Source organism: Dipodomys spectabilis, unplaced genomic scaffold, assembly GCF_019054845.1.
Source record: "Dipodomys spectabilis isolate Male_0828 unplaced genomic scaffold, ASM1905484v1 ptg000107l, whole genome shotgun sequence".
NCBI lineage: Eukaryota > Metazoa > Chordata > Mammalia > Rodentia > Heteromyidae > Dipodomys > Dipodomys spectabilis.
The window spans coordinates 2,595,514-2,883,871 of record NW_024870784.1 but is presented as its reverse complement, the minus strand read 5'-3'; the positions used below and the strand labels follow the sequence as shown (position 1 = coordinate 2,883,871).

Sequence of the window (288,358 nt, the reverse complement as noted above, 5' to 3'; positions counted from 1 at the left end):
GTGAGCTTCCAGTCCCTTCCCAAACCAGGAGGCAGTGATGTAACTCCTGCCTTGTCACAGAAGGAGAGATAGAGGCTCAGAGATGACACGCCCAGAGGGGAAATGGATGTGCTGTGGTTGGAGTGGGTCCCCCTCAACAAATTCTATGTGGAAGCATTAACTGCAAGTATGTCTTATTAGGAAATTAGAGTCTTTTCTGGTAGAGTCTTTTTCTGGTTAGTTGAGATGAGGTCATATGGGGTAGGACGGGGCCCTGATACAGCAGTAGTCAAATGGCAGAACTTATCTCCATCTAAATGAGGCCCTGATTTTGATCTGTGACACCCCCAAACAACAAAAAAGAATGTCATGGGAAGACTTGACTGTCACCGCCAAGTTGGAGAAATTAAGTGATGCACCTTCAAGCTAAGGGCTACTCAAGATTGTTGGCCAGGAGGGACACCTGGAGTGGTTCTTCCTATAGATTGCACAGGGAACAGCTTGACATCAAACTCTTGGCTTCTAGAACTGTGAAAGAATAGGATTTTGTTTTTGAAGCCACTTGGGCTATGCTACTCTGTGGAAGTAGCCCTAGTAGTAGAGAGGGGAACTAACATTTATTGAATGTCTGTTATGTACATTTTAATAGGAAATTTAAAAAATCTTTACCAGGATGAGCTCAATGATAGAGCCAAAGTGAGAGCGCTGGTGGTGGTACCAGACCATCCTTAACATGGAGGCCATGAAACCCAAACAAACACAAACTACAGTTGGGCACTGGTGGCTCATGACTGTGATTCCCAGCTATGCAGGAGACGAGGCAGAAAAATTCTTGACTCTCCATCTTCAATCACCCAGCAAACATTAGGGATGGAGATGTGGCTCAACTGGTAGAGAGACAGCTACACAAGTGCAAAGTCCTGATTTCTAATCCCAGTACCACCAAAAAATATGTTTTCCATGTTGAACATAAGTAAGGCAAATAAAAAACAGTGAATGATGTACAAGTGAATGATGTACAGCTGAGTGGTATGAATTAGTGAAGAAGTCATTATGCAATTCGGAAGACCCTTTAAAGACACCGAGGCCCTGCTTTAGGAAAAGACTTGGGGAGACACAACCCCCCCCCCACTCAACTGCAAAATTAGAACGACAAAATCTGCAAGACCATCATCATGCCCAGTGCTAACTAGGATCCCAGAGAGTTCAACAGTCTCAGTTTGGAAAACTCCCTAGAAGGGTCATGAAACTCAATGGAAGTTATTATCTCTGTGGCTACTGTTTATATAGAACCAGAAGAGGAGCTACCCAGAGAACGGCATCCAGGTAGGTAGCACACACAGAGCTCCAGCCGTCCTCTCTATGATGCCAACAGGGAAGAATGGCCACATCTTGTCTTGGTGTCTTTACTGGAAGACAGTTAGGTTGTAGCTGACTCCACTATCTAGTCCCTGAGCAGAAAGAACTGAGAGCAGGGATTCCAATTCCCTTCACTCTAAACCTGCTGGCATGTCTCAGAGATCCCCCTGAAATTACCCTTTACCACCTAGCTGGACCAAGGCTCCTAAGAAAACAAAGCCACTCCCATCAAACTTGATATCCAAAGGTGTAGGCAAGACTTTCCGGAAGCAAAGGGTAGAGTTGCATCAGGCCAGCTTAAATGTATGACATACCCTAGGTTAGGGGTAGATCTCTTGTCTGACAACCGCCCCCCCCCCACCATGAAATCCCTTTGCTCTTCCATTTTCCAAATAGACCCTCAGAATGGTAAGACAGTCCACTAGCCAATGCAGCCGCTGGCTGCACTGGATGCTTAGAATCATCTCCACTTGGGCTTCCTAAAGGTGAGGAGGGGTCTTGGTTTAGCTGGGTCCTATCAATGTCCTATCAGTGTCCATGCCATGCAAGTTTCCAGGCCTGCTGTATCCAGTGACCAGACAAGGCTGCCTGAGAGGACTAAGGCATACTCAGACTTTGCCTTGGTCCACAGTGATGGACAGAGGGCAGTGGGGTGTGGTCTTGAACTCTGAGAGGCTGAGAAGATGGTAGCCCTGATGCAATAGGACCTTCAGGAGAAGGTCAGAGCTGAGATTCTCTACCTATCCCTGTGCTAGGACACCAGAGAGTAAGTGAAGGTCCTCTCTGTCCTATTCCACTGGGAATTCACCCGTCTTCCTTATAATTCTGCTGTTTTGCTCCCCAAACAAGGTATGTGACGGTTCTCTCATGTCACCTTTCAAAAGCATATTAGGAGAAAGGGACAGCAGGAAGTGGGCCTGTCATCAGAGGGCATTACACTCTTCCTTCTGGTCCTACCTCCGGTGCCAGCTTCCTTTTTGATGTTCAGTGTGCTTAGAAAATAGCTGTCTCTCTTCCATGCTTACAGCTCACGCATCTGTCCAATGTTGTACATTTTCTCATCAAACCATGTATGTCATTTCCACATGTCCAGGGAGCTCGCAAACATGTGTTGGGCATTTAAACTATTTTTAGCATGGATATGAAAGTTAGAAGTGTGAGGCACCAATGGCATACACTTATAAGCTACTCAGGAGGCTAAGATGTGAGGTTCAGAGTTCAAAGCCAGGCTGGGCAAAAAATTAAATCTGTGTGACTCTGATTAACCTACCAAAAGCCAGAAGTGGAGTTGTGGCTCAAGAGATAGAGTACCAGACTTAAGTGAAAAAAGACAAGTGAGAGTAAAAGGCGCTGAGTTCCAGACATAGTACTGGCACGCATGCACGCACACACACACACACACACACACACACACATTAGAGAGAAGGAAAATTTCACCTGAGCAGTGATTTTATCCCAGCTCTTGTGTGGAAACAAGTTTGGAGGCTTCCATACATTTTTGCAAAAAAAAAAAAAAAAAGCACTCAGAAAAGAAGTAGGAAAGCTGAAAAGAAAACAGGACATCAGGGTAATCATTTACAGCCAATTTGAACTGTTTTCCAATACTTTACAGGATTTAAAACACTCACTGAACAGTAAATGTCTGAAATAAAAACGTTTTCTAATGGAACTCTATAGGCAACCTATCTACAACTGCAAATAGAGTTGGAGTTATCACAATTATTTCCATGGATGCATGAGACCTACAGGATGGAACAAATGTGTTTCAGATCTTGGAGTTTTGACCCATCGTTTGAAATTCATTTTCTCTGACTTTTCCATAAGCTATGCCAAAGAAAATAAAGGAGCCAGCCCTTAACCCAGTACACAGCTCCCTCTCTCCCACCAGCACACCGACTTTCCGATATTGCCATGTGGCAACTCTGAGTCAGGAAGACATAGACTGACGTCTGGTTTTCATTGACAAGAGCAGAAAATTAGCATCACCTTGGGCCAGATTCTGCCTTGTATTCCATAATGCATTAAGGGCCCTTTTCTGATTTTATTTCGTATTTTGGCTTGATAGTACAGTTTCCTTTCACTTCAAAGCTTGTTCTCTGCCCCCCATTAACTCATCCAAGCTTGGAGGATAAGAAATGAGCCTTTATTCTCCATGGAAACTTAGCCTCTCCCCACCTCACCCCCCAACCAATAAGGGAACCAAAAGACAATTTGTCCTAGAAAATGGAAATCAAATAGAATAAAACTCGAATGAGACATCCAATGCAAACACGCTTCCTTTAATTTAGAAACATCTAGTTGCAGCCACATTTTTAGATGCTGAGTAATTACCCTAGGCTTCCTGACATAAGCCACTGCAGATTCTAATACTCAAGGCTCACTGTGAATTTTTGCTTCTGATTTAGAAATGGTTTGAGCAGCGCTCAGGCTTTGCAGGGTATGTTTGTACTTTTCCAGTTTTACACGGATCCTTTATAGTATATTAATGTCATGCATAATGTCAACATTTGGGAAAGGTTCGTGACTGACAGGGCTAAAAAGGCATATTTCTTCAACAGTCCGCTTCTATAATAGAAATCATTCTTCCTCATGACACAGCCCACCATGTGCTTCCACTTTTCCTCCCTTGCTTTATCAAGGGACCTCCTCATGTTGATTTCACTATGCATTTCAAATATATGAAGACAGAGTGCCAAAAACCCGAGCAGTTCCTCCTAGGCCCCTTGTGTTTTCTCCTCATGAGGACTTATGAGGACTTACTCCTCCCAGCTGCAGTTCAGCCAGTCCTAATAGAGGAATAGCTGGAGTTTATTGAGTGTCTAGTACATGCCAGGCTTTGTGCTGAGCATTTTATGTGTTATGTTTAGTTCTCCCCAAAACTCTACAAAGGACTAGGAAGGAAATTGCAGTGCTGAGACATTTGGGAATGCTCTCCAGACCAGGAAACTAGTTCAGCAATACCCAATTCTAATACCCAAATTCTATGTCCTTCAGTTTCACATTACTGACCCACATTGGTAAATATCAATGCCTGCTCAGCATCTCCATGCATGGGCACACACCCTTTTCTCTTTAGGGGTGTTGGCTTCTGGTAGTAGAGCATGCCCTGCTTCCATGCTCTGCTTCACTGTAAGTCCTTGTAAAAAGGGTGGAAGGGCCACTGACTGTATATGACGTAAGATCCTGGACATAAGCTCCTTATTTTCCACTATGCACAAAACTACACATTAAGTGACTCTTACAAAATCCACAATTACTATTAAGGAATTGATGGATAGAGAGCTGGGATGGGAAAGTGTTGGGGGGAATAGGTTGACTGGAAAGCTGGATGAATGGATGGATAGATGATGCATGGATGGTGGATGGATGACAAATGATGGATGGATGATGGATGGATGGATAGGTGGATGATGGGTGGGTAGGTAGATGGGTGGATGGACAGAGGGATGATGGGTGGATAGATGATGGATGGATGGATAGATGGATGGATGGATGGATGGATGGATAGGTGGATGAAGATTTTGGCATCCATCCCTTAGATAGATGGAATGTTGTTTTAGCATGAACCATGATCTATTGAGCACCTTCTAGTCAGAGCTAATTTGTTGACCTACAGATTCATCTCCTCTCAGGACTTTAGTCTTTGCTTATTAGCAAGTATTAACTTGAATAAAAAAGACTGTGGGAACATCTGTGTAACTAAATGCCTTTAGATTCCCTCAGAAAACAGTAAAAGTAAGCAGGTCTGCTGTGCAACCTGAAAGGTGTGCGTTTGTGGACCTGCAAAGCGTCATACTTTGCTTCCTTGATTCTTTGTGTCAGTCCTGGGTATGTGCCAGCTATTGCCATGATCATCACGATTAGTGAAGAAATCCATGTTGTAGTAAAGGCTGACCTCTCCTCTAGGACTGGGACAAACACTAGTTTGATTTTGTAAGTCTCCAAAGAAGACCCGTTCATTATAACACCATCGTTCTCTTTGGTAAGGGTTGTGCTTGCCTCCTTATTGGAGGGAACTTGAGCGTTGTTACGCAGTGGTGGACCTGATGGACACAGGGTGTCACTCTATTGTGAGATGAAGTTTTCCAGTGTCATCAAGTTTGGCAAAGGCTCTACCATGTGTTCCAGAGAGCTGTCTTCCTCTCCATGACCCCAAGACAAGATCATCTGACAAAATCTGAGCTTCCTGCGTATTCCTGTGTCAAGAAATTCTCAACATCCAGACATGAATGGGTGCTGTAGAAACACACAACAAACCAAAGACAATGAAGGGGACCTACACAAGCCCATATTACAAATCAGTGGCGATTCTGATTGAAGTAGAGTAAAATAAAAATTCACAAGTAACGAGACTCCAGAGATATGGCAATATTGCTTAATTGTGATTTGGGGAAACTATGAAACGTGATTATGACATTAAAAACACAGATAAAAGTGGAATAATTCAGGAAAAACAAATAGCTCACAATTAGTAGGTCTCAAAGATGAAAATCACAAGGAAAAAAATAAGAGACTTAGAAGATAAAACACAAATTTCAGGAGTTCTCTAAGGAGACAACACGTACAGAGGGCAAGTAAGAAAGCAATGAAAGAAACAAGGAGCTAAGATTTCTCTGTAAAACCAAGTGAACAGTTGGGCCCTGTCTGTATCACACCAATTTGTTGTACAGGTTTTAGGGTCATGGTATGGTGGTGTGGTTTTCTTATCAATGCTCACTAAGTAAGCTCACATTCCTGTAGGTAGGAAACAGAACTTTCCTTGGGCAGAAAGAACATGAAAGGCGAGAGAGGCAGGTCTGTAGGAGGTGGGAAAGTTCTCTCTATCTTGCTTTCTCAAAAACTTATATGGAGACAGTTCCTCCTCTGTGTTTAGTGTCAAGACAGTAGGTAAAACAAAAGAGATGTGGGGAAAATACAAAGGGAACTCAATTTTGGTTGGAACCCTCACAAAGGAGCTGCCTGCACCATTCTTGGTCTGTCGTTCTGGATAATCTCGCTTTGCTGTCATTTTGAATATTGCAGATATGCCTAGACACTTCAAAATATTTCATGTGTCCCAGAAGTATTTCAGGGTCAACATATAGGTGACCACCTCCTCAGGAACATTCACTGTCATCTTAAACATCAAGCGAAGCAAACGGGACATCACCAAAGCCATGTCTTTCAAAAAGGAGCTTATTCATTTAGCATCGAACTGGGTTTATTTTGTCATTTCCTTTTAGACTTTATCGACTTGGGCCCACTTTCTGGATAACATATCTTTGGATAAGTATTTCCTCTGTGACAGGTGTTTGGCAAATTAGCTTATTGCAAGTCAGTGTATTTGGCAAAAGGACTAACTTGTAAGGCCAAAAAGGATGTGTGTGTGTGTGATCTGTGTGGGGCTCATCGCCTCCGATGGGAGGAAGGCCAGCATCTGTTGGTACCCTGACCTAATGATTCTTTGCAACTCCTTCTTGGACTCTGGCTTCTGCTCTTGACCAAGGCCATCATCAACTGATGCTTCTGAGTTAGATTAACTTATAAGTGGGCAATGTAAGTGCTTCCCGGAGACATTAGACTCTGTGAACTGTAGCATTTTCACAATGCAATGAACAGAATAGTTGTATGTTCTTGTATTTTCTACATTTAAATCTTAACCCGCAGGGTGTAGGTGGGAGGTAGGGCTTTGGGGAGGTGAGGAGGTCATGAGAGGTGAACCTTCTTGAATGGATTTGTGTCACACCTTCCATTCCTGAGGATGCAACAAGACACTAGTCATCCAGATACCACAAAGAGGGTTCTCACCCAACACTGAGCTCTCAAACCCTTTAAATTTAGACTTTCTAGACTCCAGAACTGTGAGAATTCAATGCTCATCACTCAAATCAAATATCCCATGGCCTTCTGTTATAATAAGCTAAATAAAGTAAGACCCGTGGCACTGCTCCACACCACCTTCCTAATCAGCTTTCTCCTAAGACTGACTCAAGGGGAAGAAGAATGAAAATGTCAACAAGGAAATGGAGATGTGGCTCAGGAATTAGAGTGCCAGTCTTGAACAAAAGAATCTGAGGCACAGTTCCCAAAAGCTGAGTTCAAGCCCCAGCCCCAGCCCCAGTAATAACACACAAAAACCAGAGAGGGAGATGGGGAGAGAGGGCGCACAACACAATTGTTTTGGTTTTATCACATGACCCTCTAGGTGCTTGATATCACGAGAATGAAGATGTCAATACCTACAATGCTGAAGTCCTCTGTGAGTTCTTCCACATCTGGAAGCCATACCTTCACAAAGCAGATAGGAGAAGTCACACAGTTTTGATCTTGCATTTATGCAATTATAAATTGTGCCAGAACAATCCAGCTGGAATTCCTGCCTGGAATTTGTAAGTACTACTGCTTTATTCATAAGAACAACAACAACAAAAGAACTCCAATTTCTTTCAGGTGTCTGTTTTCTGCCCTTGCTACAGATCTTATATAACTTGACCTGAAGTATTCAGAATAATTAGAAAACCTTGACCAACATGGAATTCAGGCAGGCTTCTCTTTTGGACACAGCCTTAATCCCTCCGGATTAGATGGATGGTGGGTGGATGGACGGATGGATGGAGGATGGATGGTTAGATGGGTGACGGGTGGATGGATGGATAGGTGGATGAAGATGATGGAATCTATCCCTTAGATAGATGGAATGTTGTTTAGATATGGACCATTGAGCACATTCTAGTCAGAGCTACAGTTTGTTGACCTACAGAGTTATCTCCTTCAGGAGCTCTGCATCCCTCATTCTTCCTGATATCTGTAGACATTTTCCTGCCTGGCTCAGAATATAGCAAGGAGGTGAACTGGACATTATCCAGTATGTAGAATAGTCCAAATCATGCTTCCCCAAATTCAGGGCACCCATGTTGGGCCACAGAGAACCTAGGAGAATGGTATTCCATGCCTAAATATTGTTTCTTGGTTGTACTGATCAGGATTCTCATATGTAAATATGTATGTATATATGTGTGTCTTTCTTTCTTTCTTTCTTTCTTTGCTTCTTTCTTTCTTTCCTTCTTTCTTTCTTTCTATCTCAAAGCTATCAAGGCTCAATTTAAAAGGTACCTAAAGGATTGGGGTTAAACATTAAACCAGGGAGCAAACTACCTTTCAAAAATCCACTAAACTCTTTGACTGGAAATTAAATAAATCTCAAGAAAAGAAACATATAAAAATTTAAGTTGAGCTTTATTGGACCAAAGAAATTTTTTAAAAAAAGCAGGATGTACATCAACGGAGGTAAATCTTTCTAAAAATTTCTGAAATTCAACTTCAGCGCTTGCAGCTGCTCAATGTCACAGCCCTCTTTAAGATTTATACTCATGTTTTTATTATAATCATTAATCTGGATGATCTGAGATTATGTTATTGCATTAAAGGCTAATGTGATGAAAAGATCAAGGCACTTAATGAAGTGCAAAATGCATCCCACTTAGAAAAAGCCATGTTCTGCTCCCAAGGGAACTCTGACAGAAAAAGAAGACTTGCGCATGAAAGTTGTTTTTGTTTAAAATTTTGGACGCCAGGAAAAATTAGCTTCCTTTCCACACATAAATAGCAACAAGTGGTAATGAAGCAACGGAATTCTTCGGCACTGGGTCTCACATTTCTTCCTCAGTTTAATGAGATAGATGGGCTAGAGGAAAATAATCCAAGACTCTCCTAGGGTCAGGGGAGGAGGTAAAACACCTATGAAAAAAGCAGAATCTCAGATCCACGACCATTCTGGCTCCTCTCTACTTTATACCCTTCAGTTTATATGTGTAGTTGCAACTAAAATTGTGTTTAATCCTCTAGGGGAATCTATCCACATGCAATTAGCTGGGAGAGAAACATGATACCACAGTAGTTGTCTTTGGTCAGTAAAATGTTTGGAGAAAATTCTGGGAGGATCGTGGCTTAAGGCCAGCCTGGTTGAAAATTTTCTGAGATTCTCTTCTCAACCCCTGGCTGGAGGCAGTGGGCCATGTTTGTCATCCTGAACCATGTGAGAGGCTGAGATGGGGAGATGGTGGTTCTAGGCCAACCAGGGCAGAAAAGTTCATGACCCTCCATCCCTACAGAGGAAACTGGATGTGGCGGCATGTTTGTTACCCTAGCAACTGTGGGAAGCCTAAATAGGCAGATTGCAGTCCAAGTGCATACTTACACAGAAAGTGAGACTCTATCTGATAATCAGTGGACTGCTCATCTTTTTTTTCCTCCAAGTGGTCATTTTTATGTAGTATAGATAAATATGTTGATGGTGATATACCAACAAGCCGAAACCAAATTCAGACATCTTCTGTGCTGAAAAACAAACCTTAAAATGCTTGTGTCTTCAATTGACACAAAGTTTCTGCTAAAACATAAACTATGCTAATTTTATAATAAAAGCTATACATATAGTTGTATTTTCCTAATAAAAAGCATCAGCCAGAACAAAAACCCAAAACCCAAACGGGGCTGGAGGCAGAGCTCCATGGTAATGGTAAATTTTGCCTAACAAACGCAAGGTCCTGAGTTCAAATTTTCTACATGGAGACACTCCAGGTAACACAGATGGAAAGAAAATGGTAGGTACTGGGGAGATTCAGCATCTTTCCAAAGTAGGGATCTTTTTCTGTTTTACTTTGTTTTATGGATACTTTTTTTTTTTAATTATCTTTCAGGAGTTGTGCTAAGGAGGTGCCATTTCACAAAGCAGTTTATGAATTCAGTGCATCCTGATGAGCGTTAGCCCTTCAACATTCTCACCCCCTCTTCCACCCACTCCTTCTCTTGCTTTTCTTAATTTTGTGGTATAGACAATGAATTCTTGACATCCATATTTAGTTTATTCAGTTTTTCCTTATTTGGGGAAACAAAGCCGATTTGAGCCTGACAAATTCATTTGTGTCCAAGGTTAGCTCCCAATGAGATGATCCTAGGACCTGGGGTTGTGTAGCAGTAAAGGGGGAAGATGGTTGGTGTAGAGAGAATTGTTCCTTTAATCCATTAAATCACAGCCAATCAAAAGGTTCTATATTTCCTGTGAGCTAACATCTATTGTCAACTACCCACCCATTCCAGAAATAAGTGAACAAGCTGCTTTCGCAACTCCATTGAATTTGTGGAACCGTTTTTCTTATTCTTATGCCGTTAGTACGATGGTTGAACTCAGACTTTATACTTGCTGGGCAGATGCTCTGGCACTTGAACCATAGAAAACTAGCCCTTATTGCTTCCGTTATTTTTCAAATCGGGTTTCCTGTGTACACTCGGGCCAACATGGGTTGTGATCCTCTTGTTTCCACTCCCTGTGGAGCTGGGATAAAAGGCATGAACCCTACCACACTAGATTTTTTTTTGGTTGAGTTGAGTTCTCACAAGCCTTTTGCCTGGGTTAGACTCAAACTGCAGTCTGATCTCAGTTTTCTAAGTACCTGGGGTGACAGGCATGCGCCACTATGTCTGGCTTCCATCTTTTTTATCTATTAATTCATCTACGGAAAGATTTATCCTATATTCACACAAGTGATGGGTGTCCAAAATAGAAATAATTAACAACTCTTTCCACCTGTGGGGCTTATGAAAACAACGGGGGTGTCTTGCAGTGAATTGTATAGATAGTTTGGCCACAAAGGGGAAGCTAGGTGAGATGGTCACAGAGCTATGAGTGGATGTCTCTGGTGTATCTTGCATTGACACAATGACTTCTGGAAGAAGCATCTAAGTTTGGGAGAGGAGATTCCCCGATGGGGGTCTGCGGAAGCTAAAGCTTGGAGGGGATGGAGACAGGCATTTGGACCTTCCACAAGTTTTGAATTAAAGCTCAGTCAGAAATCAAGAGTGGCTGGTAGGGAGTGGAGGAAAGCTTCCAGCTTTCAGACCACAGTAGGTGCTGAAAACTGCCACATCACTCTCTCTGGGCACTGAGGCTTCGGAGCAGATGTCCTCTGGGGAGGGGGGGACCCACCCGGCGTGGGGGAAGAAGCTCCCAGCAAGAGCCAGGAGCTTCGTGATCAAGGCTTGCCTCTGACACTAATTGGTTTTGGAAGCTTAAATAAGGCCATAAATTCAGTGACTCTCATCTCCCTATAAAACAAGGCCATGTGGGTGCAAAGGTTGTCACACGCAAACACACAGCATGTTGCAGTGTAAATCACAATGACGAACGCAGGGCCGTGGCTGGAATCTTTCCTGTTTTCAGTAACTTAAACACTGTAATAGATGATTTCCTTTCCTGGGCTACAAGGATGGACAATGTGGACAGGGTCCTCTTTTTTTTGTGGTGGTTGTTGCTAATGCCTAGATCTATCACGTGTCAATAAAGTCCACCTATCTGTGATGTCCGGAGCCTTATTTGAATTTCTCTGAGTAAGAACTTACTTGAAGTGCTTTCATGTTCTTTTTAATTAGCATATATTGATGGTACAAAGGAGAATTCATATTCCCATACATGTATATAATGCACTTTGATCAAAATCACCCCCCTATGGTTCTTTCTTGTCCCCTTCCTATTAAAACCAATTTAATGGGTTTCATTATTTTATGTATACCTGGTATAAAGTACTTCCATCATAATCATTTGTCATCCATCTCCTTTCTCCCTTCCCCCTTCCACTGACTTCCTCCACGAAAAGTTCTCATTTTATATTTACACTTTTTATGCTCGTACCATTTTTGTTAAATCCACTTTATGAATGAAACCATCTGATACTTGTCTTTCTCAGTCTGGATTATTTTACTTCATATAATAATCCTTCCATTTTTTTTTTTGCAAATAACCTGATGTTATGCTTTTCTAGACCCATTCATTTTCCTATCTTTCTTCTTTATAGTTGGATGTGTGTGTGTGTGTGTGTGTGTGTGTGTGTGTGTGTGTGTGTGTGTGTGTCTGTCTGTCTGTCTGTCTGTCTGTCTGTCTGTCTGTCATTTGCTTTATTCATTGGTTAAAGGCACCCAGGATGATTCCATAATTTGGCTACAGTCAAGAATGCTGCTATAGACAGGATAAAGTATCTCCATTGTATTCTGATTTACATTTCTTCAGATATACATCCAGAATTACTTCAAAATTACTTCCGTGACTCTGAGCCTATTGCCAATATCATATCCATTTTCTAGGCTAGCAGAGTTGTTTGTTGGTGCCAGTCCTGGGGCTTGAGCTCAGGGCCTGGATGCTGTCCTTGAGAATTTTTTGCTCAAGGTTAGCATTCTGATACTTGAGCCACAGCTCCACTTCCAGCTTTTTGGTGATTAATTGGAGATCAGACTCTCATGGATTATCATGCCCTGGCTGGCTCTGAACTGCAATCCTCAGATTCTCAATCTCAGTTGCTAGGATTACAGGCATGAGCACTAGCATGCAGCTGCTATCAGGTGTTTTGATTTTTTTAGTCAAACTAGAAGTAGCTATAGTTTATCACATACAATCAACTATTTAGTGTCTAAATTGTTCAACTTCCCAATGTCTAATTACTAGTCAGTGCAATTTTGTGCTGATAGGACCCATCTAGAAGGTCCCTAGAAGGGCTTCCAGGGTATAGAGATGCCTCAGTTCCCAGCTCTGCTTCCGTCCCCTAAGCTTTGTGGTCCAGTTTAGAGGATTAACAGAGTTGCTCACCCTCAGCTCTGTCGGTGTTAGGGCTACATTATTCTTTGCTGAGAGGAGCTGCCATATGCATTGTAGAATGGTAGCAACATTCTTGGCCTCAGACCACCAGAGACCAAAGCTCCCATATACCAGATATCAAATGTCTCCAGACACTGCCAAATAGTCTCCAGTTGAGAGTCCACTGAGCTGGACCTGGGCCTTGATCCTTGCTAGGTTGCACCTGACCTGCTCCCCAGAAGGCGATTGTATCTTTATCCCACGCTTCACCTTTGGCCCTGCTAGTGATGAGCAGTGTCCCTGGGCACCACAGATCCACATGAGTCCCAAACCCACAGCTGATCATTTCCAGAATTAACAAGTTGGTGACACCCCAAAGTCTGACCTCTCTGCTGCTCTGGGAGCAAGTCACTTCTTCCAGCCCAGCCCTCATCCTCCTCCTGCCTCTGGAGTGCCACTGTGCTTCAATTCTCAGTCGACACTAGAATCTTGAACTCAGACCCAACAAACAACTTTATGCCTTGGCATTTATTTCTTGGTGCTTCTATTTCCAAGAGGAGGCACCCAGGGGGGAGGGGGAGGACAGTGGGTAAATAAGCTCACCCCTGAAATCTGAGAACACACGAGGTAGCCAATGGCACAATGGCAGTAGCTTGCTTTCATACCTCCACCCACAAAATTTGCTGGTGGCCAAAGGGTGAAAAAGTTCCTCAAAAGGGTCAGGGGAGAATTTGAACCATGAATTTCATAATTGGAAAATTTTTCCTCTGATAGAATCCATCTGCTGAGTGTAATTAAATACAGTATAAATATACACAAGAATGTTCTAATAAGTAAGTCCTGGTCCTCCGTGTTCTCTCTTGCAAGGTGGCCACAGGATAGGAAGTCAGTTCCTGGGTTTTTCCAGACTCAATAGGCCAAATGGGCAGAGCCCTTCACAAGGTTTGGGGTCAATAGTTTATGACCACTGAGACACAAATAGGGTGGCTACGGGGTTGGGAAGGTGGCTCAGTGGTAGAGTGCTTGCCTTGCATGCATGAGGCCCTGGGTTTGATTCCTCAGCACCACATAACAGAAAAAGCTGGAAGTGGCTCAAGTGGTAGAGTGCTAGCCTTGGTCTGAAGAGCTGAGGGTCAATGTCCAACCCCAGAGTTCAGGCTCCATGACAGGCAAAAAAAAACAAAAACAAAAAACAAAAACAAAAAAACCAAAACAAGTAGGATGGCTAATTCTGTGAGTAACTTGATTGGGCTACAGGGTCCCCAGACAGTTTGTCACGTATTATCCTAGGTATGTATGGGAGAATGAATGCATATTTGCATATTTGAATCAGTAGACTGAGTAGATCAGCTGCCCTCCCTGCTATGCCCTCCCAGTCAAAGGAAAATCTGACTAGAAGAACAAGACTGAGTGAGAGGGGGCTCCTTCTATCTGACTGCTAGAGCCAGGACACTCATCTTTTCCTGACTTGGACTTGAACTGAAAAAAACCTAGCTCTTCTAGGATTGCAAGTCTGCTAGACTTGGACCAGAACATACACCACCAACTCTCCTGACTCTCAGGCCTTCAGACTGTGGGCAGAAATATACCCGTTGGGATGTCCTGCCTGCCAATGACAGATTTTGAGATTGCTTAGCTTCTATAACTATGAGACAGTTTCCTATACTAAATCTGTGTATGTGCATATATGCACCCAAGCACGTGCACACACACACACACACACACACACACACACACACACACACACACACAAACCCTATTGGTGCTGTTTCTCAGGAGAACCCTAACTGTACAGACAAGACCCTTTGCACCAATATTGTCAGTGGGTCCTCCATTAGAGATAAAAGTGGAATTCAGTTCAGCCTCTACCTATTGTCTCTCCTGAACATGGCAAAATGGGAATTCACAATTGACTGGGCAAACTTCCCAAAACACAATGCAAGCAATTTTTCATCTCATCTAAATCTGGGCTAAGATGAACTGTCTTGAAGAAAGACACCCCCATTTAAACAAGAGCATGCTTTCTGTTCTTAGCAAATATCAGCACTGGCTGTAATTATGGGCTAATTCAGGAGACCTGCACAATCAATTTAAGTTAAAAACTAACCATGATAATGTTGCAGACTTTAGCTTACTAAATCTTTATGGTTTTTTTTTTTTTTGAGACTACTGTACAGAGGAGTTACAATTACATGGACAAGATAACGAGTACATTTTTATCAAGCATTGTTGCCGCCTCTTTGTTTCCCCTTTCCATCCCTTCCCATACTCCCCCTACTTCCCCCCACCCACTCCTCCTCCCCCCCCACCAAAGTTGTAAAGTTCGTTTTTCGATATAACAACTTGTACATTTCATTGTTGCAATGGGTCCACCTGTATCCCTAGTTAAATGATTTGTTTTTGCCCTTCCCCTCCACAAATTATACCCGCATCAGATACAGTGAAAGCAGGTACTAAATTAATAAATGTTTTAAGTACTAAATAAATAAATGTATGTTGTGGGAATTTTAGAAATTATATCTAAGTAAAGTGCGATGTATACAGGCATGAAGATGTGAAGACAATGGAACCTCTTTGTAAAGTTAATTTAAGACAATAAGAAATAATACCTATCATGATTCCAATAGTCAGAATTTGATTCATGTTATACAGTCATGTACATGCTTCATTTGTGTGTACTGAACTGAAAATGAAATGTAAATGTATAGACACATGTACATTCATGCACATATATACACATATGGGTATATTGTATACATTTAAGCACACATGAGCTTTATATATACTGCATATAATATTTTTATACCATTTTCTATTTTTATGTCATTTGTCATCTTTGCACATTTTGAACTATGCATATACTCATATGGTAATCAGTTCTGCATCTGGCCCTTGGTACAAGAACTAGCTGCTGTGTTTCCAGGTGTCCAACAAATAGGCATTACCATTAAATGAAGAACTCTATGTTGCTATTCTATTTGTTATTTCTCTTGATTTGTGCTTAGTGGTATTGGGGTTGAACTCAGGGGCCCATGCTTACTAGGCAGAACTTTATAATTTTAAATCATAGATTCTTCAAGGCAGTTTGATTTGCTTAAAGACTTTCTCTTGGCTTCAGTGCAGGATCATCTCCTTGTTTTGCTAAAATGATGTTGAGCTTTCCCTTTTGGCCCTTGACCCCACTGGGGATTGATTTAGGTTAGGCATACCAGGACACTCATTTCTCCTCTTGCATTTTGAACTTGTTTGGTTTCTACAACTCTTGGTCTAATCTATGAAGTCAACAACATCCTTTAAGAAGTGGAGAGTAAGAGCTGGCATGTATTCAACAACCCATTCACTATTCAACATCGAGGACCTGAGAGGTTGGTTTGCCTGAGGAAGGAATTTCTTGCATTCTTTCTACTCTGGTTTGCTAAATAAATACTGACCCTGTCCAGCACATCGGCATCCTAGAAACTCAGTGAGAAACTGTGATGGGATCTGTACTTGCAGAGCTTAAACTCCACAGTGGAAATCCCAGTACAGATTGTGTGCAGATTAAGAACCCAACAGATTTAGGATTGGAACAGCTCACGGAGCTGTTAAGTCCTTTCTCAGTGGCGAAGAGCCATTTTCAAATTGGTGCTTTAAAAAGAGTGTGCATAGGAAATGGAGTAATGACATAGATTCTATGTCCTGTGTGTTCTCAATCTCTCTCTCTGGGAACATCCCATCAACCCTCTGTATCTATGAGTAGGCTTCCACTGGCTTCTTCCTGGTTGCTGGTGCTGGCCTGGCCCACAGCACAGGGCTTTCCACCTGGGCTAACACCTCTAAGTCACCTTGTCTTCTTACTCCTTCTTACTGTGCTGGCAAAACCCGGAAGCTACCTTAAGAACCTCAGCCCGCACTCACAACTGTTGGTAGGCTGTTAGAAAGGATTTCTCCCACAGTAAGTAATTCAAATCTGAAGGAACAAGCATGCTGAAAACCCCATTCAGGAAAAAAGTTGTTTGAAAGTGTGAACAATGCTGGCGACAACAGAGCTTTTTCCAGAAGACCCCTTGCAGGAGCACTGTGGTTCACATTGATTTCAGGCCACTCGGCTCTTTATCTTGCACTGTACCATGTGCTCCTACTTATCTGCACGCAGTTGCACGCCTCACCCCACCCAAGTCGACAGCAGAGGCCAGAACCCACACGGCTGGCCACCAAATGAAGATCCAGTGGTGGGAGTGAGGCGCTCTCTTCCACAGTTGTCCTGGGAGGAATGGCGTGTGCGACTCACTCCACAGCCGAAGGACAGCACCTTTTTAAAGCCATCGGGGTCTGTTTGAACAGGAACTTGGGCTTTTATCAAAATGGAGCCAAAGCCTGTTTGTTGCCACAGTTGGAACTATCAGATGTGTTGCAAAGAGGCCTTTGTATAATCAGAACAGAAGGTGCTCTGACCACTAGCTATGGCGTCAGACCACCAAATGGTGTCCACATTCACCAAGTGGGAGATGGGACCCAGCTGATGTGGTGGCTTCAGACAACAGTGGATTTGCAGTACTAGATTGAAGGATTGTTGACTGCAGCAAAAACAAAAAACTGGCCACTCTGTACACACACACACACACACACACCTGTGCACATACATGCATACATACTCTGATTTGTGTTCACATACGGATTTTATAGACACATAAGTAAGATTTGAAAAGACATCTACGACAACCTATGGCCTCGTGCCATCTGTTGATTCTGAGGCCACTGTGATTGGGGATGTACTCCAGCTCCTTCTGGTAAGAGATGTTTCCTTCTGTTCCTCCATTTCCTCCTGTATAAAAGAGTAATAATCACATCTGTATGGATGTGCCAGTGGGAACTGGCTAGTACTTGACAAGGAGGAGGGGGGAATCTGTCTATCTCCTATTCGATAGAAGATGTCCTCTCTCTTAAGAAGGAGTAGGGTCGGTGTCCCTGGCTGAGCATTCTGGGGTCCAGGCAAATCAAGAGCTCCACCACCAATGGACTGTGCATTGGTGACCATGATGATATTGCTATTGGTGTTTATGACTATCAATATTCTTCTCTAGAAAGCAGGCTCCCGGGGACCAGAGTCATTCGGAATCTGAGTCCCTCCAGCTTGCAACAGGGTGTTGGTCACGTATTAAAACTCTTCTTGTTTACTGAATAAATGCTCATGGCTGCTACTCCTACTGCTCGAATTCTCAGAATAGAATTCTCTGTATATGATTCTTTGAATCGTGCATCGCTCGTGGAGCTAACATCCTGAATATTCAAATAATACTAATAAATATTCAAATATCATTTGGATATTTCAATAACATAATGAATATTTTATAGCTAGATAATATTAATGAATATTGGAGTATTTGAGTGATATGGCCTAGGGGTGTGGCTCGAGTGGTAGAGCCTTCCTTAATAAGCTCAAATAGTACTCATGCTAAAATAACACTAATAAAATAATAATGTTCTAAGGAAGCATGTAGCCATAAAATGTATACTATGAAATGTAGAAATAAAAATTACTCTCATAATCGAAAATAAAATGTTAAAAACAAGGAAAGCTTTGTTCTGTATGCAGCATACCACCAAATAAATATCGAGAGTATGTGTGTAGACAGCAGAGAAAATAATACCTGGTGTCAAGTATTCACAGTCCAGGATTCATTGGAAGAAGCTTACAATTAATGCTGAGATCCACTTATTAAATTGACACACATAAAATCTAGTCAACCAGTTACATGAATGTTGGATTTGGGGTGGGCTGGTTACTGCTACGACCTGTTTTCTCTAGGGCCTAAAGAGGCAGGTTCTTAACTGGTCTGGCACAGTAAGGCCTAATGAATGTAGTGTTCAAAAGAAACAGGATCAATAGAGGAGCCATGGACTGGGAAGGGACGGCCGGCTGTGGCAGTGAGCTGGTGTGGAAGATTAAAGGGAAGAAGGGCGAGGGGATGTGCCGGAGACCACCCATCCAGATGTGGAAGCAGTGATGCTTTCCAGGCATGGATCAAACCTGTGAGAGAGGCGGTGACAGCAGAGGGAGGGGACGGCAGCCCATGGGAACAGCTGCTAGAAATCAGCTTCAGCCAAAAGAGGAAGCGGCAGAGCTGCTACCCTGGATCTACCTAACCCAGAAGGAAACGACAGGGGGGCCCTGGAGACAAAAGGGACAGGTTGCTCTGGAGCCTGAGAAGATGGGCATGAGTTGGACAGCCAGCTTTTGAGAAGGCAGAATTCTAAACCGTTTAGATCCCAGAGAGCAAAAGGCTAAGACTTGGGGATTTAATAATAGGTTGACTCAAAAGGAAGAAGACTCCTCGAAATAGCAAAATCCTGACTGGGAAGAAAATAGGGAAGTATCTAAGGAAATAGCCAAACAGGAAATTTTCTAAGTCAGAAGTAAAAGTACTTGTACAAACAAAAAGAAAAAAGAAAAGAAAGAAAATGCCTATCACTAGTGTCAGGAAGCTCTAGTGCCTGGAAGAGGTTTGCACAGTAGGCTGACTCTAGAGTCTAGAATAGGACAATGATGGTACATACCCTCAGTAAGGTCAGTCAGCTTACAAGATAAACAACACCAGAGCCCATAGTCAGAAGGAGTATAGTTCAACTTGGTTAAATCAACCAAGCATTATGTCAGTGTGTGTGTGTGTGTGTGTGTGTGTGTGTGTGTGTGTGTGTGTGTGGTGTTTGCTGTTACTGGGGCTTGAACTCAGGGCCTCATATTCTTGCTTGACTCTTTCTCTCAAGGCTGATGCTCTATTGCTTGAGCCACAGCTCCACTTCTGCTATTTTGGTGGTTTATTGGTCATCAGCGGCTCAGAGACTTTTGTACTCAGGCTGATTTCAAACCATGATCCTCAAATCTCAGCCTCTTGAGTAATCCTAGCTACCCTCAGGCTAATATCACATTTCTTTAAAGTGGAAGATTTGATTTGTTAGGAATTTCATGTAATAAGTACCTTATCAAGGACAATGATATAGGGAAGGGGCCCAGGGATGCTGACAGCAGCCTTGCGTTGAATAACACACCATAGTGGAGAGCAGAGGAGGAGAAGCTGCTGAGGAGAGGGGGAAGAAATGGCCAGAAGAGGGAAAAGACTGTGAGACATTTTCACACTCACCCACGGACTTCTGTGAGAAGCAAATATTGACTTCTCTGAAAATTCCAAGTCTCTACAAACAGATCACCCTGCCATCAACATTTGGGCCAGAGCCCTGACCGTGTTACTGGTGGTTAATTTCTAGCCTGGAGTACTAAGGAAGAATGTCATGCCCAGAGAAGGAGAATGCGCCGGTCCCACGAGGAATTTGAAGGTTGTAGAGCAACTATTATTTAGGGGAGTGAGGAAAGGAGGCATCCTGGGATTTGTAGGAAGAGGGTAGGCAGCTGAGTTCCCAAGGGGGCCTACAGTGTATAGAGGTGTAGGCCATCCACTGAATGGCGTGCGAGTTCCAGTCAAGGAGGATGGTTATATTGAGCCAGGATGAGGTTTGTAGTGAGCGTGGTAGAGGAATCGGAGCAGGACAGAAGAGGCAGAGAAGACCAAGATCAAAGGGCATGAACATTGTAAGATGAGGGGAGCAGGGTCTAAGAGCACTCAGAGCATGCAGAAGCACGAGACTTCTACCATCTTACAATTTTATGTCCATGAACCTGTGTTAATAAACACCACATTCACGGCAAGCAGACCAGCTAGGAGATGGCTGCCAAGGGACAGAGCAAAGAAGAAAGAGAAGGGATTTGGTGAGGGGAAGGAAGCCTGTTCAGAAGAAGGAACATGATAGAGACAGGCTTCCTGGAAGCCCCAGAGATGATAATTATAAATAGCGAGGGAGGAATGATAAAAACACATGCTCAGTGCCACAAAGGAACTCAAAGTCACCCCTTCTTGGAGGCAAATGCCAGGATAAAGAGAACATTCTGGAAAGTCTGCAGAGTGAAGGAGAAAAGCATGTACACAGTCACTCCCACATCCAGTTGGCCATTTGTTCATGTACGTACCATGCATGAATTCTGTGCTCACATTGGGCCAACATGAAGGGCAAAGGATAAAACTAAAAGCTGAACTGGTCCTATAGGAGCAGAGTACCTGGGTACAAAGCTCACCTTCTGGCTATTTTTGTGGTTCTCCTGGAGATCTTTTCTCCCAATTTTGGGTCCAAAATATTAAACAGAAGTTCTTTCATTCTCAAACAATTAGACTTACTCTGAACTCAGGAAGAGTCCTACCTGGCTGGAATCAGCCTCGGAAATGTTCATCAGTGCTCAGAGGTGAGAATATAGTTAGATCTCCACAGGAGTCATAAAGGGAAGTATGAAGGGATTCACTTTCTGGATGGAGAATACCTTCGGCATCAGCTCCTTCCTTCCTGTTTATGTAGCTGGAATGAGAATGTGTCATCTGGAGCTGTGTCAGCCATCTTATGACCATGAGATGACAAATAGGAAGTTTTGTCTTCTGGTCCAACTGGCCAATGATCACGGAGAAGGAATGATAGAACCAGCTTGGGTCCCTGATGGCACAAACCAACTGCTACACTGAAGCAAAACTACTACCCTCCTTCAACTTTATGGAGGATAAGAGGACTTTGTATTGTCTGAGTCACCAGCCTTTATGTTCCTTGCCATCAGATACTGATTCAGGCAGCAGAACTCTGGCAAAGGGGATGCCAGCATGAATCTGAGGAAGCCACCAAGGAGATCAGAACCCAGCCAATGGCCCTTGTGATTGTGTGTACATCCTCATCCTTAAGACATATCAAGGAGGTAGAAAGAAACCAGGAGCTAACAAGAATCTGTAAGAGGAGGAGAATTCCATGAGATCCAGAGAATGGAATGGGAAAATTGCATGTACCGAAGACAGGAGCCAATGAGTGATCAGGAGAAGCAAAAGTTAGCGCGTGGAAGTACGGATGGAGTATCCACAGACGGCCCTGAAGTATTGTTCACACCCATGCAGAACAAACCCAAAGGATTTCAAAATTCAACCCAAACTACCACAACCAGTTCATGGTAGTCTCCGATGCTTTGGGTGAAAGGGAGGTGTGTGGTTTACAATCACATTTGAAGGAAGGACAAGAAGCTTTAGATGGAAAGCTCAGATCTGTGCAAAGATAGTGAGGCGGGCCCTCGCAGAGTAACCCAGGGGTCAAACTGTGGAGAGCTGGAAAGTCTCTGCCTGTTCTGGGTTTTAATACAGGGTGGACATTTCCTTTGCATCCTCCTTCTCTCCCCTCTCCACCCAGAATCCTCAGGAAAGATGGCACCTTCCTAAGGCAACTCAGTCTAGCATGTTCCAGACAAAAGGGACCAGGTGGTAGACATGGAGACTAGCAGACTTTATGTTTTGGTTTATGAAACATCCTAAGGAATAGATATGCACTCTAGACTGTGTTTTCAGCATTTTGTTGCATATACTTTTCATTTTCTGGGTTTTGAATGTGCAATTGCAGTAAGATGGCTATCATTTCTCTATGTCTGACCTTGGAGTTTGGTTGTGGAAATTAGGGGCCCACTCTTATTTCCATTCAAATTTCCAGGCATTTCAACTCAGCTTTGTCTGATGACACAACTTCCCTTTTATGTGTGCATGTGCCAGTCCTGAGGCTTGAACTCAGTGCCTGTGTCCTGTTCCTAAGTTGTTTATTTGTTTTGTTTTTGTTTTTTGTGGTTTTTTTTTAATCAAGCCTGGCACTCTACTATGATAAAAGCCTCATGGACTGGCTTTAACCTCAGATCTCAGCCTCCTGAGTAGCTAGGATTACAGGCATGAGTCACCAGTGCCTAGCATACAGCTTTTTTGCTTTCTTAGGACTATCCTAGCTCAACCAAAGGTTGACCAGAAACTGAGCTTCCTAAGTTTTCTCAATCCAAATCAAGGCAAAAAGGAGGCGAATAGAAACTTAGTTGAAAAACATGGGACTCGGTCAATATGGTATTTGGAGAAGTAAGATGTACCCACCCACCCCTCCCCACCCAACCCCATTACAGTTTTGTCATCTAAGAGGAAGTAGAGTCATTCTTTCCAATCCTGCTTTACAGTTACTGTAGGGGATGAATCACCACTGAATTCTCCCTTATTGTTTTTAAACAAAGATGGGTAAAATTAAAGTGAGACTAAGTGCTTTGGACATTGATAGATTATAGAATTGCCAGTAATTAATCTCATTATTTTCTTATATAACAAAATTCAGGACAATGAAGAGACACCCTAATGGATCACAGCATTGTTCACACACAACTGTTCTCTTAAAGCTTATAGACTTGTCTTTTGTGCTTTCCATAATTTGTGGGCAACAAACAGTCCAGTCAAAGTAAAAATGTAAAAGAATCATAAATGTTTTTGTTTTACATCTTTCTTCTGACACTATTAACTGCCTCACAGGAAACATTTAAACAATCATCGAATCTATTTTGTACAAGGTTCCATTATAATATGAAAATTGAACCAATTGCTCAATATCCAACCTTTATGAGTTCTTTAAGAAGAAGAACGGCTTCCAATTGCTAGAGATATTTGTCCTATAGCAATGTTAGAATTTTTAAGTTAACAATTTCACTGAAGCATAATGCAATGTAATTCATTTTTCTACTTTCAAAAGCCACACTTTGTACACAGAATGCACTTGCTTCTTTCGTCCTTCTATCTCTTCTTTGGCCATTGATCTATTTTTCCAAAAGGGTTGTACTAAATTATATATCTTTACACTATATCATAAAAGAAAAATCTCAGTAACTGTAGCCGTATCATAAAACCTGAAATCTTGTCATATAAAATTTCCAGCTTTCTTCCTCTTACAGATAGACTGGATTCCTATTCTCCTAATTGCTCTGTGTGTTTCCATATCAACTTTTCAGTATATGCATACACAAATACAAAATCTATTTGTGATTTATTATTTGGCTTGTATTAAATCAGAAGTTTGATTTAAGGAAAATTGCTATTTTGTAATATTGGGATTTCTATAACATAGAAATATGAGTTTTCTTGTGTTTGTTTTCATTTGTCAAGGCCCTTTTAATTTCTCAGACATGTTGTAGTTTATAGTATAAAAGCCTTTCCTTGGTGCTTTGGTTTGGATATCATCTCCTAACCTCTATTCTAGGTAATAAATCTCTTCTTCATCTGTGTAATCTGCATGCTATCATGCTGGTTACACAATTAGCTTCAGGTGTTTCCCCCCTACCCCAGGTTTCTCTTTAGCTTTATTTCCATTGAAATTCCATTCAATCTCTTGTAAAATAATCCATCTTGTTATTTATTTTTGTTTATCATAGCATACTTATTAACCCTGGAAGTTTTAGTATTAAGTGTTTCTTACTATCTCTCCCCGCCCCCATCTCTTGGTATATCCTGTAATTTTTATTGCATCCTAAGCCTTATTTTAGAAGAAAAAAATTAGATAACCTTCTATACTTCCAAAGGGATCTTTTGTCCTCTCAGAGACAATCAGCATTGACACGGACCCCTTCATCCATCAGAGACTAGGCTGCTTGAAGGGGATTTTTACTCTTTCTAAGGCTTTATCTAATTTGCTTGTCCTTACTCCTGAAATATGGGACAACAGTTCTTCTTTATCCATAAGCTCCACATCTGCAGAGTCAGCCATATGTAAATCAAAAAACCAAAAATAAATACATAAAATTCCAGAACATTCCAAAACATCTCATTTGAACTTGGTCTACTGTAAAAACTATACCAAATGTAGTGATGAGCAGGCCCTCTGTGGAGTAAGTATCTGACCCTGCCCTCCAGAAGGTTGGTTCCTCAAGCCCTGATGCCTTCAAGAACTGAGAGTCCATGGTTTTTACACTGCCACAGCCCAGCCAAAGCTCTACTCTAATTCTAAGGTTATTGCTTTTCAATAACTTCTGAGGAGGTGAGGTTATTCATAAGAAAGAGCCTTCCAGGGAAGAGAGGCATGAACAGCTAGGATCTCCTGACTAAGTGGCATATTTTCAAGATATGAAACCCCAAAACAACCCACTTTAGTAACTGTCTACTGTGAGTACATGTCACAGAGTCTAATAATAGTGCTAGACAGAGTCTAGACAGTGCTACATCCCAGGGTGAAAATGAGGATAACCTGGGCCAGAGTCCTTACCAAAGCCTTTGGGAAGGAGTAGCAATGACAATAAGTTAACCTTCCTTCAAGCCACTGAGGAATATTTGTTATCATATTTTACCCAGCCTACCCTGATTGATACATTCAGGAAGGTAAGAAATGTTCTCAGTTCCATTTCACTGATAAAAGTAACCAAAACTCAGATTCAAACTCATAAAAAAAAAATCTCATGAATAGGAAGAATGTATTATCCACTTCTATTGGCCCTTTATCTAACATTTGCTAAACCAATTAATAGAAAAGTTGGCTGAGAAATCTTTGAGGTAATGGTGGAATAAACAAGCGAATTCCTCTATATGCGTCAGGACATATAGGAAGATAAGAAAGTAAGATGTCATGATCTCATGAGATGAATCTGGACTCCAAACCTATGTCTATAACTATCTCTGTGACCTAGGCCAGTATCTGAATTTCTCTTAGTCTCTGCTTCCTCAACAATATAATGAGGGAAATAATTCCTGCTTCTGGGGGATGACAATGAACTATGATAACATTGGTGCTGCAATTAGTATAGTTTCTGATCCATAATATTATTCAAAAATGGCATCTAGGGACTGGGAAGGTGGCTCAGTGGTAGAGCGCTTGCCTTGCATGCATGAGGCCCTGGGTTCCATTCTTCAGCACCACATAAGCAAAAAGAAAAAAAGCCAGAAGTGGCGCTGTGGCTCAAGTGGTAGAGCGCTAGCCTTGAGCTGAAGAGCTGAGGGACAGTGCCCAGGCCCAGAGTTCAGGCCCCACAACTGGACCCCCCCCCCAAAAAAAATGGCATCTATCATTCCCATCATTCCTCAGAACCCTAGTGAGGAGAGAGAAAAATACAAAGGAGCAAATGCAGTTGGGGGATGCCAATCTTTCAGAGTCAATCATGCATTTCCCTCCAGATTTACATCAAAGTTGAAGAAAAGGAATCTGGAGAAGAGAACAAAGCTAGTTTCCAGAAAAATAAATCAGATGTTAAAATAATTGAATCCATTAATCCATTTGAGGAATCATGAAAACAAAATGAGGTATTAATATGCATGTATATTATATATATATGAGATGTACTTGAAATTTCAGACTTGGATTAATAAAGACAGAAGATAGCTAGACAGAAAGACACGTGGTTGACAGATAAACGCTGACCAGTAAGCATATAGCTTTTCCAATTAGTAAAGTTCTCTTGACTAGACCCAAGGACATCGATCAAAGCAGCCACAGGCCAATGGAGACTCAGACAAACAAGAAGTAGACCAACCTCTGGATAGGAGGAATGTCAAAGAATTTACATCCATCTTTACTCCCTCACATTATGGCACATAGAAGGCACGATGCAAGACTTTTTATGGTGAATACATGAAATCATTGACCAGCTTAACCTCTTCTCGGGAGTATATCATCTCTTCTTTCTGAAGTTTCCTGTGTACTACAAAATGTTAGTTCTTTCTTTCTACCTATCCTTCCTATCTTTTTACTTCCTTTACTTTCTTATCTACTTCTCTATAAAGCATTTTTCTTCTTTTGTTCCACCCTCCTGGCTCTTCCTCATCCGTATACCATGTGTGCATGGGTGCATGCTTATGTGTGCACACACACACACATACACACACATGACTTCTTCCAGGGAGAACTATGACAATAAATGAGCAAGTGAGGGGCCGAAACCCAGGCAGTCTGTGTGGTTCCTCTAATAAGTCATGTGTTTGCATGTTGGCAACACCCCCCTTTTGAAGCTTGGAAGCAAGAAAGAAAGAAAGAAAGAAAGAGAGAGAAAGAAAGAAAAGAAAGAAAGAAAACAGCAGATGCATACTTTTCTTCGTTGTACAAATTTGTGGTTTCAAGTCTACACTTTACAAAATATGAGTTTCCTTTTTTGAATTTAAAAAAAAGACCGAGAGATCCTTAAATCACAGAGGCATTGCTGAGTAACATCTTGATGATTTAAGCGTAAACGGATAAGAAACATATGGATTCCATTCCACATAAAGCACACACATTAGACATGAGCGGGGAAGCATCTGGAAAAACATGTTTCTGGTTTGGTAGAATTCAGACCACTTGGGAGGTGTAGTGCAGGACAGGAGCAGCCCATATGTGGCGGTGGGCTGAGTTCATCTCACCCAGCTCCCAGCACGAGCCGGAGTGTTCATTCACGTTCAAGAACACCTCACTTTGGTCGGTTGTTGTTTGCTTTTTTAACTCTGTAGTATAGCCTTGGCAACATTTGAAGATTTCTTCCACGTTGGATTCAGATGAGCTCTATGTCCTGGCATGAGGTAAAGAATCTAATCCAAAATGACATAAAGTTTAAGAAAGAGTGCAAATGGGATCTCATGTACACTTTAATATGGAAAGGTTGAATAACATTCAATTACAAGGCACTGCAAATTTGGTTGTTCTCAATGAAAAGTAAGGGGGCCACTACTGGGTAGGGAGCCGGGCCGGCTTCCATCTGGGGGCAGCGGAAGGAAATGGCTCTCTTGGTAGAATATTTCTCACTGTCATCAACATCCAGCGTCCTTTCTTTTCAGTGATTAGTTAATTCCTAAGAATCATTTGCTTTTAGAATCCCTTCCCTCCAAATTAGAGAAAGGACAGCCACAAAGGCTAAGGAGGATGAAGGATGAGGAGAGCAGGGGAGAGAATGGTAGAAAGAGCAACAGAGAGGCTGCATCCTGTGTAAACTGTCAAGTCCTGGCTCGGCATGGGACGGCAGAGTTGGAAGGGTCCCTCTGCCCATGAGTCTCCCGAACCCTAAAACCCCTCTGAAAACGGGGAGATTTGACTTTTAGGCACTCTGTGCTACCCACCACCTTGGCATTGCCCTAATTCTCACCCTGAGTCCCCCACCTCCAAATCTCCTGCCCACACTGATCTCCTGAGAAAGCAATTCTTAACGATGCCACATCTCAGCTCCACAGGCTTCCAGGGGACCCAGAACTCTAAAGCTAAAGTCTGGTACATACTACAGGAGATAAAATCCTGCTGTGTTGTGAAATTTGAACTCAAGACTGAAACTTCAACTCTCCCCTGAATTTCCTTCTTACTAAGTTGCTAAACACATTTTACACTCAACTCCCTCTCTCTCCCTCTCCCTCTCCCTCTCCCTCTTCCTCTCCCTCTCCCCCTCCCTCCCTCTCTCTCTCTCTCTCTCTCTCTCTCTCTCTCTCTCTCTCTCTCTCTCCTTTCCTTATAGTTGTTTTTCTAAAGAACTCTATCTAATGCAATGAGAAAGTCATTGGTGCTAATGGTGCTCTCTTCTCTCTGTTGGACATTTCTCACTGATCTGTAAATTGATCACTGATTATAAAGGAAAACTACATGGCTATTATATATATATATATAGAGAGAGAGAGAGAGAGAGAGAGAGAGAGAGATCAGAGAAGAAAAGAGAGAGAGAAAATATAGCATTGCATAAGCATTTTTTTGTCAGTCATGGGGCTTGAACTCTGGGCCTGGGCACTGTTCCTGAGTTCTTCAGCTCAAGGCAAGCACTCTACCACTTGAACCACAGCACCACTTCCAGTTTTCTGGTGGTTTATTGGAGATAAGAGTCTCACAGACTTTCCTGCCCAGGCTGGCTTTGAACCTCTATTCTCAGATCTCAGCCTCCTGAGTAGCTAGGATTACAGCCGTGAGCCACTGGCACTTGGCTGCATAAGAATGTTTAATGATATGGAAGAAGCTTGCATCATTTTACTAAGAGCAAAACAGATTTTCAAGCAGGACAAACAATATGATCTCCAGCTTAGCTCTAAAAAAATACATAAGAACTCATACAAATTCTTTCATTAAAAAAATATAAGTAGATTTATAAAAACATGTATCAAAAGTTTAGTGGTAGGCCAGCCAGCAATCCTTGGTATTTGGAAAGCTGAGATGAGGAGAATTACAAATCAAGGCCAGCCTGGAGGGAAAAATTACCAAGACTCCATCTCAACAATTAAGCTGAGTATGGTGGCACACATTGCTATCTCAGTAACATAGAAGGCATAAAATAGGAGGATTGCTGTCCTGGGCAATTTAGACAACACAGAATAGGTTCCTAAGAAAACAAAAAAATAGGAAAGGGTCCTTCTAAATGAATCTGTTGGCTGTATGAAGAAAAATGATCTAGAAAGACACAGTGAAGTCAAATGGTTTATAAGATCCCATTCTTCCACCAAAGAAAGTCCTTAGTGTGATCTATTTATCAGGAGATAAAGGCGCCTTGGGGATTTTTTAAGATTTGGCAGAATGCCCCTGGCTTTGCTCACACTGCCTTTTTCTGGAGGCTGAGGTCATAGGGTGGGGTGATGGGCGATGGGTGATTATGGTTGGCTACAGTCAAGCCACCTCCACCAGTGCGATTGGCTATTTTGAAATTGTGTTTAGCATGCTGTCTCAGACTTCGAAATGATGTCATCTTATCTCACTGGGAGGAAGTTGGTTGCTGCTAGTTTCTGAATTAATCAGTTCCTCTATTAGTGAAGCACCAGATTTTATACCAACTAATTACCCAAACACTTGAAATCAGTACCAGTCACCATCTGAAGAATTATTCAAGCAATTTCTGTGTGGGCCATAAAGTTCCCATTCCACAGGTTCTTTCCTAACTACTAGCAATATATATATATAATATATATATTATATATATAGACACAATTAAATTTTTGCCTATATATATACATATAGAACCTATATAGAACACAGAAGTTTGGTGTTTTTTTTATCTGCCACTCTTATGTTTATCTTTTTCAAGCTGCCCCAGATTCAGATTCAAGAAGCAATTTTAAATACCTTAGATAATGCTCTAATATTTGAGATTTCTAGCCCTGGTTACTTTTAGAAATTAGATATCTCCCAGCTCATAATTAAAGAGTAATTTTTTTAAGTAGAAGGGCTATGGCTTGTTCCTTGTTTTCTATAGAAAAGATGCTTAGGTCTGTATGTTACAGAGAAACTTTTAATGTGACAATTTTGTTTGTGTGTGTTATTGTACCCGTCCTAGGGTTTGAACTCGAGGCCTAGGTGCTATCCCTGAGCTTAAGGTTAATGCTGTACCACTTTGAGTCACAGCTTCATTTCCAGCTTTTTGGTAGTTAATTGGAGATAAGATTTTCACTGACTTTCCTATCTGACATGCCTCAGCCTCCTGAGTAGCTAGGACTATAGGCGTGAGCCACCAGTGCCCAGCTAGTATGATGTCTATTCCGATTTTTTTCTTTATACCTACTATTTTCATGCCCTAGTAGAATGCAGAGGAAAAACAAACAAACTTTTCTTCCTAACAGGTGAAGGTATAAATCCATTTCATTTTTCATATGAAAAATCTAGTAACTCATACAAGCTTAAGAGAGTAAGATTGAGATTGATTTTCTATAGCAAAAGACTGTAAAGCACAGTGTACTTATCTGGGATGCTCTAATACAAGGATAACTTTCTGAAAACTAGATAAGGCAGAATCCTGAGGACATGCCTCTATTTCTGCATATACTTTGAAAGCATATAGTCAATGTCTGCTTGTTTAGATGAGAAAAAATGACTACCAGGAATTCCCCTCAACTGATTTACAGAAGTTCTAGTATCTAATCCAGAAGTGAAAACCCTTTCCTTGCTCCAGTATGCAGTTTAATTCCCTGCAAGGTATTGTCAGGAGTATTATTTATAGTAATATACCCCAATGAAGGTGTTAACCCTGGTACCTAGAAGCAGGTCCATGAGTGAAACCACAAAGCAGAGAGATGACCAGAAGTGAGCAAGATTATCTTGTGAGTTAGGCTGAACAAACTCTCCCAAACAATGACCCTTCCAACGTAATGTTGCATTTGTCAAACAAAGGCATAGCTGTCCCAAGGGTTCTGTCAACAGGAAGATCGGGCCTCTGCTGTCTGTATCTCTCTCATGAGCACAGTAACCCTGCTTCTCTACCTAATCCCATTGCTTGTCTTTGCACAATCATGAAGAACTTATAATAGAAATAGTTTTGTCTGTATGTAGTGGAAAACACCAGTTTAAACAGGATGTTGGAGATCTCCATTCCTGACCCAGAACATGAGCCAGGGCAGACATGAAAGCCCCAGCGTTTCATTCACAAAGGTTTTCTGGGACCAGCTCCCTCTCAGTCTAAACAGAGTCACGCACAGGCTGGCCCGGACTCTCCCTCACGGCTCTCAGGGAAGAGGCGATTGCTTTGAATGCTCTGCAGAGCTGTGGCCTGCATGGACAGCAGCCACGAACGGGACTGGGACCAATTACCAGCCGAAGAGCACGTCCCTCTGCAAAGGCGTCCTCTGCCAGCGCCAGCCCTAGAAGAGCACGAGAGAAGGAGACCAGGCTGTCCCACGCCTACTTGTTTTCTTTCCCTTCAGTGGGACAATTTCAACTGATTTTGATTACCCTGGCGCCAAATAAATGAAAACATTTCATAGACGCATAATCATCCATCACTGTGAAGAAAGGAAAAATGTTTCATGTTCAGTATGTTTATAAATACACTTAATGAAAAAAGGACAGTGCTGTCTTTCCTTCTACCACATTGCTGCTGCTGTGGACCAGAAAGTCCCACTCTCGGTCACCCCAGAGCCCCCACCAATCTACCCACAATGACAGCTGAGGGTGTCCAAGGAAGCCCAGAGGAAGGACTTCCCTCCAAGGCCACCTTCTAAGCTCCAGCTCCTTTCTCAAGACAGTGACAGGATGTGGAGTCAGAAAAAAGGTAAGAGACTTGCAAATGAGGAAAGCCAGAGGCTGCACTGCTTTCCATCTGGCTTGACAACTGCAGCCCTCCCCTGGGGTCGGCTTTCAGCGAATGGCAGGCGGGGCACCGGCCAGCGTGTGGCTTGAGTCATGCCAGGAAGTACGGAAGGTCTGCTCCTGGTGGCTGGCACATCCCGCTTTTGTCTACCATGTGGGATGCCACTGAAGGTAATTTTGAGTTTAAGATTTATAATGGGTGGTGATAAATCTTGTGGAAAATGAAGTCTGAAGCAGTAAATTCTTCCTGACATCTCTCTTATCCTGGCGAGGTCTTTTAATTTGGGATCCCATATGTTTTCAGGAGCAATAAATATCCACAGATCTGTCTCTACGGCATTAGCTGATGACTGGAGTGCTGTGTGCACGGTCAAAGCGTGTGGGCTGTCTCCCATGCAAACTCAATCCGGTTGGCTTTTCTCCCCATCTCCTCCCCCCCAAAATGGCATTTCTCACAATGTGTCAAATACTTGTCACCCCCTTGGATACAAAAGCAAGGACAGGACACCGGGGTACGCAAGAAATTCCTTCTTGTACAGCATTTGCAGAAAATGTATTACCTTTCATTCACGAGGAGTTCCACACCAGGGGCGGGGGAAACCCATCCATTCAGATACTCCAGATGGATTCTTCTTTAGTCATATCACTGGGGACTATGTCTCAAGTCCACAGGGCTACATTCTGGGAGAAGGCCCCACTGCACTGATAGCATAAGATCTAGAAGAGGAGATGTGACTGACGCTAAAGACCTTGCTAATCCTTCAAAGCACAAACAAATGCAGAAGGGAGGCTTGCGTGTGTGTGAGTGTATGTGTGTATGTGTGTATATGAGAGAGAGAGAGAGAGAGAGAGAGAGAGAGAGAGAGAGGAAGAGAGAGAGAGAGAGACTTTCTTTGGATGTCAGAGCCACTGAGAACAGAAAGCGATCTAGAACGAAGTGATCTAGAACACAGTATCTAAAGCCTCTCCACATTACAAGAACTCTGTGAGAATCTCATCTCATCACAACCGGTGACCTTCCTGACTCAGGATGCATCAGAACCAATCTTGAGGTAGTGTGGAGAAAAGCAAAGTGTTGTATCTATGGATTGACAGCTTGTTGTAGATGCTACTCAGGAGCTATCACACAAATGGAGTGGGCAGGAAGGCTTCTCGGTCTCAACTGGAATAGTAGCCACGATGGATCACATAGGCATCAATATTTGCAGTTTACAAAGTAATTTGGTGCCCACGGTCCCACTGGACTCCTATGACCACCTGGGGGAGGAGATACTCTATGATTACGTACAAGACAAGTCAAGAGGGTTTGGAAGACATAGGAGCCTCAGCCAACTCTTCCAGCCCTGTCCTTCTGTCTGCTCCATCCTTCCACTTCTTCTGGGGAACTGGGGATGATATAAGACTCCCTGATTTGGGGGGGTGGTTATTTTTAGTTATGGCCAATGGATTCTGAAAACAGTCGTGACTCTTCAGTCCTTGTCTACCTGTCCCCTTGGAATGTGACTTTGAATTCTTCTGGGCAGGAGATGGGGTCAATCTCCCACTGCTTCAGTTAGGCTGGCTCTGTGACTTGCTTTTTTTTGGGGGGGGTCCAGTCGTGGGGCTTGAACTCTGGGCCTGGGCGCTGTCCCTTAGCTCTTCAGCTCAAGGCTAGCGCTCTATCACTTGAGCCACAGCACCACTACTGGCTTTTTTCTTTTTGCTTATGTGGTGCTGAGGAATCGAACCCAGGGCCGCCACCTTCCCAGCCCCTGTGACTTGCTTTTGCTGAAAAAAAATACCCTAAGATCTGGGGAACTCAGCCTTTCTGTGCTCCGTCTGTCAAGGGAGTACCCCGAAAAAAAGGGGAGACGGGGGGGGAGCTGCCCCATGCAGGCCATCCTAGACTAGCCTCACCCTAACACACAGGAGAGCCCGGCCAAGATCAGCTGACCTGCTTGCCCCACCAGCATCTGGCCATGGTTGCATGAGTTCGTCCAGCTACAACGAGGTCCTAGAACAATAACAAGTGTTCATCAATTAAATGCATGTAGATTCAGGTTGGGGGGCAGGGAGATCTGTAACACCGCATGGCTGTGGCCATAGGTAACTGAGGGACCCTGCCCCTTACTACCTTCTCCAGGCACCCTAGCAATGAATGAGACTTACACTTTGTACATCAAAGTTACCATCTGTCTGAGAAGATTAGATGTTAGCTGTTGGCCAGGTCCCAGTGGCTCACAGCTGTACTCCTAACTACTCAGGTGCTGTGATCTGAGGATCACGGTTCAAAGCCAGCCCATGCAGAAATGTCCATGAGACTCCTATCTCCAGTTCACCAGCACAAAGCTGACAGTGGAACTGTAGCTAAAGCACAAAAAGCTTTGAGCAAAAAACAAACAAACAAAAAAGGTAAGTAGGAGCTCCCTGACCCTGAGTTTAAGCCTCGGTGAGAGCACAATAAAAAAGAAAAGAAAAAAAAGATTATGGGCATGGCCTAGGGTTGTACAGTATTGTCCACCTGAGCAGTTAGGAATTACTAGAGTATTTGGAGGCAGGAAAGAGTCTAATGGCCATTTGGAATTATTTCACAGACAATCCAATGAACTGCTAGAACCCATCCTATCCTGCCACTGAAAGAGACCTAAAATGACCTAAATGTATCCTACATCTCACAAAGACATGCACAAATGCAGGCCTAGGCATGGCCAACTTATATTATCCCTCAAGAATGTGTCTTACATCTCCAAAGGGAACATATTACCCCTTTGTAGTATAATTGAACACCTTATAAATAATGTATATTGTGCAGACAAAAGACAATAAAATTGGGGAACTACCTCTTACAAACCCTCTGAACTTTAAATATTTCTATTCATCTCAAGTAAATGATCCCAGTGCTGGTCTAAAAAGCGTGTGAAATTTCAGTTCCCGTTGAAAAGAGTCCTTTCTCCTATCTTCATTGATTCTTGGGTGAGGAATGAAGATGGAATAAAGTCAAGATGCAAAGAAGAATCTGAGCAGCATCATACAGTAAAGACACTTCCCAATACTTGGATCTGAAGTTGGCGTGTCTGGCGGTGAAATGTAGCTCTCTCCATTTGTGGCTTTGGAAACTTTAGAACTTCCTGAGGCCTCAGCTTTCTTCTGCAAAATGGGGATAGAAACAGAATGAAGTGTGTTCATCTTCAGAAGCTACTTAGAGTGGGAGAGATGACAAGTACTACATAATTAGCAACTTCTCTGTTCATCTCCTTGGTGATATCAAACATTGTCTTTCTATCATGTATTTAATCTTTTTCTCATTTCTTTTTTGAAGAGAGAGGCTCTTAAGTTATTCAGGATTGTTAGTTTGGCAATTGAAATAAATAGGACATACTTTTTTAAAAACTAGGACAGTCTTTTCCTCTTGTTAGTTATAAAGTGTGATCACTAGAGGAAGAGGGAATACTTTTGCTCATATTCTAAATCTTTTTTTTGAGTCCAGCCCTTACTTTGAGTTGTAAAACTAACATTTGTCCATGTCTATAATAAAAAAAAATGTTGTGGGGTGGGATGTAGCTCAGTGGCTGCTAGCAAGTAATCAATCCACAGTACCAAAAAAGAAAAGTAGAAAAGGAAAGAATAAGGAAAGGAAAGGAGGGAAGGAGGGAGGAAGGATGTTATATTTATAGAGATATTAGATATATTTATTTAGATATTAGAATTAATTTTATATGTATAAATAGAATTTATTTTAAAATGAGTTATCTTGCTATTAAAAGGTATAAGATATGCCCAGAAACATTTAAGGAAATCTTAAGTCTAAGGAAATCTTCCTCAGTTCATATAAAATCCTAAGCATAATATCATGGAAAAGAATAGAAGCCATTATATTGGAAGTTCTGGCCAGAAATTTTATCACCTGGATATTTGGAAGGAAAACTGCAGAAACTATTATTGTCTTCCTCTCTAATAGTCAGGAAATGTCAAAATCTAGAGAGATTTTGGTTATTGTTGATATCAGCCCCAAATAGAGAAACGACTGCAGTATAAAAGCCAGCAGCGGGCAATTTATATTATTAAGGAGACAGAGAAGCCATTCAGTCAAAGATGAATTTAAATAAGCACACATGTTTTATCTAGAAAAGTTAAGGTTTGCTGGATCAGATTAAGTGTTTGCTCTTATCAAGGTAATAAATTAGGGTAACCATTAAGTCAATTCCAAGTTATAAATTGGTAAGTTAATACCAACTTATAACTAGAGAGGAACACTTTAAGTTTGAGCTGTGTATGAGAATTCAAAGTTACTTTGCCCATCAAATAAATGTCTAGGCCTGTACTGTCCTGAAACAGATGCTGCCATGATCTTATGCATTTCTGAACTATCTGCTTCCCCAAGCTTCTAGTCCAGATCCCAAAACAGACAAGGCACTACCTACAGGTCTGCTGAGTAAGTAAAACAACAGTGAACTTACATAGGCTACTGCATCTATAATAATTTAGCAAGGAAACAAGCATTGTTTGGGATGCAATGCATCCTTTTCAGCACATGAAACTTCTGTGTTTTCCAGAACATCTAACCAACCAGCTAACAGAAAAAGCAATTCTTCTCACCAGAGAAAGAGAACACAGTGATTTAGTTGGATATGGGTCGAATCTAATACCATATCACTCTGCTGAGCTCAATGATAACTTCACACTCTACCAATGTCAATGGTTGAGACCACAAATATTGATCTCTTGCTTACATTGTTTACCTGCTATACCATAGTGGTGTCAAGATGATATCCATCTCATGGCAGAAAAGCAACCAATAGATACATGTTGTATGCTAGTGAGCCACAGGAGAACACAGAATACTCAATCCAACCACCCAGTGAGATCAGTCTGGTTTCTAGTGAGGAGGAGGAGGAGGCAAACCTCCCTTCTACATGCTCTTAGGGATAATATTGTAATTCATACCAAAGAATTGTTTAGAGCACATGTTTTCTCTCGTATGTGGAAGTTAGATCTAAAATATAAACATATGAAAAACTACACAAGGCCATATGCTTATATACACAGTCAAGATCAAACCAACTAAAGTATCGTACACACAGGTGTGACTTTCCATGGTGTAACCACTATCAACAATTAACTGACAATATAACCAAATACATACCAGGAAGCTGAACTATGTCTTGTCTGAGAGTGATGGAGTTTAAGCAGAGGGGTGGGGGGCGGGCAGTGGATAATTAGAGAGAAGAATAGTGGAAAAATACAGCCATAATACTAGCTGTCCTTATGTGAAAATGGAACCAGAAAACTTGAGGGTCGGAGCGACTCTGATCAAGATGTACTGTACTCAAAAGCTGACAGGTTGAATTGAAATTCCTTTGTACGATTATTTAAGTATAACAAAAACAAAATTAAAGAAGAATTGTTTAAAGGACAAATGTTCTATGTATTTGGAAACCAAAGTACAATGTGGCCAAAAATAATTTCTTAAACACTGTATTACCTGCAGTAGGGAACATAACCATAAAATCATGCCTATGTCGTCTTTTCCTAGTAAGTTTTGGAGGGAATCATTTTCCATTCCCTGTGATTTACTTACAAGATCACACAATTAGCATAGAAACATGTACTTGGTATCCTGTATGTGTGGAGAATTTTTCTAAGGGTTCTACAGGCATCCACCAGCTTAATCTTTATAATAACAGCCCTATGAGGAATACCACCATCGCCATTTCACCACTATCTTAGGAGGGACGTAAAGACATCCATCCCGTTGGGGAAGTGAGAAGATGAAGACACATGGAAGTCAGGTCACTTGTGCAAGGAAGTGGCTGAGCTGGACTTCAAAGCCAAGCAGCAGAGCTCCCCATCTCACATTTGTAACCCTCACCCTCGACAATCTTGCCTGCGAGCTTCAATGCCGCCATTACTTTTGGGTGTTTCGCTCACTAAAATTGTGACATATGGAGAAGAGATCGAATAAATCTTTCTGGAATGAGTAGAAAGCTCTGTTCGCTTGCCATATCACTCTCTCCCTCTCCCTCAATCTCGGCCTTCTCATAATGCTCCTTTGGGATTTTCCTGCCAAAGCTGTACCTGGAGGCAAAGGGAAAGAGATCCAACTTTCCTTTTAACATTGTTTGCAATTAAATGTGTCATAGATGACAAACTAGTCACGTCTTGACTCTTTATCCAAGTCTCCCAGCACTACAGGTAACCTAAACCAGCTGTATATTAGTAATAAGTTAGGAGAAACGTCACCAAAAGTGCCCCCCCCTTAGTCTCTGGAAGCACTGGTGGAGGCTATTCAGGACAGAAGCTGGGGGTGGCATCCCCCACAGACCTGGGGCCCCAGCATCACAAAGAAAGTCAAAAGCCCGCAGCCTGCCCAGCCTAGGGGATCGTGTTGTTTGAACGCTTGCCGCCAGCCTATGGTGGTTTGTAATTGCTGGGTTCATTGTGAGCGGTCGGTCTCGCGGGTGTATTTCCTCAACCAACAAGAAAAGAAAAGGGTCAGGGTGAGCAAGGAGGTGTTTATGTTTTCAGCTCTGGCCAATTGCTGGAAACCTAAAACAACAGTTAGTGCAGATGGAAGGGTGACGATGATGACGTTGACTGCAATGGAAACCCAAAACTCTCCTCGCAGGGCGTGCTCAGCGCCCAGCTGGCATCCGCTTGCGCCTAGTGTAGCTGCCACCCCGCAATTATCACACCTGGGCTCCCCTTTGGAAAGGGGCTGAGAGGAACAATACCATACAAGTCCAGCCGGACCGGTGAGCAGGTGAGTTCAGCGTGGAGAAAACAAGGTAAATGATCCCTTTTCCCATTGTTTCTTTCTGGTGGACAAAGGACTAAGAAAAGAGGCAAAGCGGCCTTTCACACTCCTCCAAGGCCTTGACCTGATTGCATAGAAGAGGCAGACACAAATCCATGGCAATCTGCAGCAACCTCAGCCCAACGGCATACACAGCTCTCTTCACCTGTCGGTTTAAATCAACCCCCAAATAGCAGGAGGCTGTGCAGACATGCGCAAATCTCACACTGACAGAGATTACCAGGTAACATGAAGTGTGCCATGAATTACATGAAAATTACCTGGTTAAATTTGAGCTAAGAACCACAGGGAAGGGTTCTTGGCAAATGTCCCGTGTAATGTTTGGGACATGCTAAAAAAAAAAAAAAAAAAAAGAAAAGAAAATCATTCTCTCTCTAAAATGTTGTTTATGATGTATAACTTTTGTGATTTTTGTTTATTTGTTTGTTTTTGGTCAGTCGTGGGGCTTGAACTCTGGGCCTTGGTGCTGTCCCTGCGCTCTTCAGCTCAAGATGAGTGCTCTACCACTTGAGCCACAGCTCCACTTCTGGTTTTCTAGTGGTGTATTGGAGATAAGAATCTCACGGCCTTTCAGGCTGGCTTTGAACCAGGATCCTCAGCTCCTGAGTAGCTAGGATTACAGGCGTGAGCCCCCGGTACCTGGCCTGTTGTTGTTTTTTGTTTGGTTTTGTTTTACTCACTCTTTCTACCCTTCCCTCATTGCATCACAGCAGCCTGTCGTGAGTAGAGATGAATTTGAACTTCACTGACGTTTCATGGGCAGGCCCTAAGTTAGTTCATTCTAGGGACCACTCTGTAATGGATCTAGCAGAGCCCAGGAACACGACTGTCCAAATGGAGTCTCAACTCCATCATTTACTTTAAGTTTCCATTGGCATTTCTAAAAAGAATACAGTAGAAGGCACACCTTACCCAAGAAGGTAAAACAGTTGAGTTGTGTGAACCTGTGTTTTTCTGTGGGTGATCAAAGTCTAAAAGGCTGTTGTTGAGTTGTTGAGTAGTTCAAAGGAAAAAAACCAACTCTTCTTTGTGTAGGATTAAAGACAGCTGATGTCCAGATCAGGCATCAGAGAGAAAAGAGAGAATCTCTTCCTAGTAAGATGCAACAGATAAAGGGTTAATCATTTGGCCTCATTGAGTGAACTCTCTCCTCTAGGTCTGTGCTTTGTGTGCTGTGGTCTGCTAAGTTCAGGAACGGACAACTCTGAATGCACTGAGGCTTTTCCCATACATATGTGCCAAACAGGACAGTGTGAAAAGTGAAATTTACATCCTGGGTTCAAGGAAGGGCTGGGGATTGCAGAGCTGGGGTGGGAGGCATCTTTATAGCTTTTCATTTTTGAGTCAGCTGTAATATAAAGGGATTGGTATCCTAGAGGAAAAACACCTATTTCTTCATTTCTTTTCAACTAATATTAAGATACAATCTAGATTTGGTTTTAAGTAGACAAAAAGAACAGACTACTGTGTACAGTTCTACTGAATGCAGTAACTCTTGGGAGAATGAATTTTCAGGGTAGTCTTTCTCATGAAAATAATAAAATAAATATCAAAAATACGAAAGAGAATAGTAAATATTTATCAGGTAGGAAATAATACCTTAACCTTGTTGTACTCTAACTTGAACAATTGTTTTGAGGATCTCAAGGTTAGATGACTCTAACCCAAGATAGCTGGAGACAAGCACTGGGTTTTGTCTGCATTTATTTTAAACTATTCTACTCATCATTGCTAAGAGAAAGCAGTCAGTCATAAACAAAGAAGTTATTCCTGCAGCTGTTCGCCTGGATGCTGGGTGGGACACACAAAAAAGAAGTCTCCCATGTTTCTAAACAGTTATTTTGGACACAAAGATGTCGTTGGATCTAATAACAAAAGCTAGTTGATTTTTTTTATTGTGGCAAAATAGACACAATATTTACTATTTTACCAATTTGCAAGTCACTAATGCAAAGGCGTTAAGTATAGTCACAGTGTTGTATAACATTGTACACCTCTATCTTCAAGAGAAGTTTTCATCTCCCTAACCTGAATCCCTTTTCTCATCCTCCCTTTTCTCTCTGTAACCTCTATTTTACTCTCTCTCTCTCCCTCCCCCCACCTCTGTCTTTTCTGGGTACTTATTACAAATAGAATCATACACTAGTTCCCCATCTCTGTCTGGCTTATTTCACTAAGCATGTTTATATCAGTTTCATTTTGGGGCCGCCTGTTTCCTTCCTTCCTTCCCTCCTTCATTCCCTTCTTCCTTTCTTCCTCCTCCCTCCCTCCTTCCTCCTTTTGCAGTACTGAGGACTGAACTCAGGACCTAACACGTTTTGCTAGGAAAGTGTTCTACCACTTGAGCCACACTCCCACTTCCTTTGCTTTTACTTTGTTTTTTCAAATAGGGTCTCACACTTTTGCCCAGGTGAGCCTTAGACACAATGCTCCCATCTCTGCCTTCTTAGTACCTGGGATGACAGGTATGAAGCGCCGCACTCTGCCCTGCACCATGCCTGAACAGCACAGGTGATGCTAGAGCAGCCTGCTCTTGAACTGGAGCAGCTGTAAAGGATGATTCATCCATCCCTTTGCCCATACCAATCAAACACACCCTCAAAACCTAGCTGTTTCCACCAAGTAGCAATCAAGTACCCTCAAACTCCCTTTTTGGAAATAATTTCTCTGTCCTATGACACAGCTGTTTTATACATACATGTTAATTAAAATGGAGAAAAGCCATATTGTCAACATGTATCTATGTCTATAGACTCAAACGCACATCTAAGCTCATATTAACGTCTTCCTGACACAAAGGCGGAATTGCTTGCCCATAGACCAGCCACACGGGATGCCACTCTTCTGTTTAGTCTGACGAGGCACTGTGAAAGAAGAGATTTCAAGTGGCTCTGGTCAAGCCTTCATTTTCCACGTCTCCCTCTTTTCACCCTCTGTTCTTGTTTCCATACCATTCTCTGAGACTTCCTCCCTCACCTTTCTCTGCCTAGACAAGTAAACCATACCCTAGCCCTTTTCGCTTTTCATCTCACACCTTTACTTAGGCCAGGCAAAAGTATGAGACCCTGCTTTTTCTTTGCCCTGCTCCTTTTCCTAGCCTCCACTACCTCTGTTTCCTCCCACTCTCTTCATACCTACACCCCTGCCTTAGCATTAAGTCCTCTTCACTTGCTAATTGACTAACAACAGCTCTGTGCTAATGCTTCCTGTATCGTCTCTAGCCTTCCTCCACAGGAACATTTGCCCCAATAATGCAGCATGGCAAACCTCCAAACCTTAGGGCTTAAGGTACTGCACCATTGCTCATTCCTCTGTGGGAAAGTAAGCAGTGTCATTGGGTTTGGCTCCTCCATTTTTCTGGGTTGGGTTGGGGCTGCTAAGTGTCTAATAGCTGACTGTCTATTAGCTGAGCCGGGGTTGGTCTCAGCATCTCAGTGTACCTGCCTAGGGATAGTGTAAAGTACAAGCAATTTTCCATCCCATGTCTCTGCCAGCATCACGTTTTTGTCCATCTCATGGTGAAGGCGAGAGTCAGAGTAGGAAGGGTCCAAATTGTGGGGCACAAGGTGCTTCTGCAAGAATAATCTATCACAGTTTCACTGCCTTCCTTTGCATTGCTGGTGTCTTTAGTCAAGGGGCTTGTGAGTCCATAGTTGATGTATTGTAAACCTTGGACACCCCTTCCTCTACTCCAAAGAGCCCTCCATCCACCCCTCCATCCCTCCATCCATCCATCTATCTGTTCATCCACGGGTTCCTCCATAGTCATCAGAGTTAGAACTAAAGTTTTAATGAGGACCAGAATATAATGACAAGACCCTGTATTCATCAAATAATCATAGATGTCATGGTCAATCACTTTTGCAAAAGCTCCCAAGTTTATCCCTTCTCCTGCCTAAGTTGAAACTTCAAGCCTGCCTACCAGGTAGAAAAAAAACAACATCCTCAACCTGACCTTCAAGGCCCTACTTTACTTTATTTAAAGTTTAATTTAATTTAAATTTTAGAGCCCAGTCCTTTCGTTGCATCTTGCCTCAACTCCTCTTTCTCTGCTGGGCTAGGATCCTCACTGTCTCCCAAACAGGCCATGCTTATTTCTGATCTGCCTTTGTGTCAGAGCTTGGACCTAGCTTTACAACTCCCACTGTCTTTTCGTCTCTCAGAAAACGTACATACCTAACATACACAAAATGAAATGGTATGTATTTCAAGGTCTAGCTCAAGAGCCTCTGCTATAGTGTGGCTATAGGTTTCTCTGGCACAGCACCTTGCTGATTCAGGGCTGCCAAGCCCATGGTCTCTGGTTAGTTAAGTGAGATACACCAAGAGTCAGCAAGGTACAGTTTCAGAAAGCATACACTTGTAGGGTCATACAAGACAGAATACATATGGACAGAATACACAGGCTCCTGGAAGCTTCACGCACCTCACTCCACCCCAGTCATACTTAATCTTTTGATATTTACTATTGTTTAATTCTTATACAAATGGCCTGTAAGACTGTGAACCTTCTTTGGAGTATGACAAGGTAGGCCTTACTCAGGGCTAGGAAATAATTACTCAGTGTCCTCAGAGAAATAAACAGATTTGTAGGAAATTGTGTATGTCCCTAATAGGTGGTAAAGCTTGAGGAATAAAAAAGAAGAGACAAACAACTTGGGGACAAGAGGGAGATGAGTAATTCTATTTTATATAAGACAAGTCAGTTATGTGAATGATAATACAAAGATTAAAGGAAAGCAAAATTGATATGACGTTGAGCATATCTGTGCCATCTGTACATGGAATATCTAAAATAAAAAATAACATAAAAATCATGAGTCTGAGAAGATGGGGGAGGGATTCAAATGTAAATTAACAGAGATGGGAGGTCAACAGGATGGCTTTTGGAGAAGAACTTTGGGATGAAGATAAGACTACAATAGATGCATTCATGCATACATACACACACATACATGTATTGTGATAGGTTATAGCCAGGCTCAAGTGGTAAAAATATTTCCATTGATCATGCAAATATTATGATTTTAAAAGGAGTGGGAGCTGGGTGCCAGTGGCTCATAATCCTAGCTACTCAGAAGGCTGAGATCTGAGGATCATGACTCAGAGCCATCCTGGGTAGAAAAGTACAAGAGAATCATATCTCCAATGAATCAGCAAAAAGCCAGAAGTAAAGGTATGGCTCAAGTGGTACATACATGCCAGCCTTGAGCAAAATTACTAAGGAACTGCAACCAGGCCCTGAGTTCAAGCCCTCGTCATGGCACAAAAATTACATTAAATTTAATTTAAGAAAATACTGAAGCACATACAGTCAGAATGTAGAATATTGGTTACTAGGGGATGAAGGTGGGGGGTAGAGACAGAGGGAGGAAATGGAAAATTTCAGTCATACATGATGAGTTGGTCTAGAGATCCCCTAGACAGCATAGTCTCTAGAACTAACAATCCTGTATTGCACGGTTAAAAATTTGTTGGGATTATTGCAGTAGCTCAGGGGCAGAGCACTCGGCTAGCATGCTCATGGTATCTCCAGGACTACAAAATACTAAGGAAGAGATTAATTTTTATATTAAATTAATTAATTATGTTTTCATTATAAAGGTAGATCACATGTGAAATATTCTCACCACAATTACATATCCACATCAAATCTCCACAGCTTACGGGCTCCAGTGACAATGTCCTGTGGCTGATGGCTTCCAGCCAGCTCCAGATGCTGGCAGTCATGTCCTGGTGGCTGTGTTGTAGTTACCACACCACAGGGAAATGCCTCAGTTTCTTTTCACTGCTTGGATGAAGTAAAAGCTTGAGAGGGAGGTGAAATCAGACCCAAACAGGGACCAGATCTTCCTTCCTGCTCTCCTCTCAGAAATCCAGCCAGTTTCTGAACTGGCAACAAGAAGGGAAAAGAATTCAAAGAGGAGGAAATTAAAATACACACTACACACTTTGAAGTGCCAATATTTTGTTTCTCAGTAGAACTGAATTTTTTTTTGACATTTTGAGGTTGTGGAACAATTTTAGCCTACATCTGTAGAACTAGATGATGGACAACAGTGAACTCAAAAATTAAATTACAATGTCGGTATCACCAGCCATAAAGGCTATTTTCCGCTCCTGTTGCCCTCTATGCTTTTATGGTATCTGGCAAGGGTGAATATTGAAATTCACACATTGGATGTTTCCATATTGAAATTTCAGCACAGCGCTGTGCCTTCAGTCCATTCAAAACCCTTTTGCATAGTTTGAAACAGCACCCCACTGAAAAAGGCAGTATTGTGCATTAGTTTCTACGAAGTCAGATGGAAGCTTGTTCATTTGCCTATTTTCCTGCCAACAAAAAAAAGAAGTAACAATTGAAATATAAGTCCAAAGTTCACCAGGCACCAGTGGCTCTTGCCTGTAACCCTAGCTACTTCAGAGGCTCGATCTGAGGATTAGGTTCAAAGCCAGCCAGGGCAGGAGAGCTTGTGAGACTCTAATCTCCAATTAACTACTAAAAAAAAAAAACCTGAAAGTGGAGCTGTGGCTCAAGTGGTAGTGTGTTTCCCTTGAGCAAGAACAACTCAGGGACAGCACCTAGGCCCTGAGTTCAAGCCCTAGGACCAACACAAAACATAACTGGAAAAAAAAAGTCCAAAGTTCCCAAAACTAATTGCTCTGATTCAGCCTGAAACATTGACCACCGTGTGTGACCTATGCAAAAGTTATCAAATATTCTGCTATTTAACCAACGTGAATTTTAGCTTCTTTAACACAAAGTAATTTCAAATTCATTTCCCTTTGCTTCCCTGAGTCTCATGCTGAAATTAACTTCAAGGCTGGATACATGGGGCTAGAAAATTCAATACCCGCTCAGAATTCTTTCTATCGTTTGACCAAACCTCGAATGCTAAACATCTCTTATTCTCAGGGAAGATTTGTTTAAATTTTCCAGTTCTACCTTCTGGTTTCAAATAACATGGGGAACAGCAGGGCCAAAACTCTGTCAGGAGAACCTATTCTAAATAAGCTCTCAGGGCCCAGGCAAGCCTCCAACCATCCAGATGCATCTTGAGAGAAGAGGCCAAGTTCCTGGGTGCCTTGAAAATGGAGCCTCTGGCTCCTTGGAAGGGTTAGCCGTGCTAAGTGGGAACAGTAGAAGGGTGAGACCTCCTTTTGAAGTGGAGATCAGAGCGTGACATCCGAAGGACAATGGCTGAGGAGTAGAGGCGGGCCTTCTTGGAGAAGATTTTCAGGGCCACCTGCGATGCAGGCTGCCATGAAAACACATGGTGTGCGTCTGGAAGAATTCAAGGATACATGTGTGTTCCCAAACTGTAAACTAGGTGAAAATTCTAAGTCTGGATGGTCCAGGAGGAAAAACAAAATAATCCTTCTGTTTATACCTGGGTGACCACCAGCTACACAGCACATGGGAGCCTGTCTACATAGAGTGTCAGGCCTAAACTGTAAACTTAACCCCAACTCAACACTCAACGATGAGGAGACAAAGTGACAATTCAAGACAGTGCTACTTTGGAGGATATAAGCTGTGCCTTTTGTAAGCTGACTTGAAACATCCAGGACTTTAACCAAAAAAACGGAATCCAAGAAAACATGATGGAAAATGTAGATGTTTTTGGAAACTCTCAAGAGCAAGAAAGAGAGGGGAGAGAGAAAAACAGAGATAGAGACAGAGACAGAGAACATGAGATTCACTCTCAAAGAATATAAGCAAGAACCATCTTTTCTCTTCATTAAATTCCAACCTGTAGGAGTCTTCCCTCAGAGGAGTTTTCTGACATTAATGTGTACCAGAGTCACCTGGGAATCTTGTATAAATACAGATTCTGACTCCGTAGGCCTGGGATGGAGTCCAGGACTCAGATTACGAGCAAGTTCCCAGGTGATGTCAGCCCTGCTGCCTCCCAGTCTCCACGTACAGCAGCTAAGCAGCCTAAACTCTTCTGTTTGAAATAATTACCATTATATCTTCAGAAATTATGCGTTTGATGAACTGATTTCAGACGATTTCTCTCTCTCTTGCTCTTTTCCTCTCTGTGTTTTTCTCTCCACAAACCAATATATCTACATCTAGAAGAAGCAAAAACAAGTGGTAGCTCATGCTTGTAATCTTAGCTACTCAGGAGGCTAAGATCATGGCTCAAAGCCAGCCTAGGAAGACAAATCAAGACTCTTATTTCCAGTTAACTAGCAAAAAGACAGAAGTGGAGGTGTGGCTCAGTGGTAGAATGCCAGCCTGAGTGAAAAGCCAAGCAAGATTTCAAGGGCCAGCACTATCACACACACACACACACACACACACACACACACACACACACACACACACACACACACACACACACACACACACAGCATAAATACTGAAACTCTAGCCTACATCAAATAAAATTTTGTAGCAACAATTTGAATTGTGCTTTTATCTACAGAAGAGAGAGATTTGTGCAGAAGGAGCTGCGCCCCGCTTGACAGCATCATGAGTGTCCAGAGAGGAAGACCCCTAACAGGTGAGCTTGCTCTGCTCTCCTGTCATTTCAAACCATCAGATTGGCTAAGTACTGAGTATGTTGACTCCATGAAGCTTTGGTGTCTGTGGCTCAACTTCAAAATCAACTCATCAGCATATAACATGGAAGTGTCCAGTTAGCTCCTACATGGAGATAATTCAGCCGTGTGTCCCTCCTGGAATTCTGGACAACATCCAACTTGAAGGATCCATTGTGGCCTCCATTTTTCTGGCCCCCAAAATCTGTTTGATCATACTTGTATGGAATTCACAGACAGCAACCAACGAATCATATAATGAAAATGTTGACCAAAGAGTGTTCCAATGAGATTGGACTGCACACAGAGGTCTGTGCATTAATTATAGTGTTATGCAACTATTCATCTTCCAACCTCTGCTGGTATTTTTATAGGGCCATTAAAAAAGGCACCCAAGCATATTCCCTATCCCATCCCCAGGAGTGTCATGTTCAAGCTGTTGCCAATCTGGGTGAGGATAAAAAGTGCCATCCAATGACTTGGCAAGGCCACAGTCCACTGTAGCCGCTTGGGTACATTTCCCAAGCCCGATCTGAGTCACTGACAGGAACAAGGAGAGAGGGCGTGGGTCAATGCATGAACCTCGGGAATCCTAAACGGTTCAGGTTCAAATGGGATTAACTATATCTCCAGGCAGTTTCTCTGATGACAGACTTCTCTGTTGGTCTTGGGCTCCGTAAGGAAGGGGAAAGGTCGAATTCAGCAGCAGCTGGCTGAGGAGTCATTACTTATTCTAGTGACTTGGACACAGCCCAGAAAAGTCCCAACTGCTGTCCCCACCGAACTGTGAAGCTCTGCTTCAGCTGTTCTGGCAGTTAAGCAGTTAAGGCATTGCAGGGCCAGTACTGGGGCTCTATCTTCAGCCTCCTGCTGCTCTGTCTACACCCCAGCCCTGGTAACAGCTACTCAATGGAGTCTAAGCAAGCCACTGCCATTCTGACCTGTCCTATGAAGGCCACGCTGGGAGAGACACATATTCGGCATAACTAAGCCGGTAGAGAGAAGCTGAGAACTCAGGCAGTTCGCCAGTGCACTTGGCCCCTCCTTGCCTACATCTGGACACCTAAGGCTAAAAGCATCTGGGAATTTCTAAACTGAAATATCCCCAGGATTAATCTGCACTGCCTCTTGAATTTCTCAGCCGTTATGAAGTCTGAGTCGACTCTGAGAAGGCAGCTGCAATTACAGCCCTCAGCTTCTAGAGTCTTCCAGTGATGAGTAGATACCAGAAGAAAGAACAGAACTTGGCCCTGGGGGCTTTTGTTCCAGCTGGACTTGGTCAAGGACACGATGTGGACTAGATTTGCACTGAGGAGTAATGTGCCATGTACATTGCATTTAGGTATTAATAAGCTTCATAAAGGAAATACAGGCCTTCTTACTGTGTTCAGTGTGAGCCATGCAGACATCTGGGCAAGTGAAGTTTTCGGTAGTCTAGGAGAAAACAGCCTTCGAGTTTCAATTCCTGCCTTGGTCAGAACGGGAGTGGGTGAGTTTAAAAAAACAAAAAACAAAAATGGAGGCGAGTCATTTGGAATGATCTGTGCTCTTGAAAGTAACAGTGGAGGTCTCCTGTGTATCAAATTAACTAGGACAAGCTGAGGAATTCTTCAAGTTTTCAGACTTCCCAGAATGCCCTTGCTGGTTGTTGCTTGGAATCCAGGGTGGCATTTAGAAACCTAGCATCACTTGAGTTTCTCAGGGGTGTGTGCCTTCAAACTTCTAGCATACAGGATGGGGGGGGGGGTATGCAAATCATACAAAATGAAGAAAAAAATTGAGAGCTGAGCACGGGTGGATACACAGGAGGCTGAGATCGGAGGATTGAGGTTTGAAGCCAGCTCATGCAAAAGAAATTTTTAAAAAAAAAAGGCTGCGAGACTCTTATCTCCAATTAGTCATCAAAAAGCCAGAAGTGGTGCTATAGCTCAAGAGGTAGAGCACCAATGACCAGGCCCTGAGTTCAAGCCTCAGTATCAGCACACACACACACACACACACACACACACACACACACACAGAAAAGAAAAACAAGTAAAAGAAATTAATGAGAGAAGTGAGTCTTCCTTTTGAAACTGTGTTTTATTTGTGAGCAGGAAAACCAGGGGGTAGGGAATATAAATAAATACACGTGAACGAGATAGTTCACTCACATCAAAATTACCCTATGTTTTTTCATGCACCTCCAAATGGGCATGGCTTGTGAAGGCTGAGGAGCAGGTGTGTAACTCTCCCTCAAGGCTGCTGCGAAAGAACAGGCTCTGTGGCTTCTTGAGTAGCTATTGTGACATGTTAGTGGGTTCCAAGTGTAGTTTTACTCCAGGTGTGAATCTGAGTTGCTCTGGAGAAAGGCAAGAAGCAGAGCTTGAGGACTGAAAAGAACAGAAAGGAACTGTTGGCTGACTAGCCAGGCTTTGTCCTCAAAGACCCCAGTAGTCTCATCTTCGCTTTCCCTGATCTTTCTCCGAAGTGTGGGTAGGCTGTACATGTGAGCATGAGAGTAGGTAGAAAAAGAGTAGCAGGATTTGATCTCTTTATCGGAATGAACACCTATAAACATATCAGTTAAGGGGGACTAAAGCCCTACCACTTGGTTCTTCAATTGTCTTTAAATGGTTTCACAATCAAAATGCATTTTCCCCAAGCTTCAGAACACCAGTAAGTTGTTAGCCTCGTTAGAAGATCAGATTCTCCACAGAACTTGGGCTTTGATTTGCTTTTTGGGATTCTTTGTATTTCTCTTATGCCAATACAATCTTCACCAAGAAGCTGGTGCCCAGCATTATAAATGACAGCAGCCACAATGCTTGATGGTAGAGTTAAAGTCCTATTGAATAAGCAGCAATGAAAACTTTATCAAAATAATTAGTAGTGCCCCAAAAACACAAATAACAATGGGAGCCCAGCTGTATCAGATCAGCAAGAAGCACTGGGATATAATAAGAGAGTCACTTCTTTCTTTCTTACCTTCCCTCTCTTGTAAGTTCTACTCGGTTATTTTCTTATACACTCTGAGGGAGGGCAGGTGGAGGGAGGAAGGGAGAAGGGATTGCTCAGAAAGTAAAAAAAAAAAAAAAAACCTTAACATCAGTGGAGTCACGTGATTGGCAAGAACCAATGAGGATGGACTAGAGAAAGGGGAACAGTTAAATTTGTAATTTGGGTTGTGTGAAAACTTCTTTGGGCCTCATAAACAACCACAGAACCACAAGTTGGGTACCCTGGCAGTGTCAGAAGTCTGAGCCCGCCCGGCATAGTGGTCATTAGACAGGACGAATCACACTGAATGCAAAACCACAGGGTTTCACAGCGTGGTAAGCATTTTCAACCCACAGCCAAGGCGGCGCCTTTTTTTTTCTTTTTTTTTTTTATCTTTAACAATTTGAATATTTGTTTTCACCAAGGTACATTTTTCATAGGGCTCTGCGAGTCCCAGAGGTGTTGAGACAGGAGGGGGAGGAGAGACCAAAGGAGCTACCATGGGAGACAGAGTAAAAATAGTGACCTTTCTTGGTTTTTCACTCTGAAGGTTCAAGAAATTCTTGAAATCCCCGCCTTCCGAAGAGGGTACATTTGCTGAAGGAAGCAATGGCTTCAGACAGCATATTTGAGTCATTTCCTTCGTATTCTCCATGCTTCATGAGAGGTGAGTACATGCTGGTCTTTTAATATCTACTTCTGCTCAGTCCTGTGTGTAAGGACATGGGAATGTACAGAGTCTGGGCGCAGACAGATCTCCTGGGTGTCTGCCGGTTCCCTGTCGGTTTCAAGGGAGGAATTCAAACGGAGGTGTGTATTTACCAGGCTATTGGATTACTTATTCTTTGGGTGACACCTCTTCTGAAATGTTTTAATAAATGCTGCCTTAAGCTGTTGTTGGAGAGGGTTGTTGCTGTGTGAGAATTGTGTCAAGTGCAAATGACTAGTGCTATTCTTGTTTCAAGTTCTGGAGATTAGAAAACTTGCATGAGAAGTGTCCTCGGTTTGATAGTACTTGTGGCTGGCTTCTTGCTGGAATGACTCTGAATTATCCTGAACTTAGCATATCGTGTGGCCTAGACAACAAGCCTGCCCCAGGGCTTCGCAGGCACATGGATGAGCTACGTGGGCTCTGACGGGCACAATCTGGAGATTTCAAGGCCAAGGTGGTAACTTGACTTTCTCTCAGAGGCAGAGAACAGGAGTTGTTGAGCTGAGCTGTTCAGGTTAAAATGCTCAGAGGGGACCGGGCCGTGGTTTTCCATGTGGCCTCATTTGCTATGAAGCCTCTTTCAAAAAGAGAAAGCAAGCCAGTTGTTGCCTACAAAGTCTCACCCTCAGCCAGACCAGCGGAGATGTTTCCTAAGTTAACTGTCCTTAGAGCTAAAAATCATTAGATTGCACACTCTTGACTAGCTCCGTGGTGGGCAAAACTTCCTGCTTTTATTTGCAAACCACCTCTTGAAATGTGCAAGACTGGGATTGAGCCATGAGTGTGTGTGACAGTGTATGATGCGTGTGTAAAAGAGAGCCATGCTGAAACCAACAAAAACAATGAATAAAATCGTGTTGCACAGGCACGGCTGTGTGTCAAGGCATGCACTCTGATGGATGTCCCTGGCAGAGTGTGGCTGGATGATTTGGCGGAGTCAGGATGGAGAGATGGAGCCGGACAGAAAGGGGGGAATAATTAATTTTCTGGCACACCCAAGCAGTATATGTGACTCATTTTGTATTCATAAAGCCAAGTGAGCAGGGGAATGCACAAGGTTGGCCGGCCGATTTGTCACTACAAATGCTCTTGTGAGTGCCACCGAGTACCTAAGCTCTCTGGTCCCTGAAATTTAGAAAATTAAAATTAAAAACTTGACAAAGGGTTTTGTGTGTGTGTGTGTGTGTGTGTGTGTGTGTGTGTGTTGGGGAAGGACTTAGAGAGAAAGCATGCCCTTCACCGATTGCAAGCTTTAAGGGGTCCCTTGTTAGCAGTGGAGGAAGTGGAATGAAGTTGAACCAGGTGAATAGTTTGACTTCAGATGGTTCCAGTACAGTGTGGTGTGTGAGTCACACATCTTACAGTGTGTGTGTGTGTGTGTGTGTGTGTGCGTGTGTGTGTGTGTGCGTGTGTGTGGCGGGTGTCACAGAAACACCAGCAGGGGTGAAAAGCTGAAGACTGCTAGCTGGCTGCATTTCCTCTGAGCTGCTAACAAGGAGAGGAAGCAATATTTGGGGAGTCAAAGAGAAACAATCTTCCTGTCTTTCCTCTGCTTTCAATACTCTGCTCAGAATGTGTTATTGTTTCCTATTTTATCAACCAGCAAGGCAGACTCAGGAAATTTTGGAGCATTTCATTGGGCAATAGGTTGAGATCTCAGCTGGAAGGGCTGGCCTTCAAAGCCATCCCTACTGGCTCCATAAACAAAACTAGTGAGAGACACAGAAATGGAAGGTGTCCAGCCCCAGCCGATTGCCTGCCTTGCTGGGGGCTCTGGAGAGAAGCAAAGACTGGTCATCCGGAGGTCTCACTGGGGTTGCCAGGGAAGTCTTCAGGCTCACTAAGTCCATAGTAGAATATGGAGGTTCATTTCAGAGGCCAGATGAAGTCTCCACAACTTCCTGGTTAATTTCTTCTAAGAGATCCATCAACACAAGGGTTCAAATTGCCCTCCCACTCATCAGAGGAGGCAAGAGGTTATTCTGGAAACATCCACACCCTCAGGAGCAAGTCCCCCTCACCCCCACTGTCCCAGGCTAGCTGGCCACGGCCACTGCTATGTGTGGTCACCCCTGCCGCCTATAATTTATAGCACATGACATCCTGGCTTAGCCCTGCAACTGTGAGTTGGCTGCAACATCTTGTTTTCTTTCTGGGATGGTCCTTTATCAGTCTATGCAATTCTCACAGAAGGAAACCCATAACTCATTTGTAGCCAGATAGCCGTGGAAACGGGGTGGGGTTGGGGGTGGGGAAGATGTGGAACCATTGTTCCCTTCCTCCTGGTGAGAGGCGCCGGTGTGCTGGAGACATAGGCATGCAAAAGAAATGTGGTCTACCACAGAGAAAGAACTCTTGCTCTGTCTCCCCCACACCAAGTTCTCTTTTACTGTGCAGCTAAAGAAGATGAAATGTTCACTCGTGATTCCTTAGCATCACCCTACGTGGTTAGCCCTAGAAAATGTCTTGCAGAAACCCAACTTGGGTCCCCTCAAAAAGGTGCGTGGAGGAAGCCAAGAGAGTTGTGGCTGTGTGCCCCACGCATGCATATTTCTGCAAAACGCCCCAGGTACCCTGGCTCTTAGAAGTGGCTTAGTGGTCTAGGCAAAGCCTGAGTGGCAAGATACCTCAGTTCCTAGAATCACAGGTAGAAATCTCAGCGACATTGCTGGGTGTTTGTCTTCTCCGTGGCTTGGGTTTCTTCACCACAGGCATCTTTCCCCCCCAAAGGGAATTGCAGAATGCAAAGCTGAATGGATGGGTGTCACATGCTTTTCTGGAAGCACAGTTTTGTGACCATTTTTCAAACAATTTTTTATTAAGATATTTCTTAATTTTTTATTAAGACATTTCTAGACTGAAGACTTAAGTCACAGAAAGCCATCCATTAAACTGGAGGGTGGCAGGGCTGTCTTTGGCTCCTGCCTGTAATCACAGCTACTCAGGAGGCTGAGATCTGAGGATCATGGTTCAAAGCCAGCCAGGCCAGGAATATCTGTAAGACTCTCATCTCCAATGAACCACCAAAAAGTCAGAAGTAGAACTGTGGCTCAAGTGGTAGAGCGACAGCCTTGAGTAAACACACACACACATACACACACACACACACACACACACACACACACACACACACACACACACACACACACACACACACACACACACACACACACACACACACCAGGAGGGTATCCTTTACCATAGGAAATCTATATTCATCTATTTGGGCCCATGTAACAAAATACCTAAGATTTGCTGAACAAGTATACATTAATTTCCTGACATTTCCGGTAAGGCCTCCCTGCGGCTGGTGGCTGTCCCTGTTCATGCCTGTGTCTCGATCTCTTCTTGTAAGGACACTAACTATATTGCAGTGGACACCTCAGTCTGCCTACACTGCCTCATTAAAGACTGTATCTCCAAATACCCTCACATTCTGAGGGACCATAAGGGTTGGGAATTTAATATATGGATTTAGGGGCCACAATACAGCTCTTTCTCGGTATATCTCGCAGTTCCATCTCCCCTGGCCCACGAGGAAGCTGGATTAGATGCTGGTTCCCTTTGTGAGGTGGAGATTCATATCTAAAACTTCCTACACATTGTGAAACTATTTTTTTCAGGTGTTAAAAAAAAAACCTGCCTAAATTCACACCCGGGCCTTTGCCTGCACAGCAGGAAACTTTTGAGATTGACAAAAAGGCGATTTCAAGCTGTTTGAACTCAAAGCCATGCATGCTTACTTATGGCTGGGGCTCAACCACTTGAGGCAGGCCTCCAGCCCTGCCTTTTGCTGGTTCTTTTGGACACAGAATCTCTCTGCATAGGAAGCCATGAGCTTCCCAGCCTTCCTGCTGGCTTTCTCTACCCATTCACTCTGCCTGCAAAGGGGGTAAAACATTGTTAAGAGCCTTGTATGTAACTTCACAAGTTCAGCTTATAAATATAGAGAACCTTTGGTAAAACTTGTATCTGGACATACCAGAAATATGGTATGTTTTTGCTCATTGAGAATTCTGGTATAACTTTATTTTCTAGAAGGTTCTTTTTATTTATTTATTTATTTTTATTTTTGGCCTAATCTTGGGTCTTGAACTCAGGGCCTGAGTGCTGTCTGTGAACTTCTTTTTGCTCAAGGCTAGCACTCTACCACTTAAGCCACAGCCCTACATCTAGATTTCTTTAAATAGTTTATTGGATATCAGAGTCTCATGGACTATCCTACCTGGGCTGGCTTCATACCACGATCCTCAGATTTCAGCCTCTTGAGTAGCTAGGATTACAGGCTCATGCCCCGCTGAAAAGGTTCTTTTGAAGGAGAAGCCATTTTGCCCATTGAGCCTGAGGGAGGTTTACCACATAGGTCTCTGATTCTGACAATTTCTTCACAATTTCTTGGTGACATTTGTCATTCTGTCTTTTGTCAAAGGCAGCTTTGGCTTTTGGTCTGCTGTGGGGGAGAGGGGGAGGAGGGCAGGAAGGCCACACAGGAAATGCGTGCAAATTTTCAGTTTCTCAGGTAACTTCCCAGTGATCTAGATGAGTCAATAAATAAATTTGTCTCATTCCAGTTCTGCAAAAGGGGCTAATAATGTCCTAGACAAACTTGCCTCTCAATTACCAAGTTCCTGTTCAAAAATCTTTGAAGGCCTCAGACAGAGGCGCCAGAAAAACACATCACAGATCTACTTAGCTGAATGACATGGAACGAGTTTTTCACAGTATTTTATTTTTTGATAAGAAAAATTTAATCCTACCATTCCACACATGGCAGAGATTTTCCAATCATCTCAATTTTGTTTTTCTAATTCCCATTCTTTAGAGAAATCAGAGAAGATATCCTGCTGTTGGAACAGACACGAATATCTGCCAGAGCACTTTTCTTATAACTTGTTCTTGGCCTCCCTATCCCACTTCCTTCTGGGCCACCAATGTCTGTGTTTAGCCTTTGGGGTATGTAAAGGAAGCTTCAAGCCAAATCAAGGTAGTGTGCAGAGTGGGCTTTGGTGTGTGTGTGTGTGTGTGAGAGAGAGAGAGAGAGAGAGAGAGGGAGAGAGAGAGACCCCCTAGGGCTTGAACCCAAGACCTGACACTGTCTCTGAGCTTCTTTTGCTCAAGTCTAGTACTCTACCACTTGAGCTACAGCTCCACTTCCAGCTTTTTGCTGGCTAATTGGAAATAAGAGTCTCCTGAACTTTTCTGCCCAGGCTGTCTTCAACCACAATTTTCAGGTGTCAGCCTCCTGAATGACTAGGCCACCAGGGCCCAGCAAGGGGGCTTTTATCCCCGCAAAATAGGATCATTATGGCTCCCTTGAATGGTAGAGAAGCAGCTTTTCCTTGGAGATCTTTGTAGGCCGGAGACCTGATCAGGGAGTGTGGAATGAAAACACGAGACAGCTCCTAAGCACCACAGGGCCCCAAACCTGCCAGCGCCACTGGCGTCCTGGACTGGCAAGCTCACACAAACTGCACACAGTCATTCCTCTCAGCCTACAGCAACTTTTCTTTCCTCTCTCCTCTCATCTCTCTCCTCTGCTCCTTCGATCCTCTTGGTGCCACCGTTTAGTAACAGGAACGCGAATATTGTACCCAGAGCTGATGGATATTATAACTGAAAGAGAAGCTCTTGCTCGGGTTTATCAGTGAGAACTGCGCTTGGCTACGTGTAGAGGAAAATCTGACCACAGATGGGAGCTGGAGAAGCCATCAGCAGCCAGCAGCCAAGAACTGGTACAGAGGAACACAGGATGCTCCTGGGTTCTGGTACTACAGGGCTGAGCCACAGCCAAGATGGCCTTGCCCCAGATCTGCCCAGGCTCAAAAGAGATGGGAGGCCCTCCACCTTTATTCAGGAAGAAAAGCTTCCATAGCCTGGAGGCCAGAAGCATGTCATATGCCTCTGGCTGGAATCTTCCAAGGATGATGGAGGTGTCGCTCTATAGGCTGCAGAGGGGTTACAGATGAGAGGAAGGATGGACAAATGGACTGGGGTGAGGCCAGGGTGATGTGGGGTAGGCTTGGCTGTGTTTGCTATGCCTGCAAGGCTTTAGATATACAATTGGCTCTCCCTGTCTGTATCGTCAACTTCCTCATTCATTCATTCATTCATTCATCCAGTGACTACAGATGGAAAATAGTTGGGGAAAAAATTGTGTGTCTGTACTAAAGCTGTACAGATATTGTTTTTCTTGTCATTCATTATTCCTTACACAGAACTTTAAAAACAAATACTTCCATAGCATTTCCATGGTGTTGGGTATGATCAGTAATCTAGAAATGACCAGAAGTACCTAGGAGGATGTGCATAGGGTTTATGCAAATCCTGCAGTTTTACAGACGGGAACTAACCTCAAGACCGTCCCACAGGATACCCAGGAATAAGGACTTGCCTAGAAATGGAGTTCTCCCTCCATCCTTCTTCAAGTTTGCAGGTAGATGCTGCAGCGGATATTTATTTTTGATTCATTGGAAGTAAGGCCATGTAGGACATGATAGGCTGGAGTGGGGAGCTGGTTCTTAACTTCAGAGAACAATGACATATCCATTCTCAATGCTAAAGCCTAGAGCCACCAAAAAGCAGACAGCCCCATGTCTCTGGAAATGCTACACATCTCAGAGCAACCACACCTGGCTAGGAGCTCTCATCTCTCTCTAGCAGGTAGAAATTGTGGCTCTTCCTCTTCCTCACTCTCTTGAATTCTCAAAACCCTTTCAATGCAACACATTTCCTTTTTTAGGGAGATCTTTCCCAGAGATGTTCTGTTTGTGCTTAAATTCTCTCTCATGAACTTTCTGGCCTTTCTTTCCTTCCTCTTCACTTTCCTTCTTTCTTTTCTCTGTGTTTTTGTCTGTTTTCAGTTTCAGAGATGGAACTTGAAGGCCCACACATGCTGATCACATGCTCTACCACTGCACTACACTGCAAGTCTTCTACCAATTTCTTGAATGAAACTTGCTTTTCAATGTTTCTCCTGTGGAGAGGGGATAATAAACCTAATCGAGGAGTTGAATGTGATTGAAATATACTCCTGTACAGAAGTAAGAAACCTCTTACTGTGTACAATCTAACATATGCCAATTTACAAAACAAGATCCTTCTTAAATTTACCTGGAGATGTTTTATCTTTCCTAGAAATATGAAAATCTGACAGTCCCCACACAGTGGCTCTCTATCTAGGAGACACAACACCTTGTATTGCTCGTTACAAGTTGCAGATTATTTTTGCCCTGTAATTACTGGCCCTGTCTACTTCCTGAGTCTAGATGTAAGTCTCTCTCCCAGAGAGAGAGTCAATGCTTCATTTAAAGAAAAAAAAGAGGAAAGGAAAGAAGGTCCTTATTCAGGCCTTCCCGTGAAATAACATTAACCTTTCATTTTGTGTGGCTGTGAGACCAGTGTTCGTTTGGAGACTTGTGCACTGTGTACGCTCCTCTCCCCTCTCCCATTCCTCAGGTGTCTATGTTTGGATGGACTTGCTCTAAATCAGTGAAGTCTCCAAACATTGCAAAGGACCCCAGTGGTACAGGCCACGAAAAATTAAAATCTTGATTTCCTACTTGGCTTGCTCAATGGCCTGCTCTTCTTAGGACATAACTCTCTTTTCTGTAAAACATGAAACCATGTGAAACTGACTCCAAGCCAAGACTCAACAGATCAAATCTCAAAACCATAGCCCTGGGGAGAGAGAGAGACCAGAAGTTGTCCCAGGGCAAAGTTCTCGCTTGACCTTCTTCATAGGCCATCTGGCTATTGCTTCTGGTCTTTGGGTGTCCTCTGTGGACAGTGACTACCCAGAAGAAACTGTTCTGGTTTTACATAGAAACTAAGCTGGTAAGATCTGAGCAATAAATCAGTATCAACTGGGAGCCACGCTATACAGCAGCCTCTGTCTTCCGCTTTCTTGGAAGTTTATTGGTCTTGATGGCTCTTACATTCTTCTGACATGTATAGGATTTTAAGGAAAGGGGAGGCTTCCTGATGAGATGCTGAAGAAAAATCTAGAAAATGTTGCAAAAGAATCTACTGGCCTGGTAAAGGTATGCTAAAAAAAAAAGTGAATAGATGTATGGACCTATAACACATTGTAATCCATGCCATGTCCTCGCCATATTCTATGGTGGGTAATTTTTTTTTAGGGAGATAAAAATAATAGCTGGATGACAGTGGCTTATGCCTGTAATTCTAGCTACTCAAGAGCCTGGGATATGAGGATCCTAGTTCAAAGCCAACCTGGGCAGACACATCCAGGACACTCTTCAGTTAAGCAGCAAAAAGCCAGAAATGGAGGTATGACAAGTGGTAGAGCAACAGACTTGAGCAAAAAAAGTAAAAGGGCAGCATCCAGATCTGAAGTTTAAGTTTCAGTACAGGAACAAAATAAAATAAGAAAAAAGAAAAGAAAGAAAGAATAAAGCCAAAGCCATTTATCACTTATGAAGGACTACTTTTCATCTCCTGTGCTCATTCTGTAATTTACATCGCCTTTGACATTTTGTTTGTATGACAACTTCAAAATGTGCAAAAGAGAATGCAGATTAAGTACCAGGCACTAGCTTGGGAGCCCCATCTTCTAGCAGCCGTTTTAACACCAGCCACAGTGTGCAGAGCCTTCTCCAACAGCTTCTGTTTGCACTTTGAACTCCTCAGTGCCCAGGGCCCCTGCCTGCATCCTCTCTGCAGGCTGCTTCTGTGTAGCTCCCTCCATCCCAGCTGAACTCCACAGTAACTCGCTTTGGAAGAATGCAGTTGGCAGCATCTGAAAGCATGCACATGTGAAGCCCTTACATTGCTCTGGAGGAGCTCTAGAAGGGGAGAGTGGTCACCTCCCTTAGCAATTTCCATCTCTTTGCTCCACCTTCTGCATTACATGGCAGGAAGAGGTGAAAGCAAAGTTATGTGTGGGATTCAAGCTGCCAAGTGACTTTTATTGAATGCACTATTTTCAAAGATCAGAAGAGCTGGTGCCTTCAAAGCCTTAGAGGGGATGAACAATGAAACATTAGCCATCTTTAACAAATACTAGCACTCAAAGGGGTCATAGAAAGACGTAGAAATGCTCACAATGGAAAGTATATTTAGCTGTCAATCATCCTACATCCTTCTTTTTCTCTTTGCAAAAAGCTCTGCCTCCCATCTGCTTTGCCTAGGTTCTACTCAAAACAAAGAAATAATTGTGTCACAGAAGTCAATGAATTTGTTTAAAAAACAAATAAACTAGCAGGTATATAACTATGAGACATGGTCCCATTCAATGATGCTTTGTAAGTCTTAAAGGTGTGTGTGTGTGTGTGTGCGTGCACATGCATGTGTACATAATCATTCTATATAGTCTCATTTGGCAACTTGAAATCATAGCTATTTGTACGTGTTATGTATTATATATTGTATATGTCATATCTGCACATATGATGTACATGTATATATTACCGCATGTATATGTTGCATGGTACCATAACCAGGCATTTTCACAAACTTCTGGAAAGAGACCATAATATTTGGCTCAAGCAATTTTAGAAAACTCTCCACTTTAGGACTTTTGAAGAGATTCACTTGTTCAAGTCCCACATTTGGCCAATGCATGAATCAGAACCAAAAACCAGGTCTACTTGACTTGTGTCCGGGGGTTTTGCAGGCACACACTGGACTGCTGAGGTGGATTTTCATGTGAGAGTCCAATCAACAGACATTAGTCATCATCATTGCCCCTGATGAGCAGACCAAAGCCCTCTGCAGCGTTAGTGAGCCAGTATGGGAGAACTTTAAGAGAACAATGATCACTGCTCCCTCAACCCCGAAGACCTTCTGTAGGGCACACAGACAGAAAGCGGACAAGTAACGGGCAACTAAGTAACAGTCCACCCTGAAGAGAGGCTGGGGAAGAAAATTCACCCCTGTTAATTTTGGAATGTGGTCCCCAGTTCCTAGAACCAGGCACCCTTGAAGAAGAAGAGTCTGCTTCTCCCACCAGAATTGCAGAAGCCACCTTCATGCTCCTTCGCAGGTGTGTGAGTTGGCAGACATTACAGCTGACACAGCAACACCGAGTATCGATTGAGCCTGTAGTCCCTGCAAGGCAGTGGCATTATGTCACAGGTGTTCCTCGCCTTCCTTCACTCACTGGTCAGCCGGTCTTCTCAGAACAGTTCTCACCTATGGAGAAAGTGTGGCTGGCACAAGTGAGGACTGGCCTGAGGTTAGACTGGACAGGAAGGGCCCAAGTCCAAAGGATGCCCAGCCCACAGGCCTCCCGCTGAGGGGACAGGCGGATACTGAGAGTTATCTGATAGGCTCACGAGGGAGTTGAGCCTTGCTGAACCCAAGGCTTGATAATGCCCTGCCCTGGATGGAACACAGTGGAAGGGCTTGATGGGAGGGCTTTAGATCCCCACCCCTGCCTTCGGTTACTGCATGCAACCTGTCCCAAGTAGAGCTGCTTTCTTGAGGGACACATTGAGACAGCTCCTGAACACCTCTCGGGGGGTACATGCTCCTCCTCTAAGCTTAATTTCCCATCTCAGCTGTCCTTTCTCAGGATTCTAGAGCACAAACCATTGCTAAAGTCTTCTCTCCCAACTATCAGTTGTTTTTGTTTGGCAGTCTTGAGAGCCATGAGGTCTGAGGGCGGGGTGACACCGTGAAGCACTTCCCATGCAAAACTGACAACACGCCGGCTCCCAGGCTGCACAAGGCTGGCCCTGCCTTTGCATGACCTGGAGAGGCGGCGCAGCCTTCCACTGTGTGCCCCACGTTTCTTGCGTCCCAGGTCCCAGGAGCCACAGGTAGAAGGACCTACAAAATAACCTACCCAAGTAATGGTGAGCGGGACTCTCCTCCCCAGCCGGAATTCCTGAGAAGTGACCCTGACCTTGGCCTTGGCCTTGATCAACATTTGCAGTAAGGCAGTGACCAAGACATTCACATCACTGTACAGTCAAGGTCCAACCTCTACTCAGACACAATTGACTTACTATAACTGCAATACCTGCTCCCTGTCCCTTGGGTATTCCTGACCCTCCAGCCTCAAAGCATTGTGGGTACAGTGAGACGCAGGCAGGCTTTCTGCAAGGCTTTTACTGACTCCAAATACCTCTGTCATTTCAAAAGTCCTCCCCATCAATCCTCTGACTTGCTGCGCGGCCTTTGCTCAAGTAGTTTGAGGTTTTTGGGTTTTCTTTTTTTTCTCTTCTTTCCTTTAACCTGCATTTGTATGAAAGGCATTTCTCATCTGATTGTTCTGGCACCCCTTACCACAGAGTAGAGGAAGTGCCTCTCCTTTCTCCCCTGGCTTCCCCCAGGAGTGGGGGGGGGGGCATTAATGACTGACTCCCCCCCCCCCTCCGCTTGGCTGCAGCTTCCAGCCAGGGAAACCCTTTTGCTCTGAGCAGATGCGAGGAGCATGCCAACCTCTAATTGTTGCTATGCAAACATTTTAATGGGAACAAATTAAAAGGTGCTCAAGCTAATTATTCTCTGTAATAAAAAATAGTAATAAAGTAAAATAATAAAATGCCGTTGGAGAGGTCACAGGAACAGCTTTTCTTCTTCCAAGTGTACAATTGAAATTTTTTAAAAAAAGACAAAAAACTCTCATGCTATAAAGTAAAGGGAGATGGGCACTGGTGGGACTCTTATTTCCAATTAACCACTTAGAAAAAAAACAAAAACCAGAAGTGGAGCTGTCACTCAAAGTGGTAGAGTACTAGCCTTGAGCAAAATAGCACCCAAGCCCTGAGTTCAAGCCCCACCACCACCACCAAAAAACAAAAGGTTAAACTGGGCATCTGTGGCTCGCAACTATAACTACTGAAGAGATAAGATCAGAGGGTGTAATCTGGCCAGTTTGGGCAGACAAATCTAAGAACTGCTTATCTCCAATGAACTAGCAAAACACTAGAAATAGAGATGTGTTTCAAGTGATAGAGGGCCAGCCCTGAGGGAAAACAATCTTTTCCAAAGTTCCCCCTCCAACCTCCTTTGGTCAACAGCTTTCATGGAGATTCCTTATGTCTTCGAACAACATAGCTGCACTGAAGTGGGTTTTGAAAGCATTCTTTCCACTATACTTTTTTCCCACTGGTCTTCCCTCATTCTCTAAACAGTCCCATAGTCGGTCGTGTTTAATGCATAGATGTAGATAGGCATGTACATTGTACATGCCCACGTATGGGCAAAAGCGCATAATAATTGGCTTTTTGAGCTATCAGCCCTGCGGTCGGGGTGGTCTCTGAGAATTACTCTATAGCAGGAAGTATCTGGCTGACTCTGATAGAATCGATGTCAATTCTTCAGGCCACTTCAGACCCGAGCAAAGCTTAACAGAACCTGCTTTCTCCACCTGCCAGTTTCTCCTGGGACCCAGGCCTTCTTAGCTGAGTCTTCTCTTGTGATTTTACTCACCTAAGGTGGATTTCCCAGTCGAGTTTCTCAGTTCTCACACAAACGATGGTAATTAAGTGAAACTCATATATTGTACTCAAAAATTGATATGTCAAGTTGAAACTCCTTTGTACACTATCTAACGATAATTTTTTTAATTAAAATGTAAAAAAGAGAAAAGAAGCTCAAAGGCATGCTTTTTCCAGTGCATGCTACCAGATCCTAAAGCTAGATTATGATTAGCTTTGGCCTAGGTTTTGGATATTCAAATGCCAGCTCTGAACTTTGTATGGTAATATAAAATGACCCAGCTTCTGAAGCGTGTGGGCAAGTGTGCAAACACTTTTACTGAGAGCAGAGCTCCTTACTGGGGGGTGGACAGGTATGTTTGAACGTTCTTCTTATTTGTTTGATGTTATCCTGCCTGTCACTCACTGTCTCTTGACTCTGAACCCAAATCCCTGAAAGTATACCCCACTGACTGGGATTTTAAATCTCTCTGCTGTTTCACACTTCCAGCCCATGAACAACATAAAGGCATTTCCTTTTCCATTGGCAAGGCCACAGCCTGGAGAATAAAGACCGCTCAGCTTCCATTCTAGCCCACTAGCATCCGAACATGGACTTCCCCACAAAGCTCTGCCAGTCCAAGTGTAGTCACTGCAGCCCGGGCTTCCCCAGGGAACTTGTCAGACTTTCTGAGCCAGGCACACCTGAGTGCACACCTGTCATCCCAGCCGCTCGGGAGGCTGACGTCTGAGAATCGCAGTTTGAAGCCAGCTCAGACAGGAAAGTTCCTGAGAACTCTGATCTCTAATTGACCAGCAAGGAGCAGGAAGTGGAGATGTGGCTGAAGTGGTGGAATGCCAGCCCTGAGTGGGAAAAGCTAAGGGACTGAGCCCTGGCCCTGAGTCCAAGCCCTAATATTTGCACCAAAAGAAAGGGAAAGGGGGGAAGGGGGGTAGGAGGTGAGAAGGAAGGAGAGGAGGGGGGGGAGGGCAGGGAGTTCAGCCATCTCCAGCACCAGCCCAGGCCCCTGGGCTCACAGAGGGCATTTACCCCTAGGCCTCTGTGGCCTGCTCCTGTACCCAGGTTGGAGGAGGGGTGCGGTCCTCCTCCCAACCTCCCCCCACCCCCCATGGCCCGGGGACGGGGCTCTGCTTGCAGAATGATTTCGATGGAGTGGGAGGTGCAGGGCCCGGCCCCGCCCCAGCCTTTCCCCCTCCCCCCTCCAGCCCTCCCTCCCCCTCCCCTCCCCAGCTCTCCCTCCCCCTCCCCTCCCCCTTCCCCTCCCACCCCACCCCACCCGCCCGCCCCAGCGCCCAGCAGCTGCACCTGCCAGGCTCTCACTTCTGGGGAAGCGGCTCTGCTGCAGGGCGGGGCCGCCACCCCTTTTCTCCCCGGGAGCCCGGCCTGCCAGCCTCGAGGGAGGCATCCTGTTTGTGAAAAAGAACCGGCAGTTGAGGCCGGGTTGCGAGAGCGCGGAAACCGCAGCCTGCGCCGGCTGATAGCGGCCGGCCTTGCAGGAGTTCCGGCGCCCGGCCTGCCCGCCGCGGCTCCGCGCGCCCCGCGCCCCGCGGCCCCCCACCCCGCGTCCCCCCCGCGTCCCCCCGCGCCCCGCGGCCCCCCACCCCGCGTCCCCCACCCGTGTCCCCCCGCTCCCCCCCACGTCCCCCACCCGCGTCCCCCCGCGCCCCGCGGCCCCCACCCGCGTCCCCCCGCGCCCCGCGGCCCCCACCCGCGCCTCCCACCCGCGTCCCCCCGCGCCCCCCCCCGCTCCCCCACCGGTGGACCCCCCCCCCGCGTCCCCCCCCGCTCCCCCACCGGTGTACCCCCCCCCGCGTCCCCCCCCGCGTCCCCCCCCGCGTCCCCCCGCGCTCCGCGGCCCCCCACCCCGCGTCCTCCACCCGCGTCCCCCCGCGCCCCCCACCCGCGTCCCCCCGCGCCCCGCGGCCCCCACCCGCGTCCCCCCGCGACCTCCCGCTCCCCCACCGGTGTACTCCCCCCCCCCCGGCCTCCCCCTGCGCCTCCCCCTGTGCCCCCCTGAGCCTCTCCCTGTGCCCCCCCCGAGCCTCCCCAGCCTCCCCCTGCGCCCCCCTGAGCCTCTCCCTGTGCCCCCCCCCGAGCCTCCCCACCGTGCCTCCCCAGCCTCCCCCTGCGCCCCCCCAGCCTCCCCACCGTGCCTCCCCAGCCTCCCCCTGCGCCCCCCTGAGCCTCTCCCTGTGCCCCCCCAGCCTCCCCACCGTGCCTCCCCAGCCTCCCCCTGCGCCCCCCTGAGCCTCCCCACCGTGCCTCCCCAGCCTCCCCCTGCGCCCCCCTGAGCCTCCCCACCGTGCCTCCCCAGCCTCCCCCTGAGCCCCCCTGCGCCCCCCTGAGCCTCCCCCTGCGCCCCCCCAGCCTCCCCACCGTGCCTCCCCATCCTCCCCCTGCGCCCCCCCAGCCTCCCCACCGTGCCTCCCCAGCCTCCCCCTGAGCCCCCCTGAGCCTCCCCCTGCGCCCCCCCAGCCTCCCCACCGTGCCTCCCCAGCCTCCCCCTGTGCCCCCTGAGCTTCCCCACCGTGCCTCCCCAGCCTCTCCCTCTGTCCCCGCACCCCCCTGAGCTTCCCTCTGCCCCCCTAGCCTCCCCCTCTGCCCCTCGCGCCCCTCTGAGCCTCCCCCCCACGCCCCCCTCCTGCGTCCTCCTGTGCGCCCCTGCGCCCCCTTCTGCGCCCCCCTGCACCCCCCGCGCCCCCAAGCCTCCCCCTGCGCCCCTCGTACCCCCCCTGCGCGCCCCCCCGCACCCCCCTGAGCCTCCCACGCCCCTCTGAAACTCCCCCCACGCCCCTCCTGCGTTCTCCCGCACCCCCCCTGGTGCCCCCTCCCACTTGAGACTCCCTCCCCTGCACCCCGGAGTCCCCTCCTGAGCCCCCCTGAGCCTCCCTGAGGGGCCACCCCCTGAGCCTCCCCCTGCGCCCCCCACCATGCTCCCCCAGCCCCCCTCTGCCTCCTGGAGACCCCTCTGAGTTCCCTGTGGCACCTGCCACCTGTTTTGTGTTGGTGTTTGTGTTGGTGTTGTATTGGTGTTTCTGTTGTGTTTGTGTTGTGTTGGTATTGTGTTGATGTTTCTGATGTGTTGATGTTCGTGTTGTGTTGTATTTTGTTGGTGTTTGTGTGGTGTTGGTGTTGTGTGCTTGTGTTGGTGTTGTGTTGTGTTGTATTGGTGTTTCTGTTGTGTTAGTGTTGTGTTGATGTTTGCGTTGTGTTGGTGTTTGTGTTGTGTTGGTGTTTTTGTTAGTGTTATGTTGGTGTTTTGTTGTGTTTCTGTTGTGTTGGTGTTGGGTTCGTGTTGTGTTGGTGTTTGTGTTGTGTTGATGTTGTGTTGTGTTGGTGTTGGGTTAGTGTTGGTGTTGTGTTGATGTTGTGTTGGTGTTGGGTTAGTGTTGGTGTTGGGTTGTGTTTTGGTTGTGTTGTGTTGTGTTGATGTGTTTAAAGGACCCCTTGGCCGCTGCTCTGAGCCTGAGGATCCACTGGGGGGCTAACCGGTGGCTGTGCATGCATCCTGACCCCAAATCACAACAAGGACAGAAAAGGAGCTGATGGTGTTTGCTCTGTAGTATGTGCAGCTTTAGCTTGTTTTAATAAAGGGAAGGGAGATTAAGGAGAGAGCCAGGAGGGAGAAGTAAAAGAAGGGGGGGCAAGGAAGGGAGGGAGAGAGAGAGAGAGAAAGAGGGAAGGGCGAGGGAGAGAGAGAATGAGAATCTGACATGCCCTATGTGGAGAAAAGGGGACTCAGGCCCCGCACCCAGCTTGCTCTCCTCTGCAGAGGAACTTAATTTGTTGGGGCGCACACTCTTCCCCTTGGGGGAAGGGAGGGAGGGAACATTAAAGCTCTTTCCCCATTTGCCTATCAGATCAGGGAGACAGAGGAGAAGCCGGTGGGTAACCACAGGTACAACCACAAATTTGCTGGAAACCAAGCAACTTGACCCTCCCAGGCAAAGGGCATAACTGAGAATTAACCTGAAAATAGTTGTGCACAAGCTGAAAAACTGTGTCCTCAAATCCGCAAGGCAGGCTTCCCGGAGCATGGAGAAGAACCGACAGCACAAGAGAAGGACACAGCGGATAGGTTCTATGTGGGGCTTGGGGACAGCCCTAAACGAAGAGGCCCCTGTGCGAGATGCGCGGAGGGTGCTCATTTCCATGCCCCCAGGCAGCCCTTCCAGCTGCCCAGACTCCAGCTCAACCCTGCTCTTCTCCTTTGCCCAGAAACACAGTACAGAGAGGAAGGCCATGAACTTCATTGAACACCCTATGTATTTGATGACTAATGATGCCATCAATTGTGTGTGTGTGTGTGTGTGTGTGTGTGTGTGTGCACGCGTGCACACACGCACACGCGCCTGTTCTGGGACTAGTTCTGGGACTTGAATTTAGAGCCAGAGTGCCCTGCCTTCGCCTTTTCCACTCAAGACTGGCTCTCCACCACTTGAGCTGTATGAAGCGCGGCTTCTGGCCTTTTGCTAGTTAATTGTAGATAACGCAGACTTTTTCTTCCCTGGCTGACTTTAAACTGTGATCCTTAACTCTCAGCCTCCTGAGTTGCTAGAATTATAGGAAAGAGCCACTGACACCTGACTTTGTCCAGACAGCCTCCCCATAGAAACATCATGAAATGGACTGAGTCTCCTGTAGAGTAAGTCTACCAGGGAAATCACTCAGCACGGCTCCTGTTGGAGAGTCTGCCTGTTGGAGAGTCCTGTCAGCTCTTGCACGTTTCTCTTGTGACTTTGTCCCAAATTATCCATGTTCTGTGCTTGGCCCAAATAGCCAAAACCTATGATTTCTAACAAGTCAGGTCTAGACCCACCTTATGATGAGACAGAAGGACCGAAGGATGACTAATTCTTAGGGAAACATCAGAGGACCAAGCTTACACCAGGTGTGCACAGCCAGACACAGTCTGCAGTGGGAGCCTGGCTATCTCCTGTGACTGGTGTTGGGCATAAGAGCCTTAGGGGCGGGGACAGGGCTGTTCATTGCTTGGGACAGGGCCAGAAGAACTTAACCTTTTGGGGTATTGTCCAAACTGATGCATATATACAGATACACACACATAAACGCACATGTATGTGCCACGTGCCTACATGCTCAGAAAGACTGCTTCCACCTGCGTGATACCTAGTGAGAAAAACCAAACCAGCCTGGTTCTATAGCAACCTTGACTAGCTCTCTTCCTAACCCAGGGGAAATGCTCCAAGACTCTTGGTGGTACAGGAGACCAAAGATGGTCCTGAGCTTTGTAGCTCATTGATTTTCCATCTGCACTAAGTGTGCAACATTCACCAGGCCACACTTCGACGTGCAGGGTGTGACTGAAAACTTAGGTTGCATTGCTTTGCCTTTCTTCCTGATTTCCCAGATTCCATCTTACAGTGCATCTTAGCATCCTCAACATGCATTTTATTTTTCTTATGCATTTTATTTTCCTTATAAAGTCTAAAGCTTTTAACCCTTTCACTTGAAGCACACTCTTTCTAGTTTTTCTTAGCGTTGCTGAACTGCTTCGTGGGTCATCTTAGGCTCTAGGAACATCGCTGTGATGCTGTAACTGCTGGCTTGGTGGTGACAGAGGGGCGGGTAGCTCAGACTGGGTAGCTATGCTGGACAGAAATGGTTCGACTTTCTGGGAAGGGGAGTCAGATGGTGGGTGTTTTTTGTTTTGTTTTGTTTTAAATCAGGCCACGCAGAATCCTGTGCAATTTAAAACTTATGAAATGATCATTTCAATAATTTTCCATTCAATATATTCAGGCTGTAGTTGACCACACACCGGAACCACAAAATCAAAACCACAGAAAAGCAGGACTATAATGTGGTACCTCTAGGGCAAGAAGTTAATAGTGTAAGTGAAGCGCATTATTTGGGAAATTAAAAGACTCAAAAGTGAATTAAAATCTAGCAAAGGCTTTTGGAGAACGTTCAGAAACTAAGTTTTGTCACAGGCATACTTGATTTTTAGTAGCAGGCAAATAATCCATCATGTTGTATTCAGGCATGGATGAGACCACCATAACAGATGGTAAATGACTGATGCTTAAACAAGGTGGAAGTTCATTTGTATCTCTTGTAGGAGTCTCATTGGATCATGTCTTCACGGTCATAAGAAATTAGGCGTCTTCTACCCTGATTGGCTGCTTTCTATAATAATTGACTCTGGTCTCATGATTCAGAATGGCTGCTTCAGCTCCCAACACGACATCTACATTCTCGCCAGTGGAATGGGATAGTATGGAGGGCAACTGTTTCACTTTAAGAACCGGTTTTGAAATTTTCCCACAATACTCCTGCCCACAACTCATTGACCAGAATCTAAACAAACACAGAGACAGTAAACTGGAAAGAGAACTAAGAAATACCTAGTCTTTGGCTATGTAGCTAAGTGCTAGGCTAAATGTATTTTTTATTTAATAGTTAATGTATATTTACACTTAGTGTAAGTATAGTCTAAATGCATCTTCAACATATATTTAATAAGTATATAATATGTAAACTACATATTACTATGCATAGATTATATAAACCATATATTCTATGTATATATAAACTATATATTATGTATGTATGAACTATATATGCATAGTAATGAGCATACAATATCTAAACTTTATAAATATAACTAAATATAAATATACAATAACTTCATTTCAAATGTATAAACTATATATTACTTAGAATACATGAGCATATAATAAACTATGGTACTATGCATAGTAATGAGCATATAATATATAAACTATGTAACGATAACAAAATATAATACAATATAATATATAATGCAAAATATAGTACCATACAATAACTTCATATCAAATGTGAATACATAATAAAATATATTTAATGTAATAGGTTTTTGTCATCTGTGCCACCCCTAAAACTCTCAGTGCTGTCCTTAATATATCTTGCATCCATCCCCCACATACCATGTATGCCCCCTCCCCCACATACCATCCATTGCCCCATGAAGCCCAAGCCAGGCAGAAGGGTCTGCAGGGCCTCCTGCCTTCTCCCCGGCCCCTTTCATAACCAGATGTGTTTGCAGCTGGGAAGCAGGCCAGGAAAACAAAGCTCTGGCCTCCACAGCTTTGGGCTGGCACACCTTTGGGAGGTCTCCTGCTTGCCTTGAACCAGCTGAATGCAGGTGGTTTCCCAGGGATGGCATCAGCCACCCCCGTCCCTTGCTGAGCGCCAGGCTCCAGCTTTCCCCAGGAAGAGGGGAGAGGTCCAGAAGAAGGGATTTCCTTGTGCGCAGAGATACCCTCCCCACAAGCGCCAGCCTCCAACAGGCTCCCAGAAGTGCATGTTTGCATGGTCTCCTGAGAATTCGCTGCTAATTTTCAGACAGGCTGCAGGCTGGAAGTTAACCATTTGCATCAGAGCAAAGCGTTCTTGGGCTCAGAGCTTTGGAGGTTGCGGCCTATGTCCCACTGGGCCTGTGGCTTTGGGCTTGTGGCAAGATGGCCGATCATGGAGGGTGTGTGTGGCAAAGGAAGCCCCTCCTATGGCTAGGAAGGATAGAAAGTGGAAGAGGACTGGTGACTCCAACTTCCTTCTTTGGAGTGAGCATACTGGAAACCTAGGGGCAAGATACCTCCACAGTGGACGCACCCAGGATGGAATTTTCTACTGAGAAACAAAGCATGTTCCCCAGGCCCAGTCACTCTAGGGGTTATGCCGGCCCCCATCATGGAAACAGCTGAGGGTAATGTGGGCCTCAGACTTTTGAGGGGGGGCTGGGAAGGTGGCTCAGTGGTAGAGCGCTTGCCTTGCATGCCTGAGGCCCTGGGCTCGATTCCTCAGCACCATATAAGCAAAAAGAAAAAAGCCGGAAGTAGCGCTGTGGCTCAAGTGGTAGAGCGCTAGCCTTGAGCTGAAGAGCTGAGGGACAGCACCCAGGCCCAGAGTTCAGGCCCCATGACCAGACCCCCCCCAAAAAAGGGCCAGACTTTTGGGGGGGACCCCTTTCTCTCTCAGAGGCCACTAACAGAGACTTAAATCAGAACCTTCTGGAAGTCTCTGTAGAAGCAAAAAGCTCTTATAAAAATGAATGCTCTTGCTGGATGTTGCTGGCTCACGCCTATAATCCTAGCTACTCAGGAGGCTGAGACTTGAGGATCACAGTTCAAAGCCAGTCCAGGCAAAAAAAAGCTGAAAATAGTCTTGTGGTTCAGGTGATAGAGCACTAGCCTTGAGCAAAGAAAGCTCAGGACAGCACACCCAGGCCCTGAGTTCAAGCTCCAGGACTGGCACAGATAATAATCATAATCATTCTTTAAGAGCATGAGTTGAGGGTTTTAGGGACTCACTTCCCCCCCCTCCCTCTCTGTTACTGGGGCATCAACCCAGGGCCTAAGGATCTTTCTCAGCCTTTTTACTCAAGTCTGGTACTGACCTTCTGGCTTTTTGCTGGTTAACTGGAGATAAGAGTCTCCAAGACATTTCTGCTCAGGTCAGCTTTGAACCATGATCCTCAGATCTCAAGTAACTAGGATTACAAGCATGAGCCACTGGTGCCAGGCTGCTTTCAAAATTAGTCTGCTTTCAAAATTCAGCTGCTCACGTGTACCTCCGTGTGGGCCGCAGGCAGTCACGCATCCTGTGTGAAACCCAAGCTGAAACACGGATTGTGAGGTAAGGAAAAGGAGTCACTGGCTCAGGCGGGGCCGTGTGCAGTTTCTTCTCCTCCCGGAGTGGACGGTTCAAAGAGAACATGGAGAGCCGGGGCCTCGTGTCACCTGCAGGAATTCTTTCTCCGCCTTCTTGATCGACAACCTGGGGCCTTAGAAACTGGTGCTAATTAAATGTCTCTTCCCGGTCCACTTTCTTAGTGAGATAAACCAAAACCATGCTCTCAGCCGTCTCTAGACAGTGGGTACATGTGAGGCTGAGCTGAACTCACTCGTGGGGACTCGCACGTCTTCTGGAGGAGAAGAAAGAAAAGAGTGAGAGAGAAAGAGAGTGAGAGAAATGAAGAGAAGAAGAGAGAAACAGAAAGAGAAACTCTTCATAGGCCTTACATATTTACAGTTCCTCCTCAGCTCGCTGCTGCATCCAGTCATTTGAGGAGGGAGATAGCGTGGCTTGGTTTTGTGTTTTCCACGTTTGGAAACTCTGACATGAGACACTGATGGTGTCTCGACTAATCCTGGCATGCCTATCACTACCTGAACGATCCCGGGTCTGCCTCTTGCTTCCCCAATTGGTCATAGCGATAATGGCTGCCGGGGAAAGGCTTTCCACTCCTACCATCAAGCAGCCCTTGGTAGAATGTTGTGGATGCAGGCGAAAGTGGGTTCTGGATGTATAGGAATCAGCATGTGGCTGGGTTTTCCAGCCGGAGGCGGGCAGAGGTCTGATGACAGCATCATGTCCTGCAGTGCTTGGGTGCCTCACCATTCAGGCTATAGTGATCCTACTTCATCTCCTCTTCCCCACCACACAGATTCATGTACCCACAAAATGTGTGCACGTTTTCAGGTCCACAGATCAGGAGACAAGCCTCTAGCTCCCAACAGAGAGAATGCCAGGAGCCCTGGGTGGACAGGCACCTGGTACCCAGATCAAAAACCCCAAGGAATCTCGGAGGGCAAGGTTTATGGATCCCAAAAACGAATTCTGGAAATGAGTACCGGGCCCCTGGTCCACAGGTCTGGAAGGACGAGGGTTGCTTCATGTGTACTTTTCAGGAGATACATGCATACAACACTACAACAACTCTCAGGAAATCCATCATGCATTGGCCTACTGTGTAATGATAATACAGGAAGGACCAGGCAGAGAAGCCACTATTAAGCACCTACAGCACCTAGAAGAATGGTACTTTCAGTCAGGCTGGTGGCTCATGCCTGTAACTTCTAGCTGCTTGAGTGCTGGGAATGGGAGGGTAGTGGTTCAAATCCCACTCCGCCACCAAGGATCTCAAGATAGGAGAAAATAGGTACACAGCACATTCCCAGCAAAACACAAGGCCCTACCTCAGTGTAAAAAGGGAGTGGAGGTATGGTTCAGTGGTAAAACTCCAGGGCCACCACAAGAAATGAAAAGCCCCCATGGCGTTAGCGCGGTTCCTGTTGAGATTCAGAGGTTACCTGAGGTCGAGCGCTGGTGACTGAGACATTCAGGTACTGTCTTCTTCATGACTTCAGTGTGCAAGCCGCTTTGCCCTGCTGCCCTGCGGCCCGGGAACAATTATGGGAATGATGAGATAGGCATTAGGCTAACTTTGCGGTGAGCTTTATTTCATTTCAATAGCACGCTCTGTTCTCAGCAGTTCAGGCTTCTGAAGGGCCCGGGTAGCTTGGCCACTGAATTACAACTCTGAAACCTTTGAAGAACCCATCAATGGACAGGGCAAAGCCAGGGTGTGGGGCGTGCTGAAACCAGGTTCTCTTGGGCACAGCGTGGTGTCTGGTTAACATGTTCCCTACTACCACTCTCCATCTGTAAGATGTGGCATTGTCTTCCAAGACTGCCCGGGCCCTTCTGCCTGGGATGTGTGACCACAGAGTGAAGTAGCTGATCCAGGACAGATGTTGCAGGAAGCGTTCAGCCCTTGTAAGCAGCTTCTCCTCGGAAGGGTGCTGGAGATTCGCAGGAGTTAGGCTACTGGTGGCCCAGTGGAGTCTGATTTTCCTGCCATAGGCCAACTTTAGAAGTAACTGAATATCACACCTGAGATGTATTGGAGGAGAAAAGAGCATCCCTCCCCTTTCTTGAACACAGAAACAAATCATAAAACAGATGTGGGTCTGTTTTCCTCTTCCCAGTTCTTGATTTCCTCTTCCTACTTCTTTATCCATCCTCCTCTGGGGCCTTGGTAGTGTCCTGATACTCACTCTGTGACAAACTTCCCAGACCTTCTAAGGAAAGCAGATCACAGAATATCCCACCACGTTCTCTATGCCCAGTAAGATTTCCCTGGGGGCCCAAATAAACGGGCAAGTTCGAACAAGCCTGTGTATACACAGGGATATTTTCTCATTCAAAGCAGTTCCTTTGAAAACATGCATATATTTTCTATGATGCATCTTTATGATCCAAGGGAAATCATTCTACAGTGGTTTTGCATTTAATTTTGGCTCCCCTTTCCCCAAATAACCATGCTGTAGCGTTGGCAAAGTTGCCTCCCCTTTCTGGGCTCATGTGTCAGAGAATGATCCCCAGAACATGGTTTAAAGAGAAGCATGCCATTGTACTGTCCCCCAGCCCCAACTGGAAGGATCACAGGGCCATGCATACATTAAAGGTGCTAAGAAGTTCTGCAACGATGAAAACTTCCTTTGATTTTCTGTTTGACTCTGTCAAATCGATTTAACAACACACCTTGCCTTTTATTTATTTATTTTATTTTGGTAGTAATACCTGTTAAAACCTTACAGCACGCACATTCAGATTGGCTGAGTAGATTATGGCTTGTGATATCTGACTTGTGATCTTCTCATTTGGAAACCAATTTCTACTCTCAGAACACCTTGTCTCAAGGTAATTCACACAGATGCTTTCGGGGGAGGGGGCTGCTCTTAGCCCCAGAGAAGCATCCAGACCAAGCCCTCCTTTCTTAGCCTTTGCACCCGTCCCCTCTGCCTTCTCTTCTCTGCCCTCCATGGGTCTGTTATCCAGGCTTTGGCCCCTCCGCAACCTCTCTCTGTTGCCTGAGCATCTGCACTGAGCCCTCCTCCCAATTCACTACCTCTCACCACGTTTAACCCTACAGGACCTACTCAGGCAGCCACACTACTCCAAAGTCACAAGTCTGAACTCATTTCTCCTGACCTCAAGGCACCCCTGTCTCCCTTTGAAGTCTCTCTCCCCCTCCATGGCTCACAGGCCTGCTCTCTGGCCAGCCACACCTGCCTTGCAGGCCGCCTTTCCACCCCCTCTGCCTCCACTTCCAAGCTGTGCCCATTGGTAGCTCATGGCCCTGACTGTGGACATTCCTTCCACTCCTTCCTCCACTCAGAATCTTCCAGTGCTAAAAGCAAGGGAAGGAAGCTGAACACCTGAATCATCTCCTGTGGCTTTCCTATATGTGCCACGGGATGCACCCCTCCTCCACGCGGGCCTCTCCTACGCAAGCTCCATGCACTAGTGGCAGAAGACTCACAGCAACTCTTTGAAGTAGGTAGGAGATGACAGCCCACACTGTACTGGTAAGAACGATGCCCAAAGGTATTTAGAACCTTGCCAGTGTCCCCTGGCTAGGAAGTAGAGCTGGTGACCACCCTGGGTCACAGAGCCTTGCATTCCCTGCTCCATAGTTCTGTCTCTTCTCCACAAGGGTTTCTCTCCTTCTTTGGCCCACCAAGGGCTGAGCGCGCTGTCTCCTCCTGTTCTTAGTCCCCGCCAGGACTGTGGGCCAGGTGGGATGTGTAGCAGCGTTGCCACTCAGACCTTGAAGGAGGCTCTAGGAATGGATAGACCTGGCTCTGATCAGAGGAGAGAGAGGTACAGGGACAAGCCACCTGTGCAGCGGCAAGTGCTAGAATGGAACCTGCATGGTATGACAGGGACCATGCACACACACACACACACACACACACTCTCTCACATGCACCATTAATGACACAAAGCTCCATATGTTTCTTCTTCCTAAATTATACCCCATCTTCCATTTAGATAAATAGAGAGAGAGATGCATATATGCATTATATTTTCTTTTGTACATTTTATATATATATTTATATACTAAAAGGTACTTATGGCTACATCCTGCTTAGGTTAGGTTTTATAGCATGGAAGTGCAAACTGTCAAGTATGTTCTCCCAGCCAGGAATCTCTGCTCTACCCACAAAAATGAACCTTCAACTCTTACCTGCAGACCTTGAATCCAATTTCATGTACAAGTACTGATGTATTGAGGGAAGGCAGGCCATCTTAAAAATGAGAAATGATGTAGATGTGTATATTAATAGTGGGAAAGAATGCTTGCAAATGATATGCTGAGGATATTTGCATCATTGGGGGAAAACTATTGACTATAGTCATCCATAGGCGAGGTCTGACCAGCCGATCCTTGACTCTGTACATGGTGTTTTATGGGAGCAGTCAGGCCCATTTATCTGAACAGTCTCCATGACATCTCTCTCATTTCAACAGCGCTAAGTTGTTTTGATGGAGACTTTGTTGACCAAGCCTAAAATATATTTTAGTCTTGGATTTTACTGATAAAATATACTACCCCTGCCTTATATTCCCCTATGAATATCCAACAGCCTCTTCCTGGAGCTCCCTCCTTCCTTCCCTCCTTCCCTCCTGTGAAAGAGCTGGTGCTACTGCTCATCTCAGTGTATAGTGAACATACAACTCTCTTCAAGGCAAAACGATTTCCAAGGTCATGTCAGCTTCTGTAAGGATGAGGTGAAGCTTGAAGTTAAATCTTCAGATACAGAAATTTAGATGTCAGAGCTTTTGTATACAAGCAAAAATCACTATTGGGGCCCCTTCTTTTGTCTCTTCTTAACAGCTAACGTGTATGATTTCCTTCCAGAATCCCCTTTGTGGGGATTAAGTTCCTGTGGGAACTGACCTGTGGAAGTACGGATGGCATGTATGGTGTCATCCTGTGTCCATGACACGGGTACCAACTCTTGATCCCTTGAGAATGAAAGCCAGTCTGGGCAGGAAAGGCGTTGAGACTCTTAACTCAATTAACCATCAAAAAGCCAGAAGTGGAGGTGTGACTCAAGCGGCAGAATGCTATCCTTGAGCACAAAAGCTCAGGCACAGCACTCAGGCCCTGAGTACAAGCCCCGGATGAGAGAGAGAGAGATGGGGGGGGGGGGGAGGAGTTGATCAATAGCATTGCAACAGATACCATTCAGGTCACTTACTTCAACAATTCAGAAACCTGAAGCATCTTTAGAAGTACATTGCAATTATCTTATGAAGATCTAGTCATCTATTCTGGCCTAGAATTATAGAAATAAGAGACTCTTCTAAATGCCACAGAGTTCTACTACCCCATAAGCATGCTTTTTGTTTATGTTTACTTTGTGCTGGTACTGGGGCCCTTAGCATTTTGCTCATGACTAGGATTCTACCACTTGAGCCATAGCCACTTACAGAATTTTTAAGTGGTTATTGGGAGAGAGGAGTCCCACAGACTTTTCTGCCTGGACTGGCTTTGAATTGCAATCTTTAGATTTCATCCTCTTGAATAGCTATAAGCATAATTTTTTTAAAAAGTTATTCTCCACAACTAAAGTTACTAATATCCTACTTTGTTTTCTCTCATAATTGGAAGAAAGGGAAAGTAGCATAGTTGTGTGTGTGTGTGCTTTTGGATGTCTAGGTCCGATAAACAGAAATGTACTGGAGATTATTTTTTTTACCATTAACAGCTAAAATATAACTCTTGGAGGGAGGCTGAGAGACATAAACACAAATAATATATGCTTAGGCCAAGCAATTTTTGAAACCTCGCTATTAAATTTGAACCTCGTGTTAGATATGGGGGATTAAGCTAAAGATCATATTTACTTTAGTAAACTTTAAAAAAAAAAAAAAAAGAAAAGCAGCCTAATTCAAAGTTTGTTTCTGACCAGCTACCTTCTTAATCCCTTAGCACCTGCCAGAAGACATCCAATAACCCCTTCTTTAGGTCAGAGAAAAACACACAAAGGAGAAAGCTGGGGCTAGACTGACTCAGGTTACAAGCCAGCTGCTTTCCAGAATCCGTTAAGCTTTAGGGTCCAGAGCTCTTTTTGTGGCTTTCTACAGACTTTATTTGAACAGAGAAATTACAACAGCACTGCCCACATAAAAGCCAGGGAAAGAAACTGGCCAGGGCAGAGATGGTGCCTCAAATCCCATACGTTCAAGCAAAATGCTAATTAGTAAGAATGCTTTTTCTGCTTCTCAGTTATCCATGCTCTTCTGCTCAAGGGATGGGAATGTGATAAATTCCCATTGACCATCATCCACTGACCGCTTGTCCTTGGTCTGTGGCTCTCAGGGCACTGAAAGCTCCCTTGGAGTACGTCTTCTGTTGCTTTGTCACTTACTTTTGCTGCCTCTGACGAGAGCCACGTTGTTACAGGCTCATCTTTTCTATTTGAGCTCACTGGGGGAGAGGAGGGGAGGTAATCTACTTCATCCTGATGTATTTGCATATTCATCAACAGCAAGGAGCAAGGTCTAGTGACAACTCCTATGGATCAGAAGTGGCTGATCTGATGACTCAGAGCTGGGGATTGAGATGAATTCTCCAGAGGGAAGTTGATTCATTGATCACGAGGGCTCTGGGCTTGAGACTGGATAAAGTCCTGAGACAATGAAATGTCTCTTCCATGTCAACAACCATACAGTGGTCTGCCATCATTTCTTAAGGAGGACTTAGTGAGGGAGAAGGGTGGTCTCTGCTTCAGATGATATGGCTAGTCATTCTTTTGGGGGGGTCCAGTTGTGGGGCCTGAACTCTGGGCCTGGGCGCTGTCCCTCAGCTCTTCAGCTCAAGGCTAGCGCTCTACCACTTGAGCCACAGCGCCACTTCCGGCTTTTTTTCTTATGTAGTGCTGAGGAATTGAACCCAGGGCCTCATGCATGCAAGGCAAGCTCTCTACCACTGAGCCACCTTCCCAGCCCTGGCTAGTCATTTTTATGTACACCTATTGATTATTTTCACAACCTTTTATTAACTATTAACGTTACCAGGTAGTATTCCAGAAGCTGGGAGTAGAAAGAAAGTCAGAAATCAGCAAGATAGAAACATTTCCATCCACTAAGGACACATGTCTCAGTGACATAAAAAGTGATGAGGGACATAACCCAGGAGCTATCCATGCTCTGGACCACTGCATATCTAAACACCAAGGTAGAAGGAAGAGCTTATGAAAAGAGATTCTATCAGCATTAAAATTCCTGGTTGTGGTGGTCTCCAACTCAAATCTAAGGTATCAAGGTTTTCTTTTTACATAATTGTGAAGTTTAGGAAGTTGGGGAATCGTACTTTGCAAGTGGTACAAATTAATGGATTAAAAACACCTTGAAACCAGAGCATACAGAATGTGTTTCATATGCCTCTAAAGCCAGAGATCCTATTGAAGGTCAACAAACAATATCCAGCTGTCAGGGTCTCCAGTGCTTTTGCTGAGCCACTCTAACGGAAGACCTCATTGTCAACATTGTCTCTACGCAGCTCAGTGTGGACACTCAGGGCACACTCATGTAAAATATTCAGAGCAGAAGAAAGTGAAACTAACAGACTCAGTGTGGATGGAAGAGAGAGTAAATAAAGCAATGTGGGCTTGCATGATCATTTTTCCCACGTGGAGAAACCAAAAGCACAAGATTGGTGCCTTGTTTGGTGCACACGGCCTGTGTCTGGCAGAAACAAAGAACTTAGAGTTTCCCTTTGATCTATGGGCTTCCATGGTCTTTGCTCAGTAGCCTTCACTTCTAAGTCAGAAGTTCATCGTGTCCCTATGCAGGCAAAGGCTGGAGAGGGATGAGCAGAGGCCGAGAGCATCATGGTCAGAGGGAGGTGCCCTTTGCACCAAGGCTCAACAAGCTCCAAGAGCCATCCTGCAGTCTGTTTTCCAGTCATTCCCATTCACTTGTTAGATATGCTCCTGTGTAATTGCCATGGCCCAGGGACAGGATGAAGTATAATTAACATTAAAATTACACAGACCAGACGGTTACTGTTCTTTGAAGAATCAGACCAAACTTTGCAGTGATGTAGCAACTCAAGATCACCTGGGAGAAAGTACAGCACTGCAGTTGGCTTGTGTCATAAGGTCACTTCTTCCCTGTAAGCAGAGACCACTAGGCCAGGAGAGAAGATAGTAAGCAGGATTCACTTCAGCCTTCAACCATCGCCAGCCTTAAAAGCCATGTGACTTGGTAGAGAATTTTTAGTCATACGTCATCGTTTAGCAATAAATACTGGTGAGATTTCAAAAAGAAAATAGACCATAGAAAGGTTGGAACCCACCCTGGCTGGCAAAGGGCTGAAAGATGCAGCAGGATTCCCTCCCATGGGATCAGATTTCCCTGTCCTGATTTCTTTAAGTCCAACAGGGAGCCCACTGGTAATTGTGTCGTGGTTCAACACACACACACACCCACACACACACACACACCCCTAGGAATTCTGAAATGCAAACAGCAACACTCCGTTGAAGTCAAGACCTCTGTGTTTTCTTTTTTTTTTCTTTTATCTACCCCCCATCCTTGAATCAGGAGCTCTTTTCAGACAACGTCTCATTTGACATGCTAATAGAAGTGTAATTTTATCTCCTCCAGAAATGTCCTTTACTCTCTTCTTTCATGATCATTTTCAGTGTAATCATAGTCATAGTCAATGTAATTACAAAAGCCAAGTCTGTGTTGAAATATCTCTCCGATCTGTGATGCAGAGAGAGACACAGAGATAGAGAGAGAGAGAAAGAGAGAGAGAGAAGAAGAATAGGAAGAATAGGAAGAAGGAGGAGGAGGAGGAGGAGGAGGAGGAGGAGGAGGAGGAGGAGGAGGAGGAGGAGGAGGAGGAGGAGGAAGAAGAAGAAGAAGAAGAAGAAGAAGAAGAAGAAGAAGAAGAAGAAGAAGAAGAAGAAGAGAAGAAGAAGAAGAAGAAGAGGAGGGGGAGGAGGGGGAGGAGGGGGAGGAGGAGGAGAAGGAAGAGGAGCACATCTTTGGCTTACCACTGCGGAAGTTTGACCTTGACCTTGAATATTTTCAAGGTGAAGATTCAACTATTTGGCTATAACATAATTAGAAAATCTTTCTACACAATCTAGTTTTTTTTCTGTGTGTGTGTGTGTGTGTGTGTGTGTGTGTGTTTTAGTGTTTCTGGAATCTGCCTCTATTCCCTGGCCTCCCTCTCCTGCCCTCCATCGATCCTCAAAGAGTATTCCAAGCCCAGAGCTGAGATAGGACATTCCAGGAATGTTAACTCATTAACTCCATCATCCAGTGACTTGACACTGGTGCTGGTGGTGATGGCAGAAGGAGGGCCACAAGGTGGTTATGCTATGGCCATATCCATAGAGATGATAACACAGAGCCAGTCCCAGTGAGTCTTCAAGGTGCCAAGATAAACACATCCCAGCAAGAAGATGCATCGGATCTGGCTGTGGAAGAGGCTGACAAAGCTTTAAGAGGGTGTGGGTTTGAATTGTGTCCTTAAGTTAGAGAGAACTTTCCGAAGGTGGCATCTTCTGTCCAGAAGTGCCACTTGGTCAGACTTCTGAGATAAAGCAGCACAGAATGTGTTCATAGACTATCATGATTGGTGTTGATGGTGTAGAGACAGTGGGAGGGGCAGAGAAAATAACAGGGAACAAAGCTGGACTCATAAGACTAAGGTCTACAGGGTGAAGAGATATGATGTAATGGAGGTTCAAGGGCATTGTGGAAAGCAGGGGACATGAACGTTCTGGGTTGTGGAAAGACTCTGCCAGTGGTGGGAAGTGGTATCAAGAAAAACAAGAAGATTTGATTGGAGGATATTCCTATAGTATATTAAACAACAAAAAGGTCAGAACTGGAACAATGGTGAGTAGGAAGAGGGAAGTGAGAGATAGATGTAGGATTAGGAGGTGACTTTGTCCTGAAGGGAAGAAGTGGAGGCACGTGATGAGAAGGCCTGAGCTCTGATGGCTGCGTGGGCTGTTATCCTGGATGAGCGGCATTGAAGGAAGACCAAGGGAAAGGGAAAGGTGGAGGTGTTGTATGGTTGGATATGTTGGATTTAGATCCCTTTTGAAGAGCCACTTGATGAAATGCAAGGGAATCATATGTGGTCCAGAGAGGAAGCAGACTGGAGGCAGAGGGACCAGCAGTGGAGATCTGGTCAGCCTAAAGAACTAGGACAAAGTCCTTGGGGGCTGGGGGACCTTTTCCCAACACTTGAGAGAATATTTGTTGGCAAGAGAACATGTCCAGTGCACCATTATCTGACCGCGGTACACAGGACTTGAGCTCTAGGACATCATATTCTGTCCAACAGAAAGGATATCAGGATGCCCACATGTTCAGTTTTCTCCTAGCCATTATCAAACAAGTAGAATGAAACATGAGAGATGGATCCCATTGACATTTTTATTTAACCTGATGTAGCCAACTTTTCTCACTCCACCATGTGTCAAAGTTGTTAATGCAATCATTTGTGATTTTTCTTTTTGGTATGTCTTTGGGATCTGGTATCTAGTTTAAGTTTGCAGAATATCCCAGCTCATACCAGCCACCTTTAAAGCCATCAATATGATGTGCTGGAGGTGCCCACCGCGCCAGATGACACATAGATCCAGGTAGACTTTTGTGTAGCAGGGACTGTCCTGCAGGAACCAGGAAGGCTGTATCCTACCCAAGTCTCTCTCAAGACAAGCTGTGTCTCCTTTTCTCTGTATTTCCAACACCTTCATCCTGGTGGAGAAGTACCAGGTACAAGCCCGGATCAAGGCCCTGCCCTCAGCCTCTCTCAGGTACCAGTCTGAGTCCCAGGATCAATGTATTGGCTGACACTACTCCTCCAAGCTCCCATTCGCCTCTCGATCAAGGGAGATAAGAATAATCTTACCGTCATGGTGTCCAGTACTCCATAGGCAGTAACTAAGATACTAATTGTGTGAAGTTGAGAGGAGTTACCTAACTTGTTTAACGTCAGAGCAGAAACTCCAGGGCACATCTGGCTGAGAACAGTTCCTAGGCGCTTCACCTCTGAGCTTATGTAGAACGTTTTGTCCCATGTTTGATGGAGAAGAGTGCTTTGGAGGGTCTGAAAGACAGAGGTTGCTCTTTGCTGACCCAGTGGGGAGTCTCTATCCCTCTCAAATTTTCTTCTAGTGGATGCCTAGCTCAGTTTACCTGAGGGTTTTGTGAGAACAAAGCCAACATTCCACATGAACATTAAAGATGTTCCATTTTCACGTCTTTGGTCTGCCTACACATCTCTGTACTTCCTCTCCCATCTCCTACAGCGTATAGGACTGGCTGCTAAGCTATGACTTAGCTTTTCAGCACCAGAGGAACTGGCAGCAGGAACAGATGAGACTTTCTGACTTGTCTCAGTGAATGACTTAAGAGGGGGATGAGCCTGCCAGTGATGATGTGAGAGAGAAACTTACTCCCTGTAAGAGAGCCTCCAGAGACTCTGCCCAGCTGTGACAATGCCATGCGGCAAAGGCCAAGCCACGGCATTCCAGCTGGGGGTAGGAGGGCTGGCTGCCACACGTTCCAGCTGAAGAATAAAATAAAATAACTGTAAACGTGTCAAGGCCATTTGGCAAATCTTCAGTGCCGTCCGGGGGTGGGGGGGGGGGGAGGGGGAATCACATAACTGTGCTGCCCCACACTCCCTGGGGATTGGCATCGAATTCAAAGGGTGCTTCAGAAGCATTCTGCTGGGTGGGGGCCTCCAGCTGTGCCCACATACCCTGCTCTCTTCTCCAGAGTGATATCCACCAGGCAAGCAGCAGTGCCCAGTCCCTGTGGGGGGAGGGGCAAAGCTTACTTCCCAGAGGCCCTCACACTGGAGGCAGAGCTTAAAGAAGACAGTCGAGGGCAGCTAGCAGGTGGCCTGCCCTTGGTGGGGTCCACGATGAAGGGTGGGGAGTGAGGATGGACCTCTGGAAATGGTCATCTAAGTGATGGAGTCCGTTTGGAAAACTGATAATTCCCAGGCTCAAAATAGATGGAGAGTACATTATTGATAGAGAATAGGGGAAGGTGTCTGTCTAGTCTAATATGACTCAAGGCTGGTATTTAAGATGTCATGCTTTAGAGGACAAAAGAGGCTGTTTCTAAGAACATAAAATGAGACACTCAGAGCTCTGATGGTGTTTTGTAGGACAGGGAACACATAGCATGTGTGTTCTATCTGCCATCTATCTGCCTATCTCTGCCTCTCTTCTTTTCCCATCATTTGGGGGATAGGGTGAACATGGTGGTACAAGGAAGAAAAAGAATTCTTATAAAGCATGTAATTTCTAAAGAACTCCATGCAGGTCAATAAAAATCCAATCCAGTGGTGGCAAGACTTCTGAGGGTTTCTTCTAAAGGTGGGAAAAGACTAGTGAATTAACCCTAAAACCCTGAGGCAGAGATATTAAGATTGTAAGTATAAATCTCCCAATAGTATCTTAGGTAGAATGGAAGCAAAGTGTCTGGCTGATGGAGACATGACATGAACTGAAGAGTCATTCAGCTCTCGGAGGTATGGTTAGCGCTCTAGGGGACTGAGTGCCCTCTGGGAGCATGAGACAGTCACCTTTCTGGGACACAGACTGTCTTCAGGGCCTTGGGATCAAGCAGCTTCCTTCATAAGCTTGGAAGTTCCAATGTTTCCACCTCTCCACAGGCCCAGCCCTATCTTGTGGTGACATCTTCTGGCACAGGTGCAGTAGATTGAATTCAAATGAATGCCCACCGGTCCCAATAGAGGTCCAGGTGATAAGAGCAAGACCCATGTTCTTGCCCTCCAATGGAAGTGGTATCTGTGATATGGCTCAGATCTCTGAATCTGTGGGGCACAGAGATAGAGGGGATTTCACCCAGAGTCCTTTGAGATGCGCTGTTATAACCCAGGCCTGTGGTTCAGGTACCATGGTAAGGACTGCTACTGTAGATCAACTGAGACCAACCAGTCCCTCCATGCAAAAAGAAGCTCCTGGTCCGACTTGCTGGACCTCTTATTTTCTAGAATTATTTGATACAACAAAATTCTGGCACCATTAGAACCTTTCCAATCTATGGGGTGTCACCATCGTTGCTGTAACAGGTTTCTCTGTTTCCACGTTGTCCCTTCTTAAGCCAAGCTTTACCTTAAAGTCACTGCAGCCTTCTACTTGTTTTCCTCAATAGGAAACGGTAGTGCAAAAGGTTTTCTACGTTAAATCAATTGTAAATTGGTAGGATGATAGATTGCAGTCATTGCAGCAATAGATAAGCACAAAGTTGGAAGGCGAATACTTGTGTTCTAGCTGAAGAATGTGTTTGGGGGTGGGGAGGGGAATCTCCAACACAGATAGACTGGATTACAGACTGATCACAGACTGGACCCATCAGACTGGGTCACAGCGCTCACTTCAGGCACTTCAGCCATTCTGTGTCAGGGCAGAAAGCCTCTTTCTGACCTCCTGGAAGGTGGAGGCTCCTCTTCCTTCAGGTGGTTGCTGTCCCCTGAGAGTAGATGCAAGTGCTGGCCTGACATCCCAAGGTGTTGGCGCTCATGATAAAACTGGGGTTTTGTGATGCTCTTCTGGAGACATCCTGGCTTTAGGAGATCACTGATGTAATTTGGGAACATGTTCCCAAGGTTCATTTATAAAATAAGACAGGGGTGAGTCATCTTGTAACAGACAGCTTTTCCCCTTCTTGTTCACTCATCATCATCAAAGTGGAAACCATCAGTTAAGCACAAAAGCGAACATTTGTTTGGATGTAGTCGTGTCTACAGTGGACGAAGTTTCCCACTGTGTGAGTCTCCCGTTACTGCTGGTTCTCCTTACTCACTCGCAGGCAAACCCGTGATCTCCCTGCCAGCTGTCTGCTTGCTCCTTCCCTACAGAGACTGGCTCGCTCTCACCCATCCAAAGCCAAGTGCTAGCGGCCCGCACAGCCATCCCCGCCTCCCTGCTCATCCTGGGTCCTCCGCCATTGGAAGATTAAGATGGATTAAGATACCTTGATGACTTTTTCAGGTTGGGAAGTGATTCCACATGCATTGTGAGTCAGACACCAGTACTTTGGAAGGAGAGTTGATGATCTGAAAACAGCCTGACATGAACTTGTTTTCCAAACAGGAGAAACGTATGAACTCACCATTTCTTTGCCAGTATAATGAAGTCATACGTTTCCTGTACCAGTATGTGTCTCCGTGATGCGAAATTCTGAACTGTGATGTGGAAATGTCTTTGTAGGCACTTGCTTGATTACATGAGCAATAGTTTGTGGATATGTTTGTTTCTCTCGTATGTTTTGTGCTCATGTCTGCATTCAATAAGTATTTATCTTGAGTGCCTACTGTGTGGCTGACACGTTCTACTTGCTCGGCATAGAACCATGAATGAACAGGTAGAATTCATGATGTTGTGAGATTTTTGTTGGAGTGAGTCAAACCAGCTGTGGGTGACTCACACCTGTGACCCTAGCTCCTGCGGACCCTGGGCTCTGAAGACTGAAGTTCAAAGCTAACCCGGGCAAAAAGAGAAGTCTGTGGGACTCTTATTTTCAGGTAACTAGCAAAGCTCCAGAGATAGAGCTGTGGCTCAAGTGGTAAAACACCAGTCTTGAGTGGAAAACCTACGGGGCAGCACTCAACTCCTGAGTTCAAATACCAGTGCTGGTAACGAAAAAGAATAACAAAGTAAACTGACGAGCGAAACGTACAGTGTGGGCCAATGAATTAGAGCAGTGTAGAAAAAAATAGTTAAGGTATGTCTGAGGGGGTAAGGGTGGTGAGGGAGATGACGGGTGTTGTATGGCTTAGGGCAGGGAGCTATGGGTGTGTGGCACAAGTACATACCAGACAGGAGGAGAGACAACAAATCACAAGCCAGTGAACACATTCTGTAGTTGTTGTCACCACGTAAGTTAACATGTCCATTGTAGGCTAGGAATGTCTCAAATGGTCATGTTTCTACTGCTCTTGCAGTTCCTTTGGTCTTGTAATGGAGAACTTGACTGTGATTAAGGTAGTGGTGTTTTAGACTGGACACCACCAGCCACTGTTTTATCTAGGAATCACAGTGCCAGATCTCCATCTTCTCCACAACATCTCCATCTTAGTTTTGCTCTAGGAGCAGATGTGTGTTGGCTGATTCCAGTTCTCTTCCCCATCCTCTGGAGGGTAGAAGCACCAAAGAGGGTCCTAATTTACTTATGATTGCAACTCTGTTGGTGTGTCTGGCCATGTCACCACCACCCAGGCATTAGCCCAGAGAATGCCAGTTCTTAAGAAAGGTTCATTATTTGGGGATTTTAATGCATTCAATGTGTACATTGCTTTGAGTACCTCCATCATCTAAACACTATTAAGTCTTCCAATCTAGGAAACTGATTTGTCTGTTCACTGATTGGTCTTCAGTTAAAGTTGTACTGTACTCACAAGCTGACATAATAACCCCTTTGTACAACTACTTAAAGGTAATATGTGGGGAAAAGAATTAAGGAAAACAGTATCTATCAGTTGATGCTAGGTTGAATGGAAGCTATACATGAAAGAAAACAGGAATGGGAGAGTCAAATGTTTTACCAGAAGCTACATCTGCCAGAGAGGATGGTGGGAGGAAGAGACTGGGCAGTAAAGACCAAGAGTCTGCTCAGTTTCCTGACCTCCGCTCAGCCTCACACTAGAAGAAGTGGCTAGGGACTGCTGGTAACTAGCTGTTCCCCAGTATGCATGGAGGGTGACCCCTGTCCCTGCCTCTCCCAGAACAGAACTCAATGTAGGAGGCTACATTAATAGGCAATGACGTGGGAGAGAGTTGAGAGAATTTCCAGATAGGGAGAGTAGTTTACTGTTTGTTTGTTTGTTTTAATATGATTACAAAGAACATGGAGCATTACTCTATGGGAGTATACATAAACTAAATATCTCTGGGCTTTTACAGAACCTTAGCACAGCAGGTATGTGGAAAGGGTTTGCTGGTGGGTTTCGAAACATTCCTAATGAGAACGATGTGGTCGTTTTCGCTGTCCGTTGCAAAACTCAGCAGGCTCTCCTCTCCTTTCTGGGAATTATTATGGTTCTTTCTAAGTGAAGATCCCTTCGATTCTTTGATAGTTTTGTCATTTTTGAGAGATTTTTGTGCTTTCTGTTGATCATTCCAAACTTGGAAATCACTTGCTCTCGTTTGGAATGCAATGAAAGACTCATTTGCATTCGTGTCCTCTTATGTGACTCCAAGATCTTAACTAAGAGCACGTCATGTTTTGTGTTGGTTGGTTGGTTGGTTGGTTGGTTGTGGAGCTTGAACTCTGGGCCTAAGCACTGTCTCTGAGCTCTTCAGCTCAAGGCTAGTACTCTACCACTTGAGCCACATCACCACGCATGTGGTGTTTTACCCAACAATGGTAAAGCCCAGCTGAAGAGAGCCACCTGGACATATTTGGCAATTTCCTCTTTGCTCTAGTCCACAGTTCTTCTTTCTGGTGAATGATATCAGCGGGTGAGCTACTTAGAAGGTTTAGTGCACCATGATGGACCTATTTTTAAAACGAGGGAGAGTCAAATCTGCATGGTCTTGGCCAAAGGGAGAGAAAAGAAGGAGCCGGTCGTTGTACTCATTTTCGATTTTCATGTGTTTCATATGGGGTGGGTTTCTAACCACGTGTGGTCACAAACCCTGGTTCTGGAAGATCATCCTCTTTCATCTGTACCCTCACATGCTCAACACCAGGCGTGTGTGTGTGTGTGTGTGTGTGTGTGTGTGTGTGTGTGTGTGTGTTTAATGTTACTCTCTCTTCCAGAGAGTTCAGAACACATGTGTTCCTTTTAACTCCTACCAGACCCTGAAATCTGCCAGCCAGAAAGACCATTCTGGAAGGAATTTGAAAGTTTAGGGGAGGGGCCTGTGGAAAGGCTGGTGAGCAACAGCCTGGGCCCCAGGAAAGCACAGGTTTCCCAGGTCAGTCTAACTCAGTCCCACTCAGGAGCAGGGGGCCTTGTGTCTCGGTTTTGCTGCCCATAAAACACAGATAGTAAGACTTGCGAAACAGACGCTAAGTGGAATGCATTTTGTGATCTTTGGAGAAAAGGCAGCCTGTTAACATATGCTAACAATGTGTTATTCTGGGCCAGCCCTGGAGCCACAGCCACCAGAGTTGTTTAGGAAAGCCCTGCCAAAAGCAGCCAAATCATTCCAGCCTCCAAGCTGCATGGCTGGGTCCAGCTGGCAGGAGATAAAGGGCCACTCTGCCCAGCTGTTTGTATCCTGCTCACCCTCGAAGCTGAATTCAGGGCTCCCGAGGCTGACAGCCACCAATGACCACCAATCCAACCTCAGACCAGACTACTTTTTACTCCAGCATGCCAGCCTGGGCTCACACTTGTCAACTATCCCATTGGCCGGAGAGAAGAATCGAGGCGGGCTCCTTCAAGAGCCACGTTATATGGTTGTTGTAAGAGGGTTGGTGCACGGTTTAGATCTGAAATAAAGAATGGAGTTGGAACACTGAGATGAAGACAAGGTTCTCCAGCTCCTTCCTCTGTGGAGGCGAGGCTGATGGTACCCAAAGCCAGAGAAAGGAGGAAGACAAAGATGGCAGAGGGAGGGAAGGAACCAGGGTCTCCAGGAACGGCCACTGTTATCTCTACGAGACACATGGTGGTCTCCGGACACCATGTGGCCTTTCTGAGGAAGCCACAGGAAAGGATGGTGTTGATCTCTACGGTCCTTGCTCAGATCCCTTTTCCTAAACCCCTTCCTTCTCTCCATCGCTTCTTTCAAACCTTCTAGCTTCCCCAAATATTTTCCGAAGAGGAAATCAGGGCAGCACAGATACTCATACCAAAGGGTCCAGCCCTTTTCCTGATGGGTAGAAAGTTTAAAAGAGAAATGATAGCCTGGAGATGTAATGCTAACCCCCAAAGCATAAATCCCAAGTATCAGACAGCCAGACCTGTCCAAGGCAACGCAGGTAGAGCGAGAGACCAAGACACGGGAAATTTGGAACATCCCTCATGACCACACACTTGGTCCATGAGCAAAGTTGGCCCTCAACACTTCCACATGTCTTCTAGAAATTCCTTGCCACTTGCTTCCCAAAGACACAGAAAAGGCCAACTGAGACATGAAGCTGAAGATGTGGGAAGGTGTAGAGTGGTCTGAGATTATAAAAGCCACCCTAGGAAGTCTGCAGGGAGACATTTTGTGCCTGGCAGCTCTCATCTGCACAAGAAGAAGAAACCAGTTTGAATATCAGCTTGAGGAATTCAAGATAGATGTAAGAAAGAAAGAGCTCTGTGGCCCTGGGAGATATTTCTGTCTGTGGCATAAACCCTTCTCTTTGAAGGCCAGGCAAGAAGTGAGTCTATGATCTACTGAAGTGGATGATCATCAAGATTCCTACCAGGCAGGACTGGGGGGGCGGGGACTACTTCACCTCAATTTTAGCAGTTCCTCTTGGCAAAAGATGGCTGCCCCCTCTTCCTTTGACTGTCTGGGGTTCCACACAGCATCCTGACTGCTTCCTTTGATGTTGGCTGGCTGTTTGGACTCAAGGCCAGATACCCAGCAGGAAAAGCCAGGCTCACAGACATGGAGCTACCCTGTCTCACTGCGGCAAGAGACAGCCTGTTTTATTTTAAATTATGAAATTGAAGCACCCAGTTTGAAATTAAATTCGGGCTGTCAGGGAGGGGACTAATACTCAGAAATAATCTTTATGTTCACTGCCACCCGATATTTCTTTTTTGTTGGGAGGTGGAATGCTAAAAAGGGACTGTTCCCACTGCTCATTTAAAGACTTCATTCATATTTGAATGAAATGAATGCAGTTTCAACCTATCATGTAATAACAAGATGTCTGGAAAACCATGAGGATGTGTTTCTCATTGTAGAAACTACATGGTCATCATTTTCTTCTCCCAAAGAAATTTCTAAAGGAAAAAAAAATATCATTTTTGTTTTTAGAAAAAACCCTAAGTTCGAAAGTACTTTTTTATCTCAAAAGTTAAACCTATGAAAAGTGTGGCAATGTTTCTGAATCTTTGCTAAATATTGTGATGGTATCTATGTTGTATTGCTCAAGCTCTAGACCTTGTGTGCATGTGTGTGTGCATACATGTGTGTATACATGTGCACACTGGTATCGGTGCTTAAACTCAGGGCCTCGGTGCCCTGCCCTTGCTTGAGCTTTTCATTCAGAACTTGTGTTTCACCAATTGAATCACAGTTTCCATTTCCAGCATTTTGCTGGCTTATTGGAGATAAGAGTCTCACAGACTTTTCTGCCTGGTTGTTTTTTAACTGGAATCTCAGATCTCAGCCTCCTGAGGAGCTAGAATTATAGGCATGTACTACCAGCACTTGGCAGACATGTACTATTTTTCTTTGTTTAATTAGGGGGAAGATCATTATTTGTGTGTATGTGTATGTGTGTGCACAGCCCAATATGAATACGTGTGTGTGTGTGTGTGTGTGTGTGTGTGTGTGTGTGTATGTGCGCTTGATCTCCTGGCTTCATGGTATGAAGAAAAATAATACCCTGCAAATTGTATTGCAGAAACACCTAAGTCTCTGGATCATTCACAGCAAGACTATGACAAATTCCTCTGTGAAACTCACACGTTTCCCCTCCCTGATCATTTCAATCAGAGATCTGGGGTGAAGTAAAGAAATGGTGGAGGACAGAGAATGAAGAAAGGGTTTGGGTTTCTTTTTCAAGCAGCTGCTATTTGAGAAGTGTCAACACTATTCCAGGAACTCTGCTTTTGAGGCCAAAGATTCTGCCCTCCTCGTTGCCTTCCTCGCCACCCCCAGCAGCTTGTGGGCTGACTTTGCAAACACATCCACAGGGCTTGAGAAAGAGCCATCAAGGGTCAGACACAAGATGGCCAGCACTGTGGGAGATTCTGCAGCTTGGTCTCCTGGAGACAATAGAGGTTTCCAGGCCCTCACCCTTTCTCTCTCTCTCTTTTCCCATTGCCTCTTCTGTACCCCATTTGCAGGTCTCTCTCCATCACTTCCACTGACTCCTCTCTCTTATTCCCCCTAAACAAAGCCACCACCTCTGAGCTACACAGCTGGGCTCACAACTGTTTCAGTGGGTCCAATACCCAGATGCTTGGGGAAACACTGTCTTGGGGTAATTTCTGCCTGATGAGATAGGAAGACCACATTTCCAGCTTCACAGTCCTCCCAACCATGAGACTCCATCATCCTCCACACGTAAGGGCAGACATAGAGATAGCAAGTTCAGTATTCTTCAAGTAATAGAAGACAGACCTGCTTCAATTCATTCCTTGTGTTCCAAATTCTGAGAAGCCAGTGTGTCCTGGATGGGATATGAGGCTACTCTAAAGAGTAGGAATGTTGGACACAAGAAACTAAATCTAGATAGAAAACATACATATACCCATACCTAAACTCACGTGTATGCTCCAAACCACAGTAGAGGGACAACACAAAAATCTCAGAGTTCAGTAGCTTCCAATGGTCTCTTCCCAAACCCGATGTCAGTAAAGGATAAGTAAATTTAACATCTAAATCAGAAATAACCTTCCAGAAAGTAATAATTTTTATTCCAAGTAGATCACATCTTAGAATTGTTACACCTTTTTTAATTTGGAAAAAAGAAAAAAGAAGAGAGACGAATTAGCTACATTACTCATTCTATCATTTTTAACTTCCCAAAACCAATAAGTTCAGTCCCAGATTATTAAGTCCCACCCTTTGTGGTCAGTTCAGGAATTACTGAAAGTCTGCTGGGAAGGGTGGAGGGTGTATGGGATGTTCTGGCGTTCTGAGGTAGGAGCCTCCTCGGCCTCCAGCCATGAACAGAGCCAGCCCTGCCTCTTGCTTCACCCAGCACTACACAGCTCACCCTGGGACCTTGTTGACTTCGGGGCGACTGGTCAAATTTCCTTCCAAGCCCCGAGGCCATGGTGCCAGCACAGAGCTGAGTCAGGCTCTGCACTTCCCGCCCTTGTTCGTGGCTTGTCTGGAGCTACAAGTCACAATTCCAGTCAGGAAACCAAACTTGCCACCCCAGAATTTGTCTGAGGTCTCTGAGCATGTATGAAAACATTGGTGTCCAGTCACTATTTAGGCTGGAAGTTAATTCCTGTTTTCTTAAGTCAACTTGCATCTATTGGCCAATTGAACTAAAAGTAGAAAAGTCTGTATCGGTGCAGATGAGCTTAAACAATGCAATCCTTTTTGAAGACATATCTTCAAAGGTGAAAAGAAGATCATTTCAGTGATAGTTGCCATCTTGCCTTTCTCCAAACTTATAAAGTCTCTTCAAAGATTACTTTTAACTTATAAAAAATAAGTAAATAAAATTAAATGGCTGTGATCAAGAAAGCATTACTCCTGCTGGGGTCTCTGGAACCTTCGGATGCTCCAATCATAGTTATGAAAGAAGATGAGCATGGAAAATCACCATTTTATTTTATTCCTTCTCTGTGCTCTGAGAAAGTCATCTGGGCTAGTAGAGTCTTTGAGACAATTTTTCAGGGTTCTGGCCACTTTGGAGACACCAAGACGTTTGCCAAAGCCACTTGCCTTGACTGCAAAGGAGAGGAGAAAATTTAACTTTTAAGAAAATTCCTGACAGGTATCTCAGTGAATGATGGGGAAGAGATCAGACCAGTGAGGTCAGTCCAGCCTTCTCCCATTTTCTCTGGTCACGCTGGGTGCCAACGCCCAGAGAACCAGAATGCAGACTGACAGCTCCCTTCCCCTCCTGCCCCTTTCGCAGGTGATCTTCAGATCAACTTGAGTGGAAAGCAGCAGGCAGAGGAGCCCCCAGGGCGTTTTGTTGGCCTTTAAAATAGCAACATCCTTCCAATGTTACTCATTTAAAAATAATATAATCTATCTTTTATGTTATCCTATCTTATTGCTAAGTCACTTATCTCCATGTTCCCTAGTGATGCCAATAAGACCTAAGTGCTAGATCTGAAAAGCTAGGCTGTTGTTCCTCCTGCAAGTTTTAAAAACTCTTGGGATTGGCTGTGTCTTTTTCTTCAAACAGCCACCTATCTTACAAGCAAGCAAGTCAGCCAGCATCAGGCATCTCTGCCAGTGCTTCCCCCATGCCCCAAAGGTCTTCCAGGCAGGACAAAGAGTGTGGTCCTTTCGGGGAACTGTGGACTGGCCTGCCAGCTTCGCCTGGGGACCCAGCCCTGGGAAGTCTCTGCCTTCTTTCCCACCCAGCTCTGGGAAGGTTGCCTGCACAGTCATCCTTTTAATTGCTGACCTTGGGTTGGAGAAACTGGACTTGGAAAGGTCTCTCTGGCCACAAGTCAGACAGTTCTGGAACCCCATCCAGGCCAGCTCAGGGATTGGCTGAATCTCAGCTGACTGGATGAATCTGAGTGCGATGGATGGTGTGTGAATATACAACCACGGATGGCCAAGAGACTTCACCACTCAAAATGTTGGGGTTTGCTTTATTTGACTGTAAGAAGAATTTTCTTTCCCTTCATATCCACTTGTCTGGCTGTCGTGATCCATGATCTAACTTTTATGAGGAGCAGAGGTGGTCAGTGGTCAGGAGTTCTGTCTAGTCCACCTTCATCACATTGCCTGATTTCTGTTCATTTCTGGGTCCCATTTTGCAAAAACTTAGACCATGGTATCTAGAGATCAATTTGGGAAGAGTTAGGATTAAATACACCTCGTGATTGAACTCTGGTGGCTGTAGACCAGATCAGTTGACATGCATGCGCTCTCTGCGCCTGGCCATTTAATGCTCTGTGCTGTCTCAGGATTCTGTTAGCAAGGAAAGCCATCACCACATGGCTTCCAGACTTCCAGGACTATGAACCCCAAGTGGATCTTTCTTTAAAAAGTAACCTGCCTCCCATATTTTCTTTTCTTTCTTTTCTTTTCTTTCTTTTTTTTTTTTTGGTCAGTCATGGGGCTTGAACTCTGGGCTTGGGTGCTGTCCCTCAGCTCTTCAGCTCAAGGCTAGAGCTCTTCCAGTTGAGCCACAGTACCACTTCCTGTTTTCTAGTGGCTAATTGGAGATAAGAGTTTCATGGTCTTTCCTGCCTGGGTTAGCTTTGAACCACAATCCTGAGATCTCAGCCTCCTGAGTAGCTAGGATTATAGGCATGAGCCACCAGCACCCAGCCCATATTTTCTTACAGTGATGAAAAATGGACTAAGACCCGAACTGTCTTTCCTTGTTAGGGTCTGTCATTCCCACTCAGCTGCATATGTGCTGTGTGCATGTCACTGTACCTCATCGTTCCTCCAGCCTCTGAGCGCTGTCCCCCAATGATGAAGAGATAGGTTGAATAACTTGACGACCTTCATAGCACATTTCTCCCCAGGAGACAGATGTGGCCACTGAGGTCCAGGGGGTCCCAGAGACTGCTGAAGGTAACCTGGCCTTCTCTTAGCAAGGTGAACCCCAATGCTCTTCCCCCGCCAAATCCCTTAGCCATTGCAACTTTCACAGTGTAGGGGCATGTCAGTTATACCAGAAGGCACATGCCGATGGGTTCTAGAGCCTTCCAGGTTCTCCAGGTGAACTTGCTATGTTTCAAGTTGAGCTGTGTGGGAAGGGAAAGGAATATCCTTGGAACTTTCCAGGAAGACTGGAGGGAGAGAGCTGGCATTGGTCGGGAGAATATCCTCCAAATCAGCTGCCCATGGGGCCACTTCAGAAGTATGAAAAAGCCCCATCCTTAAAAGGTGCTTTCCTCCTCAACAGACCTTCTAGAACAGCCTCAGGTCTTTAACTCCAAGCTTACACCAGCTGTGAAGGCAGCTCAGGAAGCGTGGCGCCATCAGACATGTGCTCCTCAGAATGAACTAAGAGGCTGCTCCAAATAGAATGGCGTATGACAAACAAGCCCTGCGTGCACAGAAGACAGATCTCCTCACCCTGTCTCAGCCCGGGTCTATTGGCATTGTCTCCGTGCCTTTTAGGATCTGGTGGTCCTCAGGCCTGGAGAGGGGTTCTATCCTTCCCAGAGGCACCCAGCGCTGCCCCGACAATGATCAGAATCCACCCCTGTTGTCACACTCAGCCAGTGTTGTCAAGCAACTACCACATCCAGATGTTTCTACCCTGGATCAGCTCTAAAGTCAGGAGGAGCCAACTCAAGCAGGAGGCAGGTACCGGAAGAACAAGCTAGAGTTCTCCAAGAAGTGGTACCTCCATAGGACTTGAGGGCTGAGGTTGAGACATAGACAAGTCAGGGACACACCTGGCAGAAGGAAGAGGAGGAGCCCGGATGAGTGCCAGTGTAAAAACAATGCCACAACCCAGAGCAGAGACGACAGCTGGGTTTCAGGCTGGGTGGACTTTTCCACTGATGGCAAGGTAGAGGTCAGTGGGGCTGTAAAGGCCTCCAAGCCCAGCTTCAGATAGGACCCATCCTTTCTAGTCTATGTTTCTAAAGATCTTGCTAGAGACGGTATGGAGCAAATTCTCAAAACCATAGCCCCTCCAAGAACACAAGTTCCTACAAGGGAAGAGAGGGTTGGCAGAAGTCATCCAATTGTACAGACACCTGCTCAAAGCCAAGGGTCCTGTGACTTCAGGGCAGCCTGCGTCCCTCCGGGAGAGGCCATTCCTCAGCCCGAATCTTACATCACAGACACTCTTCCCCATGGAGGAAAGGCAGCGTGGTCCAGTGAGATCGTGTCTTTGCTGGCTTGTTTGTTTTCTTTTCTTTTCTTGTTTAACCTCTTCTTTTTCTCTGAGTGTCATGGACTCTGCAAGATCCCTGTTTCTACAAACTCCTGTAAGACTTTCTCATATGTTCCTTGCCAAGATCTCCTCCTCCCTCCCTCTCCCCCTTCCGCCCCCCCTCTTTCTTTCTCTCTCTCTCTCTCCTTTGCTCCCTTCCCCTGGCCTCTGGTTTTATGAGAATTTTCTTAGTGATGTCAGACTTCAAAGGAAGCCTTCTAGTCACAAAGATCCTAAACAGACTCCCATTTGTGATTCTTTCTCATTCCTAAGTGAAAAGAAGAAGGAGGTTCCACGTGCCTCCTCACCCCCTGACACCCGGGCCCCTTTGGGGTGATTCAGCAAAGCCCCTCACTTTCTCTTTGGGGCCCTAAATTAGTATGTCAGGAATCAGTGACTGCCTCTGCACAGAGCGGCTGAGCTCTCTGGTGACCGCATTCATCACGGCCATCCCCAGGCCTCTAATCTCAGAGCTCTCCACTCCATGTCAGCACTTTGCACCCCTCCTAGCTCTGGCTTTCCTCAGTCACTGGCAAAAAAAAAAAAAACCACGCTCCTGTTCTCCCTTGGTGACAGAAGCCCTGGCCATAGGGCTGGAGAAGCAAGATTTAATTGAATGGTTGGGCAATGATTCACAGAACAAAGCCTGACTGTCTGACCTGAAAACCACACAGTGGGGAGTTTAGAAACCAGCAGAGCAGCTGAACCATTGATTGAAGTTCAAAGCCAACAAAGATGTAAGTCAGAACATTTGTAATGACAAGGAGAAAGCAGAAGACATCCACTTACCTGGACAGACAGCCTGTGGGTGAGGCTTGCCTGAGCCTTTGAATCACGTGAGTGACCTGGGACTGGCTCTGGGGACAAGGGGGTAGGTGTCCCCCACCCCTCCAGGAGGAGCTTCCCAGCTGGGCAGGAAAGAGCTGGGTGCTTCCAGGCCTCCTTACCACCACCTGAACACCTTGCCGCAACGGGGTGGTTGAACACAGCAGAAAATTTGTTTTCAGATGATCCTAGAGTGCATCATTCTAAACTAGAGGCATGCTGCTTGCAAAGGTACTAGGGAAGCATGCTCTCTGCTTTCTCCCAGCCTCGGGGGCTCAGCCATGTTTGTGTCCTCTGTAGCTCATCATTGCTGTCTCTGCCTTGTCTTCCCATGGCTTCGCTGTATGTCTCTGTGTCTTCTTCTCACAGAGACATCAGTCATTGAATTAGAGCCCACCCCCTTCCATGTGGCCTTTTTCTTACTTACTAAGCAGGTCTGCAAAGGCCTTGTTTCCAAAAGAAGTCACATGCTGAGGGTCTGCTTGGACAAGAAGCATTAGGAGACCCTGCAGGGGAGGGAGGCCGTTGTGCCAGACAGCACAGGGGATCTCCTCACTCACCTCCGAGCGTTAGTTCCCGCTGTCCTCAGTTGTGGGTCTTCCTCTGCAGTTGTTGGTGGCAGCATTTGTAGGGGAGTTCTTTTAGTATTTATTAGTAAGATTAGCAGTAGTTGTGTAGTGAAGTGGATCTTCATTGACTCCTATTTGTAAAAACCTAGTAGGAGTGTTGGAGTAAGGAAGATGAATGTTTCTAGAAGGAATGATTCATTCACTTTAGTATAGCTTAGCACCTCCCAAGTCACAAAGACTACAGTGGTTTACCCAGCTACCAGGGCTTGGGTAACTTAACCTGTCTACAAGCCACACTGGACAATCAGACAGAAACTAAATGGTGAGGTTTGAGGGGTCCAATTATCTTCCCCAAATTCTACCTAATGGTCTTGCGTTGATATGTGATGCCCTGTCCCTTCCCTTCACAACATGCCAGGGACCTGTGGTTGGGGAAGAGGGGAGAACCATGGGAGGACAAGAACTAGGGTACCTGGAATGTTCCTGAAGATTAACTTGTGAAGCAGCTCATTGTAGTAGACTCTACCAGGGGACAACTTAGCTCCAGATCTATTTCTGGTGACGTCTTGGTGGAGGACTAAGTTTCTTTTTTTGGGGGGGAGGGGTCCGGTCATGGGGCCTGAACTCTGGGCCTGGGCGCTGTCCCTCAGCTCTTCAGCTCAAGGCTAGCGCTCTACCACTTGAGCCACAGCGCCACTTCAGGCTTTTTTCTTTTTGCTTATGTGGTGCTGAGGAATCGAACCCAGGGTCTCATGCATACAAGGCAAGCGCTCTACCACTGAGCCACCTTCCCAGCCCAGGACTAAGTTTCTTTCCTACATTAATTAGAAATAAAGATGAAGCTGGACACCAGTGGCTCACATCTATAACCTTACTACTCAGGAGCCTGAGACCTGAGGATTATGGTTACAAACCAGTCCAGGCAGAAAAGTCCATGAGACTCTTATCTCCAATTAACCAGAAAAATAAAGCCACACGTGGAGGTGTGGCTTAAGGAGTAGAGCCCAAACTTTGAGCATAAGTCCTAAGAGACAGTGCCCGGGCTCGAAGGCCAAGCCCCAGTACCAGCATTAAAAAAATAAGTAAAGATGGTAACATATTTTTCAATGAACCTAGATTTTCTTAATCATAAAGAGAAAAATCAGCAAGATAGACTTTAATGGAAAGTAGATTTTCCATCCTACTTTCTCTCTCTCCTTTTCTTCCCCAACTTTCCATACATCTAACCTCACAATTGACCATAGGACCCTAGTAAGAGCAAATCCTCCAGTAATTTATTTTCTTTTTATCTTTTTTATTCTTCCATTTATTTTAGTAACAAAAATGGTAGTTCTGTTGGGCATCAGTAGTTCATACCAATCATCCTAGCTATTCAGGAAGCTGAGATCTGAGGATTAAGGTCTGACGCCAGCCTTGGCAGAAAAAGCCTGTGAGACTCTTAAATCAAATTAACCAACAAAAGCCAGAAGTGAAGGAGTGGTTCAAGTGGTAGAGTACCAACCTTGAGTGGAAAAGCTGAGCGAAAGTGTGATACTGGCACAATCGAAAATGATAGTTCTATTGGACTTAAAAAGTGTTCCTAGAAGACTTCTCTATACCTGGGATATGGCAAGAAAGAAGACAATTTGAAGAGTGGTCAGAGCTCCTCAGTCATAGTGAGTGAGGAGAGGGCACTAACATATTTGGAATATGGATATGAAGGCCGTGGGCCAACATACATTCTGCCCAAGGATATAATGAAGTATCTCCAAGACATGGCTGCTTTGCATGCTGGTATGTGCTGAGACCTACATCCAGCTATCTGGCATCAGATGCTTCTGCCTGGCATTACAACTGCATATTTAACAGCTCCTTCGACCTCATCTTCAAGTGTTAGTCTGAGTATCAGCCCTATCTGAGACTTGAGAGAAGATTCCTGACCTCACTCCGGGCAATAAGACTACAGATACAAAAGCAAACAACCCAGGTCTTAGGACCCTTTTGTTGCCTAGAAAACTGTAGACACAGCTGCCATGACACCTGAAGCCATATTTATGGTGAAAGGAGGTTGGAGAGGAAAGAAAGGTCACCAGTGGGTGGTGTGGAAAAATGTAAATAATCGATCCTAATGGATCAAATTATTTATCAAGTAAAATCAACTGTAAAAACAAAATAAAAATGGGCCAATATTGTTGGGGTACCAATGATTCACACCTATACTTCTAGCTACTCAGAAAGCTTCGAAGCCAGATAAGACAGGAAAGTTTGTAAGACTCCATTTCCCCCAACCCAGCTAAAATCTGGGCTGGAGACATGATTCAAATGATAGAACACCAGCCAAGCAAGTCTAGCAAGTGCACAGCCCTGAGTTCAAACACCATACCACCAAAAAACAATCCATTATTAAGGAAGCAGGAAATATCATTCTTTTGAATTTCCTTGGTTCAGATGAAACAAAATACTTGTAAAAATCTAGTTATTAATAAAGATGTAAATAATGTGATAGTAAGTATCTAGTAATTAAAACTGTCTTAACCACTTCTAGGAAACAAATCCATTCTTGGGTAAACTATGTTCATCTATGTGATCTCTACTCTTTGGTGTTAAGGGTTTGTTTAAAGGGAAGCTTGAGTAGTACCAATACAGGTTTTCATATCCTATTTGTCAGTAGGAAGTCAGCATAATATCACCATGCCGCCTCTCTCATCAACTATCACAGATTTGCTATTTTGTCACTATGAGAAGCAAATGCATGGCCTCTGTTTCCATGATCCAGAACAGAATTCCCCAAGAGGAAGTATCTATTTTTTCTCCAAACAGATTGGGGTAGGAGGCAAGAAAGGAGTTCAAACTAAGCCCCAAGGATATCATTCAAGCCACTTCCTCAGCTACTGTTGACCTTAAGAGGGTCCTCTCTTTGATATTATAGCTCCTTAACCATTTTAAGTCAACAGTCCATAACTGACTGTTCTGCTGATGAAGTATCTTTATAATGACAGAGTTGGTGTATAAATTTCCGCCTACGTCTTCTCTAAGTTGGTGACCTAACTGTAGTTGATTCCAGTAGAAATACTCAACTTGTTAAACCTCAAGTTATTTCTGGGCACAACTGAAATAAAATAAATTGCTTTTTAAGCTTACGATTCCAGGTTCTATGTCTTATTTTCCATTTCTTCTTGTCTGTTTTTCCATGTAAGTTTTATCTACTACCTATAAACTATGAAAAACAAATTATTCCTTTCAAATCTTTGGAAAAGACAACTCACTGGCACAAAGTCACATTGTCTGATACCTCTTCTCATTTTGAGTTTCTGGAAGGGAAACCCTCCTTATGAGGAGATTTAACTTTCCACCCATGATGGTGCACACCAGTCCTCTTGGGATAATGGAAATGGCTTAATAAGAAAAAAGCCAGTAGACATAAAATCTGTACAAGTGATTTTTAAGTAAAGTCCCTTTCCTTTCCTTTCCTTTTTTTTTTTCCTTTGGCAATACTGGGTTTTGAACTCAGAGCCTAGCATTTGCTTGGCAGGAAGTCTAACACTAGGCCATACCTCTAGGTTCATCTGGGTACTAATTTTAAAATAAGGTTTTGCTTTCTGATCAGACCAGAACTTGAACCATGATCCTCCTATTTCACCCTTCCATCTATAGCATGGGTGACAGGCATGAGCCACTATGCCCAGCTTTTTCCATTGGTCCAAGATGGAATCTCATGGGCTTTATTACATGAGCTGGCTTAGAACACATGATTTCCTAGCTTTTGTCTCCTGCTAACTGGAATGAGAGATGTGCATTACAGTGCCTAGCTACTGGTTGAAAGAGGTTTTGCTAAGTTTTTCCACCGGCTGCCCTGGAACCATAACCCTCTTTATCTTAACCTCCTGAGTAGTTCAGACTACAGACGTGAGCCACAGGCCTCTAGTGTGGAGCCTTCTTCAGTGATCCTGTTACGGGACAGGAATAAACAAAGAGGAATGTAGAAAAAAGCATGGAGTCTAACAGCATGGTGCATTTGAAAACTGTTGCTTCATTTAGATGCGATTTAAAGATGACCTTTATAATTTGACCACCCCTCCTATCTGACAGGCAGAATTCCCACCCTCAACCTGTGTATGGCACAGGAAATTGCCTGCTATATGAGACATGCTTTATGCCAGCTTGGCCTTAGGCCCATTGGCCTGGTTTGGAAGATAAATGATATGGTCCATTTCTTTGTGTGACTTTCCCTAGGTGTTTTCTTCTTATTACTTTTAAATCTTCTTTTTCATTCCCTAGGTATTTTCAAGGTGGTTTATTTTTTTTAAAAAAAAATATGGACAAATGGTTTCAGAAAATTTAGGTAATCTACTTTCCATGGGAAATGAAACCTACGAAGTTCAGGGAGATGTCCCCCAGAAGGAAGCCAAGAGTAAAGTAATAATAACAGATGTTACATGGCACTCTTAAAAGTTAAGCACACTTCTAAGTGTTTTATATGTATTAACTCATTAATGCTTCTAATAACCTGTAGCACAGGGGTTATTACCCCCACGTTAGAGCAACCAGCTTGCCTCAGGACACATATGAGTAGGAGCCAGACAACCTGGTCCTAGAGTTGAGCACTTCTGACTCTTGATGCTACTCTTTGTGCTTCTGGATCAAGGGAAGAGAAAGCTTGTTCATGAAAATGTAGGCCAACTTTTCAGAGTTGATAGTTATGTTACTAGAAACATCATCAGAGTGCTACCAAATACACATAGAAATTGATGTGGAAGAGACTTACCAGATGGTAATGTTTTGGTGGACAGTAGAATGTGTGTATAAGTTCCTGATTCCTTAAGCACAGAGAGCTCTCATTAGGTGATAGAATCTTATGGGACCGGTGATGTCCACATAGTATTGCAATTGCCTAACCTCACATTTCTCAGAATATGTTCCATCGCTGAGTGCCTCATGACTGTATATGACTTCAGGGAAGATAGTTAAAATATTGAGCAAGAGGTACATGGTGCATGCAACAAGGAAGAGGACCACCAAATGACCAGTATACCCACCTCCAGACAGACAGCCTGGATGCCCTTCTGATTTAAGCCATAGGCCCCCCCCCCCCCCCGCCATGGCAAAAACATACCTATATTATGCTGTGATGACATACTCAGTTAAGCACCCCCTGGAACACTTTTCTTAATAAACTTTGCTTGATAATTGTTATGGAGAATTCTTAGTATTATCCTCTTATGACTTATCAACCTATTCAGAGTTTTAAAAAGCATCATCAACTGTTCAAGGAATGCATTTCTGTTAAGAGAAGAGTTGAGAGGGTTTACAACATATATCTTGAAGCGATGTCTTGGAGCTCCAGAATCTTTGTCTCATTCCATGGGCTGTAGGTCACAGGTAACATTCCAGCATTAAGAGTCTGGAATACATGCAGTGTTCTTGAACTCTGGAAGTCATAGTCCTACCTCAAAACACAGTGGTCTGTCTCCTAAAAGGGTCTAGCTGGTCCAGGATGGTTAACGGTGTTGTGTTTGTCTAAGAATTTGGAAAGGGAGACCCAAAGGTAACCTAAAATTCCTATTCATCTCTGTGGCTTAGCAAAATATGCTGGTTGTCAGGGAAAAGAAACCTTCAAGCAGATGGAGACTTACAGAGTAAAACAACCCGAACGCTATTAACATGGGACTAGCCCTCAATTAGCTTCTCTCTACAGCCATTGGTAAATGTTGGAATTTCCTTGCCCTGATCTAACTCGCCATATAAACAGAAAATGTTGAAAAAGTGCGTACCTTTTAAGCAGGAAACACACAACTAAAAAATATGTGAAGTTATGGCCAACTAATAACATAAAATTTTTTTTCCAGTAATGGTCTCCCAATGACAATCTTGTTATTCTGTTAGAAGTAGGATCCTTAAATTTGACAGGATTTTTTTTTCCTTCTGAGAAAGAACAACCACCACCAAAAATTAAAATGAAGTTTTGGTTATGTACTTGAAAATGGTCAAAAGGAAAGAAATGTTGATTTCTATATTCATTTGTAAGATAGCATTCTCATTCCTTCACCTCACTAGGATGATTTGGTGTTTAGTACTCTAGCAAACTAGCCAAAAATAAAAACTCACCCTCATCCTCATCGATGGAAGGTTAAGTCACTGTGGAAGAATGTTTTCACAGATTGCTCATGGATATGAAGTATTTCTTATTCCATGAAGACTCCGGATATTTTCATTGCCTCATAGATCCATAATGAAACTATGAAGTAAACAGGGCAGGAGTCACATCCATAGCTATGGGCCACATGAGCAGTGTATTCGATGGGAGATGGGGAAGCTACCAGTCTGCTTCACGAACATCCCCACAGGCTGGTAGTTATGGCAACTTGGAAAGCTATGTGGAATCCATCCCACCTGGAATACCTACCCTTCCCAATTACAATGTATCTTCCTTCATTGTAATGACAACTCAATTAGGCTTTAGAATTAAATTGTAGCCCTTCTGTCCACATGGTGTTAGGAGAGACATAAACCCTTGGTACTTTTTCAGGCTTTTTGTTTTGTTTTGCTTTCTTTAAAAGAAAAATGAAGTACATCATTTTGGTTGGTTTTTGTTTTTGTGCAGGAGCTTGAACTCAGTGTCTCCTGCTCATGCTTGACTTTTTCCACTCAAGGGGTGGTACTCTACCACATGAGTCACACCTCCATTGCTAGCTTTTTGCTGGTTAATTGGAGATAAGGTTAACATGCACTTCTCTGTCCAGATTTGAATTCCGGGCCTAGGCACTGTCCCTTAGCTTTTTGACTGAAGAATGGCGCTCTATCACTGGAGCCACAGCTCCATGTCTGGCTTTTTGCTGGTTAATAGGGTATTTGTGTGTCATCAACCTTGCCCAGGCTGGCTTCAAACCTCAAATCTCAGCCATTTGAGTAGTTACGATTATAAATGTGAGCCACCAGCACCTGTCAAGCCTGGTTTTCTTGACTGTGAGCTATCATGGTATATTGTGAGAATATAATATGCCTAGGAATATGGCACATAGTAGGTGCTTAAACATAGAAAGCCATACCTATGGAATGCCACTGTCTACTGCTTAAAATTTTTCAGTGACTGAACTACAAAAACACGTCTGGCTCTGTTAGAATAAAGAAGAATGAAATAACTGTTTTGATATGGTGATCATAATTCTGTTTCTTAAGCGAAAAGAAAAGTCTGAGAAATATCCTTTCTAGAAGGAGTGCTAGGGAAAAGAAGGAATAGACTTTGATCCAGGAGCTGGTGTCCCCACAAAGCTGAGTCTATGTTCATCTGCGCTGCATTTCATGCCAATCTCATTTTCTTCGTTCTGTGCCCCGCATTTGAACTCCACATTTCAGCTTTGGGAACCAGAACCAAATGGAACATGAAAGGTAGAACAACATCCAGCCAAACTCAGTGAGCTCTCGCTCTCACTCCTCAGGTCAAAACTTGGACGAACCACAAAGCTTCACCTGGTTTTGAGTAAAAACCACACTGAACCATCTTTAAAAAAAAAAATTCATGGTTTCAGTTTGAAAATGAGGTTTCATGCAAAGCGTGTCCTAGTTTCAGAAGAGTTCCTGGGGCCTGTCTTCAGCTAGTGTGGACTCTGCCCCACCCGCACCCCCAGGTCAGACTGGGTCGGAGGATTGCTTTCTGTTCTGCCATAGAAAGCCCAGCGGCTGAGCAGCAGAGCTCCTACAGTGATCAAGACGATGGAATCATCGGGCTTATCAGTGAGAAATAGCAGCCATGAGTTCATCTCTTTGTTCTTGGTATTTCCAGGAAAAAACATGAATTAAAAAGTATTGCATCAAACTGGGGTGAGGGAGATGTGTACCTCTGTAATGCCAAAGAGAAAACACAAGGCCATGCTTAGGGTAATTCAGAACAAGACTCCAACTCCTGAATCACTGAGATTAGAAAGAGGCCAATGCAGGGCTGGGAAGGTGGCTCAGTGGTAGAGCGCTTGCCTTGCATGCCTGAGGCCCTGGGTTCAATTCCTCAGCACCACATAAGCAAAAAGAATAAAAGCCGGAAGTGGTGCTGTGGCTCAAGTGGTAGAGCACTCGCCTTGAGCTGAAGAGCTGAGGGACAGCGCCCAGGCCCAGAGTTCAGGCCCCACGGCCGACAAAAAAAAAAAAAAAGAAAGAAAGAAAGAGGCCAATGGACTCTAAGACACTCTGAAGGAGAGGGGACACAGTCCCCACACCACCACTAGGCCTGTTTTGGCAACCATGATATAAAGAATGGATTTCTTCCTGGAGATCTACAGTAGATTTGGTGGTCATTTGCATGTGATATGGGCAAATGTGCTGAACTGTTTGGATGTTTTGGGAATAGAGTCCGACAGGAAGAACTTCCAGCCTGAGTTTGCCACTACTGAAGAAAGGCCTCCACTGTTCTCCTGGTAAACTACATGAGGACTTGGGATGTATGGGAGGATTCTAGAAATGCACACACAGAAGATTGTGATTTTAAAAAACATTTACTATATCTATGTATACATAAAGTTTGGGAAACTATAACAAGAATCTTGTATATGTCACACATGGAAAACCATGGCTGTAATGAACAAGGAGAAGGGGAATTCTCATCGGTGTGAAGAATTATCAGTGTGAAAATCCCAAATTACATTTCCACTTAAGTAGAAAGTCATATGTCAGCCACGTGCTTGTGGCTAACACCTTTAATCCTACCTACTCAAGAGGCTGAGATCTGAAGATCAGGGTTCAAAACCAGCTCAGGCAGGAAAGTCTGTGAGATTCTTATCTCCAACTAACCAGCAAAAAAATCCAGAAGTGGAGCTGGGCCTTAATGGTAGAATGCCAGCTTTTCATGAAAAAGCTGAGGGACAGCACCCAGGCCCTGAGTTCAAGCCCAGTACTAGCTCCCATACATTGTATCTCACTTATCCATTACATATGTAAACAACAGTAAATAAATCTAGTATGGAAACATATGGTTTACACTAAAGATCCATCAAGGGGGACAGTTTCTTCTGTGATGAATTTCTCTCAATGAGCAAATGTTCTTAGTGATGGTTATATATGACACATTTCACCTAACCAAGTATTGTATTTACCCACTATTTTTTGGAGCCTAGGTTTGTTTTAGATTAGTTTTAGTAGCTTTCAGTTTGGGGCAATGCATGTCACAAATTTCTTTAAGTAGAGAATAAGCAAACAAGTGGACAAAAAGGGCCAGTGGATAGAATCGGCTTTTACTTCCAAATGCCCTTTGACATCGATCCCAGTAAAAACATCTATTTATTTATGGAATTGAAAGATGCTTTACTATAGAATATTGATATAAAATTAGAAACTAAATGGACATTTTCCTGAATGAAAATTACTCATTTCAGCTCCCCAAGAGTCAATGTTGGACTCTCTGGATTAATATTTTATAAATCATCTGAAAGTCAAAGCAGTGGACAGTGAAATTTCTAGTGAAAATGAGCACATACCAGGTGCCAAATAAATGGACAAATTATAGAAATATAGAGTTTATGTGGGATTTTGACAAATCCCACATAAAGCTAAATGTTAGCCTGTTCATGTGTTCTAATATAGTAAGCAAACCATGGTCTCTAATTGATGCATTACAACCATGTGAAGGATCATCAACATTGTAGCAGAGATGGCTTTTCCAGGGGAGACGTCAGTGCAGCACAGTGCTCCATTGGGCAGCCACAGAAACCTTTGTAAAGAGCTGGTGAACCACCAACATGTCGTTATGCTTGTTCTGTCAAATATGTGGTGCTTGAGGTTTGATTGTTGCAATCCTGAGCCCATAAGAGAAGCATTTCTCTCTCCTCTGAACTACCAGCTTTTACCTTCTTATCTCTTGCTCTCTTTTTGACCCGTATCTGCCTCCTAGTGTAGTTATATGGGCATCTCTTCCTTCAACTTGGTGAAGGCAACACTGTACTGTCCCTTTGACAAAGGCCTTCTTGGTAGTTGCTATATCAGATTTTATGAGTGATGGAAGTATGGATAGCTATTGGTACATGGATGGATAGATGGTTGGATGATTGGATGGATGGATGGATGGATGGATGGATAGATGGATGGATAGATGGTTGGATGTATGAATAGATGGATGGATCGATGGATGGATGAATTGATGGATTGGTGGATAGATGGATTCATGGACAGATGGATGGATGAGTGAGTAGACAGATGGATGAATATAGATGGATGTCTGGATAACAAGAATGTTTTTATGTGTCTATAAGATGACACGTTATCAAAACAAGCCAGATACCAATGACTCACACTTGTAATCTTAGCGACTGATGACACTGAGATGAGGAGGATAGAAGTTCAAAGCCAGCCTGACCAAAAAGTCCACAAGACTTCACCTCCAAAATAACCAGAAACCACTATATAGACATAGAGATGGAGATAGACAGACAGACAGACAGACAGACAGACAGACAGACAGACAGACAGACAGACAGACAGACAGATAGATAGATAGATAGATAGATAGATAGATAGATAGATAGATAGATAGATGATAGATGGATGAATCAATCGATCTCAGGACTATTGACATAGCTCAAATGTTACAAGCTGAACAAACACAATTCCCTGAGTTCAAGTCCTGGTACTCCTTCCCCCCACACACACACAATTATCAAAACAATAACATTCTTTCATAATAAAAAGTAAAATCTTAAACTGTAAAGAATCAAAATTAACGAAGTTACAAATACGACTTAGTTTTCCTTACATTCCTTTTATTAATCTATACTCTAAAAACCAAGGAAGGGAACATTAAGGGATTTTAAGCTCATTGAAAGCCAGGGTCTTGATTGGCAGTTATAATGTATTCTGATAAAACTATTTGGTGGAAAAAACTGAACCAGCCTGGAATTTGTTCACAGCTGTGAGGAGATCAACACTACTTTCATAAATCCATACAAACTACATATAAGTAATAAGCAAAGATAATTTTTGACATCTTCTTCAACCTCCCCAATTCTTTTTTTTTCCGTGTATACAACTGAGATAAATATATAACACTAATGTAACCTTAGGAGATTATACTGCTCTCTTGTAAAACCCTTAGTTTACAATCATCTTGTAAGTAGCTAAGTACTGAAATCTGGAATCCTCTAATCCTTTAGATCCTTTTGTTTGCCTTTTTATTCTGAAGTAGTTTGAACACCAGAGAGTTACAAGAGTAATCCGAAGAAATATTGCACATTCTTTACCCAGATCAATCATGTGTTTACATTTTTCCACCTGCATGTGTGCATGCTTCTCCTCAATGGGCCATGAGGCCCAGGAGAATCTGGGAAATGGGCACAATATGGTGCCTTCCTCAACAGGATTATCGTGAGGATTTCGCTGAATCCACAGAGACAAGAAGTGCATGCATTCACCCCGAACACAGAAGGACAATTTAGGAACAAAGATAAAGGGAGCCTCACTTTCAGAGTAAAGGGAAGGGGAGGGGCTATAGAGAACTGGAAGTTAGGAGCTTCAAGATCAGTCTTGAAATGACCCTATTTGGCCACACCCATTACCCAGGGGAAAAAAGTGGGGGGGAGGGAGAAGGGGCATGGGGAGGTCTGAATTTGGAAAACCTGAAAAAAGTGAAGCTGATCGAATTTTTAAAATTAAATGCTGTCATGCCCAATCTAATTGTACTGGCATTCATGGGAAAGGGACAATCTACTGTGCATCCAGCCCTGTCATGGGAAGAGTTGGCCTTTCTTCTGTCCCATCTTCTCTCACATCCCCAACCTTCCCTCGGAAGGCTCCATGGCCCAAAGACTCCGCCATTCTGGGAAGTGACTCTCCCAAGACCCTGCCCTCGTGTAGCTATGCAAAGTGGTCATTACCCACTTTAACCGTTAACTAACTCGGTGCCTGAGAGAGTTGGTAAAGCTATTATCTCAGGAAGCAAGCTCAAAAAGGAAGAAATGCAGGTTTGCCATCCCGCCCTTCCCATTTACAGAGAATACATATGGCCACTGCCAGAAACGACAAAATAACCAGAACAGATATGATCCATACCTTGTAAAAAGTTCTGTATCACATATAAAACAACCCTTAAGATGATCAATTTTGCAAAGTAAGCGTGACACAAGCCATGGTCCTTCTTTCAATTCTCATTCTACTTTTGACTTATTTCTGGAGAGTTATAATTAGATTGTGCCTTGCCTTTTCTTCTTTAACTGATAGAGTGCCATATATCCTGGATGTGGTCCATGAGTGCAGTCACTTATGAATTTTGCTAGGCTTTTTTTTTTTTACACACTGTACCATATGCAGGCCCGACTGAGAAAGGCATGGTTCCATATTCCTGGCATGCAGGAGAGTGGTTGAGAGATATCATATGGTCTCCTGGCAGAAGTACAAAGTGCCTCTTGTTGTTTGATCTTCTGTCTTAAACTTAAATGCAAAATCTGATAATTGGGTCAGGCAGGAGAAGAAACTGAACAGTAAGGTTCTTTTCATTTCCTTTTGCTTTTGGTCCATGTTTCATCTTTTTTTTTTCTTCTTTGCCCTCTCTTTTCTCCCACTCCAATCTCTCCTTAAAAAAATTTTTCCCCCTGTCCCTACAGAGCATCCCCACAGAGAAACCACTCTGTGAGGAGTGTGGATTAGAAAAATGAATTTATGGCTAGAGACTGACACTAGCTCTCTTCTGTCACCCGAGATCCTCCTTGCCATAAATGCTGTGTTTTTACAACTTTAGCAAAAGCACAGGGGAGGGGGGTGGTCTTGAATGAGCAAAGGGCAGAATCAAGGGGGCTTTCCTTGTTTAGAAATACTACTGCCTCTTCAGACTCCAGTTTGTTTAATGTAACAGGAGTTCATCCTTGCTTCTCTGGTTTGAGCCACTATGCAGGCCAAGGATTGTACTTCAAAGGGCTGCAGAGATAAAGAAAAACTGTACTTCTTCCTTCCACAGAAAGGGCCTGTAACATGAAAAGCCTGACTTAGATCTCTCTGGATGAGCACTTTCTAAATGGGGAGAAAGAACTTTTCTTCCTGGATTTCACCACTTGAAGACCTATAGCAGAAGTGCCTGTGTGGTTACTGAATTGTTTAGCTGGATGGACACACAAATGGGGCTTCTTAAAATGCAAGACCTTAGCAAGTACAAGGTTCAGAAATGATGGAATTTGTCCTCCATGTCACCTTTTTTTCAAATCACAAAGGACAGTTGCTCACCTGAAGGGTCACTATGGTTTCCACAAGTCAAACCACTCGTTCACAGTGGCAGCTGCTTCCTAGAAACACTACAATGGTGTTTGAATGTTCTAGAAGCATCTGGGGCTTGGAGAAGAAATTTGTGGAAAGGAAGTCACCTGTGACAACTGGACTGAAGATAAAAGAATGTTGTAGAGCCATGTGCTGATGGCTCATGCCTGTAATCCTAGCTACTCAGGAGACTTGAGATCTGAGGATCAAGAGTCAAAGGCAACCTGGGCAGAAAATTCCGTAAGATGCTTATTTTCGATTAACCACCAAAAGAAGATGGAAGTGGAGGTGTGACTCAAAGGTACAGTGCCAGCCTTGAGTGAAAAAAGCTAATCAAGAGTTCAAGCCCCAGTTTGGGGACATACATAAAAAAGTATTTTAGGCTTAGTCTTGAACTGAAAGGAAAAAAAAAAGACCACAAGGCAGCCACATGAGGAACTGGTAGAGTTTTCTCCACAAGGCAAATGGTGCTAATGGCAGCAAAGCTCCTCCCTTCTTCCAGATTCCTTCCTTAATGCTCCCAAGTCACTGTCCAAAATGTGAAATGTGGCCTCTCCAGCTCCCTGAAACATCCTTCCGCTTATTTCTGGATCTTCAAGTTCCTGAGAGAAGAGGGTATGGGTATGTCTGTTCTTTCTCTACTTACCTCAGCCTTGTACCTGCAGTAAAGAGGCCTTAAAACTGGTGTAGGTCTGACAGGGCAAAAGAAGACATTTCCCTGAAGTAGTGACTCTGTCATACAGCCAACAGCAGGACTCATTGATCGTTGATGGAAGCTGCCTTTGGAGCAAGTGACTCCATCCCTGGCAGAGTACAGCCTGGGTTTGTCAACCTTCTCATTTGTTCCTAAGGGTCCCAGAACAGGTATCAATTAGCCACCTTACTTGTGACAATCTCATCCTCCTGTCCTTCTATCTGGTGTGTCTCTGTTGCTGCTTCTCACCATAATGGGCTTTACCACATTCAATCAGACAGTTTCAACCAATACTGAAACAATGCTTGGGCAGCTGTACACACCTGTGGAAGGGTCGATGCATAACAGCACTGAGCCCTTCCATGGTGGGAGTGGGGGAGAGTACAGCCGCTTCCCCGATGCTGATGTGTTTGGAGTAAGGACCAGCTGGTCATCAGGGACAGGGACCCAACAATGATATTCTTAGTTCCATCAGCAGCTCAAGAGGAAAGCAAAACACTACTTTTACAAAAGCATGTTCACATACTTGTTTAAATTCGATCCCCGAGGTGTATTTTTTCCCCAAAGTACTGAAGAAATGAGATATTTTTCTGCATCATCTTTCTGACGGGCCTTCATTCTCCTGCTTCTGCCTCACCTGCTCCCTGCCCCTCTTCTGCTTCACCTCAGTGGGACAAACAGTGTTACGGGAATTCTTTGTCTGTAACCACCCCCCCAACCCTGCCCAGCCTCCATCACGAAAAGTGAAAATAGAGAGTTCTTGGGTAGAAGTTAATTTAGAAACAACACTGCTACGATTCATACCTGGTGCCTATAACCATCATGGCTATTTCAGCAGGAAAAGCAAACATAAAATAGAAGACCAATGACATTAATTTCCATTTGTGGCAACCCCCTAATCTGTTCAATGACCTGATCCTTGGAGAGAAAGGAGGGTGTTGTGGACCGGTGGTGTGGAGCCCTCTGTGAATAGCCCTGAGAGGGTGAAACTCGTGTGATATTGGGCTTTGACGTCTGTTGGATGGGACGGGGAGGTGAAGTCTTCTAGATAGCAGAATCCTGAGAACAAAACTTCCTCTTTTTCCTTTCTGGGCCATGTGACTTCTACAAGGTTATTTCACCCTTTGGAGCTTGATTTCCATACCTGGTAACTGGGGATGATTTTGTGTTTAAAGTAGCCATCTTATAGATCTGTAAGGGTTAAATAAATGGATCCAGTGCAAATGCAGTACAAATGAAGCCAAGCGTTTGGAAAACATTGCAAAATGTTCCTTATTTATTGTTTTATCATTGTTTATTATTCATTATTCATGATATAGCGATAAATGAATGAGATTTGGACATAGATGATGTGTAGATCCAAGATCCCACTGGGTCCTACTTTCTTGCAGGAAGGGTCTCGGGTTAAATTGGTCCCTCTAAGCCTTGCTTTCCAAAGCTGTACATCAGGTCTGACTTACGTAAGTGTGGCAGTTGAGGTCAAGGGAAATCACCTTCATCATGAAGCACGGGCACTGTAGGGACAACCTCCAGGACTGGGCTCACCATGAGCAATGGCTGTCCTGCTACTCAGGATGTGCTTTGTCTGTGTGGGTTTTCCCAGCTGTGAACCGGAGCGTGACCCTTAGCATGACCCTCTCAACTTCTCCTTGCAGCTCTGGGGCCAAACCTGAGGGTGCTGAGTCCAAAACTGCCCGATTCAGAGCCTAAACTCTGTGGGATCCCCTCAATCTGCTAGGCTCTCTGTATCTCTGGCTTTTATCTGTAAAGCCCATAACTGCTGAGTATGACCACCAGGAATTGCAGGGAGGAAACCAGCTCCACAGAGAATAAACAAGCACACATGATGCTTTATTCAAATATTTGGAACGAACGACACAAAACATCCTTGTATATTTTTCTAATTTATTTTTGCTGTGGATGAGGACACAAGGGCTTCTCCCGCTTCCCCTCCCCTTTTCTTTTTGCTGTGGCTTTTGTGATACATTTTATTCTCCAGCTTGGTTGTCTTAATGCTTTCTTTCCCTGGAAGGAAGGCCCAAGTAAAAACCAAGTATCTGGCTGGCCCTTCACAGTGGAAAAAGAGACTAAACCAGAGGCTACGATGATCATCAGGATCGTATAAAGACATTCCAGATGATTTTTGGTTTCATTTCCTGACTGGTCTGTTACCACTTTCTGAAAATTTGCAAATGAAGTGTAGAACCATTGGACTTGAGGGCTCTGTGCTTTTTTTTTTTTTTTTTTTTTTTGCATCTGTGGGTGAGAGGGATTGTGTGTGCAAAAATGGGAAAGTGAAGTGTATCTAAGTGTGTGTATGTGTGGGAGTGTGTATGGGGATGGTTTGCACACATACAGATCTAGGTGCATATTCTCACACATGCTTGCAAGAAGGCATGTAATGGGGCGTGTGTGTGCATGAGAATGTGTGTAGATGTTACATATGCACGGAAGTGTGCATGAATGTGTGTGAGCGCATGTATGGGTAGGTCCGTATCTGAATATCTGTGTACATGAAAGTGTGGGGGAAGCTGTCTGTGAATGTGTGAGTGTGTACTAGCATGCATGCATCATATGGTACCACAAGCCTACATATGCATGCACGTGCTGGCAGCCTTTCAGTAGAGGATTAATGCTGTTCTGTGCAGCTCTCAGGCCTCAGAGAAGCCAGCAGACATCTTAGACAGAGCTCACCTGGTGACAAAGCTGGTTTGTAGCAGACACTAAATCAGAAACCAGAAATTCTTCATCCTCTCCCCTAGGCCATTATTCCCCTAATCTTTTTTTAAATTTAAATTTAAATTTTATTGTCAAGGTGACATACAAAGGGGTTACAGTTACATAAGTAAAGTAGTGAGTGCATTTCTTGTCAAATTTGTTCTTTGTTGCTCTCCTTTTAGAAGACACCACCTCTGGGGAGAGTTCCTCTTCTCCCTTTCCTCTCATGTTGTATCTTCAAAACTTGCTCTGAGCAATATGCACTTGAACTTAGGTGTCCGTCACCCTCTGTGACAATGAAAATGGCCTCCTTTGCCCTGAAACCTTGCTACATCATTCCCCAGAATCGTAACTTCTTAAGGAAGACAGCTACATGTGTGTTAAGGTTGGAATCACAGGTGGGGACACCTGGTTGAGTTGGTAGGTTCACCTCTGCTCCCCGGTGTTTGCAGATATCTTCCAACTATGTGAGACCTGAATTGCAGTGAGCTGCCATTTCCTCTCTGGTAAGCCTTGTAAGGCAAGATCAGGCCTAAAATGCATGGATGGGTGGATGGGTAGATGGATGGGTGGGTGGATGGATGGATGGATGGGTGGATGGATGGGTGGATGGATGGATGGATGGAGGGATGGGTGGATGGATGGATGGAGGGATGGAGGGATTGGTAGATGGAGGGATGGAGGGATAGAAGGATGGATGGATGGATGGATGGATGGATGGATGGATGGATGGATGGATGGAAGGATGGAGGGGTGGATGGAAGGAGGGATGGAAGGATGGATGAGTGATTTCCAGACTTCACATATATAAATAAGCTTTGCCTACATGAGATTGAGGAAAGTGGGTCTTAGAAGACTCAGAGGCTGAGAATACCACTCAGAGTGCCAGGCTCATTGCTCCTTGGGTCTGACTCCCAGACCTGCCAAGCCCCTTTAAGTCCACTCCATTGGAGGATCTTCTCTCCACATTAGTCTCCAGACAGAAGCAACGGCACTCAGTAAGGCCACATGGATTCACTGTCCCATCTCACAGCCCTCCCGCCCTCTAGTCCTGCCCTGATCCAGCACTCTTGAGGAGGTTGGGAGTTGAACACACTCGTGTGTGGGGGAGTGGAGAAGGGGGAGGACTGAAGGCCATCCTGGGCACCCAGTTGCCCTCATGCAGCCCTTTCCCCTCCCCCTGCCATGGAGCATGGGCCTAGCACTTAACAAAGTGTGAGGATGGGTTTGAGTGGTACGAAGAGCCGTGCACACCACGTGTGTGCAGCGTGCTTGCTTCGCAGTCAATGACATTGCCGCCAAGGTTGACGCGCCTTCACTGAGTCAGCCTCTAGCCAGGCAGGGGACAGGGCCTGACTCCACTGGGGCTTTTCTCCCCTCTCTGAGGAAGTCCCGGATCTTTAGCCAGAGTGTTCTGCTGCAGCTTTGAACGGCAGCCACTGTCCTATGGTGGAGAGTTGGGGAGGCTGTCATTGTGCACGTGTCCTGCCATAAATGCAGTGTGTGCTAGGAAGGCCAGGACTGACCAGAAGCCAGTGTTGCTCTTCCTCGTTGGAGATTCCCCCTGGGCACTCAGATACAACTGGCATTGAGTCCTGGCCTTGCCCTCAAGAGGACCAGAGTGAAACCAGTTCAGGTCTACTCATTTGAACTGCTGTGTTTAAGCAACACCGAGAACAATGTACCACTGTGCAGTTTGGCCCTGTGTTTTCTTCTCCCTGCTTGTTGTGGGCTCTTCCAGGACAATAAGACAAGAGTGTATTTTGACTGGCAAAGTACCAATTCATTTATCCAAATTTTACCTATAGCTGTGCTTTCCAAAGTTGTGGGGAAAGTGGCTCCAATGGGCAGGGCAGGGATTGCTATATGTCAAAGCGACTTGCTTGCTTCTAGAAGCAATGCCTTATTTGCTTTCTCTTAATCGCCCTTCACAAAATGGCTGGAGTGGGAACATGTATGTCTGAAAGGGCAGGTTGCAGAGTGCATAAATCTAGATTTGAACCACAGACTGGTCATCTTAACCTTTCAAAACTAGGCATCGCTCGAAAAGACCACGGTAGGGTAGTCAAGAAAGAAACACGCAAGCAGCAGCAAGAATAGCAAAGGTCAAAAGACCACAGCAAGGGTGGAAATATTACTCAGCAGTAATGAACCATAAAAAAAGAAAGAAAGGAAGGAAGGAAGGAAAGAAGGAGGGAAGGACGGAGGGAGGGAGGACGGGAGGGATGGAAGGAAGGAGAAGGAAGAAAGGAAGGTAAAAAGGGGAAAGAAAGGAAAGAGAAAGAAAAGAAGAAAGAGAGAGAGAAAGGATGGGAGGGGAGGGAAAAGGAGGGAAGTGAAGGGAAGGAGGGAAGGGAAGAAGGGAAAGAAAAATAAAGAGAATAGAAGGAAAAGAGAAAAGAACAAAAAGCACACAGAAAAAGAACTATAAGTAAACAAAGAAAGAGAGACCTCACAGTTTAGAAACGCATGGAAATAACTGCTTCTCTCCAAGAAATTCTCTTGCTGCTCACCTGATGACATGGTCCCTCAAATCTCATCCAAAGGGAAAAGTTAACAAGAGCCTTGAAGGCAAACCAAATGTCCTCTCTTTGAGTTCTAAGCAAACTCTTTTAAGTCCTGAAGGACGCTCAGCCCCTTGCTTTTTGGCAAAACACAGGCTCCTTTTTTCCTTCGTGTTTAAAAATGTTTAGCAGCAGCGGAAAGTGCAATGAACTTCACAGACATTAAAAGAAAAATCTATAAATTTCAAAACACAGAAATAGAACTCCCATTAAAATGGGTAAGACCTTTGAAAGTGCAGAAGCAGGCGGCTTAAGGAGGCTGAGTAGCTCACAGACATAACTCACTGAGAAGAATGTAAATCCCTCAACCCCAAATGTATCCAGCTCCCCTTCCTCCATGCCCCCCCCACAAGCCCAACCCCCTACCCTCCCTCCCCCGCTCACAGAAGGCTTTCTTGAGGGAAGAGGTATTGTCTGCAGATCATGACTAAAATTGTGGCTCACTTTAGGAACTGGAATTACAGGTTCGCTTAGGGTCAGTTGTTATTAATAGGAGCCGCCACTGCTTGTCTTGAAATCCCTTGTGTCCTTCCTGTGAAGCTGGCTGTTGAGCAGAGTAGGTAACTCTGCCTCACTAGCTAGCTTATCAGCCACACGTAGCCCCAAAGCCTCTGTAGAGAGAGCTCCATCAGGCATTCCTTCCCACACCTTCCTACATAATCTACTGCTTTCTCAAGCACAGGGTCAGCTATTGAGAAATGGCGTGAATATCCTCGTTTCTAAAAACTTGTGAGGATAAAATCTGCTTGCCAAGAATGGCCTTCTGTCCGATGACTTCCATCCTATGTATGCCTCCTTCTGCTGAGAGAGATCTTGTCTTCTAAGTAAGTCATCTTCTAACTCCATGAGGGAGTAGGCCGATGCGAGTTATAATCGCATGCCTTTTCCTGGCAGCTCCCCTCACTTGCCCATTATCACCCTACCCTTTACATCCGTGAGCCCCTTTTTCCATTCAGCCTACCCCCTCTTCCTTCTCATTTAATGTTAACAACACATTCATCTCATCATAGACTCTTGAGGTCACAGTTGTACACAGTTGACCCAAACCAGACTCTCCCATAGCTGCCTTGAGGGGAGGGACTCAGAGTGGAAGGGTCCTCTATTGCATCCCAAGGTGGGAAGGCTCTTAGGATGTCTTTGACCTTAACCTGAAACTGGCAATTTAGTGCCTTGAGTAACACTAACTGATAATCCCAGGAAACTGACGTGTGAGTGGTTCATCACAATACAATCTAAAATGGGTGCTCCCAAGGAGGAGACCCAGTTTCTTTCCATATTGTGGTTTTGACATTTTCCAAGGTTATCATACATGGTCTTCTTTATATAGCTGGCAGAGGGGAAAGGCAGAGGATTGTGTGGTGGAATCCTGTAGATTCCCCAGGCAGGATTGAGCCTTCATTGAGGCTCCTACCTCATTGGCCAGGCTGAGTCACAAGTCAGCTTCTAACAATTATGGAGACCTGGCGGTCACAAGAAGCAATAGATCTGGGGCACATTTGATTTCATCTCTGACAAACACAGAACCACTTTGTTCCTTAACACGTTCAGAGTTTACTCTGACTAATATCACTGATATGTTGATGGATCCCTGATTAGATTTCTGAATCCTACATTGGGGTTTGGGGGCCCATTTTTGTGTCTCTTGTATGCCACGTTCCATACTTGAAGACCAACTTACACAGGTTGACCTCCATGTACCAGATTACCCAATGGAGGAAGGCCCTCCAGCCCTGGTCCAGTTCACTGCTCAAGCTCTGTTGATCTGTTGATCTAGGTTAGGCTTTCACCATTGGGTGCTCTTGTTCCTGAAGTTAACTCCCCCCACCCCATACACACAAACTGTTCATACAAACCCAGCTACTACAACTTCTTCCCAGCTTTTCCTAAACACTTGTCTTTTTAGCATATTCAGAACATCTTGTTATTTTCTTTCTTTGAGTCTTATTTTTAATGCACTTGTGTTTGATGCCTGGACCTTGAATTCTCTTTGTCCTTTTCTCTAGCTGCCCAAGAAATACTTTGTTTCTATTTATTAGTAAATATCCACACAGAATTCATGTGCTAGGCAGCATTCTAACTGCTTTACAACTATTAATATATGTCATCCATATATTAATATGTAATATATGTCATCCCTATGAGGAGGCTTCATTGTAATCCCCATTTTGAGGTAAGGAAACTGGCTTAGAGAAGGAAGTATCTTGCCCGGGGCCAGGCAGCTGATAGTTTCACTCACATCAGACATAACACTCTGTTTTACTTGTTCCTGGCAAAACCATCCTAGACCTAGGTCAAAACATTGTTTCTTAAGAGCAGAAGGGAAGTTAAAAATCACATGTCTAGTTATACTTCATGGTACAGACATAGCAGTAATACTCAGAAGGTGAAGGGGCTCAGTTACCACACTACTAGACATTGGCAGACTCCAGACGGAGAGTCTGGTATTCAACATTCCTGTAGTAAGAAGCACTAATCCCCGTGTCTTCTGCCATGATCTCCTAGAGAAGTCCTTATTTATGTAAAGGAGATTACACATTTTAATCTCCATAGCAGCTTCCAAATTCTGCTCCCTTTCAAAAAAAAAAAGAATGTGTACAGGAAGGAGTTTTTACTTCTCTACTATCTTTACACAGTTGTATTTAATGGCAGACTTGGGCACATAATTTCCATTGGTACCAGGTTAGGGAAAAGGGTGAGTATTATGTGTCTGTCCTGTTTCAGCACCCTTCACGTAAGGCCACCGTCGACTGCCTATACCACCAATAGTTAGATGTGACATGGGAGTGTTTGCTCCAGATGACCCAGACAAGGGGAAAGATTTCTAAAACAAGAATGCCCAAGCCTGTAAGCATCATCCAATGACCACAGAGAGTCATTCCAGCATCCTTGAAAGAACTCAGTAGGTATGAGGTGAAACTACCCTCCTGATGTATGTCCAGGATATATGAATATTGTAGGACACCCCAAAGTCCTCAGGTCATTGTCCTCTCACCCTCATCTAATAAATATAGACCAATTGGGGTGTTCCTCTCATGACTCCCCCAGGCAGCATGCTCCGATGCCACTCCTCTCAAAAGAGAAGCAGTGCACAGGCCCCTTCTGCCCAAGATCTCACGAGAGTTTAGCAAGACACCTCTCTAAGTGAGTCTCCTTTCCAGCTTTCCTCCATCACTGCTACTTCGGTACAAGGAGACATCGACTTTCCACAGACAAATGAGTTCCTGGCTTGTCCCAGGAGGACAGTGTGTGTGTGTCCAGCCCTTCACATTTCACAAACCACCCTGGCTTCAAGATTCCTGTCCCAAACATTTATATTTCCTGCCAGTTCATCCTTAAATTTCCTGAGAGTGGTGTGAGGTTTTATAATTCATAATTATCATACTTAGATGCCCTATAATGCCTTTCATCATCAAAGCTGTCAGCAAATCCTTGCAAACCCTTATGAGCCAACTCAGCATTTATCTCCCAGTTTGGCTTACGGACACTGTGAGGGACTGAGGGGACAATCCGGGCCACAGTGCACAGCAAGTGTCATATCACCGAGCTTGCAGATTGGGTGGCAGCTTCTTCCTTCTGTCCCTTTCCAAGGAATGTGATTGGCTCTTTTAAGAAAACACCAGCCTTCGAATGGAAACAATATGGCATCCATCCTAGTGGTACAGATTGCTCTAGAACTGATGGTTCTACCTCATGGAAATGTTTTTTTTATATTCATTCTTCACAGCAAAACTGGTGGGCAAGTTCAAAGCTCAGCAGAAAGAGCAAGCTTACCTCACATGTGGAAGTCATTTTGTAACCTCTGGATTGAGACATATTATGTAGTAATACACTCTGTACATGTCTGTCTGTCTCTCTCTCTCTCTCTTTCTCTATCTATGTATGAGAATAAGAGGATGAAGAGGAAAGGAAGAAGAATATGACAGTGTAGGTCAAAAGTTCTAGAAGCTCAGCCTTGCATTGGTGATTCAAGGCTATAATCTTAGCTTCTTAGGAAGTTGAGACCTGGTAAATATTGATTGGAAGCTAGCCTGGGCGGAAAAAAATTTGTGAGACTCCATCTCCAAATTAACTGGCAAAATGCTGGACTGAAGGTGTGGTTCAAGTGCTAGCATACGGTGGTGAGCAAGAAAGCTGAACAAGAGTGTGAGGTCCTGAATTCAACCATTGTACTCATAAACTGGCATGCTGAATTGAAACCACGTTGTACAACTACTTAAGAATACTTTTTTTTTTCAATTAAAAACAATAAAGCGAGACACTCAAATCCAATGCAGACTGGGACCTTGGAACCACAGCCTGTGAGTGAGGTCATCACCCATGCTGTCCTAAGATCACAAAACTCACAAAGCTGCAACTGGGGCGTACCATAACAACACTTGCTGGGAAACTTGGGTTTATAAAAAAGGCCAATAATGTGACACTAGGGAGACAAAATGGCCCAGTTTTCCCTCAGTGGATGTGAACAGTAACATGCAGACATAAAAGTGGGCATTGGAAAGACCCAAGAAGCTTGAAATTCCATGATAACAACTTCTACACAAACTGGACATTTTTATATCTACTTGTATCCTTCTTCTGTGTGTTCATAATTTCCTCACTAGCTAATCTTTCAAATGAGAAACATTTTTGAGGTTTCTTTTTTAGGGGTGGGAAGGGGAGTCCTGCCAATTGAATACCATCCTAACTAGAAAATCTCTCTTCTCGCCTCTTTCCCTCTCCCTCTCTCTCTGTTTGGGTTATAGCAAAGTGCTAACCTCCAGGCTGGGCCTGGAGCTCACTGCCTGCCTGAGACTTTAGCAATCTACTCATTCCTGCTTGTTTCTGTTCATTTTGAGGCTACACACTGTGCCCAAACCACATCCCATCCTTTCCCCCACCCAACACACTCACACACACACAAACACTCACACACACAAAACAGAGAAAGCAAAACAAAATACACAGTTTGCTGAATCTCATCTCGGGAATCAGCAAGATTTATTACAAATGCACTATTTTGCTTTGACCACTAGTTAACTTTATTTTTATACTTTTGCTTGTGGATGTAAGAGGAAAAAAGAAAAAAATATGTTAGTTGAACTAAAGGAAATGTGAGCCAAACTCTCCCTGACAGTTAACCTGGTTAAATCTCAGATGACTTTTTTGCCTATTCAGGAAACACAACCAAATGCACCCAGTAGCTCCTTAATGCAATTACTTGATTAGAGAAAGGCATTTCATTTCCTAACCACTACAGGAATAAGCAATATAGCTGTCAATAATTTTTCCACAGAGCTCCAGGCACCGTGGTCAACATCCAACCATGCTTTTATATGCTCATTAACGCATTTCCATCGATGCTTAAAAATTCACCTTCATAAAGCCTGAGAGTCTTAAGGGACTTGGCTGGTGGGAGTCTGGCCTTCCCCTTCATCTGTTTTCAGGTTATTTAGTTGCCTAACACAAAACACATCACAGCATTTGTCCCATTTAAGTGGGTCACACTCGGTGTGTCTGCCCCTTTGCCTTCTGTTGAGCTCAGTTATAAAACCATGAAGAGAGGAAGTCTACCCTCTCCCCTACTTTTTAACCATTCCTATAATTTCTCAATGTGTCCAAGGAAATTAGAGTCTACTCCATGATGTCCTCCAATGACATAATGATAACTATCATTGCTTCACATATTGAACAGGTACCATGAGCCAGAAAGGGTGTTAAGCACGTTGTTCAGCCCCACGACACCTCACAGGGGTAACTTCTGAAGTTAAGCAAGCATGAGAGGCACTTGAGGGGTTCACTAGAGGCATGCACTTTCACGCCCTCACCCACCCCAACTGTTAGAGTGATTTGTGTGGACTGAGCAAATACTGAAGGTATTTCTCAGGCAGGTGATCTGTGCAGCCACACTTGAAAAACTACCACACTTGAAAAACTACCATCCCAGATTCTTCCTGCATAGATAAAAATCTGGGGCTGGAGAGGTTAGGAAACTCGCCAGAAATCTTGTGCCAAGCCCACATACCACACTCCCAAACATACACAACCTCCTATTTGACAAAACCCTGGCACAGAGTAATATCAGAATCTGAGTAGTGAATGCTCACCATTATGACAGTAATTCCCAAGTTCCAATGTTGTCCTTCGGCGGAGGCTTGCTTATCCCTCCACCAAGCCTCCATTTGAGGACAGCTCCCCCGGGGCAAGGACCCCCTCCAGGCAGCGATCAGGCTTCAGGCTGCTGGAAATCTTGCAGCTGTGTGGTCACCACGGTGTGGAGACAGTGCTGTGTGACCAGACAGACCTCAACGCCTCACCCTGAAAGGTTAGGTCAGTCTCTGTGTATCTCTCGGTTCATAAGCTAGCAGGTCCATCCTGGTAGAACTGTAAGGAAATCGAAGGAAAGGACAGTTGGGAAACTCCAGAGTGAGAAAAGACTTGCAGCCAATGTCTGCAGTTCCAGGGTTTCATCAGCCCCTGGGTGCCGTCCTCTGTCTTCATCTTTGTTCATCTTATTCCTCCCTTTGCTTTTTGCCTCTGTCCTTAAGATTCAGCTCCAGCTCCGTGGGATTATCTGGAAATCACTCTAGGCCCAGGCGTAAGGGGTGAAAGACATCCTACAAGGAATTCCAGGTCCCTTTATTGTCTCTCTTTCCATCTTAGCCAAAGCTCTTGACTTTTTTCACTGGCAGCAAGTCCTCCACCACTTCAACCACGCCTCCGCTTCAGTCTTCTTTGCTGGCTATCTGGAGATTAGCATCTCACTTCCACTTGGGCTGGCTCTGGACTGTGATCCTTCTGTGATGCACTGATCTCAGCTTCCTGAGTAGCTAGGATTATAGGTGAGAGATGGAAGGAAGGTTTTCAAGCCAGGCTTGAAAACACAAAACTAGGCCCTTCAAAATCCATCATTATTCAACTATTGCCAAACGTATAGAAAGAGAGTTACACTTCCGATAGCTTAAAATATCACCACTTAAATGACATACTTAAAGGAAAAGACTTACATTCGCTGACAGACAGCATCCTGCATGATACACACCTAGTTGCCATGTGATTTATACTGAGGTGCACAAAGCAAGTTCTGTACGTGACTGATAGAGGAGCACTTGGCTGAAACTTCCAGAACATCATTTGAGAAACAGAGCACTTTTCATTGCAACAAACTTGCCATCACTCAAACTCCACTTCCCTGTCACTAGGCCTTTCTTAACTGAGTTTCTTTTTCATTTCTCTTCTCCCTCCTTCTGAGGGGAAATAAGTTTTTCTTCTTGAATGCATCATCCCTGGGTTTACATTGTCATCGGATCAAGTCATGTCCATATTCCAAAGAATTACACGTTTGTCTTTCCTAGAGACCATATATATAGATATAGATATATAGATATATAAAATTGACCTTTTTTCCTACTCCGTCAGTTAGATACGGCATCCAGAGATCAAAAGAAAGTAATGGCTTCAGCAAGATAAAGCTGTATTTATTTTATGTGGTGTTCTCTGATGTAAGTAGCCCAAGGTGCATCTGGCAGCCCAGCCATGTCATCCAGAGATCTGGGCTCCTTATATCTTCCATGTTTATCATCCTGAACACTTGGCTTCCATTCGCCAGGATCCCTTGTGGCCCAGGATGGCTGTCAGAGCTCCGGACACCATGTCTATATTATAGCCTGAGGGAAAGGGGAAGGAAAATGTGTTCTGTAAGGAGCTTCCAAGAAGGTAGCATCCAGAATTTATTCATATGTTTGCCTGGCAATGAGAGAAGATGGAAAATGTCATCTTCCTCCCCCCCGCCCCCCGCAAAAAAATATGATCCTTGAAAAACTTGTGACTCTGTTTCTAAAGATGGAGGGAAAAGGGACTTAGGTACTAAACAAAATGAGCATCAAACAGATGCTAGGTAAGCTCATTCAATTGAATTAAATTCAGCTGGACAGCATAGGAAGGTTACACAATGTACTTTAAAATAAATCGTAACAAGCCAAGTGAAGGTGGCTCACACCTGTAATCCTAGCCACTCAGAAGGCTGAGATCTGAGATTTGCAATTCATAGCCAGCCTGGAAGGAAAAGTCGGTGGGACTTTTATCTCCAATTAACTACAAAAAGTAGTGAAACTGTGGCTCAAGTGGCACAAAAGCTCAAAAACAATGCCAAGGTCCTGAGTTCAAGCCCCATGACTTGCACACACACACAAACATAGTCATAACAGTCTTCCCTATTGAACTGTCAGGTTAACCATGCCTAAATCCAGTGCTTTGTGCCTTCCATGCTTTTGAAAAAGTGGCAGTAGCAATTTTCTTGTCTTAATTAGGAGGACAGCTGGCTTGCAAGAAGAATGCCATGGTCTCCTAGAGAGATATACAGGTAAAAGCCAGCCAGATGAGCCATGGCTGTATGACTTGCATCACTTCATTAAACTGGAGGTGAAGGCCTATGTGGAGGCAGTGATTGATGAGGAGAGCACAGAGTAGTTCCCTGCTTGAGAAAAGGCCCAGCGCACACCAGCACTCCGCTTGTCTGGTAAATTCTGTGCTCAGACATGCAAATGGCCCTCCATGCTCCAATGCATGTAATAGACTTCCCACATCTCAGTTTCTTTTTCTGAAAAATGACTACATTACACTTTTTACTTTCCAACGTGGTCAGAACATTGTGGTTAAATGACATAGTTAAACAAGAAGGTTGTGGACATCCTAAAGCTAGTGTAAGCTTAAAATGAATCTACTCCTTAGGTAATATTATTGACTTTCTAATCTATGCCAGACATTATTACATATGAACTAAAACGTACCAAGTGACCCCAAGATGAAGTCACAGGCACCTCGCCTTGTGCCAATCAATTCTACACTTAAAACAAAAAGAAATTCTATTATACAAAAAAACAAAATTAGTTTATCGGAAGCCAGTGTCTCACACCTATAATTCTAGCTACTCAGGAGGCGAAACTGTGAGGATTGTGGTTCAAAGCCAGAAAGATCTATGTTCAACGCCATGAGACTCTGTCTTGAATTAAGTGGAGGTATACTTAAGTGATAGAGTGCCAGCCTTGAATTCAAAGCTCAGGCACAGTGCCTAGGCCCTGAGTTCAAGACCCACAGCCAACACAAAAATAAGTATTAGTTTATTGGGAAGACAGGAGCTACAATAATAAACGAATATATATTCATTTATACATAAACGAATAAACTAATATAAATTAGTTTGTTATTGCCGCGTCTCAAATTTAAATGATCAGGGCCACTGGGGTGGGATTGCTGTGATTGGGCCTCTGGCCGAGGGTTAGAACTCATGCTAGAATTGCTTCAATGCATCCTAGCCACTTATGGGAAGCGAATCCTTGGCAGAGGCTGCCTGAAGGACCCTTACCTGCCAGGGACGCCTCATCTTTGGCACGCTATAAAAGGTAAATGCCTTGTCACCTGGCTTCCTGAGGCTGTTGACAAATTGCTGCTAATGTCTTCCCTAACAAACTTCATAATGAGCAATAGAGAGCAGAGTTCTGTAATCACTCACTAATGCCAACGGAGGATTTGTATTATTTGTATTCAGAACTTTAATTATGTTCTTGGGGATTCTGCAGGATGCTAGTGCTGTCCCTGAACCATGCTGGAAATGAGCACAGAGATAGACAGGTATGCTGTCTACCACAAATAGCCGCTGTTATCACACCATTATATGCATAATTAGTTCTTACTTAAAGACTTCTTTATAAGGGCTTGGGTTTTGTTTTTCACTCCCAGGTTATTAGTGCTTAATTCTACCCTAGCTATGCAGAACCAATGGCTTTCCAATATTTCCTCAGTGTAGTTTCTCATACTTAATTGTACTTATCATAGTCATAATCTCAAAGATTGAATATTAGTTATGTATACTAAATAACAAAATAAAATATGACTTAAGGATGCTAAGCAACCTTTATAACAATGAACTTCTAAGACCTAGGGCAATCATTTTTTTGTCGGTCGCGGGTCCTGAACTCTGAGCCTAGGCAGGATCCCTCAGCTTTTCAGCCCAAGGCTAGCACTCTACCACTTGAGCCACAGGGCCACTTCTGGCTTTTTCTGCTTCTGTGGTGCTGAGGAATCGGACCCAGGGCCTCATGCATGCAAGGCAAGCACTCTACCACTGAGCAACCTTCCCAGCCCTAGGGCAATCATTTTATTTTGTGGCATTCCATCTCCTGTATACACCGAGAGGTTTACACCAGACAGCAACAGTGCTTGTTTAGCTTTTGGCAGTTTCTAAGGATCTATAGCAATCATTTAATTTTATCTTAGTTTGCTAAATGATCTCTAATGCCTCTTAGGATTATATGATCTGATGATGTTAGCAATCGCAACAGCAATTCTGTAATTCCAAATACAAGATTCCAAGCAGGCTACTGCCCTCGGCTTCCTACTGTGCAATTTGAAGGACACCCAGCAGCTTCCACAGGCAGAGCCATAGACCCCCGAGGGGAGGACCCCAGAGCCTAGCTCCTTGCTTGCCAAGAGGGGGAAAAGAGTACTAAGCATTCAGCACTGGCAGTCCAAACAAAAAAAGGGTGATACTGAGGCAGCCGCATTCCTCTCCGCCAGCATGGTGCCAGGGTAGCAGTCAGGATGGTTTGCCTTGCTTTTCTTCTTTGTTTGGTAGTGTCCCTTGAGTTGGAAACGTCTTGCTGATTTTACTCTTCATTGACAGGTAGACTTAGCGGGGCAGCCTGTGTCAGGAGCAAGATTATATATTTTACCTCGTTTCTTTGGTACGAAATTTCAAGAAATATTTTTTCAAAAAGTTACTATAACTATTCCCTGGCCTAATGAACCCATCCACGTGGGAGCATTTTCCCAACTCTAAACGTTACTTCTCTTATGCGAAGAAATTGATAATCTTGTAAAAAAAAAGATAAAATGTGCTTTAGTTAGAACATTGCTTTATAGTTCAGCAATTGGAGATTAGCTATCTATTTCAATAAGGTGGAGTGGAAGACACTGGTTTTAAGTCCTGCCATTAGTTAAATTCCCAGTGAAACCACAAAGTGGATTAATGGAGATATTTAAGCTGATTGCTATAGTGATGCTGGTTGTTTAAAACATAGGACTTCAAGCTGGATGTCAGTGACTCGTGCTTATAATCCTGGCTATTCAGGAGGCTGAGACATGAGAATTGCAGTTCAAAGCCAGACCAAGCAGGAAAGTCTGTGAGACTCATTTATTTCCAACAAACTACCACCCCAAAAGCTGGAAGCTGAGCTTTGGCTCAAGTGGTCAAGCACTAGCCTTGAGCAAAAGAAGCTTAAGGAGCTGGGCGCCGGTGGCTCACACCTTTCATCCTAGCTACTCAGGAGGCTGAGACCTGAGGATCATGGTTCAAAGCCAGCCCGGGCAGGAAAAGTCTGTGAAACTCTTATCTCCAATAAACCACTCAGAAAACTGGAAGTGGCTCTGTGACTCAAGCGGTAGAGTGCTAAGCCTTGAGCTGAAGAGCTGAGGGACAGTGTCCAGGCCCAGAGTTCAAGCCCCACAACTGACCCCCCCCCCCAAACAAAAAGAAGCTCAAGGATAGAGCCCAGGCCCAGGTCCAGCACGCACATGCTCTCACACACACACACACACACACACACACACACACACACACACATTAGACTTCAGTGGGTTACTTAGTTCATTCTTCTACGTTTAGGAACAAACATTGCTAAATTACCATAAACAAGTGTTCATCCTTGTCTTCTAGTTCTTCAGAAAAGCCTAGTTTGGTTGCTTAGGGCATGAGGAAGAAGTAGCATGTAAATAAATGAACATCTCCGACAAGAAATCCTACAGGTTCCTTTTATGCACACTTGAGACGGGCTGGAAGTAGCCTGCTCTGTTATCCCAGTTGCCCAGCGCACTCCATCTTTGTCAGCCAATCATGCCACAATGAAGGCAGAGCTGATGGACACATCCGTGACGCCACCCCACTCCCCACCAGTGCTCCCACAACCCACAGCAGATGGCTACCTACAAGCCAGGCGTGACACTGGACAGTTGGGAAACTCTCTTCCCAAAGCTTGTACCATCCGGATCAGAGCCTTCTATAACTTCTTTTGTGGCTGGAAATCCAGAGAGGAGGAGTGGAGATGATGGAGATAAAAGTCATTCCTTCCTGAGGGAGAGCTATAGATGGACTGGATTTCTCCATGGGGTCAAGGGAAGATCACGTCTGAAGTTTCCTTGGCTGTTATTGAAGAACCCTTCTGAGAAACCAGAAGAGCTAGGGAATAGAACTGGCAACCAATCAAGAAGAAACAGAGCCATGTCCAAGGCTATAGAAATAGAGAGAAAAGGTCACTTAGAAGAGAAAGTCAGTGAGTTTGTGGGGACATGTTAAGTATAAAAAGGGAATGAAGATACAAGGGATCCAACTAACAAATGGAGCCTGGAGTTCAATGTCTGGAAGTCTTCTTCCAGAGGGTGACTTTGTAGATATAGTAATCAAAGCCCAACAAGCAAGGGTTTCACCAAGAGAAAGAAGGTGCTGAGGGTTATTTTCTTCAGGGGCAAGAGCAAAGAGAAGGAAGGATCAATCAGACAGATGAGAAAGTCTCAGATTGCTTCAGTATCCAGGACATAGCAAGGATAAAAAGCCTTCTGAGGAAGGGCTTGTCAGGCAGTTGCACAGAGGTGTAGAAAGGAAGAGTTGAGTCAGCAGTCATTGACACTGGGGCCATTTGAGAAAGCAATTTCAGGAAAGCAGTAGGAGTAGAAAGCAGGTCCTGAGGCTGTGGAGTGAGACAAGGTGAGAAGTTGGAGGTGGAAAATGTGAGCATTCTTGTGAGGTGCATGGCAGATTAGTAGGTAGGGAAGAAACACTCCCCAAAGAGGGAAATCGCAAGGCCCAAGAAAGGTGGCTCTCATCCCGTTATGCAAGCAAGAGCAGGTGGGTAGGCTCAGAGATGGTCCTATATGTAACGAATGGGTGAATTGTTTTCATTCTTTGTGTGTGTGTGTGTGTGTGTGTGTGTGTAACTGGTGGTTTAGACTCAGGTCCTAGTGTTTGTTAGAACACACTTTGAGCCATACTTTTAGCCATTTTTTGCACCAAGTATTTTTGAGATAGGGTCTCACTTACTATGTTAGTTTGCTCCCTGAACCACGATCTGCCTATTTATGCTTTCCATGATGCTAGTATGACACAGATAAGCCATTGTGTCCATCTATTGGTTGGGAAGGGATCTTGTGAACTTTTTCTTATCCAGGCTTTCTCCAAACTGATATTCCCTATCTCTCTCCCAAATAGCTAGGATTACCGTCATGTGCCACTTGGTGCTTAGCTGCTTTATTCTCTTTTTTTTTTTTTGCCAGTTGTGGGGCTTGAAGTCAGGGCCTAGGCTCTGTCCTTCAGCTCTTCAGCTCAAGGCTAGTGCTCCACCTCTTAAGCCATGGCACCACTTCTGGTTTTCTGGTGGTTTATTGGAGATAAGAGTCTCATGGACTTTCCTGCCCAGGCTGGCTTTGAACTGCAATCCTCAGATCTCAGCCTCCTAAGTAGTTAGGATTACAAACGTGAGCCACCAGTGCCCGGCTGCTTTATTCTTAATAGAGGAACACATCTAGGATACCATAGGCTGTATTTAATTAATTATGATATCAAAGTCTATCTGAAACAATAGGTACATATGTGTTTATTACATTCAATGTCCATATATGATCAATAAGGATTCTCTGGTACATGGCGACACAGAGCAGATTCTCAACAAATATTTTGTGACAAATCACATATCTTGATAATATCTCTATTGGCATGCCTACTCTCAATGAAAGCATTTGTTTAACTGTCCTTATTAGTCTTTGGTGTCAGGAAAATGATTTAGAAAGTAAGATTGGACATAAAAGATTAACCCTAATATAATACAAAAAGTTCTGACTTGATGCTAGTTTAACTCTGGATAGTGTAGTCATAATACACAACTAGGGAAATTGTGATGTTTTCTGGGGCAAGGGCTATATGGTGGCATGCTCCCTTGGGATGCTGAATGGTGAGCCATGGCCTGCAGTCAGTCTAGTGATCCCTGGGGAACATTTGTGCCTGTGGTATACCACGTTGTTGGACTATAATGCTTTTCATTTGTTTGTACTTAGTTGCTTTTTTCATCTTAACCCTATTTTCAAGTTGAAGTGCTTAGATATTAGCTGGTTCATAAACATTGGCCACACAATATCTTAGAGTTAAAATTTTATTCTCAGTTACTGGTAGTTATTGAAAATAACATAACTCATGTGCTTGAATTCTAACTTAACCACAGGGCGATTTTGATGGATAGTATAGTCTCCAGCCAGGTCAGTGAAGACCTAATTGTCCCAGTTCTGCCATTCATGCCGTACCATGTGCCCTCTGACCTGGGAGGAAATGATGATCTTTCTTGCCCTTCTGATTTAATTCAGACTATGAGAACCACAGCGTCCCAGATGACATTCAGGCTGTAGGAAGTTCTCCTATTGGGCCAAACTCCTAAAGCCATACGGTAATTAACTACAAAATGCATGTGCCGGCATGCCTGGCAGCACACAGATGAACCAATCAAAGAAGAATGTTCTCCCTGCCTAAGCCTCAGAACAGCTAAACAAGTCATTATCCCAGGCAGTTTATTCTGACTCCTGTGTAATTCAGAGTCTTTTTCTTTTTGTTCAATATTGGTGAGAAGCTGAAAGAATAGGAGAATTGTTGAGAGCTATAGGTACATGAGATGATTTCCAGTAGGTATATGAGATGATTTCCTAATTTCCTTCCCTTCTTTCTAACTCCTAACACAGACAAGAGCAAAGAAACATTTGGGGGTAAGAGAAAGGGTGTTGTAGGAGAAAATGCCTCCATTGGCAAATCTCCCCATATTTCTCATTACCATGGCCCCACTAAGTGATCTTAAAGTGAAAATGCATGGTTCAGTCACATTTGTACACAGTAAATTTGAGGAGGGTTCTAGTTTTCTCCTCCTTCTTACGTTATAAGACCCGCTTGTTGACGTGCGGGTACACTAATACTTGTTTTACTTGAGTACATTAGAGCAAACTCAAAAATACAATCCTAAAAAATCCCTGAACTCCTTCCAGAGAGGTGAGAAACAGTCAGCATGAGTCACACACATTAAACCAACCTCTCATCATATTGGCGTTCTATAAAATAACTTCTCTCCTTTATTGGAAATGAAATGGCTTGTGCTAAGTTCATCCCTTTCTGGTTTTTTTGGTATCACTGGAAAACTGGGAATTCATGTGAAGTACTACACCAAGAAGATAGTAAAAATGCTTTTAAATTTTAAACACCCTGACTTTGGTTAACTCTGTGTTGGAACAGACCTCAAGCCGCGGCGTGGTTCTTTGGGGAGGCTGGATGGGGTACATCTGGATGGGGGACATCTGGTAAATACAAAAAGAAGTTGAGGGGGAATGCTCCTTAAAACAGACCCATTTCTGTTTATAGTTCCTGAGCAGTTCTTTGTATATTTCCACACAGTGTGAGAAACATGGTCTTAAAACCAAGAACAGTAGAACAGTCAGGGTGAAATTAGTTTATTTTCACTAAAACATTTGTGGTTGTTTTCTTCAGTGGGGGATCTTGATGACATGATTGATTGTCCCCCACAGACCTCTCCTATTTATGCTTCCCATATATCCCAATTACTTGGAGATATACAACGTGCCGATACAGGCAGGAGGGCTGTGTGTGAAAAGCGAACAAGGTTCACTTACTAATCGGAGCCCCGGAGGGAAGCACCACTAACAGCCTGACAGAAGTTCCAGGTTCACAATCCCTGGTGACATCTGGAAGGTGAGGAGGAGAGGACCTTGGTTCAACCTAAGCCATACTTTCAGCTCAGTCTCCACCACCTGACTGTTTTGACTTGAGCAACATCAAAGCCACACCACTGCTGAATGGAGCCTCTTGGCTCAAAAACCAGTGTAGCTGGCTGTGGGGAGGGGCATGGACTTGAGCAGCAGAGGGCATCTGGTGTCATCTGACTCCTGGAACGAGTCCATTAATCCTGCTAATTGTCCTCACCACTCTGCCTAAAAAAAAAGAAAGAAAGGAAGAAACTCCCCACTGGCCCTCTCATGTGGATGCCGGGGAGCTCTCATTTTCAATTTGTGTCCCATCCTGGCATTTAATGCCATTTGTGTTCATAAGACTAATGGAAATATCAATTAAGCCCAATCAAGGCAATATAGCTCTTAGCAATAATGGACACTTGTACCTGAGCCTGAAGCAGATAGAAGGAAAGCAGACCCTTCCGGCAGCATCTGTCAAATGTCTGTGAGTCTGCACTGTGGCCAGAAAAATAGAAATATGCAACCACACAGGTGTACATGTCTTACCAGAGTCGGTCGTCGATAGACAGGTAATTGAATATGTAACAAGTCCTAAGACATGGAAGTATAAATCATAGAAAAGTGCAATAGAAATAATGTGTGGAAGATCACTAGGCTAATGTTGAACATGGAGGCTCGTCCCTGTGTTTTATTCCTGTGAGTACAGAGGTCTTCTCTACCCCAGCTCAAGTGGAGGTCTCTGGGTATGGTTTCTAAACATGCCATTTACCTGAATGTCTTTGGCATTTGGCTGTCATTAATTCAATCCTGAACTGGGTTGGGATGACAGGGAAAGGCTCCCGGCTTGAAGGTACATTTTTCTTCATTTTTTTTTCACTTTTCCTCAAGAAATCAGACCCTATTTCTGCATGGTTGAGAGTGTCCTCCAAGAGAAACATCAACAGTGCTCGGGAGTTTTCTGCATTGTTGAGATGAACAAAGCTTACGAGCTTTAACTTGCTGCATGTGTCTCTCATTAAATAATCTGCCAAACTTCAAAAAAAAGAAAGAAAAAAGGAAGGAAGAAAAAGAATCATCATCTAGAGCTAAACTTCAAACAATAAAATTATTTTTAGCTGTCCATACCATTAAGAAATTAGATTCCATACATTCATCTTCCAGTTATCTGGCTTTAGTAAAAAAAAAAAAAAAAAATGACCTTGAAAAAGAATGTGGTAAGTGGAGCCAAACATTTTTTGCAATGTATATGGGCTGACATTTAAGAGAGTTCTTCTGAAAGAGTCTTAACATGTCACACATGAGAAGGGAAGAAGATTAAAAGACCAGTTAGAAGATTATGGTTGGAATTGCAAAGCATGCTTCTTTGGACCAGTGTCTGTGTAGGTCTTTTGCATGTTACACTCAGACTGTGTTGTGAAGTCAGATACCTTGCTTGGAATAGGCTGAGCCTTACGGAAGAGAAGAGAGCTTTATTCCTATGGAATTACATGGGGGTTTTCTTGGGGAAGAGCTCCAAAGAGGTGCTGCAAAAAAAAAAAAGGAGAGGCTGAAATTTCAGGGAAAAAGGAGGAGGCAAACTTGGTGCCAGTGTCTTAGAACACAGTCAGCACTAGCAGGCTGCCCCAGGCAATCTCCTCCGTCAACTTCCATGGTCACTTATTTTGTTCATCCTTAAAAAAAAAAAAAAGTAGAGGTAGAGAAAAATGCATTGCATAGCGCTGCTGAGAAAGAAGATCAGGCTGAGGACAGGTGTGCCTGTGGGTGGGTATCATCGTTACAAGCTTCCTGTGGAAGATGTGAGCACTGAATGCCAGAGGAAACGGCCCCAAGCATCCAAGACAGAGCAATACATAGGTCTTAATGCCCAGCTCAGTTATCTGTGTCCCTCACCGTACTGATTTAGATCTATGTCCCACGAGCAGATCTGGCCTGCTGTGAGTATACCAGTTCTATCCTTGAGCTTTTGCCATGGTGATCTGGCCCCCTGGCAGCACAAAAACTAAAGGCTGTCAGACCAACTCTTGGATAACAGAGGCAACATAAGGATTGGCAACATTTTGGATAGCTGGTGTGTTCAGATATTGATCTGGAGACTAGAGAAAGAACAACTCCATGCGACTAGCATGCAGGGACTTGAGGAAGGACATTCTAGACTCTTCTATGTGATCATAGTTATAATCTTCCTATGTAGCGAAGAGTCAGTTACTTTCATTTCTCTAGGCTGATGCTTTAATAGTGCCAGTCGTTGCTCCCATGAGAGGTCTGAGTTTTACTTGATTTCAAGTTGAAAAGGGCAAATACCTTTTAGGAACGCCAGAAACACAAATTAAAGGGTTCTAAGCCAGAGGAAAAAATAGCTACTAATTATCACTCTTGAAAGCAGCAGAAAGTTTCTGCACAACCTTACCAATGTTCTGGGTGATACATCATCTTATTTGGGGAAGCAGAATAGTTGAAGGATAAGGTCATAAGGAAAAGTTCCTCTCGCCCTAAGAATCAAACTAACCGACATCAAGACCATTTGACTGAGGATTTAGAAAGATATTGGATGTAAATTCTTCCTTATGGTCCAACTAGAGGTCCGAGTATTTATCTATCTATATGTATATTCACCTGTACACATGAATATGTATGTATATCTACATATATATTTACATAAACAAGAGGATTACACCATGAGAGAAATGATTTTAAAATCATGAAAATAATTCCTCGCATCATATGTCATTTCTTACTTCCTGTGTGTTTAGAACTTGGCTTGAGAAATTCTAGATTTTGATGGCTAACACAAAACACATTGCACTGGGACACTGATAAATTCATGACTACTTACTACTGATTAGACCACATGCAACCCTTTACTTATGGTCCAAGAATTCTGGGCCGGGGCTTATGTAGAAGCTGCCATTATTAATTTGCTTCATAAATCATTAATGTTTCTCCATCCCACAAGATTCTCAGTAGCCTCTTTTCGCATTATTTTTCAACCACTCATTGGACAAGCAAAACACAAGCAGTTGGATTTGACTGTGTACCCAAAGAAGCAAACACGATTTGTGTGGACACTGAAAAGAATCCAGAAGTGCTGAGGAGACTGAAATGTTTCCATCCCCTTATTGCAGATTGTCAAATGGATGGCAGCTGATTTCCCTTTATATTAAAAACCAAAGAAAATAAGAAGGCACCGTGGGTTCTATGTTACACAATTGCTGCGCTAACCCAAAAGGTTTTGTCTAGGAAGGAGAAAAATAAAAAACAAAATAAAACCTACAAACAAAGTGTCCCCAAGGCCACAGAAGTTGACAAGCCCCAGTTTTTCCACAGCCCATACCTATGCTGCTGGGGTCTTCACATCTCACAGAGATGCACAGCTCTGCTGCTTCCCGCGGCTGTTTCTGCAGCGACGTTTAAACACACACACACACACACACACACACACACACACACACACACACACACACACACACACACACAGAAAGTGTTAGGGTTCTCTCCTCTCAAGCCCCTGTTGTGGCTATGGGGAGAGGAGGGATTATTATTGGTGCTTTTATTCCAAAGCTTTCTGGAAGGCTGAATTCTAGGGCCCCCCTTTAAAGTGCTGTGGCCTAACACTAGGGGGCTTCCATTGCTTCCGTTTCCACGTTTCCACGTCTGACATGGGAAGGGCACTTTGGTTTGGTGGGAGCAAGCGCTCCCTTGAGTGTTAAGCTCTGAGCCTTGCTCTGTACCACAGACATGTCCTTTCCCAGTAGAAGAAATCCAAAGTCCGTTTTAGCACCAGATAAAGCCACTGACAAACAATACAGAAGCAAAACGAGTTGACATTTGGTAGTAATCAGATGTGGGTATTTAGGCTCTGAAAATAGTATTTGTTCATCTGACTCTGTTGTCTACAAAAGTGGTTATTCAAATAAGGAAGTATATATGCATTGGCCAGGAACAGAATGGCAGCTCATGCCTGTAATTCCAGCTATACAAGAGGAAGAAATAGAGAGGATTGTGGCCCAAGGGCCAGCCACAGGCCAAAAAACAAAAAAAACAAAAAAAACAAAAGGTAAGACCCTACAGGGGAAAAAAAATCCAAAAAACAAAACCCAAAACTAAAAGGGCTGATGGTGTAGCTCAAATGGTGGAACTCTTAGCTGACAAGCACAAGCCCCACAAAGAATATTGATTGTTTTTGCATCATTTTTTTCCCTGGGTTAATAGATCTTTATGGAAAACCATGGACTCCTTTAGAGTCTCTAAAATGAGAAAACTTGTTAGATATATTACAGTATTTATTTACTTGTTTGTGCAAAATATCAAAACCTGGCACAATCTGCTACTAGATTCTCCTTCGGCTTTGTTTCTGTATTTTACCTGGAAAACATTTGTGAAGAAAATGTTTTAAATATAAGACCTTGCCTTTATTTGAGCTGCATCTAGAAAAGCAGGGGTCAAATATGAGTTTTATTTAGAACATTTTTTTTGCCAGTGCCTTTGGTCCCAGTACTTTGCCAGATAAACAACAAAACCAGGGTCAACACACACTCTTCTACCAAGTGTGAGTAAAAGTTACCAGGATGCTAATCTATCCTGCTACTCTCTGGGCAAAGATATAGAGAGGGAGACTATTATAAATATTTAATATCAAGCCCAAAGAGTGTTGGAAAGAAGGAAAATGACATTTGTTTTTGAGATTGTAATAGAGAGCCAACTTTCCACCCTTAGTTCCGAACAATGTGTGTTCAGCATTTTGACAGATGTGGCATTTGGCAGGTCAGAAAGAGCCCCACATATAGGAAAGCATTAATTTCCAAGAATAAAAGGAGAAGAGCAAATGCAAAGCAGAAAGAAAACTGAGAGGAACTAGGAAATAAACAAAATGTGTCTCATTGGAACCCTGGGCAAGATGTCAAAGTCAGGATTTAAGCTTAAGAGAGAAGAAATGATTCCAATTTTTCATTCTAATGAGAGCTAATTTATCCCTAAATTAGAAACAGGAATAGTTTAGATAAATATTAAGTTCTAAGAGAAGATTTTCTGACTTTTTGTTTTGATAGTGATGACATCTCAATGACAGAGGAAAAATATACCAACTTTAGTTCTCTTGGAAACATAATAGACATGAGCTTGCTCCTCCACACACACACACACACACACACACACACACACACACACACACATACACACACACACACAAAACATATGAATATATAGATGTGTATATATATATATATATATACACGTGTGTACATATATTGTCTGATAGAATCTCTTCCTAGGATCATTGTGAGGTTTTCTCTGTGATAATTATATAACTTGTGGTTTATAATTGCTCCTGTTCATCAAAGTGCAAACTTTAGAAGCACTCCGCACCTCTGAAATGACCATTACCCACTGATGAGTTCCTCTGATGGCTCATAGGCTAAGATTTGGATATTTGAGAGAAGCACACAAAAGAAGAGGTAATGAACTTAGTTCAGCTTTCTCCCCGTTTGTGGGCACAGGGACCTTTTGTATTACTACTAAACCTATGACCACAAATAATGCACTTACAGCAAAATGAGGCAAAACTTCACCAGCACTTTCTATTGAAAAACAAAAGGGCAGATGGAAAGAGTCTGAGTGAGTCCACAGCAGCTTTTCTCTTCTCCTACTTAGGGAACAGAGTATTTTTAATCGAATCAGGTATGATACATAAGATTCTCATACGAAAAATCCAAAAGGTTTTGTTGTTGATGATGATGTTTTGTGTGTGTGATGATAGAGGTGGTTTGAACTTAGGGCCTGAGCACTGTCCCTTAACTTTTTCACTCAAGGCAAGTGTTTTACCACATAAGATACAGCTCCACTCTGGCTTTTTTTGGTGGTTAATCGGAGATAAGAGTCCCAGATTTTCTTGCTCAGGCTCAAGATCCTTACATCTCAGCCTCTCGAGTAACTAGTATTACAGGGACTAGCTACAGGCTCCTGGCTCCAAAAGTTTTCTGATCCAGTTTTTCCAACTGAAGTAAACTCATCCTTGAATATCTAACATGATCTCACATGCAGAGTGGCCATCAATGAGGTCATCTCGTGAGGTGCCTGCTGATATTTCGTTTCTAATGAACTTGAGGGCCCCAGAAGAGATGAAAGGTGGAAACGGAGGACTGAGAGAAAGGCTGGTGGATGAAGTCGTTGGGATGGTTTCAAAGATGTTCTCCCGAGAGCCCGTGAATCACAGAAGCATTTCCAATTTAACAATAGATTAGTGTACTTCTTTTCTGGCTGTCAGCCACAATGTTACAATGGCACATTACTGGGTCTGTCTGTGTTTTTAAAATATTACAGTAACAACAACAATAATAATAACTATGATTGTTTGAGCATTAAGAAAAGACTGCATTAAGGAAAGAATGTTGCATTAGTCAGTCCGGCAGAATAAATGATAACCTGGTCTTTGATTCAATGAGTCTTTATTAGGTGATGAAGATTGGACCCATGTGTGCACAATCTTTCTACGCTTGAGGCCAGGCCCTCTGTCTGAGACACGGCACACCTAGGTCAAAGGCACAATAGGATCCTTTGTCTCCTTCTGTGCTAGGCAGGATTTTTTTTAATACTTTGTAAAAATTCAAAACAGAATCATTTTTACTTTTTAAATCAAATTTACCCCTTTCTCCCACTAGCCTACCATAAATACTAGTCTGGATAGAGAGGGGAAAAAATAGTTCTTCTCAACTGGCAAACCCTGAGATAGAAATGACAGAGGATATTAGATGTTTGGCTAAAACCAGAGGCCGATGCTCTGAGCTTTAAAATCCAGTGTCAGCCCTTCTACCCTGACTGGCAATCATTAATAAATACCATGCACTAAAGGGCCAGCATTCCACCCATCTATATCTCTTGCCACTCTATTTTTTTCCCACTCCAGGTGTTGTACACTTCCATCTCTGAACAATTAGGAAGATGAAATGCCACACCTGTGGCAAACACACACATTTACAGTTAGCAGCCTTTTCTCACAAACGCCTTCCATGAAGAGACCCATCCTGTTTCCATTTAAGTTCACAAACATCTGTTCCCCAGGAGATGAGTTAGCTACTAAGCACTACTGTTAGATTTCTCGCCAGAAAGTCTCATTTCTTCATGTGGTTTCTGTTTTCTTCTTTAAACAGTTAATTATGTTTTATTCTTTCTTCTATAAAAGCTAAATTTAGCCAAGTTTTAGAACTAATTTAAAACATTTTCTGGAAATGACAGGGGAAAAAATAAGCAGAGACGCTGAATTAAGTGGTTGTTACAAATGAATATTATAGGAGGGGGGAGATGCTAAAGGCAGATTGTGTCTTTAAGTCTCAGGTTTTATTTGATGTATGCGGACAAATAGCATTTGAGTCATAAATCAATTCGCACTCATGGTGATCCCAAAGGGGCTTCTGGGAGGGAAGTCTCCAGGTTCTTCATTCCCCCATTTTATGCTCTTGGTGTGGGTGGAAAGCAAAGTCTGAACTCTGTGTGTCACCGGCTGGAGCTAAGTATAGCCGTGTGTTGTGTGTAAACATTGGCAAAGGCCCTGTTGTGTGTACCAACTGTATCAGCCCACTCTGCTGTTTAGGGAGTCATCTATTGGGTTTGCTTCTTGAGTTTTATTCAAAACATGAGCAGAGGAGAGGGAAGGTAGTATGACTGTCAATGGGTCTGCGCTGGTTGGGAACTATAGTCCTATAGTGATGTCAACAGTAGGAGACATGTGGTAACATCGGCAGTCATGTTTGGGTGGGATTCCCGGAGGAGGAGCTACTACTCCAGTCTGGTAGGTAGAGGGCAGGAGGATAGCTCTGCATCCCACAAAGATTCTGTCCGGCCCCAAATGCCCAAAGCAGGGGTGGGAATCTTGCTTTAGCCATTTTACTCAAAGTCTCCACCTTATTCATCAAGGGGCTACTTCTGTTACTATTATCATTCATATCAACCATTCATATCATCCACACCTTCACCTCAGGTTTTTGTTCATTAATTGGAGATAAGAGCCTCACAGACTTTTCTGCCTGGGCTAGCTTTGAACCTCGATCTTTAGATCTCAGCCTCCTGAGTAGCTAGGATTCTAGTCATGAGTCACCAGCATCTGGCCTCATAGCAACGAATTCTACCCATACTAAAATTCCTGGAGTCTGCAGTTATGGTAAAGATGGTCTAAATTATTTTATTTACTTGTCCTAAATTCCCATAACGCATAAGCTTGTGACGATTTGAGCTGTATAACAGATGAAAGAGTAGGAAGCCATTGTTCCACTCATGTAACAGTTGAATACCATAGACAGGATTTCAACTTGCCTTCAGGTCTGACTCTATCCCAGTTAGGATCCACCAAAGCTGTATCTCTGTAATTGAAAATCCTGACCATGGAAGAAAAAGCTGTGGGATTCACTTCTTGGTTCTGTTCATGGTGCTCAAGAGCACACCCAGGAGATACACTTAACATATGGGTGACACATTACTTTCATTATAATAGGATATTTTGATTTCCTCTCCAAATCCTCTTTATTAATTTCACTCTTTAAGAAAATGCCATTGAGTTATGAGTTTAGTAAGTGTAAAGAGATCATATTTTGGATCAACAAGTGTGGAATGAAAACCAAAATTTGTTGTTGCTTTTTAAGAGTAAGGTAAATGGACATAGAAAAGTCCATTTAAAGAGGAAAAGGAGAGCTGTCACCTCCCTGAGACCTGACAGTGGTTCAAAGCCAGCCCAGGCAGGAAAGGCCATGAGACTCTTATCTCCAATTAACTAGCAAAAAAGCTAAATGTAGAGATGTGGCTCAAGTGGTAGAGCACCAGCCTTGAGTAAAAAAATCAAAACCAAAAACCTAAGGTACAGTGCTCAGGCCCTGAGTTTAAGCCCTAGTACTGGTACAAAAAAAAAAAGGAAAAACTGACAACTCTGATGCTTTTTCTTGGATGGGCAACAGAAAGTCTCCAGCCTATGAGGACCTGGTGGGTTCCCCCAGCTCACCGGTCCACTTTCAACTCAGCCCTGTCTTCCACCTTTCCTTTGTCCACATCCTCACAGCTTTACATCATACATGTCCATCACAGTTCTCCATCGTATTCTCCTCTGTCACTGACAGAGAACACAACCAAGGCCCAAAACACAACCCTACACCCTTGATTTCTGTTTCTCCCGAAAGTTCTAGCATGTGAGTCTGCCGGTGTGTGTCTGTCCTGGAGCCATCTTTCTTTAGTACCTCAGAGACCAGGCCTTCTGATGCCTTCCAAGACACAGCAGGCTGGACTAGAATTCAAGTGGTAGACTGGACATGGCATGATCATCAAAGCCAACGTTAAGAGACAGATTCTGTCCTTTTGACAAAACTCCCTCTGGCTGATTAGCCAGACATTTTCATTCCACAAACGTATGGATTAAATACCAAAATGCTCTCAGTCAAGAGGTAAGCAGGATACGGTCTCTGCCCTCCAGTAGCTTGAAGTCCAGTAGAAGGACCCAAAAGATATTGCAACCTAAGATGGATGGAAAGCAGAACTCATGCCAAAGCATTGTGTGCTGAAAGTTTATTGGAGCTGGGGAGGGGTGATAGTGTATAATCCTACAGAAGTATAGAAGGGAGAGATAAAAGGAAAAGGTGCACAAAGGCAACAGTGAATTTAGCAGATGTTCACACCGAGTGAGCCATAGCTTTCAAGAAACTCCGTTGAGCACTTGGTAACATCTTGGGTTGTTGCATCTCCAAAAGCTCAATGAATCTGTTGGGCCTTACTACACCAGTCACCACCTGAGCCTCCCCGCCCACCCCCGCCATCACCAGGTACTTTCATTTATCAAAAATCCACCCTTCAGAGCCTATAATCCTCGTGAACTTAGAAGTCATTATCGACATCTAGGCAGCTGCTGAAGGAGTCTAGCCCTCTCAGTCCCGACGGGTCCTGACTCCTGTACTCAGCTAGCACACATATGGCAGCTCTTTTGTCCACAGTGGCAGTATTACAGCAGTAGCTTTATGACAGTGAGCCATTGTCCCCTTTCCAGGACACTCCCAAGTCCAGACCCAAGACAAGCTCTACGGCACAGATCCATGCCCTGTGATAATGCATGAACACATCCACCTTACTGGTCAGTTCAGTGAGGTTCACTGCATGCCTAGCCAAGCCGAAGACCAAGACCAGACCCAGGAACTGTTGATCTAAAGAAGACCATATGTCCTCCAACTTTTTCTACTTTAAACTCAGTATATGATGAACATAGCACAACAACAGCATTTGTTTCCTTTTGCTAATGATAAAATCTTGATAATTCCAACTTGCCATGCATACATACATACATATATCATACATACATACATACATACATACATGAATGTAAAGAAAACCCAATTTGGTGAAAGATCAATTGCATCTTATAAAACATCAGAATTTTGGTTCAGTGTTAGATATTTAAAAGAGAAACTTTGACTCAATGAAAAATAAATATAAAGAGTGTCAGAGCATCAGAACCTAGCTCTGGAGATAATTAGATTCAGTTATGGAGATTTTGGAAATCCTCGTTACTTAGCATGTAACAAGTATACATATCAACTATGCATGAAATAACAGGGAAGGTTGGGTGGCACTAAAAGTTGGGGAATTGCTGTTTAATTCTAAAGCATTTCATCATCAAGGTGCTTCTAACCACTAATTTTCCAAGATAGTTATATCCTGTGTGTATGGTTTCACCATTTCTAATACATCCATATTTGTCCCACATTTTCTTGCACAAACTCTTTTCTCACTACTCCAAATACATGTGTCTATTATACATACATGTCTATACTCTTTTCCTCAAGACCAGCTCATGCTCTTCACCTTCATGCCTTCATTCATTCACTTCTATATTGTCAATTAATATCTTAATATCTATAGTATTATAATCACTCTATTGGAGGACAGACAAAATAAGATTAAAATTCCATACAAATTCATGCCAACTCTCTTTATATGCACATACCCATGAGGACTGACCCTTGTCATCATCCAGAATCAGACTCCCATGGTCACTATTGACCCCTGGGAAGTTCTGAAGTTCCTATACCTGCCCTTTTTGCCTCTCCATACGGACATTGATTCCAAGCTCATTGGCTACCCTCTTACTTCAGACCGCCTTCCACACATGGCAAGTACATTTCCTAAGAATTCATATCTGATTGTATTGCTATCACGCTCAAGACCCTTTTGGAATGTTCTGCTGCCTAAGAAATTAATTGCAAACTTTGTGATTAATTCAGCATGAACCCTATCATATGCTTTCCTTCCTCCTATGATCCCCTCCACATGCTCTAGAGATAGGAACTGTCTTGCTCTCTGCAGACATCAATAGTTGATCACAGCACTACTTCTTGCAGTGCTCAGTTATGATTTCAGAATCCTGTTATTAGTAAGTACTAACTAATCAAACATGAGATTCCAGAGAAACCCAATTTGTTCATCTGACCCTCCTCTAGTCTGTCTTTCTTTCTCTCTCTCTTCCTTTTCTTCTTTTTTTCTTTCTTTCTTTCTTTTTTTCTTTTTTCCTTCTTTTCCTCTTCCCTTCTCTCTCTCTCTTTCCTCCTCTCTCTCTTTCTCTCTCTCTCTTTCTTTCTTTTCCAGGAAAAAAAGGAGTCAGAATCTAACTTGGGTTCGGACTGTTTGGTTGTTTTTTCAAAAGACAAGTGGATTCGCTTGTTTTCAAATGTACACAATCCTTAGCCCACATAGACAGTACCTTCCAGACACTTAGAAAAATAATAATATTATTAGAGCAACTTTAAAAGAGTGAGTCATCTTTAGGCACAGGTGTGTAAGGACAACTCCTGAAAACCACTACAAACATTCATCAGGGTGTTGGGCTCCAAGAATCACCCAGAACAACTCAGAGGTAAATTAGATAATTGTGCTGAAATACAAAACCCATCTGATCCCAGCCAAATGTCAACTGGCGGGCTGTGATTGGCCTCTCTTGCCAGTTCTAGCCAGCTTCTTCACTGCCCACTGGGACTGCGCCATGAGCTCTCACAAGGGTGGTGACCATTCATTGTATTATGCAACCAGCTATGAACCTCTGAGGTTTAGGGGAAGAGGGGAGAATTGTCATCTTCTAAAAATCAAAGAGCAAGTGGGTATGACCTTGGAAGTAAATGACTACCTCTAACTGTGGTTCACTTGTCATTTGTTTCCTTTTCTCAAATCTAAATCTTTGATCTCTAAAAGAAATTGGATTGCATGAAATCTAACATCCCATTATATCATTTATGTTTCTTATGTACTTTAAAGGGCATGATCATTATTATGATTACTATTTTATTACTTATGCATAAAGAAAATGGCAGCTATCACTACAGAACAAAGAATTGTGCCTTTTGCTATTTTGTTTTGTTTTTAATCTTTAGTGATTAATATTGAGAAAGAATATGTGTATGCTTTAATATTCAGAATTCCACAGGATAACAATAGTTCAAAGTACACCGAGATGGTACCTTTCAGAGTTCAACACTCAATACAAAAAGTGTTTCAGTGTGTGTGTGTGTGTGTGTGTGTGTGTGTGTTTGTGTGTGTGTATGTTCTAAATTGCAGAATTTAGAAAAAAATCCCAGAAGAAGTAACATGGGTAAAGAATATGAAAGTAGGGGCTGGGAAGGTGGCTCAGTGGTAGAGCGCTTGCCTTGCATGCATGAGGTCCTGGGTTCAATTCCTCAGCACCACATAAACAGAAAGAAAAAAGCCGGAAGTGGCACTGTGGCTCAAGTGGTAGAGTGCTAGCCTTGAGCTGAAGAACTGAGGGACAGCGCTCAGGCCCAGAGTTCAGGCCCCATGACTGGACCCAAAAAAAAGAAAAAAAAAACGAATATGAAAGTACCATTTTCTTTAGAAGACACCAGCTTTTTCTTCACTTCATGGCTTGAAGACCTGTTTTCATCTTATTTTTTTCCTCAGATGAGCAAGCTATTGAATTTTTTAATGTTTCCTTGTTAGTATTTTATCAAAACCAGTACTAGTCTCTCCACTGATGGTCATGTTGTTCAACCAAAATATATTTTCCTTGAGGCATTGATCTGGGCACCTTAGGAATCATGAAACTCAATAGTGAAATCCATAAAAAGTTTTTCTTTTAAAATTGAGGAGCTTTGTTAGGTAAAGAACAGAGAAGTCAGCATTCTTCCTTGATGGCCTATCTCTATTACTCTGCATCTGCTACCAGCCCCAAAACTCTGTGGGAATAGAACCACTTTTATAAGTGCAAATGGAACCAAACACTCACGGCATGTTCTTTCCAATTAAAGCGATAGGTCCCCGAGTTCTGTGTTTTCCTGGAGATGGCTCATTTTGTAGTGATGTTTTGGGAGCATTTTATAGTCAAGCCATTAGATAAGTACATGGTGAGGAAGTCAGCTTTTGAGAGCCTAACTTAATCTCTGATTGTGGATCCAAAGGAAGACTGACTTTGACAGGTCGTATTAGTAAGTTTAAAAGAGAGTCAGCTTCTTGCCTTCCTCTTTGGTGACAAGTTGCTTCAAGCTGATCTACAGAGTTGAGGTATAAAGAAGATGCCTAGATGCTTTGTACAGATTCAAAGAGGAAGGATGGAGAAGAGGAAATTGTAAAGGGGGCATATTTATTAAGTGAAATACAAAAGTTTCCAAGACTCTAGCGCCTTCCCAACCTTAGAGCCTGTCAGTATATTCCATGGGGACTGTCCCTCAAGTGAACTCACAGATGAGTGGAGAGGTCCCTATGGGACAATCTTAAGCACCAACTGCAGCTACATGCAGTAACACATGACTGTTTTAAGCTGTACAACAGAATGTATTTGAACTTGTTTTGCTTGTTTTTTAACCCAAGAAGGAACAGCCTTAGCCAGAAAATATGAAGTAACTTTAACCTTCTAGTTGGAACCTTTCTCTTTCAGCAATGAATGACAAAATATTTTTAAAACTATGGCAAGAATATTTTATATAAATTCTTATTGACAATATGGTCATTTGGTATTTATTTAGGTTAAAGTAATGTATATATACATACACACACGCGCACACACATTTTATATATAAAGAGAGAGAGACAGAGACAGACAGAGAGACTCAGGGAGATACAATAGAAATTTGTACGGTGAAGAAACTATTCTTTAGCTCCACATTCTCCCATGTGGTAGTCCCTTGCCACCTGTGGCTTTTGAGCACTTGAAATTTGGCTATTGCAACTGAGGAACTAACTTTAAATAATAGTAATTTAAGTTTAAATTACCACATGAGGCCAGAGGCTATTTATGGAGTCAGTGGTGAATGTTTCTCAAAGCTGGATCATTATGGCATAAACTTTGACTGGTTGTTAAAAATACCAATTGCTAATTCCCACTCCCAGAAGTTTTGAGTCAATTTGATATGGGAAATAGCCTTGGATATCAAGATTTTAAAGAACTCTCCCAGTAATCACAGTATACAATAATTTTTTAAAACCAATGTTCTAGAAAATACATTGTCAGAATTAGCTAGCTGGTGGGTCCATCACTTCTGTACAGAACCCTAAATATTATCAATATATCTATATATCTATAGTTTGATTTATGTTCCCAACGTGAGTTTCTTTTCTAGAAAACACATTTCAAGGATCTACACATTTCAAGGATCTGTAGCAGGCACTGCATTTATTCTACTCAAAATAATGTACTCAAAATATTAATTACACAGTATTTGTTTTTTTATTTTATTTTATTATTTTCTGGTCTGGGGCTTGAACTCAGGGCCACCCTCTGACCGAGTCAAAGTATAATGTCTGGAAACCAAGGTGCATCATGAATGGCAGGTTAGCCTATACTTGTACGCCCAAAGCAACCACATGGGGCCCATGACTTCTGTGTTCTGTGTGATAGGGAGTCTGGCTGGTGCGAAGCAAGATGGGGGCTCAGCTGTCATCGTTAAACTGCTTCACAGATCGCATTCGTTCTCTGTGTCTCCATTGTGTATTTAATTAGCTCACTTTTTTTTCCATGAAATTTCTGTGGCTCTTCAAAAGTAGGAGTCAAGCGCTCTGAAATGCTTGAATTCACACTTTTTCCCCCACTAAAGACTCATTTCAGAATGACCCCTTTGACAGCACTTTTGCCAGTAGAAAAGACTCAAGACCTCAGGGGAAAAGAAATGTAGGGAGAGAAGTCACTGTGAGGCACGGGCGCTACCTTCCAGACAGCGTCTGCCTTGCCTGCCACCTTCATATTTTTCTGTTGAGTGATGTTGATTTTCTGGGCAAGGTGCTAATGTCTTTAGGGAACATCTGTTTTACCTGCTGGGCCAACAGAATGAACTAAATGCTCTCTACAAAGCATGAGAAACAACTACTTGATTCTTCTTCTGCTTAGGAATGAAATCCTCTATTAAATCTTCAGTTCTTATTGCATTATGTTAAATCCCAACTTGGAGAGACTCTTTCACATACCTTAGCTTGATATATTCAAAACATTAGCTAAAACATTAGCCTGCTCTCTGAGAGGCCCCAAGGAGCTTTAGAAAAATGTAGTTTGTGTTTGCTGTGGATCAAACTACTGAGAGATGTAATCAATCAATGGTAAATATGCTCTGTCTTTTCTTGTTAAGCCTCTGAGACATTTGCCTTTTTCAGAAATACACTTTCATTAGGAAAGGAATATGTGTTCCTTTCCAATGAGTGTTGACCAAAATTACCCAAAATATCACTCTGGATATAATTTCTGTAAATGTGTGTATGTGTGTGCTGCTCTTGTTTGGGTGTTTTTTTTTTTCTCTCTCTCTCTCATTTAATCTCCATGGAGAAGATAAACGCAGCTTTTCCATGGCAAAATGAAATAAACAGAGAGGAAGCATCCCAGAGCCTTGTAGCTTAGGAAACACAGATGACTCTGTACCCTGCCAACACCACAGACTCCCATCCAACCCCATGCACTGATTCAACAGTTAGTAAATATATCTTAGGCCAGGTGCTGGTGACTCACTGCTGTAATCCTAGCTACTTAGGAAGCTGAGATCTGAGGACCACAGTTCAAAACCAACCCGGACAGTTAAGTCAGTCAGATTCTTATCTCCAGTTAGCCACAAAGAAGCCAGAAATGAAGATATGGCTCAAGCAGTAGCGTACCAATCGAGTAAAAAAGTGAAGAGACTATGTCTAGGTCCTGACACAGGACTGAGACCTATATTATATATATATATATATATATAAAATTTCTTGAGCACCTTCTGGACTGAACTTTGCTGTACTAATACTAAAACATTCCACGTGTTGTCTACTTCTAGGGAATATTTGATTGGTGAAAGCTGTGTATATTGATTTCCTGGAACAATTGTAACCAAGTGTCATAAACTAAGTGCCTAAAATGACCAGAAATGTATTGTTTTGTGGTTATAGAAATGACAAGTCCAAAATTCAAGGTGCAAGCCAAGCAATGCTGCTTATAGAATGTGAAAAGGCAAATCCTTCCTTGCCTTTTCCCAATGCTGGGTTGGGGGTGGGGGAGGGAAAGGACTCTGTGGCTCTCTTGGGCTGTCGCTATACCATTCCAGTCTCTGCCTCTGACCTCACATGGCTTCCTGTTCTGTGTCTATGGAATCTCATTCTTGTTCTTCCTAAAGGGACACCAGGCATATTAGATTCGAGCTGGCTTGAAAGACTTCATCTTAATTGCATTATAACTGCAAAGACTTTACTTCCAAATAAGGTCCATTCCTAGGTACAGGTATTAGTGCTTCAATATTTTGGTGGGAACATAAGGCCACCCTATAACATGGGCAAGGCAAAAAAAAAAAAAAAGAAGAACAAGCAACAGCAGCAACAACAACAAAAACCAACTTACACGATCCCATTAGAGAATAATAAAAAATCCATATAATTAAGTTTTCAGATATTTGACTCTATCAGCGCTATGGAAATTCTAAAGGGGTGACATAGGTTAGAAAGACGTTGTGAACCTGTACTTAGATGGATATTGGTAGTAAAAATAGATGAGAGATTATTCCTGGCTAAGTATTTCTGTCTCTCCAAAATTCATATGTTGAAGACTTACTCCGCTGGGTCACAATGGCAGGAGGAGAGCCTTGGGTCTTAAGGATAGAGGTAATATCTGCATTCTTAACACAGCAGTCTCCTTTCATCCATCCCCCAGCCTCACCCTTAACATCAATAGCTCCACTGTAGTCTTCCAACTCCATGCCGCCATTGTCCCTTGTAGATACTGACTGTTGCCCTGGTCCGCTTTAAGATAAGAACCATTTGTCCCACTCACCTCTGTAGTCACATCCCATAATATATTACCTAGCCCTGAACCTTGCTGAGAACAATAGGAGAGTCATGGCTTGGCAGAAGGGATGGAAGTGGAAGACTGAGGCCAAACCCAGGAAATTCACCAAGTAAACTCCAGAAACATGGACAATGGAGAGGGAGCCAAGGACAGGCACTCGTGGGTGAGAAGGAGGCAGGAAAGAAACAGTCGCGATTTCTCACCAAGCGATGGGTGACAAAATGGATGTTCGTGAAAGGAAGGAAGATGGAAATATCTGCAAGTTGGGGAGCTGGCTGCAGATTCCGTTTTCTACTTGAGGACCTAGAATTCCCATGGACTTTTAGATTTGACCAAGTTAGCAACTGGATTGTGGGTTTGGGGGGGGAGTTGTGCTTGTTGAAGTAGGGCCTATAATTAGAGTTTGGTTTGAGATAAAGTTCTGTGCCACCCATTTTCATGACATCATGACTATAAGTGTACCTAACTGTCATCAAAGGCTCATAGGGCCCAGAGCTCACTACTCAATCGCTTTGCAAGTTCAATTGGGAACTGGAAAGAAAGAAAACCACAAAGCTAACGGACAGTGTCAGTCACTTCTTAAAGAATGCAACTTAAATATAGATATTCCATCTTAACTGTTGCACAAGATGATAGAGAATTAACAGCCCAGGGTGCTGATCCTCTTGTCTTTTCTTTCTGGGCACTCTGAGCTATAACAGCCAAGGGCACTCTGTCCCTCAGGAAGGATTAATCAAGAGCCTCACTGAGGAGACAGACTTCATCCTTAGGGTGTGATATATAATGAGGACAATGATAAGGACCGTCTCATTTGGGGGTCCTATACATTGCCCCTGCCAATGAATTACCATAAACAAATGGTTTATCATTTCCAATGCTGATCCATGTGAAGTACTCAGAACAGTACCTAGCTTAGAAAAGGCAAGCACTCAACACTTGTTACATACTTAATAAAAAATGATTGCCTTGTTTTCCATCTGTGTAAACTGAAAGTTTCCAAGCAGAAAGAGTCCCAAATGGAGTGGAGAATACCCTGTGATTTCCTCACGTCCGGTCTCAGCCTATTTCCTTCTCCTTCCTACCCAGAAGAACAATGGTGGAAAGACTGGAAACAGAGGGTTTCCCTCCATCACTCACTGAGCCCTTAGTATTTCCGCTATCCCTTGTGGTGGTGGTGCTTGTAAGTCACCAGTGGAGGATTCCTTGCATTTCCTCAATCTTCCCCCATGCTCCCTCATCAGCCTATGGGATCGCACCCTTTTTTTCTCTTTCTGTGGTGTCCTTCATTCCTTTCTGCATTGCTGTTGAGAACGATCAAGAATCTCAGAGCTGCCAGGCACTGGTGGCTCACACTTGTAATCCTGGCTACTCAGGAGACTAAGAACTGAGGATTGCGATTTGAAGCCAGTCCAAGTAAAAATCCAAGAGACTCTTAGCTCCAAGTAACTAGCAAAAAGCTGGAAGTGGAGGTGGTGTTGCAGTGGTAGAGCATCAGCCTGGAGTAAAAAAGCCAAGCAAGAGTGGCAGGCTCTGAGTTTAAGCACCAATACCACTAGCAGTGCATACACATGCACATACGTGCACACACACACACAGAATCTCAAAACTATAAAGTCATGTAGGTGTGGCTTCTCAGCAGATGTATGACCTTGGTTGGCCAACTTAACTAATCCCCCCAAAGCCCTAATGTTTTGTCCATGATGTAGAAAAAATAAAGTACCTGCCTTATCAAACTACTGACAGAATTATGGAAAAGAAGATCTTAGTTCTCCAGGGATGGCATTGCACCTGTTCCCCGTTGGTTTGGTGCCACCCTCTCTGTGGTCCAAGAAGGGCAAAGCCACCCCTGTCTTCCCCTGTGCCAGGCACACATGTCGCTGTGGCACACGGGGCACCAGCCTCGAACCCCTCATGCGCAGGTCTATCTCCTCTGCTGGCAGAGACCTGGAAAAGCAGAGCCACCTGTTTGTACATGGGAACCCTCAAGGTGTGTCATGGTGCTCAGAGTATAGCAGACCCTCATCAGATGTCAGCTGAGCAAATGAGTGACTCTATCCAAAAGGCCAAAAGTAGTTAAAGTAACTTCATCCTGTCACAGGTTCTTCAAAAGAGTGCAATTATACTTGACTCTGTCGCTTTATATTTTCAGTACTGGAGTCTGAACTCAGGGCTTTGCTACTAGGCAGCCACACCCCCACCCATTTTATATATCCTTTATTTTGGAGATAGAGTCTCACTTCCTGCTAAGGCACTGGCCTGGACTGTGATCTATCCACTGTGACTTCCCGGTGTTGCCGAGATGATGGATAGGGGCCACTTCACCCAGCTACTTCAGTTGAGATGGAGTGTCACAAACCCCATCTCATTTCTTCCAAGGCTGATCTAGAACCATGATTGTCTCAATCTCAGTAAGGAGACTGTCATTCTCTTGTGGATAATAGGTGCCCTAAGCCTATCAGAACTGGCCTTGAACCACAATCCTCCGAGCTTAGCCTTTCAAGTAATGGGTGTAAGCCACCATTGTCTGGCTGGGTCTCTCCTCTATTTTTCAAAACTTATGTATATTAATAAAATGAATATGAATATTAACATGTATACACTCACGTTCATAGCAGAATTAGCCATGGAAGCCAAAAGGTCAAGCCATCCAAGTCCATCAGTAGGTGATTAGGCCCGCAAATGTGATAGCTATTTCCAGTGGAAAATTATCAGTCTTTAAAAAGAGGGAAATTCCGACAACCTCACCACAAGGATGAATCTTGGAAACACTTAACTGGGTGAAATAAGTCAAACACAAATCCCAAAAGAAAAATACTTTGTGATTCCTGGAGGTACCTGGAATGATCAATTCTTTTTTTTTTTTTTGGTCCAGTTGTGGGGCTTGAACTCTGGGCCTGGGCGCTGTCCCTCAGCTCTTCAGCTTAAGGCTAGCGCTCTACCACTTGAGCCACAGTGCCACTTCCGGCTTTTATTCTTTTTGCTTATGTGGTGCTGAGGAATCGAACCCAGGGCCTCGAGCATGCAAGGCAAGCGCTCTACCACTGAAGCACCTTCCCAGCCCCTGGAGTGATCAATTCTTATGGATGGAGGTTGGACAAGGATCAGGTGGGGTAGTGGGAAGGAGAAATGGATATTTGTTTAATCATGAAAAAACTCCCATTGGTCAAGATTTTTTTTAAGTTCTGAGTCTGCATGGTCATAAGAGTCACACAGCAGAATGAATGGACATGATTCCGTAGAACTGTAACTCAACAGGGTCAGGCGGATGATTTTTACGCAAAGTATGTTTTGCCAAGATGAAAGTGAACAGGGGACCGTTTTTTGTAGCTTCTGATTGTTATTCAATATGTTGTTGCTGCTTTGGTGTTTTCCTGACCCCTGTCTGACATGAGCATACCCCGCAACCCGCCAGCACCTGCAGAGGAGCCAGCTCCCACAGTTTTCACTCTAGATTTTAGGAGAGACCCTGAATGTACCATAGCAATTTCAAATGTTAAGAACTTCTCCAGAGAGTCACCCCAAAAGACATGAACACAGATTCCAAAGGATGAAAGACATCTATTAGAATAAGAGGAACACAGGAATAATGCCATGAACTTGGCTGTTCATCTTGATCTGAAGTTGGTACATTTCTTGGTGTGTTTCTTGTTGGAAGCTCTCCATCAGTGGGTGGTACCAGAAGCCTTAAACATGTTCATCCCTGTTCATCTCATGGTCCAAAAACAGGATAATAACTTAGCCACAATTTATGATCAGGGAGGAGAAAGCCTGAGGTTGGAGGAAAGGCTTTGGTTGAGGCAAATAAGAAAGTAGTAAAAGAACAAATATTTATAAAAAGAGGTGAGACTGGGCTTGGAAGGTGGCTCAAGTGGTAGAGTGCTAGCCTTGAGCTTAAGAGCTGAGGGACAGCACCCAGGCCCAGAGTTCAGGCCCCACGACCGGAGCCCCCCCCCCCCAAAAAAAAGAGGTGAGACTGCAGACTTGCTTCATTTCTAATATATATCTTTGTAAGAAAACTGCTAGGAATCTCCAAGACTGGTAGGAATGAGGGAACCAAGATTCTGAAGGGGAAGAGAATTTTTCCTTTTAATAAAATGATTATTTTCTGTGCTCACACATCACACATGGACTTGAATTCATTCTGATTTCTTCATCTGAGCCAGGAAAGTTTGCTTCTAGAAGGATTTGACTGTGTCTCTTAGGTCATTATCCAAGTGTCTCAAACAGCACTAGACAGTCAAGGGATAGATGACTGTCCACATTTCCTTCCGCAGTTTTATATTTTGTATTAGTTTTTATGTTTGTCAGGCCTGTCCCTTTCACAATTTGACTCCTACTTCAAAAGGTTCATCTGAAACAATCTATTCTAATGTTCTAAAACCTTGTTTTTTGTTTGGATTTGGGGGGGAGGATGTTTTTTATTTTGTTTTTTTACAGACAAAAACCTGAATCTAATAATGCTCAACTATCAAGCATCAGTTACCAAAATACCTGCCACTTCCTGGCTCTAATTTTGTTTCAGTTCTATAAGGAGACCACTCAATCGAAGAAGGAAATATTTTTATCTCAATGCTAATTTGGTAAATCATTTTTCCTCCGGAAGAGTGAAGTTCTGCTGGGAGGAAGCCAGATGTTTGGTAGAGCACATGTCAGAGAGGAGTAGAGTCTACCCAACCCACTGCAGCAAAGTAGTGGTGTCTGGTCAAGGCCAGCATGGGAGGGAGCCCCATACAAAATCAGTAATAGTGAAGTCAATCAAAGATCAAATAGTTAAAATAAATAAAACAGGTGGATCCCTTATCTATTTTCAATGACAGTGCTCACTCACATGAAAAAGAGCAGTCTTAAATAAGCTCGGAGATCTCCATTCTCTTTGGTGACTGGACCAGAGACCCCCATCTCCTAGAAATCCCTTCTCTCCACCATCAGTGCTCTTCCAGACTAAGCTTGGAAGTCCATGCTAACAATTACATTTTGGCATCAAGGCAGCAGTTTAGGTGACTGGTTAAGACCATGCACCCAGACACAACACTGTCTAGGTTTAAATCCCAGCTCTGCTAGCTGTGTGATGGCAGGCATGTAAATGGAGAGTGATATGCCTCAGTTTCTTCATCCATAAAAGGTGCCTATTAGTGATCCCTCCCTTAGAGCACTGATGTGAAAGTGAATGGAACTTGGGTGTTAATTTATAATGAATTGATTATAATACTATCTGGCATATACTAAACATTTAAGATCTAGCTCAATATATACTACTTTGTAATCTCACGTATAGTTTCAGTGTGTCTTATTTCATGAGACTTATGAAGTTTGTGAAAGGCTTTATAGAACAACCTCATGATTATAAAACCATTGCATTCCAACAAGAATAAAATCAAGGACATTAATTAGATCACAATTTATAATATAGACAAATTTTGTGTATGTGTATACTTGTACCAGGGCCTTGTGCTCTCACTGGTGTTTGAGCTCTCTGCCGAGACTATACTACTTGAGCCACACCTCAAGTCTAATTTTTTTGCTATTTATTTGGAGATAAGAGTCTAGTGGACTTTTCTTCCTGGGATGGCTTCAAACTGTAGTCCTCAGATCTCAGCCTTCTTTTATTGGGGGGTGTCAGTTGTGGGGCCTGAACTCTGGGCCTGGGCGCTGTCCCTCAGCTTTTCAGCCCAAGGCTAGCGCTCTACCACTAGAGCCACAGTGCCACTTCCAGCTTTTTCTGCTTATGTGGTGCTGAGGAATCAAACTCAGGGCCTCACGCCTGCAAGGCAAGCACTCTACCACTGAGCCATCTTCCCAGCTCATATCTCAGCCTTCTGAATAGCTAAAATTACAGACATCAGCTAGCAAATATTTTTAAACATCTGATGAACATAGATCCTTCCACAAATGCCTTGGAGGCCTTGAGTGCCATTATAACCTTACACCATCTGTTAATACTAGAGATCAACTAGAATCCTTTGTCTCGTAGATCATGAACATGTGTGAAGTCTACCAGAAAATCATTTTCTTGGTTTTATTTTTGTTTGTTTGTTTTGCAGTCCCAGGTATTGAACTGAGGGCTTCCTGCTTTGTGGGCTGCTACACCCCTAGCCTTTCGTTTTTATTTTGTCTTTGAGATAAGGTCTCTCATTGACTTTGCCTGCACTGGCCTTAAACACATGGTCCTCCTCTCTCAGCATCCCAAAAAGCTGGGCCCCAAAATGTTTCCTAAGTGAGAATTTTCATTGTACCCTCCATCTTATGAGTCCCACTAGGAAAAACTGATTAGAACACAATAATTTCTCAGATCAACCTGACCTTTACAAAGCATCATTACATAGTAGCAAAGCCAACGACTTTATGTCCATCCCTTATGCTTATTTTATGCATCTGGAGTCTCACTGAGCCAGCTTAGAAGAACTGACTCCAAGTTCCAGTGATGATAATTGGCTTGCCTTTCTTACCCACCAAGATCCACATTCATTCCAGCAAGACATTCCGTGCTGGCTCCTTCTCATTTTCCCTACTTGTCTGCTCACACGTCCAGCCATCTATCTTCTCTGAGGTATGCCGGCCAAGCACAAGAGAAATATGAAGGGATGTACCATTTCATTACAGTTCTCACCCAGCAGAAGCAACACTGATTTGATTTAGTATAACAACCCTGTCCAACCTGTCTTTTACTGGCTTAGAATCAAATAGTCACGGGTATGGAATTGGGATGTGGAATGCTAATGTGGAGTTCTATTTTGTTTTTTTAATTTCAGCTGAAAATGACCTAAGGATTCATAATGTTGGCTTTTTCAGTCTCCCAAGTTCATCACCCAACATGATCATCTGTGCTCTAGGCCCACTCCCGCATGCTCACCAAAGCTCAGAGTAGCCATCTGCACCCTGTCATTTCCAGCAGCTTTCTCCAGCTAACACAGCCCCCATGCGTCCTCCATGTCTCCTCACGGATCCAGGGGCTTACGATCTCTGCCAGTCCTCCTCGGGCTCTTCCTGAAGCATGACTATGTAGGTTTGTCTGTCATTCCAAAACTTTGTGGGGTGCTGGATGCCGGTGACTCCCAACTGTAATCCAAGGTATTCAGGAGGCTGAGATCTGAGGATCACAGTTCAAAGCCAGCCTGGGAAAGAAAGCCCAGGGGACTCTTACCTCCAATAAACCACCACAAAGCTAGAGTAGAGGTGTGGTTCAAGTGGTAGAGTTGCAGCCTTGATCCAAAATAAGTTAAATGAAAGCATGAGCCCCTGAATTCAACCCCCCTAAACAAAAGGAAACATGGTGTAGTGTCTACTTCCCCTTGAGAAAGAAGTCTCCCAAGGGCATAGTGATATATTAGGGACAGAACTTCTGTTTTACCGGGAACAGCATGGAATCACAGCACAGAATTCTGGTGTTGACAGGCCTGATTCTAAGTCCTGGCTCAGTCATTTACCAGATCAGCACCTTTGAATATTACCAACCCTCTAAAACCCTTCTATTTTACTTATAAAATGAGGATATCCCAAGGGGTACGGTGAGCATTCCATGAGGTGACACACTCCCAGGGCTAACTCAGGTGCTAGCGGCTCTATAAATGCTGTCCCATCTGAGGGTGGCATCCCTCTTCAGCTGTGACCCTGCCTGAGCCTGCCCTGCCCGGCCAAGGTATGCTACCAGCTGCCTCCTTCCACTGCCAGCTCCTGCATTTGCCTTCTTCCTGGCCTTGTGCTGTCACGTGACCTCTTCCAATGCCTTGTCTGTTGTACAGGTTCACACCCTACACTTCTTCCACATTTCATCTATTCATCATCTCCTTCCCGGAGTCTTCCCCATTCCTTCCCGATTGAGCTCATTTCTCTCCCCTTCCCTCTGTTCCCATAATTCTTGGTTTAGGCCTGCATGGTCACATGCATTGCATTCTTCCATCAGATTATCAGTATTTGACTTTCAGCCTGCCACCTCCCCCTCCCCCATAGAACCGTTAATTTGTTAGGAGGGGGAGGGCTATTCCTTCATCAGATTTTAACCTTATAAAATGCCCGGGATGGAGCACTGCTGAACAAGAAAAATACTCACCTTTCATTCATCAAATGTAGAATTCATACATTGTTGCTTTCACCAAATGTAGAATTCATACATTGTTGCTTTCTTTGAGAGCTGTAGTCAGTGTGTTAATTAGAAGGCAACAGAGATCACCTTCCTTCCCTTACCCCAGAAACCCAAACTTCCCCCGGACTGAAGTGCAGCTTTGCATTTCATAAGGAATCATGTGTCTGACACACAATACCAGTGGGCCACTCGAGTTTCATTTCACTTGTTGTGTCAGAAAATCAATCAGGGACTTCAGCAAAATCTTAAAGCTTTCCTCCATCTCTAGAGCCTCGGTAAATAATTCATGCCCCTTCTCTACCTCCCCTGCCACATACAAAAATCTCTTCTATTCTTAACCTAAATAACTTTCAGAATATGCATTATTGAATTTGCCTTGGGTCTCTTGTTACCATACTTTTAAAGAGAAAAGAAATAGACCTTTAGTTCAGGGGGAAAGCTTTTCACTTCCAAAGATTAAGAATATGAAGAGATGGTTCATTGTCAACATTTCAAGATACCATTACCCACGCCTCTGCCCTTGGAACTTCTTTAATAATGTGACCTTTTATTTGATGTATCAGAAAAATAATCGTGACCTAGAAAAGTAAAAATTGCAATTGTCAATATTTAGAGATGATTTGAAAATGAGTCACAAACACATTATTGATCTTTTGTACTGAGCTCTCTAGTCTTCTTGGTCAAGACACAACACACACACACAGTAATAAACATAAGGAAGACAACCATGAATATCAGTATGAGTATTTTACATTTGCGGATAATGCTTTTCTGGTGATTTTGAGCTGTGTTGGTCTCTTGGGGTTCAGCATGATAACCATCTTATATAACCAAAGTGGATTCTTAGAGCAAAAGCCGGGAGAAAGAATGACGCAATAATACAAGAAAGATCAAGTACAGATCTCAGCAGAACTCAGGTCTGTGATGAGCTACATGTGCCTGTGAGGTAGCTCCTAGAATTCTCTTCTAAGAGAAGCCCATGAATGAACTGACTCTTCTCAGTCATTCACCTTTCCCTCCTTATAACTCAGTCAGAACTTAAAACACTCCAAAATAGTACTTTACCTAACAGAAAACAGTTACGATCCTGTCCGTTGATCCACTGGAAAGGATAAACATGTTTGAAAAGTCATATCTTGGAATATTATTTATTCATCCTCACTGAATAATAAATTAGGGACCATGGTCCCCATCCTGTCATTCCAGAAACAGATTCCATGACCAGGTAGAGCAAAGCCTGGCTCAGGAAGCAAGGCTTCAGGTCTATTAAGATCAAGTTCAAACATGTCATTGGGTCCCCGCCATGATTGTGTGACTGCTGGGACTGAAGGAAATGTAATGATTGCCCGCTGCCTCGACTCAGAATCAGCTAAGGGATGGACAAAAGAAATGAGTGTATTCACGTCAAAACACAGCTTTACAACTGCACATAGCTGACAACTGCCCAATGGGGCTTTCACATGGAGGCCACTTTATGTTGAGACTTCTTACCCATCTAGGAATGGCTGAGCTACTACTGGGCCTGCCAAACCTGACATGTGAAGGCATAGACCAGATAGAGCACTTCCTATAGGTGCTAGCCTCAGGGGGAGGGATGGAGGAGGGATGAGTCTCTGGGCTGTCCCTTTTCTCCTCCAGACTGACCACCAACCATGTGACCCAGGGCCAGAGTGATAGGCTTGGAGCCTTCTCCCCTGTATGTAAGCATCTGGAATGGAGGAAATGCTGGAGATTTCTTCAGTGGTTCAGTAGGTATTGATATATACACACAAAGACTTCCTGGGAAGTTAATTGGCAAGTTGGGTGGACAGGATGGAGGTTTTGAACTTCAGGCCTCATACATACTACTCAGGTGTTCTACCACTTGAGTTACACTCCCAGATCTTTTTACTTGAGTTTGCTTTGCAGATAGGGTCTCATGCTTAACCTGGGCCAGAGTTAGACCTCAATCCTTCTACCTTCACCTCCCAAGTAGCTGGGATTATAAGCATGAGCCACCAGGCCCAAGCTCATGATTATACTCATCACAGGAGTTTGTCGTGTAAATCCTGATACCCAACAAGAGACCAGGAAGTCCTTATTTCCAATCTTCACCACTTCATGTGGCATGTTGAAGCTGCATGAGGATTCTACCACAGGACATCAACAAACAGATCTTGCATAGTCAGCTACAGAAAATGCCTGCCTGCCAGAAATGGCCTCTCTCACTCTAGAACTGGCATCACCTTCTTATTCAAAGAACCCTTAGCAATTGTGTCTTACTAGAGTTCCTCCTCCTGCTTTCTGCTGCATGGCACAGGCCACTGCCACTGTAGAGAGAGAGCGTCAGCATTCACATACTGAATAATGACAGATCTCAGCAGCTACACACTCTGCAACCTGTATTTTACCCCATTGACAGCCCCAGAAAGGGCATATGGTTTAGATTTTTGGACAACACTCTGTGTAAAAAGCCTTTCCTTTAATAGCAGGCATATTTTTAGAGTCTCCTAAGCTTGACTCTGGGCTGAATGTAATCCATACAGCTCTCTAGTCCAATCAAGAACCCAAACACAACTGTGTGTCAGAGTAATACATTGTTAACTGATATGTCAGAAAATCAATTAATTACTTTTAAGAAGCGATTAAGAGTAGCCCTACGATGCTGCCATTTGAATTATTAAAGAATACAATGTAGAGGGACCCCATGCCCACCCCAGACTGAGCATCTGTGTCATAAGGTGTTACAAAATGCCTAGAATAGGGTTGAACGAGGAGAAAAGCCGAGAGGTGACGAGGTTGACACAGCATGGCGTGTGGTGTGTAGAGCGAGCACAAGCCCATCCGTGTGCCGAATGTCATTCTCAAAGAGGACTCTGAGGAGTTTTACAACATGCATGCCTCCCTGTGTAGAAAGCCTGCTCCCACCTGCGCATCTCTATTCCCTGGGAGATTGGCAGCCCTGCCTCAGAGCCTTGAAGGTCACACCAGAGCCCTGAAGGTCACACCAGAGCCTGGCAAGTGGCTTCTTTTTCCTGAACCTGGCTCATCTCTGAGAAATGTTCCTTCTCCTCCCATTCTAGGCCTCGGCCCTGGTGGGGGGAGAGGGGAGGTCATGACCCCATCAGCCCCTCCCCTGCTCCCAATGACTTGGTTTTTATTGTTTATATTTTGGGTGATATATTTTTTAAAGTAAGCATTAGTTGTGCATTTATTTGTGCATACGTTGTTTTCTTTCTGACTTTTTTATTTTTGAGAAACAACGTTGTTTGGTTCTGGTAGTCTTCATTTTGGGTGGACTTTTTTGGAGGTTCTGAGGTTTGAACTCAGAGCCTTGCACTTGCTAGATGGGAGCTCTACCATTTAAGCCATGACCCCAGCCTTTCTTTTTCTTTTTTGATAGAAGTCCTGCTTTTGCGAACCTCAGACTAAGCTCCTCCTAATTCAGCCTCCCAAGTGGCTGAGATTACAGGCTTTGTGCCATACCTGGCCCACTGACGTGACTAGTTCCCAGGAATTGGATGCTAGGGTTTGAACTCAGAGCCTTGTGTTTGCTAGGCAATTTGCATCCACTTATTTTTCATATAAGGTCCTGCACTTTGCCTGGGCTAGCCAGTTCCATGATCTTCTTATCTCTACCTCCTAAGTAGCTAGGATTTCAGGTATGCACTACCGTACCTGGTTGCAGAACACTTCTCATGATGCTAGATTCTTTCTAGAATCGAGAAAAGAAAGTTTCCCCTTCACCCCCACCTTTGGACTATCTCCTCCCTGAAAACAGATGACAAGGCAGTGGACTGAATAAGATAAAAGGCAAATCGTAATAAAAACTCAGTGTGCGATTTGAGGCCAGGGATGTGCAGGCGGACAAAGCAGGGTCACCTTGGTGGCTGCTGCAGTGGATAGATGGCCAGGAGAAAAACTAGGAGCTCAGGAAATTCAGCCAGGCACAAGGAAAGACGTGAAAAGGTCTTAAGGCAGAAAGAGCTTCGGAGGGCAGAGCCACCAGGGAGACAGATACTCCAGATTAGGTGGTAGCAGGCTGGTTCACCTACAGCCTTCGAGTTCTCAATGCACTGCCAAGCCCACAGCAAGTCCAAGAGAGGAGAGACGTGATTTAATGTTGTTCCTTCTCTGGCCTCACTACTACTGGCCAAAGAGAGGGAAGGGAAGAAGCTAGCAGTCCTGCGGATCGACCGGAGGGGCCATTACTTCAAAACACTCAGCCTGGTAAACATATCTGTGTGCTGATTGTGACCAATTTTATCCCCTACACATTTATGGAGGCTTAATCCTTTATCCCCTGGTTCTACCAGAAGGCTCAGCTTTATGAACCTAAGATGCAATCCCATCGTCCCAACCCCATAGCTCCTATTGCCCCAGTGAACTGCACCCAGGACTTCTGTGTACTTATCTCGGGCCTTATCCTGAAAAGCTATGTCTTGTTTAACACACCAGCATGAACACTACAGTTAACCACAAAGTAATTCTGGAAGAAGCTCGCCCTGGGCACTGTGTGGCTAGGGATGAGGCTGGGGACCCTCCGAATGTCACGGCAGGCTCTGCAGACACACTCAGAACCTCAGAGCCCCTACACCGCTCTGTGGGGAAGGCGGGTTCTCTTCCCCCACCCCCCATGTCCAGGGCTAGAGTTGGAGAGGAGACAGGATGGGAGTGGCTGAGTCTGCACTTACCTTTCATTATGCAGTTCTTCCCAGTCATCTGTGCTTAGTTCTCAGAGCCTCAATCATTTGCTGGAAAAAGGACAGGGAGGGAAGAAAGGGAGGAAGGGAGGAAGGGAGAGGGAGGAAGGAAGGATCAAAGGGAGGGAGGGAGGGAGGGAGGAAGGGAGGGAGGAAGGGAGGGAGGGAGGAAAGAAGGGGGGAAGGAAGGGAGGAAGGAAGGGAGGGAGGGAGGGAGGGAGGAAGGGGAGAAGGAAGGGAGGGAGAGAGGGAGGGAGGGAGAAAGGGGGGAAGGAAGGGAGGAAGGAAGGAAGGAAAGAAGGAAGGAAGGAAGGAAGGGAGGGAGGGTTTTGTTCTAAAAAATCTCTATTACTGAGATTCAGTCTGAAAATACCCAAAGGAGAAAATATGTCCTGGGGACCGCACAGCTCCTCTTCCTGCCAGAGTGCTGGTGGAAGGCAGCCATAGCCCTGTGCTTGCTAGTCAGACACCAGGGAGCCACTCAATGTGACTCAGACCCCGGACAGCTGGGAAGTCTGGGAGCCCCTGGGGAAGGGAGGGCTGCGCTTTGAACGTGCCTGTGTGATCTGACCAGGGGAACTGACCTCCGAGCAGTTGTGCATGTCATGCTTTGTTCAAAACAGAATCTACTGGCCTGTTTCAGTGGCCATGCTGGTCTTGGGTGGCCCTCACTCTAGCACAAAACCTACCAGATGCACAGGAGAAAAGAAGGGAAGAGAGGAGGTGGGCAGAGGAGAAAGTAACAGTGACATCGTCCATCCTATAGAATGGTCCTGTCAGAGCCAGGACTGGAGAGCCTGCCCAGAGAGACAACTCTGTACTAGCAGGTGTGCAAACAGAACTTCCCTCCTGCCTTCCTTTCCTTTCCTTCCTTCCTTCTTTTCCTTCCTTCCTTCTTTCTTTTCTTCCCTCCTTCCTTCCCTCCCTCCCTTCTTCCTTCCTTCCTTCCTTCCTTCCTTCCTTCCTTCCTTCCTTCTTTCTTTCTACTTTCTCTCTCCATCTCTCTCTCTTAGAAAATCTCTGTAATAGAGTGACACTCTATGTTTCTGGCACAGTGTGAACCTTTGTGACTAGAGTAGGCAGAGACTGAGAGTCTACACCCTCTTGTTTGCTTCCACCATGACCCCACACTCTCTACTCTGATTTTTTTTTTTTTTTGGTCAGTCATGGCACTTGAACTCTGGGCCTGGGCACTCTCCCTGAGCTCTTCAGCTCAAGGCTAGTGCTCTACCACTTAAACTACAGCGCCACTTCCAGTTTTCTGGTGGTTTATTGAAGATGAGAGTTTCATGGACTTTCCTGCCTGGGCTGGCTTTGAACCACGATCCTCAGATCTCAGCCTCCTGAGTAGCTAGGATGACAGACATGAGCCACTAGCACCCAGCTCTACTCTGATTTTTTTATAGCTACAAAATGGGGTTTGACATACAGAGTACAGAAAGAAAGAGGAAAGAGCAAGAAGAAGGAAAGAGGGAAGGAAGGAGGGAATGGAATCAACCGTGGCCAAGTTAAACACCTATCAGATAGGCTCCTAAGGGGTTGTGCTTTCCACCTGAAGAGGATTTGAGGAACAGGAGCAGACAGGAATTCCTGATGCTTTGTGGCAGAGCTCACTGTATCAAGCAAGAGCAAAACGCGTCATGAAAGGTACAGAATATAGGGTGCGGAAGGGGGATTGAGGTCAGCTGCTGTGCTGTTGGAACTCAGCCCCGCCTACCATGGAGCTGCTAAAGCAGTCTACGACAACGTAGCGTTTTATATGCTTCTCCAGAGTTCAGGTGGAATATGTGCGGGAAAAAAAAGGTACAACGTATCTCTGTAGACTTATCTATTACTCTGCCTTAAATTTAAAGTACAAGATGAGGCATCTTTGTGTGTGTGTGTGTGTGAGAGAGAGAGAGAGAGAGAGAGAGAGAGAGAGTGTTCTGGGGCCTGAACTCAAGGCCTCATTCTTACTTGGCTTTTTCTCTCAAGGTTGGTGCTCTACTTCTTGAGCTTCACTTCTGGCTTTTTGCTAGTTCTCTGGAGATAAGACTCTCGTGGACTATTCTGCCCAGGCTGGCTTTGAACCACCATCCTCAGATCTTAGCCACCTAAGATTCCACATCTTGTCCCTCTCTCTCTCTCTCTCTCTCTCTTTCACACACACATACACACACACACACACACACACACACACACACACACACACACACACTCACTAGCCCCAGGAAGATTGGTTTGAGCCAAAAGATACAGAACTCTGTTCCTCTTTCTTTAAAAATTAAAGATAAGTCTTCTACATATCCTGAATCATTGGTCCCATTTGATATATATGCAAAAGGAGCACAAAGGCTGGAGACAAATGATAAAATTGTGTCTGATAAAACCAACACAAAAGACTTTAGCAATCAAGACCTCCAAATTGGGAAAGCAGGACTGGGGGTGGGGGGAGAGGGGGAGCTGTGTTATCTGCAACTTCAGAGCTGACAGATAGTGGCAGGGGCTGAAGGCTTTATCTGGCCTTCACAAGAACAGAGATCTCACCACCCACAGCCTCAAGTTCAGGAAACACCTTTGAGAAGTTGATGCAATATTTGTCATCCCGGACCTCAGTGACAGTTAAAATAGTGTCACAACATGAAATTGAGCAACGAACTTGGCTCTTTTGTCCAAGTCTATGTTCACACCATTTTCCCCCCTTGGAGAGACAATTAGGAAGGACATTTGGGGCGACTGCTCTCCCTCTTTCATATCGGTTTGGGTCATTAATTAAACAGAGAAAAGGAACCCTTCCTTCTTCCTTTCCAATACCATTTAAAAAGAAATGGCCAGTTAATGGTTCAGGCAAGAGACACTATCTGTATCTTATTCTATTTCACTACAGAGATACTCTCTGTATCTTACTATATTTTATCTTTGGAGTTTTGAAGAATTCTTGGTATCGTTTCTTGATGGTTTCCTGATCAGTTTTCCCGGGGAATGGGGTTTCATGTGTACAATTGCAATCAGGAAAGCAGTCTGAAAGGGAAGAAATCAACATAAACTTTTTCAGAAGTGAATAAAATTTCACACGACCCTCATATTTTTTAGGAAGTAGAAAAGTGACTGTTAGAGAAACAGCAGTCTAAGGAGAGTGAGATGTCCGTTCAAGGATCAGAGAGAATCTGACACTGGGATGCCTGGAAAAGCCAACTCGTCTCCTAGAACCCCCAGTCCCTCTTCAGAATGAACACTGTGTACCCAGAGCTCAGACTCTGCAAAGACTCTCTGTTGAGGCTCTCCAGCAGAATGATTCCAGTGTTTCTTCCATTTCAGATGCTTCCATTTTGAAGCATGACCTTTGAAACAGCTTTGCTATGTTTGGGGGAGCGTTGGCTTGTTTTGCTTTTTGCAGTTGAATTCTGTCCCTAGAGCTTGCTACCCAGGGATTCCACCCCTTGAGCCACAATTCCCAGTTCTTTTTGCTTTGCTAATTTTTCAGATAAAGTGTCATGCTTTTTGTCCAGGACCAGCCTAAGACCTTATCCTTCTAGCTCCCAAATAGCTAGCATGACAGGCATGTACCACTGTACCTGACCTCTGTGACTTATTTCATGATAATCTTTTACATTGGACACCTATCTTTAGCTTCTCAAAGTGCTTCAGCAGTTAGGCCATTATTTGATCTTCTTCATTATGTTGTTGACTTGACAAAGGGGGAAGCTGACCCACAAAGCAGTTAGGAAACCTGCAGAACATCACAGGAGTGCTAAGCACTGACCCAGTAACGCATATGACAAAGTGGTGACCATCATGGCTCACTCCTGTAATCCTAGCTACTCAGGAGGCTGACATCTGAGGATGGCGGTTCAAAACCCCCAAGCAGAAAAGTCCATGAGACTCTTTTCTCCACATAATCAGCAAAAAGCTGAAAGTAAAGCTATGGTTCAAGTGGTAGAGTGCCAGCCTTTGTGAGAGCACAAAGTCCTGAGTATAAGCTCCAGTACCAGCACACAGGAACAGGAGGGAGAAGGAGGAGGAGGAGGAAAAAGAGGAAGAGGAGGAAAAGGAGGAGAACAAGAGGAGGAGAAGGAGAAGGAGAAGAAGAAGAGGAGGAGGAAGAGGTCACTTGAGATGTGAAACATCCCTACTTTTTTGAATAGTAAAAGACAGTCACCAGTCAGAAGTAAAATGTCATAATTCAGGCATACCAATCAAAGAAGGAGCTGCAAAAGCTCAGTATTTGCCCTTACTATCTATAAAACCTTCTATTTTCCAATTACTCCTTTCTATTTCCTCATCCCTTTTGCTGATTATGATTATGACTAATGACTTGTGAATGGGTCACATCATGTTCCAGAGTGGCTGTTTAGAAATGACATAGCAGCATCCTTCACTTTTTTCAGATTTGGAAGTGAAGCTCTCCTCTGTGCCCTTGGCTTGGGGAGGCGTCTCCTGTGTGGTTTTCTCACCCTGCCAGGAGTCCCTGGGGACTGCTCCCTTGGGAAGCGCCATCCTGTGAGTCCGACTCTTCACTCCAAGAGCACACGGCCCTTCCTGGCTGGCTTTGAATCCACCATCAAGGCCTAATAAATAATAAATACTAATGACAGTGTTGAGACACCTATTTGTCCTCCCACTAAAATCAGAAGGAGTATTGGGACTGCTCCCTAAAAATGATATAAAGGCTCTCTAAATAAAGCGCTTTAATGCATTTTATATTTAAACCGTAAGGCCCTGGGCTCCAACCCAAATTGAGATGGTCTCTGCTCCTTAAGTACCATTTTGGAAAAGTCATTGAAATATTTATCCCTCTAGCTGGGTTCAGTGTTCCTTAACACAGCACCTTTCCTCGGGCCACCCTTCCAGAGTCGCCTGTGTGCTTTCCCCCAACCACAGCTGTCCCTGCAGAGAGCCATTGTCTATGCACACGGATGGTGCACAGAGGTCACTTTTCCATCCTCACTTGACCTTGAGCACATTGGTTAGCCTAAGGGGATAATTGTTCCTAACTTCACAGCGTGAACAAGAAGGGACAGGATCTAGAGCAAAGGTTAAAGACATGTATTGTTTGTCCCCAAAAGCTTGTTCAGTCATCAAAGTCCTAACACCATAAATCAGGGGTTCCCTTTTGAGATCCACCAGTCTCAAAGACTAAAACACCTTGATTAGGTCCCCAGAAATCCAACAACCCAATCGCCTGTCATCATGAACCCTTAACCCAGTAAAATCCCGCATGAATACATCCAACCCATTGGGGAGTTGTGGCTGGGGTGGGGGGAGTGGGAGTTTTGAAAGAGAATGGCTAGAATATGGATGGAAGAGGTAGCATTGATCAATATGCGTTGTTCTTATAAACTGACATGCTGAACTGAAACCCTTATGCCCAACTACTTAAAGATAATTTTTTAATATATAATAAATAAAAATAAAAACCCAACCTAGCCACAACCTGTTATTCTACAATCCAGAATCTTCTTGATGGTATACTAATTTCCTTAACCTACTAAAGCAATAATATATATAATATATATTATATCTAACATATATAATATATACATATGTGCAGACATATATATGTAATATAGAATATATGTAATACTATATATATTCTATATTCTATATTACATATAGAATATATATTCTTATTTATTAGTTTTGCTTAAAAACAAAAACCACAGAACCTTAAGAACCATAGTTCCTATTGAAGATCCAAAAATGTGTCACAGAATGGAATTTTGCTTTTTTCAGAAATACAAATTCCTTACCCTTATGTTCTTAGTGCAACAGAGAGAAAGTTCTTGGTCTATAGGTGGCCACTGAGGAGCTGCTTAAGGCATATGTACTTGGGACTTCAACATCTCAAAATCTTAAAATTCACTAAGGAGGGGATATTTTCTGTAGAAGTTTTGTTTGTACATTCAGGGAGTGGTAAGAGGCACCTGCTTGATAAAGAGCAGGTGACAAAGCATTTTCTACCCATCTCTTTATGCTCTTTATTTTTTCTTGATCCAGAGATTTCAGTCTTAATGAAACCAAGAAGATAAACTACTGTTCTACCTATCCTGTAGGCTAATAGAAGTCCATGCGTTTGGGTTTCTGTTTGGTTCTGGTTTTTGTTGGTTGGTTGTTGTTGCTGCTGATGATATTGTTGTGGTGGTAGGTTTTGCTTCACTGTAATGTCCTAGGTAGCTAGGTAACACCTGACCCCTCCAATGAGTTTTACTCATAAGAATCCTAGAATATTTTAAGAGGTAAAAATGACAAGTAATTGAACAACATTTTGGCTGATGAGGTTTTTATTCTGCTGTCTCACATTAAGGTTCATGTCTCTACTACAGGTATATTTAGGGAGGAAGAGTATGCTACAATTAGTCAAACCTATATTTACCCTATCAGAGAACATAGTACACAAAATTGTACTTCATCGTAACTTAATTCTTTCCCCATTCCTACAAACAAAAGGGTTAGCCTAAAGTCTTCATCCATTTGCACTCTAATTGGGCAAGAGAGGGAGAAAAATCATTTCAGCAAGGAAATGAAAATTGCTAGCCTCGATATATGCCTGAGGCCAAAAAGAAGAGAAATGAATTCTCTTGTGAGCTGGTTAGAAAGGTGGGGTGAGGGGTGGGGGTTGGTGGTCTACACTTTGCCCTTCACTTTCTTGTCATTGTTCAATTTGCCAGTGTTAAGTTGTGATCTCTAGGGCAGAGCATGGATCAATCAGGTCTCCGGTACAGTAAGTTAACCATCGTTTTTCTGGGCACTGCATGTCCATGGTTGTGTTAAGTCAAGAGCCAGCCTGGTGTGACAGCTCAGCTTGTTGGATGTAGTGGCAGACCAAAAGCGGAGTCTCTGCTGGCAGAGTTGGTAAAGCTATCTTCTTTCTTCCTTCAAAATCTACATTATTTGGCAGCTTGGGTGAGAGAGAGATCATGGCTAAACAGGGTAGTTCATGGTCTAGAAACTATACGATTCCAGTGTTAAGAACGAAGGATCCATCCAGAATGTTTTCCCCTAGAGAAGTGAGGCATGTTCCTTAAGTTAGGATCTTGACAATTGCTGGGCTACTTAAGGTTTACAATTAAACTCCGTTGCTTACTTTACTTTCAGTTTTTAAAAAGCAAGGGGGTTAAAATACCACAGAGAAGTATCTTAACTGCAATTACATTTTCCTCTGCTGCGTTATAATAGCTGGCATGTAAAATATCAAGTGCACTTACGGAAACTTGTAAAAAAATATATTTTTATTTCTCAACAAAAAAAAATGCCCCAGATCTGCATCTATACAAATTTGCCTCAGATCTCTCTTGAAAATTTGAGTTCTGTATTAACCATCACACATCTGAAGTTCTTAAATGCGCTGGGATCGTTAAGCTCTGAGGAAAGCCAGGGGAATGCCAGGATGCAAGTGCCCCAGAGTGTCGGTGTGCTTCTTGGTCAGAGGTCCCCCTCGAAATGAGCTCAAATTCATTTCAGGGTTCACTTGTGGTTGTGTGTAAGCACACATCTGTTCCTTTGGTATTGCTATTTTTAAAAACTTACCTACTCTGCAAAACTATGTGATGAAATTCTCCAAGTGTTATTTTTGGGGCTTTCATTTTTAATCTCTTTTGGATGATTTCTCTGTGTAGTGCTCTCATTCTGCATCTAAGTGTAAGCTGAAAACTTACCCATCAGATAATAACTATTTTTAAAAGTTTTTGTTTCATTTTAGAAGTGATTTCTTTTACTCTTCTTCATACTTCAAGAAGAAGAAAACAATGGAATTGACACCATTTATTTATTCAAAACAAATGGGGTAAAATTTGTTTATTCCTTCAAAGATAGATTTAAATGACAACATTTTCCTAAACAAACTGCCAAATCATACTTTAAAGGTCTAAATATTACCTAACCATTGTTTGATTGGGAAATAGACAATGCTATTCTATAAGACTTGATAGCAAAAAAAAAATTTCATGTTCTAAGAATTTTTAAAGTAAAACTAGAAAGCCTGGAACTGGTGGTTCATGCCTATAATCCTAGCTACTCGGGATCTAAAGAAGGCTGAGATCTAAGGAACCTGGTTTGAAACCAGCCCAGGCAGAGAAATCTATAAGACTCTTATCTCTAACTAACCACCAAAAAAGCAGATGTAGAGCTGTGGCTCAAGTGCTAGAGTATCAGCCTTAAACAAAAAAGCTCAAGGACAGCACCCAAGCCTTTAGTTCAAGCTCCAATACTGGCACCAAAATTTTCTTTTAATTAAAACAATAAAAATAAGATTTTTCCTGAACATCCATTATATAATATTATTAATAGTTTGAAAATATATAGCCATTACAATACAGTTTCAGAAATGTTGTAAATATAATTACATAAAGGCTAAAATTATTACTTTCATTTTTAGTGACTATTTCAGCTATTTATTTATTCAACTATTTATTTCATAGTACAATATCAAATGTTACAGATTTTTCAGAATATTGTAAATTTTTTTTTGGTCATGGTCCTGGGGCTTGAACTCTGGGCCTGAGTGCTGTCCCTGAGCTCTTCTGCTCAAGGTGAGTGTTCTACCACTTGAACCACAGCACCACTTCCGGTTTTCTGGTGGTTAATTGGAGATAAGAGTCTCACAGACTTTTCTTCCCAGCGTGGCTTTGAACCAGGATCCTCAGATCTCAGCCTCCTGAGTAGCTAGGATTACAAGCATGAGCCACCAGCGCCCTGCTGAAAGTATCGTAATTCTAATGACCCTATAGAAAAGTAGGATCAGAGTGATAGCTTTAGTCTGCTAGGTCATATAAAGTTTATTTTCCAAAATTGGAAATCTCAGGATTAGTATGAAAGTATTTATCTTCTTGTCTGAGTGCCTGTGGAATATTAAGGCAGACATTAGGAATGCATTATTTACTCGATCAATACAGATATCTCACAGTTTACATATACTTCTCACTCATAACTCTTGAGTCGACTACCATGTCTGGAACAGGCCATTCAACACAAAGATGTATCTCAGGCTTCTAGAGTCCCTTTGTAAGGAATTCTGCTATATTTATGGAAAATTTCTCTGTTGTCTATATGGGATTATAAATAGAAAAATACTGATTTCAATGAAAGAAGCAGTAATTTGAGATACTGATCATAGCAGTAACAGTTTGATGGCTATTTATCCACATTACCTCTATTATTTTCCATTATAATGTATAATAAGGTCTTACTAATTGGGTGGCATAGAGGGAAGAATAATTTGTGAAGGTGCTAGATTCTAATACATTAATAATAATAATAAATAAATCATTGCAGGTAGTTGTGAAGGTGCTGGATTCTAATACATTAATAATAATAATAAATAAATCATTGCAGGTAGTACTTACTAGGGAACTATTTCTTTTTTTTCAGTCCATATATAAACTACAGAACAGTGATTGCATCCGTCATTACCTCCTAGGAAATGTAAAACCTTAGCATTAGAGCAAATTTGTGTGAAATTAGAGGAGCTCTTTGTGAAATGGGAAAGTCATCAGCCTGCATTGTCTCCAGTTGGGTATGTGTTAACTCTGCTCCCTCTGCTGAATAAATAGTTCAAGAGCTAGCTGAAATGACTCTGTTATATTTAAATGTTATACAGGGAAAGAGTCTATGTTTCTGCATGTAATTCTCTCCCCTCCGGTAAGAGTGGGCAATAAATTGTAAACATGAAGAATCAAATAAGCTATTGGAGTTGAGGGCGAGGGTTCCTTGTGGGGTGACACATAGGCGAGAAAGAGAACCCCTGTGGCTGCTTGCGTATATCCACGTACTTGATTTTCACTCAACCGAGAAGACTGTTTTGCTCTTAAGGCATTGTGGTGGAGTTGGTTTCAAATATATTGTTTAAAATGCCTGAAATAAAGCCGACTCTAAAATTATTAGTGGTTTTATAGACTGCCTTCTATCATTCACCAGCAAGCCAGCAAGTTTCTGTAACTTTACTTTGTTGAGGAAGCTACTATTAAGTCCCTCAATGCACTCTCCATTTCTCAAATGAGGTTGCTTTTGAGACACTCTCTTATACCCAGGTGAACACCTTACTTTGCCATGATTTCATACTCAGACTGACCTCTCAAAGCATCTCTTCTGGTATACCTTCCATCTAGAGCTAATGGAATTACAGCTGGTTATCGCAGTGGTCTTAGTTCAGGCTGCTATAACAAAAAAAAAAAAATGCCACAGATTGAGCGTGGATGACTTACATGACGAACATTCCTTTTTGACAATACCAGGGGTTGGCAACTCAGATCTGGTCATGGCTCTTCCTGGTTTGCAGGTCCCTACGACCTCACGAGGCATGGAGAGACACTGCTTCCTCTTATAAAGGCCATAATCTCACCACGAGGACCTAATCTTAATTTAATCACCTCCCAAAGGCTTCTCTCCTAGTACCATGGAGATTAGGAACACAGATGGATTTTGAGAGTGGCATAAAGATTCCATTCACTACAGTTTACACAACCTTTAGGTAACGTTATCAATTTACATGTTGCAATATTAATTGTGAAATGCATTTTTTTTAGCAACGCTGGAGGTTGAACCCATGACCTTGCATATGTTGTTGTATGTGCTGGTAGCACTGATGACTAGAGTCTGTCTGGGCAGGAGTTTTGCTGGAGATCCAGCAAAAATCTCCTGCACTTGCCAGGCAGCTATGGAGATACCCCTGGAAGCTTGAGTCAGAACCCATCCTTAAGGAGACCGCCCCCTCCCTCCTCCCTACCCAGGACTCCAGAGAGTCAGTTCATGCAGTGGTTCAGGGGAAGGAAATGAAAGACAAGTAAGACATAGCCTCACTGGTTAGCTGTTCAAAACCCAGTGGCCATGCCCAGGAATGAGAACAGATCAGAAGACAATGAGACATGGGGTGGGGGAGGGGGGTCATAAAAGACCCTACTGTCCCCAATGAACCAGAAATCAACCATGGGAGAGACACAGGCACCAAGCAGAGATCATGTCTTAGGCACAAGAGGGACCATCACTGAGCCCTAAAAGAAGGAGACTCTGCTCTCTCATACATGGGCAGTGTCTTCCCAAATCACTAAGAAGGAAGAGCTTGCTCAACTACCTCACTGTACTACTTTTCTATGGCAGCCAAACCAGCAAGCTACCCAACAAATCCACTTCTACCGCATCCATTTGTTAGCTCACAGCCCTGCAAGTCAGAAATACAGTTCTCTGCCTGGGAGGGCAGAGGGGTTGCCAAGCTGGCTTCTATCTCAAGGCACTGACACAAGCACAGTTCCATCCAGCGATGGGGTGGTACCCCCATTTCCTTGCTGGCGGCCTGCCAGTGGCTTATTCTTAGCATCTCATTCCTGCATGAGCCCCCTCTTCCTTCCTGAGCAATACTACCTGACTCTATTTCTTACCAAGCCAGAAAAACATTCCACTTATTCTCTGATGAGTCGATGAGGCCTATTAGACTAAGGTAGGGATTACGGGTTAACTCCAAATCAACTGATTAGTACTCAATTACAGAAGAAAAATATCTCTCTTTTTCACATACCATAGCCAGGGCATTCTGGTTTGTCATATTACAGTGCCAAAGACTAGGATGAGAAAACTTGGGGCAGTGTGGGGGCTGGGGGGGGGGGCGGAGTGAGACTTCCTGTTCTAGGAAGAATCCTGTTGCTTCCAAAGTAGCAAATCGTTAGCTTGGTCTTTTATGGAGAATGAAACAAATGTGGATGTGGAGAAGGGACCAAGAGTTATGCACTGAGGAATAATGTTCCACCCAGAAACCTGAACCGGGAAGAGGTGCTTCGGTCTACTATGTCTTTGCCACCCCCACCCCCCCCCATCTATTCAAACAGCTACAACACAAAATTATAGCCCAAGGGTCATTCGGGAGGTGTAGAGATTATGATAAATCATGAAGTTGATCCCTGAGAGGGAATTTTGTCCAAGGCACTGAGATCTGACATTCTCCCCCAGGGGAGGGCTAGGAGCTGGTCCTTCATCCTGCAGGACTAAGTCAAAGAGTTTGCACAGGGTCGGGCTCAGGATGCACGGAAGAGCAGGGTCAACAGACCTGTGGCGAAGGAAACACTGAAGGAAATCAGTGGGAACGTCTTTCTAAGAGGTCTTTGCAAGAAACTGGTCAAAGATCAAGAAATTTGAACCCGTTTGATGGTGCTGAGATAGGAAAGGGAGATAAATTAAAATAAGTATAGATACCAAAGAGGAGGCTTGAGAGCTGATGCCAGAGTTAAAGATAATTCCGTGGCTCTGTGGAAAGTGGGAGACTAAGGGGACCATGGGTCAAAGGAAATGTTTGTTGTTTGCTGGTAGGAACTGATGGCGTTGCTCTGCAGGGAAAATGTTAATTTTCTCATGTCTCCTCCATCTTACACACACACACACACACACACACACACACACACACACACCCGCAACACTGATCTTTTCCAAGAGGAGTGGATCTTTTCCAACTTCTACCACTCCACTTCCCCAAGGCTCTACCTGCACCCAGAACCATCTTCTACAAAGGTTGTGGTTGCTCTCCTTAGAGATAAACCCAATGTGGCCTTTCAGTCCTCATCTTCACTGCCTCTCTTTGTTCTTTAGGATCTATCTTTCCTCTCTGTAAACTCTTGTCTCCCTTTCTCCTTTTCCCTTCTTCATTTCCCTTGGTCATTCTTTCTTCCTCCACTCTCCTTGGAATCTTTTCTGTACAACCTGAAGCTGCCCCATGTATGCTGAGAATGCACAAGTCAAAATTTCCAGAGGAGACCTCTCCCTCAATTTCTGCCTTTCACCCCCCAGCAGCACCCCTAGTTCTGGTCCTCCTAAAGCTGAATTGTGAGATCGACACCAGGCCCACCCCTACTTCTACCAACAGCTACAAATCTGGGTGGCTCTGTACTTTCTCCCTCACCTCAATCCTTCCACCACCTCTTATCTTTCATTACCTTAATTCAGTGTCTCAGGATTCCTTGTCTTCTGTCCTTCGTGTCTGCCTGCTCCAATTAGCCTGTCCACCTTGGATAGATTTATTTTGGTAAAACATCGATTCATTATGTTATTTCCCAGTTTCCATGGTTTTGGTAGAAGCCATCGCCCTCATGTTGAAGTTCAGTCTTCAGGTTGTGTGTGCTGCCTATGATCTACAGAAATGACAATGTAGCTTCTGAGTTGTACTCCCCAAGTCTAACCCCAACCTGATCTCAGACCCAAGCTACAGCTATTCTAGAACTGACACTCTGGTCTGTTTTACAAGCTCGTGTCTTTACTCATGATGTTCTCTCTGCCTAGATTGTCTTCTCCTACCCTTCTCTCCCCTCCTCACACCCTTCCTCTACACTTCTCAACCACCCACCTATCTACTCAACCCGAAACCTACACTGAGAACAGTCTCTGTCCAGCCTACCAGGTGATGTTGGCCCCTTCCCACCAGATCCTGCAACCCTGCCCAGGAGTCCAGCAACAGCCATGGCTCCTCCTTGCTGTCATCTATTTGTCTTTTATCATAGCTGAGCTAAGAATCCTGCGTGACACACAGCAAGTAGAGAAATCCTGGGGGAAGAAAATGAAATATTTCAAATAAGGGAAACCATGGGACTTATGTTTCTTTGCGCCTGGCTTACTTCACTTAATATAATTTTTTCTAAGTGTTTCCATTTCCTAACAATGGGCTGTGTCATTCTTTCTGATGGAGGCATAGAATTCCATTGTGTGTGTGTATATACATATATATATATATATATTATATGAATTATATGAATGGATCGAGAGAAGGTGATATATATATATATATATATATATATCACCTTCTCTCGATCCATTCATCTACTGAGGGGCATCTGGGTTGGTTCCATATCTTAGCTATGGTAAATAATGCTGTATAAACATTGTCATGCTGGTAGCTTTAGTATGGTTTGTTTGTGATCATTTGGGTAAATGCCCAAAAGTGGGCTTGCTGGGTCATAGGGGAGCTCTATGTGGAGTCTTTTGAGGAACCTCCATACTGCTTTCCAAAGTGGTTGAATAAGTTTACTAAATAAGCAGAAAAGGTCAAAAGCTATGTACATATGACCAGATAAGTGAAATGAACCCCAAGACAGGGACATAAGAAGTTTTATCTTTGTCGCTGTTGTTTTTAATATACTCTGTGATTTTTTTTTTGTTTCTTTTGTATGTTCTTTCTCCCTGGTAAAACCCCTGTTTTCAGTACATTTGATTCTGGTGCCCTGCATCTTATATATGCATTTTTCTAATTTGGGGAGGGGAAAGGAAATAACAAAATGCTGAAACAAAGATACAGGTTGGCCCGTTGTAACAATGAGATACTATGCTGAAAACCAACGTTACAACTTAGGTGGGGGCAGGGAGGAGTTGGGGAGGTGGGGAGGAAAGGGATGGTAGGGAAAAAACAAAGGAGGGGGTAACAATGCTCAATAGGAAATGTACTTATTACCTTACACATGTGACTATAACCCCTCTGTACAGTATCTTTACAATAAAATACAAAGAAAACCCACAAAAAAAGAAAAACAAATATTTCATAGCTGGAAAAATGTCAACATTGCCATTTGGGCTGAATCTAGGTCAGAGATGACTAAAAAGATGCTCCTCAAACTCTCTAGATGACTACAGATTTCTTCAGAATAAGAACCTTAACTGGGTGCTGGTGGTTCACACTCAGGAAGTTGAGTCTGAGGATCACAGTTCAAGCCAGCCCACACAGGCAAATCCAAGAGACTCTAAATCTCCAATTAACTAGCAAAAACCTGGAGGTGAAGATATGGTTCAAGTGGTAGAGCACCAATCGAGCAAGAGCTGGAAGTCCTGACTTCAAGCCCCAGAACTAGCATGCCAAAAAACAAAAATAAAAATAAAGAAAAGAAAAAAATAAAACAAAGAACAAAGGAAGGAAGGAAGGAAGGAAGGAATGAAGGAAGAAAGGAAGGAAGGAAGGAAGGAAGGAAGGAAAGAAGGACATGACTCCTAAATGTGAAAGAGTTGCATGGAGAAAAAACTCAGAGCTATGTTCTAATAACAACCATGATCCAAGCATGAAAGGAAAAAAGAGAAAGATGAGATTAGAGTTAAGGATAGCCATAAAGAAACATAGCTCACCAGTCACGTGGACCCATACATGGAGAGGAGTGTTTCCGGGTAGGTGGGTCCTCCTGAGTACTTGTGTGCACAGGTCAAAAGTTAAGTGACCTTGGGTAAGTTTCTTAACTTGCCAAGGACACTCCTTGTCCATAAAATGGATGTGGCAATGGTATTGCAGAAATTGAATGGTATAAGATACCTCTTCTTTGCCTGGCATATAACAGCATGTGATGGGAAAGGAGAAATGAGCCAGCCAGCTCTAACTCTGTCATCGAGACACACATCTCTCCTCTCTCCCAGTTCAGGGGTAGCACTTTCCAGATGTAGCAGCAGATCAGAAGAGCAGGAGGAGCAAGTAATCCAGTTTACAGGGCAAATCCCTTCAGCTCTCCCGCTGGTGCTAGCTCACCTGCACCCCTCACCCCAACTTGAAGCAGCATGGCTGTGTTCTCACAGCTCATAATCACAGAAAACCGAGAAAGTCTTCAATAACCGCAGCATCCCTTTCAAATACATTCGCTTATCCAAGCACTTGAAGAATCTTAGCTTTTTCTCTCCCAATCCTTGAAATATCAGGCATGGACATAAACCCTGGCTCCTCCAATCTGCTACTCCAATTTCTCAGCCTCAGATATGGGAATATCTCCCAGGGCCTCAAGAGAGAAAGTCTAGGATGTCTGGTTACACTGGTCTTCAACTCTATAGGTATAGATCTACCCCACTCTCTTTCACCCTCACACTTGTTTAAAAACACCAGGCTTGGGGCTAGGAAGGTGGTTCAGTGGTAGAGTGCTTGTCTTGCATGCATGAGGCCCTGGGTTCTATTCCTCAGCACCACATAAGCAGAAAAGGCCGGATGGAAGTGGCACTGTGGCTCAAGTGGTAGAGCGCTAGCCTTGAGCTGAAGAGCTGAGAGACAGCCCCCAGGCCCAGAGTTCAGGCCCCATGATGAGAAAACAACAACAACAAAAAAAAACCCACTGGCTTATTTGACTTCAAGGTAGTTAGTGCAAATGGTCATGTATGTATATGTAAATATATGCAAATGTATATATGTATATATGTATAAGATGTATTTGTAAACCTCGATGTTTTGAATTACTTCAGGGATATTCCTTCAAGACTGCATATTTAAATCCTTAATCTTTCATTATAGTAAAGTCCTTCAGAAGCCTTTATTATTTTATTTGCTTATTTCGTTTTGGAGAAATATATAAGACTAAGGAGCTGCAAATCTTGTTCTCCTGCCTATTTAAACAGCGTCTGGAAATCTGAAATAATTACATCCTTTCTTATGTTAGTGTTTTTTTGTCATATTATATTATTACATGGAGTGACACTGAAAGCTTTCAGACTGCAGTATTTAATAATGCTCAAATCCTAAGGTTAGAAAACTCCTATTTCTTCCTCATTACTAGGTTCTGACCAGGGCTGATGGGTCATTTCAAATCCACAACATTTAAGAGAAAGAGAAGGCTTCACATAACTTTGTTTAATGGCTTACCTGAAGCGGTAGCTGCAGTCTGGAGACATAAGTGCTTCTTCACGTTTAAGGGTTACAGATGACTATTATGTTCAATAATAACTGATGTCATCTGTTACTTAAAATGAGTGGTTTCATGGTAAATAACCTGCTCTACTAAATTAAAAAAAAAAAAAAAGAGGGAAGGGGAGGGAAGCAAGCAAGAGAGAATATGTCTAAAATGGAAATAAGCAATTTCAATATTGAACTAGCAGCTTGTTTCTTTTAGACAGTATCTTGTCTTCATTGCTGTAAACATATTCCTATTTTAAATTCTTGCACGTAACCTCTGCTGTATTTAAGTATTATACAAAGCTAGGGTTTGGTCTTCATTTCCCTATGAGTTCTGATTCATTTCTACACCTTCCAAAGGGTATTTTTAATATTCAGTAAGTGAATCACAGTTATTCACATACAGAGCTTATAAAGGGTGAATCTCTGACATATAAAGATTCAATATTCTCTAACAATAGAAAATATTGGCTGATTAACCATACAAATATATTCCTATGCCACAGATCATTTTTATTTGAAGATGTACTCTGTTCTTTTTATGTCAAATATGCTGGGCATATTTGTACAATGATATAAAAATCTCCAATGCTAAATAGAATCAACAAGCTAGCAAAAAATCATTAAACTTATATTTTTATATTTCAGTTAAATAAAAATGTATTTGCCACCAGTAAACAGCATTTGCTACCAGAATATTTATGATTAATTTAATTCTATCATCTCAGGATATGTACACTAAATAAATCTTTCAAGGAAAATCCGTGGTACCTTGGGCTCTAGATTACATTTTTACAAAATGTGCATTCATATATGCATATATATGATTTTATATCCTTGTATCACAAAATATAGCTGACAATATAATTTTACCAAATAACTACAACATTTTTTGCTGATTCAAATATACTTAAAAGCAGTTCTCCTGTTGTAGCTGTCATATCTTATAAAAATATCCCAATGAAACTTTAAATGGCACCTTCAGTTCTGTGGCGTTTACCATTTATATATTCTGTTCTTATTAAATGACTCCATATGACTCTGAAAAAAATTACGATAAAGCGTGGCTTCTGTTTATTACCTTTGTTATTGCAGTGGTAATGCGGCATTTTTTACGGGTATAAAATGTTTATTAAGCATCCTTTAAATTAAAAAAGAAGATGAATTTTAAAATAGTGTTAAGATGCGCTTTGTGAGGCACACACCTCATTGGTGAAGTTTAAGTAAAATAATCACAAACAACAGCATCCCATGAAAATGAAGAAAAGTAGTTAAATTTCAAACATGAAAGAATCTCAAAGCCACCTCAGAAAGAGGGGTGGATGTTTACTCAAATTCCAGTGTTCAAAACGGACCATGGTGGGTAGATTATTTGGAGATATAGATACATATGTATATATATATACATATACATATATAACTGATCATTAAGAATTGCTCTCTGTGACAGCAACTGTAACAATGTGACCAGAAACCAAATGGTACGTGCATTTCCTAAATAAAATAATAATAATAATAATGGAAATGCGCGGAGGAGGGTGGTTTCAATGTAAGATCATTCTTGAAATTCTATTTCCACTTTTGAGCGAACTTGATTTGGGGGAGACTTTTGGAGGAATTCATTTAGAGGTTCTCTGAGAACACTTCCGAATTAGATAGTGCTAGAAGTTGTCGAAGGAAATTTTAAAAAAAGTCCGTGGCCTGTGATGGTTCTATTAGGGGAATTGTTACCTCCTAGCGATTTTTCTTTAAAAAAAAAAAAAAAAAAAAAAACTTCATGGTAGGAACTTCTCTATTTCAGTCCTGCTCGGGACCTGTTCACATTTCCTTCCCGGAGGGGCTGCCACTCTTTTGGAAGGACCTTTCTACCGCACTCCCTAATGTGGGGGCCCGGGGGCCCTTTATCCTGTTGATTTTTAGCCAGTGGACCTGGCGCACGCACGCACACGCACGCTCTGTTCTTAGAGAGTGAAGCGGGAATTGATGCCCTCCAAAGATCCGCTCGGGGTGGGAAGGAATCCCGCGTTTCCCCGAGTGAGGTTCGGGGTCCGGATTAACTCTGTAAAAAACTCTTTGGATGAAAGGAACCCCCGGGCGGTTCAGGTCCTCGGGGAGGAGCGCGCAGCGTGCGCCCGCTCCGGGCGCCTGCACGGGGCGCGGGCCTGGGGGGACGCGGGGCGCGCCAGTCCAGCTTTCCTTTCCTTTCTTTTCCTTATCGTCCGGGTACAGGATTAGGAATTTCTTTCTAGGCTGAAACACGTAAGCTGCATCGCCCAAAGCACCCCGGCCCGGGAAACCGGTCCCTGCTGCCCTCCGGGTTCCCGATGTTAGGCACAAACCGCTTCAGGCCCCTAAAGGAATCGTCTTGCACCTTTCTGAAGGACCCGTTATTTCCCCCGGACTCCGGGTTCACTATGATCACTATCGTATTTTCCAGATCCATGGTGGTCCCCAGGGGTCCCTGGGGTGCCTTTGGGAGGGGAACCCCCCACCCCCCAGCCCTCGATGAGGCCTTAGATGAAGGAACATGTGCAAGCGGGGAGCACCAGGCTCCACTGGCTCCGACCTCGCCTTTGGTCTGGCAGTGACTTTGGACACAGGAAGCGCCCCCCTCCACCCGGGGCTGGACAGAGCGGCCGGTAGGGCAGGCGGGGAGCACGATGCTCGGCCGCACACACGAGCAAGGTGGGAACGTTTCTAAATAGCTTTTTCTCCAGCATCATTGTAAAGGAAACGCTCGAAGAGTTTTTCTCCTGGAGGCCCCTCGCCAACAACCTCAGGACCTGAGCTGAGTGTGGCCGAGTTTGGGGAGCAAGAGGAGGGAGAGGGCTGGCCGGCTTTGGGAAGAAGAGGCGCCCAGGCGGAGAGGGAGCGCAGGTGGCAGGACGCTGGGTGTGTTTATCCCAGCGCGCCGGGCGCCGCAGGCCTCCCCCCACCTCACCCGGGACCCCACTCCCACTGACCCCGGTGCCGGGGCAACCGGGCTTTGGAGAGATGTCTCACTCCAGTGCGTGTGGAGAGCCCGGATCCCTCGGCCACCAGCGCTGAGATTGGCCCTGACCGTCTCTGGCTGTCGTTTCTCTCCAGATGCAAGTTCCCCAAAGAGCCTTCCGCAGGTCTTCAGACAGGACGGCGGAGCCGCGCGCGCGCTAGGCGTGGAGTGGCCACCAGGCGCCCCGGGGCGTCGAGCGAGGGCCGCTGCTGCCCCCTGGCGTCCGCCGGAGCCTGTGGGTCCCGGAGGCCCGGGAAACACTTCTTTCCCCACCCCCACCCCACCCCCAGCGGCTCCTCGCACGCAGCTCACCAGCCTCTACCGATCCGGCCCTGGGGCGAAGGAAACGGGGCCCCAACTCCCGAGGGAAAGGCCTCCAGGCGCGATCCTCCACTGTCCCCCTCCTCCACCAGGTCCCGGGGAGGCGGCCCCGGCCCCCGAGCCGCGCGTGCACGTGAGGGGACCGGGGAAATGAGAGAGCCACGGGGACAAGTGAGGGGCCCCCGCATGGAGAGTAGGGGTTCGGTGGTGTCCGGAGCACCAGGGGAGCGGGGAGCTGCATGGAGTGGGTGAGAAACCTCCAGGGATCGCAGGCAGGGGTCCGGAGGGAATGGGCAGCCCGGGGGTGGTGGTGGGGGGAGTAAGGGTGCCAGTCTCACCGGATGTGGGGGGTAGGCGGGAGTGGGCCTCGGGCCAGGCCGGGGCGGAGCCCGTTAAGCTCCGCGAAAATGCCCAGGCGCCGGGGGGACGGGCGCAGGGGGAAGTTCCCCGCCGTGTGTGCGCGCACAGGCGCGAGCCCGGGGGTTCGGCTGCCAGGCCGGGGTGGGGGTTAAGGGGAGTGTAGTCGAGCGCCCCGGCAGTTTCCGGGTAGCTGGAGGGAGATAGCCAGGCTTGGACGATGGGGGGGTGGTGGCGGGAGGGGGTCGTCCTGGGCACGCAGTGGGGCGATCGGGGGGAGGGGGTCCGCTTTCCCGCCCGCAGCCGGCGTGTGCGCCCCGCCACGGCTTTCCGTCCGCCCTGTGGCAAGCCCACAACTCTGTGGACCTGGAGTTGACGGGCGATCGGATGCGTTCAACTTTCTCTTCCAGTTCCCGGTTCTTTCTTTGCGGAGGGGGGAGGTCTCCTCTTAACTAGAAACTCCGCTGCCGGCCGCCCCGCAAAAGCATTCATTAAAACAAAGACACCACGAGCGCTTGCTTTCAAAAGTCACGAAAATCCTGGATCTTAATGACTCCTGGCAGCCGCCAACCCGGCCTTGGGAACAAGCCGAGCCGCTCTCCCTCCCGGCCCCGGGGCCCTCGGGCCCCCTTGCGGCCGAACCTCGCTCCTTCCCGGGCCCCAGTGGCTCGACCACCCGCCGGGGCCCATTCGGGGGATTCCAACCCGGGTCCCGGCGATGACAGCTAAGTTTCTCAGACGCTTGGGGCGCCTCCCGGCAGCTTGTCTCTGGGCCCTGGTTACAGCTCGCGGGCTGGGTCCTCCCCAGGCCCGGCCTTTCTCCTCTCCTCCTCCTCCTCTTCCCGGGCCTCCCCCGTGGCCACCCGTGGCGCCGCTGCGCATTGCAACTCCCCGGGGAAGAGACCGGGGCAACCAGGCGGGTCGCTACCCCAGCGGGGTCTGCACCCGGGCGGGGCCTCGGGCGGGCGCGTGCGTGTTTACGCAGGGCCCCCGCGTGGGTGTGGATGTGCGGGGCGCGCGGGAGCGGCCCAGGGCCGCGGCCAGCCGGGGCTGCGTACAGTAGCGCGCGGGGGCGCGCGGACCAATTCCAGGAGCGCGGAGCCGAGAACCGCGCCCAGGCTGATACCGGAAAGGCCTGTGATTGGCTGCCTGCCGCCCCTATGCAAACGAGCTGAGGGAATGGAATTCCACGGGCCGGGCTTACAGTAAAAGCACGTTCATTTCCAGGCACTCTCATTCATAGAGCCAGCGGGCGCGGGCGGGACGGGCGCCCCGCGGCCGGACCCAGCCAGGGCACCACGCTGCCCGGCCCGGTGCATGCGACAGGCACCTCTACCTGGAGCACTTTGGGGACACGCCACCAAGATAGTCAACCTTTGCTGCTCCTCCTTTGACCTGCGTGGGACTTTTGTTTTTGTTTTCCTTTCTTACTTCTTGAATGAACTGACTCCTTGCCTTGGATGCTTCAACTTCTTTCCTGACTGTGAACTCCCCCCCCCCTCCACCCCACCGGCGATTGTTTTCCTCTGACAACTACGGGAAAGAAAGTGCGCTGGGGGTGGGGGGCGGGGGGGGTCCTAGGCGAGCCGCAAAGTTGCATGTGCGCGTGGCAGAGTGCGCGTGGGAGTGTGTGCGCGCGCGCGTGTAACCCGAGCCGCCGGGTCTGCGGCGATCTGCTGGGCGGCTGAGCCTCTGCCTGGCTCGCCAGGCCTGCTCCACCTGCTGCGGTTAAGCGGTGTTAGTGGGTATTATTTGGGCATCGGGGGCAGCTCACCAGCCGCCTCTGGGGCGACGTTGGAGGAAGATCATCGCGCTTGCTGCCCGGGTCCAGGCTGACTCACCGGTGTAGATGGTGGCTGGCTTCTGAAGAGTGCGTGTCTGCGTGTTTGTGTGACTCGATTGCAGCTCAGCTTCTCCAAACCACAGGATCGGCCACAACTCAACCAACAACCCCCAAGCCCTAGTTCCCTCTCAGATGTGGAGAGCTGTACCCTGAGTGTCATCGACTGGGACTTTATTTTTTTGTTTTTTTAAAGACTAGCTAGAGATCTTTGAAAAAGCTAACTTCCTGCACTGATCTTTTTTTTTTTGGCCAGAATTTATTGAGAAAACATGACAAGAAATTCTAAGCCAGTCCTCTTCCAACTACTGAAGCTGACTTTCAAGGCTACTTAGGAGGGAAAAAAAATTGTGCAACTAACAGTAATGGATTTCTGTTGTGTTTAAATTCTCCACAGATTGTATTGTAAATATTTTATGAAGTAGAGCATATGTATATATTTATATATGTATGCGAGCACATGCATTATTAGCACAGCTTCTGGAAATCTCGGTTCTTGTTTTGGAGGACGGAAGACGGTTTTTTTTAATGTTAAAAGAGGCGTCTTGTGTGGAAGACGCTCTTTTTTTGTGTGTGGTGTGCTGTTGGGTCTTTAGGCTAACATCACTTGCAAAAAAAAACTACAGGCAATTAACTACTGGAACTTCCAAATCACGTATTTGCTCTCTGCAATAATAATAATAATAATCATATTTTAAAAGTGTTTGGGAATTTTACCTCTGGGAACTTGTGTCATAGCCAAAGACTGAACTTAAAACTCTCCAAAGCAAGGCTCAGCAAACAGACTCCGGATTCCGGTGGCTCACTTGTTCGTGCACTCAGCGCTCGGTGGTGTGGAGGAGCCCTTCCTGGCCTCTTCGGGTCTCTGAGGCCCGACCAGCAGTAAAACAAAACAAAACTGCCCCAGTCCCGGGCTGTTAGAAACTTAGCTCTCCTCCTCCCGCCGACCTTGTATGTGGGTGTCCCGGGAGCTGCTGGCTGAAGACCCGCGTCCCTGTCGCCCTCCGGCAGGCTCTGTTCGCAGGGTCCCTACTCAACCGGCTTGTTGTGATGCGTATCCCCGTAGATGCCAGCACGAGCCGCCGCTTCACGCCGCCTTCCACCGCGCTGAGCCCGGGCAAGATGAGCGAGCCGCTACCGCTGGGCGCCCCGGACGCCGGCGCCGCCCTGGCCGGCAAACTGAGGAGCGGCGACCGCACCATGGTGGAGGTGCTGGCCGACCACCCCGGCGAGCTGGTGCGCACCGACAGCCCCAACTTCCTCTGCTCCGTGCTGCCCACGCACTGGCGCTGCAACAAGACCCTGCCCATCGCCTTCAAGGTACCCGGGGGTGGCGGGGTTGGGGGGCGGGGGACGCGGGGAAGCGGGGGTGGGGTGATCCCCGGAGAGCAAGGGGCTAGGCCGTGGGGTTGGGGTGCTAGGCACGCGCGCGCTGGGGGCTCCTGGACCCTTCTCCCCGAGCCGGGGAAGCGGGGAGATGCTGCTGCGTTGCCTTGGAGACCCTACGGAGGGCCCCGCCCTGGGACGAGCCACGGAGGGCTAAATAATCACGATACTCCTAAGAAATAATCATCCTAATAAAAAGAACTCAGCCTGTCCCCCAAGACATCCACAGGGGGCCAAGCCAATGGGGACCTTCTCTGCGAAGGCCTTACCTTTGACACCAGGAGAGAAGAAAGTTATGAACTAGCCAGGGGGACAAGCTTCCACAGGGGGCCCTTCCCCCCCCCCCCCATAACACCCCGACCACTTTGTGTCTCCTAGATGAAAGTATCAGGAAATAAAATAGAGATTCTTTTATGCGTTGGGGCCAAGAACCAACCAAATAAACAAACAAGCAAACAAGCGTAGCAAGGGAAACTGTCCAGAGATTTATTTTTTGCCCTCTCCCACCTCTTTTCTTTGTTACTGCCCGATTAGAACGAGCCTGTCCAAAGTCCACCGCAGGCGTGGGGAAGCTTGTGGCTAAGTGTGTCCAAGTTATTCTGAGTTTTGCCAGCCTCTGTCTAACCTCCTCCTGCCAGCAGCCGCAAGTAGCAAGTCCTGTTTCTTTTCCTGGAACCCCTGAACGGTATCTCTCGCTGGCTCACCTAGGGTGTGTGCTGGGCAGCGAAGAGTGACCAGGTGTTTTCCGAAGGTCCACGCAAGCCAGCCTTTCCGCAGCGGGGGCCGGCTTGCAACCTGTGGCTTCAGCTGGGTCCGCCCGCTGGGTCTCTGTGCACTTTTCCCTGCTGCTGGAACCCCCGTTTTGAGCCGTCTTGAAAAACCTTGGCCTCCAAACGTGATAGATAAACAACCCCGGGGCGCTTTTAAACAACCACCCTACTACTCTGGCAGCCAGAGGAGAAACTTAATTTCTGCAGCGGGGTTCGTGTGTTCTGTTGTTTTCCGAGGGCTTAAAAATACAGCTTGCTTTTGCTTTTTTCTTTTCTTTTAGAACAATCAGCTGGGTCATTTGCTGATTATTTGAAAGGCTAATGAAGGCAGGTGATTCGGGCTGTAAAGATAGGCTGCTCTTTTTTTTTTAAAAGTGGTTAAATAATTGTCCCCTTTAAGGGAGGGGGGAATATAATTTAATGTAAGCTTTTTATAGTCCCCAGGCCTCTACAGAGTCTTAATCTAATTACAATGAATAATGTTCATTTTTTTTGGAGGGGGGGGATGCTGTCCAGGTTCTTTATTTTTAAGCTCTCTTCAAACTTAGTGATTTTTGAGTCAACAGAAATATAATTTACAGTCAGCTCTGCCCTGAGAGTTTCCTCATTTTCACCCCCACTGGGTTATTGTTTGAAAGCAGTTTAAGGAGAAGGGGGGTAGAATGAGGATAAAGGGAGTAGCCACTTGACTTTTCCTTCCCTTCTTCCATTTATTTAGATCTGGGTTTGGAAGGCCATTTCTTTTACATGGTTCTAATCTTAAGTAGAGGTTACATAAACAGACTCAGCTGGTGGACATTCTCTGCTCAGCCTGTCTGAAAGGGAACCTGACAAGTCTGGGCTCTGGGGTCACTGTCAGATAGAAACAGGGAAAAGACAGGCTCAGCCCAGGGCCATTTAAGCCAGGTTTCTGCTAAGGGATTTGGAGCTTCCTGGGGGAAAAACTCAGGGTCATTTTCTGAGTTCCATCCTCTGCCCGGGAACCCAAACCCCAATCTATCAAGGCAAGAAATGATCTAGAAGAAATCTTCAGAACTGAATCAATGAAAAAAGCTTGAGCTACTTACACGAAAGTGTTCATTTCTTCTAAAGGAGTGGAAAACTATGCACAATGGCTTTTATAAACCATCAGAGAATTCCTTTTAGCAGAAACGGGAATAATATAGAGGCTTCCTTTTAACCTGGACAATGCACTTTTTAAAAAGAAGGATCTTAATTGGCTTTACTTAGTGTTAATATGTAGACTAGGTGTACATCCCTTGGAAAAAGTTCCAGTGTAGAGAAATCAGAACACTGTGATAGGTATCTGTCACTACCCCTGTCAAGGAAACCTAGCTCCCTGCCTTCTGGAGGGGAAGCAGCTCTTTGAGGGTGATAACAAAAGTGAAGTCTGGAAAGAAAAGCAATCTCAACCTCAACCCCCACTCCTCCTTGTATTCTGGCTAGATTCACGGTGCATTCCTGGCTCTGTTGGCTCTGTCGTATACTTATCTACCTACCTGACACCTCCTTAGAGTTTCTACAGAAATTATACCTTTAAAGTTTGGACTTTCAAAAAGTCTCAGACAATCTCTTTAGGAAGTTAATCCCTAAGGAATTCATTACAGTCCATATGCTACAGAAGCGAACAATATGACACAGGGACAAAGTCTGATGATGATGAATAGAGTACTTAAGTGCCCTTTTTTTTTTTTTTAGAAGTTTTCAGAAATTCTGTATAAATCTCTGCCTTAATCTTCAAAACTCAGAAGTGATTTGAAATTTAGCATAGATTAAAATACCTTAATTGCTTATCTGGAACCCCCAACCTGTCTCTGGCCCTCTTCCTTCAGGGAACAAGGCTTTTATTTTAATGGAGGAGAGACTTACTACTGGGGAAATAAAATCTTAAATTTTCTATGTTACCCCCAATTTATCGAAGCGGCTTCCAAAACTGTTTGGCTAAATTTTTGTGAAACTATAATATTACAGTTGGTTTAGGTCCTGGTAGTTAGATCGTTGTCCCTGGATAGGCACTGAATGTCATCCTGTCATCTTGGCTGACTTCTGTTCCACTAACAGCCTTCTTCAAAATACTGGAAGACTGTGGGTTTTGAAGTAAATGAATTGTAACTGTAATTTCAAATCTAATTGAAAAATGTCACTTGAAACTGTGTCTAAGGAACCCCAAAGTAATATTGGGAGATCCATATACTATAGAGGAGAGTTGATATTCTGCCCAACTTTAAAAACAGAAAAAGTTAAACAAAATAATGAGATATCTTTGGCCAGCAAGTCCCTTCTTGTCTGTTTGGTCTGTGTTAAAATGTAAATGTTTGTGTTCCTTTACCTATGGTTTATAGCTTTTCATCCCCATGGCTTCTTTTTTTTTCTATTTGAAGTCAGATATTTTTCATTCTCTTTTTATCACCTCTCAATGGCAAAATACACATCAAATTAGCAGATGTATTCATTTAAACTACAAAAGAAAAAAGTTTAACGTAACCCAAGTATACTTGTTAATTTGATGGTATACATTATTCATGAAACTTCCCTGGATTTAATTTTATTCCCTCTCCCTGCTAGAAAAAAAAAAAAAATAAATCCTTCAGTACATATGAAAAAAATGAGTAAATGCTATCTGAGTATCCAGGTGTATAATTCCCAATTCATTCCAAGAAATAGAAGGAGTGGAAGTTAAAACTCAATTTTTGAAACCCTTAAATTCCAACACTAACAGCCTTTTTGGATTTGGCCCTTAGAATTTTATGCTATATTTGTTTCTGCTTGGTGAAGGTTCTCTTGAATTTGCCAAATCACTAATGAGGGTAGTGTTGGAGAGATAAGAAGAGAGGGCCAGACTTAGGACGCTGAGGAAAACAGCAGGAGGGGGATGGTGATTCAAGATGATTTGGGTGGTTATAAAAACAAGATTTGTTTATTTTAACTCCTTTATAGAGCCAGCCTCAACAATGAGTTATTCAGTGTGAAAGACAAGCTGATGATCCACTCCCCTGTATACTTACTGAATGTTGAATGAATGTAGAAAGGCCTGGGTTAGCAGCAGGAGAGGAGGATGAGGAAGTAAAAATAAGTGTTCAGGAAGGGTATTTCAACACTGTGGACTCATTTCACAGAGGGAAGTGAAAGAGTAAAAACAACAAGAAATAGGAAAAAATTTAGAGGTTAAAAAGAGTGGGCTACAGCAAGTACAACTGGTTAGAATAGAAAGAAAAAGTAACAGGAATCAATTAGCTGATGAACAAGATTTATTTACATAATTCCTTAGAAACAAAAGAGAATGGTCATCTTACTATATACTTAGTGAAATGATATCAAACCCACATATAATGGGAATTAAATACCCAATTAGAGATTGCTGCTTAGAGAATAGAGAACAGTGCTTCATTTAAAATTGTTTCATAGGAAACAATTGGAATACAAGGATTGAAAATGGAGATAAATGGCAGACTTTGTTTCACAGAGCAAGTTGGATAAAAGTATTTTTAAAAAATAAAATGCTTACTTAATACCAAGAGAGTAGATCACCCCAGGGCAGTCTCAAGATCCAGACGGTGTGCACCTTTCAGAGAGACAGGATTCATTTTGTCTTGATTTTTAGAACCCAGAAACTGCAGCAGCCACTGCAAATACCGACAGATAGTCATTTGCAGGACATAGGGAACTGGTCCTAACCAAGTGCCGGGCACTGATGTTCTTTGATAAAAAAAAAAAAAAAGCAACTGAATCTGAAGCTTCATTTCTATAAAGAGAAAGCGGACTAAAAAACAAAAAAATCTTCCCCCACAGATATTATGTAGCAAGGTAAAATTCAGGAGGCAGAAAATAGCGGAAGGAATAGTAACGGGTAAGTTAAGGAATGCTTCTCTGTTGCCAGTTTGGAAACAATCACCAAAATGTGCTTCTATAAACGAAACAAATAACACAAATTTCACTACAGACTGAGAAATTGTAAAAGAAGATCAGAGATGATGGGAACATATATGACTTGGAGAATGTTGGCTTGAAATTCTATCACTTTGAAATTGAAACAATGGAAATAAAGCTAGTCATGAACATCTAGACTACAAAAATCGTTTCTAGAAAAATCTAGTAATACCGGGCATTGTAGCTTTCATATGTGATCTTAGTACCCAGGAGACTAAGGCAAGAGGATTGTGAATTCGCAACCAGCCTAGCCTGAATAGCAAGATTCTTGTCTCAAAAACAAAAGAAAAAGAGTCAAATGATGGCCAAATAGTGGGTATTGCATACAACATCTTCAGGTTAGGGCATTTTACCCTGAAGTTATTACTTTATTTCCTGAATATGATAAAAATGTTTATCTACCAGTTTCCTTCATGTAGCCCTGATAACAAACTCATACTTTTTCAATTATATTCAAAAGATTAGCTGAATTTGGAGTCCATCTTAGTCACTTATGAGGAACTCAGAGGTATAAAAGTCCTACTCTGCTGTATCTTTGCTTTGGGAAGAATGGTTAAAACGGGAGCCCTTTTTTCTTCTTTTTTCAAGTTTGTAATTAAATAACAAACAAGAAGCACACTTCTGATTTTTTTTTCCCTTGTATGCCGGAGTTCATGGCTAAGGAAACTCAATCTAATGGAAGCAAGTAGTATACCAAAAATGGGCTAACAGGGGACAGGTCAAGTCATTTAAGAATGATCAGCAAAGGTATGACTTAATTTTAGCAGCAATAAGGTTAAACAAAAGTCAAGCTGAGGTTCTGTTAAAAGATAGGTTGTGTAATAGACTTGGAAACCTAAGACATTCTATTCTCACATATGAAGGATTAAGAAGATATGATTGCATTCATGAGCTGGCACAGCTTTTCAAAGTTCTCCTATTGTTCCTTCAGTGCTATATACATCCTTGTATGGTTTGATTAGATGATTTAGTGTTTCTCTATTTGAAATTTTATATTTAGTTACAGTGGGGATAGCATAGCTTAGTGGAAGTGTACTTCCCTAGCAAGCCCAAGGACTTGAGTTCAATCCCACCAAAAAAGAAAAAAAAATAAATAAAGGAAAGAAAGAGTACAAAAGTTATATTATATTATATTATATATAAAACACAGTTAAAAATGAACCTTTGCCTTCAACACTTTTGTGTTGTGTGAGTTGCGATTATTATTCCTTTGAAAACTAAAACAGTATCACTGAACACCATTTCTGAACAGTGGCGGAGTCAGCAGAGGGGCGTTTGTGTGACTTTCCTGATGTCTGTGTTTGCCCGTTGGCGGGCGTCTAGGTGGTGGCGCTGGGGGACGTTCCAGATGGCACGCTGGTCACGGTGATGGCAGGCAATGATGAAAACTACTCGGCCGAGCTGAGAAATGCTACTGCGGCCATGAAGAACCAAGTCGCAAGATTCAATGACCTCAGGTTTGTGGGTCGGAGCGGAAGAGGTAGGTGCCTGTTAAAAGTGTACTTGAACCACAAGGCTTTCCTCCAGCAGTTGTCATGCTGGTCTCTCTTACTGTTCTTGCTATACCAAACCTTTTTAAAAATATATGTCTGAGATTTTATGTTTTTTAAGCTTTCTATGATTAAATCACTGGAAGAATTGTTTGCAACAAGCTAAATATGACATGTGAATTTCAAAAAAGAAATCGCTTGGAGTTTTACTACCCTGTGAAAAGATAAGACCACAATGAAAACCCAGAGTGTATAATAGGGGTTCTCTATTTGACAATCAAAAATTGATTTAATGGAAGCTTTTAACTTAAGAATGGTGCTTTCTGTGACAAGGGACAGATGTCAGTTGACCACTTCAGTGGTTTTAAGGGGCGTATAATTTTGAGCTAGCTTACCTTCTTAAGGCAAATTATGAAGAAATAATGCCAGCATCACAGAAGACAGTATGACTCCTTGCTGTGTTTCTTTTGGTGATTTGGGAGTACAGATTAGGCACATGTAACACTTCAGATCCTAATCATGTTCAAATTTCAAGGAAACTATTGGGTCAATTCAGTGGTTGTGTGTACGCTCTTCTTTTCCTTCCTTTAGCCTATTTTCAAGTATTAGGGCACAAAGGAATCTTGGCTCATTGTAACCATTTCTATTTTCCATTATTTCCAAGTATTGTAGATTGTCTGTAAGAACCTCTCTCCTGTTGTTATAATGATCAACAATTACTACAAGTGTAATTGAGATACTTAGGACAATTGGTTTTCAGTTGTCATAGTATACTATGGAATAGCTTAGAAATAAAAGTTACTTCCAGTTTAATCAAAGACATAAGGGATAGGAAGGTGGCTCAGTGGTAGAGTGTTTGCCTGGCATGCAGGAGGCCCTGGGTTTGATTCCTCAGTACCACATAAAGCAGAAAAAGCTGGTTAGCCAGGCGCTGGTGACTCACACCTGTAATCCAAGCTACTCAGGAGTCTGAGATCTGAGGATTGTGGTTCAAAGCCAACCCAGGCAGGAAAGTCCATGAGACTCTTATCTCCAATAAACCACTAGAAAACCGGAAGTGGCGCTATGGCTCAAGCAGTAAAGTGCTCACCTTGAGCTGAAGAGCTGAGGGACAGCGCCCATGACCAGAGTTCAAGCCCCAAGACTGACAAAAAAAAAGCCGGAAGTGGTGCTGTGGCTCAAGTGGTAGAGCACCAGCCTTGAGCTGAAAGAGCTGAGGACAGCACCCAAGCCCAGAGTTCAGGCCCCACAACTGCCAAAAAAAAAAAAAAAAAAAAAGACATGATAAATACTTAATAGAAATAGTTCTCATATTAGAAAAAAATAAAACTACCATTTAAAGACATTTAAGTATAAAAGTAGTCATTATTCTTTCTAAAGGCTTTCAAAAATATTGCAGTTGGGCACTGGTGGCCTGTGCCTGTAATCCAAGCTACTCAGGAGGCTGAGTAGCTCACATGGTAGAACATTAACCTTGAGTGAAAAGGGCTGATAGTGGTCAGGTCCTGAGTTCAAGACCTAGTATCGTCTCACACACACACACACACACACACACACACACACACACACACGAAAATTAGAAACTATGTTCTCAGGGAATTGACTAGTGGAAGAGGGAAAGAGGTAAATGGGTGTTGGCTGTTGTTTTTTTCTGGCTGTTGCTTTGGCTACCTAAGCTAACTGGAGCATTTTTATAATAAAATCATAGCTGGAGAAAATTTTTAAAAAAAACATATAACATGATTGAAAATATATGTTCATAGCGCTGAGTTAATAACAGGGTGGTTCAAAGGAAATTATTGAAAGCATGTTATAAGATATAAAAGCATAAGTCATTAAATAGGTTCCCCTGTTATATTAAAAGTTTCTGCCTTTCAGTAAATGGAATTCACATTATGATTCAGAGATGTGTGTTTAGAAAACATCTTGAAGGCTTTAGATGAGTGGCTGGCAGTGTGGATGAGAATGTCATAAACAATAAAGGTCCCATAGCCACATCCCGCCCACCTGCCGAGTGAACAATCTTCATTCCATTCTGGTGGAATTCTCCTTTTAGGAACAGCTAGCTGAGTGTCATGTAGTCACTTTTTCACAGAAAGTATTATTATCCTCATTTGCATCTAGATGGTTCTGTGAGTCAGGTGTTGGTCATAAAATCTAGGAGCGCTATGAGGTGACCCATGCCAGCGATGTTTTTGTTTTTGTTTTCATTTTTGTTTTGTTTTTCTATGGTAGATGTTGGTGATAATGAAGAATAAGATTTTAAAAGTAGCATGCTTCTTTTTCTGATAGTCTTGGTCTCTCGTGGGCCATTTCTGGCCGTTTTGAGTAGGTGACTAATAGGTGCTTGTGTTTACTTGGGTGGCAGTGAACTGTTTCCCCAAGGTGTGGATTGTTTGCGTTCGGCTGGCTGATTTGTGCCAGTGTGCCCTTAAGTTTGAATAACCTCTCCCCGCCCCCCCCCCCCCCCACACACAAAGTAAAATAGCTTCCACCAAGACTGGGCTGTCTTCTCTAGCCTAGAATGAAAAAGAAAGAAAGAAAAATAAGTATATGCCATAAATAGATAAGATTTGTCTTGAATCAAGTTTGATAATTAATAAGCAAAAAATAAGGAACGCTGCCTAAGTGCCTGTGACTCACGCCTGTAATCCTAGTTACTCAGGAGGCTGAGATCTGAGGATCACGGTTCAAAGTCACCCCAGGCAGGAAAAGTCCCTGAGACTTACCTCTAATTACCTCCAGAGTGGAGCTGTGGCTCAAGAGGTAGAGCAACAGCCTTGAGCAAAAAAGCTGATGGAGAGCTCCCAGACTCTTGAGTTTCAGGGCCAGGACCAGCACAGTAAACAAACAAATAAATAAGGAACTCACATTGAATATTTGACCTAATTGTGGCTATCATGTGTAATACTGGTCTCCAGGAAACGTTGGGGGGCAATGCTGTAAGGTAAAACAAGTCAGTTTCCTCTGCAGCTCTAAAATGCAATTTAATTTTGCTCTTTCAAGTGTCCACATCAAAGCCTGTCTGAGTTTCCCTTCTACTTCTTCTTTCCATTTTCCTTTTTCTTTTCTGTATTGCAATTCACTTCCCAGTAAAAAGAAAAAGCCGATGATTCCTGCTAATTTTAACCATTACTCTTAATCTTCCTCACTTTTATCCTTCAAAAGTTCCATTATGTTTTATTAAGGGATCTTAAGACGATCTACTGTTTCGCTTTCTGCTTTTGCAAATGTGCCTGAAAATCAGCCTTTATTTAGCCCAGAAGTTCCTGACTTCAGTTTCTTCTGGATACCTCTGTGCCAGGTTGGAATTCTCTAGGCATGGGTTTCCTAAAGGGGCCAATGCTTAGTGCAAAATGAAAGGCAGGAAGAGACGTCCTAGATGCTGGCCCTCATCAACCTGGTAGAAGGGTGGCAGATGTGGCATATAAAAGGATTTTCCTCTCTTCCATGGAACTGATCTCTCTGGGCACTGGCTGATGTCCAGGATCACAGCTCCTAACTTGGGTTTAGCCCATAACTGGGAAAACCTGCCTGTCCGGCTTTCAAGGCCCTGCTTACTATACTGGCCCCTCAAAATATTGGACAAGGCCTTAGCAGCTTGAACCTTCCTCCTTTTCCTCTCTCTCCATTCCTCTGTAAATCTTGTCTCCCTCTTGGAATGTTTCTTTCTCTGATTCTGTATCTTCATGTAAATTAACCATGTCTTTACAAAGCAGGAGATAGCCACTCCCAGGAGATGAGAGGGGTAGAGAGCTCAGAGAAGACCCCAGGCCTACAGAGATTAGGAGAGTACACAGGTAGATAGTTCTTCTTAACAATGAACATTTTCATCACGTGGCCTAGGACTATGAGTCACCTGCAGAAAATCCAAGTTTGAGGTCAAAAGGAATTCTCTTCGGCGAAGTTAATTAGTTTAGCAGTTTATGTCAATGTACACCTAGAGTTATATGTTCAATTCCAAGAAAATATGTCATGACATTGAAGAAATTTCAGCAGTGACATCTGTAAACAGTTTGACCCTTTGCCTCTGTTGGCATGTTTAATCATTTGGAAAGGAACTGATCTATCCATGAACACAGCTTTACTGATTTTATTTTAGAACCAAAAACGAGATCTACCAAACTCTGGCATCTGCCACTTTGTAAATGGAGGAAACGAATCTACCGTACGTTTTCTTCTATGGTATCTTAGCACTGTGATGTTTGATCTTCTGGAAATGTCATTGATAATTACGAAAATTATTTGGAAGTCTTTTCCCCAGAGGTGAGGAAAATGCTCATGTCTGAACATTTTTGGTGTTTAATTTCAGTTTCTAGAGCCAGCAGTTTTCAGGCTTTCTGGAGATTCAGGAATGCAAGGCCAAGAGAATCTCTAAATGGCTTTTGTGTTGAACATGGAAGCCCAAACCAGTACTATGTTTTACACAGTAGACCCAGAAAATGAAGAAAGAAAGAAACAAACAAGAAAATGAAACAGATGTTGTCTGGCCTTTGGTTTTTGCCAGGGCCTGGTTAGTCTAGTTACAAAAGTAGGTCCCGTTCAGACTGCCAGTCCAGGCTTTTCTGGGGGGGCAGGGGAGTGTACAATGTGTGGGTGTCTGTCATCACTGGGACAGTCTCTTTTCCAGGGCACCATCGACCCTGGCTCCTGAGTTAGAGTGCCATTCCAGTCCTAAGAGGCCATGTGTTCTGTGGCCTGCCAGGAAAGGGTTTCATTTCTTGGTGGCATTTGTTGTTTATGTTGACCTCCCTGGCAACTTTAACCCTGCCCAGTTTCTAAATAGTACGCTTCCCAATGCTTTTATAAAGTGAAATTCATGCGTTTGCTCTTGCTATGGATGGATGTCTTCCCAGACATAATATTTATCCTTCATAATCTGGGTTAGTTCATATTTATGTCATGTTGGTTGTTTAAGGGATTTTCAGCCCTAGGTGGTTTTACATGATTTGGGGACACAGAATGGAGATACTGCCTTTCAGATGAGAAAGAAGAGAAGGTATATTTGGGGAAAGATAACCTGTACTGATATTCTAAACAAGAATACATGTCTTTATGCAGTGCCTTTTCTGAGAGGCAATAGAATGACTCACTCCATTACTGTGGGATCCAAGTCAATCTGTGTGATCACAGATTTATCTAACACAGGAAGGGCAAGTCCATCTGCCAATCTCAGAGACATTCCATGGGTAATGTAAGTCAAAGCAGGCTATATAACCTGGCAGTGATTTCTCCTATGGAGAATACAAGGAAAAGAAAGGAGTGATATTAAAATCAACTCTCCAGCCAGGTACCAGTGGCTCACGCCTGTAATCCTGGCTACTCAGGAGGCTGAGATCTGGGGATCACCATGCCAAGGCAGCTGGGACAGAAAACTGTGAGACTTATGTCCAATTAATGGACAAACAGCTGGAAATGGAGGTGTGACTCAAGTGATAGAGTACCTACTTTGAATGAGAGAGCGAGACCATGAGTTCAAGCCCCAGCACTGACTGGCACAAAAATAAATAGATAAATAAAATAAACTCTTCATCCTCCCCCCTTTTTATCTCTTGTTATTGATCTACACTTTAAAATAGGATATTGACTGGAATCTTTTCTTCAGATTTAAGCAGGAGCCAAAAAGACCCAGCCTCTGATGTAGCAAGCCTCAGCCAGCCATAGCGAATATCTCCTTTCGATAGCAGGTCTTAAACCTGCATCCACGATCTGATCTAAAACTTCTCCTTAGAGATCAAGTTTCTCAACTCTCTCCTACATTTGCCAATGAAAGAAGAGCAACACTGTCTTCAAGCAAGTTGTTCCTTGCCTTGTTAAATCCTAGAGTGGCAAGGACTAGAAAAGACCCTTAGTGCAAGTATAAAAAAAAAACCCAAACCAGCCACAATTTATCCTTCATAGTTTCCTTGCTGATTTTATGATGTTCCAGCCTTTGCTGACGATGTCAGACAGCTTTTCTTGATTGAAGCCGCATGGATGAATATTATTTTTCCAGCTGAGGGGCAGGAGCTGCCCTTTTTCTGTCTGTCCACCCTCTTACCCCTTCTTTGCCAGCCGGCTGATGTTTGGTGAAGCCAGTTCTTTTTGGTCAAGACAGAAGACTATCAATCAGAAAGTGGCTCTGAGAGAAATAATGCCTGAATGATTTTTAGAGCTTCCTGTTTCAACAGCAAGCATTTACAGACGTAAACAGGGACCCAGCCAAAGGGCTGCAACACGGCTCTGGTTCTAATAAATCAGTTTTGTATTTTCTTTTTGTGCTGGTTGGCAAAGGGCGAGGGGAGTGTAGAGGAGACTGGTTATGGAAGAATATAGTCTATGTTTCTGGATTTTTTTTTAATTTTTAAAGAAAAATGACTGGTTGAAACAGAGATGGTGTGACATTGTCCAACAGCTGTTTCCTCTCAGCTGGTGATTATTACAGAAGTTCACGCGAGTAAGGGGATGCTGATGAGTCTCCACGTATGATTCCCCATACCATGGCTACGAGGTCTGGCCCTCGCACACTGGCTTCTTTGATACTAGACTCTGCAGATGTTCAAATCCCTTATGCAAAGCCACACACCACATTTGCATAGAACCTACTCACACCTTCCTGTCTAAATGATCACATAATAGACATCAATGTTGTATAAATAGCTGTTAGAGTGGGTAGTTTGGAGAACAGTGGTAAGACATGTTCATTACAGATGCAATCTTTTTTTTTTTTTTCAAATATTTTGCTCAGTGGCTGGTAGAGTCCTCAGATGCACAAGAGCACGGGCTGGCTGGTCCGTAAAGAAGGAGTGTCACGGTGCTTTTTGTTTGCGCCTATTTTGGGGCTTGAAGTCAGAGCCTCACTCTTTCTAGAAGTCAGAGCTCTCACTCAAGATTGGCACTGTATGGCCACTTCTGGCTCTTTGGTAGTTAATTGGAGATAAGAGTCTCACAGGCTTTTCTGCCCAGGCTGACTTTGAACCTTGATCCTCAGATCTCAGCCTCATAAGTAACTAAGATTACAGGTATGAGTCACCAGCACTGGGCAAATGCAGGGTTTAGGACTCCTAGCCAGTGATGTGTGTGTGATGTGTGTGTGTGTGTGTGTGTGTGTGTGTGTGTGTGTGTATTTTCATTGAGAGACTTCTTGGATCAAAATAGTTTTTGTTTGTTTGTTTTTTGGTCGGCCTTGGGGCCTGAACTCTGGGCCTGGGTGCTGTCCCTCAGCTCTTCAGTTCAAGGCTAGTGCCCTACCACTTGAACCACAGCTCCACTTTCCAGCTTTTTCTGCTTATGTGGTGCTGAGGAATCGAACCCAGGGCCTCATGCATGCAAGGCAAGCGCTCTACCACTGAGCCACCTTCATAGTCCCCTCAAAATGTTTTTGAAGATTAAATCCTTGTGAATAACATCTTCTCATTGAAACCCCAAATAAAGCAATTAACAGAAATTAGTAGGGAGCAATGTAGATTTAATTTGCCGCCTGTGATTATGTTCAAATGCGCCTGACTTGTCACTTCCCTGGATGATGGTGAGTTGCACACCTGACAGTTATGTTTACAAACATGCATCAGCAGGTTTGGTTTTGATGTGCCTCTAATAGAGATGGAGGGAATGATAGCATTCACTTTGTGTAATACTGATTTTGCCCAGCCTCTGCCTTTCTATCAGGCACCGTATCCTAGTCAGGAACTCCATTTGCTTGCTTTTCCTGAACGTTCTCCACTGGGATGTTGGGTAGTGGTGGCCCCATAAATCCAATGGAAATCCCAGCAGGCCCTGTCAGAGGCTCATGCCAATTTTCTGCTTGATTGAAATGTGTTTCCTCTGATTTCCTCACCAAGGAGACATTCGTTTCCAACTGCTTAAACTGTGTGTTTCTCAAGGAAGATGCAAGTAAATTTCCTGTTCATCTTTAGATCACTCCTGCTTTCACCTGGAGATTTAAGACCGGCACAGATGTATGGGGCTGCATATAGTGCTCTGGAAAAACGTCATCTGACCAGGGTGGCTCTCTCCCAGTGAGTGAGCGGCTGGCTTGCACCCTGGGCAGTGTGTCGCTCTTGTTGAGTCATCTTGTGCAAATAATGGTGAGGCACAGGAAGATGGTGACCGGAGTGTGGTCATTTATCTGTGAGCTTATCAGATCTCTGTGGATGGGAACCTCAGGTTTGCTCAAGACATTGGTTTGGGGTTTATACAGATGTTTTTCCTTCTTTTTATTTGAAATCATGAAGTGGAAAATAGTCCGTGTCAATCATTTATCTCGTATTTTTTTTTAAATTTAATTTTATTTTATTTGAGAGCATACTGTACAGAGGGGTTACAATTACATGGGCAGGATAATGCGTACATTTCTTACCAAGCATTGCAGCCTCCTCCTTTGTTTCCCCTTCACCTCCTTCCCAGCCTCCCCCCTCCCCCCCACCCAATCTATCTCATATTTTTTGCTGTGGTTGTTTTGTTCTGGTAATAGGGCTTGAACTTGGGGCCTGGGTTCTCTGTCCCTGAGCTTTTTTTGCTCCTGCTAGTGCTCTACCAGTTAGTTGTGCCACAGCTCCATTTGTGGCTGTTTGGTAGTTAGTTGGAGATAAAAGTCTCCTAGACTTTTCTGCCTGGGTTGGCTTTGAATGGCAATCCTCAGATCTCAGCCTCCCAGTAGCTGGGATGAGGGGCGTGGCCACCAAGCAAGCACCTGGCTTTATCTGTCTTTTATTAATGAGGAACTGAAGGTCTGGTCCTCTTCATTATCTTACCTGCCCCTCTGCTTATCAGTTTGATGATAGTCTTAGTGACTCTCTGTTAGGGGTGAGTTTTTGACCTTTCTGGGACAAAAGAGACTTTTTTTTTAGCATGGAATTGTTTCTTCTCTGCTCTTCCGTGGGGCCCTCTCCAGCAGCAGGCCAATCTCAGACTGGGACAGGGCAGTACACACTGGGGGCAGAGGGAGGGGGGAGGACTATCTGAGGAGTCTCTCCACCTGCAACTGCCTCTTAGTGAAGGCCCCACAGTTGACGGCAGCAGCAAGCAGAGGCACTGCCGGCTTCTCAGGGAACACCTCAGAGAGCGTAGTAGCCTGCTTTTGTGCACACAGCTGGCTTGGGGACGGCTGGGGCTCTCTCAGAAAGTCTTCACTTGCCCATGTGAATACCTTAGTCTTGCAATCACCTATTTTCTATACTGAGACCTAGTGGGGAAATGATTTCAAAAACCAATAAGTCTCATCAAGACTGAACTTGAACCAGGCCCCCTTTAACTCCAGGGCTGGATGCTGTCCCTTTTTAGCTTTTTCCTCTCAAGGTTAGTGCTCTACCACTTAAGCCACAGCTATACTTCTGCTTTGGGTGGTTAACTGGAGATAAGAGTCTCAGGGCTTTTCCCGCCTGAACTGGCTTTGAAAAGTGATCCTCAGATCTCAGCCTCCTGAGTAGCTGGGATGACAGGCGTGAGCCACGGATGCCTAGCCCAAAGAGGTTGAATTTCATGACCACGTTTGGCAGTGACTTTTTTTTTCCTCACTGATCACTCATTTGCTTGCCTGAACTTAATATGGGGTCCTTGCTCTCTTCCTCAAAGCTCCCCACACATAGTGACAAGCTCTATGCAGAGTTGGATCCTGTGGCCAGTTGGGTTTAACTGTTAGACTAGGAGTTTGCTGTGATGGCATTTAAGCCAGGCTGCTGGGCGCTCAGCTTATTTGTTGCTGTAGATGTGAATGGGAGCAAAGGTGAGTAGGGGAAAAAGCTTCAGGCTGTCAGTGGTATGCAAGGGGACACATGGCGGCCACCGACACCCAATCTCTGAAGAGAAGAAACTCTCAGGAGCATGGCTATTCGAATTTTGTACCAACCAAAAGATAGCCCTGAGGTGCTGCAGCACCAGGTGGCTAGGCTGGTGTCTGCCACTTGGTAGTCATGCACTAAATATCTGCAGACAACTGTACTTTCTAGACAGTAGATCCTAATGGTTAGTACCCAAATTTTCCTGGGGGCTCTCAGGCTGGGTCTTCGATGTGGGGCCGTGGAATGCATTATGCAGCAACAGCCCTGTCTTCTGCCCAGTAGCTTGTGACACGCCCCACTGCCCCCTCCCCTCTTCCCAGGTGTAACACCTGGAAATGTGCACAGAGCTTCCCCAGGCCCCAGGCAGGCTGGAGAGCACTGCTGGAGAACCACTGTTGTGGGACCCCGCCTTTGTTCTGGGAGCAGGAGGTGCAGAGAGGATTGATAAGACTTGGGTCTGGGGATGTTCCAGTGACAGGAGTCTCTGTGACTGAGTAACAAAGATGCCATCAGCAACCCTGTTGGCCGAGGGAAAGGGGGTGGAGGCCATGCAGCTCACAAAACCATTTGGTCTATGACAGGACAGACATGTTATGCTTCTTATTAGCTGCCCTCAGCCCATCTGCCCATATTGATTTTTATAGAGCCCATATTGATGTTAAATATCCAACTAGGCCAGGTGTCAGTGGCTCATACCTATAATCCAGGCTTCTCAGGATGATGAGATCTGAGGATCACAGTTTAAAGCTGGACCAGGCAGGAAAGTCTGTGAGACTCTTATTTCCAAGTTGCTCTAGTGGTAGAACAAGAGCCTTAAGCAAAAAATCTACATGATAGTGCCCACACCCTGCACACACACATACACACACACACACACACACACACACACACACATGCATGCATGCAAGCATATACACACATATGTACACACTATCCAAATGACCCTTGGCAGAAAAAAATTTTTTTTCTATCGTAGACATAAAGTGTAGGTGAATTTTTTGAGTGGAAACCTCAGCTCCTATTTTTTCTTCTTGGTTCCAAGGATTTCAGAGGGCGTGAAAGGGTTATAAGCACTGAGATTTCAGATTAGCAATGGACGAGATGAAATTAAATATGCACTGTAATTCGAAGCAGTTTTTTTTTTCCATGGGAAAAGAAGTTCTACCAACTGAGTCTGTCCAACTCTTTTGTCCACACATTAATAGCATGCAAATATTTATGATTCATACTTGCCCCTTTTAGTTCTCCGATGGTATTTTAACAATAAACACTGCATTTTAACAATGAAGCAGAATAATCCCTTTGTTCTGTGTAGGACAAGGCTGCTGCCGGGGTTGGCACCCGTAGCATCACATTCTTCCTGAGCGGTAATTGCTGCCTCCACCCAAGCTTAGAAGCATTTTATGGTAGGTGCCACCGTGGCTTGCCTGGCATGGTGCTTCAGGCCATCCCACCTGCTCCCCGGAAGCCTTTCTTCAGGCTGTAACTGGGCATTTGCATACATTGCAAGTGAATACCCACAATGCTGTTCTCCTTGTGACCACATATAAACCAGAGAGTGGGTTAGTCTGGCTGTTAAGTGGGAAGAGCTCTTGCTATACTATTACTGTGCATGTTAGCCCAATCCCTGAGCTTAGGTCACGCTAAAGCCATTGTGCCCCACTTTCTGAACCTCTGATGCATAATAACCCCATAGAAATACAGATTTAGCTGGGCTTCTGTGGCTCATGTCTGTAATCCTAGCTACTCAGGAGGCTGTGATCTGAGGATCCTGGTTCAAAACCAGCCCAGGCAGGAAAGTCCATGTGACTCTTATCTCCAGTGAACTACCAAAAAAGCCAAAGTGGAAGTGCAGCTGTGGCTCAAGTGGTAGAGCACTAACCTTTGGCACAAAAGCTCAGGGACAACACCCGGGACCTGAATTCAAGTTCTGGCATACATATACACACACACACAAAAATAATGTTAGGGGCTGGGAAGATGGCTCAGTGGCAGAGAGCGTGCCTTGTGTGCATGAGGCCCTGGGTTCAATTCCTCAGCACCATATAAGCAGAAAAAGCAGGACATGGTGCTGTGGCTCAAGTGGTAGAGCACTAGCCTTGAGCTGAAGAGCTGAGGGACAGCCCCAAGGCCCAGAGTTCAGGCCCCACGACCGACAAAAAATAAATAAATAAATAAATAATGTAGTAGTGGCAGACATTTATTGGGCATTGATTGTGTATTGAAAGTATCACAGCTGTCTCTATTGTGTTATGATCATTCCCCTGCCTTGTTCCTTAAATAAAGTCATTCATGAAGGGCACTTCATTCATTCATTTATTCATACATTCTATGGTTCTGCATTGCATTCCTACACTTAGTTAGGCACTGGGCTGTGAAGACACAAAGGCTAGTGAAGAAAAGTGACAGCTTCGTGGGGCTCATCACGGGGTGACAGGCAGAGGACTGCTATCCTGAGGGAACAGTATTACGGCAAAGGCAGGTGCAACAGGAACAGGCTACGCAGAGCCGAGTGAAGGGCAGAGAGTCTCCCCAGGCAAACTGGATTCTGATGAGACGCGCAGGAGACAAATCCAGAAGGAGGCAGCAAGCAGAGGGCGCAGAGTAGAATGGCATCTGGCCTGCTGAGTTTCTGAGAGATGCTCTGGGGCCTCTCTCCCTGGGCCATAGAGAGGGGACAGGAATACAGACCCTGGGCATTTAGTCTGATCCCAGCATCGCAGAGAACTGCCAGCAGTCTGCAAACAGAGAGCTGTCGTTACCAGATACGAATGGTAAAAGGACACTGAGTCTGAAGAACAGGAAGGATCTTTGGAGCTTGCTGGGGACTGGAAATTCATTTCCTCTCTCAGCCAGCCCTAGATGTGTGTGACCAGCATGAAAACACCCCCTTTGGTAAATGTCACTAATACAGAGATGGCACCTTCCAGTCCGGGCTTGCCCAAAGCTTCTCCCCTCTCAGCCTCTAGCCCACCTGTCCTTTTTTTTCCATCCTGCACAGGAATTTCACCTGGGCAGGAACTAAGGACCCAGATTGCCTCCCCGCCTCGAGGCTTACTCCTTGGGCCTTCCTGACTAGCTACATGTGGCCTGGGTGGATCTGTATAGCCTTGGGGTGTGAGTTCACACATGGTAAGGAGTAGTCAGCCAACCTACAGGAAGTCAATTTGGTCATCTGTTTTCTGAGCGGTCCCTTCCTGGGGTACACAGCTTGATAACTGAGTGAAGCCTGAAGAAGTTGGGTGTGTTGAATGAGAAAACTCTCCTGGATAGAGGAACCAAGCAACAAGTGTGACTTTGGCCCAAAGCAAGCAGTGAATTCAGGGTCTTGGACGTGTGTGATATAAAACTGGCCTGGTTAGCTGAGATCTGGGGAACTATGGTTCCAATAGAAGAAGGGCAATCAGGAGGAAATATTTTAAATCTGGGGAAAAGAAGTACAGAATTGCATGTGAGCACCACGGTGTTTTAGAGGTTGGGTGATACATTCATCCTCCACCGTTAACATTCCAGTTTTGGAACACCCCCCCACACACACACACACACAGATACTAAAATCTATCAATACTCCAGGCCCAGGCCCTTATATAAAGTGACACCATGTTTATGCACAACTCACACGCATCCTTCTTTCCCATATGTTATAAATCATCTTTCCATGACTTATAATAACTGATGTGACATCAATGCTATGGAAATAGTTTGTACTCCATTATTCAGGGAATAATGGTAAGGAAAAGGCCTGAGCATGCTTAGTACAGACACAGGGTCTTTTTCTGTGATTGGTTGGATCCTGGGATACAAACCCCTAGACTCCTAGGATGTAGATGGTGGGGGCAGGGGGAAGGGCTGGAGAGGAGGGCATATGCTGGGGAAAGAAAGGCTGACCTACCCATTCCTTTACTAAGGTAGAGCTCAGCCTCAGATAGGGAAGCCATGCTTCCAACTGGAGTTAGAGATCACAGAGAACTGGCTGCTCATGTGAAACTGACAAGAAATTGATTGGTTCGTTTATCAGTTCCTATTTTATGGCTTCAGAACAGAAAAAGGTATAGAGATAGATCAAAGGTAGTCCCTGTCACTTCTGTAGAAACGTTTCACGTACCTTTGCTTTTCTCTGAGCAGAACAGCTAATTTTTAAACCACCCACTGCTCTATGGAAAACTGAGTCCCGCGTTTTAAGTCCCCAGTGTTCAACCTAGCTTGCAAGTTATACCCAACATTTCTGTTCAATTTACCTTAAAGGAGCCGGGAGATTCTTTGGAACTCAAAGGAATCATACCCTTCTCACAAATCCTCCAAATAAATGAACTGTACCACTCCACTGTCAAAAATAGAGGTGTTTGAGTAAGGAAATGGAAGAAGAGCAAAAAAGCATGAATTCTGGCTGTGAAATTGTTCCAGTGGAAAAGTGAGAAAGAAAAACTGAAAGCATGTTATGAAAAACCATGCAGCCTGCTCCAGCGATCTAAGGCTGCATTCATTTGAATACTTGATTATCTGGGGTCAGAATTAGACCTGGGGTAATGTAAGAGTCGAAGGAGCCTTGTAACCTTTGCGAGTCTGGGGATTTCCTGAATTTGCAAAGCGTGTTCTTGAAGCCCTGCCTGGCTGCCTTGGTTTATTTTTCCCTTTCTTCATCTCTTGGGTGTTTCACGTTTTTGAGCATGGCCTGCTGTCCTGCAGAGCCTCTTGAGGGAGGGAGGGGGAAAAAATGTCGTGGTGATGCTTTTTAGGAGAATCTCCCCCAGGGCAGACAGAGCCTTGGGCTTGCAGTCTTTCTTTTCGTGACAAAGGGCAAGTTTCACATCCTCAGAAACTGTCCTCAAAAGGAGAAGATGACTCATGTGTCCCAACCTACCCAGGGGAGAGTGATGATCAAGAGCCACCGTGGAGCCGCCGTCTACCCGGGAAGCAAGTGTAGGGCTGTGTGGTCCCAATGGGGCTGAGGGAGCCACCCAAGGGCCCCAGGAGGCATGAGGGGAAGGACCACCCCCCCCCACACAACAGACTGAACTTTTACCTCCATCCCCAACTGGGCAAGAAGTGGTTTTTGAGCCATTTATCTGGTTTTGTGTTCCTTCCCCGGCCCTTTAACAGAAGGAGCAAGGAATGCATTCCTCACCCTGAAGTTTTAGCCTCTTTCCAGATGTGGTGAGAGGTAGAGTGTAGGTTGTGGCCCATGGAATGGCAGGGCCCAGCCATGATTTTATTACACCACCATGGACTGTTGGAGTTCACCATAGTGTCAAGCCCCGTGGCCCTGGAGAGCATGTCATACATTGCCACATCACAGCCCGGGGTGTCCAGGAAGGCTCTCACCCTGTGACCTTCTCGCTGACTAAATAAAGCAGTTTAGTATTTAGTATTTTGGATGGACAGACTGGCGTCGGGGGAGACGACACATGTTGCTGTCCTGGCTTGTTTATCTAGTGGATCAGCCAGTCCCAGTTGCGCCAGCTGGTGAGGCCAAAGTGAACTTGAACTTGAAGTTCAAGTTGAAGTTGGGCCCTACAGGAGCAGGGCTATCACCTGCTGAACTAATGCACGCACGCACACACACACACACACACACACACACACACACACACACACACACACACACACACACACACACTGCCTCTCTCCCTCTTCTCTGTCTCTGTTTCTCTGTGTATGTCTCTCCCTGCCCCCGCCCCCCAACCAAACATTTATAGAATCATGCTTGGCACATAGTTAAGAAGTTTCCTGATATTTGCTGAGCGTGTCTCAGTTCTCTGCTTTATATTCATGATTTCATTTTCTCTGCGGCGAGGCTTGTGTCATGTGAATGCTCACTTTTCCAGACAAAGCAGGGACCTCAGAGAGGTTATTAAGGAACGTGCCCCCACGATGTCAAGAGCCCCAGCAAGGGGCCAGCTGGAACTTCAACACAGGGAGTCGACTTGACTGCCACCCTGTGAGCTTCCACTTCCACTTCCCTAAGATTGTAGAAACAAGATGTTGCCTCCCGCTACTGCTTTCCAGCATATATCCACAGGACCTTTGCCCGGCGCCTGTGGCTCATGCCTGTAGTCCTAACTACTCAGGAAGCTGAAATCTGAGGATCACGGCTAAAAGACTTCCCGGACAGACAAAACTAAAACACTCTTATCTCTAGCCAGCAAAAAGTGGGTGACCTGTGACCTGCTAGCTTGTTCTTCTGCAGCCGTGACCAGCAGCTCCCAGCAGCACCCGGGACGGCCCTGGGATCATCTGTGCACCATCCACAGCCCCAGTTAGTCTAGGAGCTCTCTCTCTCTGCTGATCGGGCCGCTTTTCTTTAACCATCCTGGGCTCCTCGTTCTTCTGGCCACGGCTTGCTGAGAAAAACACTTGAGACTCTTTCAATCTCCACACCCACCTACTTCAAATACCAGGCCCACGGGTCATTTTAATGAGGGAATTTTGCTAATAACTCCTGTGCCCCAGGGCACAGCTCCCACGTCTGCAGGTGCTGGCCAGGCAGGGTTGTGTCTCAGCAGCCATCCTGGGCCGGGGCAGGCAGAGGGCAGAGCACGTGGTGCCCACAGTCAGAGCCTCAGTCAGACATGCCCCGTGGCTACCTGGAGCCCGTTGTGAAGGCTGATGCCAGGTCTGACAGGAAGAACACAAACGAAGAGGAAGGCAGGTTTTCACTCTGGGAGACAATGTCAGGTTTTCCTATGAAACAAAACCCAAAGTCACCACGGTCTGAAGCAGATGACCTGGTACTCAAAACTGTAAACAGAGCTGAGGTAGACCAGGAGCTTCTGTCCTCCTGGGAAACCAAGTCACTGGGATGGAAATGCCACACTCATCCTCACTGCTTAGGCTGGACAGAAGTTCCTGTTGATGATACACAAAAATCGTGCTGGAAGCCAGTGGTCACACCTGTAATCCTAGCTACTCAGGAAGCTGAGATGTAAGGATCAAGGTTCAAAGCCAGCCAGGGAAGGGACATCTAGGAGACTCTTTATCTCCAGCTAACCAGCAAAACGTCCAAAGCAGAGCTGAGGCTCAAGTAGTAGAGCAATAGCCTAAAGTACAAAAGCTAGAGGACAGCAACCAGGCTATGTGTTCAAGCTCCAGTACAAGCACAAAGAAAAATCCTAAGCCCAAAGTGATAAGAATTAATGATGATAGCAACGATTTCGCAAGTCCCTGCTCTGATTCAGTGTCCATCCCACGTAGGCTAGTGTAATTAACCTGGAGGACACCGCCAGAATTCAAAAGCCCAAAATCCAGCTCAGGAAGAAACTGCTGCTGAACTCTAACCCAAGTTCACAGTTAACTGTCAAGTACAGTTCACGAGCAGTTTTCTTTGGGGGAGGGGTGGTGGTAGAGATGGTGCTTTATGTAAGCGTTCATTTATTGATTCATTCACTATTTATTTATGCTGGTTCGAGGGCTTGAACTCCATGCCTGGGAATTGCCCCTTAGCGTTTACACTTAAGGCTAGTTCCAGTTCCAGCTTTTTGTTGATTCACTGGAAATAAGAGTCTCCTAGACTTTCCTGTCCTAGCTGGCTTTGACCTCGATCCTCACAACTCAGCCTTCTAAGTAGCTAAGATCACACGTGTGAACCACCAGCACCCAGCAAGCATGGTACTTTCATTCCATGAATTTAGATTGCTGATGCTGGTGGTACAGTGTTTGCTGGTGAAGATTGGTGACACCAATGGCAATAATGCAAAGAACAGTGGATGTAAGGGGTTCGAGGGAGAGGAGGACTCCAGGGCCGTCTGTGTGTACAAGCTGTGTGACTGACCTTTAAAAAAGTGACCTAACTTCTGTGAGTCTTAGCTTTGCTTCCTATTAATTGTAGGAAGCAAAATCAGTCTTATTTCCTGAGATGGTTGGAAGCATCAAATGAAATAGCCTAGGAGAAAGACTTGAAAAGCTGTAAGTTGTACACAGACCTCAGATGCCAGTGTTACTGATCCTGACATCCATTGTTGTCCTTTGGGAAACTGGCCAGGTTGTTGTAGCCGGGCACCATAGGAGCAGGCCTGTCTTGAAGACGGGACACACTCTATGCTGTGACACAAACTCTTGGGATATTATGTGTTGGCGCTGGGCTGAGTAGAATCCTCTCTACATTCAGGTCCCCTGGGAATCGCAGCAAATGCTCTCATTTAGCCACAGTGACTGCAGAGATGAAGTAAAGCTAAAGATAAATCCCACTGGGATTCGTGTCCATCATGGGTGCCCTTAAGAGGTGAGAGGGGATTCGGCGCCAGGACCACACAGTGGGGCCTCAGCCATGTGAAGATGAAGGCAGGGAGTGGAGCTACGGCAGGCAAAGGAGACTGGCGACACTGAAAGCCCCAAAAAGGCACCATTGGCGCCTCCAGCGGGGAGCCCATGAGGACACCCTCCTTGCTAGGCCCACCTGAGGTTCTTTTGTCCCCCTCCTCCACTTCTGATCCTACATGCCAGTGTTGCTGAAGGGAATCTAAAGATGGCGGATTCTTAGAGCTCTTCCAGGAGAGGCCAATAGATAAGGAAGAATTCCTTTGCAGAGCCTCTTGTGCTGCCAGGCTCTGTCTGAGTGGAATCTCACAGCCTAGAAAGTATCCTTGCCTGGTCCATTCGACAGATTAGCCACGACATTGGCAATGGAGCCATGGGTGCAGAGCAGGCTTCATGGTTGGTAAAACATCAACAGCTGCTCTTCTTTTTAATAGATACAGTGTGAATACTTGGGGATTTTGTGTGTGTGTGTGTGTGTGTGTGTGTGTGTGTGTGTGCGTGTGCATGCATGCGTGTGCATGCATGCACACAAATACTGGGTTTGAACTCAGGGCCTGCTGCTTCCACTTGTCTCATAGCTAGCATTCTTCCCCTTGAACCACAGTTTCATTTTCAGCTTTTTGCAACTGGGATTATAGGTTTGTGTCGCTATTTCCCGCTTTGTCTGGTGGAGGGTTTTTAATGATTAGGAATTGCTGGCTCACTGTGGTCAAAGATTATATAGTCTCGTTGACATTCCTGTGTGTCCTATGTATTCAAACACGAATGGTAGTTGGAAATATTCTGTTCTAACTTAGGAAAGGAAGGTAGTTTGGCTTTTTAAATGGCAAATAACGTTTAGAGCAGGTAAGGGAGCATGGTTTGCTTTTCTGTTTTATTTTGTTCGTTTCATTTTATATTACTTGACTTAGAGAAGACATTGTGTTAATTGGAGAACTACTACAGAGATACTGAATTTAATGCCTACATAATCAAACATTAAGATCCCATTGTGGAGTTCTAGGAAGCATAAACATTTCGGAATGCTAGGTGCCAGACCATATTAATGGTTTTATTCACATGGGCTAATTTTATTTCCCTACAAATTTGTAAGGTAGGAAAAGTTGAACGTACCCATCTTCCAAGCAAGAACATTGCGGTACAAAGAGGTCTTAGCCAGAATTCATCCTCAAAGCCACTTTACCAAGACGGAATGTGTAAAGTATTAAACACAAACAATGAAGTTGAGCTCACCTTTCATACTTAATATGTACAATATTTCCTTAATGATCTATGTATATATTTGTACAATGGTATTTATTGAATCATTAGATGTAAGTTGAATGTTGATCTGTGAGTTTATTTAGTGGTCATAACTTTCATTCTGGCCAATCCCATGAGTAGTTCAGATAAAAATCCAGTATTTCCAATTAATATTTAAAATCAAGCAGCAATTAATATTTTAAAATCCAGATAGAATAAGTCTGATTCAAAATTTAGATTATAATAATCCTAATTATTCTAATTAGTAGTTCTAATTAGAATAAACCTTTAATTTACTCTTAAACTTAAAAACGCTACCTTTTTTTAATCCATAGAAATACAGAGATAGAGGAGAAAGATGGATCTCGTTTTATGTTTCCTCTTTGCTCTAATTTTATGTAGAATTGTGAGAGCAATGGGGAGTAGAAGAAGAGCAACTAGGAAGTCAATGGCTCTCATTCTGATTCTGAGCCGTGTGTGTGTGTGTGTGTGTGTGTGTGTGTGTGTGTGTGTGTGTGTGTGTGTGTGCCAGTAGAGGACTTGAACTCATAACCTTATGTTCTTGATTGGCTTTTTAGCTCGATTAATGCTCTACCACTTGAGCCATAGTTCCCACTTCCAGCTTTTTGCTAACTAATTGGAGATAAGATTTTTCACCTAGGCTGGCTTTGAACTGTGATCCTCAGATTTCAGCCTCCTGAGTAGCTAGAATTATAGGCACAAGCCACTGACACTGGGCAAGAATAATTGTGTGTGTGTGTGTGTGTGTGTGTGTGTGTGTGTGTGTGTAGTACTGGAGTGATCTGAGTCTTGATGTGGAAGAAACATAAACTCAAATTGCTCTTGATCCTGTGTTGTTCAGTGGTGATGAAATTAAAGCCTTCTAACTGTGTGGAGTGTCACACCTAGCAATAATAGCATCAGTGTGCATTCCAGCGTGTAAGCAAAGCCAGACCCAAGGGAGGGTTGGGAAACCTAATCCTTTGTAGTGATGCCCTGTCACCTTCCCAGCGTGAGGCCTAGGGGGCGGGAGTTAACCTCCACTTGCCAGCAGGTGATTCAGGTCATCCTTCAATCTTCTCTATTCTGTTTTGTGTCTCAACAGGGAAGAGCTTCACTCTGACCATCACCGTCTTCACAAACCCACCACAAGTCGCCACCTACCACAGAGCTATCAAAATCACCGTGGATGGTCCCCGGGAACCCCGAAGTAAGTGGGGCTACACTCTTGGGAACCGCATAATCTATGGTTTCAGCTTCTCCTCTGGGGAGATGTCGGGCCCTCTGGGGAGGAGAACTCGTACTGTTCACACCTTCGTTCCTCAAACATATTCGCTGGGCTAGATTTAGAACTGTCCTCTGAGAGGTCAGAAGGAAAGCAGACTATTCAAGGGCCTGAGAACCATTTGGCATCCATTTGAGATTAAAGATCAGACCCTCAAATACATAGTGAAGGCCAACAGCAAGTGGAAGATGATCAAACAAGAGTAGCCAAGACACCAGAAGGTCCGAGTGGACCACTGGGACCAATTGCTACCTCTACTAGCCTTGGATTAATTGGTGAATGCTGGAAATGAGAACGATGAAAACAACCTTTCCCTCCCTCTCGGTCACATATCACAATCTTATTATGGAATTGTTCAAAATAGCGACGGGAGGGCAGAAAAGTGCTTGGAAGACCAGTAAAGACCAGTAAATATAGAAAGATGAGCCCTAAAAAATAGCTTCTGTGAGGAAAGCATTTTTTTTTTAAAGAATGAGTAGGGTTGTTTAGTCTGCAGGAAAGATGTCTTCATGGTGACTTAATGACTATCTTTGAGGAAACACAGAAGTAACACTCTCGTGTCTCCTGAGCTCCTCCCTGCCAGGACCTCAGGAGAGGTTAGGCTTCCAGGTCTGTGTGCTGACAAACCTTGGCATCTCCTCACTCTGCCAGATTCCTAGTGTGAAGTCAACATTTTTCTCTCCTCTGAGTTTGGGGGGAGAAATTGTTTTTAATGGGTCTTCTCCTTTAGTCTGTGATGTGGAAAGGTCAATGGGATTAAGAATATGGTGACTTTTGGGGCCATGGAAATAGAGTTCTTTAGCCCTCAGCAGGTATCAGAGGCTCTCTGGGCACCTCTGTTTTATCTTCTGTGCAATGCAGATAATAACGAGAACTTCTTTATACGATTGAACGAAATGAGTGATGTATGCAGGGACGCTTGCTCTTCAGGGGATGTGAGTGATCCCTGTCAAGCCCCCTGCAGTCCCCTCCTCCCTCCAACCCCCCCCCTTTGTCTCTGCTCAGTGTGATGGTTCTGTACCCTGGGTGCTCGAAATGGCCCTCTGATATGTGGTCCTCTACCAGGCATTCATTGGTCACTGCAGTTTGTGCCCACCTTTCCTGCGGTCATGCAGGAAAGGCTACCTGTAAGATACATTCTACCAGCTGCCTGGCTTCCCTGATTCTCACAGTGGGTAGAGCCACAGAGAGCCCCACACCTTCTGAGCCAGCTGGCAGATTGTGCTGCTGCTCTGTGTTTGAGTCTCCTTACCTGCATTTCCACTTGTGACTTTGATTTTCCCTGGAGGGCTCTTTCAGCCTTTGCTTTTTAAGCCCATTGGGGCATCTTGGCCATACCAGATTCAGGAAGCTCTGGGACTCAGTGATACCCCTTGATTCTTCTTCATATAAGCATAGCAAGCAGACCAAATCATGGGTCTACAAAACCATTGCCCAATACAGACCTGGTGGGGCTAAGCTAAAGACATACAGTGATCCCGCATGACATGTGACATAAATCTCCGAGTAGAGGACCAGAGAGGAAGCAGGTTCACAGGATAGCTAGGTGCAGGGCCAGGTGAGCAGGATAACAGGGCAGACACGAGGGTAGCTGTGCGGCTGGCAGCCTCACACAGATGCTATAGAATCTCTAAGTTTAAAACAAGCAGCAACTGGCTGTTGGTGATTTCACACACTGACCAGGCTGATGGAGATGCTTCACCCAGAGGACCCTTTTATAGGGCCTCTATTTCCCCCTCCTTTCGTGTGGAAGAAGTCCGGTGTTGGCCTCCCTGCCAGCCCGCACTTCCTGGAACATTTAAATAACTGACCATGTGGTGGTTGAGCTTCAGCAAAGGAATGGTAACTGCCGTGACTTTTAAGAATTGGCAAGCAGAGGGGAAATTCTCTCGATTGTAATAGGCCGCCCGTCTATACAGTTTACATAGCTCCTGCTGTTTTATAACTTAAGAAAACAGTTTGTAGGAGAGCAGACGCAAGAGATTTGCTCCAAGAGGCACCATTTGTATGCAGCCTTTCCTGCCTAATGGAATTTGAGGGTCTAGGGAAAAATTAAATGGGTGGAAATAAGGATAAAGTATGATATAAATAGGTGTTACAGCTCCAGGTAGGCAGGCTCATGTGTTTCACAAGTGAGTTCTAGAAAAAAAGCCAAATGCAGGCAGATTTTTTTTTTTAGCGCCACTTGGGAAATGCTAACTTTTCTGCCAAGGTGGTCCAGGTTTTTCAGTATTGTGTTCTCTTCTCATCTGCGTGTCTTGATTGACTACTTGTGAGTGGAGCTGTGCCCATGGGCACTTTCTAATGTAATGGTAAGGGAAGACCATGCATGTCCATCAGGACATGTTTGTGGTGTTAGTCTCTGGATTCATGGAACCACTCCAGGCCCAAGTTGAATATCATTGCAAAGTTGTCTTGTCTCAGGAAGCCCAGCACTTTGAAAGCCTACAAGATAGTCACTTAAGAAAGAGATAAGAAAAAACAGCCCCAGAGAAAGGAAGTCATTTGCTGAAGGTGAAAGGAAGTGGCTAATGATGAAGCCAAGATGAGAATGAAGAATCCCTCCTTGGTGTCCATTCATCTAGCGGAGGGATCATCTGCTCATCTCTCCAGGGGTACCAAACTCTTGTATGTATGTCATCTATGTCCAGTTCTCTCACCCAGCCTTCCTTAGTGTCCTTCTGTTTCAAGTGAGGAACTGACTACATGATCTCTCACATCCGTCCCGGCTCTACAGTTGCCTAGGAATGGCAGATGGTGGCACTTCATTGAAGGTGTGGTACTTCCATTTGATGTGTTTGTGCCAAAGACCAGAGAGAAAGCTTAACTCATTCAACCCGCTGTCTGAATAAAGAATTGAGAGGAAAAACCCTGTTATACCCCATCTATCAGTCATACAGATGAAACATTCAAGGTTTTCCTCCTTCTCCACTGTTTTCAGTGTGGAATCTTACAAATAGCATATTCCAGGTAGACGGAAGTGTTTTGTGAATTCAGTGGCTACTCCCTTTTCTATAGTAGCCATCCTTCCACTTAACAAATCGAAACTTGCTTTTCCCACATCCTGTGTGAAATTTTTACATCTCAGACCAATACAGAAATTAGCAATTGTTGAAAGTTACATTTGTTCCGAAGAACATATATTATCAGAAGATACTTTCTGCCTGAGATCATTTCTTACAAGCAGTAGTGAGTAGTCTGTTGTAAGTTAGCATGTATAATATTTAGCTTGCTTGTAAGATGGTGTAAGCATAAAAGATATGGTAAAAGGAGTTTTTTAACTCAAAATAGAAGGTTTTTAAGAGGTATTTTCTTTCCTTTTTATATCTCGAAGGAGCCTAGCTCTCAGTCTATATGTCTGTATTTTAGTTGACTGTGGGAATACTCAGAGACAAAAAGACATTTCCTACAGATATTTCATGACATAATTGGAATGCATGTTTGGATTCAATGCAATGGAGAAAGGCATTCGCTGAGGGAAGGCTGGGAGAGTGAACACGCAGGGTACTAGCTGCTTTGGGGCCGGACTGCCGGAGTGACATGGGCAGCTGTCACCGAATGCACAGGTAACTGTTACATGCAGAACACTGAGAAACTGCTCTGAAAAGCATACAGTCACTGAAACACACCGGCCAATTCTGGGACAACTTCTGCCCTTGGGTAAAGGCCTGCTTCAACTTGATCTCACGATTGCAGTAACAGATGGCAAGATGCAGTTGTCCCTCAGAGCTTTGGAGAACTTACTGGGATGCTAGTCTTCTTGGTGACTGGTGATTCTTTCTTTTTTTTTTAACTTAATAGGGAGTCATAGTCAAAATAGGCTAACTGAAATGCCTAACTTGTAGTGTTCAGGGATTTTTAAAGTACTTTGTTGAGCTATGTCACATGAATATAATTTTCTTCTATTATTTTGAAAGTAAATAGCAAGCCTAGTATATCTGTCTTTGTATGTGAATGTATAGACACATGTCTATCTAGGCATGTGTGTATATCTATATCTATCTATCTACATATACACACACATACATATACATATAAAGGTCTGTGTGCTGTAAGTATATTTCAAATGAAGAAGAGAAATCCATGAAAAGTATTTGTAAACTTATGGTACTTTGGACTTAAACATACTTAAAATCAGAGCCTGAGATGTAGCTTAGCGATAGAGCACTTGCTTCGCATGCACAAGACCCTGAGTTCAATCCCAGGACTGAACAACAAAAGAATACTTAAGACCGACAGAAATATATGAGATGAGTGTGTCATGGGTTCTTATAATTAACGTGTAGGGTATTCTTTCACATTATTTTCAAAGGTTGGACATGTGGATTAGTGATAGAGTGCTTGCTTGGTATACATAAAGTCCTGGGCTTGATCCTTAGCACTGAAAAGTTACTTTCTCTTAATAATAATAATAATAATAGCTAACATGAGATAGTGTTAATTATTTACCCAATATTGTTCAAAGTACTTCAAGTAGATTCATTTATCAAACCTTGAACCGAGAACCAAACTCAAGGTCACACCAGTGAGCCAGAACTGCAACTCAGCAATCTAGACAAGAGAATCCACGGACGCCATAGTCAGTTTTTTTAAACTGTGTTGTCATTTGAGCTTTGTTGTATTGTAACTCTGAATTTTTTATTAGGGGAGTTTATTGATATGGGTCTGGTTTACATATAGTTCTCTTGGAAAAAGCCAAACCCTGTGCCTCTCGCCAACCTGTACAGACAGGAGAGACTCTTCTTTTCTTCCAAGTAGGGCTAGAGTGAACTAAGACCCCCTCAACAGTGCCTGCTATACAGACACTGATACAAGCAGTTTGTTCTGCATGCCATGGAGATGTGCTTGGGGACCTGATATCAATGGGACAATAAAATATACGGCACCACACTGGGCACCAGTGGCTCATGCCTGTAATCCTAGCTACTCAGGAGGTTCAGATCTAAGCACTGTAGTTTGAAGCCAGCATGGGCAGGAAAATCCAGGAGACTCTTATCTCCAATTAACCACGCAAAGGCTAGAAGTAGAGTTGTGGCTCTAGTGATGGATCATTAGCCTTGAGTACAAAGCTAAGGGATGGCATCCTAGCTGAGTTCAAGCCCTAGTACCAGTACACACACACACACACACACACACACACACACACAATACCAAATTATCCTGCCAGTATGGGTATACAGGACCTTATTCAAGGTGACAAAAGCAACCACCAGATCAACCATCTGCATCTAGTTTCCTCTTCAGTCAAGGGTTTCATCAAAGGTCCGTGTGCACAGTGTGGGATCTTAATGTTGCCCTTACCAAAACATGATCACCTTGTTCACAGTAAATTGCTTCTGGCATAACTCTTTTGTAATGAATATGGTCTCCCACTCCCTTCACTTCTTGGATTTTTCAGATATATGATTTTTTTTTTTTATGAGCCAGAGATCAAGAGAAGCATAGTTTGAGGCCAACAGGGGCCAAAAGTTAGCAAGACCCATCTTAACCAATAAGCCAGGCCTGGTGGTGGTGGTATGCACTTATCCTAGCTAAGTGGAGACATAGATGGGAAGATCATGGTCTGAGGCTGGGCAGAAATCACAAGACCCTAGGTAAATAATAGTCTAAAACATATAAGGCTCAGCTGTAACTCAAGTGGGAGAGCACCTATCTAGCAAGTGCCAGGTTCTGAGTTTAAACCCCAGTTCCAAAATAGATAGATGGATGGATGGATACATTAGATAGATAGACAGACAGACAGACAGACAGATAGATAAGAAATTCTGATCCACCAGGGAAAAGGAGACAGTTCTTCCTTCCCTCCCATGGAGATATAAAGTAAAAGAAGTAGGCCATACTCTACTTGCTAGTATTCCCTCAGCATCTCAAGCTTGGGAGGAGACACTGGCTACCATCGCCTGGTACTTTGATGTCCATGGAGTAATCTAATTACCTAAAGACTTAGCAAAGGTAGTTTGTTGTTCTTGTTTTAAATGTTAATGATCACCAGCCTAAATTTTTCCAATGATTTTTAGAACCTCTTCCTGCTGATTATTTTAGCCGTATGAAACTGTGCATACAGAGTCTCTTGGTCCCTGAATCCAGGCTAACGTCTGGAAGGGTTTCTGGGACCGATGGGAATGTGGGAGGACGCACAAGGGTATATGGTCCTATGTCTAGCAGCAGTAGTAGCCCACCCAACATAACTCAGAGTGGGCAGGGGAGGGGGTCTGTGAATGCTTGGTAGCTACTCCAGACACAAGATTTTTTTTTTAAGATTGCATTTGTGTTTGATATAAAAAAAAAAGAAAAAGAAAAACAGAGCTCCTTCTAAGCATTGGTAACAACTCCGAGAAGCAATCTAGAGCTTTCTCTGATGCTGGGAGAGGCAAAGGAAAAAAAAAAAACCTACATGTGAAATTTGGACTGTTTTTTCAATTTTATCTCTCATACCACTGAAGTTGAGATCTAAACTAAATATATCACAGTCCTCCTAGAATTTTATATGACATGCTGAAAGAAAAGTATTGTCTGTATGTAGGCTTCTGTTCCTTAATCTTAAAATGTGTAAGGAGATTTCTGGATCCTCAACTCTGGGACCTGGGTTTTCACTCTGGCGCCACCAGACCTGTGGGTGTGAACTTTGGGCAATTATCTTTAATACTTTAGTCCTCATTTTCCTCTTTGGTCAAACTAGACGATGGGATGAGATAATCTCTAAATTAGTTCCCACTTGAAGGGGGTAACAAAATCTCATCAGCAAAACAGAGCCATGGGCTCCCCACACCCCAACATACAGGACTCCTTTCCTGGAAGCCTCCTTCCGCAGGCCAGGGCATCCTAGGGGCTCATCAACAAAGGCACACACACACACACACACACACACACACACACACACACACACACACACACACACACACACACACACACACACACACACACACACACACACACACACACACACACACACACACACACACACACACACACACACACACGCCCAGAATGTACACTGAGCCTCCCTCTGTCTTTTTTGGAGGGGACTGGGAGACTTTGAAAGGGCATTATATTTGTTTTAACTTATTTGTAACTTACTTGTTTTTTTTGTGTGTGTGGCCCCAATTTCTATGCTGCAGAACGGCTTTGTTGTTTTGTTTTGTGTGTTTACATGAGATTGTGAATTGGGGTTCCCACATTTGCACTTACTGACTTTGGGGTGCTGATACCTAAGCGATTATCTGGACCAGCCATCCAGGAACAGTGGCCATTCTAATTGTGTAGCTTCTATGGGCCATTTAGAGTCCTGCCTGGCACATGAGAAGGATTCAGAAAAAGTCAGCTTTTACTCATTTTTACTTTTGGAATCCTTTTGGAAATGAGAAACTTTCAAACAACGAGACCAGGGAACCCTAAATTTAAAAAATTCATGAAGTTACCCTAATGTAGCTTTTAAAAAAATTAATTAAACATTTATAATGTTTTAAAAAATTCTTTTTTTGGTTTCAGTTGCATTTTGCATTTAGAACCTTTCTTTTCTGGCACACATATAGGCCTTAAAACACTCTGGGCACTTTTCCGAAGTCCCAAACGGGTACAATGAACTTGTCACCGAATGCTATACTTTATGAAAAATGTGTGGAAAAATCAGGTCTAAATAGCATGGAAAGTTAGTAGCTGAGATCTGCTGTTGGGTCTTCTGCAGGCTAGAAAAGAGACTGATGTGTGTGTGTGTGTGTGTGTGTGTGTGTGTAAGTCCCAGTGCTGAGCCTTGCACTCTTGCTTGTTTGGTTTTGTTTTTAACTCAAGGCTAGTGTTCTACCACTTGATCCACATCTCTATTTCCAGTATTTTTCTGGTTAACTAGAGATAAGAGTGTCACAGACTTTTCTACCTAGGCTGTCTCTGAATTGTGATTCTCAGATCTCAGCCTCCCAAGTAATGAGGATCACAGGCCTGAGACATCAGCCCCACCTGGCAAATGCAAGGTTCTTACACTCAGCTCTTTGATATCCTATGAACATGGGTTCCAGGACTTCTCTCCCTGCAGAAAGTCTGTGGATCTTCTACTTCCTTGTGTGAAGTGGCAGAGTGTTTGTATATGACCTATGTTTACCTTCCTGTATGTTTTAACTTCTCCAGATGTCTTATAATACCAAATGCAGTGTAAGTGCCACGTGAATAGTTATTATATTGCATTGGTTAGGGAACAATGACAGGGGGGAAAAAAGCCCATCATGTTTAGGGCAGACGGTTTTCTTTCCCCTTAAATACCTTCAATCTGAGGCTGATTGGATCCATGAGTTGGAACATGCAGATTGAAGGCCAGTTGCACGAGGCTAGATTTGGCCAAAGCCACAGCTCATCTCCCCAGGGTGCCTGGAATCTCTAATCACAGCCAGGCTTGGCAGGCATGGAAGTGTGGTTAGCTGCACTTCAGTTCTGTGTCCAAGGTACAGTGCTGAGACCCCTTCCACAGGTACATGGTGCGTCCTCACTGCCCATCCCTTCCCTGCCCATCTCCAAAGGGGCCAAATGGAGCCCACCCCGTACTGCTGGGTTGTGGTTTTCAGTCAGCTGTCATGGGGCATTATAACACTGTTTCTCCACTTTCCACTGGGTTTTAATTGTTTCTTTTTTTGTTGTTCATCCTTTAGCTGCTTTCTATGTTTTATTATGAAACAAAATCCTCTCGGAGTCAGAGATATTTTCTTGTAAGCTGTATAACTAGGAAAGCATTACAGTTAACTTAAAACCCTGCCGCTGTCAAAATAATAATGATGATGACAATATTCATAAGTTTCCATAGGTAAAATCTACCTCCATCATCCTCGATCTGAGTGTTTGTTTTGCTCTGGTTTGAGTTTTTGTTTTTAATCAGTTGTGGGACTTGAACTCAGGGCCTAGGCACTATCCCTGAGCTTTCACTCAAGGCTAGCACACTACCACTTTGAGCCACAGTGCCACTTCTGGTTTTCTGGTGGTTAATTGAAGACAAGAGTCTCATGGATTTTCCTGCCCAGGCTGGCCTTGAACTGCCATCCTAGGATCTCAGACTCCTGAGTAGCTAGGATTAGAGCTTATATCTGTGTTTTTATCAAATTGCCAATTTCCAAGTTATTCTTGCTTTGTGCTTTTTATTGGAAAACGTTTTCGTGTGTCTGTGTGTGTGAGAAAATACCTACAGAGGGGTTACAATTACATGAGCAAGGTAATGAGTACATTTCTTATCAAGCATTGTTGCCTCCTCCTTTGTTTCCCCTTCCCATCCCTTCCCATCTCCCCCCTTCTCCCCCCCACCCCCTCCCCACCCCCTGCCGAAAACCTTTTTGTTAGAAGGCTAGTTTGGGGCCTAGGAACTATTAAATGTGAATGTTACAGAAAGAGTAAATTAGGTATAATGTCTCATCAGACACATTACAAGGCACTGGTGTTTAGTTGGATGGGAAGGTGTTTTTCAGAGTATGATTTTCGTCAAATGCTAGGTACATATTCTGTAGTATCTCTGGGGAGGTTTGCTATAACCAGGAGCAGATGTTCTGGATTCCCCCCACCCCCATAAGTGAAAGCCAAGGTTAAAATAAATACTTAAGTACCCAAAGCTAAGTTCTTTCTGTTTGCCTTAAAGGTAATGCCATGGAATGAATCTGCCAACTCCTTAGACTCCTGTGAAGTCAGTTAATGGCAGTACATTAATTTGGTACATCCAGGAGTTACCTATGCCCTAGACTCATTAAAGCGAGGATTAACACGGTATCTAAATCACTCGGAATGCTTTCCTGTACTGGCACTTCAAATATTGTATATTTTATCTGCTTTTTGCTATTGCTATTGCTTTTGCTTTTGCTTTTGTTCGCTGTGGCTTATAAGTCATTTTCTGCTCATTTATAAAAAGTTGTATATTTTATCTGCTTTTTGCTATTGCTATTGCTTTTGCTTTTGCTTTTGCTCTTGTTCGCTGTGGCTTATAAGTCATTTTCTGCTCATTTATAAAAAGTAAACATTTGAAAGAAGTTATTCCTTTGGGATCTTATTATAAATTGTGGCCCTTTTTTGGATTTGTTTCTGCTAGCTCCTCATTTTCATTTACCTTAAAGTGGCTTTATGATATTTCCAATTCATTCATTTTTAAAGATCTAAAGAGAAATATACAGAATTGCATCTTTTGATCTCAGCTGACCTTGCCCAGCGTTTCAAAACGGAACCAGAGGGTTTAAAGGACCCAAAGGAGCTTCAGGGAGTCAGAGAAGAAACTGGAGTAGGTCCCTGCCTGGCTTCAGGTGTGGTCACTGCTGCGTCCCCACTGTGTGACTCAGTTTCTCCATCTGTAGAATGGGCTCTCTGGTACCAACCTTACTGGGATGTGAGGATTGCATGAGAAGAACTAAGGCAGGAGAGGAAACTGAGGGCCCAGGCTCCAGAGATGGTTATCTGATTCCACCTTGCCTTTCCATGGTGACCAAAGAGACCTCCTCATGTTCAGCTACTCGGGGGTGAAACCAAAATGATGGTAGTCCTAGTATGAGTGTGTGTGTGTGTGTGTGTGTGTGTGTGTGTGTGGTGTGTGTGTATGTGTGTGTGTGTCTGTATCTGTGTCTGTGTCTGTGTGTCTGTGTCTGTGTCTGTGTGTCTGTGACTGTGTGCATGCTAGTCCTGGGGCTTGAACTCAGGGTCTGGTCACTGTCCCGGAGCTTTTGTGCTCAAGGCTAGCACTCTACTACTTTGAGCCACAGCTCTACTTCTGGCTTTTTAGAGGTTAATTGGAGATAAAAGGCTCATAGACTTTCTGTCCTGTCTAGCTTTGAACCAGTATTCAGATCTCAGCCTCCTGAGTAGCCAGGATTATAGGCATGAGCCATCAGTGCCCAGCTATTAGGAGAATTTTTGAGCCGTGAGTGAAGTGAGTACATAACATAGAGCTGGGCACTTTACTACACTTGATTGACTGGTTGATTATCATGCTGATACCAGGGTTTGCACTCAGCCTTGTGCTCTCATTTGTCTTTCTTACTCACAGCTGGAGTTCTACCACTTGAGCCACATCTCCAGTCCAGTTTTTTGATTAATTGGAGATACAGTCTGTCAGATTTTCTCACCTGGGCTGGCTTTGAACGATTTTCAGATCTCAACCTCCTGAGTAGCTCTGTTTACAGGCATGAGCTATCATCACCTGGTTACTTTAAAACACTTTAAAGAGATGTGTTGATTAAATAGTACCTAGGATTACTGAAGCACATATCTGGGACACACACACATTCTTTTTCCCTAAAGGGGGAATCAGATGGAATTTTACCCATGTAGGAGCCAAATCTTGGCCATTTCTAAGTTATTTATAAAGGGAAAAGATCCTTTCAAATTGGCACTTTAAGATACAGTATAATAAAGGCTCTTTTGACTTTCTCCTTTTACTCTACCTATTAGTCACTCCAAATACCCAAGCACAACAATGGCTTCAACAAATCCATTCTCATCAAAGCATAGCAGCTTTACTATATTGTCTTGCTTCTCAGAAAAGAAGTGAGCTTTCCCTACCAGGTCAAGTGCTGGTAGCTCACATCTGCAATCTTAACTACTCAGGAGGCTGAGATTAGAGGATGGCAGTTTGAAGCCAACCTGGACAGAAAAGTCCATGAGACTGGGATCGCCAATTACCTAGCAAAAAGCCAAATGGAGCTATATGGCTAAAGTAGTACAGTGCCATCCTTGAGTGGAAAATGCTATTGGGCAGCCCAGGATTTGAGTGTAAGCCTGGTACCAACACACACACATTTTACCAAAAGTATAATCCCATTTCTTAAAGGAGTATTATGCACTGGTGCTGCTGTGCGATCAGCTATGTCTTCCCATAACCTAGAGCTTCTGCTAGGCATCTGTAAGATGAGAATAATCATATGAATTCTATTCATTGTGTGAGTTGCTGTCGAAGATCTGAGATAGTCAGATATGTCAAAGAATAGTTTAAATAGTGTGCCAACTAGATAATCAAAACATAGCATATGCGAATTAGATCATTAGAAGCAATGAAAATAATTTATAATGACCATTTTTACATATGTTATACAAAAATCTTAGTTGTTGCTTTTTTTTGTTTGTTTTTGGTTGGTTGTGGGGCTTGAACACTGGGCCTGGGCACTGTCCCTCAGCTCTTCAGCTCAAGGCTAACAATCTACCACTTGAGCCACAGTGCACTTATGGTTTTCTGAGCAGTTTATTGGAAATAAGTCTCATGGCCTTTCCTGCCCAGGCTGGCTTTAAACCATGATCCTCAGATCTCAGCCCCCTGAGTAGCTAGGATTACAGGCATGAGCCACCAGTGCCCGGCTAGTAGTTGCTTTTTTGAGGATAAGTTTCATCTCATCCTCTTTCCAGACCAGTGAAAACAAATTGTGGAGAAAAAAATTAGAGACATTTAAATTAGCCACCATACTTCTAGGAATTTAAATTTTGTCACTAGAGGGTCTGTTTCCTTTGCCATCTAAAACGCCTTTTTAAAATATGGGAAGTGGTCTGAGCGTGGTGGTTTACTCCTGTAATCCCATCTTCTTTGGGGGCAGAGCTTGGGAGGTCAAGTTCAAGGCCTGGGGAAAAATTGAGTAAGACCTCCATTTCAACAAATAGTGGGGCACAGTGTCATGCACCTATCATCCAAGCTATACAGGAAGCATAAGTAGGAGAATTAAGGTCCAGGCTGGCCTATGCAAAAACAAAAGCTTAAAACCTTAAAAAAAAAAACTAAAGCATTAGTTAGGGGTTGACTTAAGTAGTAGAGTTACCTACCTCATACATTAGTTAAGGCCCGGAGTTCAAATCCCAGTTCTGGAGAGGTGAGGGGGCCACTAGCAAACAAAAAACATAACCTTGACAAGCTGTTTGAATCTCTCCCCAAGTCAAATATATAACCAAGCATGTGGTATACACTGAGAACCCCACCAGGAGGAGTGAGTGTTGAAGGCCAGACTAGGATTCCTCATAGGTTTGATGCTAGCCTGAAGTATACAAGGAGACATTGTCTCAAAAGAATAGAATAGAAGCTTTTTTTTCTCTTTCAACTCCTTTAATTCCATGTTTTTTTCTTTTTTGTTTTGTTTGGTTGGTCCTGGGTCTTGAACTCTGGGCCTGGGTGCTGTCCCTCAGCTCTTCAGCTCAAGGCGAACGCTCTACCACTTGAGCCACAGCACCACTTCCTCCATGTTTTTGTTTTTTTTTTTTCAATGAAGCACTCACATAGCTAATAAAAAAAAAAAATCACAGAAACACTTACTAAGTCCTTCCCCAACCCCCCATCCCCACACCCATGGCTTTTTATATATGGTGCTCCCTGGAGATCTCTGGGTTCTGTTTCAGGGAGCTGAAATGCTACACCCTTGGGCCTCAGTGCCAGTTTCAAGAAGTGCAGCTGCTTGGAGTTGGGAATATCCAAGACTGTAGAGGCCGCTGACTGTCCTGACACTCGGCATTCTGGCTGCAGAAAGATCAGAGACTCTCTCCTGCTCCTTGCCTGGAGGTTTCAGCCACAGAGTAAACTCCTAGCTGAGTGAAGAGAGAAAGAACTAGAAACCACTGAAATCCAAGTCTTGAGTGCTGAACTGTGGCAGCACTGTTTTCTTAAACTCTGAAAGAAATCCTGAGCCCTGGGCAAGGGAGCAGCCAGCTGAGTGGACAAAGCCCTGGCCCCAGAGCCCAATCAGAGAATCCCAACCCTGCGGGGCTCTTGAGTTTCCTAGACCCTCCGTTTCCTCATCTGCAGAAGGAGGGAGGGGGAGAGAGTGCACACTGGTGTTTAAAAGGATGGTTCAGTGGTCAGTGACTAAACGGGGGGATAATAGAGATGGGAAAGCAGAGGTGACCCCGGAGAAGCTGGGGGAGGGCCAGCTAGAAAAAGGGAGGGCGGGCCGGGCACAGATCCACCCATAGCCCAAGATATGGGAGAGAGAGTCCCATGAATAAATCCCGACATAGCGAGGATGGACGAAAGCATCCTAACTAAATTTCCCATGACTCTGGCAACATTAAAATAAATAATAAATAAATTAATAAATAAATAAGTAAAATGAAAAAAACAATTAAACCCACAAAGTACGCAATTGTCCAAGCTTCAGGCAGGTCAGAGACCTCAGTGTTAATTCCTCAGCCAGCTAAGGGAGGAAAAGCAAAGGAAAAAAAAGAGAGAGAGAGATGATGTGAGTTCTGTTGACTTGGTTGTTGGAGTGTTTCTGAGCCAGGCTGCTCCCTCCTTCCCCTCCTTGTAGTATTATGGGCTGTTCTTCATTACCTGCCCTACCTATCTTCACAATCTAGCCGCAAACAGCTTTGGTTGACCACACCACTTCCCTATTGAAAGTTAATACTGTTTGACTCATTCTGTGCTGCTAACTCTGAAGCCAAAGAAAACAAGCCAGAGAATAACCATCTTGTATGGAGTTTGGAAAGTGCTCAGCGGCCCTGCTTTCAAAATCCTATACAGTAGCTTTACTATATCTCTCCACTGCAGCTGCAAAGAAAAATGAAGGAAGCAGAGAAGTGGCTAAGGGGGGGAAAAATAAAAGTTGGGGGCAGGGTAGACACCAGGAAGGGAATGGGGTGGGGCTCCCCTCGGGCGGAGTGGGAGGGGAACAGCACCCTGAGACTTTGTGAAGTCCTTTCACTGAGCTGAGATTTTGTGTTGACACGTGCACAGAGGGCCTATTTAAAAAAGAAAGAAAGAGGGCCCATTAAAAGGAGTTTAAAAGGAGAGAAAACTTGAAAACTCCCTTCAGAACATTTTCCCTATTGCCAACCAATAGAAAGGAGCTGAGCCCCGTGGATAATGTCCCCAGGTGAAGAAATGAGATCTGGAGGGATTCCAGAGGAAGAAGGCTGGGGCCGAGGATTGCCACGGAAGCATCCACGCCCTCTTGCCCTCCATTTCCGACCTGACTCAAATGTGGTCAGCAGAGCCAAGGGCGGACACTTGTGTCTTGGAATGAATAGAACGTTCTCTCCTAACATCACCTGGCAGGCAGTAAGAGACTCACGTTTTGCTCACCATGCTGTAGCTCTTGGGAGTCCACGAAAATAGCCACTTGCCCGATGGACATTGGTGTGTTTTTTTTCCTCACCCCTCCCCAATAGTAGGAGAAAGGCTTGGTGAAATTAGCATCCCCAAACAACCTGAACCAATTCTCTGCCCAAGGAGGGAGTACGAATGGCTTATACCAAATAGCTGGGAACTGGTGACTTTCTTATCTTGGCTTTCCCACTTAGAGCAGACCCAAGGCTGGTTCCACATGTCTCCAAGGCCAGCTCCTGGCTCAGCATGTCTCAGAAGCATGTAGTCAGCCTAGAAAAGGGGGCTAGAATCAAGTACCTTTCCCAGAGTTTGATACCCAGGAAGGAGTTGCTCTGTCCCTATTCCTCAACAGAGGACGTATGCCGCTGGCTGAGCATCCTACGTTAAGTCTAGCCCAGAGGAAGGAAATCATTCATTCACCCATTCCACTCCCATTCACTGGGACAATCCTCAGTCGTAAGAAGGACTATCGTTTACCTTGGCCTGGGCACCATTGCTAATTCCAAATAGTGTCAGAGGCTACAGAAGAAACTGAAGATTGTTGCAGGGATGGGAAGGGCCTGCAGAGAGAGAGAAGAGAGAGAGAGCGCTCAAGGCCCAGGCCCCATGGTTAGAATTGGTGAGCTCAGGGAAGATTTCTCCTTTTCCCCAGATCTGTCCAGCCCAAGGCTTGCCCTGCTCTATCTATGAACTCCAAAGCCAGGCCTGAAGCCCCAGGCACATTTTCTGAGTCCCTGCTGACCTCTCCTTTGTGGCACATACTCCCCTTTGGCCACCTTCCTCTCCATCCTGTCTCTGGTGGGCAGGACAGCAGGGGCTGTCCTGATAGACAGTCTAGATGACGGGCAGTTATCACTTGGGCTGCTTTTTAATTACACTCTTAAGAAGAGGGTCCCAAGACAATGCCTGGATAGGCCCACGATTACAGGCTGGTGATCCCTCCTCAGGAGACCATCTCCTCCACCTCTTGGCAGGCTGCCACTGGTCCAGTACAGACACAGAGAAGCTCACTGCCCTGAGCTACAATTACCTTCTTAGTCACCAGACAGAGCAGGGGCGAGAACCAGGTGAGTGGTGGCTACCAGGCTTCCCACTCTGCTGTCAGAGATCCCAGGTCACCTCCTGTCACTCAGCCTGGAACTTGGGGCACGGAGTGATGGCTCTGTTCTTGACCCTGAGTTCTTGGGGGTACAATTCCAGGAGGGAGAAGAGGGCAGGTCCCGTGCAGCCCCCTCAGAAGCCATTCGCGGTTTGTCCTGGGTGGCCTTCAACGGGCTTTACTGTTCTGTCCCCACTTTCTGCTATGTCTTGTTCTGTACTTGCATGCTTGGCCCGGCGTCTGTGTCTCAGCTTGTGACCTGAGTGTGATCAAGGGAGATTTCACATGTCTGTGGTCAAGATGTAATGTGTGCAATGTGTGTGGACATTTGTGATACCAATGATGTAAATGCAGGAGAGGTGTTTGCATGTCTGGGGTGGATGTGTGTATTGTGCGATGGAGGACTGTGAGGGGTGTACAGGTGTGACTCAAGTATGTGCTGTGTTGTATTAAGGTGTGAAGTACCCACTATAGAGAAACAAGTAAAGCCACAGGAGCTCTCGGCTTACATCGGGTGTCACGTTCTTCTGCACCAGGACCTTTTATCCATCTGCCTTAATTTCTCAGTATTCGGAAAGAAAAACTAGAGATGAGCACTGCTGGCGGAACACCTAATGAGACAATTCTCCATAGAACTCCATCTCTTCCCTTACGATAGTTTGCCTCAACTGTAGCTTACTAAGAGCTACTTGGAATTACACTTGAAAAGTTGAGGTCCTAATTCCTTTCCCTCAAATCAATTCTTCTTTTCTCCAATCCGTGGGTAGGTGATGGGATGCCTGTAAGCTTGAAGAATCTGAGGGTCTATCCCTTCAGTCAGGGGGTCATTCGGTTAGCATATGGTGGGCCTACTGTGTGTCCGGTGATCAGAGGTGTCCACCGATGCTGACTCAGTTTCTTTCCACGGCTAGCCCCTAGGTTTCCTTTCTCTTGAGGCCAGCCTAGAGAGAGGGACAAGAATCAAGTGCCCTCCCTGGCAGGAGGGAAGACTACTGCTTACACACTAGAGATACAACCGGGAAGAAAATTAAACAAAATCTCCGTGGATGCCAAAGCCATAGAGGCCTGGCGTGTGGAGGAAAGTTACAGCGGCACACGGGGTGTCCAGGAGTTCCTCACAGAGAAGGTGACATTTGTGTACAACCTTGAAAAATCAGGTATTCACAGGTATCTGAGAAGAATATTCTAGACAGGAGGAAAAAGACACACTGCAGCTGGAGCAGAGTGTGGATGCCACATTATCCGCCTTCTAGGCTCAAGGAGGGGCTTCTAGTTTCTTAGAGAGGAGATCTAGTAAAAGCCAGCCTGACCTCTGACATATGCGCTTTCTGCCAGGGGAAGGGCTGGTTTGGAGGGCCCCTTATCACAGAGCACTGGCGACTCGAAGGCACTCAGTTACCTGTCTCCACCTGCACAGCGAAGCCATCCCTACGGGTGAATGACCTAAACTAAGGGTCTGGGTCTCCAAGATCTTTGCATGAGTAGAAAATGTTGATGTTCCCTAAGGACAGGCGGTAACCAGGCAGACTTCCCTCCACTGGCACAGTGTGATTCGTCCAGGAAGAACCTGAGAAAGCGGAGCAGAGGCCTGTACAGGAAGTGTGGGCGAAGGAGGGTAATCCCTCGTACCCTTGGCCTTGTGTTCCTCCTGTCCCAGCTGGAAGAGGGGCTCAGACAAACGGCAGAGGAGTGCGGGCCTGGATTCTGGTTTAGCGCCGCACCTTTCTCCCAGCTATAGTCCTGGCAATTTCCTAGCAGGTTTTCAGGTAGGTTCCTGCCCTCATCTCTCTACATGCGACCTGGGGCCATAAAAGGAAAGAGGCCAAAGGACAGCAGAATGTTCTAGTGGGCAGACAGGGCCATAGGAGGGCATCAGTGGAAATGCTCGAGAGAAATGAGACATCCGTGAAAAATCAGTGTCCCGCTCACTAATGGTGACCTGTCTCCAAGGCCACTGATGGCCAGCAGGAAGCAGAGGGAAAGTAAACACGCGGGTCAAAGCGCCCAGCTTGCCAGCAGCCAGAAAGGTGGTACCAACCCGTTACCAGCCAAGGGGGACCCTAGACCAGAAGACCTGCTAGTGATCACATTCAAACTCTTGACAGTCAGACATGAGACAGCTTCCCAAGCCAGGTTATCTGCCTGAAAGAAAAAGCCAAGGACGCTTTAATAATCGTCGCATCCTATTAAGTTGTGTGTGGAGTCATCCAACAAGACCTGCTTGAGTGGATAATCATGGCAGACGTAATTGCTGTGCATGCTTTTAGAGCCCCTCAGAGTAATCCGTTTTAGTCCTTTAATTCCAGGCTTGCAGATAAGGAAGCCGAGTGAAGAGACTTGCTCTTGTCCTCAGCAAAGTTTGGAGGAAGCACAGATTTAGCATGGGGAAAGCTAAATGCCAGACTAGCAGTGATAGCTCCGGTGCCACGACTACTCTCCTGAGAAAGGAGGATTAAAGCACCTGCATTAGCATCTGCGTCCTCAGGGCACTCCAAGGTCTTACCTGAATGGAAGAGGTTTCATAGGACCTTCTCCTGCCTTTCCCCACAGCCCTCCCTCAGACAGACAGCAGAGCAGAAGTCATTTCTTCCTTGAGAATTCAGGCTAGATTCTAATCATCATCCAGTTGTAGGGAGAAACAGACCTAGCTGTAGGGCAGAAAGGGCATTTTCAATGGCTCTGTATACATCAAAGAATTAAAAAAAAAAAATAAGCTGGGTGTGGCAGTACACACCCATAATCTCAAACTACTTGGGAGGTAGGGCCAGGAAGAATTCAAGGGCAGCCTAGACAAAATTGAGGAGACCCTATCTCAAAAACTACAAGCAAAGAGGGCTGGGTAGGGAGGTATCTCAAAAATGGCAGTTCCTGCCTAGGAGGCCCTGAATTCAAACTGCAGTACTGAAGAGAGAGAGACAGAGGCAGATACACAGACACAGAGACTATAACATGGTTCTTACCAAAGCAAGGTCATTATTCAGTGTCTATGAAGACTTAGTCTAAACACACTCAGGGTAAAGAACTATGTTATCTTCTATATCCATGAGTTCTACACCTGCCAATTGTCCAACCATGACTTGTGTGTATATGGGGGGAGGGGGGTGGAGATAATGTTTTAATTTTGTGTGTATCAAACACACAAAAAAATCCATCCTTATGTAATGGTAACATTGTAGTAGATATTGCAAATAATCTACAGATGATTTAAAGCACACAGGAATGCGTGCTACATGATGGGTGCCAATTCTAGCTCTTTTTGTTGTTGTTGGCTGTGGGGCTGGTTTTTAGTTGATTAATTGGTAATAAGATTCTCCTGTCTGGGCTGGCTTCGAACCGAGATACTCAGATGTCAGCCTCCTGAGTAGGTAAGATTACAAGTGTGAGGCACCAGTGCCCAGCTCTAGACCATTTTTATATCGAGGACTTGCAGATGTACTGTGTTTGGCATCTATCTGCAGGAGTCCCGGCTCCCGCGGGTACTGAGGGAAGCCTGTGTTTAGTATTTTACTTCCAGTGCCAGCAAGTGAGACGCAGATAGGGAAAGGGACAGAAACATCTGTGCAGTCCATTTGCTTCACCGGCCTTCCTGGAAATTCTAGGTAACTGCAGAGGTTGCTTCCAGTGTGGAGACAGCGGCCGTCCACTGTGAATCATAGCACAGCTCTGTCTCGCCGAATTCTACACCTGAACTTGCAACAGAAGGGAATTAAAGGCAGAGAATGCCAAAGTCAATGTGATCCAAAACTTGGTAGCTTTTCATGCGACTCATTCCAATTTGGGCTCCCAACAAATTTCAATTTCCAAATTCACTGTGTAAGTGTGAGTACTGGGGAAGTAAAGCCGGACTGGGTGTGTTTTCAGACCTGTGCACTTCCTCCTACTGGCTGTGTGACATTGGTTAAGTGATCTAACCTCTCTGACCCTTGCTTCTCCTGTATCAGTTTTAAAATGTGGCTAATTTCTCTCGCTTGTCTCCAGTTCTGCAATATAACTTGTGCTGCTCTCTCAGCTTAATCATATGGAATGCAATTGGGACGAGAGCTAGGAGCTCCCTGTATTTATATAGCATTGGATGGTATATAAACAGATGCAGGTAACATATATTAGGATATGTATTAACATGTTATATCATATATCATATCTTTATGTTATATAATGTATTGAACATATAATATGTAAATGATATATCATATTGGACAATATTTTGCCAACATTAAATTAGCTGGCAGATTGGCTTAGGCTTACTATTTAAGAAGGTTTATTTTACTATTTACAAGAGGATTGTACTCTCAGTACTGTTACTGTTTTCTTTTTGTTGGTTATTGGGCTTGAACTCTGGGCCTGGACTCTATCCCTCAGCAGTTCAGCTCAAGGCCAATGCTCTACCACTTGAGCCACAGCTCCACTTCCAGTTTTCTGAATGTTTTATTGGAGATAAGAGTCTCATGGACTTTCCTGCCTGGGTTGGCTTTGAACCTCAATCCTCCGATCTCAGCCTCCTGAGTAGCTAGGATTACAGGCTTGAGCCACCAGTGCCCGGCTACTGTTTTCTTTATTGGTTTATTGAGTGTGCAGACACACGTGCACACAAGTCCTGGGTCTTGAAATCAGAGCCTCATGCTCTTACATGGCTTTTTCACTCAAGGATGGTACTTTACCGCTTGACCCATTCCTCCACTTCGAGCTTCTTGCTGATTAACGGGAGATAAGATTCTCACGGAGTTATCTGCCTGTGCTGGCTTCTGACTGCAATCCTCAGATCTCAGCCTCCTGAGGAGTTAGGATGACAGGCATGAACCACGGGTGCCTGACTTCAGTACTCTCACTTTATAATCTTGATGACCCTGGGATCTAGACATTGGACCATGGCGCAGGAAAAGTGAGCTTTTCTCCACACTCGAGTTTCTGTAATCAAATGTGAGGATGTATGGGAGGAGCCTTGAACCATGAATGCCCCATTGGGAAGGCTCTGTGGACTTCTCTTTGGGGCCTTTATCTGCATGCAGAGAGTCTCCCTCATTACTTTCCCTTCATGCTTTCCTTTCACTGTCAAATCAACTTGCTGGGTCAGCGTCAAATTTAAAAAAGTAAAATGCGGGGCTGGGGAGATGGCTCAGTGGTAGAGTGCTTGGCTTGCATGCCTGAGGCCCTGGGTTCGATTCCTCAGCACCTCATAAGCAAAAGAAAAAAAGCCGGAGGTAGCGCTGTGGCTCAAGTGGTAGAGCACTAGCCTTGAGCTGAAGAGCTGAGGGACAGCGCCCAGGCCCAGAGTTCAGGCCCCACGACCGGACCCAAAAAAAAAAAAAAAACAAAAAAAAAAAACAAAAAAAAAAAGTAAAATGCAACAAAGGATATTCCTTTATTTTTATTTTAGATACTTTCTTGTTTATTTTTATTTTTGGCTTTCTGTAACTCTCTGTTTAATACAATTCCAGTGGAGTACTTTTCTACCCCCCAAAAAGGTAGCCATGGTAATAGAAGAATTTGGATCTTTTAAAAAAACAAGCAAACAAACAGTAAGCTATCCCACTAATCTCTCTTGTTTCTGGTGGCACTGGGGTTTGAATGTAGGACCTCAAGCTTGCTAGGTAAATGCTCTACCCCTACACTCTACCTCTAGCCCCAGTATGCAGTCCTTAGGCAGCCACTATTTTAAACATCACCCTGCAAGCATTCATAATTGGCTCCCAAGAAGCTCAAAACCACTGGCTGCCAGCGTGCACCTTTTCAGGGCTGCATAATTCTCCCAGTGGTCTGATCCAAAGTTGAATTCCCTAGGGCTCTTCTAAACCCTGGACTCAGTACAGAAGAAGAAAAGTGAATTTCATAGTGGGCATTTTCCATACTACTCTCTTTAAAACTCAAGGAGCAAATGGATAGTTTAATAGCGTGTAGATACAGACACCTAAAAACATAAAGCATTCATTTTCTTCCTCCTCCTGGAAAGTTTATCAGAAGCTCCTATGTTTTATGGAAAACACTGCTATTTAGCACATGAAGTCTGATGGCTTCAGAAAAGAAGAATTAGGCAGTTTCTCAGCACTAGCTTATATAAATACATCGGGACCACACCTAGTTGCTTTTTCATTTCCAGCACTTTTGAGAGCAAGGAGGGCAGAGGGGAGGAGGGAGGGCTAAGGTTTCTCCAAGGCTGTGCTGCTCCCAGAATACAAGCGGGGAAGAGTGGGGAATGAACTCCTCCCCAATCCTCCCACATTAAACTCCGCTCTGAGGCTCTCGGGGCTTAGGGAATAGCTTAGAGTGAAGAATTGTGTACTCAGAGTGTTAGGCCCCAACAGTCCTGCTCCAGGAGATCGTCATCAGTTAATCTCTGTAAATGACTATGATTTGGGCAGATGTCAAATGGTACATTAATGGCTCTCATGTTAAGATCTTTTTTCTTTTTTTAAAGCATAGGGCAATGAGGGGAAACTAGAAAGATAACAATCTCACCTTGGGTCTGGCTATACCGTGGCTGGCTTGAACCAACTTATTCCTGTTGGGTTTCTTGTTGGCAGTATCCCTGAGTTTGCTGAGGTACACACAATGCCAAAGAGACTAGGCCAAGATGCCACCACCCAGTGCCACACAGCAGAATCATCCCCACACACCATGTCCTGGTCACAGACTGTCCCTCAGACGGCGTCTGCAAAAAATACCACTGAATGCCCAAGGAATGTGAGGTTGATAGAGAAACAGAACTTGCTGGAAGCCCTTGCCAGGCAGCATTCTTTCTGAGGCCGTAGAACTGTCTAGAATCATGCCGTGTTGTTGCTTTGACTCCTCGTACCTTGGCGTTAGGCCGGACTATGCAGTTAAATGGCTAGATGATGTTTTCAAAAGGCCTTAGAGTTGGAGTTGTGTCTCTCTGTAAAGGAACTTCAGATTTTTCAGTGTGAATGGGAAGATCACTCCATCACAAAAATAAGGAGGGTACAAGAAAAGCTCCACTCCAGGGTCACCGGGTTTTGGCATGATTGACTGACACAGAATGTTCTAGAAAAAAAAAAAAAGATGAGTTTTGATGTTTCTGATCAACCTGAGTGAGGGGTACAGTCCCCTTTGTCCACAGAGCTGGTGCTTAAAATACCCGGCCCGTGAGAGGCCTCTCACACATAGGTTTGCACCGACCCAGCCTGCGTGACTCAGGGTGTTTGTGTTTGAGTTGAGTGTTGAGGGCTACACGCTGAATCAGAGTCCAGATTTGCCTCGGTGACACATGAAAAGAGCGTGAGCATTGCCTCTGAACTACACAAATACTATGCTGAAGTGTTTTTCCTTCTTTCGGAGCCACACAGGTCTTGTCAATGATAAAAATCACCTCAGTATAGCAGCTCCTTTTTCTGGGCTGGAATTTGAGATGGTGTGAGTGGTTCCAGGGGCCCCCACGGCAGGAAGACTCAGCGAGCCGCTGATATGGAGCCACTGCACAAGTTATACAGTTTAATTTTATAACTGTAGCATTTGGGAACTGAGTTGGGGGGGGTGCGCAGAGAAAATGTGCTGTCCTTTGTCTCAGGCCTACCCTGGACTGCGAGTCGGGAAGTGAAATACAGAGTCTTCTTTCTAACTTGCCACGCAGTTATGACCCAAGAAGGGTCCCTTTTCAAGGGCAATCTTCAGGCAGGTTCATCATCTATTCAGGCTCACACCTGCCATCCTTTTTAGGAGGCTGAGATCTGAGGATTGAGGTTCAATCCAGGCCAGGCAGAAAAGGCTATGGGAGATGTTCATCTCTTATTAAATGACATAAAACCAGAAGTGGTGGTGTGGTTCAAGTAATCCAGCCTAGAGAGAAAAAGCCAGGCGGCGATCCTTTGGGGCTGTGATTTTAAGCCCCAGTGCCAGCACAAAGTAAATACATAAATCAATTAACTAAATGAAGAATACCTCAAAGGTGGGGAGGGAGCAAAAGGTTGTTTTCTTCACCAGAAGAGTAAATCGCCCGGCCCACGCTGCTTGTGTCTCTTTCACGAGAGCACGGCCTCTGGCTTTTCTACTTTAGTGACAGTGTGAGGTTAGGAGGAGAAAACCAGGGCCTCGCTCTCCTGCCCCATTGGACAGTGACATCGACCCGACTGCTGTCCACAGGGCACTAAGGAGCACACCCACCTACCACACATCCATTCCTGAGTCCCGAGCATGCTCAGAAAATAGGCTGGCTGCCCCTCCTGAGCTCCAGTGGGTCTGACCTTCTGGGCACAATGGACAGGCCCAGGCTGTACCTTTCTGTCTGCCCCCTCTTAGGAGCACCCTCAGCTGTGAGCTTTGGAGAAGAAAGGGAGACAGGAAGCCGGGGCTGCCGGGGAGCCATACTAATAGCAGGAAATCTGATTCCCTTGGTGCCAAGGGTTTGCAGCCCCACCCCATTTCCTGTGGATGGGCGTGTAAACCTCCAGGGCCCAAGCTACTGCCTGTAAGGCCCGTGGCAGGCTGGAGAGCGGCACTCAGATGCCCCTGGCTGCCATGGCCCACCCACCAGAGCCAACAGGAAATGCATTTGTGTCCCTGTCCGGGAACCGGCACAGGCTAACACCCCACCAGGCAGATCCTGCAGATGGGTGCCCAAGTGGGTGCGGGGAGGCCTACCCCAGACTTGGGGAGCACCCAGAAGCCTCTTAAGAAAGAGTCTCAAGTCTACTTTAGGGATGACAGCCCTGAATTCTCACAGGCAGTAAGAGAGCCCCATGATCATGCTGGCAGCAAGCTAATGTTGGGGGTGAGGGGAGAGGGAGGGGGAAGATAAGAAAACCCCCACTTTTAGAAAGTCCACAATACATTTTCTGATCTCTTCCCTCCCTCCTTCCTCCTCCCTGCCTCTCTTCCCCATTCCCTTCCCCCTCCCTTCCACACCTGCCCCCCCCTCCCCCCTTACAAATAGGACATCGGCAGAAACTAGATGATCAGACCAAGCCCGGGAGCTTGTCCTTTTCTGAGCGGCTCAGTGAACTGGAGCAGCTGAGGCGCACGGCCATGAGGGTCAGCCCGCACCACCCCGCCCCCACGCCCAACCCTCGCGCCTCCTTGAACCACACCACTGCCTTTAACCCCCAGCCTCAGAGTCAGCTACAGGGTAAGTACCTGGATGGAGCCACACCTACCTGGCCCCTGCCGGAGGGGGGAGTCCCTGAAAAGCTCACCCAGAACACGGTGGGCTTTTCTTGGATGCACAAAGGAAGCTCTTCATGCTTAGCTGCAGCCCCTGGGAGCGTGTGAGACATAGAGGCCCAGGCTCAGTCCGCTCTGCACTGCTACAAGAGGCCCTGGGTTGGGAAGCATGGCTCTTAGAATATAGAGAAGATATGGCTGTGGATAATATGGGTATACACACACATGTCCATACATACACATACATATGCACACAAAACACACACACACACACACACACACACACACACACACACACACACACACACACACGTTGGCATCCAGAGCATGGGTTCCAGGACCCAAGTCCTGTCTATAAATGGCCTGGCATAATATTTGCACATGACCTATGCACTTCTGTGCACTTCTTCTATATACCTTAAATCATCTCTGGGTGACTCATAGCATTGATACCATGTAAAGGCTATGTCCATAGCTGTTGTGTTGTTTAGAAGATTGTGACAAGCACAAATGCTGTATGTTTTGAGTATATAAATATTTCCAACTCATGGCGGGTTAAATCTTCAAATGTGGAGCCCTTAGATAGAGAGGGCCAGCTCTGTGTGTACACAGTGATGAGGCTTTGTCATAGTAAACTTTGGCTATGTGGTTCTCTTACCTGACATTAGATTTAAAGATACACACACACACACACACACACCCTACCTAGTAAGGTGGAGGTGAAAATACTTTACATTCTTGTTGCCTTTATATTATTTATGGATTTCTCTATCAAATATCTGTTGTTGTTGTTGTTGTTGTTTGCCAGTCTTGGGCCTTGAGCTCTGGGCCTGAGTGTTGTCCCTAAGTTCCTTTTGCTCAAGGATAGAGCTCTACCATTGAGTGATAGCACCACTGCCAGCTTTTTCTGGTGGTTCATTGGCGATAAGAGTCTCACAAACGTTCCTGCCTGAGCTGGCTTTGAACTGCGATCCTCAGATCTCAGCCTCCTGAGTTGCTAGGATGGCAGGTGTGAGCCACCAGTGCCCAGCCTGTTACTTTATTTTTAAAAAATAGAAAATAACAATAGGAGGACTGTCTATATATATGCATATATATATATATATGATTACATCAAGCGTAATGTTTTTCTTTAATTATCTTTAAGGCATTATTATTATCCAAAGAGGTTTCTATTTGCATAATATTTTCAACTCTATAAAGAGTATGATTGCCCTACTCCAGGGTACTAGCTGGCAACTGAAAAAAAAAAAAACACTTTCAAATACAGTAAGGACACCAAACCCACCACACCAGATGAGATAGCACACACAACTCACTTTCATTGCAAAGAAATCATGCAGAGAACAGTCATTTTCCGTGCCATGCAGAACACAGCTGTACATGATATGGCTGTAGTACTATTCCTGTCTCGGGGAGCTAGGTTTGTTCAACCTAAAGAAAAGAATAAATACCACATCTGGAGCAAAGGGCAGGTGACCAGCAGTGCATGGCAGGAGCTTCTCTGCTGCTCTTGGATAGTAGAAATAAGCTTGCCCAGGCATTTTTCTGCATAGGAGTTGTGTCATGGGGTGCACGTCTGTTTGGTACAGGTTCTGGGCCACTGCTTCTCTCCAGGGGTTAGTATACAGATGGATGCTCTCACAAGCAATGTCCACATTTTCTACAGAGCATGATAAGCTGCCTGTCCCTTGGTTCCCCCAGTTACGTGGGTAGGAGACGGTCTTTCATTTGAGCAGAAGATTCTCAGCTCTTCCCATGGGTCACCACACACACAGCAACTGTGATGTGGCCCCTCTTCGTCTTGTGTAGACACTGAGACTCAAGCAAGGTGTTTGGGGTTGCTGCCTCTGGAGTTAGATTTGAAAAGAAAGCTCTGTGAAATCATTGCTTTCCTGCTGCTTGATTGTCACAAATAAGTATTTTAAAAACATGTGCATCAGTTCCAAAAGATCCCATAATACAAACCTCTGTGGGAAATGAGGGCAAATGGAACTTGCGCCGAGGAAGATAGGCTCAGGCTGGAACCATGTTTTTCTGCTGAAGGGACTATATAAAGCCCAACTCTTCAATCTTGGGTTTGGGGTCCTTTGAATGTAAGTCATCTTCAGATTTCATGAGTAAGAGCAGAAGGAAGACCTCTTTTCTCCATCTCGAACCACTTCTCTGGCCATTCATATGACAGAGTTGAAAAGGGGATTACCTTTTTTTTTTTTTCCTGCTGTTATGAAGCATCTTTAAAGGCAATGGGAAGCCCAGCCCTATGGAGTATATTGAACTTGTCTCCATGGATTCTACTTTTTTTGAGCGAGGAAATCTTACCTATTATTTTTATATCATCTGTGTCTCTTTGCAATAGAGCAGGAGAGGGGGTATGGGGGGGAGGTCCCATTGGATTCCTTGACCTCTGGCACTTGACCTCTGACACTGGGGTGTAGGAGTCATCAGTGGCAGTCTTCAGCAATTTGGAGCTCTACGTACTGACTAAAGTATAAGGGTTCACACCAAGCGTCACCCCTTTTTTGTTCCTTTTCAAAACGTTTTACTTTCTCAACATCTAAGCAATAATAATTGGCTTTTAGAGTTCCCGAAAGGGCTTAGTTGCTACTCTAAAAAAAAATGGTGTTAACTAGATTGTCCATGTTCTTTTGCTCCAAAACATGAATTTGATATGGAGAACGTCATTGCAAAATGGCAAAAACAAAGCTTCAGAAACAAATGTCCAAGATATTTCCGTTCGAGTACTTTTCCTTTCTCCTGTGCCTGGCTGCCTCCCTCCCCCGAGCCCTCCCCTGTCCTCCTTCCCCCACCTCTCCTCTTCTCCCTTCCCCTCCTTCCTTCTTTCTTCCTCTCTCCTCTTTCTGTTCTTTTCTCTCTTCTTCCTTCCTCTCTCTCTCTCTTTCTTTTCCCATAAGAAAGTGCTATTTCAGACCAGTCAAGTTTCACATGGACCTTTGCCTTTTTCTTTTCTTCTTGAAATTAGAACATTAACTGGGATTATATGAGAGTCTTTTTCAGTCAAGACTTTCCCTGTATTCTTGACCTGAGGAAAACCGTTCATTTCCAGGTTTAGCCCTACAGTATCTATATTATACTGAACACAATGCTGTAAGCAATACCACTTGTGTTTTTAGTTCTCTTTGAAATGACAGCAGTAGTTTTAAGAAAAATATCCCAGAAGTAGTCGGGAAAGTTCTTCACTGATACAGTACAGATGTGGGAGTGTTTTTCAAGTTTACAGAAACATCAGTGATCCGAGGACTGGAAGACAGGCCACCGGGGTTTATAGACAGTGTAGGGACTGCCTAGGTGGGACCCTGGTGGGAGGGTCGGGGGGAGGAGCCTCTCCCCATCTGTGGACGGGAAATCACAGCTAGAGACTCACATCTCTATTTGTCTAGAATCAGTTGTGCTAGAGTACTATCCTAACAGATATCTTAAATGTTCAGCAAAAGAGTGTAGATGGAGGGACAGGAGGGAGAGGTGGCAGGTTGCTGTGCCACCAAACCACTGTTTATTTATTGAGGTTTTAACAATAAAAGGTTTGAGGTGAATTTCAACTTCCTATTTTACCAGGTCTTAAAATTGAATAGAAAGCCATTTTGTCACGGCTACATGTTTACTCAAGTCAAGACACTATCATTAATTTCAACAGTCAAGTGTTAAGATTCCTTTATATTCCTTTAAAAACAAGAGGCAGGGAACACTCTAGAAAGCTGAGGGTTCCAATGCCTGTTGGCTTACACCTCCCATTCGGCAGCTGGCTCTGGGCAGCCCAAGTGAGTGATTTTTAAGAATGTTGAGTATGATTTACCAAATGTGATTGAAGTATATATTGAAGGCGATGTAGCTCTTTCCTCTCTGAAGAGTTAGGGATGAAATGACAGCTGCTTGTCCTCAAGTCTATCATCCAGATAAACCACGGGTGCCTGTGGTGGTGGTTGTGAGTGTTGGTTGCTATAAACATCTCACCATGAGGTTTCACTCTTTCATTGGACTCATCGTAATATATGTTGGCATGGGCTAGACTTTCCATATACATTATTCTGTTCTCACAACGATCATGATATGCTTTGTAGGCAGAGAAATTGAACCCCACAAGTTAAAAATTGCCCACAGTCCTCAACCTTATAAGTGGGAAACTTGGGTAACCTAGACCTTTCTGGAAGCGCGGCCAGTGCTGGTGGGTAGAAGACCCTGCTGAGCTTGCACCTTTGACTCACTGGCTCCAGGGTTGATGGGTGTTGAACAGAATCCCAATTGCCAATGGAGAGAGGGTAACAGTGTCCCGGGAGTCACTTATGGTTCCTGCCTGGGTTGAATGTTGTGACTGGATGCTGGCAGTAATAACAGTGCTCTGTGGTGGGTGCCTGAATGGATCTTTGGTCCATTTTGGTCTTTTCTTATACATGTACATTTATCTTTAGAGATAGGAGAAAAGAAAACTCAGAATAATGAACCTCTGAGCATACAGAAAAGGGAAGTGGATGAGTAGAAGAGGGCTCCTAGACACACTGCTTTCTCTCTTGATGGTGGCTCATGTCTGTAATCCTAGCTACTTAGGAGGCTAAGATATGAGGATCACAGTTTGAAGCCAGCCCATGCAGAAGGTCTGTGAGACTCTTATCTCCAGTTAACTACCAAAAAAAGCCAGAAATGAGCTACGGCTCAAGTGGTAGAGTGCCAACTTTGAGGGGGAAAAAAAAAGCCCCGAGTTGAAGTCCCAGGATCAGCACACAAAGAGAAGGGGCAGGGGAGAGGGAGACAAAAAATTACTTCCCTATACAAACTCAGGCAATACCTACCAGCCTGCGGGAAGTGCCGACTAGCCAAGAGGGACCTTGGAATCCCAAATTACCTCTCACACTTGGAGGCCAAAAGTTCAACATCCAATAGGAGGGCCCTCTCCCCCCCAAGGCTAAGGAGAGGATCTTCTTTGCCCCTCCTAACCTTTGTTGGTGCCGGATCTCCTTGGCTCACGGAGGCACTGCTCTAGTCTCTTCCCTCTTTACGTGGGCTTCTCCTCTGTCTCGGGTCTGGTAGACAGAGGAATGTAAAGCCAATCCCTGGGGGCTTCCATCTGGTGTTTTGGCTGCTGGTATCTCCACCCACCACAAGCTGAGCTTCAGTCTCATGGTCCTTAAAGTTCCCAACTAGGAGGATGCATAACCATTTTTTTTTGTTCCTAAATGAGGTCAGATAGTTCTTTTATATATATATTTACATTTTTAAAAATTTTATCATAAAGATGCTGTCCAGAGGGGTTACAGTTACATGAGTAAGGGAATGGTTACATTGCTTATAAAACATTGCTACCCCCTCCTTTGTTTTTCTCCTACAATCCCCTCCTCCCTCACCCCCCATCCCCTGCTGCCAAGTTGTAAAGTTCATTTCCAATATGGTGTCTTATGAGTCTCATGGTTGCAAGGGATCATCCTGTGTCCTTATTTCAGCATTTTGTTATTCCCCTTCCCCTTCCCAAAGTAGATACATGTATATACAAGATGCAAAGTACCATAATCAAATTGATATCTTTTAATATTTTCTGGAGGACATGATGGAGAGAGGCACTAATAATGATAGAGACAGGAAAATTTCCCCTGAGCAACACTGGATCACAAAAAATAAAAAATAAAAAGGGAGGCCTGAGTACCTCTAGTCTCTGCCTCCATGATTACACAGAAGCCAATCAGCAGAGGAGCAGAAAATGGCATGAAGACCAAAGCCAGCCAGTTGGGATGGACTCAAGAATTTGACCTCGCGGACAGAGCTAGACATATCACTGTTGTTTTGAAGCAAGCTGCCTTTTTAACAGGAGGCTTTACTGCCAGGCGCTGCTGGCCAGACACCCTTTCAAAACGATGATGTTTTACTCTGCATAACTCATGGTCCCAAATGGAGAAATCACCTGAACATAGCTTTCCAAATGTAGGTATTTAAAAAGGAGCTTTGGATGTAGTCATCGTTAGCCAAAAGTTAGTGCCTAGAGAAGAACAAACACTGTACTCTGAGAGGAAACAGGGCTCTAGTTACAAAGCTCCTTCTTCAAACTAAGTTGGTTTTATTCATTTGCATTATTGTTCTTCCCACAGAGGCAGGCTCACTCACTTTGGGGGATCTTCGGGGATTTAAATTACACCAAGAGATGGCCCTTTAGGATACTCTAGTGAGCTTAACTCTCAAAGGATGTGGACTTGAGCAAAGAGTGCCTAGTTAGACCACATTTTCACATGGCTGTTTTAAAGACTTAACCCCACATGAGCTTTCCTTGTCTCCTTTTGTCTTTTCTTTTCTTCTGGTTTTAATTAAACAGCTCCTTTGAAAGCAGTAGAGCAGTCCAATTGTTATAGAGATGAAAGATACCAATTGCAAAATGCCTGCAAATAAAATCTTCACGTCAAACCCGGTTTCTTTCTGTAGACCTTTCTTTCTGGCAGGACATTATTATATTTTGATGCCGGAGAGATTCAGTTACCAACTAAAGCAAATAAAACCAAATAATGATTTCAAAAAATAGAACTCACCCTAAAAGCAAATATTGGTCAATTGTGTTTATTTTTTACTTCTCTGTGGACTCCTGAGAATTGAGAAAGGGAGGGAGAAAGAGAGAGAGAGAGAGACAGACAGACAGACAGACAGACAGACAGAGGAATGTACCACTTTCTACTCAGTTGATTTCTGGCCCAGGGTCTTCCCAGGCTCTACTGCAGATCATGAAACAGAATATTTACTGTCTAAAAAAATGTAAGATTCTTTTTTAATTTTTTTGTCCTTCCTGGGGCTTGAACTCTGGGCTTGGGTGCTGTCCCTGCATTCTTCAGCTCAAGGCAAGTACTCTACTGCTTGAGCCACAGCACCACTTCCTGTTTTCTAGCAGTTTGTTGGAGATAAGAGTCTCACAGACTTTCCTGCCTGGACTGGCTTTGAACTGTGATCCTCAGATCTCAGCCTCTTGAATAGCTAAGATTACAGGCATGAGCCACCAGTGCCTGGTGAAAAAATGTAAGATTCTTAGGAGCAAATAGAACCATGGTGCTGAATGCCAGAAAGAACTGTGGGTAGGCAGGGTTAGGCAGAAGACAACCATTTTCTCCAGACCAGAGGCCTCAAATTTTTCAAATATGGTTGTAGGAACTAGAATATCATCTTCCAGTTCTGATATCTGCAGATTATGTCACAGTAGTTACATCCCCTTTAAACTGTTGATTCCTCTTTTTTAAAAAAAAAAAACATACTTTTATGAGCATGTATTGTATAAAGTGGCTTTATTGTGACATTTCCATAGATGCAATTAATCTCCTTTGATCCAATACACCCCATTATTGCTTTGTTTTTATTCTATCTTCTCTGTGACTGCTTTATCCTCTTTGTAGTCTTTTCTATTGCTATTTTTTAATCTCCCTTTAAACAATTTAATGGGTTTTATTATTCTATTTTTATATATGAGTATGAAGTATTTTGATCATATTCAACCTTCCCCCACCTCTCTTCATCTTCCCCCTTCTTTAAGCTGAGGTTTCCTGCTTTTCCTCCTGGACCGAATCTAAGGGACAAAAGAATCTATGATCTTGTGTCACCTAATAGCTATGCAGCAACTTGAAACCTGAGCTTAAAAGCATAAAAGCAATGGAATGATGCTTATTTCAATATGCCACAATTCTTCCACAGTCCGAATGAGGTCTTTGAGTCCACATAAGAAGCTCTGTTTAACAAGCCTCAGGTCACCATGCTGGCCAAGCAGATCCTTGTAAAAGTACGAAGGAGGATGTATCAGCATCCTTCTTCAGCTCTGGCATTTGGTTGTGACACCACTAATATAAAAGCAGAACCTCTTGGGTAAGGCCTGTGGGCTGGTGTGACCTTCGGTGACAGTGGCTTCTCGGTCAGGACAGTCTCCCCCGCTTATAAACTTCCCATCCATGTGATGGAAGGGGGCCTCTTTGCCCTATAACTCTCCAGTGTTGGGCTTGAGTCATTCCAAGGCTAAATCTAAGATCCAGAAAGCATTGCTCTGCCGGTTCCCTCTTGCATCATCTGACAGCTGTTTGAGGAGTTTTAAAAGAACATCTTTAGCTAAAAAGGGAGGAAGAAATAATGTGCCTAGAGACTGCACTTCTTGGAGTTGCGGGTCATACAAGGGGAGCGAACATGGTTGTTTTAGAAGTCTCCTGGGGCGATTGCACTGTGGTGGCCACTCTCACTCCATTAGTGCATCTCCCCGCATGTATCAGATGGCAAATTATATGATGATAAAGTTATTAAAATATCTGTAAAAGTCAGCACAGGCTCAAGGGCTTGACTTGGCCTTTCTGCCCGCTAAGTGGTTCATGGAGATGGCTCATCTCTAGGTCTGTTCATCTTCATCTGTACTTTGTCATAAATTGTCTATTATACAGAACCACTGAAATGCCTGAATTTCAAGACATATTTCCATTCGTTGTCCCACCAATCCGGTGCCTGCAGGATGAATGCAGAAGCTTCTATTCTTTTTTTGTTTTTTTTCACTTCAGTATATGTTGATGCTTGTGTCTGTAGCTGAGTTATTGAAATGGGTGATTATGACAGACAGGGACACTGCTGAGTTCACACATTTACCAAAGGCATTAATAAAACAATAATAGCTGAGGTGATGATAGCATGAGTTGATGTCCCATTGGGTTCTCTCCGCCATTCACCCACAAGCGCACATCATAGCTGAGGACATTATCTCCCTGCTCTGTCTGCAAATGCAGTTTCCTTTTCTAGGCAGCCTGAAACACCAACTTTCCATCATTCTGAATACTACAATCCCTGGAAAATAGGGTCACCTCTGACATCTTCAAGGAAATCAGTGGGGGTACTCCAACCTCTCGATCACCTCTGATTATAAGACTATGTCAGGAGAAGTTTGAGATGTTTGCTGTGTGGCCCAGCTATGAGCAGCTCCAAGCCACCTCCATATGCTGCTCAGTGAGAGAAGTCATCGCCCAGATGTGAATCTGTTTAACTTAATATGATTTTTCTACAAATTACAAAGCATGACTTCAAAATTGAATCTGAACAAACTAACGGATGGCCAATTCAGGTGGAAGGGAAAGGAAATCTTGTTATTCCAATTCCAGAACCTCTTCCCGATTTCCTCATTTGATTCTTTCACGCCTTGGGGGAATGTGGGTGGGGGGGATACATTAGCCAGTGTATTAGGAGTTTCCCTTATGTTTAAATCTCTCTAGCCTTGCAGAGGAGGAGGGATGCCAAAGCAGAATGCCAGACCTTCTGTCTAGCTACCCCATCAGTCAGGAATAGAGATTTTTCTTCTCATTTTTCCATCCTAAGGCATGCAGAACAAATGGGGCTCACAGAATACATTTCACAAAACTAAATGCAGATCTATATATTAACCATAAGATCTTTATGGGAGATAATGATATGGCCTTTGGAATTCAAATCCTACACTGTCCACTTGCTAGTTCTTGGGCCTTGCAAGAAACACTGATGGCCTCTGTGCTATACTATGCCATCTGTAAACCGGGCAGAACAATCATAATAATAGCCAACTTTATCAGCCAGCTATGCAACCTACAAGAGTCAGCATGCCCAGCACATGGTAAACGTTGCATGGATTCAGTGTCACCCAAGACTGAGTTATATGAGTTACAGGTTGGTCAGATATGTAGCATGGAGTTGGGTATACTTTGTAAACTCAATGGTTGGTGTCACTCTTGTCACTGCATTGCTGTGGTTGTACTCACGGTGACACGGGCAGATGGCTAGGGTGTTTGGTTCACGTGGTGCCTGCCAGCCTCATGGGTGCTCTGTGACAGACACGGTGACCTTTCCCTCCGTGGTCCTCAGCAGTGATGGGGGGGGAGGGGTTGGACTAAGGGCAGAGGTGGTTGTCATGGCATTTCCTTGAGTAAACTCAAATCGGAGAAGCCCTAACCACTGTTGCACAGGACCACGTGGGAATGTCAACCATCTAAATGAAAAGGGATTTTAAACTAATTGCCCAAAGGTCACCTCCTTTACCCCGCCCCCCGCCCCCACCTGTGATATTACCAAAGGCACAGCGGCCTCCACCATCTGCCCAGTCCCAAGTAAGCTCTGAAATCCAGGTTTGTAGGCTCTCAGCCCAGCGGCCTTCCCATCAGCCATGTAAGCCTCCGTCATTGCTACCATGGTTCACAGGTTGCACATCCAGCCCCGCTCAGCCTCATTCTGCTTGTTCTAGAAATAGACTTTGTCCTCCATGCGATGATGCCCCCCCCCCACCCCGTGCAATCCAGTATCACACACTTCTTTCATGTCTCCAGTTTTTACTTTTTGAATGTTGCATTTCCTGCGTAAAGGGGAGAGATGTATTTATTTATTTTAAATAAGCCAAGATGTCCTTCTCAGAGCGGCCTCTCTCCTGCTCTGCTCCACCAAGTGCTGGCAGCCCTGCTCTGGGGGGGCGGGGGGAGGGAACAGCTGCAGCAGGGCCAGCAGGTCACTTCCTGGCCACAGGGCCCACGTGGGCAACGGTCAGCGAGGAGCCCTGACCCATCCTCTTCTTGCATGAATCGGACACATTCAGCGAATGTGAACGGTGACCCTCTTTGGTGCTTGTTCCTGAACCATCTACAAAAGGATTCCTTTGAACGAAGTTTCACCTTCCTGTGTGATTTTAAGTAAATAGCTCCCTCCCCCATTCCGCCCACGGGCCCAGCCCTTTTAAGTCGGCTGCGGCTGGGGCTGTTGAGCCAGAAGAAGGACAGCAAACAGGTGTACGAATGTGACCGAGTCCAGTCCAGGAGTCGCAGCTGTGGGGAGGCCAGGCGGTTCTGGCAGGCCGAGGCCGGGAGGGGTAGAGGCTGGTGCCTCGTGACAGTCCCCTTGTCTCAGTACAGGACACCGCTGCCAAATCCATGCCATTTACCCCCTAAGAGAGTTCACGGCGGTGGGAGCGAGAGAGCCAGGGTCAGATCAAAGGTCCCTGTGACAGTCATGTCCTTGTCCATGAATTCAGAGTCAGGGCCAAACGCCACTTAGGAATGTCACCGGAATTTGCAGAGTTCCGATGCCCCTCTCCCCCAGGCACCACAGCCAGCAGAGGCTGTGCAGACACAGAGGATAGGGAGGAGGAGGATTCCATCATCCTTGCTCCTCCACAAACCCTGTTTCATGCGTGGATGGTCAGTGGATGGCCATCCTCTCTACCTTTCCCTCCCCCGCCTTCCCTTCCCCAGCATACGGCTTGCCAGGAGCACCCTCTAGGGAGACACATCCTGGGCTTGCTTTGGTGGCCTGAGAACCACAAGTTTCTAAAGACTATCAGAGCACAATGAGAGCAAAGGCTGGGGAATGTTTTCCTTTTGTTTCGTTTTTGTCTCAAGAGAAATAGATCCCGTCAGAACGCTGGCATTTTAGTGGTGCTCAGAATTTTCTACCAACACCCGTGATGTCTGACGTCTCCTGATTTGGGACATTCTTAGGGGGGGACTTTGAACTTAGGACCACTTTGAATGTAGGACCTTTGAAGATAAGTGAATAATAGAAAGCTAGACCTTCCGGGTATGGCCAGCCCTCTTCTTAAATCGACGAGGTGAAGTGATTTGTCTCTCCTCAAGTCCTCCCAGGACTGGACAACTTGGTAGTTTGGGGAAGTAGCTGTGCGAACCCATCTGAGACGTCCCTTCAAAACAGCACTTAGGCAAAAGAGGGGCGGTCGGAACAAGACAGGGCAAACCCCCAGTGTGCCTCTGCGTACTGCCTCACCCAGTTTCTCATCTTTATATTATTAAAAAAAAAAAAGTCTCAAATAACCCAAGCAGGCAAGGTCTGATCTGTAGACAGTCTGCAGGCACCTGCCCAAAAAGCTGCCGGTCGGCTGGTCCATCCTCCTCTGATTTATGTTGTGTGTGTTAAGCCTTAAATTGTTGAGTCTCTGGCTGGCTGCAGTGGTATTACTGCAGGGCTGGTGCATGTTTTCAGCTCACAGAGCTGGCTGTGCTGCTGGAGGTGTTGGCCTCAAATCAAGTCCAATCTCACACCTGTCTGGGACAATGAGGGCCTTGTTAGACGCATCTCCAGTTGAGGCAGCTCAGCCTGCTTATTTTTCATATTCAGAACCAGGAGGAAGGAGGGGTCTGGGAGAAAGGGGAACAGTTGAAACCAGGGCAAAAGGACTTGGGAAATGCTGCGGTCATCCGACTCTTCCAAGCCATTCTTTTTCTGGTCCTCTCCCGTGTCTGTGTCTCTGACCACTCCTTCCACCCCATCCCCCCGGGATTTTTATAAGCTTTTCCTTATTTTTCACAATCAGAAAATAAGCAAGCAATGTCAACAGCAGCCCCCTTATGAAGGAGAATTCCCTAATGCACCAGAGCCTAGAGAGATTTGTTGAATAACAGATCCATAGCTATTGTGAGCTCTGGGAGTCCAGTTGGAAAACCAGGGAAAGGTAGGGTTCAAGATCCCCAGACAATCACGGTTCAAAGCCAGCCTGGGCAGGAAAGTCCTTGAGACTCTTATCTCCAATAAACCACCGGAAGTGGCGCTGTGACACAAGCGGTAGAGCGCTCGCCTTGAGCTGAAGAGCTCAGGGACAGCGTCCAAGCCCAGAGTTCACGCCCCATGACTGACCAAAAAAAAAAAAAAAAAAGATCCCAGACAGCCTAGGATGGAACTTGAGCATGTCCCTTGAGCATGGTTGTGTCCCTTCCAGATCTCCTGCACCTCTCCTAACACAGCAGTAATAGGCACCATTAACAGAGATGGTCTTTCTCCCCGTATTATTTACCAGTGAAATGGCCGCCATGTTTTGGTGACATGAGTAGCTCAGTCAATTCCCCAGTGCCTTTCCCAGTTCAAGAGCCACTTGCATGATCTGGAAAGCATTCTATTGAGCTTGTTCTCAAAAAGATGCTGAGGCATCTACCAGTGGCTCATCTACACACAGAATCCGCCGCAGACTTTGAGCTCCAGCTGCACAGGCAAAAACAGAGGAAATGCACGCGCGAGTTCCTCCATGTGGGAGCGAGGCTCTCCTTTCCTCCCCAGCCCATCGATGCTCTGAAATGACAAACTCCACAAGGGTACTGGAAGGAGGCCGAGATACCCAAGTGGCTATGAGGCTCTGGGTTTCACCCACCCTCTTTTCCTGCCCCCCAAGCTTTCTGCTCCGTGATTGTAACCCTGGAGGTAGCAAGCTGATCTTTGCCTGCCTAGAAAGTTCCTTCCTGAAACCCCACCACCTCCTCAGTCCTGCCATTTTTCAGCACATTCCATTGGCCCCATGTCCTTTTGGCCATCTTTCTTTGTCTCAGCCAAAACAGACTGAGTCTTCTTCTCAGCTCCTAGACTTGCCTGGCAGGCTGACTCACGGTGATCTCTCCCCATCTCTGGCACTCTGTCATTACCCGAGGTGGTGATGGGTTTGAGTTCTTCAGCTGAACTGGGTGGGATTTCCCTCTATGCTTAAGACCGTTGAAACAACATGGTCCTGATGCTGAGACAATGATTCAGCTTGTGTCCTAGGCCCTCCTCTCCCTTCTTCAGGGCACATCTGGGCAAGTCAGGAGAGAGATCTGGTTGAATCAGAAGCCTCTATGTAGATCCTCAAAAATTAAGCCTTGATCTAATTAACTTTTTTTTTTTGGGTCCAGTCGTGGGGCCTGAACTCTGGGCCTGGGCACTGTCCCTCAGCTCTTCAGCTCAAGGCTAGTGCTCTACCACTTGAGCCACAGTGCCACTTCCAGCTTTTTACTTATGTGGTGCTGAGGAATCGAACCCAGGGCCTCATGCATGCAAGGCAAGCGCTCTACCACTGGGCCACCTTCAGGCACAGGGGCCAGTGAGTATTGTTAATGATTTCAGGATGACAGTTCAAAACAGCATTTGTAGGTATAAAGCCTAATTAAAAAATTTCACACCATAAATCATTTCCTTCCACCCAGAGCACCAACTCTCAAGTTGGACCCTTGCTTCCTACTACCCCTATTCACTTTTTCCCAGCTTGCTAAGGCCCACTTCCCTAGACTTTTGTCACAAGGCAGGGGCAGGACAGAGTTCTCCTTGACTTCCTGACTTTCTACAACCTTCTGCAAAGACAGACACCCTCCCCTAGTGTGGGTCCTTGTGCTGTTCCCAGCCTCAGGCCAGATTCTGCTCGGGCCCTTCTTCCCTCTGTCTTCCTTCCTCCTGGGACAGTCCATCCTCACCTGGGGCTATCTCCCAAATACCTGGACCTGGTTTACACTGAGAGACCTCTAGGTTAGACTATCTGATTTATCCACTACTTCCTTGAAATCTCAGTTCCTCTGTGTTAACTTCCTGGGAGCCAGCCTTCATTCTGATTCTCAGATCTTTTTAGAACTTTACAGTGCCATCCTTCCAATTCCTGGTTTATCTTACCATCGTTCCTCACCCCTTCTGTGCCCAGGCTAACTCATTAGTGCACCTGGGGGTTTTTGGGCCCACTCCCACTTTGTTGATGGATTCGGTGGATGCTTCACAACCAGCCAGGGAACCAGCCAGTAGAGAGCTTCCCTACTTCCTCTCCCTGTCGGTTTCCTTCTTAGGATCATGTCCGATTTTCTGCTGGGTGTTGAAGGATGATTCCCATCTAGCATTGTTACCCCAAGAAAGGTATCTCATCACCTCCAGTCACTGTTCCCTTTCTGGTAGCTTGGTCTCCTCCGCTCCCCTGCGCGCCTCACAGCCTCTTTGTTCCAATCAAGGTGAAAGTGCTTTGGGAAGGACTGTTCAGATTTGCGTGTAGTTTGTTTTTCTTTCCTTTCCCTCTTTTTTGATTTTTAAAGAAGACAGGAAGTTCCTGGTTTTTGTCCTTTGTATTTTTCCAAAGAAGTTAGCTCCTGAGCCAATCAGCTAGAGGATGATTTCTCCTTGCATTTTTTTTTTTCAGAGTAGTACACAATGAAAAAAAAATAACCCAATGAGGAAGATAGTCTGTGAATACAAAGGGAGATGTTATAATAGGTTTTTGTTGGTACTTGCTTTTTCTTGTTGAAAAACAGAGCAAAGACCCTGAGGTGCTGAGGTGTGGACAGAGCAGCGATGTTATCAGCCCGCAGAAATCCTGCCTGCAGTCCAGTGGCAGGCAGGCAGGCAGGCAGGCAGGATCCAGAACTCCAAACGACCACGGCAACTGGTCCTGCTCAGTACAAACGGTGCTTTAAGTCTTTCATAAACAGCCTGTGCCCCAGGGCTCAAATCCTTCAAAAGTTTGCCTGGGTAATTGCGTTTCATTGCTGTCTGGCATGCGCTCTTCTGTCTAATCTGGAGCTTCAGACAGCTAGGCCAAAGCTGTGAGACTAGAGGAGAATAAGCCCATGAATTTAATCCACTTGAACGACAGACTAATACAACTGCAGCTAACTCATTATTTTAAGTGATGTGAACAGAAGAAGAAGAAGAAAAAAAAAAACAGTACAGCACTTTCCATAAAAGGGTTTAAAGATTCAGCGTGTTGCAACAGTTGGCAATTTAAGGCCATTTGAAGAAAAAGACATAGCAAGCAGGTAACAGTGTGGTGATTCCTATTGCTCTCTCCCTGTCTCAGGAAAGCTGGCTTCTCCCCCACCCCTGAAAACAGAACCCAGAAAATGGTTCCCTTCCTTCTTAATTTTGGGTTAATCATGAGTTTACAACAAGATGCTAACTTTCATTTGCAATCTTGAGTTGTCGAGACACAGTATCGGGGCACAAAGGAGAGATATAAATGGAAGAGAAAATTCTGAGTCAGTCCATGAGGCTCAGAGTCCAACAGACCTATAAGCAGGAAAAGAAGCTACCCCTTTCCAGCGCTTTGGTTGCCAAAGTGCTTAGCTGTCTCGCATTTGTTGAGGTTTAAATAAGCCTTTCTATTGCCAGTCGATGGTAATTAGAATGGAGATGTGCGTGGTTTCTATGGAAGTCACCATCTTCTACAAAAAGTTAGATCTGTCCCTGTCTATCACCTGCCGAGGGAAATAGACAGAGGGGGAAGGGGATGCCCCCCAATTCTCTGCACCTCAGCATTCTCCATGATGGGCCTGCACAGAAAGCTTCTCAGGTTGTTTTCTGCTCCCTGAGACATGGGACTGACACCTCAGAAATGTGGAGGGCGATTTGCATCATGATCTAGTTACCAATGACTCATTCCTGGGAAGTGCCGGCCTGTGCCTTCCCAGGTGGCCAGGCCGGTGGTGAGTTCCCAAGGGATCCGGTGGGTCCATGTACCCCTGCAGCTCACCCAGGGTTCTATGCCCACCCTGAGGATGGATGCCAAGCACGAGACCGATAGAGCAGGGTCCCCACCCTTGAAGCCAGGATCGAGTTCTCCCTGGACACGTGATTCTCACAAGGTCTCATCTGAGAAATCACCCTTGTGGTGTCGACACTACTGGTATGCAGCAATCTGGGACATTCGCCGGGATCTAGTCAATACATGCAGGTCCTGCGGATCTAAAACAAATGTGCTTCTTGGGTATCTGGAATTCAACTTAGACTTCTAGCACCTCTGTGGTTGAGCAAGTTTCATAATGGTCTCCAATCTCAACCTCTACTAATGTCTTTTAAAATTCTTCCATTTTAGCCCAAGTCACTAAAAACCTCTTGCTTCTGTGACAAAGGCTGCCTTGACCTTGTAAATCAAAGCACTCTCTGGAGGGAGATTTCCCGCCGCTGGCTTGGTATCATCTTTCCCAGGGTGACCTCATCTGTTCAAGTATGAAGGTTGTATTTGAAATGCCATTTACTTTCTCTAAGTCAATAAATGAAGCTGTGGATCTTTAGATCATCAGAGGTCTGCTAAGTACCACGAGTTTTTCTGTATGTGTATGTCATGACTTAAAAAGAAAATTTGAGATCCGTGTTGGAGTTGAAAGAATTCCGGCAGATTTCTGCTTGCCTTTCTGAATCAGAGTGTGGGGTGGTATTCCTCTTGAGTGGAGATAGCCCGCAGATGAACATGACTTTATTAGTTTACGTCCTTTGTTCCGAGCACCAGGGATGAGCTGATGAATGCACACTGGGCGTTATCTTCAAAGTCCCCTTCCGTGACACAGACACCACCTCTGCAACCTGGGCTATTAATCTATTGCAATTCCAATTAGTTTACCCCAAGGTCAGTTCTTGAGGGTGCAAAATGGCTACAACATGAACAAATGCCTCTTACATAGATAGGTCTCCCTTGAAGGTGGGACGGGAGAAGGAAGAAGTAGTTGACTGATACCTTGGAAGAAGTTGATAGCATCTCCCTCGGCTGACAAGCCTAAGGCATCCAATTATTCTAAAGAATTCAGCACTGGGGGGGGGGGGGGGGAAGGGGGTGGGGAGCTGGGATCTGTGAGCTTCTTCTTCTATGGTAACTGTGTCCTTTAGCAGTCTTGGAGAATGGAGCAGAATGGAGCTGTGTCCCCGGAGAGACTTTTGTGTGTGGCAAAGCTTTGAATTTAAGAAGTGTGATAAACATGACTCCAAAGAGATGTGGATGGAAAAGATACCCAGGTTGGCATGTCCACAAAAGGAGCATTAAGATTTAGAAATGGATGCTGACCCCTACATCCTGCTGTTTCCCTGAGGCCACCACGGAGACAGACTGTAGATAGGTGATGTGGGTGTGTACGCCTTCTCTTTATGTGAAGAGATTAGATTAGTCGGGATTTCTAGCGACTGGAGGGAGGATAAAAAGATCACCTGGAATAGCAGTGCTCTGTGGCCAGCAGTGGCTATGGTCCAGTCTTTGGCCCAGGTTTTGTAGCTGTTGGAGACAAAGGGGCCACCAAGAAGTGTGCAGGGCTCACCTGCCTTTTCAGGCAGGCACTGGACTTAATTGTCAGATTCCTTTGAAAGAGGGAGAGAGCCCTGGCGTGGTAGCTGGGCTGGGCAAATGTTCAGAGCGCAGTGCTAGAGGCCCCTCCCCACAGCACTTCCCCAAGGCTCTGGCCTCCTGGTGTTTGCTGCAGGGAGCGAATTCTAGGAGCCTGGACCTGATTCTAGGAGCCTGGACCTGGGAAAGAAAAAGATGACGGTGACTAGGTGCATGCAAGTAGAGAGCAAACAGCAGTAATGAGACCAGGCTGACGAGAGTCCTGCACGTACGAGACAGGAGGAGAGCTGCAGGCCGGCAGGGACTTGATTTAGCCATCAAGCATTTCTCCCAGGCAGTTAGGCACGTGAGCTGAGGGGGGACTGTTGTGCATCCTCGTGACTGAATGCTGTATTCTTTGAGAGTGGGGACTTTGTGAGACCAAGAACAATGAATCCCTGACTTGTGCCTCAACGTTCAGATTCTGTGTTCAAGCAGGGACAGCGTCAGCTGCAGAATAACCAAGGTGGTTCCTCTCATGGAGTTGGGCTGGGGGAGGAATACTGCGCTGGAGTGTGGGTGCTAACCCTCTAGGACAACACGCGCATTCATTGGGAAGCCACAGATTGCCCCTTGGCATGCTGGCTGGCTGGGGAAAGTCTCTTTCCTGGGGACCCCATGCGTGTGGGCCGCTGTCTGTGTCATGAGCACTGTCTGGCATGGATGGGCAGTCTGCTGGGCAGCCAGCTGAACAACGCTCTCGAGGATTTCTTATGTTGGGGGTTTTTTGTTTGTTTTTTTCTAAAAGAAAAGCAAGAGCGGATTGTGTCCTGCCTGACTCTTGGGTGCCAAGGACTAGGTTTAACCCTCGGGTTCAGAGTCATATTCCACACTCCCGTGAACCCAACGGCCAGTGCAGTCATTCTCCCAAGTAGGGAAACTGAGTCTTCAAGATGCAAATACTTGTTCCAGCACACAGTGAGAGAGAGAGAGAGAGAGAGGCCAAGCTGGTCTACCCTAATTTCTCTGACTTCTAAACAATGCTTTGCTTCAAGACGCCTTTTACTCCTAGCATGACAGCTCAGGTTCAGGGCTCCCAATCATCTGAGCCTCCCGTGTGTCCTCTGATTGCTCCACGTCCTCTTTTCTTCCCCAGGAACATGAGGTTTTCTTCTGATTTTACTAAAACACTATGCTTCATTCAGAGTTTACTGCTGAAAACCAGAACCTCTACTTAAAAACCCAACACAGACACGTTGAGGTCATGGTGACAGACTACTTTAGGGCCCTTCAAGCTACTTTACAATTTTTCAAGCAGTTCTGACATTTGACAAAACCTTGAAAGTGCTCAAGTAAAGTTGCAGCTGAGAGAACACACAGCAAGAACCCAGAGGTGGCGTTGATAGAGAGGCGCCTCCCTCTGCCTGTCTACCAAGCATCCTGGATGTTGGCTCAAGAGTAACTCTCGGCACAGAGGGCCCGAGCTATAGGGTTGGCTGGATTGGTCTCCAGCAGAAGCTGGGCTGTCGTGGCATGGCTGATAACTTTTAAGGACCGGATGTCCTTCCAAGTTGGGATCCAAAGCATCATATTCTCCAATAGTGGCAATGAACAGGACGGGAGGAGTCTATCATCTTACAGGCTCCCAAATCCCAAAGGAAATATCACTTCCCTTTCTTCATGCCTGCCACCACCCGAGGCATTACAAGGACCCTTACCGCCTCAGCCGGGTTACTCAATATGATCTGCCTAAGGGACAGCTGTCACGGTATCTCTTTAGTCCCAGAGATGACTAATTCCCCTGGGAAGGCCTGGGGGCTCCCATCAGCTGGAGGTAGCCTCCAGCCTGGGCCTTTCCCAGTACTTGAACACAGTATTTCTAGTTCATTTCTTTCAAGGAAGGAACAAGTGGTCTAATGAGTGGGGAAGGAACTTGGGAGGAGAGCACAGAGCCCTGTGTGCTGGAGGGAAAGGACCTGGAGGAACGGGAGGATGTGGCAGGGTGCTGAAAACTTAGAACACGCCTTATCATGGCCAAATTCTCTAGTCATCCTCTGGATTTCTCCTGGCCTCGAGTGTAGGCATGGAAGGTGGAATACAGAAGTACAGGGTGAGGATCTGTCTGCATTGAAGATGCAGCAGAGACGGCAGGCGCCCTCCATGTTCTGGAAGTGACCATCTCTGCACCCTGTGAGCGACTGGAAGCCACCCCCCTTACCCTATGTTTCAGGGAGCCAAGGCCGACAGAGTAGATGGGTTATGAAAACACCCATCTTTCTCTAGAAGCCAGTGACTTATCCCTGAACCTTGCCTCAGAGAGGACTCTGCCTAAATAAAAGCCCTTTTCCAGACACGTCTCAGACTGATCTGGCTGCGGGGAGCGGCCTCGTGGCGAGGGTTGAACTGTTTCCCCTGGGAACTGTCTGGCAACTCTAATGAGGAATAGCACTTTGCATTTATAGAGAGCCTTTCATCTGTGGATCTCAAAGCTGCACCACAAACATTAATTAACTCTCACACCTGTGAGGCAGGTGAGTCTGGTTACCCCCATTTTGAGAAATGAGGAAACTGAGGTTTGAGAGGAAAAGGACTTGTGGGGTGAGCTCTCAGGGTTGGGAGTGGCCCTGATGCTCAGAACAAGTATTTCAGACTCACCCCGAGTCACAAAGCCTCCCTGAGCTCTGTGAGGAATTTGGGTCCCGGATGTGGTGAATGGTGGAGATAAGGCAGGCGCTTGCTCTCCCTCCCCACCGCCTCACCCCCACCAGAGGCCCACTGGCTGGCAGTGAGGAGGGATTCCCCACAAAACCCTGAAGGCTTGTGTGAAACACAGCAAAGCCAGGCAGGCCCTTGCCCCAGCTGGGTCTGGATGCTGCCCTTCAGAATAACTGCTGGAACAGTGAGTGTAGCTGAAGTGCACATGACTAACCAAGATGTCGGAAGCTGGAGACAAGCGATTGGCAAATCCCGGGGCTCTTTCACAATCTCCTCCCCCACCCCAGGATCCAAAGGTGATGGGAACTGATGCCTGTTTATCGTGGGTTTTCACTGATAGTCTGATAGGTGTTAATCCAGTGCTTGCCACCCAAGGGTTACACGGGTGACTGTGATTCTTCCTTCTTAAGCCGTGTTAGTTTTAATTCTCTACCACAGAGGCTTGAGAGAACACTGCTTCTCAGAACAGTGGAACTTTCAGGGAAAAAGCCCCTTTCCTAACCAGACTTACCTAACTGACCTGGAGCCCTGAAATCTGATATCCCACAACTCCGAGGGTAATGGTGAAACATCTAGGGGTATCCCCCCGCCCCGCCATTTTTAGCTTTGCAGGGGAGCTGAGATCTGCCTTCCCAAGGGTCCCAGATGAGAAGCTGCAAACCTCCCCTGGGGCTGGCCCTGACACATCACCCTGGAAACTGACTCACATGGCTGTGTCCTGAGTCACATCCTGTTGTGTGCTCTGAGCCATCCCGTCCGGGAGGGCATTACACCAGCTACCCAGGCCTGGGGTGCACCAGGAGGGCACCCTGGAACCTCTCTCCTTCTTCCACACTGAACAAGGGAAAAATCCGCTAGGGAAAAAGCCAGGGTGCTCCTAGGGTTACGTTCACTGAGTCGTTTTGGCTTAAAAAAAAACACAGATGACCAAGGAAGCCTGTGGAGTAGCTAACTGCCCACTCTTTATTTTTAACTGGTTCTGAGAGGTGACTGGAAGATTTGGGATACCAGCCAAACAGCCAAGGAAAGAACTTTCTAATGACACTGAGTAACGGAGCCTTGTCTGTATGCTGGCCCAGGTGGAGGAAAGATGTCACCCTTCTGTGGTATTGTGGGAATCCAGGTTCTGAGGGGTGGGTGTTTTCAAAGGGCACAGAGTAACCCCAGTAGATGTCTCCCCCATCTTCTCATTGGCTATTGGGACACAAAGATATCTTAGACTTTGGTTTGAAGTACAAGCATTTCCTTTCATTGATTTTTTTCTCTATTTTCTACAATCAGTTTCATTGATTTCTACTTTAATTTTTATTTTTCTTCTCCCTGCTTAAGGTTATATTGTTCTTCTAGGTTCTTAAGATGGAAGATTTGGTTATTGATTCTGGATTCTGGATCTTTGTTTTTGAGTAGACGCAGTCATCGCTATAGATTGCCCTCTATAAACACTGCTTTTAGTCTGCCCCTACAAATGGTGATGTTTGTTTTCATTTCGTTTGAAATACTTTTTAATTTCTTTTGAGCCTTAGTTGACCTTTGTGTCATTTAGAAGTGTGTTGCTTAATATTCAAACTTCGTAGGACTTCACCAACTATATTTTGGTTATGGATTTCTTAGTTTCAATCCATGTGTCCTGAGGGGGAGGGGACCTTATATAAATGAATCCTATGTTTTTAAAGTGGAAAGTGTATTTCATGGCTCCAAATGTAGCTTGTCCTGGTGTACATTCTATGTGAGCTTAAGAAGAATGTGTCCTCTGGTACCATGGCGTAGAGTACTCTACAAATGTCACATAGATCAAGTTGATTGGCTGAGCTGTTCAGGTCAGCAATGTCCTAGTTTTCTGCCTGTTTGAGATATCAATGACTGGAGGAAGGGAGTTGATGTCTTCAGAGATAACAATGAATGAATATGCTTTTCCTTGTAGTTCTATCAGGTTTTACCTCAGGGTTTTGGATACTATTGTTTAGTAAACACATCATAAAGAATATATATTCTTCAAGTCCTCTCTTGAATCTTGAAAAATCTTCCTTTTTCTTCAGTCAGTTGAGTTACTCTGGCTTTCGTGAGATTCGTGTTATTATCATAGGTCTCGTCCCACCCCTTTACTTTTAACCTGAGTCCATATTCAAAGTGATTCCCTTGTAGGCAACATACAGTTGGATTTTATTTATTAATTTGCCAGTTGTGGGGCCTGAACTGTGGGCCTGGGCACTGTCCCTCAGCTCTTCAGCTCAAGGCTAGAGCTCTACCACTTGAGCCACAGTGCCACTTCTAGCTTTTTCTGCTTATGTGATGCTAAGGAATCAAACCCAGGGCCTCATGCATGCAAGGCAAACACTACCACTGAGCCATCTTCCCAGCCTTTTATTTTTTAACACACTCTGACAATTTCTGTCTTGAACTTAGTGCATGTAAACCATCCATTTTTAAACTGCTTATTGATGATAATGGATTAATTTATTATAATACTTATATTTGTTGCATCTGGTCCTTTTTCTTCCTCCTGATTTTCTCTGTTCATTAATTTTATTCATTAATTTGTTTTGTGCCAGGGCCTGGGCACTGAACCCTGGGCCTGGGTGCTGTCCCTTAGGGGTTTTTTGCTCAAGGCTGACACTCTACACTTGAGTCACAGCTCTACTACTAGGTTTTTGGTAGCTAATTGGAGATAAGATTCCTATGGACTTTCCTGCCCAGCCTGGCTTTGAACTATGATCCTCAGATCTCAGCCTCCTGAGTAGCTAGGATTTACAGGCATTAGCCACTGGCATCCAGCTTTCTTCTCTAGTTTTTTTTTTTTTGTCAGTCCTGGGGCTTGATCTCTGGGCCTGGGCACTGTCCCTCAGCTCTTCAGCTCAAGGCGAGCGCTCTACCACTTGAGCTACAGCGCCACTTCCGGTTTTCTGGTGGTTTATTGGAGATAGGAGTCTCACGGTCTCTCCTGCCCGGGCTGGCTTTGAACCTCGATCCTCAGATCTCAGCCTCCTGAGTAGCTAGGATTACAGGCGTGAGCCACCAGCGCCCGGCTTCTTGTTTTATCTGAACATTTTATATTATCTCATAAATTGTACTTTTAAGCAATTTTTCAGCATCATGTTTAACTCTTATTTCCTTCATGGGAAAACTTAAAAAAATAGTTTCAATGGTTGCCTTAAAATAAAAAAATATGTAACTAAGGTAAGCCCAACATCAAATAATACTGTCACTTTTTCTAATCATCTCATAACTGTCATTCATTTCATTTATCCACATGCTATAATTGCCCAATGCATTGTAATAATTGTCATCTTGAACAGTTATCTTTCAATCCAACTCACAATATCCTTTTCTGATGACCTTTTCTTCATGTAGATCTGAGTATCTATATCATTTTCCTTCTCCCCTGGTGGCACTTTTTATAATTTTTACAAGGCATTTCTATAGGCAATGATTTAGTTTTGTTTGTTACATTTAAAGGATAACTTTTCTGAATATAGAATTCTAAATTGGTGCCTTTTACCTTTCAGCATTTATTTCATGTCTTATATGGTTACTGAAAAGAAATTTAATGTGATTCTTAACCTCATTCCTCTGTAGTTAAGGTAGCCTTACTCCCAACCTCTTTAAAGATTTCCCATTTCTTTGGTTTTCTGAAGTTTGAATAAGATGTGTTTGAATAAGATATGTCCAGATGTTGACCTGGTATTTATCTGGCTTGACTATTCTTTCTCTTTCTTCCTTCCTTCTTTCCTTCCTCTCTTTTCTTTCTCTCTTCTTTCTTCCTTTCTTTCCTTTATTCCTTCCTTCTTTCCCTCTTTCCTTCCTTCCTCTTTCTCTCTCACTTTTTTTTTTCCAGAGCTGAGGACTGAACTCAGGGCCTTGCACTTGCCAGGCAAGCATTCTTCCACTGAGCTAAACCCCCAGCCTGTCTTTCTCTCTCTTTCTTTCTTTTTTTCCTCTTTGTTTCTTTCTTCTTTCTTTCTTCTTTCTTTGCCAGTCCTGGGTTTGAACTCAGAGCCTGGATGCTATCTCTTAGTTATTTTACCCAAGGTCAGCATTCTATCACTTGAGCCAGAGCTCCACTTCAAGCTTTTTTTTTTTTTTGGGGGGGGGGGGTCCAGTCATGGGCCCTGAACTCTGGACCTGGGCGCTGTCCCTCAGCTCTTCAGCTCAAGGCTAGCACTCTACCACTTGAGCCACAAAGCTACTTCCGGCTTTTTTCTTTTTGCTTATGTGGTGCTGAGGAATCGAGCCCAGGGCCTCATGCATGCAAGACAAGCGCTCTACCACTGAGCCACCTTCCCAGCCCGACTTCAAGCTTTTTTGATAGCTAATTTGAGATAAGAGTTTCATGGACTTTTCTGCCCAGGCTGCCTTCAAACTGCCATGCTCAGATCTCAACCTCCTAATAGCTAAGATTGCAGGCATGAGCCACTGATGCTGGGATTGGCCTGATACTTTCTGAGGTTCCTTAATCTGTGGTTGTGTGTCTATCATTAATTTTGGAAAAATTCTCTTGCATTAATACTATAAATATTTTCTGTTTCTTATCCTTCTGGTATGCCAAGTGTGCATATGCTATAGGTCTTCAAATTCTCCCATAGCTCTTAGGGTTTTCCTTGGTTCCCCTTCTCCCCCTCCTCCTTTCCCCTCTGAATCTTTTAGTTTGAGAACTCTTTATTGATACATCTTCAAGTTTGGTGATTCTTTCCTCAGCCATGTGCTAGAGCTCATTTCTATGACGGTGTTTTTTTTTTACTTCCAAAATTTCCTTTTGAGTGATATTAAGAGTTTCCATTTCCCTGCTGACATTCTCGTTGCATTTTTTTTTTCCATTAGAACCCTTAATATAGTAATCATAAATTCCCTGTGTGGTGATTTGAAAATTTTGTCTTATATTTGAGTCTTGTTATGAAGCTTGTCTCTTTTTTTTTTATTTCCCTTCCTTGTTAAAAGTTAGACATGATGTATCAGGTAATAAGGACTTGAGGAAATGGGCCTGTCGTGTGAATTCTTCTGTGAATCTAGGCAGAAGATAGTTTTACTTAATGATTACTGCAATGATAGTGGTCAAAGGCTTCCAGTTCTTTCACTGTCCTTCTTTTTGTCCCTCTTTCCTCCTTGGGCTTCCCTATGACCTCCTTCTTAAATAGTCAATGTCTTAAATCTCTTTGAGCTGTTTACCACTGTGATTTTACTGGATCATGTAAGAACCACACGAGTGCCCCTCCCAGACCAGAATGCAGCTCCTAGGAATCTCATACTCTTGAACTCACCTATGCTCAGCCACCAGCTTGTCAAATACGCATTCTGTGTTCCCATCCGTTTATGAGTCCAGCAGCTTCTGTTCTTGGTAAGCAGACTTCACTGTGGTTCTCAGTATTTGTCTACCTCTCAAGAATCCTGCAGTGGCAGTTTGTCCTTCAATTCCAAGTCTCTAGTAGATCCAAGAAAAGTTAGGGAGGGGCTAGGAAGGTGGCTCAGAGGTAGAGCACTTGCCTTGCATGCATGAGGCCCTGGGTTCGATTCCTCAGCACCACATAAGCAAAAAGAAAAAAACCCGGAAGTGGCACTGTGACTCAAGTGGTAGAGCGCTAGCCTTGAGCTGAAGAGCTGAGGGACAGCGCCCAGGCCCAGAGTTCAGGCCCCACGATCGGACTTCTCCCCTTCCCCCCCCCCCAAAAAAAAAGAAAAGAGAAGTCAGGGATTTTTAATGTATTCAGTACATTCTTTTTCTTTTTCCTGAAAAGACAAACATGGTGACTCTAGTTCTTCACATTTTGGAGCCGAAACTGGAAGGAATAAGCCATTTGGACACAAATTTCCTGATAGAGTCATTGTTGACTCTAGATAGATTTTGACACTGCTATATTGTGTGTGTGAATGCACACGTGCACGCACACTGTAATTTTCTATAAAATGAAATGTGCAGTGGAACCCTGAACTTTCTGCTGTTCTCAGTCTCCCCTTCCCCAGCCCACTCCCACCAACCCCCCTTTTCCTTTCATTTCAGATAGAAGGGAGTGGAACTCAGGAATGTGGAAAGGGGACTTCTATTTTTTTTTTTACCCATTATTTGCTAATCAAGAACTGAAAATAACCTTTTACAAAATGGCCTTGGTAAAGTAGCTAAGTCAAAACAATATTCATCATGAAACAAGTAAGATACAGAAAGACTCCAATTTAAATTTTCTAATCTATTTCTTAAAAAATGGAGTCAGTTGAGAGATGGAATTCTTGTCTTCATCCTCCTCGAATTTTGTTTCCTTACTCTTTTACTGTTTAATTTCCTGAGCCTAACTCCTTCAGAACTAAAGAGTGTGGCTACCAACCTTTTAGCTAAGCAGAACAGTCGTACCCGAACACCACCCTGGATTAAGTGTGTATTGCCCGACCAGGAAATAGCAGATACATTTCTTTGAAGGTATTTCTTTTCCTTTTTAGTAATACAATGATAAAAAGAAAAATGACTCAGACATTTACTATGGGCAGAAATTGTGATGCTTTCTCTCTAAATGGTTTATTTTTTATTTTCATTTTTTATTTATAGTTTCCATATTTTATATTTCCTATTGTATTTTATTTATTATTTATTTATTCCCTATTATTGCCCTTGAAAATCAGAAAACTGTGGACCACAAAAGTATGAGACCCTCCTGAAGTCAGAAAGTTAGTACATAGTAAAGGCAGAATTCCAACTGAAATCTGTCTGACTTAAGTTCTATGCTTTCCCAGGCTCCTACTCTCAGAGGCAGAATATAAGCATGTGATAAACACCACTAGAGTTCTTTCCTCTACCTTGGGAATACCTATTTGCAAGTCCCAATTAGACAGCTAATTTAGCAGTCAGCCCAGATACTGCCCTTAAATTATCCCAGTGGCTGTAATTCCCATAAGGCAGGGATTATAATCCATTTACTGGTGAGTCCTCAACACAATGGTGCTAGCAGTAATATTTGTGGAAACATTAGTGAATGAACAGGGAATAACCTCATGATGTGAGGGATGAATGAATGAATGAGTGACTAAATAAATGCAACAGCTCTCAGTATGATGAGAGAAAGAAGCCTTTCCAAGCATCATGGAGTTTTCTCTGGGCTTTATTCCTGCAAGTTTCAGGGGGACTGAGACCATATTCTTTCTGACTAAATTAGCACACGCCTGGCACAATATATGTTTAACAAACTTTTGTGCTTTTTGATGGATTAACTGGAGAAAATGCCTTTCTTCAAGAACAAGTATCTCTGGGCTTTGGAGAATGACTGACAGTAGTTCTTTTCCTCAGCCTAAGGCCTTTACTAGATAACTCTCTTCTTATCTCTCCCTACTTCCTCTTCCCAGAAAACACATAGTTATGATTACAAGCACCATTCCTCACTTCACATTCCTCACCTGAGTCTTCCCTGACTCTGCTTAGCCCACGAGCATCACCAAGGACTACCCAGTAAAACTTCTTTGAATGAGAATGTCACCACGCTCCCTCAGCCAGGGAAGGGCTTAGAGCTCATTGACTGTCGGAGGTGAATAAGAAGGCATGCGTGATTAACCCACCAATAGACAGGCCAGGAGCCTGCTTCTGCCTGTCAGTCCAGGACTCTAGGCTTACTGAGGCACTACCATTTCTATGCTTGCTTTCATGTCTTCATGGTGGTCTCAGCCCAGAAAAGATGGTACTTGATGTTAAACACAGAAGGAACTCTATTATTGTGCCTGGTTTTGCTTGCTTCTCCCTCCCTCCCTCCCCCTTCTTTCCTTCCTTCCTTCCTTCCTTCCTTCCTCCCTCCCTCCCTTCCTTCCTTCCTTTCTCTCTTTCATAATACAAGAGGAGAAAAAACCCAGAAATGCAAAGAAAGGCTCTCCATCACCACCTTCTGGCCGGCCCACCAGGGCCAGGGAGCCCAAGCACAGTTCCTCTGGACACAGGAATGAGAGCTGAGGGAAGGGAGAACTTCAGCTTGCACAGTACAGCTGCACTCCAGCATGGGGAAAGCTAAGTCACGGTGTGAAGCAAGATGCTGTTGAGTCTATAACCCTGTGTTTAAAAAAAAATCATAGAACTTGGACTTTAATCATAAAGATCATTTTACCAAAGCATATTTTTAAAAGGCTGTGAAATATTATGCAACGTTGGCATGGTTTAATTATGAGTTTAGAAAAGCCGAGCACAACTTTTTCACTACAGTAAAACATGACAGAGCATGAATCATGGCATAATACTTTATGCTTAGTGTGGTTTTCGACACGGGGTCTGAGTGCTAGGCTGTCTACAGAACAAGGCATGAATTACTATCCCACAATTCACACCCCAGAGGGCTTTATGACAATTATAAAACCTCTTTTGTTTACTTTTTAAGTGATTAAAATATTTGAGCACTATATACTCACTTGGTAAATGTATGTATCTAGAACATAAGCATGGCCTGTAGAAACTATCTGAGCGTATCTGGTGGCATTTTTTCCCCTCCTGTGAGGAGTATAACACTCGCCTAACATGGTGTGGCAGCACAGCCTGCCCTGTCTGTGAGATTACACGGGAGTTCCACCTGCCTTTGAACATTTTCGTTTCTGCTGAGTTTACCAACTCTTTTATTCCTTGCCATCTCTCCAAATCCTCCAAAATGTAAACGGAAATGAAGACCTTTCTTTACTACTGGATTTCAAAGATTCCAAGTTAAAGTATTTTCCACAGGAACCAGTGAGGGGTTTTTAAGATTTATATATTCCATTGTTTTAAGGAAAGGGAAGAGAAGAAGTGAAGAGGTGAAGTGGGAGAGGGCAGGGGAGAAGCCGTGTGAGGCAGGAAGGCTGACTGTCCAGAGAAGGGAGAGGAGGAAGTCTTGGTCCCCTGAGGTCTGATTCTGTAGTCCACTGGGGGAACTTCAAAGAGATAAATAGAAAAACAGATACACTTCAAAAGAGATAAACTTTAATTAAATGAAAAGCCCCCAGAGGCAGCAGATATAAATATTTTATAATTATCAGGAACAGCTCATTTCTTTAGCTAATGACATATGCAAAATGGGCACCCAGTATTTTCCTAAAGAACTCTGCCTTCCTGGATTGCTGTTCTCTTTGTCCACCAAGAAGGTGGCATGCAAAAAAAAATTAACATTTAACTTTCAAGAAAAGTACAAATTTCCTTGTACATTTTGCCTATGAATAGTCTCACTCTCCCTAGACACACACACACACACACACACACAGCAAACAACGTGATGCTTTTGACAACGAAGACTTCAACAAGGTGTGGGATACACTCCTATTATCCCAGGACTCAGAAGGCTCAAGCAAGTTAGAGGCCAATTGGGGAAACAAGGTGATACCCCGCTTCAACAAAACAAAGATTCCTCTGAATGCTGGAGTCAGATGCACAAAATTCATTGTGTCTCAATAGTTGGAAGCTAGGCTTTGGTCTCTGCTTTATCCCAGGCCTCTTACAATGGCAATCTACAGCACACAAGCTCAAAAAGATAGCTCCGGCCATTAAAAAAAAAAAAAAAGTAGCCAACTTCAGCTGTTGAAAAGAAGCCCCTGGCAGATTTGTCTTACAACTGGTTGTTGCAGTTTATTGCCAGCTTCCCTGCCAGATCTTCCAGGCTGTCATTTTTTTTCTGTTCCTATAGATGTGTGTTTTGTTTTGTTTTGCTCTCTTCTCATTCTTCTCTTCTCCTCCTCTCTTTTGTCATTATTCTTAGAAGACACTTGCCTAAATAATACATCCAAGCCTATAGAATATTTTTGCCCAAGGTACAAAAAAAAGTCCCCAAATTTTACATTCTTCTACCTAATCCAGATAGACAGAAGATTACCCATGTTTATAAAATATTTTTATGATAATTATAATTACTGGTAAGTCTGAAGCAGAACATTCTGTACCTGAAGTTATTTGATAGTCTAGAGCTTCGCACATTATTATTAATGCAGACATCATTATTAATATGATTAAGTAAAACTTACTTTTGGAAGGAAGAGTTACCAGACAAAAGCTCCAGTGTGTGTTCATATTTGGGGCGGGGTATGGAATTATCCAACAGAGGCATGGGAGAGTTGGGTTCAGCATGCTTAGTAAACACTGGTAAACAGGCTACAAGCATGCACAGCAATTAAAACCAAGGTTCCTAGTTTTGCATGTAGAGGCTTCTTCTTTCTTTTTTTTTTAAAATCCCACCCCACTTAACCAGAAACCTGATTCTCTGCAGACACCAGGCAGATCCAGCCATCCCCACCATGGTCCTACGATCAGTCCTACCAGTACCTGGGATCCATCGCCCCTCCTTCCGTGCACCCAGCAACGCCCATTTCACCAGGACGTGCCAGCGGCATGACGAGCCTCTCTGCAGAACTCTCCAGTCGACTCTCATGTAAGCCTCTTGAGAACATATTTGCAACCCAGCTAGAGAGGAAGGTGTTGGAGACTAGAGGAGGGGAACACAGGGGGTGAGCAGCACATAATTCACTGAACAGAATACGGTCTCCAGAGAGACATGACTGTCCCAGGCCCACGCACTGGGTTTGGTTTGTCTGATTGGTTGGTTTGGTTTGACACTTAAAAGTTAGATTGTGAAAGTGGAGGAAGATTTTCTTTTGGAATTCAGTTCCTCAGGAACTCAGAGATTGCTCATGTCTGCCAGAGAGGGGTAATGGATAAAGGGATAATAGTTCGAAAGGTCACAGTATCAAAAGGACATGATTTTGCACCTTCAGTAAAGAAATCATTCCTGGCCAGTGCTAGTAGCTCATGCTTGTACTCAGGAGTCTGAGATCTGAGGATCACGGTTCAAAGCTAGCCCAGGCAGGAAACTCTATGAGACACTTATCTCCAATGAACCACCAAAAAGCCAAAAGTGGAGTTGAAGCTCAAGTGGTACAGTGTTAGCCTTGAGCAAAAAAGCTAAGGAACAGTGTTCAGACACTGAGTTCAAGCCTCAGTACTGGCATGTGCGCACACACACACCGAAAGAAAGGAAAGACAAGAAGTCACCCCAAATGAATTCTAGACTGACAGGTCTGGTCCACATGGCGTTGATGAATTCACAAGCCTGCAAACAGTACGTCCATGGAGTCCATGTGGAATAGGAAGAAGCTAGTCCCCCGCCCACCCCCCACTCCCCCATGAGGCATTCCCAACTGAGAGCTGTTCAGGCTGAAGGAAGGACCGAGAGCTCAGGTGTCATGGTTAGTATAATTGTTGTTAATACGAGCTCATTAAATATTAGTCATTTAACCTGCCAGCCCTGTGGGCTTGGCGCTCACCTTTGCTCGTGGGCAGGGAAATTGAAGTTACAGAGAAAAATTCCTTTGTGGAAGGCAAAAGAAGCAACTTAATGTTTGGGGCTTTGAAATTGGAGCTGAACCAAAGGGTGAAAATCCTTTAGAGGACTTCAGCATGATGAAGCCTACAAACACACTTGCATGTGTGCAGGGGGAGGGGTGGGTTTAGCTTTTCAAAAGGCCCAGGGATCAGATGATAGCAGATTAGGGGAGCAGGCAAAGGGGCAAAGGAGTTGTGTCTGCCAGTTGAAATCTTGTGCAATGCGGTGTTTCCAGACAGTCGTGATTACTTGAGGTTCCTCCAGATGCCTGAGCTGCTTCGAGTTACACAGAATGACTTCTCAGAGCCACTCAGCAGCATCACAGCAGCGCTGACACTTGGGCCAAAGAACTCACGCTTGCCGGAGGGCTCTCCTGTGCCCTGCAGCATCTGCAGCAGCACCTCTGGCTTCGAGATGCCAGGGGCACCCCTCCCCCCATAAGACTGACCATCAGAAATGTCTCTAGTTATTGGTAACTGTCCACAGGAGGTGGGCAGTTCTCCCCACCCCCAAGTTGGGTGCGATGGCAAAGTAGGAAAGAACCAGCGTAGGTGCTCAGTTTTCACACTGTTTGGCCATCCGTGCCAGCATTTTCCTAACACCTGTTAGTTTATGGGGTAGGGAGAGACCCACGGGAATTGTGGCATCTGTTAAACTTGCTGTCTCTAAAGCCTATCCCTTGGAGACAGAGGTTGATTCCAAAGGCACTTGACATCTTTTCCCGATTGTTCTAGTACTGCATGGTGGCACTGCACAGCCCGCTGGCCACGGGCTACATCTGCAACAATGATGTTTCCCTTGGAAATGTCCCTGCTGTGGGTCTGTCCCTTGGAATTTATTACATAAACCATCGGACTTGGTCTCTACCCAAGATTGGCACCTCAGTGTCCAAGAACTCTAGGGGCCAGCCCCTCTAGCCGGCCAGTGTTCAGACGTAATGGTGGCGTCTTGTTAAAGATATAAATAAAAGGTATACTTCAAATCTCAAATCCCAGCTCTGCTTCTCCATAAGCAGCCTTTGATTACCCAAAGAGTAAGAAGGATGCTTTTCAGCATGGGGATGTGACCCAGCCATGTCCCACATCTGCACGCAGGGATGACCCTCTGTTGTCTTGGGAGGGAGGACCAAAGGATTCCAGACGAGTTTTCACCAGTGGCAGAGAACAGTATGGAAGACTGCTCTTTAACTTGGCAGGACTTCCTCTGAGAAATCAAGCCTGGAGCACAGGCCTGAAAAGTGTTGTCATAAACCTGAGGGCAGGATAAGACTGAGACACATGAAAGAAAGTGGCTGCCCAAGCCGAAGGCTTTGAAAACTTGACACTCCTCTGTGGCTGCTTCACATTTTCATCCTCACCCCACAGCTCTGTGCACTGCCCCTCAGCCTATGCCCAACCCCACCGGGGCTTGCTTCTGTCCTGGGGACTGGGGCTCTGGTTGAGATCTCTGTGTCTGTCTCTCTCTCTCTCTCTCTCTCTCTCTCTCTCTTGCTCTCTCTCTGGCCTTTGCAGACAGACTCCACACCTTGTCTGAAAAGAGTTGTCATCTGGAGGTTTACTTTTCTTTTTTCTTTTTGTAAAAAAAAAAAATTAATGTTTAGCTGCCAACCTGGGCGACAGACAGCTTGCATTAATCTGAGTCATGCAAAAGATCCTTTTAAGGCAGCCATTATCTGCTCAGGTTGGTTAATCCTGTGGGGGCAGTGGGAGGGGCTGGAGTAGAGCTGCTTTCATCCATGTAAAGCTACAGAGCAAAGAGCTGTCCTAGCAAATATTTAGCACCATCGATCCAAGTAAAATAACTGAACCTCCTAATCCCCAGATTTCTTACTCTTAAAAAAAAAAAAAAGCTCCCTGTGAATATCAAGGGTCTCCACTTCCACTCATACTGCTATAGAATTGAAGAAGAGGACACCAGACCAGCCAAAAGGATACATGAGCGATGGCTACGTGGGTAAATTATGTATGACTGATGAGTCTTAATTAGGGATGTCAAACCAGACTTACAGATGAAAACCAAGTTGGGTGCCAGTGGCTCACACCTGTAATCCTAGCTACTCAAGAAGCTGAGATCTGAGGATCATGGTTCAAAGCCAACTGAGACAGGAAAGTCTGTAAAACTCTTTATCTCCAATTAACTATCAAAAAAATTCTAAAAGGCCAGAAGTGGAGGAAGTGCAGTTATGCTAGAGTGCTAGCCTTGAGCAAAAAGAGCTCAGGGACAGTACCCAGGCTGGAGGTAGGGGGGAGTTTAAGCTCTAGGACCAGTGCACACGTGCATGTGCGCACGTGCGTGTGTGTATATGTGTGTAAAGATAGAGTGTGTAAAGATAGAGAGTCAGAGAGACAGGAGGAGAAGAATTTGACCCAGTGGATGATGTTTTATAAAATGACAGTGCTACTATGTAGGCAGAAGAAGAATCACAGGCAATATTTCAGATCTTTCAAATATTCTTCCCACAAGTGAAAGAACTATTTTCTCCCAACAGCTGAGTCTGTAACATTATTCCAGGACTTATGCCCATGACAAATTGCAGACTCACTCAGGATTCCAGTAACTTGGTACCATCACCACATTACCATGCAGTGGTTGGAACCGACTGGCAGAGCATGTCCAGACACTGCTGTGAAACATGGTGACCTTTCATTCATTTTTCCAGTGAATTCACCTTTTTGTCTCAGGGCAAATGAAGCAAGAAAAATAATGGGCAGAGTCATTTATTTGTGTCCAGAGCATTACATGAGATGATAACAAATTGATTTTTATTTGCCTAATGCTTTTCCTTCTACCCTGGCTTCTCCCTAGACTATATATATGTGTATCTAACTGGAAAAATGGAGTCAAGCTTCCTGTTAACTCTCAAACATGTCACAGCTCTCTGCGCAAGCAAAACAAGTGACACAGGGCTTGCTCACAGATGGCTCCAGCTAGGGGGCAGGGATGAACCCTGCGGAATGAGGTGTGGCCTGGCTGGAGAATAAACTAGTGAGTAGCCAAGGAAGGGCAGCCCCAGAATCGCTGTCAGTTTACAACATTTTCCCTGCCCACATGTCTGACTCGCTTTGAAAAGATTAACAGGAGTGTTTGTTTGAAAGTCAGACTCCTGGTTTCCTCATTAATGGAGGGATTTGCTGCAGACCTCCACTGTTTCTATAAACTTTAATTACCTATCTGATGAGTAGTCTATCCCCGCATCCCATTCACCCCAAATATACAGTCCATTTTGAAAAATGTGTTAGAGCAATAAAAGATCATTGCATGGAGGGAAGAATGAAAGGAAGGAGCTGTGTAAGAGAGAGAGAGAGACAGAGATAAAGAGACAGAGACAGAGAAAGAAAGAGAGAGGAAGGACTGGAGGAGAGCGGGAGAAAGAGGAAGAGAGCGACAAAGAGACAGAGAAACACCCATCAAACTAGCTCTCCTTGCTGGAATAATAGGCTTGAAATATGAGGAAGTTGATCAACAACCGATGCCTTCCAAAAACATATTAATCTACCCTGGTAGCTTTCCTTTCAGGGCAAGCACCCTCAAGTATCTCCTGCCAGCCTGAACCCAAAAGAACACAGGACCTGTGCCATCAGAACTTAAATGTATTCCATGTGCTAAATTGAGAGCTTAAAGTTTTAAACGTTGAATTACAACTTTTTTGTTTTGTTGCTGTTTTTGAGTTTGTAGATGTAACAATCATGGTTCTGGCCTGCTCATTTAATCAGTAGTTCTGAAGGACAGACCCTAGCGTCGTAGTTCTCAGCCAGGGCCGGCTACCCCTCCCTCGTACCCACCTTCATGTTATTTGGCAATCACAGGGCACATTTGGGTTGTCACTCTAGAGGACATCCGACAATGTACATCAACCACCCCTCCAAATAACCTGATAAACCCTGATCTATTCAGAAACCTTTCCTGGCATTCATACCCTCTAAAAATTCCCAAGGGTAGCATGGAGGTAGGCAAAATGCAGAGGGATATATCACATGCCATCGTACCCGATATCCCGTGTTATTTTCTACCATTATTCAGCGCCTTTCTTACCATCAACCCGGGCGCGTAGCATTCTGGGTAATCATCTACTGGCGGGTGCTTAGCTTTGCAGGTCATCCTCCACTTCCGGCACGTGCAATTCTAGAGTCCTCCACTTCCGGTGCATGCCATTCTAGGTAGACCTTCACTTCCGGGTAGTGGCATCCTGGGTGGTTTCCACTTTCGGGGCGCATGACATCCTGGGTAATCCTCTCTTTCCGCGTTCATAGCATTCTGGGTAGAAAGCACCTTCTTCCCGAGAGGCAGCACCCCAGGCAATCCCTGACTTCGGATGCGTGGCATTCTGGGTATTCCCGGGCCGCCCTGCGCTTCCTGCGCTTCCTGCGCAGGCGCGTTCCGGCGGAACCCCCCCCCCCCCCCCCCCCCCCCCCGTCGGTCCCGCCATCCTTGCTGCGCAGTCGCAGCAGCCATCCTTGCTGCGCAGCCGCAGTCACGCGTCCCTTTCTCTCCCGCCCGCAGCCGCCGCGCCGGACCTGACGGCCTTCGGAGACCCGCGCCAGTTCCCCGCGCTGCCCTCCATCTCGGACCCGCGCATGCACTACCCGGGCGCCTTCACCTACTCGCCCACGCCGGTGACGTCGGGCATCGGCATCGGCATGTCGGCCATGAGCTCGGCCTCGCGCTACCACACGTACCTGCCGCCGCCCTACCCCGGGTCGTCGCAGGCGCAGGGCGGCCCGTTCCCCGCGGGCTCGCCGCCCTACCACCTCTACTACGGCGCCTCGGCCGGCTCCTACCAGTTCTCGGTGGTGGGCGGCGAGCGCTCGCCGCCGCGCATCCTGCCGCCCTGCACCAACGCGTCCACCGGCGCGGCGCTGCTCAACCCCAGCCTCCCGAACCAGAGCGACGTGGTGGAAGCCGAGGGCAGCCACAGCAACTCGCCCACCAACATGGCGCCCGCCGCGCGCCTGGAGGAGGCCGTGTGGCGCCCCTACTGAGTGAGGCCCGCGTCCTGGCCGCCCTGGCTGCCCTCCTCCTCCTCCCCCCGGGGGCCGTCCGCGGACCCGGGGGAGGGCCTGCCGTCCAGGCCCCCCTCGGCCTCCTGCACTTACCGAAGCCCGCGCAGTTCGCTCCCCGCCACCGGCCCGCGGCCCTCGGCAGACCTGGACGCGCCGACCCCGCGTGCCGGCGTCCACGTGCGTCCGCTGGAGCCAGCGAGGCTTTGCCGAGGGAAACTGTGAATGCTTCCGTGTTAGCAATGCTGTGAATAAAAGAAAGGTTTTGTACCCTTGACTTCACTTTTTAACCAAGTTGTTTATTCCAGAGAGTGGAATTTTGATGATGGGGGGAGGGGGACACCGCGTCCTGTTTGGCGTTTATTTCTCCCCCTGATTTTCTTTACTTCCCCCCCCCTCCACACCCCGCACCTTATAAATGGCAAAAAAAAAAAAAAAAATGCTTATCGGCATTGCGGTGGTTCTTATTTTTATATCTATCTATAAAAATCTGAGCATCTTTCTTGCTTTGACACTTAAATAGGATTCCCATTTCTGTACGGTTTATTTAACTTTTCTTTTGGACTTCTGTGTAGGGTTTTTGTTTTTTGAGAGAGACAGCTACAGCTTTGGGTCATTTTAACTACTGTATTCCCACAAGGAATCCCTATTTATGTATCTTGATATTCAGACATTTACTTATATGTTGATACTTTTTTAATTATTTAATTGTACTTATATTAAGAAGAGAAATATCAAGTACTACATTTCTGTTTTTGTTTTTTAATAGTAGCCAAAGTTAAACGTACTGAAAAAAGCTGAGGGGGAAAAAAAGGATGGGTTATGTGATGGCTTGGTTATCTAGAAATATTGTTTACATTAAACTCCCTTTCATGTTAATCAAACAAGTTGGTAGCTAATGCAGCAATGTTTTCAATAGGATTTTTGATACTGAGGGTCACTCCCACGATCAGAAGTATGGAGCTTAGCCAAGGATGTCATCTAGCTTCAAACAGAGAAGGTAGAATCTGGTCTCAGAGGATTCAGGAGGTGCCAATGATTAGACCTGCAGAGAGGATTTAATTTCTGCCTAGGGTAAGCTCACTCAAAGACCTTCTGATCATTTCAGACATGCTCTGTAACAGAAGGCATCCGAGGTAAGCTGTGTGGAGAAGCACTATTTACAAAGAACCAAATGAATGAATTTAGGAATTTCCGAACTGCTTGAGTCTGGGGTAGCAAGAAAATATTTCTCTCTGATACAGTACCAGTTCACTGAAGCAGAACAAAAGTTGTGGCTGTCCCACAAGATGCTGAGAGAAGGGATAGGACCAGGTGCCTTTGAGGAACAATGGTCTCCAGTGGGTAGGCCAAAAGCAGGCCCAAAGGAACTAATTTTCCTGGGCCTGCTCAGGGTAGTACATGGCAGAACATCCCATCAGTACAGGACTCCCATCCCAGTTGTTCCCCAACATATTTGTGTTGCTTCCACCAGGTTAAGACCCTAACCCATGGGGGAGGTTATGTGCACTTTTATCTGTGCCCCAGCGTGACAGGAAAGATTCACTGCTGCCCATAGCTACAATTCAGTTGTATCTGGTGTCACTGTAAAGTTTGTGGCACTATTTTTATTAGAGGACTTGTCAGAATGCAGGTGTTGTACAACTGGTAAATATTAACTGCTGATTTTGACATGTGTGCTCAAAATGATCTGGTTGTTTGTTTAATGTACCTCTTAAATTAGTTGAAATGATTTCAGGTCAACTCTGAAGAGTGTTTGAAAGCAGGACTTCAGAACAGTGTTTGATTTTTATTTTATAAATTTAAGCATTCAAATTAGATCTTTGGCTGCAGGCAGCAAAACAGCTGGACTTATTTAAAACAACTTATTTTTGAGTTTATATATATATATGATGATGATGATTATTTGTTTTACACATGCAGTAGCACTTTGGTAAGAGTTAAAGAATAAAGCAGCTTGTGGTTGACAGGTCATTCTTAATAGAGAAGAGCTATAGCAGACCTTGGAGAAACTCTGAATAATACTCCTTTTTATTTTAGATATTGCTCCCTTTACAACTCAATTACATAGGTTATTTCATATTACATTTTTGGATCACAGTTTAGAAAGTTAAATTTTCAGTTCTGAAAAAGGACTATTAGCCCATTTCTCCAATATTTCTTAAATGTTCTTTTTGGCACATGTTGTCATAATCTGACCTGAGATAATGCTGGGGAAAGATGAAGGAAAAAATTATTTTTCACTTTAATCCTGGTACCTGAAGATACTCCAATTCAAATCTGACCTAGTGGTCTAAGAGGAGAATCAGATAATCTCTCACGCTGAACCTTACTCTCAGCGCCAAGCATGGAGTGGCGTGGTCACTTTGTTGTAGACTCGCTGGTTTGACCATTCACAGCTTTATAAACCCTTACCAGCCTAGATAGTATTTAATCCTTTAAGAAAACAAAAATCAAACCTTAGTTCTTTTGGAAATAGATCTCGCAGAAACACATTTTTCTATCTAAGGAATTGCATTCATTTGCCTTTGGTTAAATTAAAGTGTCTTCAGGTAAATAACAGCATCAGCAAGACCCTGCAGTTAGTCGTGTAATAACTGTATGTATCTGGGAGCACTGTCCAGGAGAAGAGAGTGAATAAACCCTTTCTACTGCTTATTTATGACCCCATTTAAAAAATTCAACATTTCAGTTCTGTTTTTCTATCTGGAAATGTTTTCCTCCCTTCTCAAACCCTCCCTTTCCTCTTCCCCTCCGCCTCCAAACGCTAGTCTCCATCCTACATTCTCTCAGTCTCTGTAAAGAGGTGGTACACACCCATCCTATAACCAAGGTCCAGACCACAAGGAGATCCAGCTCTCCTTTTGCATAGAGAACAGTCTGAGTCAGCCTTTCTCCTGTTCATGGGTTTCTTCCAGCAGAATAGAGACCTTGCCAACCATTTTGGATCTGCTTGCTGTCCAAATACAGCAACAGAAATCTTCCTCCTTGGCAAATCACAATCAGTGAGTTAGCCTTTCTGCTGCCTAAGGTTTCTGTGCAGATAAACAGAAGTGCTCTGATTAGAAAGGAAATGAATGGTTACACTTAACTGTCCTACAATTTAGGATTGCAGATTTCTTTCTTGAAATACCTGTTTCCTTGGGACATTCCATCCTAGTGATTTGGGGTTTTGATGGTTTGGGATTTGTTTGTTGTTTTGGTTTGGTTTTTTTGTTTTTTTGTTTCTTGTTTTTTTTTGCTGGGGGGGAATGACATGTTTGGGATCTTTTGTACATGAAAAAAAATGGTTTGACAATCTCAAGAAAACTTTCTTTTTTACATCTGAACAAAATATCTTTCTGTTTACCCTACAGTATACAATTATTTGGGATTTTTTTCATTGTTGTTGGTTGGTTGTTGGGAATTTCTTCCCTCCCTTCAAGTTAGGTCAGTATTGATAAAGCTGATCATTTGGCTTTTATTTCTCTCCTCCAGAAGGGTTGCATCAACAAAGTTAATTGTATTTATGTATGTAAATAGATTTTAAGCTTCATTATAAAGTATTGTTAATGCCTGTAATAACTTTTTTCAATTTTTGTATGTTTCTGAGGACTTTATGTTTGCTAAATACTGTAGAAAAAAGTGCTTCTTTCTACTTTATTTTAGACTTTTAAACGAACTATTTCTTTCTTACTGACTTTTGTAAACAGCTAATAGCATGGTTCCAATTTTTTTTAAGTTCACTTTTTGTTCTAGGGGAAATGAATGTGCAAAAAAAAAAAAACCAAAATGAACTGTTGGTTATTTGTGTTATTCTGGATGTATTAAAAAAAAAATCAAAGGAAAAAAAATAAACTTCCAAATTGAAATCACAGTATAACAAACCTATTGAAACATACCTATTCTCTTACCATGAGACAGAGTTCTTTAGGTCCCACCTACTGGCTATTTGTGTGGCAATTAAGAGATTTGGTAACAGAACATCCTGGAAATTAACATGTGGACTTTCTTCTCTGGCATTGATATTCTGAAAACTTCCTGAGGGAGTAATGTGAAGCTCAAGTCTTAAACCAGATAATAGTGGAAATAATTCCCCAGAACTCCCTCTTTAAGGTGTTTATCAACCTCACAGAAGAGCAGCCACTCCATTGATGCCATCCACTAAACATAATTGAGTGATCACCCCCCCCCCGTCCCCCCACCTTTCAAGGGGCTCCATCACATTCCATCTGTGCAGGAAGCTGGGCTGCTTGGGCCCCCCAGAATCCATTGGAGCCTTTCTTTGTACAAAAGTTGCTTCTGTAAATCCAATATAACAAGTGCAAATGGCAAGTAATTTGACAAGTACATACAGCCTATCAAATTAGTTTTGTCTTTCAGTCTGAGATGAATGACTGGCTGCCAGATGAAGCCTACATACAATATACTACAAAATACTCTTCACAATAACTCCAAGTTAAAGCTGATTCCTCCCCTTCATTCTTCCAGCATGCCCTGGCTACTGAGGGATAATGACTTGGAGAAGGCCAAGACACACTGGGTTCTTCGAGTGGGGAAAAAACCCAGAAATCTTGTAATCCTTACTTTAAAAGTATTATGACAGAGCCAGGTAGCTACTCAGGAGGCTGAGATCTAGGCTTACAATTTGGAGCCAGCCTGGACAGACAAATTCAAGAGATTTTTATCTCCAATTAGCCAATGAGAAGCCAGAAGTGGTAGAGTACCCACTTGAATTGGGGGGCTGGCGGGGGGGTGGAACAAATGAGAGTATGAGGCCCTGAGTTCAAACTTCCAGTATCTGCGTGGGAAAAACAGTATGCACGCAAACAGTAGAATGTGGATATGTTCAACCTGAAGTCACTTGTACTCATCTACCTTCACATGTGTAAATAAGGGGAGAGCCAGGCTTGGGAAGTGGTTAAGAATTTGTCAAAGACAGTCCTCCTCACTGCCATTTCTATGCTTCGTGCCATTAACCTTTCAACCTCAAGACTGTGAGACTCAAATCACTTTCCTGCCAAGGACTACTACCTAATACTTCTACTTCTGTAACTGCCGTCTCATGGGCCTCATGAATCATCTGAAATGATGTAAAGGATGAACTCAGATTGTCAGAAACATAGGAGGACCTAACACTGGGAAGTAATGACCAATGACCAAGTGATAGGAGATGTATTCATGTTAACATTAGGTTATTGGAGATTTGGACTGAGTACTGGGAGAAGGGGGGAGGGGGGAACTCACCAGAAGATGTTCCATTACCTCTGTGTGTAATACCAGTGGCTCTGGCTTATAATCCTAGCTACTGAAATCTAAGGATTGAGAGTCAGAGCCAGCCTGGGCAAAAAAGTCCACGAGACTCTTCAATTAACCACAAAAAGCCAGAAATGGAGTTGTGGCTCAAGTGGTAGAATGCTAGCCTGTAGCCAAAAAGCTGAAGAACAGTGCCCAGGCCCTGAGTTCAAGCCCCATGATTAGCATAAATAAAAACAAAAACAAGAAAATCCCACTCCTTTGGCGGTAGTGGTTGTTGTGGTTGTGGTTGTGATTGTGGTTGTGCTAGTACTGCAATTAGGGTTAGAACTCAGCCTGGGCACTGTCCCTGAGCTTTAGTCCTCAAAGCTAGTGCTATAACATTGAGCCATAGTTCTAATTCCAGCAGGCTTGATTAATTGGAGATGAGTCTCACAGGCTTTCCTGCTCAACATGACTTTGAACCGTGATTCTCAGATTTCGGCCTCCTTAGTTGCTAGGTTTACAAGGGTGAGCCACCAAAGTACTTCAGTGGAAGAACCTGGCCTGTAGGAGAAAATACCAAATATTTGCATTTGGATGTTGGCCTGAACATCTGGATGGAGTCGTGTATGTCAGATTGCTCTTCCTCCAAGGCACCCTTTGTGAATGTATGCCAATCCTGGGGCTTGAACTCAGGTTCTGGCTCCTGTTCCTCAGCTTTTATGCTCAAGACTAGTGCTCTACCACTTGAGCCACAGCTCCACTTCTGGCTTTTTGGTGGTTAATTGGAGTTAAGAGTCTAATGGACTTTCCTGCCTAGGCTGCCTTCAAACCATGATCCTCAGATTTCATCTTCTTGAAGAGCTAAAATTATAGATATGAGCCACCAGTACTTAACTTACCTCTTGTTTTCCCCCTTTCTGCATTGTTCCCACACCTTGGGATAGGTAACTCAGGAACCTCTGCCTCCCTTCTGATACAATAAACTGAGTCCCCATGCTCATCTCCCCCATAGGGAGATGATAAAAAAAATGTTAAGAGCTCAAGTACCAAGACAGTTGTGTGGCCATTTCTAATATTGGTAATTAAATTTGTTGGGTTTTTATTTTGTTTTGTCAGTTGTGGGGCTTGAACTCTGGGCCTGGGTGCTGACCCTCAGCTCTTCAGCTCAAGGCTAGCGCTCTACCACTTGAGCCACAGTACCACTTCTGGCTTTTTCTGCTTATGTGGTGCTGAGGAATTGAACCCAGGGCCTCATGCATGCAAGCCAAGCACCCTACCACTGAGCCACCTTCCCAGCCAATTTGATGTCTTTTGTTTTTAAAAAGAATACCCAACAACTGGGGATTGAATTTAGAGGTTTCGTGATTGCTTCACAGGCTCTTTGTCATTTGGGCCATATCCTCAGTCCAGTAATTAAATGATGAATGCCTCAAATTCTCCTTGCACTTTTAATTTCATTGATGCTCTTGTAAGGATTAATTAATGTTTTGAAAGTGTTTTGAAGATGAAAAGTCTGAACACGCATACAAAGTATCATTATTTGTTACTACAAATAACTGCTCACAGTCATGTTCTTTCTTTTTTTTTTTTAAATCTCACCGTGGTGATTTCATGTTCCTGAGTCAACTAAAAGTTGTGGGTCCTTTTTGAAAGTCGCTTACAAAGTGGTTGGCCTTCATCAAACTATTCCTACATCAATCCATGTAGTAACTGATTTTGTTCATCTAGCACAGTGGCGTGCTGGACACTGGAAACTGAGGGTGCTCACGCCACCTTCACGGACCACACTCTTAGTTGGTTTTTCTTCTGTTGCCCTCTTGAAATTATTAACAAATTTTTAATTAGGGGATTACATTTCCATTCTACAGGAGACTCACAAATTAGACTGTAGGCCGTCTTACAGAGTAGTAAACAAACCATCAAAGTGTAGCATGTGGGGCCATAATTAGACATGGGAAAGGAAAAACCAAAACAGTACTCATGTAACTCCACCTGAAAACACTGGGAAAGACTTTAATGAATATTGCCAAGGCTTTCAACGTTGGAATCATCATGGCGACAGAGGAGAAGCACGATCTAGATAAAACTAGGACACGATTCATGAACAACAGTAAACACATTTCATTGCCCTGTGTCCTAGTTTTACCTAGCTCTTTGCACACATACCTGGCAGAGATGTTTGAAAAGTGAAGAGATACAGATTGAAAATCACCTCCCAATACCAACAACAAAAAAAGGCAAAGAACAAAGAGAGGGAGGGAGGGAAGGAGGGAAGGAGGGAGGGAGGGAGGGAGGGAGGGAAGGAAGGAAGGAAGGAAGGAAGGAAGGAAGGAAGGAAGGAAGGAAGGAAGGAAGGAAGGAAGGAAGGACTGAACATAGCCAGGCATTACAAAATACTCCTGTAATCTTAGTACTCTAAAGGCTGAAACAGTATTATCTTGAGTTCAAGGTTAGCCTAGTTAGTTCCAGACTAGCCTGGGAAAATTGATCAAGAACCTGTCTCAAAAAAGTGAAGTAGAAGGGAAAGGGGGGGAGAGAGGTGAAGAGAGGATGGGGAAGAGGAACCAGAGGAAGAGGAAGGAAGGAGGAGGAGGAGGAAGAAGAGGAGCAGGGAGAGGAAAGGAAGAGGAGGAGGAAGAAGCAGCTGGGCACTGGCGGCTCATGTCTGTAATCCTAGCTACACAGGAGGCAGGTATCTGAGGGTTACAGTTCAAAGACAGTCCAAGAAGATAATTTCAAGAGACTTATCTCCAATTAACCAGCAAAAAGCAGAAGTGAAGATGTGGCTCAAGTGGTAAAGCACCAATCTTAAGCAAAAAGCCAAGGAAGAATACTAGGACCTGAGTTCAAGCCCCAATACAAGAAGGAAAGGAAGGAAGGAAGGAAGGAAAGAAGGATAGGAGGAAGAGAGGGAGGAGAGGGAGGGAGAAAGAGAGAAAGAAAGACAATGGGCCCAATCAGGGTCAGAACAATTTTATCAGGAGTAAAATAAAGGAACAATTCTCAGAGCTATTTCTGTCTCCAATGCCGTATGTACCTATACATGCACACAGCATACACATGTGTGCACACACCATTAGCTAGACTGCTTGGAGCACCAGGCTGGGAAGGGTAAAGTCATCTGAGCTATTACATGAATTATATTCAAATGACTAAGAGAAAATTTCTATAAAAATTTTGTTCTGTTATTGGCCCCCCCATTCCTTCCCAGCTTCCAGTTGCTGTTCACAGCCATAATCCAGCCCTGAGCCCTCAACAGCAGGTATTTAAAAATATTCCCATCTAAGCTGCTGCATGGTGCTGAAAAACTAGCAGGAAAAGCTAGAAAGACCTCATCACAATCAATAAAAGCTGTGTGTGTTGGTGACTCTGTCATCTCAGCTACTCGGAAGATATAAAGAAGAGGACTGACATCCAGGCTAGTCGGACAAAAGAAAAAGGAGATCCTGCAAAAAAAATAACAAATGCAAAAGGAAAATGAGCTGGAAGCATGGATTGAGTTATAGAGTAGCTACCTAGCAAGTACAAGGTCCTGAGTTCAAATTCAAGTACTTCCAAAAGACAAAAAAGACTAAAAAAGGCAAAAGAAATACACTTGCATGGGGTCTTCATTAGGAGAAGTAATATAACTGTTCCGGGTTGAATTATGTTCCTTCAAAAGTGATCAGGTTGGCTGGGAGCTGGTAGCTCATATCTATAATCCTAGCTGCTCAGGAGCCTAAGACCTGATGATCTTGGTTCAAAGCCATCCTGGGCAGGAAAGTCAATGAGATTCTTATCTCCAATTAAACACCTGAAAACTGGACATGCCACTATGGCTCAGAGTGGACATGGCACGAGCCTCAAGCACAAAAGCTCAGGGACAGCACCCAGGCCCTGAGTTCAAGCCTCGTGACTGACAATTTTTTTTTAAAAGGCCATCACGTTGAGGTTCTACATCCCAGTACCTCCCATGTGATACAATGTAGAGTTACAGATTTAGAAGATGAAATTCTGGTAGATTTGGGGTGGATGTCTAATCGGAATAACCAATACCATCACACAAAAGGAGACACCTGAATTCTAAAGCACACACGCCGTGGCGAGGGAAACAAAGGTTGAGATGGAATTAAATTTCTATAACCAGAGGCGGCAGCAAATCACCCAAGCCTTAACTTTGCATTTTTCCCCTACATGAAATGGGTACAGCATGTGTCACAACGCTGGCGTGAGTAAAATTACACATCTTGTAGCCTCTCTGGTTTCCCAAGCGAATTCCCTCTCCTACTCCACTGTTCAGGGGAGGAGCAGCCTTTTGGTGATTCATAGAGGTTTCCTGATGCTTGCCTTGCCTTTGTCCCCAACCCTTCACTCTGTGTATCAGTAAGTGTTCACACAGGGAGTGCAAACGAAATACCAAAACTAAGCAAAATGCAACGCATAGGGTTCATTTGCTAGGTCAGAGATTTAAAAAAAACTCATAAATTTTATTGAGAAGATAAAAAGAGAATTGTTCCCACATTACACATCACTGTCTCAGTACAAACAGATATTGAGCATTCCATCCGAGTTGCCTTGTAAAATTGCCACTCTCACAAGCCTTGCTATCTGTGAAAATCATCAAGTCTAAGAGAATGAGTCCTTTTCACACCACAGGTTCCCTGGGGGTGCTGTCGGTAAATCACAAAATGTCTTTTGTCTCACTTTGGAAAATCTGAAGGGTTGGGATACTACGTTTACTGTGAAGCTGATGTACATTGAAACGTATAAGGATCTCTGAACATTGCCAAGTATGTTACAGAACTGTAAGCCAGGGGCTGGGAAGGTTGGCTCTGTGGTAGAGTGCTTGCTTGCGTGCATGAGGCCCTGGGTTCGATTTCTCACCACCACATAAGCAGAAAAAGCCTGAAGTGGTGCTGTGGCTCAAGTGATAGAGCACTAGCCTTGAACTGAAGAGCTCAGGGATAGCGCCCAGGCCCAGAGTTCAGGCCCCACAACTGACAAAACACACACACACACACACACACACACACACACACACACACACACACACACACACACAAACCTGTAAGCCACTTAATCATCCATTCAACTATTGGTTGAGTGTTGGTTTTCTCTCTGTCCATGGTTGGAGATTCCAAAGTAAGTCTCAGATCATGTCGGAGAACAGTGCAGTGCTCTCTCTGTCTCTCTCTCTGTCTCTGTCTGTCTGTCTATCTGTCTGTCTGTCTGTCTCTCTCTAAGTTCTAGTTCCAGAAAAAGGAACCACATGTCCAGAAAGATAACAGGGCTCACACAGGGAACTGTAGTACTTCTGTATCAACTGAACGAAGCAACTCTGCCACCATTGTGAATGGAAAAGGCCTAGGATGGGGAGGGGAGGTGTGGGGGGGGAGGGGGAATGGTTTCAGTCAGTGCCCGAGTCCCACCCGGTTGAACAAACTCTGGTTCAGTGTACTTTTTCCAGGAAGTATATGTAGTGTCTACTCTGTTCCAGGCATGATGCCAGTCACAAGAAACACGGTACCAAACAGCAAGGCCGGAATCCTTTCCCTCCTGAGGGCAGATCACACAAAGAGATAAGCAATCTATCCCTTGTCAGATGGTATATTCGTTTCGTGGGACTGCTTATAACAAACACCAGAAACTGGATGGGTTAACATAACAGAAATGTGTTGTTAATGGAGAGCACACATCTGAAATCAAGGTGTTTACTGGGTTGATTCGTCCCAAATCAAGATCTCTCCTGAAATTCTAGTCATTGTTGCAATCTTTTGTCTTTTCTCACTGGTATGATCTGAATGTGTCCTTCTAAATTCATAATTCATATGTTGAAACTTAATCCTCAGTGTTACAGTATTAATAGGTGCAGCCTTCTGGTGCTAAGTCATCAGTATGGAGACCTTATGAATGCAACCAATGACTTTATGAACAGGAGGCAGAAGGAACTTTGCAGGTCCTTTTTGACCTTCTATCTCTTCCTCTATGCAAGCACACAGCATCTCTTCCTCCAGAGGACACAGCAACAAGGAGACAACAAGGAAGCCAACACCAGGCTATCAAACCAGGTATCAAACCTGCCAGGACCCAGAACTTGGACTTCCCAGCCACTAGAATGTGAAAAAAAAAAAAAAGACTGTTGTTTATCAGTTAACCAGTCTTGAGTGCTTTCATTTTCTAGTAGCACAAATGGACTGAGACCCCTGCCTGCCACGGGGCTACAATCCTTACTCCCTGTGTGTTTCTATGTCTACATTTCTTTGTTCTTTTAAAGACACTACTCATTGGATTAACCCATCCTAGTCCAGTATGATGTTACCTTAACTTCATTATATCTGCAAAGCTCACAACTACATGAGTTAGAACTTGACTGTTCCTTCTTGGAGACATGCACACCCACAACAAATGTGATTACGGTTATGGAGGAGAAGGAAAGTGAGAAGCACAAAGTTTGGGATACAGGGGACTTAGGGAAGAGTTCCCTGCGAGGTGGGGCACTGAGCTGCTCCAGGCAAAGGAAACAGGGAGTATGAAGTCTCTAGGGCTGGAGCTTGCTTGAAGACCAATAGGGATGACATAGTAGGAGACAGAAGCTCAGAGGTAGTAAAGCCAGGACATAGAGAACCACCACCATTGTGGAATTTTGATTTTACTCCTGACTGGCAGGGTTTTGAGCAGAATGGCATGAGCTAGACAACTACTTTGGTCATCTACAGGGCATCTTGATAAGAGTAGCCCTTTTCTCCCAGGTGAATACAACTTAGAAGCAAAGTATACAGCTTGGTGAATAGAGAACTTGATTTCTCGTCCCACCCACCCACACAAAGCATTCCAGAGGATTACTGTGGCAGACGAGGTGAGAAGTAGCAAGATTTTCAGCCATACCATTCTCAGGCATCTACCCAGAGCATTATAAGTCAGGATATGGTAAAGACACCAGCATGTTAATTGCTACACTATTCATGATAGCCAAGTTATGGAAACATCCCAGATGAGTGGATGAAGAAAATTAGGTACATATGCACAATGGGATTTCACATCTATCAGAGAGAATAATATTCTGTCACTTACAGTGAAATGGGTGGACCTAGAAAAAAATTATCTTAAGTAAGTCAGGCTCAGAGAGACAAATGGTGCGTGTTTTCTCTCATGTGGAAGTTAGATCTAAACTACACCTGCTCATGATAACATAGACAGGGCTCAATTATTCACACATAAGCAAGCTGACTAATGATGGTATACCTATTCTGAACAACCAGTGTTCTGTTTAACAAAATCAATACCAGGAAATGGAAACATGTTTGACAGGGAGAGCAAGGAAGGGCACAGGAATGGAGGGAAGAAGGGTGAGCAAATGTAGTCATTATATTTGATGTACCTCCTGTCAAAATTGTACTATGTAACTTGAGGGGAGGGGAAAACGGGGGAGAACAAAGGAAAGTATAACATTGACCAAGAAGCCATGTATTCATAAGCTGACCTATGCAACTGTAAGCCCTTGGAACAACTACTTAAGAATCAGAAAAAAAAGAATAATTCTAGTTTGAAAGTAAAGCACGAGTGCTGTTGGGTTGGCTAGATATGTGAGAAAGTCCCTTAGCCTGAGCAAATGCCATAGGCAACGGCTATTTTTTGGCCTCAGAAATCTGGAGAGTTTGTCTAGGGCTGATAATGAGGCGCTGAAACAAATACTCTGTTATACCTTTCAGATCCAACACTGGGGAATGCACACAGGTTGAACCTGGGTGGATAGATTTGTCCTGTGTAGCACTGTGGCTTGGGAGACATACCATGGACGTTTGGGAGGAAAACAGTCTTCTATCATCTGACACATGCTCAGTTAAACCCTTTGTAAAGCTAAGGTCAGAGTTCAGCCTTCCATTCTCCCTCCCCTATCCTCACTGTCCTCACTGATGAATAAGGGATTTCCTCATCCTTTGGTTCCATTGCTCCTGAGTACACAGACTCACACAGCATGGTCTGAGCTGTTGGCTTCACCTTTTCCTTCCACCATCTGGCACTCAAGAATGGAGAGAGAATTTCACTGTGCCTGTGTGTGCCTTGATTTT

The 288,358-nt window shown here is 44.4% G+C and overlaps 1 protein-coding gene across 2 annotated transcripts; it reads left to right on the top strand.

Annotated features, from left to right (window-relative positions):
• The first annotated feature begins 50,323 nt into the window (after nt 1-50,323).
• Runx1 (RUNX family transcription factor 1) lies at nt 50,324-278,946 on the top strand. 2 transcript variants are annotated; one of them, XM_042687255.1, is made up of 8 exons: nt 50,324-50,437; nt 50,653-50,769; nt 186,041-186,294; nt 192,381-192,537; nt 212,906-213,010; nt 238,094-238,285; nt 268,981-269,142; nt 274,594-278,946. In XM_042687255.1, the coding sequence occupies exons 2-8, from the start codon at nt 50,712-50,714 to the stop codon at nt 275,070-275,072; spliced, it is 1,407 nt and encodes a 468-aa protein (XP_042543189.1). In that variant the 5' UTR covers nt 50,324-50,437; nt 50,653-50,711; the 3' UTR covers nt 275,073-278,946. The 2 variants fall into 2 exon arrangements, with proteins under 2 accessions (XP_042543189.1, XP_042543190.1); XM_042687256.1 differs by lacking the exon at nt 238,094-238,285.
• The last annotated feature ends 9,412 nt before the right edge of the window (nt 278,947-288,358 follow it).

What these genes read in the sequence shown, in the direction of transcription:
- Runx1 (XM_042687255.1), top strand. Translation starts at nt 50,712, where the DNA reads ATGGCTTCAGACAGCATATTTGAGTCATTTCCTTCGTATTCTCCATGC. An exon ending in GCCTCAGAGTCAGCTACAGG is followed by an intron (nt 238,286 to 268,980) that starts GTAAGTACCTGG and finishes GATTCTCTGCAG; the next exon opens with ACACCAGGCAGATCCAGCCA. An exon ending in ACTCTCCAGTCGACTCTCAT is followed by an intron (nt 269,143 to 274,593) that starts GTAAGCCTCTTG and finishes TCCCGCCCGCAG; the next exon opens with CCGCCGCGCCGGACCTGACG.